Source organism: Oreochromis aureus, linkage group 18 (genome assembly GCF_013358895.1).
Source record: "Oreochromis aureus strain Israel breed Guangdong linkage group 18, ZZ_aureus, whole genome shotgun sequence".
Taxonomy (NCBI): domain Eukaryota; kingdom Metazoa; phylum Chordata; class Actinopteri; order Cichliformes; family Cichlidae; genus Oreochromis; species Oreochromis aureus.
Genome location: NC_052959.1, coordinates 20,535,597 through 20,786,325, shown reverse-complemented (window position 1 = coordinate 20,786,325; position 250,729 = coordinate 20,535,597). Strand labels below are relative to the sequence as shown.

General features: G+C 39.0%; 16 protein-coding genes and 2 long non-coding RNA genes across 43 annotated transcripts in view; 5 read left to right on the top strand and 13 right to left on the bottom strand.

Annotated features, from left to right (window-relative positions):
• The window catches only part of LOC120434191 (chemokine XC receptor 1-like), a 2,505-nt gene extending 1,723 nt beyond the window's left edge, over positions 1-782 (top strand). For all 3 annotated transcript variants that reach the window (XM_039601830.1, XM_039601828.1, XM_039601829.1), the window contains one exon: positions 1-782. This exon is cut by the window's left edge. The gene's annotated coding sequence lies outside the window, so the exon portion shown is untranslated.
• Positions 783-14,723: 13,941 nt separating this feature from the next.
• On the bottom strand, positions 14,724-16,627 carry LOC120434174 (C-C chemokine receptor type 4-like). Its single transcript, XM_039601748.1, has 2 exons — positions 16,306-16,627; positions 14,724-15,286 (listed from the first exon to the last, which is right to left on the bottom strand). The coding sequence occupies exons 1-2, from the start codon at positions 16,306-16,308 to the stop codon at positions 14,864-14,866; spliced, it is 426 nt and encodes a 141-aa protein (XP_039457682.1). The 5' UTR covers positions 16,309-16,627; the 3' UTR covers positions 14,724-14,863.
• An 8,564-nt stretch (positions 16,628-25,191) lies between these two features.
• Positions 25,192-26,149, bottom strand: LOC120434502. Of its 3 annotated transcripts, none has more exons than XR_005609128.1 (3): positions 26,106-26,149; positions 25,855-25,966; positions 25,192-25,732 (listed from the first exon to the last, which is right to left on the bottom strand). It is a non-coding gene; the product is annotated as an uncharacterized LOC120434502 (long non-coding RNA). The 3 variants fall into 3 exon arrangements; XR_005609127.1 differs by having other exon boundaries at positions 25,855-25,963; XR_005609126.1 differs by lacking the exon at positions 26,106-26,149 and having other exon boundaries at positions 25,855-26,022.
• Positions 26,150-33,605: 7,456 nt separating this feature from the next.
• LOC120434425 lies at positions 33,606-35,290 on the bottom strand. Its single transcript, XM_039602478.1, has 7 exons — positions 35,181-35,290; positions 34,965-35,099; positions 34,731-34,808; positions 34,395-34,549; positions 34,045-34,181; positions 33,873-33,966; positions 33,606-33,752 (listed from the first exon to the last, which is right to left on the bottom strand). The coding sequence occupies exons 1-7, from the start codon at positions 35,260-35,262 to the stop codon at positions 33,606-33,608; spliced, it is 828 nt and encodes a 275-aa protein (XP_039458412.1). The 5' UTR covers positions 35,263-35,290.
• A 6,032-nt stretch (positions 35,291-41,322) lies between these two features.
• LOC120434175 (chemokine XC receptor 1-like) lies at positions 41,323-45,364 on the bottom strand. 5 transcript variants are annotated; one of them, XR_005608966.1, is made up of 3 exons: positions 44,872-45,340; positions 42,064-44,723; positions 41,323-41,977 (listed from the first exon to the last, which is right to left on the bottom strand). XR_005608966.1 is itself a non-coding variant. In XM_039601751.1 (3 exons), the coding sequence occupies exon 3, from the start codon at positions 44,711-44,713 to the stop codon at positions 43,736-43,738; it is 978 nt and encodes a 325-aa protein (XP_039457685.1). In that variant the 5' UTR covers positions 44,714-44,723; positions 44,872-45,205; positions 45,300-45,364; the 3' UTR covers positions 41,323-43,735. The 5 variants fall into 5 exon arrangements, 2 of the variants coding, with proteins under 2 accessions (XP_039457685.1, XP_039457683.1); XR_005608967.1 differs by having other exon boundaries at positions 41,323-41,903; XR_005608965.1 differs by having other exon boundaries at positions 41,323-42,194; positions 42,311-44,723.
• A 37,533-nt stretch (positions 45,365-82,897) lies between these two features.
• LOC120434465 (chemokine XC receptor 1-like) lies at positions 82,898-84,630 on the top strand. 3 transcript variants are annotated; one of them, XM_039602606.1, is made up of 3 exons: positions 82,898-83,039; positions 83,115-83,249; positions 83,391-84,630. In XM_039602606.1, exon 3 carries the CDS (start codon positions 83,398-83,400, stop codon positions 84,370-84,372), a length of 975 nt encoding a protein of 324 aa, XP_039458540.1. In that variant the 5' UTR covers positions 82,898-83,039; positions 83,115-83,249; positions 83,391-83,397; the 3' UTR covers positions 84,373-84,630. The 3 variants fall into 3 exon arrangements, with proteins under 3 accessions (XP_039458540.1, XP_039458538.1, XP_039458539.1); XM_039602604.1 differs by having other exon boundaries at positions 83,388-84,630; XM_039602605.1 differs by having other exon boundaries at positions 82,990-83,249; positions 83,388-84,630.
• An 11,609-nt stretch (positions 84,631-96,239) lies between these two features.
• On the bottom strand, positions 96,240-97,292 carry LOC120434493 (chemokine XC receptor 1-like). Its single transcript, XM_039602663.1, has one exon. The coding sequence runs from the start codon at positions 97,285-97,287 to the stop codon at positions 96,301-96,303; it is 987 nt and encodes a 328-aa protein (XP_039458597.1). The 5' UTR covers positions 97,288-97,292; the 3' UTR covers positions 96,240-96,300.
• A 1,324-nt stretch (positions 97,293-98,616) lies between these two features.
• Positions 98,617-99,630, bottom strand: LOC120434424 (C-C chemokine receptor type 4-like). The gene is made up of 2 exons (XM_039602477.1): positions 99,548-99,630; positions 98,617-99,386 (listed from the first exon to the last, which is right to left on the bottom strand). Exons 1-2 carry the CDS (start codon positions 99,628-99,630, stop codon positions 98,813-98,815), a joined length of 657 nt encoding a protein of 218 aa, XP_039458411.1. The 3' UTR covers positions 98,617-98,812.
• Positions 99,631-119,321: 19,691 nt separating this feature from the next.
• LOC116335037 (chemokine XC receptor 1-like) lies at positions 119,322-197,600 on the bottom strand. 6 transcript variants are annotated; one of them, XM_039602264.1, is made up of 3 exons: positions 121,004-121,074; positions 120,589-120,909; positions 119,322-120,435 (listed from the first exon to the last, which is right to left on the bottom strand). In XM_039602264.1, the coding sequence occupies exon 3, from the start codon at positions 120,423-120,425 to the stop codon at positions 119,454-119,456; it is 972 nt and encodes a 323-aa protein (XP_039458198.1). In that variant the 5' UTR covers positions 120,426-120,435; positions 120,589-120,909; positions 121,004-121,074; the 3' UTR covers positions 119,322-119,453. The 6 variants fall into 6 exon arrangements, with proteins under 6 accessions (XP_039458198.1, XP_039458197.1, XP_039458193.1 ...); XM_039602263.1 differs by lacking the exons at positions 119,322-120,435; positions 120,589-120,909; positions 121,004-121,074 and adding exons at positions 185,816-186,870; positions 187,044-187,972; XM_039602259.1 differs by lacking the exons at positions 119,322-120,435; positions 120,589-120,909; positions 121,004-121,074 and adding exons at positions 186,728-189,028; positions 197,261-197,600.
• On the top strand, positions 129,751-132,184 carry LOC116320790 (chemokine XC receptor 1-like). Of its 3 annotated transcripts, none has more exons than XM_039602277.1 (3): positions 129,751-129,892; positions 129,968-130,102; positions 130,252-132,184. In XM_039602277.1, the coding sequence occupies exon 3, from the start codon at positions 130,259-130,261 to the stop codon at positions 131,231-131,233; it is 975 nt and encodes a 324-aa protein (XP_039458211.1). In that variant the 5' UTR covers positions 129,751-129,892; positions 129,968-130,102; positions 130,252-130,258; the 3' UTR covers positions 131,234-132,184. The 3 variants fall into 3 exon arrangements, with proteins under 3 accessions (XP_039458211.1, XP_039458209.1, XP_039458210.1); XM_039602275.1 differs by having other exon boundaries at positions 130,249-132,183; XM_039602276.1 differs by having other exon boundaries at positions 129,807-130,102; positions 130,249-132,183.
• LOC120434355 lies at positions 147,359-148,079 on the top strand. The gene is made up of 3 exons (XR_005609062.1): positions 147,359-147,374; positions 147,730-147,864; positions 148,002-148,079. It is a non-coding gene; the product is annotated as an uncharacterized LOC120434355 (long non-coding RNA).
• LOC116313541 (chemokine XC receptor 1-like) lies at positions 152,030-154,404 on the bottom strand. Of its 3 annotated transcripts, none has more exons than XM_039602280.1 (3): positions 154,328-154,404; positions 154,071-154,190; positions 152,030-153,906 (listed from the first exon to the last, which is right to left on the bottom strand). In XM_039602280.1, exon 3 carries the CDS (start codon positions 153,894-153,896, stop codon positions 152,925-152,927), a length of 972 nt encoding a protein of 323 aa, XP_039458214.1. In that variant the 5' UTR covers positions 153,897-153,906; positions 154,071-154,190; positions 154,328-154,404; the 3' UTR covers positions 152,030-152,924. The 3 variants fall into 3 exon arrangements, with proteins under 3 accessions (XP_039458214.1, XP_039458212.1, XP_039458215.1); XM_039602278.1 differs by having other exon boundaries at positions 152,030-153,903; XM_039602281.1 differs by having other exon boundaries at positions 152,030-153,903; positions 154,071-154,186; positions 154,328-154,338.
• On the bottom strand, positions 164,897-167,814 carry LOC120434350 (chemokine XC receptor 1-like). 2 transcript variants are annotated; one of them, XM_039602257.1, is made up of 2 exons: positions 167,580-167,814; positions 164,897-167,158 (listed from the first exon to the last, which is right to left on the bottom strand). In XM_039602257.1, exons 1-2 carry the CDS (start codon positions 167,780-167,782, stop codon positions 166,180-166,182), a joined length of 1,182 nt encoding a protein of 393 aa, XP_039458191.1. In that variant the 5' UTR covers positions 167,783-167,814; the 3' UTR covers positions 164,897-166,179. The 2 variants fall into 2 exon arrangements, with proteins under 2 accessions (XP_039458191.1, XP_039458192.1); XM_039602258.1 differs by having other exon boundaries at positions 164,897-167,814.
• Positions 178,955-180,254, bottom strand: LOC120434353 (chemokine XC receptor 1-like). The gene is made up of 2 exons (XM_039602274.1): positions 180,235-180,254; positions 178,955-180,070 (listed from the first exon to the last, which is right to left on the bottom strand). The coding sequence occupies exon 2, from the start codon at positions 180,058-180,060 to the stop codon at positions 179,047-179,049; it is 1,014 nt and encodes a 337-aa protein (XP_039458208.1). The 5' UTR covers positions 180,061-180,070; positions 180,235-180,254; the 3' UTR covers positions 178,955-179,046.
• An 8-nt stretch (positions 197,601-197,608) lies between the features above and the next one.
• On the bottom strand, positions 197,609-199,656 carry LOC116335038 (chemokine XC receptor 1-like). Of its 2 annotated transcripts, XM_039602271.1 has the most exons (3): positions 199,521-199,539; positions 198,807-198,848; positions 197,609-198,664 (listed from the first exon to the last, which is right to left on the bottom strand). In XM_039602271.1, the coding sequence occupies exon 3, from the start codon at positions 198,652-198,654 to the stop codon at positions 197,635-197,637; it is 1,020 nt and encodes a 339-aa protein (XP_039458205.1). In that variant the 5' UTR covers positions 198,655-198,664; positions 198,807-198,848; positions 199,521-199,539; the 3' UTR covers positions 197,609-197,634. The 2 variants fall into 2 exon arrangements, with proteins under 2 accessions (XP_039458205.1, XP_039458204.1); XM_039602270.1 differs by having other exon boundaries at positions 198,807-199,656.
• A 2,002-nt stretch (positions 199,657-201,658) lies between these two features.
• Positions 201,659-205,835, bottom strand: LOC120434352 (chemokine XC receptor 1-like). 2 transcript variants are annotated; one of them, XM_039602273.1, is made up of 3 exons: positions 205,780-205,835; positions 204,215-205,610; positions 201,659-203,585 (listed from the first exon to the last, which is right to left on the bottom strand). In XM_039602273.1, exon 2 carries the CDS (start codon positions 205,580-205,582, stop codon positions 204,578-204,580), a length of 1,005 nt encoding a protein of 334 aa, XP_039458207.1. In that variant the 5' UTR covers positions 205,583-205,610; positions 205,780-205,835; the 3' UTR covers positions 201,659-203,585; positions 204,215-204,577. The 2 variants fall into 2 exon arrangements, with proteins under 2 accessions (XP_039458207.1, XP_039458206.1); XM_039602272.1 differs by lacking the exon at positions 205,780-205,835 and having other exon boundaries at positions 204,215-204,272.
• A 158-nt stretch (positions 205,836-205,993) lies between these two features.
• LOC116315294 (chemokine XC receptor 1-like) lies at positions 205,994-210,194 on the bottom strand. 4 transcript variants are annotated; one of them, XM_039602265.1, is made up of 3 exons: positions 210,149-210,194; positions 209,207-209,241; positions 205,994-208,282 (listed from the first exon to the last, which is right to left on the bottom strand). In XM_039602265.1, the coding sequence occupies exons 2-3, from the start codon at positions 209,225-209,227 to the stop codon at positions 207,227-207,229; spliced, it is 1,077 nt and encodes a 358-aa protein (XP_039458199.1). In that variant the 5' UTR covers positions 209,228-209,241; positions 210,149-210,194; the 3' UTR covers positions 205,994-207,226. The 4 variants fall into 4 exon arrangements, with proteins under 4 accessions (XP_039458199.1, XP_039458203.1, XP_039458201.1 ...); XM_039602269.1 differs by having other exon boundaries at positions 205,994-208,278; positions 210,149-210,168; XM_039602267.1 differs by lacking the exon at positions 209,207-209,241 and having other exon boundaries at positions 210,149-210,185.
• Positions 210,195-211,376: 1,182 nt separating this feature from the next.
• Positions 211,377-237,488, top strand: LOC116315300 (FYVE and coiled-coil domain-containing protein 1-like). The gene is made up of 18 exons (XM_039602701.1): positions 211,377-211,466; positions 212,002-212,085; positions 213,061-213,167; positions 214,212-214,337; positions 215,568-215,674; positions 219,122-219,265; positions 220,655-220,751; positions 220,859-223,288; positions 225,851-225,943; positions 227,186-227,304; positions 227,660-227,827; positions 228,197-228,337; positions 229,668-229,876; positions 230,032-230,173; positions 231,746-231,850; positions 233,073-233,283; positions 235,287-235,396; positions 235,488-237,488. The coding sequence occupies exons 2-18, from the start codon at positions 212,025-212,027 to the stop codon at positions 235,561-235,563; spliced, it is 4,446 nt and encodes a 1,481-aa protein (XP_039458635.1). The 5' UTR covers positions 211,377-211,466; positions 212,002-212,024; the 3' UTR covers positions 235,564-237,488.
• The last annotated feature ends 13,241 nt before the right edge of the window (positions 237,489-250,729 follow it).

Sequence of the window (250,729 nt, the reverse complement as noted above, 5' to 3'; positions counted from 1 at the left end):
CAAGTTTTCAGGTATTTAAAATATTTGATGTGACTTTTTCATTGAGTCACAGTCATCCTGGTAGACTCATTTCTAAATCATTTGACTCTCTTCTTAAAAAAATTGTATTTAATATTCTGATTTTTATTCCATTCACCTTTTTTAATATATTTTATTTATTTAAACCTAAGGTCCAACAATTAATTTTTGTCCTGTGTCTGTGACGTGAGTCTGAGTCTATGCAGTAAAAGTCTGAGTACCTGATATTTTCATCCAATGTTCACAGTTAAGGATGTAGAGGGCAGGATGAGACAAATTATTTTACTCAGAACTGTGGAAGGGGAGTCAGTCTCACAGCTGTAAGGTGGAATAGATAGAGATAGCCAGACATCAGAGCAGGAAGGTGAAAGCTCAGAGGAGGACATATCACCTTTTGAGGGGCCTGAGTGGGGACCTACCATTAATAAGAAGAAGAACTGTTAAATGCAGGGCTCTAAAGTCTATACACTACGATATGTAGAAGGGGAAATAAGAATGATTTCAATGTAATTCACAAAGACACACACCAACTAAGAATTTGATTTCTTCTTTTGTCCTCTCCTCTTGTTAATGTAATTAATAATAATGATATATACATACAAGTGCATTAAATCAAATGCCTCCTTGCTTGATGTCACTTGACTTATCATTTCACTTCCAATCTGAAATTCAACCCGGACCGAAATTTTTCTGATAAACATGAAAACAGGACAACAGTGCCCACAATCAGAGGACCACCTGTTTGGTGGTCTAAATATCAGCTTTATACATACTACGGTTACATTAAGAAAAAAAAAATTACAGTTACAGTTTTTTTCTTTAGCACCTTCCTAGAGCAGGAAGGTGAAAGCTCAGAGGAGGATATATCACCTTTTGAAGGGCCTGAGTGGGGACCTACCATTAATAAGAAGAAGAACTGTTAAATGCAGGGCTCTAAAGTCTATACACTACGATATGTAGAAGGGGAAATAAGAATGATTTCAATGTAATTCACAAAGACACACACCAACTAAGAATTTGATTTCTTCTTTTATCCTCTCCTCTTGTTAATGTAATTAATAATGATACATATATATATATATATATATATATATATATATATATATATATATATATATATATATATATATATACACACACACAAGTGCATTAAATCAAATGCCTCCTTGCTTGATGTCACTTGACTTATCATTTCACTTCCAATCTGAAATTCAACCCGGACCGAAATTTTTCTGATAAACATGAAAACAGGACAACAGTGCCCACAATCAGAGGACCACCTGTTTGGTGGTCTAAATATCAGCTCTATACATACTACGGTTACATTAAGAAAAAAAAAAATTACAGTTACAGTTTTTTTCTTTAGCATGGAAACCGAAAACATTAATGGTGCCCACAACCACCAAAAGGGGCGATCCCATGATGACATCAAATAGAAAACAGGCAACCAAGTTTTAGAAAAAAAAATAAAAACTCAGCACACAAAGGACAGAAATGCTCATTTCTGAAGGTAGCATTAATACTGAGAACATTCTGGCACAGAAACGTTCTTCAGCATATCTGTGGTCATTGCATGACCTAAGATTTGTAGATATAGCCAGATTAACATGATGCGATATGTAGAAGGGGAAATAAGAATGTTTTCTATAGAATTCACACACACACACACACACACACACACACACACACACACACACACACACACACACACACACACACACACACACACACACACACACATATTTTTTTTTGATTAATGTAATTAATGATATATATGTTAAAAGTGTATGCCTCCTTGCTTTATCAATTAAATTTCAACCTGAAAATTAAGCTGTCTTCAATTTTTTTAAGGATTAAACATGAAAATGAACAATGCTGCCCGTAACCACCAAACAGGTGACCCTCTGATAACATCAAACAGAAAATAAACCACCAAGTTTTAGGGAAAAAAAATGTCAGAGCTCACAACCAGATGCTGGTGCTCATCTCAAGCTCATTATGAGCTTTTGGTGTCTTCATTTTGGCCCTTATCAGGCTCTTCAGAGCCCGGTTTGTCCTCTGTCTGAATTTTTACCTTCTTGCTCTAATGTCTGGCTCTGCTCCACCTAATCTCCTGACAGCTCTATACGTACTACGGTTACATTAAGAAAAAAAGAGTGACATTTTAAGATTAAACTTAAAATAGTATTTTGAGAAAGGAAGTCGAAATGTGGAGATCTCGGGTGTAATTTCAAGCCAAAAGACTGCTATACCCTTTACAAAATGTTTAGATGAGGTAGTGAAACAAACTGATCAGCTGTCATATCATGTTTTGTGTTAGAACATGCATCCTCTTTTTTTTGCATTATGGCGTAACCATCCATATCCTTGCACCAAATTCTACCAAGGTGATTAATAAAAGAAAACCTGTTACCATGACAGTGTAATTTTCCTTGTACAAGTAAGTAAATATCAGAATACTTAACTATATTCATACTGGAGTAGTACAGCAGTGAAACAAAGCAGTTTGATCAGAAAGTAGACAACCACAGAGAAACATGAAGAAAGCTTGATGAAACGCTGTTGAACTCCTTTAATACTCCTTGCTGAGAAAAGCAGGGACTTGTAGGATCCCAAACTTACCCCAGAACAGCCTGAATAGCGGCATTTTCATGTATTTCCCAACTTAAACCACTTCACAATATTCTGTTCATGCCTGGCATTAGCAAAAGTTCTTTACAAGTAAAATTTTAACCATTAGAGAAAAAATTACCCCAAATCATCTCACAGATGTAACATTATCTACAGCTACTTTCACTACTATTAATATTGATTTAGAGTCTTTTTCTCCAAGTGATCTTTCTTCATTACTGAAGTAATAACTTCAGTAATTACTTCATCCAAACCATCAGCATGTCTTTTAGACCCCATTCCTACAAAACTGCTCAAAGAAGTCCTGCCAGTAATTGATGCTTCAGTCTTAAATATGATCAACCTATCTCTAATAATCGGCTATGTACCACAGGCCTTCAAGCTGGTTGTAGTTAAACCTTTACTTAAAAAAACATCTCTATACCCAGCAGTCTTAGCTAATTATAGGCCAGTCTCCAACCTTCCTTTCATATCAAAAATTCTTGAAAGGGTAGTAGTCAAACAGCTAACAGATCATCTGCAGTGGAATGGCTTATTTCCCACATAGCAGACAGGTCTGGCCCGGATCTGGTGTCAAGCTAGCACTGCTGGCTGACTTCTGGCATGGTAAGTGGTATGTCATCCAGATATGGGCCAGGTCTGGCGTAGATGGCACTGTTTATATGATGGCATGCCACATCTGGCCCAATTGTGGTGTGGTTTTTTGTGGCCAAGGCTCATAGAAAACAGGTCTGGCCCGGATCCGCATCAAGCTGGCACTTCTGACTGACTGGTGTCATGACAGGGTGTATGTCTACCAGATGTGGGCCAGGTCTGGCAATGATGGCACTATTTATTTTCCTATTTTAGTTAGAAGACCCAAATGCAATGTTGCAATACTATACTGCTATGGTAGCCAACGTTTCAAATGCAGATTTCACAGGTTTGTGAGTGTACACTTTATCCAAAACCTAGTGACGGTTTACTCTTGTTTTCCACCGGGTGGCTGTGGCTCAGGCGGTAGAGCAGGTCACCTACTGATCGGAAGGATAGTGGTTTGATCCCTGGCTCCTCCAGTCTGCATGTCAAGAGTATGCATGTGTATGAATGTAGTTAGGAAGCATCAGTTTAGAGAAAGTGTGTGAATGTGGTACTGAGTAATCTGGGAGTGTAGAAAAGCACTATATAAGAATCAGTCCATTGACTGTCTGAGTTTTGTCATGTTTCATTTGCACTATCATGTTCCGGCACATGTTGTTACTACATGGCTTGATCAAGGTACACATTAGGCTGACATCTGAGGCCACAGCTAAAACTGTTCTGGGCCAGCAAAGGGCCAGCAGTGTGTCTGCAACTGGCCCATTGCTGCACACAACTTACACATGACCCACATACCGCAAAGAATGATGGCCCTTTGGTGGCCCAGATCAGGTTTGCCAGAGGTAATCCTCACAAGGGCCAGCACAGGACCACCAGTGTGTCTGCAACTGGCTATGTGTGGCTATGATCTGGGCCACCAAAGGGCCGTCATTCTTTGCGGTGTGTGGGCCAGGTCTGGGCCATACCAATTTTGCTATGTGGGTTGAAGAGTTTCAGTCAGGTTTCATCACAGCACAGAAACAGCTTTAGTGAAGGTTACAAATGATCTTCTTATGGCCTCTGACAGTCGACTCATCTCTGTGCTTGTCCTGCTAGACCTCAGTGCAGCATTCAATACTGTCGACCATAATATTCTATTAGAGCGATTAGAGCATGCTGTAGGTTTTACAGGTACTGTGCTGCAGTGGTTTGTATCTGACTGACTGGTGTCAGATACAAACCACAGTGTTACTAGAGGCCAGGTAACACTTGGCCTCTAGTAACACTGTGAGGAACCTTGGAGTAATTTTTGAACAGGATATTTCCTTCAATCCATATATTAAACAAATATGTAAGACTGCTTTTTCAGAGTCTCAGAGTGATGCTGAAAAACTAGTTCATGCATTTATTACTTCCAGGCTGGACTACTGTACTGTACTTCCTATCAGGATGTCCTAAAAACTCCCAGAAAAGCCTTCAGTTAATTCAAAATGCTGCAGCAAGAGTCCTGACAGGGACTAGAAAGAGAGAGCATATTTCTCCTGTATTGGCTTCCTTCATTGGCTTCCTGTTAAATCCAGAATTGAATTCAAAATCCTGCTCCTACACATACAAGGTCTTAAATAATCAGGCCCCATCTTATCTTAATGACCTTGTAGTACCATATCACCCTATTAGAGCACTTCGCTCTCACACTGCAGGCTTACTTGTTGTTCCTAGAGTATTTAAAAATAGAGTGGGAAGCAGAGCCTTCCGTTTTCAGGCTCTTCTTCTGTGGAACCAGCTTCCAGTTTGGATTCGGGAGACAGACACTATCTCTACTTTCAAGATTAGGCTTAAAACTTTCCTTTTGCTAAAGCATATAGTTAGGGCTGGACCAGGTGACCCTGAATCCTCCCTTAGTTATGCTGCAATAGGTGTAGATTGCTGGGGAGTTCCCATGATGCATTGAGTATTTCCTTTCCAGTCACCTTTCTGACTCAACATGTGTTAATAGACCTCTCTGCTGAATCATACTTGTTATTAATCTCTGTCTCTCTTCCACAGCATGTCTTTCATCCTGTCTTCCTTCTCTCACCCCAACCAGTCGCAGCAGATGGCCCCGCCCCTCCCTGAGCCTGGTTCTGCTGGAGGTTTCTTCCTGTTAAAAGGGAGTTTTTCCTTCCCACTGTCGCCAAAGTGCTTGCTCAAAGGATGTCATATGATTGTTGGGTTTTTCTCTGTATGTATTATTGTAAGGTCTACCTTACAATATAAAGTGCCTTGAGGTGACTGTTATTTTGATTTGATAAATAAAACTGAATTGAAATTGAATTAAACTTTAATTGTTGTTATTTGTGTTAATCCCAGAGAATCAAATGTTTCTAGAATACTGGAACCAGATCTTTGGCCACAACAAGTCTCAAGTCTCTTATCTCTGACATTTGGCTTGAAGAGCTATAACTCTTGACTATGTTGTCAAAGGAGTTTGCAAAGAAAAAGTGTCTGGACTTCTTTAAGTTGCTTGAAGACGTTTCACCTCTCATCCGAGAAGCTTCTTCAAGCAACTTAAAGAAGTCCAGACACTTTTTCTTTGCAAACTCCTTTGACTACGATGACCTGGATGACTGAGAACCTTCACAGACTCTTGACTATGTTTGTAGGTGCCGGTCACTTATTACAACAAATTTTCATACAACGAATATTTTTAAGTCATAGAAGTAGTTCTAATTTGAAATGAGTAGAAGTTTGACTTAAATACTGTATGTGTTTGGTCTTTTAATTCTGGTTTCTTTAATATTCAAAGATTAAGATTGTGTTCCATGTTTTGGTTCTTTTTATAGTTGTAATTCCTACATGCTTACTCTTTGTAATGTCAGGTTTTAGTTTGGTTATCTAGTTTTTAGGTTGCTTGTGTCTCCTCATTTCTGTAATCATGCTTCCTTCCTGGGTGAAGAAAAGAGCCCACCTGTCCCCTTGTTTGTTTCCCTTTACTTTAAAATTCTGTTTTTATTCTGACATGAAGAGATACCTTAGTACATCTACACAATGACATTGACTAACAGGTGATGATGGGTAGATGGCTCATCTCTGTACTTTGCTGTGAGTACAAACACCTCTCCATCAGATGCTGGCCAAAGTGATTAGTATAAGAAAAGAGGGACATGGAAAGTGGCAGATTTATGATATTTATGTTGTCATTAATACTGTAGTATAATCAGTAGATATAAAAATACTTTTACAACCAGATTCATGCTGGAGTAGTAAATCAATAAAATAGAGCAGTTTGATCAGAAAGTACATCACCACTGTTAGAAACATGAAGAAAACTCGATGAAACACATCAAATTACACATCACTGTTGTTGTCACTCTAAATTCTCACACTTCTTATTTTCCTTATCTCAGGAATGCTATTGCAGGAACATGTGGCCTCAAAGCAGCCTTAATTTACTGTGATCTTAGTATCTGTATGAAACACCAGGAATCTGGCATTACTGTAAAGCGTGACTATTTAAGATACTTTAATGTATTTATGAGCTTGAACCACTTCACAATATTCTTGTTGCACCTGGCATTAACAAAAGTTGATATCCATCATTAAAAGCTGCCAAATACTTTTTTTTGTTGATTGTTTTTCACTTGTGTAAAATCTAAAAACTGTTTTTATCCCAGAAGACAAGAAAACATTTCTGAGATACTCGAGCCAGCTGATCCGTTCCCAACAAGACCAGTGCTAATCATATAAACTATGCTAATGTTTAACAGGTATAGTTTTACTTAGTTCATTGGTCTTTTATTATTTACAACTTAAACCAGGAGTGTTTGACTAACTTGAGTTATGAAACTTTAACTAATGAATATTAGATCCTCATTTCTTCATTTAATCAACTGGAATTTCCTGACAAGAACAGAACAATTAAATCGTGGCCTTGAGCAGTGACAATTATGATTATAGACCCTATAATGAGACTGAAAGCAGCAACACTGATCTTCATTTTCATAAATCAGCACTTCAATATGCTGTTGCTTTCATCATTCTCATCTTCTGCATCATCCTGCCTGAAACAGCTTCCTGATGTTGGCTCTTCAGATGGAACAAGCTTGGAAGATCACATCAGATATCTTACTTCTGCAACTCACAGTTTCTAACTGTTGCTTCACTCTGACCTTCACTTTTGCAGCCTGTAATGAACTCCATGGCTGGATCTTTGGAGATTTGGGATTTATTATCTGGGACTGTACACCACCTTAGCGGTCTTCACTGCCATGTCTTTGCATTATTATGTTACTGTGATTCAGCCTTCATGTTTGTCTGCAGGGACCACAAAAAAATATGGTGTCCTCCTTGGTGGGCGAAGCCAAAGCTGGTGTCACGATCACAACACTGATGTGGTCAAGTTCATGTAACTCATTAAATTAATAAATGCATTTGGAAAAAATTATATACACAGTTGTAAAAATAAATAAATGAATAGTAAAAAGAAGTATAGGGATAAAAATTTGATTAAATGCAATTTTAATTAAGTGGGCTGCTTCAAATGGCATGAAAATATAAAACGAGTCTACAGGGGTCACTGTGACTCAGTGAAACTGTGTCAACAAATACTTGTGTGTGGAGTCCATGTCACTTTAGGTATTGCTCACTGTTTTCCTTGGTGATCATGTTAATAGAGTTACACTTCATTCTACTTTGACTACAGAAAACCGATGACAATGGGATATATTTCAGTCTAACCTAAAGTTACATGTCACACATTTTAGAGAGAAGAGAAAAAACCAGCTTCATTATATTTTGACAGCATTTTATTATCAACAGGAACAGTAAATGAAAGTACAGCATTAAAATGCACATCTTTACCCTTACAAATCTTTAGGCGATTATGCTGAAAATATGAAATTGAGTAAATACAAACTGTATTGTATGAAAGTATTTACAGACTTTATCAACGTTTAATTTAACGAGTGGCTGTTTAATGGAAAGTTGTGCAGTTCCAACTGAACAGCAGATCTCTGTGCAGTGAAAGCCACAGTCTGACCAGTGTCTGTCTCTCTGTTCTTCCTGCACACTTTTTCACAGCGCAAAAGATTCAACAGATGCTTTCGCAACTTCTGTGAGAGCATACACAGCAGAGGGTTTACACAGCAATGAGAATGAGTAAGTTTTTCACAAATGTGGTAAGTGATATAAAGCCATTCCTGTGCCTTACAATCTTTGGGTATATAGAAAGAGTTGATTAAACACATTACGAACAAAATAAATCAATAACCCAAGGCCTAGCAATTTCTTCTTGTTCTCTGTGTGAAACATGAGTCTGAAACCTCTACATCAACCAAAATCTATGCAATTTGCTGGAGCTGAGTCCTAGTTTTCAAAAGGAGATGCTGGATTTTCTATTGATGGCAGAGTACATAGACCAAAATGACTGCCATTGCAACTTGGACATTTTCTGACCACAAGAGCGGATAAGTGATAAGATATTCTGTGTCTATTTTAAAACTCAGATTGTTTCTTCAATATTAGATTCGGATCTTCAATTTAGTAATTTTAACACTTGTAAACCAAAAATTTTATTCAATGTCTTTTGTAGTGGATACCAGGACTTATAAACTCCCATTTGTGAGGGAGACAAAGTATTTTACCCAGAAATTTAGAAGAGGAGTCATATAGCTGTGTTAGGACGACTTGGAGAGGGCCAGATATTAGAGCAGGAAGCTGAAAGGTCAAAGGACATATTAGCATTTGAGGAGCCTGAGCAGAGACAAAGTGAGCACACCCACAACCCATTATGGATAAGAAGTTCATGCAAGCCAGGGCTCTGAAGTTTTGTCTACAATATGTAGACTGGAAGTTGAAGTTTTTAGCTAAATTCAGTTCTGATTACATCAGTCAGTAGTTTCTGAAACTGTCAAAGCAGACAAAACAACGACGGGTACTCATCTCTGAAATCAACCAAAACATTCTGGAGCTGAAAACAGTCCTCACATTGTTCATATGTTCATATCTATGGCGTGAATTGGATCCAGATATACTGGCAGTTAGTTTATTTTATAAGCTGAGACAGATTTTTCAAGATTAGGCAGTCTGTCAAATAACAAATCCGAATAATTCTTTTTTTTGATGGGGAAAAAGAATAATGCCCTGTGGCTGAAGAGACCTCTCTCAAACAGAGTACAACAAGGCTACATCAATGTGTAGAGACCAGGTGTTTATAGATGAGCAGTTGTTTCCCTTCCCACAACTTCAGAGCTGAAGCTTACATAGTAATTATTATGCATAATAAACTTCAGATTTTGTTATTTTGCCCCAGCTCAGTCTTCTCAAAACCTGGGAAGTCCTTCTCTGAGCTTTCAACTTCCTTTTTAATCAAAAGCAACTATAAGAAGTTAATTTCTTAAATGATGATTTAGTGCTCAGATGTGTTTTTCTTCTAACTCTTTTAAAGCATTTAATTTATCCAAAAATGAAATATCAAAGCTGTTTGTTTTTTCTGGGTCTCAGAAGGATTTAAAAAAAACTGGGTAACCTTTCTTTTTTACTTTGATAAGAAATAATTGTCTATAGGTACGCTGTTTTAATCAAAGCTGACAGCAGAGCACAACATAGATTAATGAATATATTAATTAATCAATAAAGATTAATGAACACTTAAAAACACACATTTTAAATTAACATAAATGAGAGACATAAAGGAGACTCATATCTGTGATCACTACAGAAATCAGGTGAACAGGAAAAGAAATGTGCACTGAGCAGCAGGAGAGTGAAAACCCCAAAATGATAACCTGTATTATGTAAGGCTGTTATCAGACCTAAATCTTTGAAACTCAAGTCACAAACTAACTAATCACATATCAGTTCCTTAGTTCAGGAAGCTGTGGTTACATTTCATTACACAGGAAAAGGCTTTTCAGCAGCAAGTTGGTTGACTCAGAAGAAAATCTGTACAACCTAACTAGCCAACGCAATATGTTACATTATAATATCTTAAAATAATCAAGGCTTCTTAGGAACTTTATTCCGACATGAAGTCTCACTTGTTAACTGACTAGGGAGGTAATGTGTTTTCAGCCATTGTGCTTATGGTTTACACACATCACAACTAAAACAAACCATATGTTGCCTGAAATGAAGGCCCTTTTGATGCTTCTGTTTCCGTATGTTTGTGTATGAATGTGACCCCAGCTCTGACACCAACAGAGGAAATGATTAAACTAACAGATTATGATTAACAACTTCTACAGTCACTGATGAGTTCTGTTTTTTCTTGAGAATTTGTGAGGATGTCTCTGAAGCATTCAAGATAACTTGAATTTTGTTATTTTTAATCTGATATTAAGAGCTGCTTGAGTACATCTCCCCAACAGGCTTCGCATCAGTAGGCGAGGTAAGTAAACTGTTCACACATGCAAATAAGTACATTTGGCTTAGAGAACAGTTTCCTTTATTTAAGACATACAACGTGATTTTATGAGTAATTTGCTTATTTAGGCATATTAGTTACTGCATTTAGATCACCCAGAGAACTTCATATGAAAATGTTTTATGCTTGATGAATTGTACATTGATGGCAACCTGCCACACTTGCCTTGTATGTCCTGACCCATTGCAGATTCCTTACCGTGTATCAGTCGATATGCCCTTGGATATTTCAGCCTATTCCAGTCTCACTTCTTGGAGAATCTGAATCTATTTAAGTTTGTGGAGATAAAGTCACCCTCTACCAGGAAACAACATAAAATAGCCTGGGTTTTTATTAGTTCCATTTCACTGCATGTGCCCTCCATAGCAGATTCAAGCTAAATTAAGATTAAGATTAAGATTAAGATGGCCTTTATTAGTCCCACAGGTGGGAAATTTGTTTTGTTACAGCAAAAGTGCAAAGTTATGTAGCAGAAATTAGAAAACACTGGAATGCAATAAAATAAAATAAAATAAAATACTATGTACAATAGAATAAAATAGAATAGAATAATATATACAATAGAATAAAATAGAAATACAAATACTATATACAACTGAGTAGGAAAATACAAAAACACAACTTCGTCAGAAGAAGAATTGAAGAAGAAGAATTGCACATATAGTAGTCTTATTGCACATGTATGATTACATGTGCAATAAGATTGTGCAATACATGTGCAATAAGATTATGATTACATGTATAATTAATGTATTGCATACATTAATTAGAATTAGAATTTAGATTCAAATATTTGTATTCTTATGTAGTAATATTATTTTAACATTATATTAATATAGCACGAGATTCAGTTACCTTTATACTAAAATGGTTAGTAGAATTGAACTTCAAGAAGCTACTTTTACTCTCTCACTTTGAGTATATTTTAGAGCCTCTACTTTTTCACACTTTTTGTTTTGTTTTTTACTTGAGTAAAGAAGTTGTTTCAGTATTTTGTCCCCAGCAATTTTCAACTCAGGTATCTGTACTTCGACCTAAGTAAAGAAAGTCTATACTTTTGCCACTTCTGTTCAGGCTGACAATTAATGCATGTAATTATACAGGATTTACTCTCTTCTGAGACTGAGCCAAATGCTGCAAAACTGATCACACACAAGTTCAAATAGATAATGACCCAAAGCATACTGCAAGCAAATTAAAGAGTACCTTTAATTTATCTTCCAATGGTCAAGTCACCTGATCTTAACTCAATAGACAATGCTTGTTGACTAAAATCAAAGCTGTGACTCTCAAACAGAAAGTAAAGGTGGCTGAAATGGCAGAAAATGACTATCAATGAAATATTTTCAAATATAGCATACCTTTCTATATACCACAAGTAGCAGTGAAATGAATATTTATATATACATATACATCTTTAACTTGTTACATTAAATTCAAAAAAGTTATAATGTCAATGGAAGATGTAATAAGATTTAACATTAAATAAACACAGTTTTTTGTTATAAAAGTATTTACAGATTAAATATGTATTAAATGTAAATAATTTAAACAGCAGAGCTCTGTACACTGAAAGCTACATTCTGAGTAACAGAAGTGTTCAGGCTGCTGCTTCTCTCTTTTTTCCTGCACACATTTTCACAGCACAAGAGATTCAACAGATGCTTTCGCAACTTCTGTGAGAGCATATACAGCAGAGGGTTCATACAGCAGTGAGAATAGGCAAGCATTTCACTAATATGGTAGGCAACTTCTAACTGTTTCTGTACCTTACAATCTTTGTTTGTATTGAGAGCCTTGATTAAAAGCATAATATGGTATGGCACCCAGCAAATGAAAAAGACTGCAACAATACACAACAGCACAGCCACAGTCCTGAACTTCTTTCTGTTTAAACCTTGCAAAACTGTCTTGAGGATGGCAGAATAGCAGAAAATAATGATGGCAAATGGGAGGAAGAATAGCAGTGATACTTGGAGATAACGTCCAAGCTTTTCTTCAGATTCATCATAGCAATAGTTTTTACCATACCAGTGTTGAGTCTTTACTTTCATTGCATCACTCAGGGATGCTGAGATGCTGATGACCCAGGCAGCTATACAGGAACAAATTGCATACTTTTTCCTTTTAGCATGGTTGATCTTTAATTTGTCCAGCACCACAGCAATAAAACGATCCACTGTCATGGCAGTCAGCAGAATGACACTGCTGCACAGCCCAACAAAGAATGCAGCAGTCACGAATTTGCAGACAAAGTCCTCAAAGACCCAGTGGTGTAGGTGATCAACAACCCAGAATCGAAGTGTGGTGGTGAAGATCAAATCAGAGCAGGCCAGGTTCAGGATGAAAATATTCGTGATATTTTTCAGGTTCTCGTAGATGAAAAGAACACATAAGAGGAGACCGTTGCATATGATACTGAGGATGAAGATCAAGATGAAGAAGGGACCAGTTATGGTGGGAACATTAGTATCACAAAGGTATGCAGCACCATCACTCAGTCCGTCATAAGTGGATGTGAAGTTTGCCATTTTCAATTTTCTGGAAAACATAAACACAAACCCACATTTAAAAAAACGTAATTAAACACATTAACTCAACACTTTTCTGTAAACAGAAACTGTTGATTTTAGTTTAAGTTTTTGTATTTTAGGTAAATATAAAAAAGTAATTATGAACCACTGTTGTAATAAAAACAAGTACTGATCAACTTACCGCAAACGTCAACTGCCACGTTTTGCGTTGACTTGCACTGTGATGTAAAAGCTGTGATGTTCTTGAGATAACTAATAGTTCCTTTCCTCATTTCACTTCACACGAAGTCAGAGATACCGCCCTTAACATAAACCACATCTTGAAAAAAATAAATAAATAAAAACCCCCAAAACATTTTTTAAATAACATTGATCTTCTCTTTTAATATTTTTGACATAATTTTACACAAAAAATGTCTGCAAGTATATAAAATATAACATAAATAAAAATGTTTATTTGTGTGTTGTTATGTATGGCATAGTCAGTAGATCAACATGCTATCAAAACTACTACATTAACACAGCACTGAAAGGCTCTTTGAATTAGAATTAAGGATTAGATAATCACAGGTAACTACATCGAAAAAAACATTATGTAATCCAACATGTTACACAACCTCACCCACTGTATTCTTCTTGTTTCAGTTACCCCTCTGCAGTAACTGCTAGGACGTCACTCTGACCACATCAGCCTGAATTCTCTCAGATCTTACAATCTGCATGACGCACTTCACTGCTAACTAGATGTTTTCTGCATATAAGTTTTCTGCACTTCCACTGTACATTTTCTCCTTCCTATTTCCACATCATAATGAACACCCCAAAATTATCTTTAGACATTATAACTTAAACTGCTACATACATACAGTACAGAAGTTCACGCTAGCTATTAACACTGCAGACAGCAACACTACCACTGGGAACAGTTGTTTAGGAATAACATGTTGGCAGTTAATTCCTGATTGAAGCAGATTTTTATTGTACATGTTGTAAAGTCGCAATAAAGATAAAAATATTCTTCTTATAAGAATCATGAATTCATGTTAGAAATTTTGAGAACTGCCCTTGTTAATGAAAAAGATGTCTTTCTTCATCACAGCACCTCTGACAGCACTTCAGCATTTGTTAACGATGTCACTGTGAGCTGGTTTTGCCTACTGTGAAAGCTGTTGTTGTTGTTGTTTGGGGGGGCCTGAAATCTTTAGGAGATTTTTTAGGTGGCTTTTGACTTTAACCCCCACAATCACAGGGTTAAGGCAGCATTGCAAAAAGGCAAAAAGTCGAGTAATCTCAAGCGCGTAATCCAGGTTTTTGCTATATTTACTATCGTCCTCTAATGAGTCACTTTCTCTCGGCCAGTAGGAAAATGACTGCAGAAATATCACTACATTGTAAGGTACCCATCCTACAAGGAAAACAACCATGAGAATAAAAATTAGTTTCAAAGTTTTGTTTCGTCTTCTTTGCACAGGATGAAGCAACCTGCACATAATATGAGTGCAGCACAACGTGAATACCACTGAGGTAATTATAAAGAGGACGTTTTGCTGGTAGATTCCCCACAAGCTCCAAAAAGAATCTGCATATACACAGTACTTTGACTCTGCAACTTTGCTGGCAGCGAAGGCTAGACTGGAAACCAGGATGCTAACTACCCAAATGATCACAGATGCTTCAATACTGTAAAAACCTGCAGTTGAAATAATGTCAGACAGAGGCTTTAGAATGATCCATAACAGTGAGCAGTCATCAGGATGAGGAGGATACCGCTGCTGTAGAATCCAAGGCAGAAGATAAAGTTCACTATTTTGCATGCATGCTCCCCTAAGGTCCATCCGTGCATGTTGTAGTCAGCCCAGAAGGGCAGAGAAGCTGTGAAGAAGAGATCTGATACAGCCAGATTCAGGATGAAGGTGTTGATGAGGGATTTCAAATTCTCAAACTTGACCAGCACCACGAGGACCAGGATGTTGCCAAAGATGCTGAGGATCACCACAATGGAGAAAAACACTGGAGTGAAGATCGCTCCAAACTGGATGACACCTGTTTTGTTGCAGAGTTCATCGTAGTCATAATCATAGGTGTACGGGGTTGAGTCAAGGCTGGTGGTGGTAGTATCTACGGAATCCATTGTATCCACTTTCTTCCAGCATAAAGAGAAGTTTTAAAAAAGGCTGTTAGACAGGTAAATCAAGTAGGTCAGATTTCACAGTCTTACTTAAGGAATTATAATTTTAACACATAACACTTATTTTGTCGCACAATTCATCCTCATAGTAATCATTATAGTAGCTGTCCAAGGTAAAGTCATAGTAATCATCATAGCTGTAAAAAGTGGAGTCCATTGTATCCACTTTCTTCCAGCACAAGAACAAAATCTAATTTAGCTACACTGTAAAATCCAAATTAGTTAGTCAAAAACAAACTGCACAGTAAGACATGATGACATCACGACAACTTCAACTTCATTCGATGTTAATCTATCACGCTCTTTGACTCTGACTACATTCACATATTGTTGTTTCATCACATTATGCTAGTGATATTTAGCCGCTAATTAACATTTTGGATTCATTTGCTGAAGTTAAGATTTCTGTCTCCATCCCAGTGCAGCGGAAGCTGATTTTACATTTTGCTCTGAGATTCATTCAAATTCTTCTAAATCCTGTATGGTCCCAGAAATATGTCCATCTTGCTTCTTTTCACTTTTAATATTCATGGAAAGGTTTTTTGTAAAATGAATTAATGTTATCACGTTTATTACCTACAAATTCAACAAAATTTATGATTTTTTTGGAATTCATATTAGGCAACAAAGCACGACATGAAAAAAAAGATTCATGAAAAATTCAACAACAAGCATATTTTTCCAGTAATAGTGTTTATGTTACTTTAGATAATAATGGTCTGTTAACAAAGATATGTTTTAGGTCAGTGAGCAGCTTTTGTATTAAAATTGTTCAGAAAAAGAAATAAAACAGAGGTTAATCAGTCCATACATATTATTTAAATCATGAACTCAGAGTTGTGACTACCAAGAGGAACAATGTTCAAGAAATTAACCTCAGTTCACATCTAAATCTCATTTTTACCCACACGTACAGGTGCAGTTCAAAATGGGGCTGCAAGAATAACCACAGCAAGCAAATTAGTAGAGCTCACCATCAAAGGTACCCAGCCAACACCACTTTAGGCCTTCAACTTCTAAATGGGACAAAGAGAAAAGGTTTTAATATGTCATCAAAACTAAGAAAACAGTCAAACAGGCTTATACTGTAATTAATCATATTTACAGTATAGCTCACTTATTAATTAATATTGCAACTACAAAAAATACCTCCTTCCATTGGAGCTGAAAGTATACAAAAGTCAGCTCTCCAGTTTATATGCAAAATATACAAAACAAAACTTAATGAAAAATACAAAAATTACAATGTCAAAAACAATCACTCAAAAAAAAATATGCAAAGCAAAAATGATTGAAATGCCTTTCAGTTTAGTACAGAATGAAAGCAAACCTACAAAGAGTGGGTAACTAACCACCCAGGCTTACTATAAACAATTTAGCTGGTACCGCTTTTCATGCGCCATCACTGAGTTTGTTTGAAAGTGCTCGAAGGCAATAAGATGAAGTAAATTTGATGTAAAATTTTCACTTGGCTCTAACATTTCATCAAGTTTATAGTACATAGAAATTTGATAGTTTCTTCTGAAACAGGGAGGAGGTGACCTATACAGTGGGCTTATAACTATGAGCTATAAACAAAACAGTAAACATCTGCAACACAGGGTCCAAAAAAGCACAAGTCTGTTGTCAAGTTCTGTTTTGCAATTTTAACTTATTTTATGTATTTTATGACTATTGCTCTTTTTATTAATTTTGTTCTTCTGTAAGGTGACCTTGGGTTTTTGAAAGGCACCCTCAAATAAAATGTATTGTTATTATTATTATTATTATTGTTATTGTTATTATTATTATTAGTGAGCCATGTGCCTATTCATCTTAGTCGCTATGATGTCTGACAAGAGCTTCCATGTGGTACTGTGGCAGGTTATTGGTCAGTAGTTGGATGGGATCGGTCCCTTCTGGGGGTCCTTGAGGATCAGGACTGTCCGGCCTTTGCTGAGCCATTCCAGGTGTCGCTCATCGACTAGCAGCTGCGTGTGGGTGTGTCTGTGTGAGGGTGGGATGGGGGGTGGGGTTTCAGGTGTTTCTGGTTTTCCTAGTTCCCAGTTTCCAGTTCAAGTTGTGTTTTTCTTGTGTTTAGCATTTTTGTCACAGCAAAATAAATCTGCCTTTCTTAGTTAATCATTTTGAGTTTCGAGTCTTGCATTTGGGGCCTCCCTCTCCCTCCTACACAGCACTCACATGACATTAGGTATGGAGGCAAAATTCACCTTCTACAATGTAAGCAACAAAAAATATTAAATTTTTCGAATTCTCTTTCACTGCTTGTGTTCTTCCTTTAAGGTGAGTAGATTCAGAAAAAATAGAATTTAGATTAGACTAACATTTGTAGTCTCATGTAGTAATATTATTTTATTATCATTTCTATAAGGAGAGATCACTTGGAAGAATTGAACATGATTTATTGTGACAAAGAAATGAATGTAATTCGCGATAAGACTCTGATAAATCCCCAGAGTCTAGACACTGGAGTAAAGATGAAGACTGAGGCTTGAATAGAGCTTTGGCCGAGGTGCCTGAGGTGGAGATGGGGAGGATAGGAGGTGGGTTGCACGAAAAGAGACTCAAAGAAATCAGTCATGTCAGTATTGAGATTGACAGCATGGGAAAGCAGTCGTCATGTAAAGAAAGAAGAACAGAAATATTAATATTAATATTGCAAAAGGTTTAGTTGCTTTTGCAAAGTAGTTTCAAGGAGCTACTTTTTACATTTTTCTTACTTTTAATAGATTTCAGAGCCTTTACTTTCTATTTTTAGGGGCGATCATGGCTCAAGAGTTGGCAGTTCGTCTTTTAATCAGAAGGTTGCCAGTTCGAGTCCTGGCTCCGACAGTCTCGGTCGTCGTGTCCTTGGGTAAGACACTTCACCCGTTGCCTACTGGTGGTGGTCAGAGGGCCTGGTGGCGCCAGTGTCCGGCAGCCTCGCCTCTGTCAGTGCGCCCCAGGGCAGATGTGGCTACAATGTAGCTTGCCATCACCAGTGTGTGAATGTGTGTGTGAGTGGGTGAATGACTGAATGTGTAAAGCACTTTGGGGTCCTTAGGGACTAAGTAAAGCGCTATACAAATACAGGCCATTTACCATTTATTTTTACCTAAATAAAGAAGTTGACTCAGTACTTTCACTTTTACTGGAGTATTTTTTTTATGCAGGTGTCTGTACTTCTACTTAAATAAAGAATGTCATTACTTTGCCACTGCTCTGTTTTGTATCTTACACTGTGATTAATGTTAAATGATCAATGATTTCCCTTCCCTTGAGTCTTTTTCAGGTGGAGAGGTCGCTCCACCTTTGGGAGGACTATTACTTTCTAGTCAAAGGAGTTTGCAAAGAAAAGCGTCTGGACTTCTTTAAGTTGCTTGAAGACGTTTCACCTCTCATCCGAGAAGCTTCTTCAGTTCTAAGGTCAAATGGCCGAGAGTCCCAGATTTAAACCCAGTGGGAGTATCCCCCCAAGGAGGGACAAAGGACCGCCTGGTGATCCTCTAATCACATGCGCCAAGGTGTGAAAGCGGGTGTGGGACCTAATCAGCCAAGGTTTCGGGGGAGCTCATTGTGAAACCTGGCCCCACCTTGTCATGTGAATTCCTGAGGTCAGATGGCCCAGGATGTGAGTGGGCGTTAAGTCGTCTGGGGAGGGAACTCAAAACTGGATTATAGATGGCAGACAGTTGGTGTCATAAACCACCGCCTCTGTTCAAAGATGGTCACTCACAGTGGACATAGATGACTTCTTTCACTCCTCTTTCAAACCATCAACAGATGGTTTGAAAGCGGTGGTTTACGACACCAACTGTGAAACTGAAGATTTCTTTTCTCTAAAATGACACAGATTTTTGCTGTTAGTTTTAGTTTGTTTCATGTTACATAAACCATGCATTCTAGTAAAGTACAAAATTCGAGGAGCAAACACAGCAACTTACTTCAAGCATCACCTGTCAAGTCTTCTGTTGAATTGAGCTGTGCTGACAAAGCTGTAATGTACTTAAACAAATCAGTGTTCCTCTTTTTGTTTTAAATTAAGTCAGAGATGCCTCCTTACCAAACATCACTTTTAAAAAAAAAGTGCAATCCTTTTCTCACATTGAAACTGAAAGTTGAAAATGAAACTCAAACTGACTGTTTGGAACACAAATGTTTGAATATTTTTGTCTCATACTTCAGGGACATATAACTGTGCACAAACATGCTGCACAAATCAGAACACACATAAACATAGATGTATGATTGTTTTTTGTAAAGCATGAAAATGCTGACTATATAATTTTTTTAAAAGCACGATACCAACCATTGTGTTGGTAAGAAAGTATTTCCTGCCGATAAAATGAAATGGGTCCATGATATAATCAAAGTGACAGATTTATGATATCTCTGATGGTATGCCCAGTGTAGTAGATCAACATCTAAAGTTTTCAGTTGTAAAACTGCACCGTTCTACAGCAGGAATAGAAAATATTAAAAGGTATCCCTTTCATATTAAATAAACTTCCACAAGATAAAAAAGTTAGTTTTATTTTTTTTTAAATCAAATGCAATGAGAATACTTTACATGAACTAAAATGTGAAAATAATCATAATATCAAATGTATAAAAAATAACTTTGAAAGTGATTTTTTTGACAACAGAAAATGTAACACATGTAATCATAGTGACCAATCTACAGTATCACTAATACGATGTACAGTATAATCAACTGATCATTTTGGAGTAGTACAAGTATAAAATAGAAGATTCTGATCAGAAAGTATATAACACAGTTAAAAACATTAAGAAAACGTATTGAAACACAACACATTACACAATGTCAAACTGAAATTGTCACTTCTGTTTCTCTTTATATGATGGACACCTTTGCAGTAACTGGTAGAATCCCAGTCTAACCACAGAACACCCTGAATTTTCTGTGGATGAAACACCAGTTGTAGCATTTGTCTTTCTATAAAGCTTGACTAATTGAGTTATTTTTTATTTATTTGCTATTTTGAACCACTCTGTACCAAAGAGGTATACTAGGAGAATGTTGGCTTTCTTTGTCTTACCTGGCTCAACAAAACTTAAAACCACAGTGGGACATAATTAGTATTACAAAGGTGGTTATCAACTTTCACTGGTTGTGTATTCAGCATGTTACCATGGTGATTTAGCCAGGTAAAAAAAAAAGTCACTTTCGTAACAGAAAACTCAGGTCACTAAGCCATTAATCTTGCTTTGTGGTACACCCCTTTGGCATAAAAAAAAGTCAGACTCTATCATTAATTGGTGCCACCCACTTTTTGTTGTTGTTACTGTTGCTTGTACTATTTTAAGTTCAGCTAATTTATCTAATAACTTCTCAAGCATCTACCCGTCTCATCCTAATGCATGCATTGTACAGTAAATTCAAATTTCTTCCGCATTTTGGAGAAGGATGAATGCCATTGGACTGTCAGTTTTAGTCTCATCTCTGCACAGATATAATGTACTGCACGGCATGGGAAGATACCTCCTAAACCTCTGTACTCCTATTAAATGCACCAAAGGGATAAAGCAGCAGTAGATGTGAGTGATGGGATGAATGATCAACCAAGCATAGTGCAATGCATATATCAGTTCATGTGTGTACTCATAAAAATCCAATAGTAGCAAGGACTGTATAAACATGTGGATGCTGTAAGGAGCCAAGCATAGAAAAGTACTGACAGTTATGCCTAAAATCAATTTTGAAGGCTGTTGTTGGCTGTTTATCCTGCCCTGCTTTGCCATTATCCACATGTGAACATAACAGAATGAAGTGATAAGGACAGGAATGAGAAAGAAAAGAAAAATCTGTGTGTAGATTTCAGTGAGTTTCATGGTTAGTGACTACCATGATTTACTTGTTTAGGTCTTGTGATGAAAGTACTGTTGAGGAAATGAAAAAAAAAATCTTATACTGTGAAGATGTTTTTTTTATTTATATATAGTAACATGATTAATGCATTTTGGTACAAATATGTTAGTCAACATAAAAACTAATGCAGTTTAGAATCAATGATCATAAAGTTGAACAGCATAATATTAATGCCTTCAACAGCATTCAGGAAAAATTAAATGTAGAAACAAGAATGTGGAATAAAAAACAGAAGATACTGAATTTCATCTCAAAATAAACCATTTTAAATAAAATGTGTTTAATCAGAATGATATGACATCAGAGATGAATGGCAAATAAAGCAAGTCCACATCGGTTATTGTGAACCAGTGAAGAAAATGGTCACAACATATAATGTTGTTTGCATAACAGCACTGAAGTTCTATTTAATATTCTCTGGTTAATTCATATCGCAGTAATATCAAATTCCACTCCATATTCCTACATTTCCTTACATTTCCTCTATTTCTGTCACAACATTTTTGTTAATAATAAATAAATAATTGTTATAATAAATAATAAATATTAATATTTTATTATTACATGAATCATTTCTCATGAGTTTTATCATCTAATTCAAAAGAGAAAAAAAGCCAAGAAGAGCCTACCTTGTGTGTGCACTCTGTGTTTCTCTCAGTGATTGTGTTGATACACTTACACTTCATACTAATATGACCACAGAAATTTGCTTTCATTGCATTTTTTCCATCTAGCCTATCATGACATGTGTAGAGAGAATAGAGAAGTGAAAACAGCTTCACTGGATTTCAGCAACATTTTATTTTTTTTTTTACAAAACAGCATTGCTAGTAAAAGTGCAGTAGAAAAGTGCAGATTCTTAAACACATACATTTTACTTTTACTTGGCACATTAAAATTAAAAAATGCATGTAATTTGTATTTAATTTCAGGAGAACATAAAAAGATGTCAAATTAAATAAGAATAAACTGCTGTAGAATCAAAGGCAGAAGATAAAGTTCACTATTTTGTCCATTTGTGAATGTTGAATGCTGTAGCCCAAAAGGGTAGACCAGCTGTGAAGAAGAGATACCCGTCAAGTCTACGGTAGCGCAAAGTCTACGGTGACCGTAGACCAGGGGTCGGCAACCCTGGGCACGCGTGCCACAGCTGGCACGCGAAGGGTTAACTGATGGCACGCTCGGTGGGCCGATGATTTTTTTTTTTTTTTTTTTTTGGAGCGGTATAAACAATGAAAGGTGGTGGATTGGCCAGATTCTGGCCGGTGTGTAAAAATAACTCAGTTGTTTGGTGGTGACTATGGCGTAGCTTCCACTGATTCAGTAACATTAGCAAGTGGTGGAGGCCAGCAGGTGGATGAGGGAAAGGGGAGGCAGGAGGAGCAGAGACCCGAGGCAGCACCGGTCAGAGTGTCAGGTGAACTAAACTTCAGGTAAGAAGTTATGACCTGCAGTCTGTCCGGGTCAGATATAAACCAAGTTTAGGTGGAGTTTATTATCGTTGTGCTGACTTTTCACAGTCAGTTACAATAACTCGTGCTGCGTGCTAGCTAGCATGACGGAGTTTTCATCAGCATTGTTGTAGTGAACTTTATTTTATTCATAAGGTTAGTTAGTAGAGTTGCCAACCGTCCCATAAAAAGACGGAATCGTCTCGTATTCAGAGAAAATATTACGCGTTTCGTGTTGAGCTGAAAAGGAACGCAGTTTGTCCCGGACTTCAGCTACAATGGAAAAAGACACAAAGCTGGAGTTAATCTGTCGTTACGCTGCACAGCTGCCTCTTCTTCTCTCATTCTCTCCCTCTCCTGTTGCTACTTCAATCATGAAACTGATCAATGATCAGCTGATCGGCTTTTTCTGGCGCAAGTCCGTCTCTCTTGTTTGAGGGGGACGTTGTTAGCTTTCCACATTCCGACACTTCAAAAGCTTCAGGAGCTTTCCGCTCAGCGCAGCATCAGCACCACGGAGATACACGGATACATCCGTAGACTCGAGACAGAATTCCCAATGCGTTTTGGGACTTTCAGGTGTATGGACCAATGTTTTATTTTCTGATCAAACCAGAAATCTTTAATGAGCAGCTAGATTTGTCTCGTGTTAACTGGCTGAGTTAATGCCAGTTAATGCAACATCGAAGCAGCTGGAATCTACAGCTGTGTGTGTTCATGGAGCTGCATTTTCACCTGCTGGACATCACTACCTGACAAGTTTAACTGTCTTCAGAACATTGCAGAGGCCTTATTGACAGTATTTGGCTCTACATATCTGTGTGAGCAGATTTTCTCTCACATGAAGAGTGTCCTCGCTAGCCGCTCGGAGACCTGTGTCTCTGAGTGGGAGACCAGAGATCACATTAACATGTGTATCCCTGTATTAACAAACATGCCATATTGGCCCAGTTTATTTTACTTATCATTGTTGTGAGGAGACCATAAATAGCATTTGTATTTTCTGTTGTACAGTTCATTTGCTGTCATGGAGTTCTTGTTATTGATAAAAGTGTCTTTTTTTGTTTCGAAATAGCTGATAACTATTTGCTGATAGCTGCCAACATCTGTGAACAAATATAATTCTATAAAGTGGTTCTATATAGTGTGTAACTGTTAATATAGAGTGTTATTAAATTTATTGCTAATGCAATCATATGGCACACTGACCTCACAGGAAATTTTAGATGGCACTCGCCATCAGAAAGGTTGCCTACCCCTGCCATAGACGGTTATGTCTTTTCATTGGCCCAGAGTCTACGGTCACTGTAGACACTGTAGAACTTGGCCCGATCGGTGATTGGTCAAAAGTCTAGGGTGGCAGAAGGGGGAAGAAGGGGATACCTGATTGGTCAAAAGTCTAGAGTGAAAGAAGGGGAAAGAAGAGGCTTGTGATTGGTGAAAAATGTGCAATGAAGGAAACTTCTGTTTTTCATTCAGTCTGTCTTTTTTCTTTATCAGGTGATGTTTCCAGCTCCTCCCACCTGATGCCTGGACTGCTGTCTGTGGTCTTCAGCATGATCACAATGTGTTATTTATTTATTTTGAGTGGTTTACAATGACAGCACAGTAAGCATTATCAGTGTACATACAATAAAAGCATCTAGTTTTTACTCCAACACCGATGAGGATTTTCCTTTGGCTCTTTTGAACCAAAACAGGTTGGAAAATCCCCTGAAATTAACAGCAATTGAGAATGAATTGCTTTCTTTTCTTCTGTGTTATTATGATGTGCAAAGACTAGCCATAACAGGAGTCTTTTAGGTTGCCCCGATGAGACAATGTAATTGTTTTACTTTTATACTGGTAAATTGAGAAGGATTATTCATACCATTGTACTGTCATTTACAGACAAGCAAGAAATTAAAAGCATACCCTGAACTCTTGACCCCCACACGGAGAGACATTGTTGCACTTTGCTGCCATGTTAGGGTCCACTTGTCAAAGGGAAAAGAGTCATAAAATCAGTACAAAGTTGCTATGAGAGATTATCTTTGTATTGTGACGAAGTTTTTAAAGAGGGGTCACTGAATAGTTGATTATGAAAATGGTGTGATCATATCTTTCACAGTCACTAGACCTCAACCAAGACTATCTGGGGGAAATTTGACTGACATAACAGATAGGTAATAGCTCTGTTAGTATTTCCGAATCAATTGCAGGAAACACTGAAGCTGTTGCAGAGGCATGTGTTGTACAAATACCTCAAATACTTGTGTTTGCCACCTACTTGTACACATTGCTTCTGTGGTTCTGGTCTGTTATATGTTTCTACATAGTTGTGTCTTCTGAGCCTGTTGGCAGAGAATGCTATTTGTCTGTAACGCAATAAAAAAAACATATCAAACGTATTTGTCTTTCTATAGATTTTATTTATTTATACTTGTATGTTTTGTCAGTGCCCTTAGGATTATTGTGATGCTGATTCAAAGGAGGTCAGTAAGTCTAAGGCAGATTTAAGCCCAATTTAGGCATTCATTAAGTGAATCCACAACTCACTGTTACTGTAACACAGGACACTTTATTAAAGTGGAGGAAACAGGGATACAGGAAAACAGCACTGCAGGATAGTCAATCAGTGAACTTGTTTATAAATGCAATGTGAGGGGCTTTACATAATCAACTGTGTACAAAAAGTCAAAAGTGCCTGTCAGGTACGCTGGAATCATACACGTTACCATCAACAACATCATCGTGAATGTTACACACTTAAAGAAAGTTTACGAGCAACATGTACTGACAATAGCCATACACGGGTAAATGTGTAGTAAATGGCAGTGCAGTAAATCTGCCTAGTATGATATTAAATACACGATACACTTACTACTTCGTATATCTCACATCATTTGTAACGAGCCACCGAAAGCACCACGTGAAGGTGCGTGGATACCCTCTGTGCCTGAGTGAAGGCAGCAACTCGGCTGAGCAGCTCCTGTGGAGGTTTGGTGAAGACCATACTTCTCACCCGGCCTGCTGACGAGGAGCAGCGGCATGTGGATTTATAACACGAATTGCTAGTGTCGCCGTCATCAGCTGCAGCCACTGAAAAGAGTAGAAATGGGCATAATACATTAGATGTACCCTAAAGTAAAAGAGTTAAATGGGCTATTCAGCCTCGTGTAATTTCAGCTAAATCCAGGAGCGTCTTAGAGTCTATCACTTACCATAAACATAAAAGAAATGCCTGTTTCCATAAAAAATAGCGGATTTGCCGGTGTTCCAGATCAACTGGCGTTGGTCGAACAGATGTGTGGCAGTCTTGCGTTTCAGGAGCTGCTACCGACAAACCAGCAAAAAAAAAAAAAAAAAAAACGCCAAATGTGTCATCTGTGACACTTGTGAGGTTATCTCAAACACACTCCGTCAGTCTTGATGCTGTTGAACAACAAAATGTTTAAAAATGTCGCGAGTTTACCTGGTGATATCCTCATGCGCGACGCGATCGCGAAAACAGCAAACAATTAACACCACGCCGGTGTTGTTCACAGGACAGGAAGAGTAAACGATCGGGGGACTCTTGTCGTCGTTATCGTCCCCCTCGCACGTTTTATTTCTCCGGTTTCAGCGTTTTTGTTTCACAACTAAAGCGTGCAGTTTACTTTGTGTGCACTAACATGGACTCGAGTCAACCAGCGCCACCTCTGGCCAAGTGCCACAGCCTACAGCCAGATCAACTTGTGACACACATCTGCACCACGTTTGAATTCGTTTCATGCACAATACATTTGTACCTTTCAATTGTGTCTGTTTGTGCGTCATGCAAATAAACCTTTGAAAAGAATGAAATGATATCATATATTTATTATTGGCCTACATTTGTACAAAATTCCAAATTACCACTCCAATTGGTCATCATGATTTTAATATTCTCTTTTTCCATAACAGTGAAATACGCCTTGGACAAATATGACACATCAATAGTTCATTAGTGTTGTCACATCACATCCTGTAAGCATCTTCTGTCTGTGTCTTTTCTCTGAAATGAATATTTCCAGCCATTATAAACAATCCATCAACATGGCTGGAGAGTTGGTAGTTATATACAGTCTGTATAAGTGTGGTTAATCTAATGAACATTTGTAAGGAGATGGCAGTTACTGTGAATTCACAGCAGTTACACAGTGATTAGTAATAAACAGAGCCAGTGAGAGTGAGTGGATTGAAGAAAGTCAGTGACTCAGGTATGTCGATTGGTTTGTCATCTGTTTTTGAGTCTGGAGGAGACGTAGAAATCTTTTGTTTTAAATCTAAGTTAGGAAGATTCCTGTTTTAAAACAAGCACCTTTTGTGAGAAATGCAAGAAGTACATCTGCAGAAAGCAAACAGTTACATTCTGTTCATCATGTGGACAAAACTGAAAATGTTGAACATTGAAAAACTGAGAACATTGGGCAAGTTCAAAAGAACTTGCCCAGAAATGTGTTTGTAAGAACGAAAAATCTTTACCAAATTGTTCCTAAAATAGTTATGGAAAGTCTAACTGTTGTATGTCTGTGTTCTACATGTTTATCTAATGGAAAATAAAGTTGCTATTGTCATATTGCAGTTTCTGGACAATTCTGAGTGGATTTGCACAGTATGGGTCAAAATGACCCACAACAAAATCAATGTCATTTTTTTGTTTTTCAACATAATACAAGGATTAATTTCCAAAACGTGCATATGATCTTCAATTTGTAGCAGATCCACTATCACATAGCGGCTGGAGCAGTCTCCATTGGAGGTCAGTCCACTGCTGCCACCTGTGGCCAAGTGCCAGAGCCTACTACTAGATTAACTTGTGACACATCTGCACCTGCTGCTATGATCACATTGAGTAGAGGCTGAGTGGCTGCACTTACCCCTGGTACATCCAAATCTACCCACAAACATGTTGAAAGATGCAATCCCAGCAATGTGGATTGTCAACACTAAAAACAATCAGTAAGCAAAGACAACATGGATCATTTTTTTCTGTTTATTTAGCACCCACAACATTTGTAGTCGCCTTCTGCGCAGGGGAAGTCCACACACACTGTGTGGTACCACTTTCCGCAGAAGGTGCATTCAATCTGCAAGATTGAATGAGATTGTCAGAGTCATTGTCTGACTGTTTATTACTAGTCACCTGCTGCACATTCACAGTAACTGCCATCTCCTTACAAATGTTCATTAGATTAACCACACTTATACAGACTGTATATAACTACCAACTCTCCAGCCATGTTGATGGATTGCCTTTATTGGCTGGAAATATTCATTTCCAGAGAAAAGACACAGACAGAAGATGCTTACAGGATGTGATGTGACAACACCAATGAACTATTGATGTGTCATATTTGTCCAAGGCGTATTTCATTGTTATGGAAAAAGAGAATATTAAAATCATGATGACCAATTGGAGTGGTGATTTCTATGACTTTGTGTATATAATTTGGAATTTTGTACAAATGTAGGCCAATAATAAATATATGATATCATTTCATTCTTTTCAAAGGTTTATTTGCATGACGCACAAACAGACACAATTGAAAGGTACAAATGTATTGTGCATGAAACGAATTCAAACGTGGTGCAGATGTGTGTCACAAGTTGATCTGGCTGTAGGCTGTGGCACTTGGCCAGAGGTGGCGCTGGTTGACTCGAGTCCATGTTAGTGCACACAAAGTAAACTGCACGCTTTAGTTGTGAAACAAAAACGCTGAAACCGGAGAAATAAAATGTGCGAGGGGGACGATAATGACGACAAGAGTCTCCCGATCGTTTACTCTTCCTGTCCTGTGAACAACACCGGCGTGGTGTTAATTGTTTGCCATTTTCGCGATCGCGTCGCGCATGAGGATATCACCAGGTAAACTCCCGTCATTTTTAAACATTTTGTTGTTCAACGGCATCAAGACTGACGGAGTGTGTTTGAGATAACCTCACAAGTGTCACAGATGACACATTTGGCGTTTTTTTTGCTGGTTTGTCGGTAGCAGCTCCTGAAACGCAAGACTGCCACACATCTGTTCGACCAACGCCAGTTGATCTAAACGCCAGTTGATCTGGAACACCGGCTTCTTCGCTGTCCCGCCGTGTGTTGTTGTTTTGGTGACGCAACTTCCGGCGACAGACGATTGGTAGTCTACAGTGGGATTCGACGCTCCTATTGGCCCCGAGTCTACAGTGTCTACGGTCACCGTAGACTCCGGGCCAATGAAAAGACGTAACCGTCTACAGTCACCGTAGACTTCACACTACCGTAGACTCGACTAGTGAGGTTTATAAAGACTTGCGTCATTCGCACAAGCAATTTTTTTGGTTTTCCTATGTAAGTGCTTTCTATTGTAGATATGTTTAGCTTATTTTAGAGTTTGGAAATGTGTTAGATAGAATGTAGAATTATTGTGAGACACTGACACTGCCCTGGATATAAATAAAGGCCTGACTGTGTCATGAACTTAGGAGTAGATCTTAGGAGACCCCCCCCAGTTGAACTGTGAAAGTAAGACAAAGAGGAGTTAATGCTGAGTGGAAATTCCCCAGAGGATACCTGTGTGGGGGTCTCAACATTTGTAACTTGATAACTGTGGTCTGGAAGGGAGATGGGCTTTTATGACCCCTAGGAAGTCACGTACACAGAGACACACACACACAGTGCTTAAACTGTTACATTCACACATCCACATGCACAGCAAATTCTGGTCTTTGGAATAAACTCTCTGGGAGTTCAGATTAACTACATTTGAGTGTACATGCGTGACCATCGAATGAACTCTAGTGCAGAGTTAGAGTAACTCTTTTCTGGGAGTTGATTTTTCAACTCTTTACAGGAGTTAAAACTAAACTCTCATGGAGTTAAATTTCTACTACCATAAAGAGTAAAATGTAACTCATAACTAGAGTTCATTTTGATATTAACTCTTTTATAGTGTTACTCATCAAATGAAAAAAGGTTTTAGGTGACAATTACTACAAAAAGACCATACTGATTATTATGAATGTATGAATTTTATTTATCAAAAATATCATATTCAAAATTCAATGCTGCATGGACTAACATACATTCTGTGTAACAGCACTGTAATAGTGTAACATTCAACATTGAAACAGCAACAATTATGGCAGCTAAACAGTTGAGACATTGTGTGGTCAGATAGGCCTAACATTGGGGAAAAGAAAAAAAAAACTGAATTAAAGAAAAAAAATGACTACAGAATAAGCACTTCTTGTAATGCAGTGTTAACATGAGGAAGACTCTATAAGGTCTCCATTAAGCCAACAAATTAAATAATGCAGCTCTCTGACACAACATACAATTGTGAATCACACCCATATGACATTTGGGCATCAAAACATTTGAAATGTCTTAATTTCTCCCTTTCTAGGACCAGTATCTTCTTAGGAATGGTTTCATTTACCTGAAAAGCATGAAAATGATCATGGAAACACGTTTCATGCTCAACCATAACAAAAACAGCTTTACCATCATGCAAAATGATCGACGTTATCTTACTGAAAACCGGCATGTTTTCATAAGTGCCTGTGCAAACAAAAAGCCCAACACGATATTCAACTCCACTACACTTTACCCAGTTTGTGAGTTTGACAGTGTTCTGTAAATCAACATGAAGACATGGAGATATAATTTCTGAGTATTCTTGTGTTTCAAGTGAACGCATTTTAACTGGACCAGACTCAACTGCTTTTAAACTCATACATTCCCAATGATAAGCTAATGCAAACTGATGTTTCCTTGCAAGTGATACAGTCAAATTCTTAAAGTTCTTAACACAGTCTTTGAAAAATTTGTGTTTGGCTTCAAATCTCATGGTCCAGATATGAATGAGAGGACCAATCTTTCGAATGCACCTTGGATAGTGGACCATGAAATGATGTTTTGGAATTAAGCTGTTTGATGGGTATAGTTCCTTAAAGAGTCTATGGTGTTCAATAATCAGGTGCTTTAAATACACAGTCATTCCTTCAGTGATAGAGTACGAGAAAACTATGTTTAGAATGTGCAACAACAAAAGCAACAAATGCCAGTGCAAATCATCCTCTGGTACCAGGTCACCAAATATCAAAGGTATGTTTGTGATCAAACAAAGTGTTTGTGATGCATTTAAACCTATTCCATGCCCTGCACGATCCAGGTTAATATTCGTTGGTTTATTTTTCTTTTCCATATAGCCGCAATTAAAAGCATATATCCTATTTAACAAGCTATCTTTAGAGATGAAGTATTCAATTAAATATTGAAATAGCAACTTGACTTCATACTGACCAACCCCTTCCAAAATATCATGCATGATGTCAACGGCAAAATTTTCCGCAATATTGAAATATTTTAATGAATTAAGTATACTCTTTCTTTTTATGCCAAATGAAGATGTTAATGTTGGATCATCTACCAAATTATTATAATGTTGGTTATTCAGAATTGGTGATCTAAGAGTTAAACATGGATCATCCTCTGAGAAAACTGATTGAGCTGAAGACTGATCAATTAAGCAAAATCTACAAAATAATTAGCTCTAAATGATTCCAAAAACCCAAGAATGCTATGCATCCCCAAGTATCACCTGTAATTTGTGCCAGAGTACCAAATACAGGAAATTTAGCAAATGGAACAGCAATCCCACTCGTCTCTAATATTTTCAGGTCCTTTACTAAGGGCTTCAGGATTTCATCAATTCCATATTTTTTTGCGTCTTGTGCATAAAATAATGATACCAGATGAATGTTCATTAAAGCCGAATTCAGACTGGGAGGAAGATTTCTAAGGATGAAGTAAAGGCAGCCAACTTTGTGTATACCCTTTTTTGAACCTAAAGGATTTGCACACTCAAATTCATCATAGTACAATTGGACTTGGATAGCAAACTTACTACCTGAAAACAAAGGATGACTTTTGAAGTAGCTTCCATCACAGAAGTCCTGATATGTGTCAGACTGGGTGCATATTTGCATCATCTCACAAATACTTTCATTCTTAAAAATGAACTGGAGTGTTTTCAATATGGGAATATATATGAATTTGTCATTTACTGGGACTTGCTCATAGGTTCCAGTTTTGCTACATCGTCTAGTATCGTATCTTACTCCAAGGTGCAATTCAACTGGCTGTACCATTTCCCACTTATCTCTAAAATATTTTTTACATTTGCTTTCAGAATTCAAGTGACTAAAAGGATTGTCCAAATTTTTAAATAAATCTGCTATGGCTGATCTGGAGGGACTGTCATTCGGTAATAGGGTCAATAATTGTTCCTGAATATTAGATTGCCAATCTCCCACAAATTCCTCTAAGTTCTGAACTGTAGAAAGAACTACAGTATTTGGTACACCACTTCCTAAAAGTCTGGCAATAATGGAGGCACACATGTCCTTGCTCTGATTTGAGAATGAAGGGCCTGCTTCAGAATTTTGGCTCTGAGATGATGTGGATGGTGTTTCATCATTTAAGCACTGAGAACTACTAAACTGTTGGGTATCATGGTCAGAAGGGGTTTCATGAGGAACACATGTGCTAACAGTAGCATGTAACTTATTCAGATGTCTTCTAAATCCAGAATAACTTGAGAATTGTAAACAACATCCTATCTGACCACATTTTAGTTTCAAATTTTGCCAGGATACATTCCATGAACTAGTTTTAAATGTCTGAACAAAAGTAAAGCTGTACCAAAGGATAACGCACAGAGAAAACAGGTCAACATTTTGAATGCATAACCTGGTTACTACTTATTCAACAGCTTTGCTCGCAACTCTTTGACTCTTGGACTTTCCACTGTTGTGCCTACATCAATATTGTACACAGTGGTCTGCAAAAATGTGTACAGGCTGGACAGAGCGTCTTCATATTTCACACTGAAAACGAAGTGACACTTGAACAGCTCATCAAATGCACCCAATGATGTGCATGACTGACATGGAAGAAGCTTTCGATCCAAGACTATGTAGAAGCTGAAAACCTGTGCTTTTGAAGTCCCTGTGGCCAGGAGATATGGCTGAGGGTTTCCTTCATTGTTCATGAGGTGATCCTCAAGGCTCTGGCAGGACTGTAACACAATAAAAAGCATCACTTTATAAACCCTTAGGTTAAGAAAAAGTGTTCCATGAACCACAGTATCTGGAACTGGATCACATTATCTTGACAAACCTTGTGAAATTTAACCAGATGATCTATTGCCTCTCCAACACTCATCTTCTTTGGCGTTTCCTTCCAGCTGGTTGTGGCGTGAGAAGGTGCAGCAGAACAAGAAGAGAAGCCATGTCGCTGTCCCACTCTGCAGACAGTGTTAAGGAGTTAAATACTAATGCTGGAAACAGGGAGATAGAACTGAACTTCACTAACATATAACAACTGGTTGAGGGTATGAGCAGAAAAGAAGTGATCCATACACACATTATGCACACTGCTGCTTTTTTGATAACTTATGAAAAATAAATATGAAATAAAAATGAAAACTAAAATTACTACACTAATAAAGTGTTACTTTAGGACACTACCTGGCTCATCAGCATCATCCATTTCTTCGTTCAAGGCAGATTTCAGCAATCTTTTCAGAAGACAAGTCTCTTTAAGGTCTCTGGCTTCCTGGCAACCTTATCTTTAAAACTGGTGTTCCATTTTTCCAGGAACCTGGAAGCAGTCTCTACTCAAACATCATTGCAAAGTCCTGCAAAATCTAACAAAGGAGAAGTATGTCCATTAAAATCAATTTTTTAAGTCAAGTATTTTCAGATTCCCATTTGTTCACCTACCAGTCCTTTAGTGTCCAAAAAACGAGGAAACATCTGAAGAATGTTTGCTGATTCTTGTGGGTCATGGAGTATCTGCTGACGATAGTAGAATGTCTCTCTCATCTTCTGGAAGACTATATCTTGGTCAGTGGTGTGATGAAGAAGAGACATGGCTTCCATACATTGATCTCTTGTTTGCTGGTCATTAGTGAAACCAAATGTCCTTTGTGATGTGGGCCCTCCTTTCAGTTCCACTCTGTTCTGTGATGCAGTGGGGTTTTGGATTGACGTTGCACAGTCTTGATCGCCACTCAAGAAAACCTTTGTTGCTCTGAATGTCATAGAAATGCTCCTACAGAAAGAAAGAAATTGCATACATTGTAGAGTGTGTATATATATTTATATATATGTGTAGGGAGAGAGAGAGAGCGAGCAAGTCTTATTACACACTACAGTTGCAGAGCAAACTCACATATCCCTTTTTGGAGTACGGATCCTTCAAAGATGGGAAGAGTGACACGATTCCAAGCGCATGAAACTCCTTTGTTGCTTTACTTACAGTTCTCCTGCAAAAGCAGAAGTGTTTTTGTGATAAGATCCTTGCCAGTTTTAAAAATGAATAGAATAAACATCATTCCTCTTACCCTTCCTTTTCACGCATGTGAGCTACAATGATGTTCACCATTAATCGCCTGGTGGAATCTTTCAAACTCCCAGTTTTTTCATACTCATGGATGACAGTCACCCCTGCTGGTTTGGAAGTCAGAATCTGCTCCACTGTCTAAACACATTTGATACAAAGAACAAAACAATTGACAAAAAATGAGACAATTTTAACCCAAACAACGATTTCAATCTGTGGATTATACATATGAACTACATGAAATACTATATCAAATTATTTTTCTCTAATCTGTTTTATCTTCATGTTTAAGCTTTTTCAAGTAATGACAACTAAAGAGTCAAGTACAAGTCTATTAAGTAATGTATCTACATTTCTTGCATGTATGCTGTCCAATAGAGGCTGAACCATTTGAAGTCCGGCATCACTTGTGTCACTGCTCTGACTGCTGGTGGTTGAGACAGACAATGTATCTGTTAGACTTGGAGAGGAGGGCTCTTCCACATGTTGCTTCAGGACAGTCAAATCTGAGGGTGACAAACAAAAATATTAGAATATAAGGCATATACAATCAAAAATCAACCACAACAAAGCTACCATTTACGCACATAGGGCCAGTAAATTGTATGCTTTGATTAAATTATACTTTCTCCCAGGAGAACAGATGGTTATTTTGTATTTTATTATGGTAATATACAATTTACATACCACAAGGTGTGAGTGTCACATAGTGTGTTAGGTCTGAGCAGTCATGCAGCTTCTTGGACGATTCTGTTTCCAGGATGTCTGAAATGCATGTGATAAATCCAACTCACTGTTGAGCCATGAAAGCAGCATTTTGTGATTGTTACCACGGGATATTAGACAAATTAAAAATGTTTATTTAGGAGTAACTGTACAAATCAAATCTTACAAAATCTATCAGAGCATATATTTACTTACCTTCAGCTGTATAGATGACAAAACACACCTCTTTGACTCCTGCAAGTTCAGGAAAGACATCCTCATCCACCTCTATACCCTGCTCATCCGTGACTTTCAGTGCTGCATTTTCTGGTATGAGAAACTTCTGCTGCACTGAAGTAAAATCATCACTTAGTTAATAACAACATTATCATTTCCTCTTTAATGACTTATTACAAACCATGTATAACTTACCTGCACTCATAAAATCTGTGAAGCTGACTTCTTCCAATTTGACATATTTCTTTGTCTCTCTGTGTTTTACTTTTATCAACATCTTGGCCACCTACAGAAAAAAACCTTTACTAATATGAAACACAACATGTGGAAGAAGAAGAGGCTGTTTATGTTAACTTTATGTGAACTGTGTATAACTTAATCCATAAACACTTTCTAAAATTGAGTTAGCCTGTCCCCACTAGCTACTGCTTAAAATCTATTTAGCTAGGCTAGGTTTAGCAGACAATGTGACACATGTTTGCCGTGTCCTTGTCTTTTCAGGTCTGGCAACAGGGTTGTGTGCATATCTCAATGTGAAGCAGGACTAACTAACTGATGTTAATGGTACCTTGATATCTCATCAATGCAGGCTGCACCTCTCTTTGGTTAAATATGGCCATTACCATGGGTCTAAACATAATATTACTGTAGTTAGCTAACGTTAAATGAAAGGTTAGTGTTAAAAAAAAGAAATACAAATGAACGTTTTCATTGACAACGTGAAATGTGTATCTTCAAATACAGTAAGATAAGTTAGTTAGCTAACTTTTGACTAATGTTAGCCTAGCTGCTATCTCCGAATCAGCGTAACATGCAGAAAACACGTGTAGTGCTAGTTAGTTAACTTTATATTTTACTTATGCATCCATGTAACCAAATATATATACAAATAACGTCACACCACTCACAGAAAATCCCTAAGTAAATAAAGTATTTTTACCTCCTACATGTCGGAGTCCAAGAGACAAGCACAGATAGGCGGGGTATCGGTCGACAGACAAACAACACCAGCAAGTGTTGAATTAGACTCCTTAGCACTCAGTGAATGAACACCTAAATATTACACCGCTTGAGAGTACTCCCCAACACTGACTGTAGTATAAGGTGAAAAATAAACTCCTGGAATGTAACTCTTGCGCACTTTTATGCCTAACTCCAGAATATTTAACTCCAGAGATTTGCTGTGTGCACACTCACTCACGTGCACTCACACATACACACAGGTACGCGCACACACAGGCATTCACGTGCTCGTGCATACACACAGAGACAGAGTTTGCAGCACACTGTGGGGGATTTATGATGGGGTCGCTTCTATAAAGCTGCCTGGAACTAACAAAGGGGTGAAGATTGTTTCAGAGGGACACCGGCCTCGTCTTCCCTTCTAGAAGTGCATGCTTAAATGAAGATGAATAAAGATTTTGTAAAATAACTACTGAGTTCCGGTGCCATCTCTGGATGCCTCGACGAATAAAAGAACCGGGGTAAAAACTGATTTCCCAACACTATCTACCATTCACCTTCCAATGGACGCACTGGAGATCAACTTGGGGAATGAAACCACCAACCTTTCAATTAGTAGGTGACCTACTCTATCTCTTGAGCTGCAGCCACCCAGGCGCTTGCAGCACCTAGTATTCCCAGGTGAGGTTTAACCTGAGATTCTGTCGTTTGGGGCAAAATAAATTTATATTTAAAAATCGATTCAGGATTTTAATTAATCGATATCGCGTTATTCAAGCTAGAATCAATTTTCATCAGAAAATCGATAATCAAAACCCACCCCTACTTCTAAGGCTCCTCAAAACTTGAAATTTCCTCCTCTGAGTTTTTACTTTCTTGTTCTAATGTCTGGCCCTCCTCCACCTCATCTCCTGACAGCTCTAAGAACGACTCCACTTCCACAGTTATGAGTAAAATCCTTTCTGCCTCCCAGTCTGATCAGGCTGATCCGAAGGGCCAGCTCTGTTCTGGGAGGCCCTCTGGACCCAGTGGAGGTGGTGAGTGACAGGAGAATGGTGGCTAAGCTGTCATCCCTGATGGACAACATCTCCCACCCCATGCATGAGACTGTGAAGGCACTGAGCAGCTCCTTCAGTGGGAGACTGCGGCACCACGGTGTGGGGCGGAGAGATTTCGCAGGTCTTTCCTCCCACTGCTGTCAGACTCTACAATAAAGACTTTTGCAGCTGATCAAACACACAAACCCACACATGTGCAATAAGACTGCTATATGTGCAATTCTTCTTCTGACGAAGTTGTGTTTTTGTATTTTCCTACTCAGTTGTATATAGTATTTGTATTTCTATTTTATTCTATTGTACATAGTATTCTATTTTATTTTATTGCATTCCAGTGTTTTCTAATTTCTGCTACATAACTTTGCACTTTTGCTGTAACAAAACAAATTTCCCACCTGTGGGACTAATAAAGGCCATCTTATCTTATCTTATCTTATCTTATCTTATCAGTCCTTTGTCATTTGTGGATGAAACAATCCACAAATGACAAAGGACTGGGAGTGTATAGGTATGCAGAAGCAAGGTTAACAAAAAAAACTTAAAATGAGAAGTCTATTTGTCAGTTGTTAATATTGTGCCAAGCTGAGGAATCTTAACAATAAGGAACCCATGCTGAGGTTGAGCATGTTATCCTACCCCAAGCAGAAAGGAGGAGAACTTCACTGAACGCTCCTGCTGTATTACACTGTGCTTCAGAGGGTCAATAATTACGTGCCTGAACTCACTCATGGTACAAAATTATTTCCATCAAACAATAACTGTGAATTTATACTGCAGCATCTACAAGAACAGTTAAGAGTCACAAAACAATAAACAATAAACATCTTAAACAGCAACACATATTCCCAAGGCATGATGGGAGATAACTAGCCACTCCCAACATGCCACAATATGATATTTTAGTAATTATATCTGCTTCTGTCTAATTGCTTTAATATGTAACAAATTTTCCTTTAACGGAAATCCACATAGATTTTGAAAATATATTACATTATTACATCATAACATTCTGTGATTAAACAACACCTGATACAATATACTATACTACAGATGATAAAAATCACAAATACATAACAATGTTGTTAAAAAATGCAATATGTTTGTTTTAAATGCAATGCTTCCATTATTCTAAAAAGATAAATAAATAAGTATCATAACATGTTTTTCCTCTGGGTCTCAGGAGGAAACCATGTTTCCACAGTGAGCCTATGAGCCATCAAATACCACCTAAAGTCCCTGTGCTGCATGATAAAACAAGTAAACAGTTAGTGAGAGGAAAACGACAAAATCTAGTTGCAACAAGTTAAGACTACATTAGGTAACGGTCAGACGGATACAGGGAGGAGATGGCCTATACAGGACTAAACGGCATCTCTGAAACTTTGTCTCCCAACCTGATAACGGAAACGAGAAAATCATTTCAGTTTCCTCGATCAAGATCAAAGTGAAACTAAAGGTAAAACGTTGCGCTTGCAGTCGATTTTAAACCAAACCTCAGACCACAACCACTTCGGATGTTATCAGTTTGTTCTGTCGGCCTGTAGTGTGTTTTTCCACTTTCATTTTGAGTGTGACTCCAAATCCAGACCTCCATGGGTTGTTAAATTTGATTTCCATTGATAATTTTTGTGTGATTTTGTTGTCAGCACATTCAACTATGTAAAGAACAAAGTATTTAATAAGAACATTTCATTCATTCAGATCTGGGATGTCTTATTTTTTCATCCATCCACTTAACCGCTTTCAGGGTCGCTGGAGCATATCCCAGCTGTCATAGGGCGAGAGGCAGGGTACACCCTGGACAGGTCGCCAGTCTATCGCAGGGCTAACACACAGGGACAGACAACCATTCACATTCACACCTATGGTCAATTTGGATTAATCAACCCACGCAAACTCCACAAAGAAAGACTCCGGCCTGACAGTGGAATTGAACTCAAGACCTTCTTGCTGTGCAGCAACAGTGCTAACCACCGTGCCACCTGTCTTATTTTTTGGAGCAGTGTATAACATGTCATCCACAGTATTTAAAAATGCAAAAATACAAGTGTTATGACCGTTGCCGTATATCTTTGTTTTCGTTTCCGAACAGCACACTATGTTATGGAAACTGTTAACTGTTTTTTGGGGACATCATTTTGTTCTGTTTTTGGGCAAGTCAGACTCTGTCATTGTTTGATTCTTTCTTCTGTGAGGTTGTGTGTGGGGGCATTGGAGCTTAGCTTGTTATTATTTTGGCCTCAAGTTTTGACGCTCCAGTTTTTTTGTTTTTCCTCACGTTTCTGTAAACAAACAGCATTTAATGATAAGACTTTGGTTTCTGTGGCTGTTTGGGTCTTGCGGAAAGCAGGTGCCTTATTCATGCTATGACCTGGCCCTTAGACGTATTAGATGCAAGTATTTGGAATCAAAGTCAGAAGACTGACTAAAATTTAAATAAAGTGGGCAACTTTAAATGTTGTGTTCCGGCACAACGACATGAAACCAGAGATCTATAAATGACAAAAAACTACAGGGGTCACTGTGACTCAGTGAAACAAATCGTTACAAAAAAACAAAAAAAACCCCAAAAACCCACTGCTGCTTTCATCACAACGCCAACATTTTGTTTGTAAAAGTTAAATACCTGCACATTTTTATGATTTGTCTAATAGCATAATTCATTCCTTACTTTTAAGTTTTATTTAACATTCTGACTGTATTTTATATTTTGATTGATTACATTGTTGTGTTAATTGGAAAAACTAAATTGCCCATAAGTGCGAATGCGGTAGTGAATGTGAGTGCAATTGGTTGTCTCTGTCTATAACTGTGTCCCAATTCAGGATCTGCATCCTTCAAGGCCGCATTCGAAGCGACGCAACGAAGGCTGTCCCAATTCAAAGGCTGCTCCAAATGCGGCCAATTATCTGTCCTTTATTTCCCTGAGTTTGAAGGATGGGTCAGTTGTATCCTTCGTGCCCCAGCATATCCCAGAATTCATAGCGCAGCCCAGCCAATTCAGTTTGTAACGATGGCATCAGCTTCAGAGATGCTAGAAACCATGGTGGAGGACACCCACATTGTCAAATGTACGTTATTTTTGAATTAGCGACACAAATGTTAAAATGGAAGTTTAATTTTAAATGGTAAGGTCAATTTTGTGACACTCGTTAAACTTACATGACTGTAAATGCACAGTCCTGCTGTTTTTTAACATAAGGGTCAGTTTCAATATTGCTCTTTCTTGGTCACAAAATAAACTTTGAAGATATTTCCAGGCGAGAATGTAGCTGTGTACACTTCAGATATCTGCTTGATTTATCAAGCCATTACATATTTGCAAAAGTGCTCTCACTACTCGTGTGAAACATGATACATAAGTCACTTAAATAACCTTAAAACATGAAAACCTGAAAAAGTTATTGTTTCTAATCTGTTAGAAATATCACTCTCCCTTATGCCTGTCCTCTGGTCCTAATTTAGTACATTTCACTGGTGGATGCTGTCCAGGGATTAACATGATTGACATGTTGGATTATATTCTGTCTGTCAGGGCAATTCTTGAGAAGATGGGCCTGGTGGGGAAAATCAGTATGTACAGTAGTATTGCAATATATTATCAACTAGAATGTACTGAAGTCATTCATGTAAACCTGTACTGTAGCCGTTTTGTCAACTGCCACTTTTGATTTCCTCTGCCTTTAGGATTGCAAGTATCCAGCGTCAGAGGCCTTCTACCAGGCCTCCAGTCCTAATTGGCTCCATCCAGCACGACACTCCAGGGCCCAGTTCAGCAGTGGGCAACCAAGTCCAAGCTCAGGAGGACAAGGGCCAGCTGGAGCTAAGAGTGGAAAAAAGGAGGACAGGGATGATGAATTCTTTGAATTAATAAGAGGACATTAGACTACAATGGGAAATGGAGGAACGAAGAGCCAAGAGAAGCTGTTAGGTTTACTGGAAAAACTTAGATGAAAAAAGCGATTAGAGTTCTGTGAATAAAAGTCATTGTATTTATTTATATTTTTGTTACAAACTATGTACTGCCTAAATAAAATGTTGGTATTTCTGTAAATAACAGTCACTGTACATAGAGAAAAACATATAATTTTTTGTTATAAATTGTGTACAGCCTAAACAAAATTATTGAAGTACAGGAAATAAAAACATTTGGAATATTCCAACTGTAGTTGCAGGATTTTTTACAGCAATTCATTTGTACCAAACCCATTACATTGTTCAAACTGAGATAATAACAATGAAAAGAAAAACAGCACATGATTAATGGTAATTGTTAAGAGGAAACTCAGGAGGCAAGAAAGACAGACTCAGACATGTAGATCTACATGGGCAATGTCTCCACAGAGACACGCGCCGAGACATCGGTTCTCTCTTTATTTATAGACAGCTCTTACGTAGCACATTTCAGGGCGCCACCCCTTGTGAGTACAAAACAACTCCTTCCAAGGTGATAAGCATAAAACATATATGTTCAAACTGTCACAACAGGAACTGGTCAAGCTTATCTCAGCAAACTCAGCAAGGGTGAGGTTTCCTGTGGCAGTTTCCTCATGCAAGCTTTTGTCAAAACACAATGTATGCAGGAGTTTTAAATGAAGCTAAACAACTAGAGATTTTTAACTACAATAGAGCAAAATACATATAAAAAATCCTTTAACAGTAATCAACTTATCATTAAAGTCCAGGATTAACCCGACTGTCCCAGTATGCACAGGCACTTTTAAGCAGGCCCGATTTTTGGCTGAGCAGGAAGTCTCAGCCGGTGCTGCTGAATCCAAAGAGATGAAGGAGGTGCCAGCTACTGAGTGGAGCATCATACAGGGTGGTCACCAGAAGGTGTTCAGGGATGCTCGATTCCACTGTCCACTGCATCATCTTATCACTTGCGTTTACAGGGCTGATGGAAAAGACGGCTGCCATGTCACTAAAATGTACTCACAACGATGCAAGACGAAAGTAGTGCAAACAATCCTGTTAATAAAGACATGACACATAACATTCTAGCACTTAAATGCACTATTAAAGAATACTTGTCTGTTCACAACAATTGTGGGTACCTCATCCAGGGAAGACACCTCAGCACCCACACCCACTCATCTTGCACATCATGCTCCGGCTCATCGTCCGGGGCCACAATGTCACCAGCACCGAGGCAGATATTATGCAGGACAGCACATGCTGTTATGACCTGAAACAGATTTTTGGTTCTGGACATAAAGTGTTTACACATGCACATACACTAAAGTTCCCAATATGTCATTATGATTCTTCCAAAAACAATAACAATGTATTCTAATGCCTTACATGTGGTACAAGGGTGTGGTGTACCTCCAGCGCTTAGAGGAAAATGGCACAGAACCTCGTCTTTGTCATTCCAAAAGCACACTCTAATAGAGCATGCCCTGGAATGATGAGTTGAAGCACTGGGCTCCCACACCTTGGATTGGCCTCTTGTAGGGAGTGATGAGGGGCAGTGAATCTTGGAGACATGGGTGCCCTCCATCTGCTAGGACAAAATACCCTGGAGGAGGGTAAATGGCCTGCCGGTACAGTGGGCTGTTGCAGAGCACCCTGGAGTCCTGCACTAACCCCGCCCAGCCCTCATATGTATGAAGCAGCCCTGATGGTCACAAACTGCCTGCAGGATTATGGAGGGGAACAATTTCCTGTTACTGTAGCACTGACCGTCAGGGCCGCTGGGAGGCTTGATGCGACCATGGCAGCAGTCAATTGCACCAGCAGCTTTCAAAAAGGCTCCGTGTCTTGCCAGCCCTGCAAACCCATGAGACACGGCTTCTAGATCTTCAGGGGTCGGAGGGAGGTGGATGACCTGATGGCGAAGGGCTACCACCTCTGTGACCCTGTGGATAATGCGGTAAACAGTGGAACGAGGTATTGCAAAAACTCTGGAAACAACTCTGTAGGGTGCTTCACTTGCCAGCCACAAAAGAAACAAAAAGACCTCAATTGTGGCACCTCAACCATGTCTCCGATCCTGGTTAAGTAGACTCAGTAGACTCCCTGCTAAGGCGACAATCAGGCCTCATGTCCTCAATATTAAAAAACTTGTCCAGGACTGGGACACTCAGGTTAATCCTGCAGGTTAATCACAGAGGTTCACCTCTGCCCTGCTGTTGATCACATGCGGTTTTTACCCCACTGGACGCCGTATCTGTCGCCGGAAAATGGGACGCCGCGTCGCGCCGCTCTGCCCGTCCTTTCACAAGCCGTTTTCACTTGGTGATCAGGCAGCATGTCCTTCTCTCCCATGCCTGTTTCCTACACACTCCTTTCTCTTCATACGTGGGCCCTCTTTCAGTGCTCAGTCAGCTTTAGGTCATTTCACTAGCTGATAGGCCACCTCAGGGCTGGACAGGTCCCATGTCCAGCCAGTCCACAGTGCATTATAATGACGTTATATAAACAAACAACTAGAAAAAGGCAATACAAATATCAGAATAAAATCATGCAAATAAAATCAAAACTACACTTACAAGCAAACACTAAAATCAGAATAAAACCAATCATAAAGACACGCTTTGGGGTCCTTAGGGACTAAGTAAAGCGCTATACAAATACAGGCCATTTACCATATATATATATATATATATATATATATATATATACACACACACACACACACACACACACACATACATATAAATATGTGCATGTGTAAAAGTAAAGAAATAGAGTCTCTACTTTTACATTTACAAACTGAATCAATGCTTAATTTAACAACTGACTATGTGGACTGTCAGGAGATCTCTGGGCAGTGAAAGCCACATCCTGCCTGGTGTCTCTCTCTCTGTTCTTCCTGCGCACATTTTCACAGTGCATAAGATTCAACAGATGCTTTCGCACCTTCTTTGAGAGCATATATAGCAGTGGGTTCATACAGCAGTGAAAATAGGCAAGCATTTCACAAATATGGTAGGCAACTGCTAACCGTTTCAGTACATCACAATCTTTGTTTGTATTGACAGACTTGATTAAAAGCATAATATGGTATGGCCCCCAGCAAATGAAAAAGGCTGCAACAATACACAACAGCACAGCTACAGTCTTTTGCTTATTTCTATTTAAACCTTGCAAAACCGTCTTGAGGATGGCAGAATAGCAGAAAATAATGATGGCAAATGGGAGGAAGAATAGCAGTGACACTTGGAGATAACGTCCAAGGTTTTCATCAGATTTATTGTAGCAATAGTTTTTATTATCCCAGTGTTCAACCTGTACTTTCACAGCATCACTCAGGGATGCTGAGATGCTGATGACCCAGGCAGCTACACAGGCACCGATTGCACACTTCTTTCTTCTAGCACGGTTACTTTTCCAGGTTGGCAGCACCACACTAATGAAACGGGCAACTGTCATGGCAGTCAGTAAAATGACACTGCTGTACAAACCAACAAAGAATGCAGCAGTCACGAATTTGCAGACAAAGTCACCAAAGACCCAGTGGTGTAGGTGACCAACAGCCCAGAATGGAAGTGTGATGGTGAAGATCAAATCAGAGCAGGCCAGGTTCAGGATGAAAATATTTGTGATACTTTTCAGGCCCTCGTAGATGAAAAGAACACATAAGAGGAGACTGTTGCCTATGACACTGAGGATGAAGATCAAGATGAAGAGTGTCCCGGTAAAAGTTGGAAAGTTAGTGTCACAAAGATAATGGCCTTTATGGCTTGTCATGTTGTCTGCCATTGTCAATTTTCTACAAAACATAAACACAAAATAAGATTTTTTTTCAACACATTTAAATACTATAACTTAGCTGTTTTCTCTATACTGACAGAATCCGTGGATTTTAGTTTAATGTGTAAAACAGAGACTAATAAAGGGGATTAAACACAGAAACCTACCTCTTGTATCCACCGTCAAGTGTTCTGTTGAATTGTACTGTTCAGGAAAAGCTGTGATGATCTTAAGCAAACCAACAGTTCCTCTTTCTGTTGCACACTAAGTCCAAGATAACGCCCAAACAAAAACTACATTAAAAAAAAAAAAAAAAAAAAACTCGTAAAAACCCTCGTAGATGAAAAGAACACATAGGAGGAGGCTGTTGCCTATGACACTGAGGATGAAGATCAAGATGAAGAAAGTCCGGTAAAAATTGGAACGTTATCCTCACAAATATAATGTATATTATAACTCACTCCATCATTAGTTGTCATGTTGTTTGCCATTTTCAATTTTCTAGAAAACACAAACATAGAACTGTAATTAAACACATTAGCTTAGCAAAAATCTCTTTTAAATGAGAGAAACTTGTAGTTTAGTAATTAAGTACCAATTTCAGAGTATAACTAGTACTGATAAACTTCTCGTAAGCATCAGTTGTCATGTCTTCTGTTAAATTTCACTGTGACGAAAAAGCTGTGATGTTTTGAGAGATTAAAAAAACAAGAAGAGACGCCGCCTTACAAAAACCTTATCATGTCTTGTCATGTCATGAAAAAACAAAATCAGTTGGGCAACCTTTCTTTCCCCACATGCTGCAATATGAAAACAATCACCACTTTTTTTTTTTATTTTGGCCTGAACAACTAAACCAAGATACAGGTTGTGCACTGAGCGTGAGAGCAAGAGATGCTATAGGCTGATATAGCAGCAGTTCAAGCAGTTAAGCAAGGCAACACTAAAAAAATAAATAAATAAATAAATAAAAATAAGCCGAACAACAACATCCAATATATTTTCTGTTAAAATTATGCAATTTGCAAGCGAGGTCAATATAGAAATATAACTGCAAAGACTCCAAAATGATGCTGTGCATAATGTTAGGCTGTTTTCAGAGCCCCTTCTGTGAAACAAGTCACATGGTAAGTAACCAGATATCAGTCCTCTTGTTCAGGAAACTGTGGTTGCATTTAACTGTTGTAATCTGCAAGACATGCAGACTAAATATTGAATGAGAACCAATATGCAGACATGCAGAGGCAGAGTGAGGTAAATTTTAAAGCAAGCTATTAATTTCCAGGCTGTTGAAATCCAAAAAGGCAAAAGCCAAAAAAAACCAAAAAAAAACACCTAAAATAAAAGAAATACACAGACTGAAATATTTAATTGCAGAAAACACACTGGAGATACGAAAAAAATGAGGAAATGCAGATTTTGAAATACAATCAGACATTCTGACACAAGAAAAAGGGCAGACGGAGATTAAATGGATGATTATAAGAGATGAGACAGCTGAACAAGACGGCAGAAGAAGACATGGCTGCAGAACTAGAAGCAAAAGCACAAGGAACTCATAAAATAAAGCAGGAACAGGGAAAACAGACACATGAATGGACTAAATACAGAAGACTAGATACAAGAGGAAGGGACACTCAGATAAAAACTAAACTCTGAAGCAAATGAGAACTAGGAACAGAAATACACAAAAGAATACGTAAATATAAACATTATAAACAACTCAATAACTGGATAAACTAACAGGAGCTTCCTCAGCAACAAGCTATTTTACCTATGAAAATGTTATATTATAATATCTTAAAATGATCAAGGCTTCTTGGTAACCGTACTCCAACATGCAGATCACATGCTCTCATTAGGATGAGAATGCATGAGTGAGGTAGCATCAGCCATGGTGCTCATAGTTTACATAACCAAAACACAGTAATTTGGCTGAATTGAAGGTTCATTTGATGCATCTATTTAACTATTATTGAACATTGTTAGTGGGTTTTAATGGCACTGAAAACACACTTTTATCCTGGTGTTTTTTGTTCTTTTTTGTTTGATTTGTTTTGTTTTTCTTCTCTCACTTTTCTGCCTCATAGGGATCCAAACCGGTTGCCTTGAATGTCTGTTTTTCATCCACTATGAAAAACTGCCTCAATAATTCAACACAGTGATGTCCTCCTCATCAGTAGAAGATAAACAGGGATAAATAGCACACTATGGCTGTGTCTCAATTCAGGGGCTGCATCCTTTGGAGGCCGCATAAGAAGGCCGATTACGTCACAGCAAGGCGACGAAGGCTGTTCCAATTCGAAGGCTGCTCCAAATGTGGCCGACAAATGCGTCCTTCATTTCGCCAGATTTGAAAGATAGGTCGTGTCATGATTCGGCTGTGTGGCAGGCAGGAAGTGGACCCAAACGCAAGCTCGCGGAGGCAGGAATAAACTCAAAACACAGCTTTATTGCTGGACAGGAAAACGGCGAAGCAAACTGACATGAAACTAAACTGGGAAACAATACACTGGTACACGAAGAAACACACGGCCATGAATGAGGGAGAACGCGACACTGACACAGGGAAACGCAGGGCTAAAATACACTGGGAAGTAACGAGGGGAATGAGACACAGAAGGGGAGCACAGCTGGGAGAAATCAGAACTGATGAGACGAGGGAGCAAAGTAGAATACACTCACAAGAGACATGGACCTTCAAAGTAAAACAGGAAGTAGCACAGACGCAAACTAGACTAGGGGAGACGGAGCAACTAAGAAACACAGAACAACAACAAAGAGACACAGAGGGCAGCTATTAAATACTCAGAACTAAAGAGAATACAAGAAGGCCAAACTAAGACACTAGACTAAAGAATAAACTGGGGGAACAAAGGGAACAAAGGGAACTAAGACCACAATACAAAACTCAGAGACACAAGAAACTCAAAACACTGGGTCACTGACCCAGGACCATGACAGGTCGGGTGTATCCTTCGCGGTCCAACCTATCCCAGAATTCATAGTGTGGCCCAGCCAATTCCAGTTTCCGACAATGGCGGCAGCTACTTAGTTGCAATATAACTCTTATTGCTCTTTTCAATACTTCATTAATTAAATTGTAATTTATAATATTTTGATGATAATATAAAAATACGTTTCAAACGCAGCAGTGGCAGAGGGGCGCGGCTAAAGAGTTTGAAATATTACTCTTTCTGGGTCACAAAAGAAACTTTTCACATATTTTTAGGTGAGAATGTAGCTGTGTAAACTTCAAATATCTGCTCGGTTTATCAAGACATCACATATTTGCCAAAGTGCTCCGACGTTTTCGAAGACGTCTGTTACCCACCAACTCAATACCTGACCGGGTGGTCAAGGCTCAATAGAGCCGGCTAACACCGGACTCCCAGCACATCGTTTTCAGACCCCGTGGGGTCTCTTGTTACTCAGGTTAAAAATGGTATATATGTCACTTAGATAACTTCAAAATGTTATTGTTTGACTTTTTTCAGTGTTTTATTTTGTTTGTGAGTAAATCGGTTTGGCTGCGATTAAAGTTATAGTTTTTACACAGCTGAATAAACATCAAACAGAAAACTGATTAAACAGAAGCGTGAGATGGTCGAGAATTTACTCCAGTGTCCTGTTATATTTTAGATAGCAAGGAGCAGACGGCTGGGTTTATTAAACTCCACCCAGACAGCAGTGATGCAAATCTGAAGGCTAGACCGTCCCATTTCAGAGGTTCACACTTCCAGCCTTCTCAGTCTTCGGAGGACCCGGCCCACATAGACCGCGAAGGCCGGGTCCCTCCAAAGGATGCAACTCCTGAATTGAGACACAGCTAATATGTCTGGGTGCCCCAGGATTTCTTCCTCCATGAAGTAATCTAGCAAATCACCAAGTGGTAATCAGTGGACAGCTCATGTCTTCACTTAACACTAAGTTCATGAGTTTTGAAAACCTACCAGTTACGATGACAGGGTAATTTGCTTGTATATCTAACAAAATTTTAGCAAACTAAAAAGTTAGTTGTATGAATTTAATGGGAATTATTTTCATGAAATTAGGATATAAAAATAACCACAATATACCATGTGAGGAAAATATTTCAATTTGAAAATTTGAACCATGGGAAAAAAACATGGAAATAAAATCTGTAGCTTTGTGCTATTTTAGCAATTTTAGTATGTTTTTCTCCTGTTTTATGCCTTAGAAATATCATTAACCCATGTCAGTTTGATGATCTGTGTACTTTCCTTCCAAAAGAATACTGGGGTTTCTGCTTTTTAATTTATTTTAATTTTACATAGCCTCATGCTTTGCAAAAAAACCAAAAAAAAAAAACAGAACAAAAGTTACATTTCTTTTTTAGTCTGTTTCAGTTAGTTAAAAAATATATAAAATAAACAGATTTTATTGTTCATTTTCAGTGTAAAGAAAAAAGAGGATGTTGCTCAAGTCACCATATGGTTTTTGTTTAGCTGGAACTATAGATAGTTATTTGTCAGGTTTATTTTGATGAAGCTTCATTTTGCAGAAGTTAATTTTTTTTATGATGTAGTTTTTGGGTTTTTGTGTAATCTCTGACTTAGTGGGAAACAAAAACAGGAACTAATAAATTTCAAAAGAACATCCTACAGCATTTTCACAACAGTAAAATTTAACGGAAGACTTGACAGTTGTTGTTTGGAGTAAGTCGCTGTGTCTGTTTTCTGAAATGTGGTACTTTATTAGTCCTTTTGGTTTGATATATGTGAAAGATCCACAACAGACCCAAACACATTTTCATGCTTTTCAGCATACACTTTCATTTATGGCTGCAGCTTTTCAGCTCACCGTCAACCACATACCAACAACAACCACAACAGGACCTAGTTCGGTCTATTTATGCCGGTGAGGTGTGTGTGTTGATGCCGCTCAGGTGCGTCCACCTCCCCCGCAGCTGCACCGCAGACCAAGCCCTGCCACAATATAATATACAAAATAGAAACAAAATCAACAGTTTCTGTCATTTTAGAGAAAACTGCTCAATCATTGTGTTCAATTGTGTTTTAATTTCATATTTTCCAGAAAATTGAAAATGGCAAACTTCACATCCATTGATGACAAAGTGAGTGATCATGCTGTATACATTTGTTATACTAATTGTTGGGTCTGTTCCCACAAACCCGCTAATTCTAGAGACTTATTCATCATGAAAGAAAACAAGACAGTCAGCGATTGATCGATTACTTGCGCAAGGGAGGCCTCATCTGTGTCCAGCACGAAAATGACCCCGACGATGGCCTCCTCTCGCTACCTTTTATTGAGAAACAGTTCACACAAAACACAGCAAAGCAATGCCCACATGGTTCTAAGGCATTGTATGTATATGTGTGAACTTTTATATGTAAGTAGGAATGCGTGTGTGTGTGTGTGTGTGTGTGTGTGTGTGTGTGTGAGTTTGCTTGTGTCACAATTGGGGACTTCTATCAGCTCACACACCAGTCAATTGGTGACACCTCTCCCTTTGGGGACATTAACCACCGTCCCCAATTAGATTTACCTCTAACAGCGTTCAGCATGCTCTAAAACATATTTTAATCCAAAAATCTCACCTGTCCCCAAAAGTGACATTTTTTAGATTTTTTGTGTATGTGTATGACATTGCCCCCAAAATTTTTCGTAATCTGTGTATAACTCTATGTTGCCCCTAGTGGAAGTGTGTGAAATTGCAAAAATTTCCACTGTCCCCAAAAGTGACATTTCTTGGATTTTTTTTGTGTGTATTACACTATAATAATACAAGGGTTAGGGAGAGGTAAGATTTCTTTTAATATACTAAACTTTTTTGAAAATCTTATTCAACATTCTTTTGTATGAATGGTTTTATATAAACAAACATTTGTTCTCTTGACTAAATAATAGAAATCAGTAGACTATTTGTTAGAAAGTAGATTATATTTTAAAGAAGACACTAGAAAATACAAAAGAGTCATATTTCATGTAATTATGATATAAATAGTTTTAATATTTTTTAAAGAATTATTTGGCATGATGTGAAGCAGATGCATGAAATAATGGAGCACTTTAGGTTCATATTTGCTTTCTGAACTGCAGCTTGACATAAATTACTCTAAATTCTTCATACTTGTATTGCAACATATTTAAGATGTTTCTTGAATTTCTGTTGAATGGTGCAGGGATCCAAAATTTGGTGAAACAGCTGAGCTAAATTTAAATTTCAATGTTAATACCTTTTAGGCAGTATGTAAAATACTGCCTAAAAAGCATAAAAAGTCACAAGCATATGGCATAAAACTTAATTCTCACCAAAGTCTCTCTAAGAGCTGATCAAAAACTGTGTAAGACTATGGTCATTAGATATGGATCATGACAGAAAAAATATATATATCCTGGATACAAGCAGGAAAGATTAGCTTCTGTAGCGTGGTTGGACTGGGCCTTAGAGATATGTGCAGAGCTTGACTCAAGTGAAACAAAACAAAAGTCCTATGTACAACATAATATAATAAACACTAGTGTCATACAACCAGAGTGCTTTTGGGAAAGATTTCGTGTGCAAGTGGAGGTGGGGTAGTCAGTCAAAGGGCGATGTTTAGAGTTTTGTATGTCTGTCGGGTGGGGGGGATCAGAGGAAAGAGATGAATGCAGGTCTGGAGTTTGTGTGTGTGAGAGTGAAGAGGGACAGAGCAGGGACAGCCTAAAGGTAGGGGAGGTGAGGTAAGACCTCTATGTCACCATAGGCCTTGATCGCAGCCATGGAGGTGTGTGCCGGGAAGCAGCAGCACCTTTAAAGGTATGAAAAGTGATTAAAACTTTTTTAGTTTCTTATACCTATATCATAAGGTTTCTGCTGAAAAGTTTCAGCATTTTCTGTTTGAATGTAAGAAAGTTATTTAGTAATAAATGCTAATACTGGTTTGCTAGATGTGCCCTAGATAATTTGGAAAAAAAATAAGACTTTAGCTAATTAGCCCCAAAAAATTATCCATCCATCCATCCATTCGCTTCCGCTTATCCTTTTCAGGGTCGCGGGGGGCGCTGGAGCCTATCCCAGCTGTCATAGGGCGAGAGGCGGGGTACACCCTGGACAGGTCGCCAGTCTGTCGCAGGGCCAACACACAGGGACAGACAACCATTCGCACTCACATTCACTCACACATTCACACCTAGTGGCAATTTGGATTATCCAATTAACCTATCCCCACAAGCTGCATGTCTTTGGACAGTGGGAGGAAGCCGGAGTACCCGGAGAGAACCCACGCAAACACGGGGAGAACATGCAAACTCCACACAGAAAGACCCCGGCCTGATGGTGGAATTGAACTCAGGACCTTCTTGCTGTGCGGCAACAGTGCTAACCACCGTGCCACCGTGTTACACATTCAGAGCTGTCTTGGATTAAAAATCAAGGCATGTTTGGATGAACCAAAGTTTCAATATTTTAGGGGGTTTCATTTTTTTTATGCTTTTATGATTCTAAAATAAAAAAGGACGTTTATTAGCATCCTTAAGTTTTTCATGTGCAAGCTAACAATGAGGATTATCTTGTCAATAAAGAGAGGCTAATGAAACGGAAAAAACAAATAAGCTTCATAAAAAGGAATATTATGTTATTTGTTTATTTATTTATTATTCTGAAACAAAGAAACATAAATAAGCTGCAGGATTTTGAATGTCCCCATTTAGGTTAAAGTGGAGTGTATTTGTGTTAGAAACGTCCCCAAAAGTCATAAGAATATGGCATTCTAATGACTATAGTTGGATATGGTTTTGTATTTTTTATTTTAAAAATGGTATCATGTCCCTATTTTCTGTATAAATCTACCCATGAAGTCGGAGAACAATTTATCAATGATTCCCACACTCAAGTAAGGGTTATGTTGTAAAATCCTTCATTATGTCTAAGATTTGAAAATATGGAAACAAATACCAATCAGAATGAGGACTAAGATAAAGCAATCCATCCCCCAAATCATTACACATACCTTAACATATGCATGTTTCATAATCAGAGTTCACTGTATTTACCAGTTCCCTAAGGAAAGTTTCCCATTGAATGTCCCCATTTAGGTTAAAGCGGAGTGTATTTGTTGAAAGATTTTTATTATGTTTATGTTTAGAAGTACATTTCATTTAAGGTTTTCTAGATGTGTTTGCTCTTTTTACTAGAGAAGTTATGTTGTGCAAGCTTTGTGTGCTTTCCAGAGCTCTCTGACTTTCACACCCACATCCTGGGAGCATGGGAGAGGTCACATCTTGTCTTATTGTTTATTGCCATTTATGCTTAGAAATGTTTACTCATATATGCTTAGAAGTATATAATCATTTGTAGATTGAAAGAATGTCTTATCCTAGGAGGTCTGTAACAACTCTGTGTAGCATGAAGAGGGGAGTGCGTTCACTCCTCCTCAGAGTGTTCTGGCATAGATCACACGTCTCCTAGGAGAGGCCGTATCTTCTCTTGCTGATATATGGTATAGCAAACATACGTATATCTGTTTGAGTCTAAGAGCCTTTTGTTTAGATGTACCGTTAGACTCCTGGCACCAGCTTTGGGGAGTCTTCCTGGGGTCCAGGGAAGACCCCCACACACAGATACACATATATACACACACACACACACACACACGCATACCAAGGTATATGTCGTATGTTAATTAAACTATGCATATTCATGTAACCACAATAAAAGAGCAGTGTTGCGGGAGGTCGGACGAGAGTAACTGAGGTCAAGCGAAGGAACGGCGCCTGTCCAGTTCTCTCCCGTGCACGTTAATTTGTAAAACCTGTCTGAGTGTCACTTATTCCAATCTGAGTTGCATTACAGGAAAACTCCTAACAGTATTTGTGTTAGAAACGTCCCCAAAAGTCATAAGTATATGGCATTCTAATGACTATAGTGTGATATGCTTTGTATTTATTTTTTAAAAATGGTATTATGTCCCTTTTTTCAGTATAAATCTACCTATAAAGTCAACAAACAATTTATCAATGATCACCACACTCAAGTAAGGGTTATTATTGTTGTAAAATCCTTCATTATGTCTAAGATTTGGAAATATGGAACAAATACCAATCAGAAGGAGGACTAAGAGAAAGAAATCCTTCCCCCAAATCATTACACATACTTTAACATATGCATGTTTCATAATCAGAGTTCGTTGTATTTACCAGTTCCCTAAGGAAAGTTTCCCATTAAATGTCCCCATTTAGGTTAAAGCGGAGTGTATTTGTGTTAGAAACGTCCCCAAAAGTCATAAGTATATGGCATTCTAATGATTATAGTTGGATATGCTTTGTATTTTTTTTTTTAAATGGTATTATGTCCCTTTTTTCAGTATAAATCTACCTATAAAGTCAACAAACAATTTATCAATGATCACCACACTCAAATAAGGGTTATTGTTATAAAATCCTTCATTATGTCTAAGATTTGAAAATATGAAAAGAAATACCAATCAGAATGAGGACTAAGATAAAGCAATCCATCCCCCAAATCATTACACATACCTTAACATATGCATGTTTCATAATCAGAGTTCGTTGTATTTACCAGTTCCCTAAGGAAAGTTTCCCATTAAATGTCCCCATTTAGGTTAAAGCAGAGTGTATTTGTGTTAGAAACGTCCCCAAAAGTCATAAGTATATGGCATTCTAATGACTATAGTTGAATATGCTTTGTATTTTTTTACAAAATGGTATTATGTCCCTTTTTACAATATAAATCTACCTATAAAGTCAACAAACAATTTATCAATGATCACCCCACTCAAGTAAGGGTTATTGTTGTAAAATCCTTCATTATGTCTAAGATTTGGAAATATGGAACAAATACCAATCAGAAGGAGGACTAAGAGAAAGAAATCCTTCCCCCAAATCATTACACATACCTTAACATATGCATGTTTCATAATCAGAGTTCGTTGTATTTACCAGTTCCCTAAGGAAAGTTTCCCATTAAATGTCCCCATTTAGGTTAAAGCGGAGTGTATTTGTGTTAGAAACGTCCCCAAAAGTCATAAGTATATGGCATTCTAATGACTATAGTTGGATATGCTTTGTATTTTTTTTTTAAAATGGTATTATGTCCCTTTTTTCAGTATAAATCTACCTATAAAGTCAACAAACAATTTATCAATGATCACCACACTCAAATAAGGGTTATTGTTATAAAATCCTTCATTATGTCTAAGATTTGAAAATATGAAAACAAATACCAATCAGAATGAGGACTAAGATAAAGCAATCCATCCCCCAAATCATTACACATACCTTAACATATGCATGTTTCATAATCAGAGTTCGTTGTATTTACCAGTTCCCTAAGGAAAGTTTCCCATTAAATGTCCCCATTTAGGTTAAAGCGGAGTGTATTTGTGTTAGAAACGTCCCCAAAAGTCATAAGTATATGGCATTCTAATGACTATAGTTGGATATGCTTTGTATTTTTTTACAAAATGGTATTATGTCCCTTTTTACAATATAAATCTACCTATAAAGTCAACAAACAATTTATCAATGATCACCCCACTCAAGTAAGGGTTATTGTTGTAAAATCCTTCATTATGTCTAAGATTTGGAAATATGGAACAAATACCAATCAGAAGGAGGACTAAGAGAAAGAAATCCTTCCCCCAAATCATTACACATACCTTAACATATGCATGTTTCATAATCAGAGTTCGTTGTATTCACCAGTTCCCTAAGGAAAGTTTCCCATTAAATGTCCCCATTTAGGTTAAAGCGGAGTGTATTTGTGTTAGAAACGTCCCCAAAAGTCATAAGTATATGGCATTCTAATGACTATAGTTGGATATGCTTTCTATTTTTAAAAAAAAATGGTATTATGTCCCTTTTTTCAGTATAAATCTACCTATAAAGTCAACAAACAATTTATCAATGATCACCCCACTCAAGTAAGGGTTATTGTTGTAAAATCCTTCATTATGTCTAAGATTTGGAAATATGGAACAAATACCAATCAGAAGGAGGACTAAGAGAAAGAAATCCTTCCCCCAAATCATTACACATACCTTAACATATGCATGTTTCATAATCAGAGTTCGTTGTATTTACCAGTTCCCTAAGGAAAGTTTCCCATTAAATGTCCCCATTTAGGTTAAAGCGGAGTGTATTTGTGTTAGAAACGTCCCCAAAAGTCATAAGTATATGGCATTCTAATGACTATAGTGTGATATGCTTTCTATTTTTAAAAAAAAAATGGTATTATGTCCCTTTTTTCAGTATAAATCTACCTATAAAGTCAACAAACAATTTATCAATGATCACCCCACTCAAGTAAGGGTTATTGTTATAAAATCCTTCATTATGTCTAAGATTTGGAAATATGGAACAAATACCAATCAGAAGGAGGACTAAGAGAAAGAAATCCATCCCCCAAATCATTACACATACCTTAACATATGCATGTTTCATAATCAGGGTTCGTTGTATTTACCAGTTCCTTAAGGAAAGTTTCCCATTGAATGTCCCCATTTAGGTTAAAGCGGAGTGTATTTGTGTTAGAAACGTCCCCAAAAGTCATAAGTATATGGCATTCTAATGACTATAGTTGGATATGCTTTGTATTTTAAAAAAAAATGGTATTATGTCCCTTTTTTCAGTATAAATCTACCTATAAAGTCAACAAACAATTTATCAATGATCACCACACTCAAGTAAGGGTTATTGTTATAAAATCTTTCATTATGTCTAAGATTTGGAAATATGGAACAAATACCAATCAGAAGGAGGACTAAGAGAAAGAAATCCATCCCCCAAATCATTACACATACCTTAACATATGCATGTTTCATAATCAGGGTTCGTTCTATTTACCAGTTCCCTAAGGAAAGTTTCCCATTGAATGTCCCCATTTAGGTTAAAGTGGAGTGTATTTGTGTTAGAAACGTCCCCAAAAGTCATAAGAGTCAGGTGTGCCAATAACTGTAGTTGGATATGTTTTTGCAATTTTTAAATGGAGGTATATTTCTGTATTTAGTATTAATCTACCTTTGAGATCAGTGACAAAACCGTTAATGGTCACTGATCGTTAATGACCATCAGTTAATGATCACTGCACTCTGGTACTATATCAATTCAATTTCATTTATGTATATCCTTTTGATTGTCCTCATTCAGGTTAACGCAGTGCATTTTTGTTAGAAATGTCCCCGGAAGTCATAAGAGTCATCTTTTTTTGGCAGTTTTCAATTGTCTCTTGTCTATTTGTTATTCATGTTAAATCTACTCGTAACATCAGTGAAAACTAAAATTAAGAAATCCATTCTAAAGTCGTACAGCTTGTCTTATCACTCACAGATCTTTAATACTGTACTTATTGGTGCCCTGAGGTAAAGGATATTGATTGGTTCTAATGTAGGTTGAAGCAGTGTGTTTATTAATAATATAATAATAATAAAATTAAATCTTTTATGATAGGTTTGCTTCAAAGTTTGGATAGTTTCTGCAAATCAAATGAACCCTTAGTAATTGTGTACAAATTATCTGTGTTAACAATTCATAGTTGAAATTAGAAATTTCTTTTTCCGTTTAAATGGAATATAAAAACTTGGTTAACTGTCTAATGTTTGCCTATTTAACTTTTGTTTATCTACTCAAGACTAACCAAGCTGAAGCAGCATCACGAGAAATGCCTGAAACGTAAAAAAATAAATAAAGATCGGCAAAATCCGGATTCCTCAAGGAATGAGATTGAGTGTCTTCTTTCACGTATGGAGGCAACAAAAACACAATAGAATAAGAAAACAGATCAAGATGAAGACAGGGGACCAGGGACTTCTTCCCAATGAACATATTTGGAAGCAAATTTCTTGCCTTACAATTTGCTGGTAACAAACACTCAATAGTACAGATGATTTTTTTCCCCAAGTTTCTCTGCATTAATGATGTGCATGTATACTCCCAAAACAACACAGTAGTAATAAATGCAGTCAAAAATTTAAATTGTTCTATGGCCGAGACAATGGACATAGTTTTGATTTCTTCAAGATAAATAGAGACCTTAATTATTGTTTAGATTATTGTTAGATTGGGTAGTTAACCTTACATTGTACTTTGAATGACTTACCTTTAAGGGAAGTAATAGCCCCAAAACTGATATAAAATAACTTGTGTATGTGTGTATTGCTGAAGACCCCAAAGGGAAGTAAGCGTTAGGATGCCTGGGTCGTTGACCCATGGTTTTGAGTTTAGAAATGATAAATAATATAATAGTCTTTGGTTTCTTTGTTAGAGTTCTGTCTTTTTGTTTTTGTCTCTGTGTAATCCTTAGTTGCTCTCTCCCCTGTCTGCTATATCAGTGTCTGTCTGCCCTGGTCCCATGTCTCTCTGTTGTAGTGCCTGCCTGTGAGTCTGTGTCTGTAAGTTCAGTCTGTGTTATGTTTCCTGTTTTACTTTGAAAGTCCGTGTCTTATGTTAATGTATCTGGTTTTGCTTCCCCTGTTTCGTTAGGCCTGATTTGCCCCAGCTGTGTTTCCCTCCTGTTACTCATTCCCTGATTGCTCCCTCTGTGTATAGGGCTTTGGAGCGTGATGTCACAGGGGTGGGTGTGGAAAGGATTTTGGCCCGATCCGCCATGTTGGGGGTCTAGCGCAAGTGAAAAGGGAGCGAAGGCACACACAACAGCCATGGTTCGTATTAGCTGTGTGGTCAGCTGCAATGTGTGATCGCACGACCGGCAAGAGAATAAGCTTGAAAAGGGTTTATCTTTTCATTCTTTCCCAACCTGGAAGCAACATGAGGCAGCTCGTGTATCGATGTTACCAAACGAAGGCGTCTAGCCTGGATAGCAGCTGTGAGACGAGCTGATATCCAGTTCTCTTCCATCTCCAAATATCTGTTGGTGTGCTCCAGACATTTTCATTCCGGTAAGTTCTAAATATGTTCATATCACTCTTTATAGCCTATTAGTTTTATTTTCGATGCGCTCTGAGGTCATAGCAAATTAGAACAAACATCCTACTGAGTGATTTTGCAGAACTACCTTCTCTTTATAGAGTTTCTAATGAAATGGATGAAACACATCGTGACTGGGTTCCAGCGCTACATAAGGGACCTGCTTCAAACATACCACCATGCCAATCAGATTACTTCTTCCATGTGAGGGTGAAGAGGTGACCCTTCTGGATAAGATGGTGAAGGTTTGCTGCGTTTGGTGAACAGTGTGGTAGTAAAACCAGGGAAAATGAAACTTGCTCCTGTTAAATATTCTTAAGTCTTGCTGTATAAATAGTGGTATTTTTTTTTCAAAAGATACAGTAAATAATGTTAGTAGTGGGTGATTTTTATGTAAACATTTTGTCTTTTGTAAACTATAAATGACATGGATTCTACATTGTAACTGATGTGATGTTCTATAAAGTGGTTTTAATAATAAAAAAAAGAGGCAAAAATTAGTTTGTTTCTTTATTCAACTTTTGAACAGTGGTACTCAGTACATATTCAGTAAATGCAAATTATTTACATGGCAGTGCACTACAGGTATAAATCTAGACCCCTATATAAAACATGGCATTATAGCAGTGACAACTCCTCCACAGTAGCAGGTGGGATTTTTCTTTTTTGAGGACGGCTCCTTTTACCTTTCAATACGGATGGTCTGTTTATGTTTTGATCAAGAGCCTTTTTTTGGGCAGCTGAAGAGGAGAAGTCTATCTTATGGCCAACCACTGACTGTATCTTGGTCACATAACTCAGCAAAACCCAGTATGCAGGTTCATCTGTAACAGTCCTTGTGCCACAGATCCGCACTGTTGCTTCTACATTAAACAGAAGAGCAGCGACATGGGTGCAGGTCTCCACGACTCCGGCCATACAGGTGCAGTGGGCGGCTTCAACCTTCCCTGTGATGCTCACAGTGACCCATGGCTGCAATGCTGGTTCATTCAGTCTTTGAGAGTGCAGCACCTGAAACACACACAGACAAAGTTCATTTAAAGACAAGAACTAATGAGCCAAGGCCGACATAAATGTGTTTTATCTACTTTATCATAAATGTAACAGTGTTTAGAAAGTTAGTACATACATGTAATTTTTTATTTCTTTATGCATCCATCTATAGAACGCTGCATGTTCTATTCTAAATCTGTCTGTTCTCTCTCAGAAACCTGCCTGCAGAAAATGAACCTAAAGTATGTAATGTAAGGATGTAATCACTTTAGAGATGGAGAAAGCATAAAGTGACAATTATGAATCACTTAATATGATAAGGAGATTCTGCAGGTCATTAATCAATGTATGAAACTAAAATAAAATGTATTTTTAGTGACACAAGATACAAATATTGAAGCAAGATCTATAATTAGAATTATTTATAATAAATATGAATAAATCATTGCAATTTCTTTGACCATAAAGAATAACTAAATCCTTCAGGACAATGTCACATCAATGCACTGAACTCACTATGTTATCCACCTAACAGCCTCCACATGTTCTCACTGTAATTTCCCCTCATGAAGGAATTTATGCTGCACTAATCTGAATGTTTGCAGGGAAATCAAACACATTTCACACGCAGTACTTGAGCTGACTTACCTTTGTTTGAATGACGACTTGTAAGCGCTGACTCCACAGATAAGGTACGAAAATGTGTCAGGCTACGTCAATAGCAGTTTGGTCTTCAGGGTTTCTACTCCACGGCTGTGTTTCATTCGGGTCCACATTTCCAATGTACGCTATTTCTGCAAGTACCGCTGCTTCGCATCTGGACGCAATCGGTCTCTATACCATCCGTTTTCTTTGGAGCTGCTTTTAAGCATGATTCTTGTCGTCGTCGTTCCAACACAGTGTCCGTTTTGATTCGTAGACCCCGAACATGGCGCCGCGCTCCCACAATGCATTGCGGCGTGACGTCAACTCCAAAGCCCTATTTAAGCCCTGTGTTTCTTTGTGTCTGTGTCGCGATCTACCCTCATCTTGCTCTGTGTTCTGTCCGTTTGCCAGTGTAAGTTTATTTTGTATTCCTTGATTTGTTACTTTTTGAGTTTAGCATTAAAGCTGTATTTGAGTTCACGTTTTGCCTCCGAGTGTCTGCACTTTGGGTCCTCCTACTACCATTCCTGCCTGCACACAGCCTACACATGACAGTAAGGTCCCCAAAACTGACATAAAATAATTTGTGTTTGTGTGTGTTGCTGAAGACCCCAAATGGAAGTAAGGTCCCCAAAAGTGGCATAAAATAGTTTGTGTATGTGTGTGTTGCTGAAGACCCCAAATGGAAGTAAGGTCCCCAAAAGTGGCATAAAATAGTTTGTTTATCTGTGTATCGCTGAAGACCCCAAAGTGGACATTAAAAATTCCCAGTCCCCATGGGAAGGTAAAAATACTGTCTGGACAAATGTTGCTTAAAATGAAAATCTCAAGTGATTTTTTATTTCTGTGGTCTTGGAGGAGTAAAACTCAGTTAGCGGCTTGCTTCTAAACCATACAGAAAGTGGTGTCCCCAAAGGGTGGGAGTTAAGATATGCGACCCCAAATGGGACTTAAGCGGGTATATGTGTGTGTGTTTTGGCGGTGCGTTTGTGTGACCTCCTGCTGACCAAAAGGGTCATAAAAGCAGGAAGCTTACAACACAAGAAACAGATCTTTCAAATAGGCTGTATCTACAATAAAACCTCCCCCAACACAAAGTGGTTAGAGGTGCTCAGGATCAAAGGAATAGCTTTGATAATACTGCTTGAACTAAGACTGTACAAATTTAAGAAACACAATGGCAACATTCAACAATTAGACCTAACATTTCCCCCCTTTTTTGTCATTGTATATACTAAATTTCAACTTATGCACCCTGTGTTTGGACAGTGTCAGTGTAGATTTCATTCATACACAACTCCTCTTCATTCACGTTCTATCGATGCAAAAGTTCACAGTTAATACATGTAAGCAGTTAACCTGCTTCTCATTGATCTCATACACAGTAAACTACATCCTATACGTAAGCAAATCAGTGTCAACAGTCCAAAAACAGGAATTAATATTTTCAAAAGAAGATGCCACCAAGGACCAGACATTCACCAAGTTATCCAGCCTTGTGGTGCATCTACTCCTGTCGTGCGATTCATTATGTATTCCTGCAAGTAAACAACTGAATGTAACAGTCAAACAAGAAGAATCAACATTCTCAAAAATCATATATCACTACAATACAACTGTATACAGACATAGGCATTCAAACACATCAGTTGACTTTATCGTTTGTCCATGTGGCTCTCAGCTAACTTCAAAGCTGTAGCCTGATCAACACCCTTCTTTATGACTCCTATCAACCCCCCCAGATCTTTTCACTATAGGCATCCTGTGGGGGTTAGAGTCAACTGGTGAATTATCTGCATTTACAACTTCTCCTGTCCTGTTGTCACCGCAGGAAAAGCTTTGTAAAGGAAATTGGATCAAGGTGTTTTGATCTTCTTGGTTCACAACCTCAACCAGCTTAGAGAAGTGTTCATGATGTAAATGTAGACAAAAGGCTTCTCTGTTTGCATCCTTCTTGCAGAGGACAAAGAGAATACGTGATGCTGTATAAATTCCATGATAAATCTCCATCTTGGACTAATCCATTGCCCTTCATACACATAGGTAACTGGCCTGTTTCCAGTTTATTTAGCTGTTCAGTGTCCTGCAGCAAGTCAGATACTTGGAGTCGGACTAGCAGTCCAGTCGTACCAGAGCAGTTCACCGTCCCAGCTACTGGTGAACCAACCGTCCGTTCAGGTTCAGAAGTTGAAAAGTTGGCAGTGTTCCAAGTACGTTTACTCCTGGATGTGTTGCTAAGGCAACCAAACAAACTATCTCGCTCTCAGTGATGCTATATGGCCACAGTCCAGAAGAATGTGTAGACAGTGGCATCACAAGCATAACCATTGGTCTTGTTCTTTATGTGAGCGGTTGTGTTCACAAACTGCCACAGGTAGTTGTTGAAAACCCCATGCGGGTACTAGGTGTGATTTGCTCTGTCCCAGTGCGCTCCTGTCATCCCACTCTGGGTCCACAGACACAAGAAGGCGAACAGCACATTCCCAGCCATTCTAAGTTGGGTTCAGGATCCGTTGGTTTCTTCACCAGGATTGAGACGAGAGGTCCTAGAGATATACTCCCCCCTTTGTACCCTGGACTTTTCACCATCACCCAGAGTCGGCCAGGAAGTGTGTTACCTTCTTGCAATGCGCTTGATGTATCCAAGTGTTTCTTTCAGCAATCTTCACTGCTGTGGTCGACGTCAGCAGCATCCGATATGGACCTTCCCACCGTGGACTGGACCAGCACTTCCTCTCCATGGCCTTATCAACATCCAATCTCCAGACTTCAGACTCTGCTCCTGTGGAGAAACAGAATCATCTGGCAGATCATTTGTTCTCAAGACTTCTTTATTTTTACACATTTTAAGCATCTAATCTGCTAATATGCTCTCTCTCTGCTCTCCTATCATCACTACAGAAGACTAGAACTCTAAATACTCTAACATATATAATCTCAACAAGTCAGACTATTCTCTGTTGGAGTAATCCTCATGTACATTCGTATACCTCCTAACTAATTCTATACAGTCTAACCATGTCCTGCGTGTCTCTTCCTAAGTCTTAACTTTACTATTCCATTAGTTCTCTCTATCAACCCTGCACTTTGTGGGTGATATAAACAATGATGTTTTTAGTGTTATCCCTAGATGTTGTGCCATTAACCTAATCACTTCATTTACAAAGTGTGGACCATTATCACTATAAATGGTCTCAGGAATCCCATGTTCCAAATGATATTCTTACATATTGCTTTGGCAACCGAAATGGCATCAGCTTCCCTAGTTGGGACGATTTCTACCCACTTTGAAAAAGGACACACTATCACTAAACAGTACTTATAGTTATTACAGTTGGACAGCTCTATAAAGTCCATGTGAATAACTTAAAATGGGTGACCGGGTCTGGGGAATTTCCCTCTCTTAGGTCTCAAATTACCCCGAGAATTGTGCTTGCAACATATCATACATGACCTGCAAAAATTTTTTTTTAAGGGTATTTAATCTTAAAATATAAACTACTCATTATCTCCCTCCTGTTGCGACATGGCAAAGCCCATGGCGCAAAATAGCAGCAGTCTTATACAAATTCTAAGGCAGTATTGGTTTATCACACAGATAACAAACACCATCCTGCAAGCTCGCTCCTTCTGTAAATCACAACTGTTTCCCTGCAGTAGATGAGTGGCCCTGCATGTCTACCAGTGCATCCTGCATAATAGCCAACGTCTGCTGGCGTTGCATTGCTAAAACGTTAACACCATGTTCTCCTAAAGTTGCCTCTTTCGCGATCTTATCTGCAAAAGCATTCCCTAATGCAACTGGATCTTTCCCTCACATGTGTGCTACACATTTACAAACGGCAATTCTACTGGGCAATAACACTGCCTCCAGCAGATTTTGCAAGAGTTTGGCATGTTCTACAGGTTTCCCTGTAGAGGCTGTCACACCTCGTCTCACCCACTGCACCACAAAGAAATGTAATGTAGTAAATGCATATTGGCTATCAGTGTATATTGTCACATCTTATTTCTCTGCAGCTTTACACACTTCCGTTAAAGCTACTATCCCTGCTGCTCAAGCAAATATGAAACATGCTAGTCGTCCTGCACAGATAACTTTCTCACTATCTACTACAGTAAAACCTGTTTTAGTCTGTCCCTCTACTGTTGTAAAACTCAAACCATCAACAAACCAAACCTTTCCCTCACCAAGTGGCACATCCGTTAAGTCATCCCTTGGCTTGCACTCCTTCTCCACGTGCTCTCTACACTCATGATAAGTGCCCTCTTCTTTAGTTGGCAAAAGGGTTTGACAGATTCAGAATTGTGCACCATTTTATGGTAATATGTCGTTGTGAGAGTAACAGTAACATTAAAGACAAGTGTCTTGTAGGTGACAGAAATGTAATTTTAGTCTGCATTAGTAGACATCTACCTCGTGTGGAACTAACAGTGTCAAAAAGGTGAAAAACTATATCCTGAAACATTGTACAGCTTAAGCTGCTGCACATACTGGTCTCACGCATGAAGGTAAAGCACAAGCAACTAGAGCTAATCTTTTAGGATAGGAAGTTACTGGCTTCACTTGTGGAAAAAGTGCTGTTAGTTATTTCACAGTCACCTGGCATTTGTGCTGTTCACAGAACCACAAGGCCATCGCTGGACCTCCTCTGCGCTGTCACTTTTTGGAGCCTGGCACGCTCCCTCAGGTTCTCATGTTCCGACGCTGCTGAAGATTTTAAAGGCAGAGCACGTCGTACACCTTAGTTGTCTTCCTCAACGTCAACGTCGAAACTCTTTTATCTCATTTAAGATTTTGCAGTGCAGAGTCTCCTCATGACGATCTCCTGGAAGCCCAGTAGCACAGCTCTCTGTGCTGAAGGCGATCTCCGACCTCCTGAAGCCTCTCTCCTGGCCTCAGCTTCCATCTTGTGGATGATCCCCTCAGTCACTCCTTCTCGTCATGGCATCTCGCGACATCTGCAAATTAAAATGACACTCCTCTCGCCACATGGCTTCCGCCATGTGTCAACTCCCCAATGAGACATGTACAAGAATGTTGCACAGTCTCCCTAAAACAATCTCCAGGGTTTGTCCCTTGGAGTAGCCATACTCCAACCTGTAACCCTGTGTAAAAACATCAGTCAGTAATTAAATGTTTAGCTTGTCTAACTCTCAGCTCCACCTGGAGCCTGTATCCTAGAAGACAAAGTCTTTAAATCAAACTTCACATTTTCAACCAACTATAGATCATAAGAGTAATAAAGTATTCAGCATAAAAGACAAATATCATGTGCAGGTTTTCTCCTATCATTAAATCACTATTATTATTATCACAATTTGTCCCAAATCATGAACCATCCCAATTTATTCCACAATTTAATCGGTGACTTTCCTTAAGCAATGTCACTCCACTCATTTTTATCACTGTGAGCTCAATAGTAGCCAGCTAATGAGCCCCATATTCAACTATTCTGTAACCACTGCACATCTGTTCAATTGTCACTTGTCTGTCTGTGCTGAATCCTTTACAAGCACTCTTAAAGAAAAACAAACATTAGCCAAACACACGGTTCATCCTGGTGGTCAGGTGCCGGCCATCCAGATTCCAGAGGTGCTGTAAAAGGTCATAAAGCTAGCACTCTGCTGTAAAAAGAAGTAACACTGGTTTCAAACAGTGTCACACTGTATTCACTTCTCCCTTGTAACATTCATATTTTCTCCACAACACAGTGTAATTTCATCATCAACACACAGCCTATAACCACAGTTTTCTTCACACAAAATCTCAGTAATCCTGTGATAGAAAAACATCATTAAGTTGTGTCCTGCTATAAATCACATGATCAAATCACATGATTAACCATCTGCTGTAAAAAGAAGTGTTAATGTTAGCACTGCGCATTTGTATACACTCTTACTCACAGTAATCTCTGTGAGCAAAACAAAGTAGTTAATAACACACCCATGGTGAATTCACAGACACAGAAAAATTTAAACTAAAAAAGGTTAAATTTGCAGAGTTCACGTAGTCATGTGACCCAAGTTTCCTCCTGTGGTCCCTTCTGTTCCTGCAACAGAAGACACACACAGGGATACAGCCACACCTTTGTCAGATGGGGGTTAACTTCACACAATGGTGTTAAGTCAGTCTGTCTTGTCAGCTTTGTCAGTCAGTCAATTTTTCCACTCATTCATTCATTCTTTGCTGATAGTGGAAACTATCGTCGCATTTCGTTTCCACGCTCAGCAAAATGACGTCATTTCAAAGAAAAAGAAGAACTTTAGAATCGGATTACGTCGCTGAATCCTTTTTGGCATTTTAATTTTTGGAGGAACTCACTTTGCAACAGTTTTCTCGACGACGAGTCGTATAACGCTTCTGTTCTAATCGTGCATATCTGCTCAAACAGAGATCATCAACCGAAACTTTCAGTGCACCATGAAAGTAACAAAATAAAAAGAAAGGAAAGAAAATAAAGGAAAGCAAAGGAAAGAAAGGCCTTGTTTAAGTCATGACACGTGTTCTTCATGCCAGGGGGATAAATCGTAACAACCCATTTGGCAGGCTCAACTTAGTAACAAAAGACAAATCAACAGCTAGATCAATCTCAAACATTCATCCAATCAGCCACACACACAACATACAGCATAACCCTGTTGTCTCATCACATAATAAGTTTCTTCTCATGTATCCAAATGTGTGCCATGGTAAAACTTCTTCACACACAGAAACTCACAATCAGCTCACTCATTTAAAACCCTCATCAGCATTCTGTTTTCTCCTCTATGATGCAGTCATCTGTCCTCCTATAATATTCAGTCCACTAGTCTATGTATCACTTTCGTCTTACTAGTGACTTGGACAAGATGACAAACAGAATCTCATGCTTAAGATGCTGTCTGGTCTTCACGAGTATCATTTATTGTGTATGCATGTAGGGTTAGTATGGTTGATGTATTTTCTGTATGTTTTTGTGTTCCTCTCATCACATTTCATTAATCTCATCACTGCTTAAAACAACACACATCTCTCTCTCTCTCTCTCTTTTTTAAACTGTTCTTCTCTCCAAAACAGAAAGTAGCATTACAGCTGTTTCAGGCTGAGAAACACCAAACACTCTTCGTGTTATCATTCACCACAGAACTTATGTTATTTCTTTGTCCACTGGGCAGGTGACCTGCAGAATCACGTCTGCCCCAGCTGGATACCTTTTCACACACACCGTGACGCCAGACACGCTCACTCACTTCTGCTTAGAGCACAATTTCACTTCATTCGTCAACGATCCACACACCACGTGCTGCCCAATAAAACTTTGCAGTGTATTTCATCCTCTTTCAAGGCAGACTTAAACACCATATGTTTTTTTTTTTTCTGTTGTGTCAGGGATGGATATGTGGTTGCAACGTTTATGTTCACTTTCTTTCCTTTCTGTCTCCTCTCCTGCCTAGTCTGTTTTGGACTCAATGCTGCTCCTAATGCCTCTCCATACTCAGCCTTTAGTCTCTCCTCCACCTCTGCCTCTGCTCACTCACGCTCTTCTCTGGCTCTTCTTTCTGCTAACATTCTTGCTCTTTCTAATGCTTTTCTACGGTGTTGTTCTAGAGTAGTTGCAGTGGATTGAGCTGTGGTTTCATCCTCAGGTTTCACAACTACTGCTTATAATATTGCTCTTTTAACATTCTGTGCTTCTCTTCTCTTTTGAGCCTGCTCCAGCCACAACTTAGCGACTGCTAACTGCAATTCCTTCCTCTGTTTAGCTGTCCCTGTTTTACCTGCTGCACTTACAGTTATTCTTTCTACAAGCATTTTACACTGAACTTCCACTAATATCCCTTCAAATCCATATTTCTTACGCCAACAACCTACATACTGCACACTGCCCGGTGAATATTTCTCCATAAATTTTACATCCCCTTCTAAGGCAGCCTTACACATTTTATTCTCACACAAGACAACAATCAGCCACACCCACACAGACCACGTCTGGCCCGCACACACACACATAGGCCTATCGCTTGCGTCTACACGCACAGCTAGCGCCTACACGCACAGCTAGCGCTCTCTGTTGAAAACTCTCAAACGCCCCATATGGCGGAGAATTCAACCGTCGGACACTCTCCAAACGCCCCAAATGGTGGAGATTCCGAACACTCCTCACTCTTGAGTCACCGAACCTAGGTTGTCTCCACGCCCCTGCGGCGGAGAAGCCTGCGTCTCTCTCACGCGGCTAGCGTGCTCCCGTACCTGCGATCAACGCAGGGTCACGTAGCCGCTCTCTAAGGCCTTCTGTACTTACTGTTCGTGTTGTTTCCGTTCATGGGAAGAGTCTCTGTATCCCGTCAATCGCCATCCATCCCGAGGGGAGTTCAGACGCAAACTTTCCAGCCTGGTGACAAGCAAGGCACCAGGGCTTTCCATCAATCATCCCAGACGTTGCGGTGGCGTCCTCTCCCTCTCCTCGCGGTGGATGCGATGTGTTAGGTTCCGGCTCCGAAGGACCAAATAAATGTTGGGTCTGTTCCCACAAACCCGCTAATTCTAGAGACTTATTCATCATGAAAGAAAACAAGACAGTCAGCGATCAATCGATTACTTGCGCAAGGGAGGCCTCATCTGTGTCCAGCACGAAAATGACCCCGATGATGGCCTCCTCTCGCTGCCTTTTATTGAGAAACAGTTCACACAAAACACAGCAAAGCAACGCCCACATGGTTCTGAGGCATTGTATGTATATGTGTGAACTTTTATATGTAAGTAGGAATGTGTGTGTGTGTTTTGGGGGTGCGTTTGTGTGACCTCCTGCTGACCAAAAGGGTCATAAAAGCAGGAAGCTTACAACACAAGAAACAGATCTTTCAGATAGGATGTATCTACAATAAAACCTCCCCCAACACAAAGTGGTTAGAGGTGCTCAGGATCAAAGGAATGGCTTTGATAATACTGCTTGAACTAAGACTGTACAAATTTAAGAAACACAATGGCAACATTCAACAATTAGACCTAACACTAATGTTCCCATGATCACTGCTCCCTTTTTCATCTTGATATTCATCCTCAGTATCATAGGCAACACCCTCCTCTTATGTGTTCTTTTCATCTACGAGAACCTAAATGTCACAGTTCTGGGTCATTTTGACCCAGCTTTTTTTGTTTCTTATATTTTGGTGTTTTTCTAGATTATGTTCATTATATTTATGTTCTGATTCTTGAGTTGTGCTGGTCTGATTTTGTATTACAGGTTATATTTTCTGTCAGTCTGTGTCTCTCTGTCAAGTCCGTGTCTTAGTAAATTGTTTCTTGTTTCCTGTTTTACTTTGAAGGATCATGTTCATGTCTGATGTCAGTGTGTTCAGTTTTACTTCTCCCCTGTCTTGTTAGCCTAATTTCTCCCAGCTATGTCTCCCTCCTGTTTCCCATTCCCTGATTACTCCCCTGTGTATATAAGCCCTGTGTTTGCGTTGCTCTCTGTTGTGTTGTACCCTCTACATGCTGTGTCTTTTGTCTCCTGGGCTTGTGTAGCGCCTCTGTTCCAGTTCAGGCCGTAGTACCCATGTTCTGTGTTTGGTTTGGTGAGTTTAAGTTATCGATGGTTTTTCCAGCAATAAAAGCTGTGTTTTCAGTTTAAATCCCATCTCCAAGAGTCCTGCATTTTGAGTCCACCACTCCTGCCTGCCTGCCACACAGCCCAACCATGACACTAAAGAAATATCACAAATATTTTTATCTTGAACCTGGCCTGCTCTGATTTGATCTTCACCATCACATTTCCGTTCTGGGTTTTTGAGTATATCCACAACTGGATCATTGGGGACTTTGCAAATTCATGACTGCTGCATATCTTGTTACATGTTCTGGTACACTGGTACAGCACATATGAGTCAAATTTTTGTGTGCAAGCTTCACAAGCAACAGAGGTGCGATACAATAAACATAAGAAACAACTAAATATAAGAGCAGGAATGTTAGAATTTTAAGGATAAATATATGTACAAATATAGGTACATGTGGAGGTCAGCAGTTGAATATTGTGCAAAAGAAATTGCATAGATGTACATATGGAGTGCATAATGTCAAAGTTGCCTGATGGATAAAGCTGTCCCTCAGTCTGCTGGTTCGGGACCGGATACTGCAGTACCTCCTGGCTCACAGAAATAGTTTGAACAGTTTATGGCTGGGGTGACTGGAGTCTTTGATGATCCTCCCTGCTTTCCTCCGGCACCGCTTCTTGTAGATGTCCTGGAGGGAGGGAAGCTCACCTCCAATTATCCGTTCAGAGTACCGGACCACTCTCTGGAGGGCGATGCACCACTCTATTATTGCAGCCTTTTTCATTTGCTGGGGGCCATACCATATTTGGGTTTTAATCACCTCTTTCTATATACCCAGAGATTGTAAGGCACAGGAATACTTGCATATCACTTACAATATTTGTGGAAAAACTTGTGTATTCTCATTGCTGGGTAAACCCTCTGATGTGTATGCTCTCGCAGAAATTGCAAAAGCATCTGTTGAATCTTTTACGCAGTGAAAATGTGTGCAGGAAGAACAGAGAGACAGACACTGGTCAGACTGTAGATTTCACTGCACAGAGATCTGCTGTTCAGTTGGAACTGCACAACTTTCCATTAAACAGCCACTCGTTAAATTAAACGTTGATTCAGTCTGTAAATACTTTCATACAATACAGTTTATATTTATTTAATGTCACATCTTTTGCATAATCGCTTGAAGTCATCCAAATCTATTTTCACTTTTTAATGTTTCAAGTCAAAGATTTGTACAAGTAAAGATGTGCATTTTAATGCTGCCCTTCCATTTACTGTACCTGGAGATAATAAAATGCTGTCAAAATCCAATGAAGCTGTTTTTATTTTTCTCTTCTCATTGAAATCTGTGACATGTAACTTTAGGTTAGACTGAAAAATATTCCATTGTCATCAGTTTTCTGTAGTCAAAGCAGAAAGAAGGGAGATTGTATTAACACGGTCACCGAGGAAAAATAGAGTATATGATCATAATTGTCACTGCTCAAGGCTATGATTTACTTGTTCTGGTCTTGTCAGGAAATTCCAGTTGATTAAATGAAGGATCTAATATTCATTAGTTAAAGTTTCATAAATCAAGTTATTCAAACACTCCTGGTTTAGTTTAATCTGTAAAAAATTGGCAATTTTAAGACTAATCAAAGCATAAGATAAAAAAAAAAAAAAAAAAAAAAAAAGACCAATGAACAAAGTAAAACTACACCTGCTAAACATTAGCATAGTTTATATGATTAGCACTGGTCTTGTTGGGAACTGATCAGCTGGCTCAAGTATCTCAGAAATGTTTTTTTGTCTTCTGGGATTAAAACAAACATTTTTTTTTAGATTTTACACAAGTGAAAAACAATCAACAGCAAAAAGCGTTTGGCAGCTTTTAATGACGGAGATTAACTTTTGTTAATGCAAGGTGCAACAAGAATATTGTGAAGTGGTTCAAGTTCGTAAATACATGAAAGTATCTCAAATAGTCACGCTTTACAGTAATGCCAGATTTCTTGTATTTTATATAGATACTAAGATCACAGTAAGTATAGCGTGATTTGAAGTAACACGTTCCTGCAACAGCATTCCTGGGATAAGGAAATTAAGGAGTTTGAGAATTTAGTTTGACAACAACAGTGATGTGTAATTTGATGTGTTTCATCAAGTTTTCTTTATGTTTCTACCAGTGGTGATCTACTTCCTGATTGAACTGCTCTATTTTATTGCTCCAAAGAAATAAACATGAACTTAAGATGCCTGTACCTGTAAATAATAACTGTTATGCATACATATACATATATATTTTTTTTTATAAACAAATGATTTGTTATGATACCACTCTGGCTATAGTTAGGAACCAATAAATTTGAATGTTATGTTTTCTAAGTCAAGCAGTGACCACAGATATTTTCTGAAGAATGTTTTGGTTCCATAATGTTTTCTATTTTAATACAACCTTCAGAAACGAGCATCTGTGGTTTGTGAGATCTGACTTTTTTCCCCCTAAAGCCACAGAAGCCACAGAAGCCACAGCAGGAAGCAGACACAGAGAGTGACACAACACAAGGTACACAAAACAAGGCACTGGCAACATAAAATGGCAAGTACAGAATGCAGAGAGGCAACCTTGATGCACAAAAATAAACACAGGGGGCAAGACTGACTGCACAGTGTTACGAACTTGTATTTTCAGGTGTTTGTTCTGGGCAGGTAATATCTGGTTATGTTAATTCAGCTGTGCCGGGGCTCTGCTCCGATTGGTGCGTGGATACACCGGCCCGACGCGACTGGTTCCAGCTGGAGGAGCCGCCCATTAAAAGGAGGCTGGAGCGCTACGGCTTGAGAGGTCCTCGCGTCTCTCCTCATTACCCAGCAGCGTAACTGTGGCAGCCGCTGGCTGCAGTGCGGCTTGAAAGTGTTGGAAGTGGAGTGGGTAGGGGTGAGCTGCCGTTTCTTTTGATCACCCGTTTTTTCTCCTGTTTTGAATTAGTTAAGGAGGTCAGACTCTGTCTTTATTTTTGACTTTGTTTTGGTAAGGTCAGGGGTGTGGGATTTATGTAGATTTGTTTTGTTTATTATTTTGGCCTTGGCTCACCCTGAAGTGTTGACACTCCCGTTCTGTTGTTCCTCTTTTATTTATCACCTTGTAAATAAATCACACTTTAATGAACGGATTTGTTTCCTGTGGCTGCTTGGGTCTTGGGGGGGAAGCGAGTGCCTCGCTCATGTTATGGCCTGGCCCTAGACGGGTCGTAACATGAATTGGGGGCTCGTCCTCTGCCTTGTTCTGTGGTTGTTCTCGTGTGGTTTGGTCTGTTTGGCAGTTTTCTTGTTGTGGGGTAGTAGGTGTGTGTGTGATTATGGAGTTTTCTTTGGATGATTTTGTTACTTACCTTCATGGGACAAAATAGTGGGGTGCAAGAAAGCGGATTTGCTGATTATTGCTAGTTTTTATGATGTTCATGTGTCCTATGGTGCCCGTAAAGCTGAGGTTAAGGACGCTTTGTGTGCAGGGCTGGTGGAGCGAGGTATCCTTTCTGCCCCGAAGGCAGCTGTAGAGCAGCCTGGCGGCAGGGGTGTGAAGGTGGCTCCAGAGACTGGGCCGGAGCCGGACGCCAAAGGGCCTGTTAACGTGCTCCCGGCTGGGGTGGAGTCTGATGCAGCTGAGGTGGACTCTGATGCGGCTGAGGGGGTGTCTGAAGCGCCTGAGTCTGGTACGGCCAGGGAACCCCTGGCGGGGCGGTCTACGGAGGATCTCCGTTTGACCCTCCGTATAAGGGAGGTGGAAACCCGTGCTAAAGAGCTTGAGGTACAGGCAATGCACCTCCGTGTCAGAGCTTTGGAGCTGGAGCGAAAGCCCTCCGCCTCTAGTCATCCTAGTACCTCCACCACCGTCTCAACTGGTTTTGACATCACTAAGCACGTTAAACTGGTTCCCCCGTTTCGTGAGGCCGAAGTGGACTCCTATTTTAACGCTTTTGAGCGTATAGCGGCCGCATTAAGCTGGCCGAAGGAGTTTTGGCCACTATTGTTGCAATGCAAACTGGTCGGCAAAGCCCAGGAGGTGTGTACCAGTTTATCAATTGAAGATAGCCTTGATTATGACATCATGAAGAAGACTGTGTTGCAGGCATATGAGCTTGTCCCAGAAGCCTATCGTCAAAAATTTAGGAAGTGTGAAAAACTGCCAATCAGACGTTTGTGGAGTTTGCCCGTGAAAAGAGTCGCTTGTTTGAAAGATGGTTGCAGGCCAGTAAAGTGAAGGATCTTGAGGGGCTGAAGGAACTTCTTTTGTTAGAAGAATTTAAAAAATGTTTGCGGACCAAGTAGTCATTTATCTGAATGAGCAAAGGTGACGCCACTTGCCAAAGCTGCAGTGATGGCTGATGAGTTTACTCTCACTCACAAAACTATATTTTCAGCCGCTGTCGCACATAATATCAGGGTGGGACAGGAGAGGAAAATAAAGTCACCAAAGGTAGGATGGAAGGATAGACAGGAGGATGGTGGAAATCGCGACTGTTTTTATTGTCGCGAACCCGGACATCTGATCGCTGTCTGTCCCGCTCTCCGGAGGAAAGAGCAGCGCAAAGGCTCTAAAAATCCAGCTGGCGTAGGTCTTATTAAAGTTGTGCCTTCGCCCGAAATGCATTCCACCGTGATTTGCACCATACGGATGCTGAAATAGAGCCGCGTTTTAAACCATTTATCACCAAAGGCTTTGTTTCTGTGACGGGAGAAGAGAAGGATGAGGTGCCTGTTACTATTCTTCGGGACACAGGTGCGCATCAGTCATTCATGTTGGACAGTGTACTGCCATTGTCAGATAAGACTGCTTGTGATTCAGATGTGTTAGTCTGGGGAATTAAGATGAGCGTTCTTGGGCGCCACATTACACAAGGTGCATTTGCATTCGCCCGTAATAACGGGGCATGTTAAAGTTGCCGTGAGTTCCCAGTTGCCTATCAAAGGGTTTCATTTATTCTGGGAAATGACTTGGCTGGTGGAAATGTTTTCCCCGCCTGAAGTGGTGGAAACGCCTGTTGCTTCTGTTACTGATGCTGCCACCCCTATATCAAGTGTGTTTCCTGTTTGTGCTATTACTGCGTGCATGCAATCGCGCAAATTTGACGATGTTATGGATGTCGCTGACACATTTATGGCGACGCTAGACGAAAAGAAAGTCTCCCAGCTGTGAGAGTGGCAGAATAGAAAGCGGCAATGATGTGACAAAACTAATGCCAGAGCTGGATGAAAAGTTAAATAGGGATGCATTGATAACCGCTCAGCGGAATGACTCGTCACTGGCTCCCTGTTTTATGTCCGCAGTCATGAGTGCAGAAGGTAAATCCCCTTCTTTTTTTTTGTACAAGATGGAGTTCTTATGAGGAGGTGGTCCCCTGACCAGAGTGGTTTGCGTGGTGCTACGCAGGTGGTGGTGCCGAAGCCACATCGAGGGCAGGTGCTTAGCTTAGCGCATAATGCCAGCATGGCTGGACACCTCGGGGTGAACAAAACTTATTATCGGGTGTTGCGTAACTTCTTTTGGCGGGGCTGAAAGCCGATGTGGTGGCATATTGCCGTTCCTGTACCACATGTCAGGTGGCGGGAAACCTAATAGACCAATCCCACCTGCTCCGCTACATCCTATTCCAGTAATAGGTGAGCCATTTGAAAAAGTAATATTGGATTGTGTGGGCCCCTGCCAAAATCAAAAGCCGGACACCAATACATACTTACCATAATGTGTTCAGCAACAAGGTTCCCAGAGGCAATTCCACTACGCACGCTGAAAGCAAAACCGTAATAAAGGCACTAATTAAGTTTTTCTCTACTTTCGGGCTTCCAAAGGTTATACAAACAAACCAAGGAACAATTTTACTTGAAAATGTTTGCACAGGTCGCGGATGAGTTGCAAGTAAAACATGTAAAATCCAGTCCATACCACCCAGAAAGCCAGGGTGCTCTGGAGAGATTCCATCAAACCCTCAAAGCTATGCTGCGCAAGTTCTGCGCAGAGTCTGGTAGAGAATGGGATGAGGGTCTGCCGTTGTTGCTGTTTGCCGTCAGGGAGGCCACTCAGGAATCCTTGGGATTCAGTCCTGCGGACCTGGTGTTTGGACATGTGGTCCATGGTCCCCTCCGGCTTCTGAAGGAGAAGTGGTTGTCAGACACTTCTGAAACCCAGCATAATGTCCTTGATTATGTTAGCGGACTTGAGAAAACTCCACCTTGCATGCCAGTTAGCTCGGGAAAATCTGACACATACGCAGGCAAAGATGAAAGCTCATTATGATAAAAAGGCTGTTTGCAGAAGTTTCCAGCCAGGCGAGAAAGTGTTGGTGTTGCTGCCTGTGGTAGGGTCCAGTTTGCAAGCCCAGTTCGCTGGCCCCTATGTGGTGGAACAGAAACTCAGTGACCACAATTATGTGATCCAGACCCCAGATCGCCGGAGAAAGTCCAGGGTTTGTCATATTAATATGTTGAAATCGTATCACTCGAGGAGCCCTTCGAGTGAGCCATCTCCAGTGTGCACCGCTAGTGTTGTTTCTCCTTATGAACCCTCTGATGACGGACTGCTTGAGAAAAATGAAGCGCTGGGTAGCGGTCGGTTGAAAAATTCGGAGATCTTAAATGATTTAGACACATATTTAGCCCACCTGTCTGAGCCCGCTCGAGCTGACATCACTGATCTGATAGAGAATAATTTATCACTTTTTTCTGATCATCCTCGTCAAACTGCAGTCCTGTGCCACGACATTGACGTGGAAGGACATAAACCGATTAAGCAGCATGCCTATCGAGTAAATCCAGTGAAAAGAGCGATAATGCAGAAGGAGGTTGACTATCTCTTAGAACACGGTTTAGCCATTCCGAGCGCCAGCGCGTGGAGCTCGCCGTGTGTGCTGGTACCAAAATCTGACAATACTCCTCGGTTTTGTAATGATTACAGGAAAGTTAACGCTGTTACCAAACCGGATTCATTTCCTCTTCCTAGAATGGAGGATTGTATTGATAGAGTGGGATCAGCATCTTTTGTAACCAAACTTGATCTGTTAAAAGGTTACTGGCAAGTACCCTTAACCCCCAGAGCATCTGAAATATCTGCTTTTGTCACGCCAGATCATTTTCTCCAGTACACGGTTATGCCGTTTGGGTTGCGTAATGCGCCCGCTACGTTCCAGCGCCTTATGGCCAAAGTACTGGTGGGCGTGAATAACTGCGATGCCTACTTAGATGATATTGTCATTTACTCATCCACCTGGTCTGACCACTTACAAACCCTCTCTCTCGTTTTCAGCCGTTTTCAGAAAGCCTCGCTTACTCTAAACCTGGCCAAATGTGAATTTGGCAGAGCCACCATCACATACCTGGGGAAACAGGTGGGTCAGGGACAGGTACGGCCGGTGACTGCAAAAATACAGGCTATTGTCGAGTTTCCGGTTCCCCAAACGAGAAGGGCGCTGCGCCGATTTCTGGGAATGTGTGGTTATTACAGAGGTTTTTGTAAGAACTTCGCTACTGTTGTTGTTCCTCTCACCGATTTGATCAGCCCGGTGAAGCCTTTTGTGTGGACGCCTGTTTGTCAGACTGCTTTCGAGTCTGCGAAAGCATTGCTGTGCAGTCCCCCTGTTCTTACGGCACCTAATTTCACGTGCCCTTTCAAGCTCGAGGTTGATGCTAGTGCGTCTGGCGCAGGAGCTGTCCTTATGCAGGAAGACCGTCACGGCGTGGATCGCCCAATTTGCTATTTTTCCAAAAAGTTCAACAAACATCAGATGAACTACAGCACTATTGAAAAGGAAGCCCTTGCTTTGTTGTTAGCCCTGCAGCATTTCGAGGTGTATATTGGATCCAGCTCTATACCTGTTCAAGTATTCACTGACCATAACCCATTGGTGTTTCTCTCCCAGATGCAAAACTCAAATCAGAGACTTATGCGTTGGTCCCTTCTTTTGCAAGATTTTAATCTGCAAATCAAACATAAGAAAGGGACGGAAAATGTTATCGCTGATGCCCTGTCGAGAGCGGTCTCTTAGTTTGGAAATTAAACAATAGGAGGGTTGTTTAATTCTTATGGAAGGGGGTGTTACGAACTTGTATTTTCATGTGTTTGTTCTGGGCAGGTAATATCTGGTTATGTTAATTCAGCTGTGCCGGGCTCTGCTCCGATTGGTGCGTGGATACACCGGCCCGGACGCGACTGGTTCCAGCTGGAGGAGCCGCCCATTAAAAGGAGGCTGGGCGCCACGGCTTGAGAGGTCCTCGTCTCCCTCATTACCCAGCAGCGTAACTGTGGCAGCCGCTGGCTGCAGTGCGGCTTGAAAGTGTTGGAAGTGGAGTGGGTAGGGGTGAGCTGCCGTTTCTTTTGATCACCCGTTTTTTCTCCTGTTTTGAATTAGTTAAGGAGGTCAGACTCTGTCTTTATTTTTGACTTTGTTTTGGTAAGGTCAGGGGTGTGGGATTTATGTAGATTTGTTTTGTTTATTATTTTGGCCTTGGCTCACCCTGAAGTGTTGACACTCCCGTTCTGTTGTTCCTCTTTTATTTATCACCTTGTAAATAAATCACACTTTAATGAACGGATTTGTTTCCTGTGGCTGCTTGGGTCTTGGGGGGGAAGCGAGTGCCTCGCTCATGTTATGGCCTGGCCCTAGACGGGTCGTAACAACAGGAAGGCATGGACAACACAGGGGAGCATGATTGCAGAAATAAGAGTGCAAAAGCAACCTAAAAACTAGATAACCAAACTAAAACCTGACATTACAAAGAATAGGCGTAGAGGAATTTGTTAAGGTTCAAAGTTGGAGAAAAGGAGTACGGAGGGCTCACAAGCAAATAACAACTCTGGTCCGGAAGATGTGATCAAAGCGAAGATTTATTGTTTACACGCGTGGAGTCCGAAGCTGGGCAAAGTCAGCAATCGAACTGAACTTAAAATACTTAGACAAAGGTTTTATAGGGTTGAGACAACAAAGCCCCCTCTTTTGCAAAAACAGACAAAGCACAGCTTACGTCAACTTAAACCACAACATGTTCCGTGAACTTTAACATAGTTTTAAAGAACATTGTCTTCGGTCGGTGCTTCCCTCAGCTCGCTCTTCGCTGTCGCTTTATCTGTTGCACTTCCTCTAAGTACGCCGGCACACATCTTCACTTCTGCCCTACCAAAATAGATCTACTATGGTGTGTATGTGTGCGTGACACGCATGGGGCGCGCGCATGCATGCTGTGTACTGCGTACGTGTCATGACCTCTCCTGCACTCTGGCTCACCTCCCACCTCTGTCATAGCCAGACATAAGGCCCGAGCTCATGCACAGCTGAACTATGTGTGACTTCTAAATGTCACACTCAAATGATGATGCTCGAACCATGAAGGAAACTTACTCAAACTGAACATAAATGAAACTTAAGACTTACTCAAAAGGACATACGTGATAAATGATACAAACTTAACTCTTAGCTCTAAAGAATATAAGGATATAAGGATATAACTCCAGGCATATGTCATGTAAGCAGGTGTGTTGCAATTCCTTTCAGAGCTCCTGTTCTCCTCACCTTGTATTGGCTGATCATAACGCCCGCCAAGAGTTTCTGACCTTCACTTGACCAGGAGCCACAGCTCTTTAATATGCTCAAATGCAATCATGTATAAAAGATTAAAATCATTTTCCTAACACAGATCCTTTTCAGATCTGCTAATATGTTTGCTCCTCCTAATATAGTCTAAAAGCAACCCCAAGCAAAACAATTTGAACTTTCCCCTATCAGTGATCCCTCTAACTAAGTGTGTGTGTGGTTACGTGTATGTCCGAACCAAGACTATGTAGGTGTACTCTACTGAATTAATGTTTTGATCAAAAGCCTCTACTAAAAGCTTAAATCAAAGATAAATGCATAATAAACTCTTTGGCTCTTTGGCTTGCACTCGCTCTGCTTCAGTTTCACTTCTGCAAAAACATGCTCTGCAGACGCATTTCCTGTCAGCCTGCAGTCAGCTTCTCCCCCACTGAAGACTTCAGTATAAAAATACAAAACATTCAAAACCTTTAAATTATAGATTCAACTCAACAATTTAAAGTGGTTCTTACCGGACCTATAATAAAGACTTATATAATACCAATATATTTGAACATCTGAGTGCATCTGAATGCAACATCCCTATTAACATGAAATGGTAATGATGATTATAAAAATAGCAGCAAATAATAGCAGTAAAATATTTCTCCCCTTCACAAATTACAGCTATAATAAGAACAAAAAACCTGGAGCACAATCTTAATGTTTAAAACCGGTCAGAGCGGGCACGCTCCGTTTTGCGCAACTACTTTTAAATCCCGGTAGCACTGCAACCACTTAAGGTAGTGCAATAATTTTTTTTGCATATGAAACCAGAGGAGTTGTATCGTCTTGATGCATTCTCAATCATCCAGGAAAGTAAATCTCCAAAAGTTGAATCTGTTCATCTGGACGTAGCGTTTTGTGGGAGAAACGTTTCGCCACTCATCCAAGTGACTTCTTCATTCTCAGTTGACTGCAGGTTTCCCCAAACCTTATAAACAGTACATTTGCATAATGACTGAAACCAGCCCACTGAAGGAACAATGGGCTGTGAGGTCAGTTCCTTAATCATAATTATGCAAATTCCCATGACCATTGATCAACAATCACTGACCAAAACCCACTGATCAAAGAACACTGATCAATGGCCATGAGTACCATTCACAGAGAGTTGGGGAATGGCTGCAATCACAGCATTGTAAGATGGCGAAAGATGTACCCTTAGGCCCCTCCTCGATTCAGAGATGGTCTTTCCCTTTCACGTAAATGGCCTCCTTGACTCCGTGCTCAAACCAGCGTTCTTCCCTGTCCAGGATGTGTAATCAATGATGAGGATGTACACATCCTGGACAGGGAAGAACGCTGGTTTGAGCGCAATTTATGTAATTACTATGCACTTAATGCATACATATTATTAAAATTTAGGCTGTAATGGTTGTATTGATATATAGCAACTTGAAATGCTCCCAAAAATGGAACTACAGCATGTAAAAATATAATATAGGCTCTGGCTGACTTGGTTCTATGGTAGGTCTTAAAGGGTTAGAAACCAGAATCAGAGTCTTGGTGAAAAAAAGGTGAGTGTAAAAGCGACGCTATTGAATTACCGGTCAATCTCGCCTCTCACGCCACCTATGGTCATGAGCTTTGGGTAGTGACTGAAGTCAAGTCAAGAAAGCCTTTATTTGTCACATGCAAATAAAGATCTTACATACACAACACAGACATCACATGGGTAGACAGGTTGGAGACTGGCAGTATTATGGAAAAACTGAGAACAGAAAACAAAAAAACTCCTCTGCACAAAGAGCACATAAATGTCCACATCGGAACATCATTAAGCACGTGACAAGCAACAGAGGTGGGTAAGGGGTGAGAAGTAAGCCGACGCAGACACAGCCATCCTGCCCTGCAGCTATTTTTCCAGCGCTGGGCCCAGACCTGCTGTCCAACTCGGCCTTGGAGATAAGCGTCCGAGGGCGTTTGGAACGAAGAGTCTAAACACAGTTTGTTATCCGGGAGAAATTGTTTGTTATGTTCAGCTCCAGCCTTGAGACCACAGCTGGCGCCGATATGGTAGCCACATGAAATAATGGTGGTGTCCTTGCTTTAGTGTGAACCACTGCATGTCAATTTTACAGTCGATCTAATGTCCATCACTGGTTCCTCACCATTCCCGTTGGAGAGCAAGCTTCTCCAAGATGTCATCCGTGCTGCGTCTAATGAGCCCATTCTGAGAAGCCACGGCTCGCTCCATCGTTCCAATCAACATAGCAGGCAGCCTTGTGGGGATTTGAACAGCTGTTTCCGCTTTCTTTATTCTTCGATAAGCCAGTGCCAAGCCAGCGCCGATCAGCAAGAACCCTGTTATCATGGTTCCAAAAAGGTAGATGTCTTCAATGGGCTCTCCCAAAACCCGGCTTCTCGTTGAGAAGAGGATGTCAATTGCATTCAGGGACAAGTTGATCAAATCCATAATTCCTCTTTTAGGTTTTAGAGAACAGACTGTGAGACTCTTCCAGCATAGAGGGACAGAAGTAGACAAGGCTACACAGAGATATGAGAAAGCCAAGCAGGAAAGATAAGGAAAGGGAGAAGGAGAAAGTGTGACTGCCTTCATCAAGAGCCAGAGAAGATCACTGAAGACTGAAAGACAAGATCGCCGATACAAGTGATGCAGATGAGATTTCTCCAAAGGATGGCTGGCCTCTCCCTTAGAGATAGGGTGAGGAGTTTGGCCAAGGGAAAGGGGCTAATTCTCCACATTGAAAGGATCCGGTTGAGGTGGTTCGGGCCCATCAAAAGGAGACTCCGGGACAGACCCAGGAAATGCTGGAGAGACTGTATCTCTCGGCTGATCTGTGAACACCTTGGTGTTCCCCTGACAAGACAGAGGAGATGTCTAGGGAGAGGGAGGTCTGACCTTCTCTGCTTTGGCTGCTGTCCCTGCAACACGGCTCCAGAGAAGTGGAAGAAAATTGATGTATGGATGGTTTTAGCTGCCAAAAATGTCACAGTAACTCAGATATCCAGGCTCTATAACAATGCCATATTTCTCATGTCACATGCAGATGACAAGAACTGGTGGGGTCACAGTGTTGTCCTACAAGGTACTGCAAAGGTGTAACAGAAAAAAACAGATCAAGAGTGTTAAGCTTCTTTTTAATAACAGTGATGTGTAACATGTTTTGTTTCATCAAGTTTTCTTCCTCCACTTATCTGTGCACTGATCAAGAGCCTTTTCCTGTTGTTCTAGTTTACCAATTTTAGTATGTTCATCTACTTTTTATGCTCTACAAAGAATTAAAGATATCATACATTTACATCATTTTGATTATCTGTGTTTGTTTTATATGTATTTATATTGTGTCTACATTTTTTCCCAGCAAGAAATAGTTTCTTCCTAACAGTACTGGGGTTTCTGCTTCTTTTCTAATTTTGGGTCAGCAGTATCCTCATGCTTAAAAAAAACACAAAACAGAACAAAGGTTTTTTTTAGTCTGTTTCAATTAGACAGCTAAAACAAACAAACCTATATTTTATTGTTCATTTTCAGTGTATAAAAAAAAAGGGGGGGTTGCTCACGTCATGATGTGGTTTTTGGTAGGGCGGCACTCTAGCTCAAGAACACGACAAACTTTTAGATATCTCAGGAACATCACGGGTTTTTCACCACAGTGCAATTCAGCAGAAGACCTGAGTTTGAGGTAAGTTCAGAGAAATGCAATATGGATGTAGGCAGTTATTTGTCAGGTTTAAATTTGTTGACATTTATTTTTCAGGATGTGGTTTTTGTCAAGTCAGAATCTCTGAATTAATGTGGAACAAAAGGAGGAACTATTAGTTTTCGAAAGAACACCCTACAGCTTTTTCACAACAGTAAAATTCAGCTGAAGACTTGAAAGTTGATGTTTGTGGTAAGTTGCTGTTTTTTTTCTGGAATTTTTTACTTTAATCCCTTTGGTTTTATCTATTATACAAAAACTAGAAACAAAATCAACAGTTTCTGTCATTTTAGAGGAAACTGCTCAGTCATTGTGTTTTTTTTTTTCCAGAAGATTGAAAATGGCAAACTTCACATCCACTTATGACAATGTGAGTGATGGTGCTGCATACCTTTGTGATACTAATGTTCCCACCATCACTGGTCCCCTTTTCATCTTGATCTTCATCCTCAGTATCACATGCAACAGTCTCCTCTTATGTGTTCTCTTCATCTACGAAAATCTGAAAAGTATCACAAATATTTTCATCCTGAACCTGGCCTGCTCCGATTTGATCTTCACCATCACACTTCCATTCTGGGCTGTTGATCATCTTCACCACTGGGTCTTTGAAGGCTTTGTCTGCAAATTCGTGACTGCTGCATTCTTTGTTGGTCTGTACAGCAGTGTCATTCTGCTGACTGCCATGACAGTGGATCGTTTCATTGCTGTGGTGCTGCACAACTGGCCGATCAGCTATGCCAGAATGAAGAGGTGTGCAATTGGTGCCTGTATAGCTGCCTGGGTCATCAGCATCTCAGCATCCCTGAGTGATGCAATGAAAGTAAAGGTTGAAAACTGGTATGGTAAAAACTATTGCTATTATGAATCTGAAGAAAAGCTTGGACGTTATCTCCAAGTGTCACTGCTATTCTTCCTCCCATTTGCCATCATTATTTTCTGCTATTCTGCCATCCTCAAGACAGTTTTACAAGGTTTAAACAGAAAGAAGTTCAGGACTGTGGCTGTGCTGTTGTGTATTGTTGCAGTCTTTTTCATTTGCTGGGGGCCATACCATATTGTGCTTTTAATCAAGTCTCTCAATACAAACAAAGATTGTAAGGTACAGAAACAGTTAGAAGTTGCCTACCATATTTGTGAAATGCTTGCCTATTCTCACTGCTGTATGAACCCTCTGCTATATATGCTCTCACAGAAGTTGCGAAAGCATCTGTTGAATCTTTTGCGCTGTGAAAAAGTGAACAGGAAGAAGAGAGAGAGAAGCACCAGCCTGAACACTTCACAACATTTCACATTGCAGAGCTCTGCTGTTTAGATGGAACTGCACAACTATCCATTTAACAGTCACTAATGAAATTAAACCTTGATTCAGGCTGAGAGTCAAAGTACTTTGATGTGTAAGTGTATTAACACATTCATTGAGGCAAACAGAGAGCAGCATTTAGAGTGACATGGACTGTAAAAGTAACAATATCTGGTGTATTTTTCCTTTTATCTTCAGGCTGCAAATATGTTCATACAATATCGTTTCTACTCATTTAATTTCATATCTTTTGCATAATTGCTTGAAATAAAACAGAATGTCAAATAAAACTTGAAAATATGCAATGAATTATACAAGTTTTCAGGTATTTAAAATATTTGATGTGACTTTTTCATTGAGTCACAGTCATCCTGGTAGACTCATTTCTAAATCATTTGACTCTCTTCTTAAAAAATTGTATTTAATATTCTGATTTTTATTCCATTCACCTTTTTAATATATTTTATTTATTTAAACCTCCTAAGGTCCAACAATTAATTTTTGTCCTGTGTCTGTGACGTGAGTCTGAGTCTATGCAGTAAAAGTCTGAGTACCTGATATTTTCATCCAATGTTCACAGTTAAGGATGTAGAGGGCAGGATGAGACAAATTATTTTACTCAGAACTGTGGAAGGGGAGTCAGTCTCACAGCTGTAAGGTGGAATAGATAGAGATAGCCAGACATCAGAGCAGGAAGGTGAAAGCTCAGAGGAGGACATATCACCTTTTGAGGGGCCTGAGTGGGGACCTACCATTAATAAGAAGAAGAACTGTTAAATGCAGGGCTCTAAAGTCTATACACTACGATATGTAGAAGGGGAAATAAGAATGATTTCAATGTAATTCACAAAGACACACACCAACTAAGAATTTGATTTCTTCTTTTATCCTCTCCTCTTGTTAATGTAATTAATAATAATGATATATATATATATATATATATATATACATACAAGTGCATTAAATCAAATGCCTCCTTGCTTGATGTCACTTGACTTATCATTTCACTTCCAATCTGAAATTCAACCCGGACCGAAATTTTTCTGATAAACATGAAAACAGGACAACAGTGCCCATTAATCAGAGGACCACCTGTTTGGTGGTCTAAATATCAGCTCTATACATACTACGGTTACATTAAGAAAAAAAAATTACAGTTACACTTTTTTTTCTTTAGCATGGAAACCGAAAACATTAATGGTGCCCACAACCACCAAAAAGGGCGATCCCATGATGACATCAAATAGAAAACAGGCAACCAAGTTTTAGAAAAAAATAAAAATCAGCACACAAAGGACAGAAATGCTCATTTCTGAAGGTAGCATTAATACTGAGAACATTCTGGCACAGAAACGTTCTTCAAGATATCTGTGGTCATTGCATGACCTAAGATTTGTAGATATAGCCAGATTAACATGATGCGATATGTAGAAGGGGAAATAAGAATGTTTTCTATAGAATTCTCACACACACACACACACACACACACACACACACACACACACACACACACACACACACACACACACACACACTTTTATATTTTTGATTAATGTAATTAATGATATATATGTTAAAAGTGTATGCCTCCTTGTTTTATCAATTAAATTTCAACCTGAAAATTAAGCTGTCTTCAATTTTTTTAAGGATTAAACATGAAAATGAACAATGCTGCCCGTAACCACCAAACAGGTGACCCTCTGATAACATCAAACAGAAAATAAACAACCAAGTTTTAGGGAAAAAAAATGTCAGAGCTCACAACCAGATGCTGGTGCTCATCTCAAGCTCATTATGAGCTTTTGGTGTCTTCATTTTGGCCCTTATCAGGCTCTTCAGAGCCCGGTTTGTCCTCTGTCTGAATTTTTACCTTCTTGCTCTAATGTCTGGCTCTGCTCCATTTAATCTCCTGACAGCTCTATACGTACTACGGTTACATTAAGAAAAAAAAGAGTGACATTTTAAGATTAAACTTAAAATAGTATTTTGAGAAAGGAAGTCGAAATGTGGAGATCTCGGGTGTAATTTCAAGCCAAAAGACTGCTATACCCTTTACAAAATGTTTAGATGAGGTAGTGAAACAAACTGATCAGCTGTCATATCATGTTTTGTGTTAGAACATGCATCCTCTTTTTTTTGCATTATGGCATAACCATCCATATCCTTGCATCAAATTCTACCAAGGTGATTAATAAAAGAAAACCTGTTACCATGACAGTGTAATTTTCCTTGTACAAGTAAGTAAATATCAGAATACTTAACTATATTCATACTGGAGTAGTACAGCAGTGAAACAAAGCAGTTTGATCAGAAAGTAGACAACCACAGAGAAACATGAAGAAAGCTTGATGAAACGCTGTTGAACTCCTTTAATACTCCTTGCTGAGAAAAGCAGGGACTTGTAGGATCCCAAACTTACCCCAGAACAGCCTGAATAGCAGCATTTTCATGTATTTCCCAACTTAAACCACTTCACAATATTCTGTTCATGCCTGGCATTAGCAAAAGTTCTTTACAAGTAAAATTTTAACCATTAGAGAAAAAATTACCCAAAATCATCTCACGGATGTAACATTATCTACAGCTACTTTCACTACTATTAATATTGATTTAGAGTCTTTTTCTCCAAGTGATCTTTCTTCATTACTGAAGTAATAACTTCAGTAATTACTTCCTCCAAACCATCAGTGTGTCTTTTAGACCCCATTCCTACAAAACTGCTCAAAGAAGTCCTACCATTAATTGATGCTTCAGTCTTAAATATGATCAACCTATCTCTAATAATCGGCTATGTACCACAGGCCTTCAAGCTGGTTGTAGTTAAACCTTTACTTAAAAAAACATCTCTATACCCAGCAGTCTTAGCTAATTATAGGCCAGTCTCCAACCTTCCTTTCATATCAAAAATTCTTGAAAGGGTAGTAGTCAAACAGCTAACAGATCATCTGCAGTGGAATGGCTTATTTCCCACATAGCAGACAGGTCTGGCCCGGATCTGGTGTCAAGCTGGCACTGCTGGCTGACTTCTGGCATGGTAAGTGGTATGTCATCCAGATATGGGCCAGGTCTGGCGTAGATGGCACTGTTTATATGATGGCATGCCACATCTGGCCCAATTGTGGTGCGGTTTTTGTGGCCAAGGCTCATAGAAAACAGGTCTGGCCCGGATCCGGCATCAAGCTGGCACTTCTGACTGACTGGTGTCATGACAGGGTGTATGTCTACCAGATGTGGGCCAGGTCTGGCAATGATGGCACTATTTATTTTCCTATTTTAGTTAGAAGACCCAAATGCAATGTTGCAATACTATACTGCTATGGTAGCCAACGTTTCAAATGCAGATTTCACAGGTTTGTGAGTGTACACTTTATCCAAAACCTAGTGACGGTTTACTCTTGTTTTCCACCGGGTGGCTGTGGCTCAGGCGGTAGAGCAGGTCACCTACTGATCGGAAGGTTAGTGGTTTGATCCCTGGCTCCTCCAGTCTGCATGTCAAGAGTATGCATGTGTATGAATGTAGTTAGGAAGCATCAGTTTAGAGAAAGTGTGTGAATGTGGTACTGAGTAATCTGGGAGTGTAGAAAAGCACTATATAAGAATCAGTCCATTGACTGTCTGAGTTTTGTCATGTTTCATTTGCACTATCATGTTCCGCACATGTTGTTACTACATGGCTTGATCAAGGTACACATTAGGCTGACATCTGAGGCCAGAGCAAAAACTGTTCTGGGCCAGCAAAGGCCAGCAGTGTGTCTGCAACTGGCCCATTGCTGCACACAACTTACACATGACCCACATACCGCAAAGAATGATGGCCCTTTGGTGGCCCAGATCAGGTTTGCCAGAGGTAATCCTCACAAGGGCCAGCACAGGACCACCAGTGTGTCTGCAACTGGCTATGTGTGGCTATGATCTGGGCCACCAAAGGGCCGTCATTCTTTGCGGTGTGGGGCCAGGTCTGGGCCATACCAATTTTGCTATGTGGGTTGAAGAGTTTCAGTCAGGTTTCATCACAGCACAGAAACAGCTTTAGTGAAGGTTACAAATGATCTTCTTATGGCCTCTGACAGTCGACTCATCTCTGTGCTTGTCCTGCTAGACCTCAGTGCAGCATTCAATACTGTCGACCATAATATTCTATTAGAGCGATTAGAGCATGCTGTAGGTTTTACAGGTACTGTGCTGCAGTGGTTTGTATCTGACTGACTGGTGTCAGATAAAACCACAGTGTTACTAGAGGCCAGGTAACACTTGGCCTCTAGTAACACTGTGAGGAACCTTGGAGTAATTTTTGAACAGGATATTTCCTTCAATCCATATATTAAACAAATATGTAAGACTGCTTTTTCAGAGTCTCAGAGTGATGCTGAAAAACTAGTTCATGCATTTATTACTTCCAGGCTGGACTACTGTACTGTACTTCCTATCAGGATGTCCTAAAAACTCCCAGAAAAGCCTTCAGTTAATCCAAAATGCTGCAGCAAGAGTCCTGACAGGGACTAGAAAGAGAGAGCATATTTCTCCTGTATTGGCTTCCCTTCATTGGCTTCCTGTTAAATCCAGAATTGAATTCAAAATCCTGCTCCTCACATACAAGGTCTTAAATAATCAGGCCCCATCTTATCTTAATGACCTTGTAGTACCATATCACCCTATTAGAGCACTTCGCTCTCACACTGCAGGCTTACTTGTTGTTCCTAGAGTATTTAAAAATAGAGTGGGAAGCAGAGCCTTCCGTTTTCAGGCTCTTCTTCTGTGGAACCAGCTTCCAGTTTGGATTCGGGAGACAGACACTATCTCTACTTTCAAGATTAGGCTTAAAACTTTCCTTTTTGCTAAAGCATATAGTTAGGGCTGGACCAGGTGACCCTGAATCCTCCCTTAGTTATGCTGCAATAGGTGTAGATTGCTGGGGAGTTCCCATGATGCATTGAGTATTTCCTTTCCAGTCACCTTTCTGACTCAACATGTGTTAATAGACCTCTCTGCTGAATCATACTTGTTATTAATCTCTGTCTCTCTTCCACAGCATGTCTTTCATCCTGTCTTCCTTCCCTCACCCCAACCAGTCGCAGCAGATGGCCCCGCCCCTCCCTGAGCCTGGTTCTGCTGGAGGTTTCTTCCTGTTAAAAGGGAGTTTTTCCTTCCCACTGTCGCCAAAGTGCTTGCTCAAAGGATGTCATATGATTGTTGGGTTTTTCTCTGTATGTATTATTGTAAGGTCTACCTTACAATATAAAGTGCCTTGAGGTGACTGTTATTTTGATTTGATAAATAAAACTGGATTGAAATTGAATTAAACTTTAATTGTTGTTATTTGTGTTAATCCCAGAGAATCAAATGTTTCTAGAATACTGGAACCAGATCTTTGGCCACAACAAGTCTCAAGTCTCTTATCTCTGACATTTGGCTTGAAGAGCTATAACTCTTGACTATAAAGTCAAAGGAGTTTGTAGTAAAAGTGTCTGGACTTCTTTAAGTTGCTTGAAGACGTTTCACCTCTCATCCGAGAAGCTTCTTCAAGCAACTTAAAGAAGTCCAGACACTTTTTCTTTGCAAACCCTTTGACTACGATGACCTGGATGACTGAGAACCTTCACAGACTCTTGACTATGTTTGTAGGTGCCGGTCACTTATTACAACAAATTTTCATACAACGAATATTTTTAAGTCATAGAAGTAGTTCTAATTTGAAATGAGTAGAAGTTTGACTTAAATACTGTATGTGTTTGGTCTTTTAATTCTGGTTTCTTTAATATTCAAAGATTAAGATTGTGTTCCATGTTTTGGTTCTTTTTATAGTTGTAATTCCTACATGCTTACTCTTTGTAATGTCAGGTTTTAGTTTGGTTATCTAGTTTTTAGGTTGCTTGTGTCTCCTCATTTCTGTAATCATGCTTCCTTCCTGGGTGAAGAAAAGAGCCCACCTGTCCCCTTGTTTGTTTCCCTTTACTTTAAAATTCTGTTTTTATTCTGACATGAAGAGATACCTTAGTACATCTACACAATGACATTGACTAACAGGTGATGATGGGTAGATGGCTCATCTCTGTACTTTGCTGTGAGTACAAACACCTATCCATCAGATGCTGGCCAAAGTGATTAGTATAAGAAAAGAGGGACATGGAAAGTGGCAGATTTATGATATTTATGTTGTCATTAATACTGTAGTATAATCAGTAGATATAAAAAATACTTTTACAACCAGATTCATGCTGGAGTAGTAAATCAATAAAATAGAGCAGTTTGATCAGAAAGTACATCACCACTGTTAGAAACATGAAGAAAACTCGATGAAACACATCAAATTACACATCACTGTTGTTGTCACTCTAAATTCTCACACTTCTTATTTTCCTTATCTCAGGAATGCTATTGCAGGAACATGTGGCCTCAAAGCAGCCTTAATTTACTGTGATCTTAGTATCTGTATGAAACACCAGGAATCTGGCATTACTGTAAAGCGTGACTATTTAAGATACTTTAATGTATTTATGAGCTTGAACCACTTCACAATATTCTTGTTGCACCTGGCATTAACAAAAGTTGATATCTATCATTAAAAGCTGCCAAATACTTTTTTTTGTTGATTGTTTTTCACTTGTGTAAAATCTAAAAACTGTTTTTATCCCAGAAGACAAGAAAACATTTCTGAGATACTCGAGCCAGCTGATCCGTTCCCAACAAGACCAGTGCTAATCATATAAACTATGCTAATGTTTAACAGGTATAGTTTTACTTAGTTCATTGGTCTTTTATTATTTACAACTTAAACCAGGAGTGTTTGACTAACTTGAGTTATGAATCTTTAACTAATGAATATTAGATCCTCATTTCTTCATTTAATCAACTGGAATTTCCTGACAAGAACAGAACAATTAAATCGTGGCCTTGAGCAGTGACAATTATGATTATAGACCCTATAATGAGACTGAAAGCAGCAACACTGATCTTCATTTTCATAAATCAGCACTTCAATATGCTGTTGCTTTCATCATTCTCATCTTCTGCATCATCCTGCCTGGAAACAGCTTCCTGACGTTGGCTCTTCAGATGGAACAAGCTTGGAAGATCACATCAGATATCTTACTTCTGCAACTCACAGTTTCTAACTGTTGCTTCACTCTGACCTTCACTTTTGCAGCCTGTAATGAACTCCATGGCTGGATCTTTGGAGATTTGGGATTTATTATCTGAGACTGTACACCACCTTAGCGGTCTTCACTGCCATGTCTTTGCATTATTATGTTACTGTGATTCAGCCTTCATGTTTGTCTGCAGGGACCACAAAAAAATATGGTGTCCTCCTTGGTGGGCGAAGCCAAAGCTGGTGTCACGATCACAACACTGATGTGGTCAAGTTCATGTAACTCATTAAATTAATAAATGCATTTGGAAAAAATTATATACACAGTTGTAAAAATAAATAAATGAATAGTAAAAAGAAGTATAGGGATAAAAATTTGATTAAATGCAATTTTAATTAAGTGGGCTGCTTCAAATGGCATGAAAATATAAAACGAGTCTACAGGGGTCACTGTGACTCAGTGAAACTGTGTCAACAAATACTTGTGTGTGGAGTCCATGTCACTTTAGGTATTACTCACTGTTTTTCCTTGGTGATCATGTTAATAGAGTTACACTTCATTCTACTTTGACTACAGAAAACCGATGACAATGGGATATATTTCAGTCTAACCTAAAGTTACATGTCACACATTTTAGAGAGAAGAGAAAAAAAACCCAGCTTCATTATATTTTGACAGCATTTTATTATCAACAGGAACAGTAAATGAAAGTACAGCATTAAAATGCACATCTTTACCCTTACAAATCTTTAGGCGATTATGCTGAAAATATGAAATTGAGTAAATACAAACTGTATTGTATGAAAGTATTTACAGACTTTATCAACGTTTAATTTAACGAGTGGCTGTTTAATGGAAAGTTGTGCAGTTCCAACTGAACAGCAGATCTCTGTGCAGTGAAAGCCACAGTCTGACCAGTGTCTGTCTCTCTGTTCTTCCTGCACACTTTTCACAGCGCAAAAGATTCAACAGATGCTTTCGCAACTTCTGTGAGAGCATACACAGCAGAGGGTTTACACAGCAATGAGAATGAGTAAGTTTTCACAAATGTGGTAAGTGATATAAAGCCATTCCTGTGCCTTACAATCTTTGGGTATATAGAAAGAGTTGATTAAACACATTACGAACAAAATAAATCAATAACCCAAGGCCTAGCAATTTCTTCTTGTTCTCTGTGTGAAACATGAGTCTGAAACCTCTACATCAACCAAAATCTATGCAATTTGCTGGAGCTGAGTCCTAGTTTTCAAAAGGAGATGCTGGATTTTCTATTGATGTCAGAGTACATAGACCAAAATGACTGCCATTGCAACTTGGACATTTTCTGACCACAAGAGCGGATAAGTGATAAGATATTCTGTGTCTATTTTAAAACTCAGATTGTTTCTTCAATATTAGATTCGGATCTTCAATTTAGTAATTTTAACACTTGTAAACCAAAAATTTTATTCAATGTCTTTTGTAGTGGATACCAGGACTTATTAACTCCCATTTGTGAGGGAGACAAAGTATTTTACCCAGAAATTTAGAAGAGGAGTCATATAACTGTGTTAGGACGACTTGGAGAGGGCCAGATATTAGAGCAGGAAGCTGAAAGGTCAAAGGACATATTAGCATTCGAGGAGCCTGAGCAGAGACAAAGTGAGCACACCCACAACCCATTTTGGATAAGAAGTTCGTGCAAGCCAGGGCTCTGAAGTTTTGTCTACAATATGTAGACTGGAAGTTGAAGTTTTTAGCTAAATTCAGTTCTGATTACATCAGTCAGTAGTTTCTGAAACTGTCAAAGCAGACAAAACAACGACGGGTACTCATCTCTGAAATCAACCAAAACATTCTGGAGCTGAAAACAGTCCTCACATTGTTCATATGTTCATATCTATGGCGTGAATTGGATCCAGATATACTGGCAGTTAGTTTATTTTATAAGCTGAGACAGATTTTTCAAGATTAGGCAGTCTGTCAAATAACAAATCCGAATAATTCTTTTTTTTGATGGGGAAAAAGAATAATGCCCTGTGGCTGAAGAGACCTCTCTTAAACAGAGTACAACAAGGCTACATCAATGTGTAGAGACCAGGTGTTTATAGATGAGCAGTTGTTTCCCTTCCCACAACTTCAGAGCTGAAGTTTACACAGTAATTATTATGCATAATAAACTTCAGATTTTGTTATTTTGCCCCAGCTCAGTCTTCTCAAAACCTGGGAAGTCCTTCTCTGAGCTTTCAACTTCCTTTTTTAATCAAAAAGCAACTATAAGAAGTTAATTTCTTAAATGATGATTTAGTGCTCAGATGTGTTTTTCTTCTAACTCTTTTAAAGCATTTAATTTATCCAAAAAATGAAATATCAAAGCTGTTTGTTTTTTCTGGGTCTCAGAAGGATTTAAAAAAACTGGGTAACCTTTCTTTTTACTTTGATAAGAAATAATTGTCTATAGGTACGCTGTTTTAATCAAAGCTGACAGCAGAGCACAACATAGATTAATGAATATATTAATTAATCAATAAAGATTAATGAACACTTAAAAAAACACACATTTTTAAATTAACATAAATGAGAGACATAAAGGAGACTCATATCTGTGATCACTACAGAAATCAGGTGAACAGGAAAAGAAATGTGCACTGAGCAGCAGGAGAGTGAAAACCCCAAAATGATAACCTGTATTATGTAAGGCTGTTATCAGACCTAAATCTTTGAAACTCAAGTCACAAACTAACTAATCACATATCAGTTCCTTAGTTCAGGAAGCTGTGGTTACATTTCATTACACAGGAAAAGGCTTTTTCAGCAGCAAGTTGGTTGACTCAGAAGAAAATCTGTACAACCTAACTAGCCAACGCAATATGTTACATTATAATATCTTAAAATAATCAAGGCTTCTTAGGAACTTTATTCCGACATGAAGTCTCACTTGTTAACTGACTAGGGAGGTAATGTGTTTTCAGCCATTGTGCTTATGGTTTACACACATCACAACTAAAACAAACCATATGTTGCCTGAAATGAAGGCCCTTTTGATGCTTCTGTTTCTGTATGTTTGTGTATGAATGTGACCCCAGCTCTGACACCAACAGTGGAAATGATTAAACCAACAGATTATGATTAACAACTTTTACAGTCACTGATGAGTTCTGTTTTTTCTTGAGAATTTGTGAGGATGTCTCTGAAGCATTCAAGATAACTTGAATTTTGTTATTTTTAATCTGATATTAAGAGCTGCTTGAGTACATCTCCCAACAGGCTTCGCATCAGTAGGCGAGGTAAGTAAACTGTTCACACATGCAAATAAGTACATTTGGCTTAGAGAACAGTTTCCTTTATTTAAGACATACAACGTGATTTTATGAGTAATTTGCTTATTTAGGCATATTAGTTACTGCATTTAGATCACCCAGAGAACTTCATATGAAAATGTTTTATGCTTGATGAATTGTACATTGATGGCAACCTGCCACACTTGCCTTGTATGTCCTGACCCATTGCAGATTCCTTACCGGTGTATCAGTCGATATGCCCTTGGATATTCCAGCCTATTCCAGTCTCACTTCTTGGAGAATCTGAATCTATTTAAGTTTGTGGAGATAAAGTCACCCTCTACCAGGAAACAACATAAAATAGCCTGGGTTTTATTAGTTCCATTTCACTGCATGTGCCCTCCATAGCAGATTCAAGCTAAATTAAGATTAAGATTAAGATTAAGATGGCCTTTATTAGTCCCACAGGTGGGAAATTTGTTTTGTTACAGCAAAAGTGCAAAGTTATGTAGCAGAAATTAGAAAACACTGGAATGCAATAAAATAAAATAAAATAAAATACTATGTACAATAGAATAAAATAGAATAGAATAATATATACAATAGAATAAAATAGAAATACAAATACTATATACAACTGAGTAGGAAAATACAAAAACACAACTTCGTCAGAAGAAGAATTGAAGAAGAAGAATTGCACATATAGCAGTCTTATTGCACATGTATGATTACATGTGCAATAAGATTGTGCAATACATGTGCAATAAGATTATGATTACATGTATAATTAATGTATTGCATACATTAATTAGAATTAGAATTTAGATTCAAATATTTGTATTCTTATGTAGTAATATTATTTTAACATTATATTAATATAGCACGAGATTCAGTTACCTTTATACTAAAATGGTTAGTAGAATTGAACTTCAAGAAGCTACTTTTTACTCTCTCACTTTGAGTATATTTTAGAGCCTCTACTTTTTCACACTTTTTTTGTTTTGTTTTTTTACTTGAGTAAAGAAGTTGTTTCAGTATTTTGTCCCCAGCAATTTTCAACTCAGGTATCTGTACTTCGACCTAAGTAAAGAAAGTCTATACTTTTGCCACTTCTGTTCAGGCTGACAATTAATGCATGTAATTATACAGGATTTACTCTCTTCTGAGACTGAGCCAAATGCTGCAAAACTGATCACACACAAGTTCAAATAGATAATGACCCAAAGCATACTGCAAGCAAATTAAAGAGTACCTTTAATTTATCTTCCAATGGTCAAGTCACCTGATCTTAACCCAATAGACAATGCTTGTTGACTAAAATCAAAGCTGTGACTCTCAAACAGAAAGTAAAGGTGGCTGAAATGGCAGAAAATGACTATCAATGAAATATTTTCAAATATAGCATACCTTTCTATATACCACAAGTAGCAGTGAAATGAATATTTATATATACATATACATCTTTAACTTGTTACATTAAATTCAAAAAAGTTATAATGTCAATGGAAGATGTAATAAGATTTAACATTAAATAAACACAGTTTTTGTTATAAAAGTATTTACAGATTAAATATGTATTAAATGTAAATAATTTAAACAGCAGAGCTCTGTACACTGAAAGCTACATTCTGAGTAACAGAAGTGTTCAGGCTGCTGCTTCTCTCTCTCTTTTTCCTGCACACATTTTCACAGCACAAGAGATTCAACAGATGCTTTCGCAACTTCTGTGAGAGCATATACAGCAGAGGGTTCATACAGCAGTGAGAATAGGCAAGCATTTCACTAATATGGTAGGCAACTTCTAACTGTTTCTGTACCTTACAATCTTTGTTTGTATTGAGAGCCTTGATTAAAAGCATAATATGGTATGGCACCCAGCAAATGAAAAAGACTGCAACAATACACAACAGCACAGCCACAGTCCTGAACTTCTTTCTGTTTAAACCTTGCAAAACTGTCTTGAGGATGGCAGAATAGCAGAAAATAATGATGGCAAATGGGAGGAAGAATAGCAGTGATACTTGGAGATAACGTCCAAGCTTTTCTTCAGATTCATCATAGCAATAGTTTTTACCATACCAGTGTTGAGTCTTTACTTTCATTGCATCACTCAGGGATGCTGAGATGCTGATGACCCAGGCAGCTATACAGGAACAAATTGCATACTTTTTCCTTTTAGCATGGTTGATCTTTAATTTGTCCAGCACCACAGCAATAAAACGATCCACTGTCATGGCAGTCAGCAAAATGACACTGCTGTACAAACCAACAAAGAATGCAGCAGTCATGAATTTGCAGACAAAGTCCTCAAAGACCCAGTGGTGTAGGTGATCAACAACCCAGAATCGAAGTGTGGTGGTGAAGATCAAATCAGAGCAGGCCAGGTTCAGGATGAAAATATTCGTGATATTTTTCAGGTTCTCGTAGATGAAAAGGACACATAAGAGGAGACCGTTGCATATGATACTGAGGATGAAGATCAAGATGAAGAAGGGACCAGTTATGGTGGGAACATTAGTATCACAAAGGTATGCAGCACCATCACTCAGTCCGTCATAAGTGGATGTGAAGTTTGCCATTTTCAATTTTCTGGAAAACATAAACACAAACCCACATTTAAAAAACGTAATTAAACACATTAACTCAACACTTTTCTGTAAACAGAAACTGTTGATTTTAGTTTAAGTTTTTGTATTTTAGGTAAATATAAAAAGTAATTATGAACCACTGTTGTAATAAAAACAAGTACTGATCAACTTACCTCAAACGTCAACTGCCACGTTTTGCGTTGACTTGCACTGTGATGTAAAAGCTGTGATGTTCTTGAGATAACTAATAGTTCCTTTCCTCATTTCACTTCACACGAAGTCAGAGATACCGCCCTTAACATAAACCACATCTTGAAAAAAATAAATAAATAAAACCCCCCAAAACATTTTTTAAATAACATTGATCTTCTCTTTTAATATTTTTGACATAATTTTACACAAAAAATGTCTGCAAGTATATAAAATATAACATAAATAAAAATGTTTATTTGTGTGTTAGTTATGTATGGCATAGTCAGTAGATCAACATGCTATCAAAACTACTACATCAACACAGCACTGAAAGGCTCTTTGAATTAGAATTAAGGATTAGATAATCACAGGTAACTACATCGAAAAAACATTATGTAATCCAACATGTTACACAACCTCACCCACTGTATTCTTCTTGTTTCAGTTACCCCTCTGCAGTAACTGCTAGGACGTCACTCTGACCACATCAGCCTGAATTCTCTCAGATCTTACAATCTGCATGACGCACTTCACTGCTAACTAGATGTTTTCTGCATATAAGTTTTCTGCACTTCCACTGTACATTTTCTCCTTCCTATTTCCACATCATAATGAACACCCCCAAAATTATCTTTAGACATTATAACTTAAACTGCTACATACATACAGTCCAGAAGTTCACGCTAGCTATTAACACTGCAGACAGCAACACTACCACTGGGAACAGTTGTTTAGGAATAACATGTTGGCAGTTAATTCCTGATTGAAGCAGATTTTTATTGTACATGTTGTAAAGTCGCAATAAAGATAAAAATATTCTTCTTATAAGAATCATGAATTCATGTTAGAAATTTTGAGAACTGCCCTTGTTAATGAAAAAGATGTCTTTCTTCATCACAGCACCTCTGACAGCTCTTCAGCATTTGTTAACGATGTCACTGTGAGCTGGTTTTGCCTACTGTGAAAGCTGTTGTTGTCGTTGTTTGGGGGGGCCTGAAATCTTTAGGAGATTTTTAGGTGGCTTTTGACTTTAACCCCACAATCACAGGGTTAAGGCAGCATTGCAAAAGGCAAAAGTCGAGTAATCTCAAGCGCATAATCCAGGTTTTGCTATATTGACAATCGTCCTCTAATGAGTCACTTTCTCTCGGCCAGTAGGAAAATGACTGCAGAAATATCACTACATTGTAAGGTACCCATCCTACAAGGAAAACAACCATGAGAATAAAAATTAGTTTCAAAGTTTTGTTTCGTCTTCTTTGCACAGGATGAAGCAACCTGCACATAATATGAGTGCAGCACAACGTGAATACCACTGAGGTAATTATAAAGAGGACGTTTTGCTGGTAGATTCCCCACAAGCTCCAAAAGAATCTGCATATACACAGTACTTTGACTCTGCAACTTTGCTGGCAGCGAAGGCTAGACTGGAAACCAGGATGCTAACTACCCAAATGATCACAGATGCTTCAATACTGTAAAAACCTGCAGTTGAAATAATGTCAGACAGAGGCTTTAGAATGGATCCATAACAGTGAGCAGTCATCAGGATGAGGAGGATACCGCTGCTGTAGAATCCAAGGCAGAAGATAAAGTTCACTATTTTGCATGCATGCTCCCCTAAGGTCCATCCGTGCATGTTGTAGTCAGCCCAGAAGGGCAGAGAAGCTGTGAAGAAGAGATCTGATACAGCCAGATTCAGGATGAAGGTGTTGATGAGGGATTTCAAATTCTCAAACTTGACCAGCACCACGAGGACCAGGATGTTGCTAAAGATGCTGAGGATCACCACAATGGAGAAAAACACTGGAGTGAAGATCGCTCCAAACTGGATGACACCTGTTTTGTTGCAGAGTTCATCGTAGTCATAATCATAGGTGTACGGGGTTGAGTCAAGGCTGGTGGTGGTAGTATCTCACGGAATCCATTGTATCCACTTTCTTCCAGCATAAAGAGAAGTTTTAAAAAAGGCTGTTAGACAGGTAAATCAAGTAGGTCAAATTTCACAGTCTTACTTAAGGAATTATAATTTTAACACATGACACTTATTTTGTCGCACAATTCATCCTCATAGTAATCATTATAGTAGCTGTCCAAGGTAAAGTCATAGTAATCATCATAGCTGTACAAAGTGGAGTCCATTGTATCCACTTTCTTCCAGCACAAGAACAAAATCTAATTTAGCTACACTGTAAAATCCAAATTAGTTAGTCAAAAACAAAGACATGACGACATCACGACAACTTCAACTTCATTCGATGTTAATCTATCACGCTCTTTGACTCTGACTACATTCACATATTGTTGTTTCATCACATTATGCTAGTGATATTTAGCCGCTAATTAACATTTTGGATTCATTTGCTGAAGTTAAGATTTCTGTCTCCATCCCAGTGCAGCGGAAGCTGATTTTACATTTTGCTCTGAGATTCATTCAAATTCTTCTAAATCCTGTATGGTCCCAGAAATATGTCCATCTTGCTTCTTTTCACTTTTAATATTCATGGAAAGGTTTTTTGTAAAATGAATTAATGTTATCACGTTTATTACCTACAAATTCAACAAAATTTATGATTTTTTTGGAATTCATATTAGGCAACAAAGCACGACATGAAAAAAAAAAGATTCATGAAAAATTCAACAACAAGCATATTTTTCCCAGTAATAGTGTTTATGTTACTTTAGATAATAATGGTCTGTTAACAAAGATATGTTTTAGGTCAGTGAGCAGCTTTTGTATTAAAATTGTTCAGAAAAAGAAATAAAACAGAGGTTAATCAGTCCATACATATTATTTAAATCATGAACTCAGAGTTGTGACTACCAAGAGGAACAATGTTCAAGAAATTAACCTCAGTTCACATCTAAATCTCATTTTACCCACACGTACAGGTGCAGTTCAAAATGGGGCTGCAAGAATAACCACAGCAAGCAAATTAGTAGAGCTCACCATCAAAGGTACCCAGCCAACACCACTTTAGGCCTTCAACTTCTAAATGGGACAAAGAGAAAAGGTTTTAATATGTCATCAAAACTAAGAAAACAGTCAAACAGGCTTATACTGTAATTAATCATATTTACAGTATAGCTCACTTATTAATTAATATTGCAACTACAAAAAATACCTCCTTCCATTGGAGCTGAAAGTATACAAAAGTCAGCTCTCCAGTTTATATGCAAAATATACAAAACAAAACTTAATGAAAAATACAAAAAATTACAATGTCAAAAACAATCACTCAAAAAAATATGCAAAGCAAAAATGATTGAAATGCCTTTCAGTTTAGTACAGAATGAAAGCAAACCTACAAAGAGTGGGTAACTAACCACCCAGGCTTACTATAAACAATTTAGCTGGTACCTCTTTTCATGCGCCATCACTGAGTTTGTTTGAAAGTGCTCGAAGGCAATAAGATGAAGTAAATTTGATGTAAAATTTCCACTTGGCTCTAACATTTCATCAAGTTTATAGTACATAGAAATTTGATAGTTTCTTCTGAAACAGGGAGGAGGTGACCTATACAGTGGGCTTATAACTATGAGCTATAAACAAAACAGTAAACATCTGCAACACAGGGTCCAAAAAGCACAAGTCTGTTGTCAAGTTCTGTTTTGCAATTTTAACTTATTTTATGTATTTTATGACTATTGCTCTTTTATTAATTTTGTTCTTCTGTAAGGTGACCTTGGGTTTTTGAAAGGCACCCTCAAATAAAATGTATTATTATTATTATTATTATTATTATTATTGTTGTTATTATTATTATTATTATTATTATTATTATTATTATTATTATTATTATTATTATTATTATTATTATTATTATTATTATTAGTGAGCCATGTGCCTATTCATCTTAGTCGCTATGATGTCTGACAAGAGCTTCCATGTGGTACTGTGGCAGGTTATTGGTCAGTAGTTGGATGGGATCGGTCCCTTCTGGGGGTCCTTGAGGATCAGGACTGTCCGGCCTTTGCTGAGCCATTCCAGGTGTCGCTCATCGACTAGCAGCTGCGTGCATGTGTGTGGGTGTGTCTGTGTGAGGGTGGGATGGGGGGTGGGGTTTCAGGTGTTTCTGGTTTTCCTAGTTCCCAGTTTCCAGTTCAAGTTGTGTTTTTCTTGTGTTTAGCATTTTTGTCACAGCAAAATAAATCTGCCTTCCTTAGTTAATCATTTTGAGTTTCGAGTCTTGCATTTGGGGCCTCCCTCTCCCTCCTACACAGCACTCACATGACATTAGGTGTGGAGGCAAAATTCACTTTCTACAATGTAAGCAACAAAAAATATCAAATTTTTAAAATTCTCGTTCACTGCTTGTGTTCTTCCTTTAAGGTGAGTAGATTCAGAAAAAATAGAATTTAGATTAGACTAACATTTGTAGTCTCATGTAGTAATATTATTTTATTATCATTTCTATAAGGAGAGATCACTTGGAAAAATTGAACATGATTTATTGTGAAAAAGAAATTAATGTAATTCGCGATGAGACTCTGATAAATCCCCAGAGTCTAGACAATGGAGTGAAGATGAAGACTGAGGCTTGAATAGAGCTTTGGCCGAGGTGCCTGAGGTGGAGATGGGGAGGATAGGAGGTGGGTTGCACGAAAAGAGACTCAAAGAAATCAGTTATGTCAGTATTGAGATTGACCGCATGGGAAAGCAGTCGTCATGTAAAGAAAGAAGAACAGAAATATTAATATTAATATTGCAAAAGGTTTAGTTGCTTTTGCAAAGTAGTTTCAAGGAGCTACTTTTTACATTTTTCTTACTTTTAATAGATTTCAGAGCCTTTACTTTCTATTTTTAGGGGCGATCATGGCTCAAGAGTTGGCAGTTCGTCTTTTAATCGGAAGGTTGCCAGTTCGAGTCCTGGCTCCGACAGTCTCGGTCGTCGTGTCCTTGGGTAAGACACTTCACCCGTTGCCTACTGGTGGTGGTCAGAGGGCCTGGTGGCGCCAGTGTCCGGCAGCCTCGCCTCTGTCAGTGCGCCCCAGGGCAGATGTGGCTACAATGTAGCTTGCCATCACCAGTGTGTGAGTGGGTGAATGACTGAATGTGTAAAGCACTTTGGGGTCCTTAGGGACTAAGTAAAGCGCTATACAAATACAGGCCATTTACCATTTATTTTTACCTAAATAAAGAAGTTGACTCAGTACTTTAACTTTTACTGGAGTATTTTTTTTATGCAGGTGTCTGTACTTCTACTTAAATAAAGAATGTCATTACTTTGCCACTGCTCTGTTTTGTATCTTACACTGTGATTAATGTTAAATGATCAATGATTTCCCTTCCCTTGAGTCTTTTTCAGGTGGAGTGGTGGCTCCACCTTTGGGAGGACTATTACTTTCTAGGCATTCCTTCTCAAAACAAGTATATAGAATACAATTTTAATTAAAGGGGCCACTTTAAATGATGAGGCAAGTGCAATAATATGACAGAGATCTTAAATTACATTAAGTGAGCCTACAGGGGTCGTTGAGAGTCAAAGAAACAAAAGGTCACAGCAAATACTGTTGCTTGCATAACATCAACATTTTCTTTCTTAAATGATATATCTGCACATCTGCATTACATAAATTTGTCTATTAAGCACCTACCCTATGTCACTCTAGGTACTGCTCATTGTATTGCATATCACACTAGTTTGACTCCACCTGGGATGGTGTTAATGGAATCATTTCACATGCCACAGAAAAGACACATTTTCCCATGAGACAGCAGAAAAGTCAAAAAAGCTTCACTGGATTTAAGCAACATTTTAAACAGAAGGAACAGAAAATGATGGTGCAGCATAAAATACACATTTTTACACAAATGCATCCTTTATTTGGCACATTAAACACCTGAAAAATAGATGTATATTGTTTCAAGAGAATATATAAAAGATGTAAATTCAAATGAAAGTATTTACACACTGAATCAACAGCTCATTTGTGCCTGCTTAATGGATCAGTGTTCAGTTACTCTTAACAACAGAGCTCTCTGCTGTGAAAGCTACATTCTGAATAATAAAAGGCTTCTGACTGGTGTCTTTTTCTCTGTTCTTCCTGCACAGTTTTTCACAGCACAAAAGATTAAACAGATGCTTTTGCAAATCCTGTCAGATCATATACAGCAGAGGGTTCATACAGCAGTGAGAATAGGCAAGCATTTCACTAATATGGTAGATGATACTCAAGCACTCCTGTGCCTTGCAACCTTTGGGTGTATAGAGAGAATTGATTAAAAGCATAATATGGTATGGCCCCCAGCAAATGGGAGGAAGAATAGCAGTGACACTTGGAGATAGCGTCCAAGCTTTTCATCAGATCCATCCTCACAATAGTCAAAACCATCCTGGCTTGTCACTTTTACTTTCATTGCATCACTCAGGGATGCTGAGATGCTGATGACCCAGGCAGATATACAAGCACCGATTGCATAATTCTTTCTAGCATGGTTGCTTGGCCACTTGTGCAGCACCACTTTAATGAAACGATCTACTGTCATGGCAGTCAGCAGAATGACACTGCTGCACAGCCCAACAAAGAATGCAGCAGTCAGGAATTTGCAGGCAAAGTCCTCAAAGACCCAGTGGTGTAAATGATCAACGGCCCAGAATGGAAGTGTGATGGTGAAGATCAAATCAGAGCAGGTCAGGTTTAGGATGAAAATATTTGTGACGCTTGTCAGTTTCTCGTAGATGAAAAGAACACATAAGAAGAGGCCATTGCCTATGACACTGAGGATGAAGATCAAGATGAAGAGTGTCCCAGCTGAAATTGGAAAGTCAGTCTCACAAAGATAGGCAGCCTCATCACTCACTCGTCATTGATTGTGAAGGTGTTTGCCATTGTTAATTTTCTAGAAAACATAAACACAAAGCTAGATTTCTTTTCTCTAAAATGACACAGATTTTTGCTGTTAGTTTTAGTTTGTTTCATGTTACATAAACCATGCATTCTAGTAAAGTACAAAATTCGAGGAGCAAACACAGCAACTTACTTCAAGCATCACCTGTCAAGTCTTCTGTTGAATTGAGCTGTGCTGACAAAGCTGTAATGTACTTAAACAAATCAGTGTTCCTCTTTTTGTTTTAAATTAAGTCAGAGATGCCTCCTTACCAAACATCACTTTTAAAAAAAAAGTGCAATCCTTTTCTCACATTGAAACTGAAAGTTGAAAATGAAACTCAAACTGACTGTTTGGAACACAAATGTTTGAATATTTTTGTCTCATACTTATCAGGGACATATAACTGTGCACAAACATGCTGCACAAATCAGAACACACATAAACATAGATGTATGATTGTTTTTTGTAAAGCATGAAAATGCTGACTATATAATTTTTTAAAAGCACGATACCAACCATTGTGTTGGTAAGAAAGTATTTCCTGCCGATAAAATGAAATGGGTCCATGATATAATCAAAGTGACAGATTTATGATATCTCTGATGGTATGCCCAGTGTAGTAGATCAACATCTAAAGTTTTCAGTTATAAAACTGCACCGTTCTACAGCAGGAATAGAAAATATTAAAAGGTATCCCTTTCATATTAAATAAACTTCCACAAGATAAAAAAGTTAGTTTTATTTTTTTTTTAAATCAAATGCAATGAGAATACTTTACATGAACTAAAATGTGAAAATAATCATAATATCAAATGTATGAAAAATAACTTTGAAAGTGATTTTTTTGACAACAGAAAATGTAACACATGTAATCATAGTGACCAATCTACAGTATCACTAATACGATGTACAGTATAATAAACTGATCATTTTGGAGTAGTACAAGTATAAAATAGAAGATTCTGATCAGAAAGTATATAACACAGTTAAAAACATTAAGAAAACGTATTGAAACACAACACATTACACAATGTCAAACTGAAATTGTCACTTCTGTTTCTCTTTATATGATGGACACCTTTGCAGTAACTGGTAGAATCCCAGTCTAACCACAGAACACCCTGAATTTTCTGTGGATGAAGCACCAGTTGTAGCATTTGTCTTTCTATAAAGCTTGACTAATTGAGTTATTTTTTATTTATTTGCTATTTTGAACCACTCTGTACCAAAGATGTATACTAGGAGAATGTTGGCTTTCTTTGTCTTACCTGGCTCAACAAAACTTAAAACCACAGTGGGACATAATTAGTATTACAAAGGTGGTTATCAACTTTCACTGGTTGTGTATTCAGCATGTTACCATGGTGATTTAGCCAGGTAAAAGCAAAGTCACTTTCATATCAGAAAACTCAGGTCACTAAGCCATTAATCTTGCTTTGTGGTACACCCCTTTGGCATAAAAAAAAGTCAGACTCTATCATTAATAGGTGCCACCCACTTTTTGTTGTTGTTACTGTTGCTTGTACTATATTAAGTTCAGCTAATTTATCTAATAAATTCTCAAGCATCTACCCGTCTCATCCTAATGCATGCATTGTACAGTAAATTCAAATTTCTTCCGCATTTTGGAGAAGGATGAATGCCATTGGACTGTCAGTTTTAGTCTCATCTCTGCACAGTGATAATGTACTGCACGGCATGGGAAGATACCTCCTAAACCTTTGTACTCCTATTAAATGCACCAAAGGGATAAAGCAGCAGTAGATGTGAGTGATGGGATGAATGACGAACCAAGCATATATCAGTTCATGTGTGTACTCATAAAAATCCAATAGTAGCAAGGACTGTATAAACATGTGGATGCTGTAAGGAGCCAAGCATAGAAAAGTACTGACAGTTACGCCTAAAATCAATTTTGAAGGCAGTTGTTGGCTGTTTATCCTGCCCTGCTTTGCCATTATCCACATGTGAACATAACAGAATGAAGTGATAAGGACAGGAATGAGAAAGAAAAGAAAAATCTGTGTGTAGATTTCAGTGAGTTTCATGGTTAGTGACTACCATGATTTACTTGTTTAGGTCTTGTGATGAAAGTACTGTTGAGGAAATGAAAAAAAAAAATCTTATACTGTGAAGATGTTTTTTTTATTTATATATAGTAACATGATTAATGCATTTTGGTACAAATATGTTAGTCAGCATAAAAACTAATGCAGTTCAGAACCAATGATCATAAAGTTGAACAGCATAATATTCATGCCTTCAACAGCATTCAGGAAAAATTAAATGTAGAAACAAGAATATGGAATAAAAAACAGAAGATACTGAATTTCATCTCAAAATAAACCATTTTAAATAAAATGTGTTTAATCAGAATGATATGACATCAGAGATGAATGGCAAATAAAGCAAGTCCACATCGGTTATTGTGAACCAGTGAAGAAAATGGTCACAACATATAATGTTGTTTGCATAACAGCACTGAAGTTCTATTAAATATTCTCTGGTTAATTCATATCGCAGTAATATCAAATTCCACCCATATTCCTACATTTCCTTACATTTCTCTATTTCTGTCACAACATTTTTTTTGTTAATAATAAATAAATAATTGTTATAATAAATAATAAATATTAATATTTTATTATTACATGAATCATTTCTCATGAGTTTTATCATCTAATTCAAAAGAGAAAAAAAGCCAAGAAGAGCCTACCTTGTGTGTGCACTCTGTGTTTCTCTCAGTGATTGTTTAAATACACTTACACCTCATACTAATATGACCACAGAAATTTGCTTTCATTGCATTTTTCCATCTAGCCTATCATGACATGTGTAGAGAGAATAGAGAAGTGAAAACAGCTTCACTGGATTTCAGCAACATTTTATTTTTTTTACAAAACAGCATTGCTAGTAAAAGTGCAGTAGAAAAGTGCAGATTCTTAAACACATACATTTTACTTTTACTTGGCACATTAAAATTAAAAAATGCATGTAATTTGTATTTAATTTCAGGAGAACATAAAAAGATGTCAAATTAAATAAGAATAAACTGCTGTAGAATCAAAGGCAGAAGATAAAGTTCACTATTTTGTCCATTTGTGAATGTTGAATGCTGTAGCCCAAAAGGGTAGACAAACTATGAACAAGAGATACCCGTCAAGTCTACGGTAGCGCAAAGTCTACAGTGACCGTAGACGGTTACGTCTTTTCATTGGCTCGGAGTCTACGTAGGTCAAAGTTGGTTGGTCAAAAGTCTAGAGTGAAAGAAGGGGAAAGAAGAGGCTTGTGATTGGTGAAAAATGTGCAATGAAGGAAACTTCTGTTTTTCATTCAGTCTGTCTTTTTTCTTTATCAGGTGATGTTTCCAGCTCCTCCCACCTGATGCCTGGACTGCTGTCTGTGGTCTTCAGCATGATCACAATGTGTTATTTATTTATTTTGAGTGGTTTACAATGACAGCACAGTAAGCATTATCAGTGTACATACAATAAAAGCATCTAGTTTTACTCCAACACCGATGAGGATTTTCCTTTGGCTCTTTTGAACCAAAACAGGTTGGAAAATCCCTGAAATTAACAGCAATTGAGAATGAATTTTCTTTTCTTCTGTGTTATTATGATGTGCAAAGACTAGCCATAACAGGAGTCTTTTAGGTTGCCCGATGAGACAATGTAATTGTTTTACTTTTATACTGGTAAATTGAGAAGGATTATTCATACCATTGTACTGTCATTTACAGACAAGCAAGAAATTAAAAGCATACCCTGAACTCTTGACCCCACACGGAGAGACATTGTTGCACTTTGCTGCCATGTTAGGGTCCACTTGTCAAAGGAAAAGAGTCATAAAATCAGTACAAAGTTGCTATGAGAGATTATCTTTGTATTGTGACGAAGTTTTTAAAGAGGGGTCACTGAATAGTTGATTATGAAAATGGTGTGATCATATCTTTCACAGTCACTAGACCTCAACCAAGACTATCTGGGGGAAATTTGACTGACATAACAGATAGGTAATAGCTCTGTTAGTGTTTCCGAATCAATTGCAGGAAACACTGAAGCTGTTGCAGAGGCATGTGTTGTACAAATACCTCAAATACTTGTGTTTGCCACCTACTTGTACACATTGCTTCTGTGGTTCTGGTCTGTTATGTGTTTCTACATAGTTGTGTCTTCTGAGCCTGTTGGCAGAGATTGCTATTTGTCTGTAACGCAATAAAAAAAACATATCAAACGTATTTCTCTTTCTATAGATTTTATTTATTTATACTTGTATGTTTTGTCAGTGCCCTTAGGATTATTGTGATGCTGATTCAAAGGAGGTCAGTAAGTCTAAGGCAGATTTAAGCCCAATTTAGGCATTCATTAAGTGAATCCACAACTCACTGTTACTGTAACACAGGACACTTTATTAAAGTGGAGGAAACAGGGATACAGGAAAACAGCACTGCAGGATAGTCAATCAGTGAACTTGTTTATAAATGCAATGTGAGGGGCTTTACATAATCAACTGTGTACAAAAAGTCAAAAGTGCCTGTCAGGTACGCTGGAATCATACACGTTACCATCAACAACATCATCGTGAATGTTACACACTTAAAGAAAGTTTACGAGCAACATGTATTGACAATAGCCATACACGGGTAAATGTGTAGTAAATGGCAGTGCAGTAAATCTGCCTAGTATGATATTAAATACACGATACACTTACTACTTCGTATATCTCACATCATTTGTAACGACCCACCGAAAGCACCACGTGAAGGTGCGTGGATACCCTCTGTGCCTGAGTGAAGGCAGCGACTCGGCTGAGCAGCTCCTGTGGAGGTTTGGTGAAGACCATACTTCTCACCCGGCCTGCTGACGAGGAGCGGCGGCATGTGGATTTATAACACGAATTGCTAGTGTCGCCGTCATCAGCTGCAGCCACTGAAAAGACTAGAAATGGGCATAATACATTAGATGTACCCTAAAGTAAAAGAGTTAAATGGGCTATTCAGCCTCGTGTAATTTCAGCTAAATCCAGGAGCGTCTTAGAGTCTGTCACTTACCGTAAACATAAAAGAAATGCCCGTTTCCATAAAAAACTGCTATAACTGCTACTTGTTGGTCTATAATATGTGAAACATATGTCAAATGTATCCCTCATGAATGATATCAAGTCATCTTGAGCAACAAACAACATTCCTATAACAAGGTAGAAGCCGCAATCAGTTTTTGGCAGTGACTTTTATGTATCCTTTATGCAGTTAAAAAAAAATTATTGTTGACTTTAAAAATGTCTCTTTTAAGAGTAATCTGGCCAAGAGGACCGCTGAAATTGCAACAAATGCAAAAACAGTTCTGTAAACATATTTTAAGTGAACAAAAGGGAGCTGATTGATTATAATGTAAGCACAATAACACAGTTACAAAGATACTTGAGAAACAGGTAATTTTTTAATTTTATATATAACCCCTTTGTAATACCCGTTCACCAAAGTCTATTTAGCAACACACGGAACAATATTACACATAAAAACCACACGGAAACATTGGAAATCAGTTTTTGGCAGGTAATCACTTTTGGGCACAACACCGGCTTCTTCGCTGTCCTGCCGTGTGTTGTTGCTTTGGTGACGCAACTTCTGTCGACAGACGATTGGTAGTCTACAGAGGGATTTGGCGCTCCTATTGGCCCCGAGTCTACAGTGTCTACGGTCACCGTAGACTCCGGGCCAATGAAAAGACATAACCTTCTACGGTCACCGTAGACTTTGCACTAGCTTTATAAAAACTTGCGTCATTCGCACAAGCAATTTTTTTGGTTTTCCTATGTAAGTGCTTTCTATCTACCATTCACCTTCCAATGGACACACTGGAGATCAACTTGGGGAATGAAACGACCAACCTTTCAATTAGTAGGTGACCTACTCTATCTCTTGAGCTGCAGCCACCCAGGCGCTTGCAGCACCTAGTATTCCCAGGTGAGGTTTAACCTGAGATTCTGTCGTTTGGGGCAAAATAAATTTATATTTAAAAATCGATTCAGGATTTTAATTAATCGATATCACGTTACTCAAGCTAGAATCGATTTTCATCAGAAAATCGATAATCAAAACCCACCCCTACTTCTAAGGCTCCTGAAAACTTGAAATTTCCTCCTCTGAGTTTTTACCTTCTTGTTCTAATGTCTGGCCCTCCTCCACCTCATCTCCTGACAGCTCTAAGAACGACTCCACTTCCACAGTTATGAGTAAAATCCTTTCTGCCTCCCAGTCCTTTGTAATTTGTGGATGAAACAATCTAACACTGATATGAGTGTATAGGTGTGCAGAAGCAAAGTTAACAATACAAAAGTTAAAATGAGAAGTCTATTCGTCAGTTGTTAATATTGTGCCAAGCTGAGGAATCTTAACAATAAAGAACCCATGCTGAGGTTGAGCATGTTATCCTACCCCAAGCAGAAAAGAGGAGAACTTCACTGAACACTCCTGCTGTATTACACTGTGCTTCAGAGGGTCAATAATTACGTGCCTGAACTCACTCATGGTACAAAATTATGTCCATCAAACAATAACTGTGAATTTATACTGCAGCATCTACAAGAACAGTTAAGAGTCACAAAACAATAAACAATAAACATCTTAAACAGCAACACATATTCCCAATGGGAGATAACTAGCCACTCCCAACATGCCACAGTATGACATTTTAGTAATTACATCTGCTTCTGTCTAATTGCTTTAATATGTAACAAATTTTCCTTTAACGGAAATCCACATAGATTTTGAAAATATATTACATTATTACATCACAACATTCTGTGATTAAACAACACCTGATACAATATACTATACTACAGATGATAAAAATCACAAATATATAACAATGTTGTTAAAAAATGCAATATGTTTGTTTTAAATGCAATGCTTCAATTATTCTAAAAAGATAAATAAATAAGTATCATAACATGTTTTTCCTCTGGGTCTCAGGAGGAAACCATGTTTCCACAGTGAGCCTATGAGCCATCAAATACCACCTAAAGTCTCTGTGCTGCATGATAAAACAAGTAAACAGTTAGTGAGAGGAAAACGACAAAATCTAGTTGCAACAAGTTAAGACTACATTAGGTAACGGTCAGACGGATACAGGGAGGAGATGGCCTATACAGGACTAAACGGCATCTCTGAAACTTTGTCTCCCAACCTGATAACGGAAACGAGAAAATCATTTCAGTTTCCTCGATCAAGATCAAAGTGAAACTAAAGGTAAAACGTTGCGCTTGCAGTCGATTTTAAACCAAACCTCAGACCACAACCACTTCGGATGTTATCAGTTTGTTCTGTCGGCCTGTAGTGTGTTTTTCCACTTTCATTTTGAGTGTGACTCCAAATCCAGACCTCCATGGGTTGTTAAATTTGATTTCCATTGATAATTTTTGTGTGATTTTCTTGTCAGCACATTCAACTATGTAAAGAACAAAGTATTTAATAAGAATATTTCATTCATTCAGATCTGGGATGTCTTATTTTTTCATCCATCTGCTTAACCACTTTCAGGGTCGCGGGGGGCACTGGAGCCTATCCCAGCTGTCATAGGGCGAGAGGCGGGGTACACCCTGGACAGGTCGCCAGTCTGTCGCAGGGCTAACACACAGGGACAGACAACCATTCGCGCTCACATTCACACCTATGGGCAATTTGGATTAATCAATTAACCTATCCCCACAAACTGCATGTCTTTGGACGGTGGGAGGAAGCCGGAGTAACCCACGCAAACACGGGGAGAACATGCAAACTCCACACAGAAAGACCCCGGCCTGATGGTGGAATTGAACCTGTCTTATTTTTCCGTTCCCTTTTTTTTTTTGGAGCAGTGTATAACATGTCATCCACAGTATTTAAAAATGCAAAAAATACAAGTGTTATGACCGTTGTCGTATATCTTTGTTTTCGTTTCCGAACAGCACACTATGTTACTGTTTTTTGGGGACATCATTTTCTTCTGTTTTTGGGCAAGTCAAAGAGGTCAGACACTGTCATTGTTTGATTCTTTCTTCTGTGAGGTTGTGTGTGGGGGCATTGGAGCTTAGCTTATTATTATTTTGGCCTGAAGTGTTGACGCTCCAGTTTTTTTGTGGTTTCTGTGGCTGTTTGGGTCTTGGGGAAAGCGGGTGCCTTATTCATGCTATGACCTGGCCCTTAGACGTATTAGATGCAAGTATTTGGAATCAAAGTCAGAAGACCGACTAAAATTTAAATAAAGTGGGCAACTTTAAATGTTGTGTTCCAGCACAATGACATGAAACCAGAAATCTATAAATGACAAAAAACTACAGGGGTCACTGTGACTCAGTGAAACAAATCGTTGCAAAAAAACCCCCAAAACCCACTGCTGCTTTCATCACAACACCAACATTTTGTTTGTAAAAGTTAAATACCTGCACATTTTTATGATTTGTCTAATAGCATAATTCATTCCTTACTTTTAAGTTTTATTTAACATTCTGACTGTATTTTATATTTTGATTGATTACATTGTTGTGTTAATTGGAAAAACTAAATTGCCCATAAGTGCGAATGCGGTAGTGAATGTGAGTGCAATTGGTTGTCTCTGTCTATAACTGTGTCCCAATTCAGGATCTGCGTCCTTCAAGGCCGCATTTGAATGCCGATTACGTCACAGCGACGCGATGAAGGCTGTCCCAATTCAAAGGCTGCTCCAAATGCGGCAGATTATCTGTCCTTCATTTCTGCAAGTTTGAAGGATGGGTCAGGTGTATCCTTCGTATCCCCAGCATATCCCAGGATTCATAGCGCAGTTCAGTTCCTGCAATTCAGTTTGTAATGAAGCTTCAGAGATGCTAGAAACCACGGTGGAGGACACCCACATTGTCAAATGTACGTTATTTTTGAATTAGTGACACAAATGTTAAAATGGAAGTTTAATTTTAAATGGTAAGGTCAATTTTGTGACACTCGTTAAACTTACATGACTGTAAATGCACAGTCCTGCTGTTTTTTAACATAAGGGTCAGTTTCAATATTGCTCTTTCTTGGTCACAAAATAAACTTTGAAGATATTTCCAGGCGAGAATGTAGCTGTGTACACTTCAGATATCTGCTTGATTTATCAAGCCATTACATATTTGCAAAAGTACTCTCACTACTAATGTGAAACATGATACATAAGTCACTTAACCTTAAAACATGAAAACCTGAAAAAGTTACTGTTTGGCTTTTTTCAGTGCTTTGTTCCAGAGTAAATTTGTATGCCTGACATTCAAGTTTGTAGTTTCCACACAGCTGAATATACTGTACAAACGTCAAACAGAAAAGTGATTAAAGAGAAGTGTGAGATGGTAGAGAATTTACATGTCCTTATATATTTTAGGGACAAAGGAGCAGACGGCAGAGTTCATCAACCTCCGCCGAGACAACGAGCACCTCTTCACCGGTGCAAGAAACTCAGCCGCTGTGGGTTGGAGGTACAGCAACAGTATGCGGTTTCTAATCTGTTAGAAATATCACTCTCCCTTATGCCTGTCTTGTGGTCCTAATTTAGTACATTTTGCCTTGGATGCTGTCCAGGGATTAACACGATTGACATGTTGGATTATATTCTGTTTGTCAGGGCAATTCTTGAGAAGATGGGCCTGGTGGGGAAAATCAATATGTACAATAGTATTGCAATATATTGTCAACTAGAATGTATTGAAGTCATTCATGTAAACCTGTACTGTAGCCGTTTTGTCAACTGCCACTTTTGATTTCCTCTGCCTTTAGGATTGCAAGTATCCAGCGTCAGGCGAGGGAGTGAGTGGGAAGAGCACTGCTGCTACATAGCCCCGGTTTGCCCTCATGGATGAGGTGTTAGGACAGAGGCCTTCTATCAGGCCTCCAGTCCTAATTGGCTCCATCCAGGATGACACTCCAGGGCCCAGTGTGTTAGCCCTGCAACAGACTGGCGACCTGTTGAGGATGTACCCTGTATCCCAGCTGGGATAGGCTCCAGCGCCTCCCACGACCCTGAAAAGGTGGAAGTGAATAGATCGCTGGATTGTTGTAATATCAATATCAATATTCCCACATTTACACCATTTCCTCTACATTTACTCCAAAACCTTTCACATTTTCTAGCATATAAATCATTGTTCATGACTATGTTATGATCTCCGGTGAAATATTATCCAAATAAGGTCCCAAAGTGACCTTACCCTATGTATGCAGTTTGTGTCACTGTAGCTCAGTTTTCCTCTGTGATTGTCTTAATGCACTTACACTTCACACTAGTTTGACTCTCTCAGGGACCACAGAAAATTCCTGTGAATAGAATTTTTCCAAATCTAGCCTACCATTACATGTCAAACATTAGAAACAGTGGAAATAATGTCAATGGATTTTAGTTTGTACAGAGGCAGCACTGCAAATAAGTGTAGCAGTGAATGTAAGTTTTTACATATATATATTTACACACGTAGAACCTAAAGCTGGTGCGCCAAAATGTCATACCAGGAGGTTCTTTGAATACAATGGGGGGAGCAAGTGAATCAGAAACCTAGAGACCCAACATGTTTAATCGGAAAAAGTATTCCCAGATGCGGAAAGCAGGAATAAAACCTAATTTAAAAGACAAAAACGAAACATGCAATAAAATGTTCATTGCACACCAAAATCCCACACATTCCCGCCAGTCAATAGTCCTAGAACCCAAGACAAATATTCCTTGTGTGTACCGACACTGTCCAGAACCATCGTCCGGGAAGCTGCCCTGGCTAATAGCAATGGCGACCCTCCCCCAACACGCCTGCACCCGGCGAACAACGGTGGAGACAGTACTCACAAATGTAGGCAGAGGTTCACCACTGCCCTGCTGTTGTTCACATGTGGTCTTTACCCCACTGGACGTTGTCTCTGTCGCCGGAAAATGGGACGCCGCGTCACGCTGCTCTGCCCGTCCTTTCACAAGCCGTTTTCACCTGGTGATCAGGCAGCATGTCCTTCTCTCCCATGCCTGGTATGTGGTTGCCTGTCATATACCTTACACCTCCAGGAAGAGAAAAACTCCTCAATTGGATTTAGGAATGGAGTGTAAGGAGGAAGAAACTCCATAAGCATCCTGTCGTGTGCTGCAAACCACTGCCTGACTACAGCAGAGTGATGGAAGCTAACATTATCCCAAACCACTACATACATTGTCCGATTGTCACCAGGATCATCCCTTTCATTTTGTGGGATTAGGTCCCTATAAAGAGCATCCAGAAAAGCCAACAGGTGTTGTGTATTGTATGCACCAATATGAGGAATATGGGTGTGAACACCATTTTCTGAGATTGCTGCACACATTGTGATATTTCCTCCTCGTTGGCCTGGGACATCAATGGTGGCTCTTTCTCCAATGTGATTTTGTCCACGCCGTCTGCCTTTTGCGAGATTGAATCCCGCTTCACAAGATATACAAACGTGTGCAGGGGTTCCCTGGCCTCCAATTCCAGGATACGCTATACAAAGGATGAGAATAAAAAAGTCTGTAATGGTGCATTTGGCACAACAGATTGTACAGTGTGAATTGTAAATAGGATTACAGTAACATGCATAAATGTAAGTGCAGTACATGGCCTAAACTTTTACAGTAAACAGAGGTACATATGCAAACATGTTTTACCTGTACATACTGGTGACGGAGCTCCTTCACTCGATCACTGTTCCGTTCAAATGGTACTTTGTACAATTGCTTCATGGACATTTCATTCCGTCTGAGGACTCTGTCTATGGTGGAAATTGATCTTGACTGAATATTTCCGAAGATGGTGTCATCTTCTACGACAGTTCTTTGTATTTCTCTCAGTCTCAAAGCGTTGTTTGCAGCCACCATTGCACAAATTCTTTCCTCTTGCTGCGCAGTCAAAAGTGGACCTCTTCCACCTCTTCTAGGTTGTCTGGCAGTCCTTTTTGAGATGCAGATGAAAAAACAAACATAAATAAGCGCAAACATGCTTACAGTAATTGTTACAGGACTATCATTCAAAACTCCAAAACTCCCCAAATGACCCTGCTAGCAGCTATGGATGCAGCTTGTGATGACATCACAGCAGAGTCCTGCAGAGGGTGGATTCGACACTCCAGAAGATACTTTCCCCGATGCATCGATAGAGCTGACATTCGCTGTGATGTTGATGCAAATATGTGGGCAGACAGACGGGAGCATCTAGATATCACTGATTGATATGCAGCAGTGTCTGTTTTTCAGGGGTTTTTTGTTTCATAACTACTGCAGTAAGGTTTACTGTCTAAGTGAATTTATGTTTGCTGTAAAATGTTTGATTTACTGTATTTCCCCAGTTGCACAATGCTGTGAACAGTTTCAATTAAATATTATCAAGGGTGCATATGAAGTGCCTTGATTTTCCTTTACAATTTATGGTTTTCAACATGCCATGCATGCTGTCCAGACTTGACATGTCATTGGGAAGCACCTACAAAGAAATCCGTCACAATGAGAACATGTTCAAACCATTTGATTTTGTGACCAAAGGTGCTGGTGTACTGACTTGTAATTGTGACAGCCCTGACACTTGGATATAAGTACTTGCTTTTGATGACTATATTATCTGTTTTGATTACGGGACTTGCTTTTGAAGCATTGACTACTTATTTTGAGCAACTGCCTTGCTTTTGAACAACTGACTTTTCTTTTTGATGAAGTGACTCACTTTTGCAAGTTATCCACCATGTTTTGCAGTTTGCACCAATTGTTTTGTGAAGAGCCTTAGTAGTGGTGCAGAGATCAATTCTGTTGTGAGAAATGCACCAAAGCAACTGAGAAAAACTGTACTGTATTGTACCACAGCACACTATGCCACACCTGGGCCAAGTCTGCGCTTCAGTTACAGTACGTCTATATGTAAAGATCTATAAGGTCATGTCCGAATGCAAGTCTCCTGTATGACTATGAAAGTGCAGAGCAAATTAGTTTGTGCTGAAAAACTACATTACAGTATGCTCACCTGTTTTCCCAACGAAATGTCTGAATAATAGAACTTACAGTAGTTCTCCCAACATTCGGCTGCACCCTTCGTCCAGCCTCGGCCATTGTGAGGCCATGGTTTACCACATGATCCACAAGTGTTGCCCTGATTTTGTCAGGAACGTGTCTATGTGGTTGGCCTCTTCTTACCCGGTTTTGTCCTCGTCCTCCACCGATCCTCACCACTCTTCCGCAAGGCTGATGTTCCATGTTCTGCAGTTTTGTAGATTCAGTATGCACCTCATGCCAATCCTGTCTGTTGGTTTACATTATATATATACTTGTAGAGTAGGGGATACTGTAACGCGATTCACCTGTGACTGGGTAGAAGAGGCTTCTCATTGGTAGCAAGTAAGAGTAACACACACCAATTTTCATTAGTGTGAGATAAGGTTCACCTGAGAAAAGTAATTTATGGAGATTTTCATGGAAACTCCTTAAAAATAGGGTTTTCAAAATGGGTGTACAAATTGTTTGACAAGATGTTCAACAATTTTGAGTGCACTGACATGGAATGAAGACTATTAGTTGTATGGACAATGACTATTCAGCCGGTACAAGTATAAATAATTGTGACATTCATGATAAAGCAAGGAGATAGTGATGAATAGCAAGTCAAAAGTGACCATTCTTTGTCCAAAGGCAAATGCAAATGCAAAGTTTAATTCTGTTGTGAGAAATGCACTAAAGCAACTGAGAAAAACTGTAAACAGGTCGTTCACTAGCTGTTAGGCCACCTCAGGGCACACCCACGCCTCAACAGGTGCCTTTTATTAGTGAAACCATCCCATGTCCAGCCAGCCCACAGTGGATTATAATGACGTTATATAAACAAACAACTAGAAACATGCAATAAAAATATCAGAATAAAATCATGCAAATAAAATCAAAACTACACTTACAAGCAAACACTAAAATCAGAATAAAACCAATCATAAAGACACATGCAAATTTCCACACACACACACACACATATACACATATCTATACATAGTGGTGCAACGATACACAAAATTCACGGTTCGGTTCGATACTTTGGTGTCACGGTTCGATATTTTTTCGATACAAAAAAATGTTCATGCCTTTTTAATTTGTTATTTATTAAAATTATAAATATATGTATAACTCAAAAGTACAGTTTTTAACTTTAATGTTGCCGAAACAACAAAATAATAGAATAAAATAAATCTATCTGATCAAGAAATCACTCATCTTTGGAAGAGTTTATTACAGAGAAATGGCTCTTTCCAAAATAAAAGCTATACTATACGCTTTTTCTGGGGTATATTCTCAACAGCATATTAAACATATCAGGTCCCCATAAGGAGAATCATGTGCTGATACCTGTCTAAATGACTTGGGTAAAATTTGTAGCATGCGTTCTTGTTGTATTTGTCTGCTTCCACTTGTCTTTGCACTAGGATGATGTCGGCGTAAATGTGCAGTCATATTCATTGTGTTCCCACTAGTGCTGTCAGCGTTAATTTCGTTAAAATGACATTAACGCGGCAAATCTCCGTTAATGAGTTACCGCGGATCGCCCCGTGCGTGAGGCTGCGCATTGGTGGGAACTGCGCTAATGCACTAGTTCCCACCACTGTAACTGAGCATTGCGTGGCACATCCGACATACTGTTTTACTTTTGTCCATGACGCGCTTACCATCAGGGTCATCTTCACATGAAAACCAAAATAGTTCCAAACGCCAGATCTGAATGAGGGTGGGGGAGGTTCAGTTTCGGGTAGCGTTGAGGCAGTTGCCATGTTGCAATGAGCTTAACTTCTGTCTCGCTAGCTTGCGCTGCGCTCAGTGGATCTGCGCTTGACAGTGCATCCTAGGCGGAGTAGTCCAACGCAGATCCACTGAGCTCTCAACACAGACAGCATCGTCAGAAGAAAAGTTGATAAAATAAATTAAAAATTTTGTATTGTTTAATACATATGCGTACCGAACCGAAAGCACTGTATTGAACGGTTCAATACCGATACGAGTATTGTTGCACCCCTAATATATATGTATATATATATATACATATATATATACATAAAAATATGCGCATGTGTAAAAGTAAAGAAATACAGTCTCTACATTTACATTTACAAACTGAATCAATGTTTAATTTAACGACTGACATGTGGACTGTCAGCAGATCTCTGGGCAGTGAAAGCCACGTCCTGCCTGGTGTCTCTCTCTCTGTTCTTCCTGCGCACATTTTCACAGTGCATAAGATTCAACAGATGCTTTCGCATCTTCTTTGACATCATATACAGCAGAGGGTTCATACAGCAGTGAGAATAGGCAAGCATTTCACAAATATGGTAGGCAACTCCTAACCGTTTCAGTACATTACAATCTTTGTTTGTATTGAGAGACTTGATTAAAAGCATAATATGGTATGGCCCCCAGCAAATAAAAAAGACTGCAACAATACACAACAGCACAGCTACAGTCTTTTGCTTATTTCTATTTAAACCTTGCAAAACTGTCTTGAGGATGGCAGAATAGCAGAAAATAATGATGGCAAATGGGAGGAAGAATAGCAGTGACACTTGGAGATAATGTCCAAGGTTTTCTTCAGATTTATCGTAGCAATAGTTTTTATCATCCCAGGGTTCAACCTGTACTTTCACAGCATCACTCAGGGATGCTGAGATGCTGATGACCCAGGCAGCTACACAGGCACCGATTGCACACTTCTTTCTTCTAGCACGGTTACTTTTCCAGGTTGGCAGCACCACCCTAATGAAACGGGCCACTGTCATGGCAGTCAGCAGAATGACACTGCTGTACAAACCAACAAAGAATGCAGCAGTCATGAATCTGCAGACAAAGTCACCAAAGACCCAGTGGTGTAGGTGACCAACAGCCCAGAACAGAAGTGTGATGGTGAAGATCAAATCAGAGCAGGCCAGGTTCAGGATGAAAATATTTGTGATACTTTTCAGGCCCTCGTAGATGAAAAGAACGCATAAGAGGAGACTGTTGCCTATGACACTGAGGATGAAGATTAAGATGAAGAGTGTCCCGGTAAAAGTTGGAAAGTTAGTGTCACAAAGATAATGGACTTCATGGCTTGTCATGTTGTCTGCCATTGTCAATTTTCTACAAAAGATAAACACAAAATAAGATTTTTTTCAACACATTTAAATACTATAACTTAGCTGTTTTCTCTATAGTGACAGAATCTGTGGATTTTAGTTTTAGTTTAATGTGTAAAACAGAGACTAATAAAGGGGATTAAACACAGAAACCTACCTCTTGTATCCGTCGTCAAGTGTTCTGTTAACTTGTACTGTTCAGGAAAAGCTGTGATGATCTTAAGCAAACCAACAGTTCCTCTTTCTGTTGCACACTAAGTCCAAGATAACGCCCAAACAAAAACTACATTAAAAAAAACTCGTAAAAACCCTCGTAGATGAAACGAACACATAGGAGGAGACTGTTGCCTATGACACTGAGGATGAAGATCAAGATGAAGAAAGTCCGGTAAAAATTGGAACGTTATCCTCACAAATATAATGTATATTATAACTCACTCCATCATTAGTTGTCATGTTGTTTGCCATTTTCAATTTTCTAGAAAACACAAACATAGAACTGTAATTAAACACATTAGCTTAGCAAAAATCTCTTTTAAATGAGAGAAACTTGTAGTTTAGTAATTAAGTACCAATTTCAGAGTATAACTAGTACTGATAAACTTCTCGTAAGCATCAGTTGTCATGTCTTCTGTTGAATTTCACTGTGACGAAAAAGCTGTGATGTTTTTGGAGATTAAAAAAACAAGAAGAGACGCCGCCTTACAAAAACCTTATCATGTCTTGTCATGTCATGAAAAAACAAAATCAGTTGGGCAACCTTTTTCTTTCCCCACATGCTGCAATATGAAAACAATCACCACTTTTTTTAAATTTTGGCCTGAACAACTAAACCAAGATACAGGTTGTGCACTGAGCGTGAGAGCAAGAGATGCTATAGGCTGATATAGCAGCAGTTCAAGCAGTTAAGCAAGGCAACACTAAAAAAAATAAATAAATAAAAATAAGTCGAACAACAACATCCAATATATTTTCTGTTAAAATTATGCAATTTGCAAGTGAGGTCAATATAGAAATATAACTGCAAAGACTCCAAAATGATACTGTGCATAATGTTTTCAGAGCCACTTCTGTGAAACAAGTCACATACTAAGTAACCAGATATCAGTCCTCTTGTTCAGGAAACTGTGGTTGCATTTAACTGTCGTAATCTGCAAGACATGCAGACTAAATATTGAATGGAGAACCAATATGCAGACATGCAGAGGTAGAGTGAGGTAAATTTTAAAGCAAGCTATTAATTTCCAGGCTGTTGACATCCAAAAAGGCAAAAACCAAAATGGAAAAAAAACACAATCCAAAAAAGTGAAACTGAAACCACAGCTACTAAAACCTAAAATTAAAGAAATACACAGACTGAAATATTTAACTGCAGAAAACACACTGGAGATACGAAAAAATGAGGCAAGGCACATTTTGAAATACAATCAGACATTCTGACACAAGAAAAAGGGCAGACAGAGACTAAATGGGTGATTATAAGAGATGAGACAGCTGAACAAGACGGCAGAAGAAGACATGGCTGCAGAACTAGAAGCAAAAGCACAAGGAACTCATAAAATAAAGCAGGAACAGGGAAAACAGACACATGAATGGACTAAATACAGAAGACTAGATACAAGAGGAAGGGACACTCAGATAAAAACTAAACTCTGAAGCAAATGAGAACTAGGAACAGAAATACACAAAAGAATACATAAAGTAAATATAAACATTATAAACAACTCAATAACTGGATAAACTAACAGGAGCTTCCTCAGCAACAAGTTATTTTACCTATGAAAATGTTATATTATAATATCTTAAAATGATCAAGGCTTCTTGGTAACCGTACTCCAACATGCAGATCACACGCTCTCATTAGGATGAGAATGCATGAGTGAGGTAGCATCAGCCATGGTGCTCATAGTTTACATAACCAAAACACAGTAATTTGGCTGAATTGAAGGTTCATTTGATGCATCTATTTAACTATTATTAAACATTGTTAGTGGGTTTTAATGGCACTGAAAACACACTTTTATCCTGGTGTTTTTTGTTCTTTTTTGTTTGATTTGTTTTGTTTTTCTTCTCTCACCTTTCTGCCTCGTAGGGATCCAAACTGGTTGCCTTGAATGTCTCTGTTTTTCATCCAATATGAAGAATTGCCTCAATAATTCAACACAGTGATGTCCTCCTCATCAGTAGAAGATAAACAGGGATAAATAGCACACTATGGCTGTGTCTCAATTCAGGGGCTGCATCCTTTGGAGGCCGCATAAGAAGGCCGATTACGTCACAGCAAGGCGACGAAGGCTGTTCCAATTCGAAGGCTGCTCCAAATGCGTCCTTCATTTTGCCAGATTTGAAAGATAGGTCGGGTGTATCCTTAGTGTTCCAACCTATCCCAGAATTCATAGTGTGGCCCAGCCAATTCCAGTTTCCGACAATGGCGGCAGCTACTTAGTTGCAATATTACTCTTATTGCTCTTTTCAATACTTCATTAATTAAATTGTAATTTATAATATTTTGATGATAATATAAAAATACGTTTCAAACGCAGCAGTGGCAGAGGGGCGCGGCTAAAGAGTTTGAAATATTACTCTTTCTGGGTCACAAAAGAAACTTTTCACTTATTTTTAGGTGAGAATGTAGCTGTGTAAACTTCAAATATCTGCTCAGTTTATCAAGACATCACATATTTGCCAAAGTGCTCCGACGTTTTCGAAGACGTCTGTTACCCACCAACTCAATACCTGACCGGGTGGTCAAGGCTCAATAGAGCCGGCTAACACCGGACTCCCAGCACATCGTTTTCAGACCCTGTGGGGTCTCTTGTTACTCAGGTTAAAAATGGTATATGTGTCACTTAGATAACTTCAAAATGTTATTGTTTGACTTTTTTCAGTGTTTTATTTGTTTGCGAGTAAATCGGTTTGGCTGCGATTAAAGTTATAGTTTTTACACAGCTGAATAAACATCAAACAGAAAACTGATTAAACAGAAGCGTGAGATGGTCGAGAATTTACTCCAGTGTCCTGTTATATTTTAGATAGCAAGGAGCAGACGGCTGGGTTTATTAAACTCCACCCAGACAGCGGTGATGCAAATCTGAAGGCTAGACCGTCCCATTTCAGAGGTTCACACTTCCAGCCTTCTCAGTCTTCGGAGGACCCGGCCCACATAGACCGCGAAGGCCGGGTCCCTCCAAAGGATGCAACTCCTGAATTGAGACACAGCTAATATGTCTGGGTGCCCCAGGATTTCTTCCTCCATGAAGTAATCTAGCAAATCACCAAGTGGTAATCAGTGGACAGCTCATGTCTTCACTTAACACTAAGTTCATGAGTTTTGAAAACCTACCAGTTACGATGACAGGGTAATTTGCTTGTATATCTAACAAAATTTTAGCAAACTAAAAAGTTAGTTGTATGAATTTAATGGGAATTATTTTAATGAAATTAGGATATGAAAATAATTTGAAAATTTGAACCATGGGAAAAAAACATGGAAATAAAATCTGTAGCTTTGTGCTAGTTTAGCAATTTTAGTATGTTTTTCTCCTGTTTTATGCCTTAGAAATATCATTAACCCATGTCAGTTTGATGATCTGTGTACTTTCCTTCCAAAAGAATACTGGGGTTTCTGCTTTTTAATTTATTTTAATTTTACATAGCCTCATGCTTTACAAAAAAAAAAAAAAAAAAAAACAAACAAAAGTTACATTTCTTTTTAGTCTGTTTCAGTTAGTTAAAAATATATCAAATAAACAGATTTTATTGTTCATTTTCAGTGTAAAGAAAAAAGAGGATGTTGCTTAAGTCACCATATGGTTTTTGTTTAGCTGGCACTATAGATAGTTATTTGTCAGGTTTATTTTGATGAAGCTTCATTTTGCAGAAGTTAATTTTTTTCATCATGTAGTTTTTGGGGTTTTGTGTAATCTCTGATTTAGTGGGAAACAAAAACAGGAACTAATAAATTTCAAAAGAACATCCTACAGCATTTTCACAACAGTAAAATTTAACGGAAGACTTGACAGTTGTTGTTTGGAGTAAGTCGCTGTGTCTGTTTTCTGAAATGTGGTACTTTATTAGTCCTTTTGGTTTGATATATGTGAAAGATCCACAACAGACCCAAACGCATTTTCATGCTTTTCAGCATACACTTTTATTTATGGCTGCAGCTTTTCAGCTCACCGTCGACCACATACCAACAACAACCACAACAGAACCTAGTTCGGTCTATTTATGCCGGTGAGGTGTGTGTGTTGATGCCGCTCAGGTGCGTCCACCTCCCCCGCAGCTGCACCGCAGACCAAGCCCTGCCACAATATAATATACAAAATAGAAACAAAATCAACAGTTTCTGTCATTTTAGAGAAAACTGCTCAATCATTGTGTTCAGTTGTGTTTTAATTTCATATTTTCCAGAAAATTGACAATGACAAACTTCACATCCACTGATGACAAAGTGAGTGATCATGCTGTATACATTTGTTATACTAATGTTCCCACGATCACTGCTCCCTTTTTCATCTTGATCTTCATCCTCAGTATCATAGGCAACAGCCTCCTCTTATGTGTTCTTTTCATCTATGAGAACCTAAATGTCACAGTTCTGGGTCATTTTGACCCAGCTTTTTTTGTTTCTTATATAGTAAATTGTTTCTTGTTTACTGTTTTACTTTGAAGGATCATGTTCATGTCTGATGTCAGTGTGTTCAGTTTTACTTCTCCCCTGTCTCGTTAGCCTAATTTCTCCCAGCTTGTCTCCCTCCTGTTTCCCATTCCCTGATTACTCCCCTGTGTATATAAGCCCTGTGTTTGCCTTGCTCTCTGTTGTGTTGTACCCTCTACATGCTGTGTCTTTTGTCTCCTGGGCTTGTGTAGCGCCTCTGTTCCAGTTCAGGCCGTAGTACCTATGTTCTGTGTTTAGGTGTTTGGTTTGGTGAGTTTAAGTTATCGATGGTTTTTCCAGCAATAAAAGCTGCGTTTTCAGTTTAAATCCCATCTCCAAGAGTCCTGCATTTTGAGTCCACCACTCCTGCCTGCCTGCCACACAGCCCAACCATGACACTAAAAAAATATCACAAATATTTTTATCTTGAACCTGGCCTGCTCTGATTTGATCTTCAGCAGCACATTTCTGTTCTGGGTTTTTGAGTGTATGCACCACTGGATCATTGGGGACTTTGAAAATTCATGACTGCTGCATATCTTGTTACATGTTACATGTTCTGGTACACTGGTACAGCACATGAGTGAAATTTTTTGTGTGCAAGCTTCACAAGCAACAAAGGTGCGATACAATAAACATAAGAAACAACTAAATATAAGAGCAGGTATGTCAGAATTTTAAGAATAAATATATGTACAAATATAGGTACATGTAGAGGTCAGCAGTTGAATATTGTACAAAAGAAATTGCATAGATGTACATATGGAGTGCATAATGTCAAAGTTGCCTGATGGATAAAGCTGTCCCTCAGTCTGCTGGTTCGGGACCGGATCCTGCAGTACCTCCTGGCTCACAGAAATAGTTTGAACAGTTTATGGCTGGGGTGACTGGAGTCTTTGATGATCCTCCCTGCTTTCCTCCGGCACCGCTTCTTGTAGATGTCCTGGAGGGAGGGAAGCTCACCTCCAATTATCCGTTCAGAGTACCGCACCACTCTATTATTGCAGCCTTTTTCATTTGCTGGGGGCCATACCATATTTGGGTTTTAATCACCTCTTTCTATATACCCAGAGATTGTAAGGCACAGGAATACTTGCATATCACTTACAATATTTGTGAAAAACTTGTGTATTCTCATTGCTGGGTAAACCCTCTGATGTGTATGCTCTCGCAGAAATTGCAAAAGCATCTGTTGAATCTTTTGCGCAGTGAAAATGTGTGCAGGAAGAACAGAGAGACAGACACTGGTCAGACTTCACTGCACAGAGATCTGCTGTTCAGTTGGAACTGCACAACTTTCCATTAAACAGCCACTCGTTAAATTAAACGTTGATTCAGTCTGTAAATACTTTCATACAATACAGTTTATATTTATTTAATGTCACATCTTTTGCATAATCGCTTGAAGTCATCCAAATCTATTTTTCACTTTTTAATGTTTCAAGTCAAAGATTTGTACAAGTAAAGATTTGCATTTTAATGCTGCCCTTCCATTTACTGTACCTGGAGATAATAAAATGCTGTCAAAATCCAATGAAGCTGTTTTTATTTTTCTCTTCTCATTGAAACCTGTGACATGTAACTTTAGGTTAGACTGAAAAATATTCCATTGTCATCAGTTTTCTGTGGTCAAAGCAGAAAGAAGTGAGATTGTATTAACACGGTCACCGAGGAAAAATAGAGTATATGATCATAATTGTCACTGCTCAAGGCTATGATTTACTTGTTCTGGTCTTGTCAGGAAATTCCAGTTGATTAAATGAAGGATCTAATATTCATTAGTTAAAGTTTTATAAATCAAGTTATTCAAACACTCCTGGTTTAGTTTAATCTGTAAAAAATTGGCAATTTTAAGACTAATCACAGCATAAGATAAAAAAAAAAAAAAAAAAAAAAGACCAATGAACAAAGTAAAACTACACCTGCTAAACATTAGCATAGTTTATATGATTAGCACTGGTCTTGTTGGGAACTGATCAGCTGGCTCAAGTATCTTAGAAATGTTTTTTTGTCTTCTGGGATTAAAACAAACATGTTTGTTTTTTTTTGTTTTTTTTTTTTTAGATTTTACACAAGTGAAAAACAATCAACAGCAAAAAGTGTTTGGCAGCTTTTAATGACGGAGATTAACTTTTGTTAATGCCAGGTGCAACAAGAATATTGTGAAGTGGTTCAAGCTCGTAAATACATGAAAGTATCTCAAATAGTCACGCTTTACAGTAATGCCAGATTTCTTGTATTTTACATAGATACTAAGATCACAGTAAGTATAGCGTGACTTGAAGTAACACGTTCCTGCAACAGCATTCCTGGGATAAGGAAATTAAGGAGTTTGAGAATTTAGTTTGACAACAACAGTGATTTGATGTGTTTCATCAAGTTTTCTTTATGTTTCTACCAGTGGTGATCTACTTCCTGATTGAACTGCTCTATTTTATTGCTCCAAAGAAATAAACATGAACTTAAGATGCCTGTACCTGTAAATAATAACTGTTATGCATACATATACATATATATTTTTTTTTATAAACAAATGATTTGTTATGATACCACTCTGGCTATAGTTAGGAACCAATAAATTTGGATGTTATGTTTTCTAAGTCAAGCAGTGACCACAGATATTTTCTGAAGAATGTTTTGGTTCCATAATGTTTTCTATTTTAATACAACCTTCAGAAACGAGCATCTGTGGTTTGTGAGATCTGACTTTTTTTTTCCTAAAGCCACAGAAGCTTTGGGTAGTGACTGAAGTCAAGTCAAGAAAGCCTTTATTTGTCACATGCAAATAAAGATCTTACATACACAACACAGACATCACATGGGTAGACAGGTTGGAGACCGGTAGTATTATGGATATACTGAGAACGGAAAACAAAAAAACTCCTCTGCACAAAGAGCACATAAATGTCCACATTGGAACATCATTGAGCACGTGACAAGCAACAGGTGGGTAAGGGGTGAGAAGTAAGCCGACGCAGACACAGCCATCCTGCCCTGCAGCTATTTTTCCAGCGCTGGGCCCAGACCTGCTGTCCAACTCGGCCTTGGAGATAAGCGTACGAGGGCGTTTGGAACGAAGAGTCTAAACACAGTTTGTTATCCGGGGAGAAATTGTTTATGTTCAGCTCCAGCCTTGAGACCACAGCTGGTGCCGATATGGTAGCCGCATGAAATAATGGTGGTGTCCTTGCTTTAGTGTGAACCACTGCATGTCAATTTTACAGTCGATCTAATGTCCATCACTGGTTCCTCACCATTCCCGTTGGAGAGCAAGCTTCTCCAAGATGTCATCCGTGCTGCGTCTAATGAGCCCATTCTGAGAAGCCACGGCTCGCTCCATCGTTCCAATCAACATAGCAGGCAGCCTTGTGGGGATTTGAACAGCTGTTTCCGCTTTCTTTATTCTTCGATAAGCGAGTGCCAAGCCAGCGCCGATCAGCAAGAACCCTGTTATCATGGTTCCAAAAAGGTAGATGTCTTCAATGGGCTCTCCCAAAACCCGGCTTCTCGTTGAGAAGAGGATGTCAATTGCATTCAGGGACAAGTTGATCAAATCCATAATTCCTCTTTTAGGTTTGAGAGAACAGACTGTGAGACTCTTCCAGGGTAGAGGGACAGAAGTAGACAAGACTAGACAGAGACATGAGAAAGCCAAGCAGGAAAGATAAGGAAAGGGAGAAGGAGAAAGTGTGACTGCCTTCATCAAGCGCCAGAGAAGATCACTGAAGACTGAAAGACAAGATCGCCGATACAAGTGGTGCAGATGAGATTTCTCCAAAGGATGGCTGGCCTCTCCCTTAGAGATAGGGTGAGGAGTTTGGCCAAGGGAAAGGCTAATCCTGGCTAATCCTCCACATTGAAAGGATCCGGTTGAGGTGGTTCGGGCCCATCAAAAGGAGACTCCGGGACAGACCCAGGAAATGCTGGAGAGACTGTATCTCTCGGCTGATCTGTGAACACCTTGGTGTTCCCCTGACAAGACAGAGGAGATGTCTAGGGAGAGGGAGGTCTGGCCTTCTCTGCTTTGGCTGCTGTCCCTGCAACCCGGCTCCAGAGAAGTGGAAGAAAATGGATGTATGGATGGTTTTAGCTGCCAAAAATGTCACAGTAACTCAAATATCCAGGCTCTATAACAATGCCATATTTCTCGTGTCACATGCAGATGACAAGAACTGGTGGGGTCACAGTGTTGTCTTAAAAGGTACTGCAAAGGTGTAACAGAAAAAAACAGATCAAGAGTGTTAAGCTTCTTTTTAATAACAGTGATGTGTAACATGTTTTGTTTCGTCAAGTTTTCTTCCTCCACTTATCTGCGTACTGATCAAGAGCCTTTTCCTGTTGTTCTAGTTCACCAATTTTAGTATGTTCATCTACTTTTTATGCTCTACAAAGAATTAAAGATATCATACATTTACATCATTTTGATTATCTGTGTTTGTTTTATATGTATTTATATTGTGTCTACATTTTTTTTCCAGCAAGAAATAGTTTCTTCCTAACAGTACTGGGGTTTCTGCTTCTTTTCTAATTTTGGATCAGCAGTATCCTCATGCTTAAAAAAAACACAAAACAGAACAAAAGTTTTTTTTAGTCTGTTTCAATTAGACAGCTAAAACAAACAAACCTATATTTTATTGTTCATTTTCAGTGTATAAAAAAAAAAAGGGGGGGTTGCTCACGTCATGATGTGGTTTTTGGTAGGGCGGCACTCTAGCTCAAGAACACGACAAACTTTTAGATATCTCAGGAACATCACGGGTTTTTCACCACAGTGCAATTCAGCAGAAGACCTGAGTTTGAGGTAAGTTCAGAGAAATGCAATATGGATGTAGGCAGTTATTTGTCAGGTTTAAATTTGTTGACATTTATTTTTCAGGATGTGGTTTTTGTCAAGTCAGAATCTCTGAATTAATGTGGAACAAAAGGAGGAACTATTAGTTTTCGAAAGAACACCCTACAGCTCTTTCACAACAGTAAAATTCAGCTGAAGACTTGAAAGTTGATGTTTGTGGTAAGTTGCTGTTTTTTTTTTTCTGGAATTTGTTACTTTAATCCCTTTGGTTTTATCTATTATACAAAAACTAGAAACAAAATCAACAATTTCTGTCATTTTAGAGAAAACTGCTCAGTCATTGTGTTTTTTTTTTTTTTTTCCAGAAGATTGAAAATGGCAAACTTCACATCCACTTATGACAATGTGAGTGATGGTGCTGCATACCTTTGTGATACTAATGTTCCCACCATCACTGGTCCCCTTTTCATCTTGATCTTCATTCTCAGTATCACATGCAACAGTCTCCTCTTATGTGTTCTCTTCATCTACGAAAATCTGAAAAGTATCACAAATATTTTCATCCTGAACCTGATCTGCTCTGATTTGATCTTCACCATCACACTTCCATTCTGGGCTGTTGATCATCTACACCACTGGGTCTTTGAAGGCTTTGTCTGCAAATTCGTGACTGCTGCATTCTTTGTTGGTCTGTACAGCAGTGTCATTCTGCTGACTGCCATGACAGTGGATCGTTTCATTACTGTGGTGCTGCACAACTGGCCGATCAGCCATGCCAGAATGAAGAGGTGTGCAATTGGTGCCTGTATAGCTGCCTGGGTCATCAGCATCTCAGCGTCCCTGAGTGATGCAATGAAAGTAAAGGTTGAAAACTTTTATGGTAAAAACTATTGCTATGATGAATCTGAAGAAAAGCTTGGACATTATCTCCAAGTGTCACTGCTATTCTTCCTCCCATTTGCCATCATTATTTTCTGCTATTCTGCCATCCTCAAGACAGTTTTGCAAGGTTTAAACAGAAAGAAGTTCAGGACTGTGGCTGTGCTGTTGTGTATTGTTGCAGTCTTTTTCATTTGCTGGGGGCCATACCATATTATGCTTTTAATCAAGGCTCTCAATACAAACAAAGATTGTAATGTACTGAAACGTTTAGAAGTTGCCTACCATATTTGTAAAATGCTTGCCTATTCTCACTGCTGTATGAACCCTCTGCTATATGTGCTCTCACAGAAGTTGCGAAAGCATCTGTTGAATCTTTTGCGCTGTGAAAAAGTGAACAGGAAGAAGAGAGAGAGAAGCACCAGCCTGAACACTTCACAACATTTCACATTGCAGAGCTCTGCTGTTTAGATGGAACTGCACAACTATCCATTTAACAGTCACTAATGAAATTAAACCTTGATTCAGGCTGAGAGTCAAAGTACTTTGATGTGTAAGTGTATTAACACATTCATTGAGGCAAACAGAGAGCAGCATTTAGAGTGACATGGACTGTAAAAGTAACAATATCTGGTGTATTTTTCCTTTTATCTTCAGGCTGCAAATATGTTCATACAATATCATTTCTACTCATTTAATTTCATATCTTTTGCATAATTGCTTGAAATAAAACAGAATGTTAATTAAAACTTGAAAATATGCAATGAATTATACAAGTTTTCAGGTATTTAAAATATTTGATGTGACTTTTTCATTGAGTCACAGTCATCCTGGTAGACTCATTTCTAAATCATTTGACTCTCTTCTTAAAAAAATTGCATTTAATATTCTGATTTTTATTCCATTCACCTTTTTTAATATATTTTATTTATTTAAACCTCCTAAGGTCCAACAATTAATTTTTGTCCTGTGTCTGTGACGTGAGTCTGAGTCTATGCAGTAAAAGTCTGAGTACCTGATATTTTCATCCAATGTTCACAGTTAAGGATGTAGAGGGCAGGATGAGACAAATTATTTTACTCAGAACTGTGGAAGGGGAGTCAGTCTCACAGCTGTAAGGTGGAATAGATAGAGATAGCCAGACATCAGAGCAGGAAGGTGAAAGCTCAGAGGAGGACATATCAGCTTTTGAGGGGCCTGAGTGGGGACCTACCATTAATAAGAAGAAGAACTGTTAAATGCAGGGCTCTAAAGTCTATACACTACGATATGTAGAAGGGGAAATAAGAATGATTTCAATGTAATTCACAAAGACACACACCAACTAAGAATTTGATTTCTTCTTTTATCCTCTCCTCTTGTTAATGTAATTAATAATAATGATATATATACATACATACATACATACATACATACATACATACATACATACATACATACATACATACATACATACATACATACATACATACATACATACATACATACATACATACATACATACATACAAGTGCATTAAATCAAATGCCTCCTTGCTTGATGTCACTTGACTTATCATTTCACTTCCAATCTGAAATTCAACCCGGACCGAAATTTTTCTGATAAACATGAAAACAGGACAACAGTGCCCACAATCAGAGGACCACCTGTTTGGTGGTCTAAATATCAGCTCTATACATACTACGGTTACATTAAGAAAAAAAAATTACAGTTACAGTTTTTTTCTTTAGCATGGAAACCGAAAACATTAACGGTGCCCACAACCACCAAAAGGGGCGATCCCATGATGACATCAAATAGAAAACAGGCAACCAAGTTTTAGAAAAAAAAAATAAAAATCAGCACACAAAGGACAGAAATGCTCATTTCTGAAGGTAGCATTAATACTGAGAACATTCTGGCACAGAAACGTTCTTCAGCATATCTGTGGTCATTGCATGACCTAAGATTTGTAGATATAGCCAGATTAACATGATGCGATATGTAGAAGGGGAAATAAGAATGTTTTATATAGAATTCACACACACACACACACACACACACACACACACACACACACACACACACACACACACACACACACACACACACACACTTTTATATTTTTGATTAATGTAATTAATGATATATATGTTAAAAGTGTATGCCTCCTTGCTTTATCAATTAAATTTCAACCTGAAAATTAAGCTGTCTTCAATTTTTTTTAAGGATTAAACATGAAAATGAACAATGCTGCCCGTAACCACCAAACAGGTGACTCTCTGATAACATCAAACAGAAAATAAACCACCAAGTTTTAGGGAAAAAAAATGTCAGAGCTCACAACCAGATGCTGGTGCTCATCTCAAGCTCATTATGAGCTTTTGGTGTCTTCATTTTGGCCCTTATCAGGCTCTTCAGAGCCCGGTTTGTCCTCTGTCTGAATTTTTACCTTCTTGCTCTAATGTCTGGCTCTGCTCCACCTAATCTCCTGACAGCTCTATACGTACTACGGTTACATTAAGAAAAAAAAGAGTGACATTTTAAGATTAAACTTAAAATAGTATTTTGAGAAAGGAAGTCGAAATGTGCAGATCGCAGGTGTAATTTCAAGCCAAAAGACTGCTATACCCTTTACAAACTGTTTAGATGAGGTAGTGAAACAAACTGATCAGCTGTCATATCATGTTTTGTGTTAGAACATGCATCCTCTTTTTTTTGCATTATGGCGTAACCATCCATATCCTTGCACCAAATTCTACCAAGGTGATTAATAAAAGAAAACCTGTTACCATGACAGTGTAATTTTCCTTGTACAAGTAAGTAAATATCAGAATACTTAACTATATTCATACTGGAGTAGTACAGCAGTGAAAGAAAGCAGTTTGATCAGAAAGTAGACAACCACAGAGAAACATGAAGAAAGCTTGATGAAACGCTGTTGAACTCCTTTAATACTCCTTGCTGAGAAAAGCAGGGACTTGTAGGATCCCAAACTTACCCCAGAACAGCCTGAATAGCAGCATTTTCATGTATTTCCCAACTTAAACCACTTCACAATATTCTGTTCATGCCTGGCATTAGCAAAAGTTCTTTACAAATAAAATTTTAACCATTAGAGAAAAAATTACCCAAAATCATCTCACAGATGTAACATTATCTACAGCTACTTTCACTACTATTAATATTGATTTACAGTCTTTTTCTCCAAGTGATCTTTCTTCATTACTGAAGTAATAACTTCAGTAATTACTTCCTCCAAACCATCAGCGTGTCTTTTAGACCCCATTCCTACAAAACTGCTCAAAGAAGTCCTGCCAGTAATTGATGCTTCAGTCTTAAATATGATCAACCTATCTCTAATAATCGGCTATGTACCACAGGCCTTCAAGCTGGTTGTAGTTAAACCTGTACTTAAAAAAACATCTCTATACCCAGCAGTCTTAGCTAATTATAGGCCTGTCTCCAACCTTCCTTTCATATCAAAAATTCTTGAAAGGGTAGTTGTCAAACAGCTAACAGATCATCTGCAGAGGAATGGCTTATTTCCCACATAGCAGGCCAGTCTGGCCCGGATCTGGTGTCAAGCTGGCACTGCTGGCTGACTTCTGGCATGGTAAGTGGTATGTCATCCAGATATGGATATGGTCGCTATTTATTTTCCTATTTTAGTTAGCCAACGTTTCAAATGCAGGTTTGACAGGTTTGTGAGTGTACACTTTATCCAAAACCCAGTGATGGTTTACTTATATTTACCACCGGGTGACTGTGGCTCAGGCGGTAGAGCAGGTCACCTACTGATCGGAAGGTTAGTGGTTTGATCCCTGGCTCCTCCAGTCTGCATGTCAAGAGTATGAATGTAGTTACGAAGCATCAGCTCAGAGAAAGTGTGTGCATGTAGTATAGAGCACTCTGAGTAATCCGGGAGAGTAGAAAAGCACTATAGAAGAATCAGTTCATTGACTGTCTGAGTTTTGTCATGTTTCATTTGCACTATCATGTTCCGGCACATGTTGTTACTACATGGCTTGATTAAGGTACACATTAGGCTGACATCTGAGGCCAGAGATAAAACTGTCCTGGGCCAGCAAAGGGCCAGCAGTGTGTCTGCAACTGGCCCATTGCTGCACACAACTTACACATGGCCCACATACCGCAAAGAATGATGGCCCTTTGGTGGCCCAGATCTGGTTTGCCAGAGGTAATCCTCACAAAGGTCAGCACAGGACCACCAGTGTGTCTGCAACTGGCTATGTGTGGCTATGATCTGGGCCACCAAAGGGCCGTCATTCTTTGCGGTATGTGGGCCATGTGTAAGCACATTGTGTGGGCCTGGTCATACCAATTTTGCTATGTGGGTTGAAGAGTTTCAGTCAGGTTTCAGAGCTCATCACAGCACAGAAACAGCTTTAGTGAAGGTTACAAATGATCTTCTTATGGCCTCTGACAGTCGACTCATCTCTGTGCTTGTCCTGCTAGACCTCAGTGCAGCATTCAATACTGTCGACCATAATATACTATTAGAGCGATTAGAGCATGCTGTAGGTTTTACAGGTACTGTGCTGCAGTGGTTTGTATCTGACTGACTGGTGTCAGATACAAACCACAGTGTTACTGGAGGCCAAGTAACACTTGGCCTCCAGTAACACTGTGAGGAACCTTGAAGTAATTTTTGAACAGGATATTTCCTTCAATCCACATATTTAAACAATGCTTTTTTCCTGTCTCAGAGTGATGCTGAAAAACTAGTTCATGCATTTATTACTTCTAGGCTGGACTACTGTAATTCATTGCTATCAGGATGTCCTAAAAACTCCCTGAAAAGCCTTCAGTTAATCCAAAATGCTGCAACAAGAGTACTGACAGGGACTAGAAAGAGAGAGCATATTTCTCCTGTATTGGCTTCCCTTCATTGGCTTCCTGTTAAATCCAGAACTGAATTCAAAATCCTGCTCCTCACATACAAGGTCTTAAATAATCAGGCCCCATCTTATCTTAATGACCTTATAGTACCATATCACCCTATTAGAGCACTTCGCTCTCACACTGCAGGCCTACTTGTCGTTCCTAGAGTATTTACAAGTAGAATGGGAGGGAGAGCCTTCAGTTTTCAGGCCCCTCTTCTGTGGAACCAGCTTCCAGTTTGGATTTGGGAGACAGACACTATCTCTACTTTTAAGATTAGGCTTCAAACTTTCCTTTTTGCTAAAGCATATAGTTAGGGCTGGACCAGGTGACCCTGAATCCTCCCTTAGTTATGCAGCAATAGGTGTAGATAGGAGTTCCCATGATGCATTGAGTATTTCCTTTCCAGTCACCTTTCTCAGTCAGCATATGTTAACAGACCTCTCTGCTGAATCATACTTGTTATTAATCTCTGTCTCTCTTCCACAGCATGTCTTTCATCCTGTCTTCCTTCTCTCTCCCCAACTGGTCGCAGCAGATGGCCGCCCCTTGCTGAGCCTGGTTCTGCCAGCAGTTTCTTCCTGTTAAAAGGGAGTTTTTCCTTCCCACTGTTGCCAAAGTGCTTGCTTATAGCGGGGTCATATGATTGTTGGGTTTTTTTCTCTGTATGTATTAATTTAAGGTCTACCTTACAATATAAAACGCCTTGAGGCGACTGTTGTTGTGATTTGGCGCTATATAAATTAAATTAAATTGAAAAGTCAATCTCCATCATTAAAAGCTGCCAACCACTTTTTATTGCTGACTGTGTAAAAACTGTTTTCCATTTTAATCCTCGAAGACAAGAGAACATTTCTGAGATACTAGAGCCAGCTGATCTGTTCTCAACAAGAGCAGTACTAATCATAAATACTATGCTAATGTTTAGCAGGTGTCACTGCTTGGCCATCAGAGACGAGAGGTAAACCCAACAGCAGATACAGCACGGGGACTAGGTATGAATAGTTAACAAAAGCTATTAGATTCTAGACTGGGTATAATTAAAATCAGTATATATAAACAGTGGGCTCGAGGCTGGAGCGACTGGATACAGGCACACAGGATTGACACAGAACTGTGGTTCGAGAGCTGGTGGTCTAGGGCACTGAAACAGAGGGACAGGAGAGTCAGGGTGGTTCCGAGGATTGAATGAATAATAGTCCAGTAACGGTCTTTACGTCTTACTTTTTCAGCAGGTGAAGTGATATCAGAAGGGGGCCATGAGGTAACAACCTGGGCGAGTCCAGTGGAGAATTGTTCTAAGGAATCTAAGGCTACGTTCACACTGCAGGTCTTAATGCTCAATTCCGATTTTTTTGATCAAATCCGATTTTTTTTCCTTGTGACCTGGCAACTGTTGTCGCTGAAATGGTGAAATTTTTTATGGCCTCCCAATGTGCAAAAGGTATCACATCACATCAGCAACATGTGAAAGGTACACAAACTTGTACACAAATACTCAATACCCTCGAAAAGTATCCCCTTATGTCACAATGTTGCCCTGAGGCAACGAAAAGAAAAACTGAATTTCTGAATATACAAAAGAAAAAACACTTAATAAAACCTGACAAAAAACCCTTTCTACGTCTTCTTACAATCAAAGATATTTTTTCTTACAGTTTATCTCATTTTTAATGTGATTACTAGGGCAAATATTTTTACCTTTCTTCTCACACAATCCTGTGACCATGTGTCAGAAAAAGATTCAAACACTCTTATTGGTTGGCATCATTTAAATTTACATTTGCTGGGAATGAGGCTTAAAAACATTTTCTGTTGCCCAGGACCAACACTGTACTCTAGAGGGCTAAGATTACTGACCCAGTATTGTTTGAAAAAAATGTATGTAAAAAAAACAAACAAATCCAACGTTGATATTATAATCCCTTCAGCTAATTTACCTAATCTAATCATAGTCTAAGGAGCTAATTCCTGTTTATGTCTAAGCATTGTAAAATCAATTTCCTCAACATTTTGGAGAGGAATGAATGAACAGCCAGAGTATAAATGATAGAGAACTAAAAATAAAATTAAAACATAAACATAAACTGAGAATAACTAGGGATGATTATGATGATTATGACAAGAGGGCCTGGGACCTGGACCGAATCATGAACAACCTGACGTGACATGGAGGGAGGAAAAAAGATGAACCGACAGTGAACACAGGGAGACAGACTTAAATACACAAAAGGATAATGAGAGAAGTGGAAACATCAGGGGAAACACAGCTGAACATGACACCACAGGGGATGCAAAACTAAACATACTGAACATGGAAACACAAGACTTTCAAAATAAAACAGTAAACATGGAGAGACGTAGACATGATAACACAAGCTTGACAACATGGAATATGCAGACATGAAACACATGACAGACTGGGGAGACATGGAACAGAAGGAGAAACACATGAGAACAGATAAGAAAGATGAAAGCACTGACTTAACTAAAAGTAAAACAGAGAACAAGACAGACTGCACAGTGGACAGGAAAAGACTCATAAATAAGGAGACACAGAAGAAACATAAGCTAGACTAAAACTCAACTAAGACAAACTAATAATAATAATAGGACTTAACATTATCTCAATTTATAATAAGCAATCAAAACACAAAAAAACCTCAAAATGTTGGGTCACAGACTCAGCCTCCAGACACACACCCTGTTTTGTCATTATCTACATTTGGACATGTAAATATATGGAAAGGAATGAGAATGAAAAGGGAAATCTTCATGTAGAGTTCATTACAGACTTCAAAGGGCAACATTTACAACCTCTCCTGTATGTTTATTCAAACCTTTACACTTACTATATATTTTTTTTTAATTTCTCATAGCTACATGTATTATGATCTACTTGAAAATAGAATAAAAGAGCAAAGTGACATTGCCTTGTGCATGCAGTCCATGTCACTCTACAGTAGGTGTTGCTCCCTGTTTCCCCCAATGACTGTGTTAATATACTTCCACTTAACAGTAGTTTGACTCTATTAGTGACCACATAAAACTAATTACAATGGAGCATGTTTCAGTCTAGCCTACCATCACATGTCATACATCTGAGATCAGAAAAGTGAAAACAGCTTATTATACACATCTTTTCCCATGCATATCTTTTGAAACATTGAAAAGTGAAAAATTGATTTAGATAATTTTAAGTGATCATGCAGAAGATGTGAAATTAAAAAAGTACAAACTGTATTGTATGTGTGAAAGTATTGATAGACTGATTCAATGTTTAATTTCACAAGTAGCTGTTTAATGGAAAGTTGTGCAGTTCCAACAGAACAGCAGATCTCTGTCCAATGACAGCTACAGTCTGGCCAGCATCTCTCTCTCTGTTCTTTCTGCACACATTTTCACAGCGCAAAAGATTCAACAGATGCTTCGCAATTTCTGTGAGAGCATACACAGCAGAAGGTTTACACAGCAATGAGAATAAGTAAGCGATATGAAACCGTACCTGTGCTTTACAATCTTTAGGTATATAGAACTACAGTGCTGAACTTCTTTCTGTTTAAACCTTGCAAAACTGTCTTGAGGACAGCAGAATAGCATAAAGTAATGATGGCAAATGGGAAGTACGGCATGTTGGTACATTGGCTCCCTCTAGTGGTACGCTAAGTCTCCTAAAAAAATAAGATTAAATAATACACCATGTTCTGACTGAGGAATTTCTGAAATATTAAAATATACAGTTCTGCTATCACTCCAAAATACATGAAGACAGAAAACTAAACAGCAGTGACATTTGTAGGGTTACTGAGGTTGGGCTAGCGGGGTATATAATGATGTGATACGTGTTGGCTAGCTACACAGCTGTGGTTTGCATAATATAAACACATTAGCACAGTGAAACTGGAGGTTGAATGCTAACTTTTTTCCACAGATAAAAGTTAACGTGAGGGTTCCCGATGGTTTGGGACAAATGCAATTGCATGGCAGGATTCTGCAAACGGACCAAACTTCAGTCAGGAGAACAACTGAGATAATCCATCTACAATACCAGGTTAGTCATTAATATACTGCTGCATGGCCTGGACTGTAAGGTTTGAAAAACAGAGCTTTAAAACTTACTGCCAATGAATAGTGGTAGTAAAAACTGAGAGAGGCCAAGAGTGATTACTGCCTTTTTTTAGGGGCTTATTCAGATTAAATAGAACAAGATACAATGCATTAAAATGTGTTACAAACACAATAGCCTTGCAGAGTAGTTTGGACCCAGAAGCAGGGTTCATACGTCAGTGCTTAAAGACCGGATATCCCACCTGCTGTGAATGCTTTAATGCATTCATCACATCCTGTTTATGACAGTTAAAATAAATAACATTCATATAAGAAATAAAATTGTCTCGTGTAAACTGTACACGGTGTTAAATAGGCCTATGCTTCTGTAGTATAATGTCGGTCATAAGGGTGGTACTTTAAGAGCCATATATTTTATGAGGTGGTACTCACTGTGAAAAGTTTGAGAACCACTGTTGTAGACAATCAACAGCCCAGAATCATGGCGCCGGTTTAGCTCAGTGCATTGAGCTGGCGACCACATGTCATACGGCTGAGAGTGGCTGGCCCGGATTCGAGTCCGACCCACAGCCCATTGTCGTGTACCCCCCTCTGCCCCCCCTTTCCCGTCCTTTCTTCACTGTGTCTATCAAATAAAGCTGGAAGGAAGGCCAAAAAGACCCCAAAACACAGTCCAAAATGGAAGTGTGGGTGAAAATCAAATTGGAGCAGGCCAGGTTTAGAATAAAAATACTTGTGATATTTTGCAGGTTCTTGTAGATGAAAAGAACACATAAGAGGAGACCGTTGCCTGATGATACCAAGATGTAGAAAGTTCCAGAAAAAATTGCATATTCAACTTCCCAAAAATATCCAGCATGATCACCAATGTTCCCTCTAAGCTGCGCACGTGCGCAATTGCCTACTGCTGGCACGGTCTCTGCGCACAGAAAATCTGCGTTGCGCACAAAAAAAAATCTAACCTGAATTGAAATTAAAATTAATACTTCAACAATCCTATTTTGCAGTGTTAGTCAGTGAGTGACTGGCTGCTCCCATATGGGATTAGAACGATGGCACCTTATCCCATAGTTCAGCCAATAATGCGTATATAAGCAGCCAATCAACGTCATTGACAGGCAATGACAGCGTCTTTATGTGCCGACACCGGTGTTTTAGCTGGCAAAGCGGCGTGGCTGATGTGGAGTGAAGCCACGTTAATGACAACATGTACAACCATTGGAGATGTGAGCAGGACAGACGGAACAATTGACGGAAAAAGTGTGGACTTTATACCAGTTTTTAAATTGTGTTGATAGGCCACGTAAAACCAAAGTTATGATAAAAAATATGCAATGTTTGGTTTTCTTCCTGAATACTATCGTTGTTTATATTTACTGCGGGAAGAAACGGTAAAAACGGCGATTTATAAGAAAAAAGGCACTCTCCGCCTGTGAGCAAAAACAAACTCCACCCCCTCTCCCTTTCCTATTCGTCCAAAAAAGTACCATGTCGACCAATCAAAAAATGATATGGCAACGTGACATCTAGTTGTTAAGAAACGGGGGGAAGTTTTAGGAGTGACGGCGGTGCTTTGAGATGTGAGAGATTTGCAACGTTTAGCGCAAATTAGTGTGTAGTGTAGTCAATAGTTTTGTTGTGTGTGTCAGAACAATGAGGCGACTGCTGAATGTTACAGGTGTTACAGGAGTGATACATCTCCTGTTGTCAGGCCTGCAGGTATCAGGCTGTTGTTCTCCTTTATCTCATAGTGGACAGAAATTATTTTTTGGAGTGGCACAAATAATTTGTGTGGCATCAGATTTGATGCAGAACAGCTGATTGTTCTGTAAATAGTTTGAAATGTTTATTTAAAGATGCCTTGGCTGCATGTAAAAAATAGCTGCAAAAAACTTTGTTGTTTGCCAAACTGAGTTACATTTTTGAAGAAGTAACTATATAATTAATTGCCCAACATTGGTCATTATATACTGTATTTTGCACACAGAGAGTTATAGGACTCTCTCCCAGACCACAGACTCATAATACAAGTCAGAGCTTTATGAAAAAATTTAAAAAAAAAGAAAGTTGTGTTTTTGAAATTGGAGTTATTTTTACTTCCAATAGTGTTAACACACTACACAGGTCAATTACTAGATTTTTTTTTTTTTAATTTCCATTGTAAGTGGGCTAAAGCAGTTAATTAAAAGTAGTCTAACATAAATGTAAATGCTGTAATTTGATTATTTTAATAAACCATGTAACTTGGATGAATTCGATGCTGGCGTGACCACAGTGCACACGTCTGATGTCGCTCACAGTGGTCCAAGGGACCGCTCAGGGAGTTTGTGTGTTCGCTCAGACACGTGAAAAATTAGAGGGAACATTGATGATCACTCTCTTTCGTCAGCTGATGTGAAGTTGTTCACCATTGTCAAGTTTTTAGAAGACAGAAACACAAAACGATTTTTCAAATTTAATTAAACACATTAAATGAGCACTTTTTTGAAAAAAACAAAATTTTGATTTCAGTTTTTGTATTTCAGGTAAACCATGAAGAGTAATTATGTACAGAATCTGGAGTAAAAACAAGTAGTGATCACAACTCTGAACATCAGCCGTCATGTCTTGTTTTGTGTTGCACTGCACTGTGGTGAAAAAGCTGTGATCGTCTTGAGATAACTGATAGTTTCTCATACTCAGTGAGTCATAGAGAGGCAGGGTTAACAAAAAACCACATAATAAAAAAAAATAAATAAATAAAACCCAGAAAACTTTTTGTGAGGTTGTGAGATACCCAGTACACACAGCATGTATGAGGTAAGTGAAATTTTATTTAAAATGTTTTTCTTCTTTAGTTGTGGCAGCTTTTCCGCTCATGCTCAGAACACAAACACATGTGCAAGCACACACACACACACACACACACACACACACACACACACACATATATATATATATATATATATATATATATATATATATATATATATATATATATATATATATATATATATCTGAGCACTAGGTGCGGTGACTCCCAAGCTAGGCGAGTGGCTCCAGCAGATCCCGGGAACAACATCGGAGATCTCTGTCCAGAAGAGCGCAGTCCTGGGAACAGCTAAGATACTGCGCAGGACCCTCAAGCTCCCAGGCCTCTGGTAGAGGACCCGAGCTTGAAGGATAAACCGCCCGCAGGGGCGTGCTGGGTGTTGTGTATATGTATATATAGTGGAAGACTCTGCAGTGTGATGTAGAAGTATTTATCTTTTTGTCCTACCCCCTTAATGTAGCATGTGCAAGGCACATAGTGCTTGAAAATATGGAAAAACAAACAAGTGGTTTGCAGGTGGACACATGACAGAGGGTGGGAAAGTGAGAGCAATTGGCTTCTCTGTGCTTGGATTATGATAATGTAACAGTGTGTGTGTGTGTGTGTGTGTGTGTGTGCAGGTCAAACTGACTCAATCAATGAGGCAAGGCAACACTAAAAATGGATAAACATTCATTGTGCTGTATAAGCAGAACAACAACACCCAGTATATTTCCTGTTAAAACTCAGTAAGGTGTAACAGTATAGAAATATAACTGCAAAAACCGTACAATGATAAAGTGCATAGTGTAAGGCTGTTTTGAGAGCAACTGCTGCTGAGCCACATACTAGCTAATCAGATATCAGTTCTCTTGTTCAGGAAAATGTGGTTGCATTTAATACAGAGAAAGGATTGGTTGTAATCTGTGAGACATGCAGACTAAATATTGAATTGAGGACCCACATGCAGTGGAGTGAGTGAAGTTTGTTGAAATGTATTGGTGATGTCTATTGTATTCATTAATCATGTGGCGTGGCAAACAGAGCAGTCAGTTGGAGCTGAATATGACAGGAAAAAAATGTATTCATGCACTGTAAGGTAACACTGTATCATCTCCTGCAGGACGGGCTGCACATGTGATAGTGTCACCATTTTTCCTTTCTCCTGTTGTCGATCTTTCTCCCTAGTTTGTTTTAGGGAAAGGGCCGTATTTTAAAAAGGATTATTTTATGCTTGGGTTTGTGTTCATGTCAATTGGGCTAGGGGCAATATTATTTGGGCATTGTGCAATCCCTAAGTAGGGAGCTAACAACTCATAGGAATCTGCCCTTGCAAGTGTTTGTGATGAAATGATTTGTTGTGTCTAGTATAATTTAGTTGCGGTGGTATAAATTATTTCCTCACGGAAGCACATAGTGCATCCAATAAGTGTCCCTGTGGTATTGTATTTATTTGGAGTGGATTTAGTTAAAAACAGCACCTGTGTGGGTTGTATGGTTGTTACTGGTCCAATTGTATTGCAAACCCTTTTAATAATACAATTGTATAAAGATTTGCTGAAACTGACCTATTGAGTTATTTATTCTTAACTCATCCCTGGACAATCTTTTGACTTGAAGTTTGTATAAGTGGGATTGTAGTGATTGACCCAACACAACTTTAAGGAGTGTTTATTGCAAATCACACAAAATGCTTAGTTGACTGGTTTGACACCCAGTTCAGATTTTCAGCTGGTCTCCAGCACACACACACACACACACACACACACACACACACACACACACACACACACACACACACAGCTGTGTGTTAGTGGAAGCTGCCCTGGCATCCTGGTGTGAAGTTGTTGCGGCTGCATTTGCAAAGGAGAGAATGTTGAAAGAGGAACTGGAGACCCAGTGCAGAAAGGTGCATTGCTGCATGTAATGGGGAAGGGATAGATGGCAGAGAAACTGGAAACCCTGTGACGAGAAAGGTTTGCTGTAGTTTAATGGAAAGGAGGGATAGTGGAGCAACAAACCAGCAACCCGGTGCCAGTAATGTTGAATGATGGTCAAATGGCAAAACAAAAACAAAAAAAAACAGCCCCTGGTGCCAGGTTTGCTGCTGCATACCCCAAAAAAGAAAACAATAATGTAGAAACTGGCAGGAAGGGCTGCTGTGTTACAAATGAACAGTACATGAAAAGAAAAACTGTCATCCCGGTTCCGGGAAGTTGCATCTGCATGATGCAAAAGAGCGATAGAGAACTGATATGGAGAAGAAGACTGGCAACAGGGTGACAATAATGTTTTTTTGTTTTTAATAATAGATGGCACAAGCTGCCAATCCAGTGCTGTGTGTGTGTGTGTGTGTGTGTGTGTGTGTGTGTGTGTGTGTGTGTGTGTGTGTGTGTGTGTGTGTGTGTGTGTGTGTGTGTGTGTGTGTGTGTGTGTGATTGCTGTGCTTGAGAGCCACCATCTACCGGAACCAAATTCCTTGTATTTGTCTGCACATATACTTGGCCAATAAACACGATTCTGATTCTGATTCTGATTCTGAAAAGTGAGCTGCTATATTTTGCGAATGAGGGTTAGAAGAGAGAGAGCCTGGTATCCCAGTGCAAAAAGCTTTCTGCTGCATTTGCAAATGAGGGATAGAGAGAGAGAACCTGCCGTCTTAGTGGTAGAAAAACTTGCTTCTGCATTTTGCGAATGAGAACCTGGAATCCCAACCCGGGTTGGGAATCCAGGTGTCAGGAAGTTTGCTGTTGCATATTGAAAAGGAAGGACAGTAGAGCAATGAACTGGCAACCCGGTGCCCATGTTATTATTATTTATTTAAGATAAGATGGCCTTTATTAGTCCCACAGGTGGGAAATTTGTTTTGTTACAGCAAAAGTGCAAAGTTATGTAGCAGAAATTAGAAAACACTGGAATGCAATAAAATACAATAAAATAAAATAAAATACTATATACAATAGAATAAAATAGAATAGAATAATATATACAATAGAATAAAATAGAAATACAAATACTATATACAACTGAGTAGGAAAATACAAAAACACAACTTCGTCAGAAGAAGAATTGCACGTATAGCAGTCTTATTGCACATGTGTGGGTTTGTGTGTTTGATCAGCTGCAAAAGTCTTTATTGTAGAGTCTGACAGCAGTGGGGAGGAAAGACCTGCGAAATCTCTCCGTCCCACACCGTGGGTGCCGCAGTCTCCCACTGAAGGAGCTGCTCAGTGCCGTCACAGTCTCATGCATGGGGTGGGAGATGTTGTCCAACAGGGATGACAGCTTAGCCACCATTCTCCTGTCACTCACCACCTTCACTGGGTCCAGAGGGCATCCTAGAACAGAGCTGGCCCTTCGGATCAGCCTGTTCAGTCTCTTCCTGTCCCCAGCAGAGATGCTGCCCCCAGCAGACCACACCATAAAAGATGGCTGAGGCCACCACAGAGTCATAGAAGGTCTTCAGGAGTGGGCCTCCACTCCAAACGACCTGAGTCTCCGAAGCAGGTACAGCCTGCTCTGCCCTTTCCTGTAGAGGGCGTCTGAGTTATGAGTCCAGTCCAGTTTGTTGTTCAGATGAACACCAAGGTACCTGTAGCTGTCCACAGCCTCGATGTCCATACCTTGGATGTTCAGTGGTTGCAGTGGAGGATGCTTGTGCCTGCGGAAGTCTACCACCAGCTCCTTGGTTTTACTGGCGTTGATCTGGAGGTAGTTCAGCTGGCACCAGTCCACAAAGTCTTGAGTCAGTCCTCTGTACTCCTTGTCGTCCCCATCAGTGATGAGGCCGACTATTGCAGAGTCATCAGAGAACTTCTGCAGGAAGCACTGGGTGGAGTTGTGGGAGAAGTCTGCAGTGTAGATGGTGAAGAGGAACGGAGCCAGAACCGTTCCCCTGTGGGGCCCCGTGCACTGCAGACGACCCTGTCCGACACACAGCCCTGAGTCCTCACATACTGTGGTCGGTCGGTGAGGTAGTCCAAAATCCAGGTAGTGAGGTGATGGTCCACCCAGAGTTCTCCAGCTTGTCCTTCAGAACCGAGGGAAGAATGGTGTTGAAGGCACTGGAGAAATCAAAGAACGTGATTCTCACAGTGCTCCCAGCGGTCTCCAGGTGAGCGAGGGAACGATGTAGGAGGTGAATGATGGCATCATCCGCCTCCAATGCCAGGCTGGTAGGCAAACTGAAGTGGGTCCAGTGATGAGCTCACAAGGCGCCGGCTGAGCCAGGACCAGCCGCTCCAGGGTCTTCATCAGGTGGGATGTCAGAGCCACCGGCCTGTAGCTGTTGAGGTCCTTGGGGCGTGAAGTCTTTGGCACTGGAACAACACAGGAAGTTTTCCAGAGCTGTGGGACTCTTCCCAGCCTCAGGCTCAGGTTGAAGAGGTGCTCCATCACACCACACAGTTGGTCCGCGCAGGACCTGACGACCCTCGAGCTGATGCCATCTGGACCCGCTGCCTTCTTGGCTTTAATCCTCCTCAGTTCCCTCCGAACCTGGGTGGTTGAGAGAGACAGGCTGGAGCCTTGTGTTGAGTGTGTATAGGGCTTTGGAGCGTGATGTCACTGGAGGTGGGCCACGCCCCTTTCCGCCATGACAGTAGGCTAGACACAGGATACAGCTTCAGCTATGGTTCGTACGTGTTGTGTTATCAGTTGCAACGTTTGATCACACGATCGTGAAGGCAAGAAGCTGGATAATGGGCTCTCTTTTCATCGTTTTTCAACCTGGTGGCAACGTGAGGGATCCCATGTATCCGATATTACTAAACAAAGACGTCAGGCTTGCATTGCAGCGGTGAGACGAGCAGATCGAGTTCTGTGCAATCCCCAGCTTTTTGTTGGTTTGCTCTCCGCATCTTCTTTCCGGTGAGTTCTAAATTAATTCATATCACTATTAAAATGCTTTTAGTGTTATTTTCAATGTGCTGAGGTCATAGATAATGAGATAAAACATGCTAATGTGTGATGCTGCAGAACCACGTCATGTCATCATGTCGACTGAGTAGCTTATGATTTAGCATTATTGCAGGCAAACCAGCATATGAAATGGATGTAACAAATCCAGACTGGGCACCAACACTGCTCAACATACTAAATTGCTCTCATTGTACACTAATCCGCACATAACTTCCAGATGAATCACACACCTGTCATGTGCACTAATTTTATCTTACCGCCTTTGTCCTATCCCGATCTTTGCATACCTTGTCTGTGGAGTCAGCGCATACACAGCAAACCAGTTTAAGAATTATAAATCCCTGGAGGCCCACATCCAATTCACGAACGGCTGGGTGCAAGATTTGTCCATCTTTATGCCTCCACGCTGCGACAACTGTACGTTGTCGTTAAGACAAAGGTAAGTCGGTTTGAACATGATAACTTTCTAAACAACTTCCTTGTTACAGTTTTTGATTTGCACGTACAGCCAAACCATCTATATTAGCCTTGGTTCATTACAGACCTTTTATTAAAAGTGGTTTTTGTGTGTTTCAGGTACTGCACTCACAACGACTGAATGAAACTGCACTGTGACCTCGTTGTGTGGACACAGAGAGACCTTGCTGTCATACGCATCTTCCCTGATGTGGATTTCTGGGAACCACGTTTAAAGCAAGCACAAGACTTCTTTCTTAAAGTGTGTCTTCCTGAACTTGTTGGGAAATACTTCTCCAAACAATGTGCTGCTCTAAATAGCCTGTAATGTTTCATTTTGTGGTTCAAGATTGATGCCAGCTGTGTGTTGCCATGTAAATAGTTTGCATTTCATTTCTATGTACTTGCTAAGTACATGTGATAAGATCAAGAATAAAAAAAAAAAACACATGTATACTATTCTTTTCTGTTTTATTGAAATTACTTCACACAAAGTACAATTATTTACAATGAACTACACATGCAACACAACAGCTTTATGAATACTCAACAAGAGCAAGTTTCATTTGGCGCTGGTTTGACAACCACACTGGGGCACATATTCACCAAAACACAGCAAACCTTAACAATCTTATCAAGCAGTGTTGTGTTTATTTCTGCTCTGCCCTGTTCATTGCATACACAATGCTTTGTCTGCCCTTTAGCTTCTGTGATGCTGTCTGTCCAATCACCACTGTCCACATTTACAGGTGGTACCTCAACCTCCACTTGTCCAACACAACTGCTGTCCACAGCTATGACATTGTAATTTTGTTGTTGTTCTTCTGTCAGATCTTCATCGATTACTTCTGCACGGGGCACACCATCAGACTCTGCAGCTGCATAAAAGCCTGTAAGATAAAATTAGTGCACATGACAGGTGTGTGATTCATCTGGAAGTTATGTGCGGATTAGTGTAAAATGAGAGCAATTTAGTATGTTTTTAGAGGCCCATGAGCAGTGTTGGTGCCCAGTCTGGATTTGTTACATCCATTTCATATGCTGGTTTGCCTGCAATAATGCTAAATCATAAGCTACTCAGTCGACATGATGACATGACGTGGTTCTGCAGCATCACACATTAGCATGTTTTATCTCATTATCTATGACCTCAGCACATTGAAAATAACACTAAAAGCATTTTAATAGTGATATGAATTAATTTAGAACTCACCGGAAAGAAGATGCGGAGAGCAAACCAACAAAAAGCTGGGGATTGCACAGAACTCGATCTGCTCGTCTCACCGCTGCAATGCAAGCCTGACGTCTTTGTTTAGTAATATCGGATACATGGGATCCCTCACGTTGCCTCCAGGTTGAAAAACGATGAAAAGAGAGCCCATTATCCAGCTTCTTGCCTTCACGATCGTGTGATCAAACGTTGCAACTGATAACACAACACGTACGAACCATAGCTGAAGCTGTATCCTGTGTCTAGCCTACTGTCATGGCGGAAAGGGGGCGTGGCCCATCTCCAGTGACGTCAACTCCAAAGCCCTATTGGATGCTGTTGTTGGGGGTGGGGAGGAGTGAGCAGGGTGAATAGAGGAGGTGTGAAGTGTCTGAGGTGTCAGAGGTGGAACAGCAGCAGTGGGGGTGGGTGAGTCTGCAGCCGATGTTGGAGACTGCCTCATGGCTGAATCAAATCTGTTGAAGAAATGATTCAGTTCATTTGCCCACCTCACATCCCTCCCAGGCAGAGAGTTCTGATGTTTGTGGCCTGAGATGGTTCTGAGGCCTCTCCAGACTTCACCAACATTGTTTTGCTGAAGCTGGTTCTCCATCTTCTGCCTGTAGCTGTCCTACAGGCAGAAGATGTTTGCCAAGGATAGATAGCTGGCAGAAAAACTGGCATCCTCGTGGCAGAAAGGTGTACTGCTGCTTTTGCATATGGAGGATAGATTCAGAAAAACTTGCTGCTGCATTTGCAAAGGAGGAATTGAGAAAGAGAACCTGGCATCCCAGTGGGGAAAAGCTTACTGTTGCATTTGTGAAAGAGGGATAGAGGAAAGAGAATCTGGCATCCCGATGCAGGAAAGGTTCACTGCTGCTTTGCATAGGAAGGATCTATGAAGAAAAACTAGCATCCCAGTGGTAGAAAATTTGCTGATGCATTTGCAGAAGAGGGATAGAGGGAATTGAAACAGGCATGCCGGTGCCAAAAACCTTGATGCTGCATTTTGCGAAAGAGGGATAGAGGGAAGTGCCCATAGCTTTTTTTTGTTTGTTTTTTGTTTTTTGTTTTGCAAACAATAGATAGATGGCAGAAAACTGACATCCGGAGGCAGAAGGGTTCCCTGCTGCCGTTTGCAATAATAGATGCAGAGAGGTTTGTTGCTGCATTTTCCAAATGAAAGATAAAGAAAGAATCTGGCATCCCAGTTCTGGAAGGGTTCACTGCTGCTTTGCATTTGAAGGATCAATAGAGAAAACAGGATTTTTTTAAAAAATGTGCAGTCTCAGATAATAAATTCCTGTCCCTACTCCACAGACCCACTCTCCGAATATCCCGTCATGGAGTTCATTACAAGCCTCAAAATTGCACCAAAGGTTAGAAACTGAGTTGCAGAAGTAGGATATCTGATGTGATCTTCCAAGCTTGTTCCCTTTAGAAAGACCCACAGGAAGCTGTTTTAATGCAGAGGACATAAAGTGCTGATTTCTCCATGTGAAGCTCAACTGAGCTGCTTTCATTGCAGTATGTGTTCACAGAGCGCTGTACACAAAAAGAGTAAAAGTGCCATAATAGCCAATAAAAATACAATAAAACACAATAAAAAAAATGATAGTCTCAAAATAAATAATTAAAAAATAATATTTATTATTTAGTGACAATAATTACATAATGGTAGTCCCTCTTCAAGAACATGATTTACATATTCAAGTCTTGTCAGCAAATAACTACTGAGTAACTGAAGTAATGACGATATAACATTATTACATCATTAATAGTTAAAGCTGTATCAATCAGGTTAATGTCATGAACTGAATTAATAAATGCATTGTGTTACAAATACATTAGTCACATCTTGATGAAAACAAATGCAGTTTAGAAGCATCCAGAAATAATCCTGGGGCCTGAGAAGGGGCAAATGACAACACCCAAAGTCCATCATGGATAAGAGCTATTGTATAAGATGAGGCTCAAGAAATTAAAAATCACACATAGCAATGTTTTTCTGCTCTTTTTTTTTTAGATATTTTTTTTTTCCATTTGGCCTGAACAACTAAAGAAGCAGGATGTGCACTGATCAGCATGAAGGCAAGAGATAGCATCTGTGCAAGAAATTAAGCAAAGCATTACTAGAATAAATATTCATTCTGATACATAAGCAAAGCAACACCTAATACATATCCCGTTAAAACAGAAAGTTAAGTCAGGTGTAACAAAAAGGAACTAACTAATCAGACAACATTTCTTTAGTTCAGGAAATTGTGGTTGCATTTCATTATAGAGAAGGAGCTGTCATAAACTGCAAGATAAGCAGACTAAATGTTGAATTGAGGCACGGCCTGTGAAGGGAATCATGTTTCCATGGAAGCCTTGTTGTGTGCTGTTTAAGAGACTTTTCTCTTTTCAGAGGGCTTTATTCTTGTACCATTATCAGAGAGATCAAGATCATTTGGTACTTTGACTATTGTACTATTCAAGAATCTGCTTGTTGATCTGGCTATAACTGCAAACCACTAAATTCAGATAGGCTGTTGTTTGTGTGCTGATTTTTTTTTCTAAAACCCAGTTCCCTGTTTTCTGTTTGATGTCATCGTGGGACCACCATGTGAGCGCTGATATTTAGACCACCAAACAGGTGGTCCTCTGATTGCGGGCACGGTTGTCCTGTTTTCTTGTTTATGCAAAACAAGACAAAACAAAATTTTCAGCCCAGGTTGAATTTCAGATTGGAAGTGAAACGATAATTCAAGTGAAATGAAGTACGAAGGCATATGATTTAGTCCACTTTTATTTACATATATATTATTAGTTACATTAACAAGAGGAGAGGAAAAAAGAAGAAATCAGATTCTTAGTTGGTGTGTGTGTGTGTGTGTGTGTGTGTGTGTGTGTGTGTGTGTGTGTGTGTGTGTGTGTGTGTGTGTGTGTGTGTGAATTAAATTGAATACATTCTTATTTCCCCTTCTACATATTGTAATGTCTAAACTTCAGAGCCCTGCATTAAACAGTTGTTCTTATTAGAACTAGGTCCCCTCAAAAGCTGATTTGTCCTCCTCTGAGCTTTCAAATTCCTGCTCTGATGTCTGGCCTTCCTCCACCTACTGCCCCTTATAGCTGTCCTGAGTAAAATAATGTCTGCCTCATCCTGCCCTCTACTTCCTGAAGTATGGACATTGGTTGAACATGCGAGGTACTCACACTTCTTTTGGAAGGGGTAAAACTATTGTGCATTTCTGAAATCCTACTAAATCAAAGTTAGGACTTGGAAATTGAAGAAACAACTTGAGTTTAAGCAACAGAATCATGCTATCTACAAAAACGTATCACTTAACCTCCTTTGTAGCCATAAAATCTGGAAGTTTCAGTTTCCACCATTTTGAAAAGAACATACAGAAGGAGTCATGTAGCAGTCTAATACTGTTTTTCCCTAAAGTTTAAGTAACTGGACACATATTGAATTGTCTATTAAGTACAATTCATTTGACTTTTCACATTGTATTTAAGGTTCTGGTTATCTAGTTAAGGTTGACTGATATTTCTGTTACATCAGTGTCAGCATTTCAATAATTTTAAAGCATGTTTATCCCAACCTTTACACTTTTTGTGAATTAAAAAAGTAATTTGTCATATCTACTTTAAAATAAAGGTATAAGTAAAAATACACCAGATATTGTTACTTTTACAGTCCAAGTTAATCTAATTACTGCTCTCCGTTTGCCTCAGGGACTGTGTTAATACACTTACACTTCAAAGTACTTTTAGACTCTGTCAGCCCAAGTCAATGTTTAACTTCATTAGTGACTGTCAACTGATTAGTTGTGCAGTTCCATCTAAACAGCAGAGCTCTGCAATGTGAAATGTTGTGAAGTGTTGAGGCTGCTGCTTCTTTCTCTCTTCTTCCTGTTCACTTTTTCACAGCGCAAAAGATTCAACAGATGATTTCGCAACTTCTGTGAGAGCATATACAGCAGAGGGTTCATACAGCAGTGAGAATAGGCAAGCATTTCACAAATATGGTAGGCAACTTCTAACCGTTTCAGTACATTACAATCTTTGTTTGTATTGAGAGACTTGATTAAAAGCATAATATGGTATGGCCCCCAGCAAATGAAAAAGACTGCAACAATACACAACAGCACAGCCACAGTCCTGAACTTCTTTCTGTTTAAACCTTGCAAAACTTTCATGAGGATGGCAGAATAGCAGAAAATAATGATGGCAAATGGGAGGAAGAATAGCAGTGACACTTGGAGATAACGTCCAAGCTTGTCTTCAGATTCATCCCCGCAATAGTTAAAACCATCCCAGCTTTCAACCTTTACTTTCATTGCATCACTCATTGACGCTGAGATGCTGATGACCCAGGCAGCTATACAGGCACCGATTGCACACCTCTTCATTCTGGCATGGCTGATCGGCCAGTTGTGCAGTACAACAGTAGTAAAACGATCCACTGTCATAGCAGTCAGCAGAATGACACTGCTGTACAAACCAACATCGAATCCAGCAGTGATAACTTTGCAGACAAATTCCCCAAAGACCCAGTGGTGTAGGTGATCAACAGCCCAGAATGGAAGTGTGATGGTGAAGATCAAATCAGAGCAGGCCAGGTTCAGGATGAAAATATTTGTCACATTTTTCAGATTCTCGTAGATGAAAAGAACACATAAGAGGAGACTGTTGCATGTGATACTGAAGATGAAGATCAAGATGAAAAGGGGACCAGTGATGGTGGGAACATTAGTATCACAGATGTATTCAGCATCACCACTCGTTCTGGATGTGGATGTGAAGTTTGCCATTTTCAATCTTCTGGAAAACATACATATGAAATAAAATGCAATCAAACACAATGATTGACCAGTTTTCTCTAAAGTGACAGAAACTGTTGATTTTGGTTCTAGTTTTTGTATATTATATAAAACCAAAGTGACTAAAAAAGTATCAAATTTCAGAAAACAAACGCAGCAACTTACCGCAAACATCAACTGTCAAGTCTTCTGCTGAACTGCCCTGTGATTCATCACAAAAGCTGTGCAATGTTCTTCGGAAAACTAATAGTTCCTGTTTATTTCACATTCATTCAGAGATTCTGCCTTAACAAAAACCACATCATGAAAAAAAAAATTCAAAGTTAACTTGTGAAACAAATTGTCACATGAAAAATGAAACTTCATCAAATTAAACCTGACAAATAACTGTCTATATGCATGTTACATTCCTCTAAACTTACCTCAATCTCAGGTCTTCTGTTGAATTTCACTGTGGTGAAAAACGTGTGATGTTCGTGAGATATCTGATAGTTTGTCTTGTCTTTGAGCTAGAGTACCACCCTAACGAAAGCCACACTGTGAAGAAAAAAAAAAGCAAAAAAGCTTGAGCAATCACTTTTTTTTACATTGAAATGAAATGAAACAGTGTTGAATGTATGGGGGGTTTTTTCAAAGCCATCTAATCAAAACAGACTCATAAATAAATAAATGTAACTTTTGTTTTGTTTTGGGGGTTTTTTAAGCATGAGGATATTGATGATCTAAAATTAGAAAAAAAGCAGAAACCCCAGTATTCTGTTCGAAAGAAAGTATTTCTTACTGAAAACATGTAAACATGATATAAATACAACTAAATATGAAAACATAAAATCCAACACAGATCATAAAAATGGTGTTGATTTATGATATCTCTAATGCTATGTAAAGCATAAAAAGGTAGATGAACATAATAAAAGTGCTAAAGTAGTACAGCAGCAAGGCTCTTGATGAGGAAGCAGATAAGAAGAGGAAGAAAACTAAACATGAAACAAAACATGTTACACATCACTGTGGTTAAAAAGAAGCCTCACACTCTTATTCTGTTTTTTTCTGTTAGACCCTTTACAGTAGGGCCGCACTGTGACCCCACCAGCCTGATTTGTCTGAGATCTTGTCACCAGAAATTTTCCATTGTTATAGAGCCTGAATATTTGAGTTACTATAATAGTTTTGGCAGCAAAAACCATCCATCCATCCACCCATCCATCCATCCATCCATCCATCCATCCATCCATCCATCCATTTTCTTCCACTTCTCTGGAGCCGGGTGTTGGAGTGATTTTGTGCTGCAGGCACACTTGCATGTAACATTCTGGTTTCCTTATTTAGTAAGGAATGTTTACTTCCTGCCATTTATGGGCTCACCTATGCTTGAGTATGGTGGACCATTAAAAGGGGTTAAGCCATATACGGGGTGAGGGGAGATGACCCTTTTTATGACTAGGGATGTTGTTAAAACAGTTGTAACCAGGAAGTTACGTATACAAACACACACGCATGCACACACACGCATGCACACACACACAGTGCCTTAACTTTTATGACACACCATATGGGTTTTACAATGGGGTGTTTGTGTAACTGTTGTCACTGAATAAAAGGCTGCGAGGGGAGACTGGAGTTTTGAAGTTGGCTGGGATCAGGTGGGGAGCTTGTAGCTCCAAGATCCTGACCAGACCGGCTTCCCTTCCATGTTAAAATGAATTGAGCTCTGATTATCTTGCTTTGTTCACGGTAAGAAGTCTCTGAACTAGCGAGGCCTGCGAGTGCAGACCTAACACCGGGTTGCAGGCACAGCAGCCAAAGCAGAGAAGGCCAGACCTGTCTCTCCCTGGCGTCCTCCTTTAGGTTATCAGGGGAACACCAAGGCATTAACAGGTCAACCAAAAGGTATATTTTCTCCAGCATGTCCTGGGTCTGCCCCAGATTCTTCTTCTGGTGGGCCAAAACCACCTCAACTGCATCCTTTCGATGTGGAGAAGATAATCGGAGCCCCTTCCAGATGGCCAAACTTCTCACCCTGTATCTAATAATAATAATAATAATAATAATAATAATAATAATAATAATAATAATAATAATAATAATAATATGTCTGTGAAGGTTCTCAGTCATCCAGGTCATCGTAGTCAAAGGAGTTTGCAAAGAAAAGCGTCTGACTTCTTTAAGTTGCTTTTCAAGCAACTTAAAGAAGTCCAGACGCTTTTCTTTGCAAACTCAATAATATTAATAATAATAATAATAATAATGTATACTTTATTGATCCCCGTGGGGAAATTCCTCTCTGCATTTAACCCATTCACTTACTAAGGGAGAGGCCAGCCATCCTTTGGAGAAAGCTCATGTCCACCACTTGTATCTGCAGTTTTGTTCTTTCAGTCACTACCCAAAGCTCATGACCATAGGTGAGCGTAAGGACGTAGATTGACCGGTAATTCAAGAGCGTCACTTTTACGCTCAGCTATCTTTTAACCACGACTGCATTGTTGTAGCTGCAGCACCAGTCTGTTGATAGGTCTCTCGCCCCCCTCTCCCCTTAGCTCAAACCAATTTTTAATAATCTTCGCTAACCAGCAAAAGTTAATATCTGCCATTAGCAGCTGCCACTCCCTTTTAATGTTGTTTTGTTGTGTTAATCCCAAATTATTAAATGTTTCTAGAATACTGGAACCAGATCTTTGGTCACAGCAAATCTCAAGTCCCTTATCTCTTAAATTTGGCTTGAACAGCTAAGCCTCTTGACTATGTTTGTAGGTGCCAGTCACTTATTACAACTAATTTTCTAACATAAATATTTTTAAGTAATAGAAGTAGATCTAATCGGAGATGAGTAGAAGTTTGGGTCTGGGTCCCAGTGGGTCTGTGATGCAATGTTTATGCGTTTGGTCTTTTATTTCTGGTTTCTTTAATGTTCTGAGGTTAAGATTGTGTTCCAGGTTTTGTTTCTTATTATAGTTGTAATTGCTCTCTGCCACAGGTGTCGAACTCCAGGCCTGGAGGGCCGGTGTCCTACAGGTTTTAGATGTGTCCTTGATACAACACAGCTGATTTAAAGGCAGCATGTTTTGAAGTTCTCCAGAGGCCTGGTAATGAACTAATCATTTGATTCAGGTGTGTTGAACCAGCGTGTTATCGAAAACCTGCAGGACACCGGCCCTCCAGGCCTGGAGTTCAACACCCCTGCATGCCTACTCTTTGTAATGTCAGGTTTTAGTTTGGTTATCTAGTTTTTAGGTTGCTTGTGTTGCCCTCATTTCTGTTATCATGCTTCCTTGTGTTGATTCCTGTGCAGTCAGTTTTGACCCTGTGTTTGTTTCCCTTTACCTCAAATTTCTCTGTTTTTAATCTGACACGAAGAAATGCCAGAGTACATCTACACCACAGGTTTCAAACTCCAGGCCTCGAGGGCCGGTGTCCTGCAGGTTTTAGATCTCACCCTTGGTCAACACAGCTTCATTGGATTTTGATAGCATTCTGTTATCTCCAGGAACATTCAATGGAAGAGCAGCATGAAAATGCACATCTTTACCCGTACAAATCTTTGACTTAAAACATTAAAAAGAGAAAAATAGATTTGGATGACTTCAAGTGATTATGCAAAAGATGTGACATTAAATAAATACAAACTGTATTGTATGAAAGTATTTAGAATAGCAGCACTAAATACATATGAACAGTATTAACAGAAAAAAACATAAAATGTACAAATATTCTGGTGTAAAAAAGTAAATATGTTAATAGATAGTGTTATGTATACACAATTCGGGTTATTGCACATAGAATTTGGTGCTGCACAGTGGTGGTTTATAGAGGGAAATGGGAAAATGGGGTGGGTGGGATACAGTGATACTTGGAGATAATGTCCGAGGTTGTCATTAGATTTATCGTAACAATAGCTAAAACCATCCCAGCTTTCAACCAACTACTTTCATTGCATCACTCAGGGATGCTGAGATGCTGATGACCCAGGCAGCTACACAGGCACCAGTTTCACATCTCTTCATTCTGGCATAGCTGATCAGCCAGTTGTGCAGTATGACAGTAATAAAACGCTCCACTGTCATGGCAGTCAGCAGAATGGCACTGCTGTACAAACCAACAAGTACCAGTCACTAATTTTAAGACAAATTCCCCAAAGATCCAGTCATGTAAACAATCAACAGTCCAAAAAGGAAGTGTGATGGTGAAAATTAAATCAGAACAGGCCAGGTTCAGGATAAAAATACTTGTGATATTTTTCAGATTCTTGTAGATGAAAAGAACACATAAGAGGAGACCGTTGCCTATTAGACTAATGATACCAAGATGTAGAAAGTTCCAGAAAAAATTCCAAATTCAACTTCCCAAAAATATGAGACATGATCGCTCACTTTCTGCAGCTGATGTGAAGTTGTTCACAATTGTCAAGTTTTTAGAAAACAGAAACACAAAACTAGATATTTCAAATTTAATTAAACACATTAATTGAGCACTTTTTGTAAAACTACTACATTAGGTAAACCATGAAGAGTAATTATGTACAGAATCTGGAGTAAAAACAAGTAGTGATCACAACTCTGAACATCAGCCGTCATGTCTTGTTTTGTGTTGCACTGCACTGTGGTGAAAAAGCTGTGATCGTCTTGAGATAACTGATAGTTTCTCATACTCAGTGAGTCATAGAGAGGCAGGGTTAACAAAAAACCACATAATAAAAATAAATAAATAAAACCCAGGAAGCTTTTTTGGAGGTTGTGAGATACCCAGTACACACAGCATTTATGAGGTAAGTGAAAGTTTATTTAAAATGTTTTTCTACTTTAGTTGTGGCAGCTTTTCAGCTCGTGCTCAGAACACACAGATGTGCAAGCACACACACACACACACACACACACACACACACACACACACACACACACAAACACACACACATATATATGTATATATATATATATATAGTGGAAGACTCTGCAGTGTGATGTAGAAGTATTTATCTTTTTGTCCTACCCCCTTAATGTAGCATGTGCAAGGCACATAGTGCTTGAAAATATGGAAAAACAAACAAGTGGTTTGCAGGTGGACACATGACAGAGGGTGGGAAAGTGAGAGCAATAAGCGTGTCTGTGCTTAGATTATAATAATGTAACAGTGTGTGTGTGTGTGTGTGTGTGTGTGTGTGTGTGTGTGTGTGTGTGTGTGTGTGTGTGTGTGCAGGTCAAACTGACTCAATCAATGAGGCAAGGCAACACTAAAAATGGATAAATATTCATTGTGCTGTATAAGCAGAACAACAACACCCAGTATATTTCCTGTTAAAACTCAGTAAGGTGTAACAGTATAGAAATATAACTGCAAAAACCGTACAATGATAAAGTGCATAGTGTAAGGCTGTTTTGAGAGCAACTGCTGCTAAGCCACATACTAGCTAATCAGATATCAGTTCTCTTGTTCAGGAAAATGTGGTTGCATTTAATACAGAGAAAGAATTGGTTGTAATCTGTGAGACATGCAGACTAAATATTGAATTGAGGACCCACATGCAGTGGAGTGAGTGAAGTTTGTTGAAATGTATTGGTGATGTCTATTGTATTCATTAATCATGTGGCGTGGCAAACAGAGCAGTCAGTTGGAGTTGAATATGACAGGAAAAAAATGTATTCATGCACTGTAAGGTAACACTGTATCATCTCCTGCAGGACGGGCTGCACATGTGATAGTGTCACCATTTTTCTTTTCTCCTGTTGTCGATCTTTCTCCCTAGTTTGTTTTAGGGAAAGGGCCATATTTTAAAAAGGATTATTTTATGCTTGGGTTTGTGTTCATGTCAATTGGGCTAGGGGCAATATTATTTGGGCATTGTGCAATCCCTAAGTAGGGAGCTAACAACTCATAGGAATCTGCCCTTGCAAGTGTTTGTGATGAAATGATTTGTTGTGTCTAGTATAATTTAGTTGCAGTGGTATAAATTATTTCCTCACGGAAGCACATAGTGCATCCAATAAGTGTCCCTGTGGTATCGTATTTATTTGCAGTGGATTTAGTTAAAAACAGCACCTGTGAGTTTCCTGTTAGTGACATTGAGTTATCAGGTGATTGTTACATATTTTTTCTTTTGATCTCTCTGGTGGATTGTGGTTGGTGGCTCAGCTGCAAGGGAGAAGTGGAGCAGCGGGTTCAGGGTGTGGTGTCAGGAAGGGAATCATTATTAGTCGGTGTTAATGACACTGAAAACACACCTATCCTTGTGCTTTTTTTCTTCCTTTTACTTTTTTCTCCTTCTTTTTTTCCTTTCTTGCCTTAGGGGGATACACACTGGTTACAATCTACTTGCAAACAGTTGCAGTGTGTACGAATGTGATCCTAGCTCTGACTTGAAAATTTGAAACATGGAAAAAAAACAAGAATGACTGATATAATATAAGACAGATATGGGAAGTGACTAATTTTCTATATCTCCAGTACTATTTACAGTATAATCAGTGGTGCAAAATATGTTTAAAACAAGATTCACTAGCTGGGCCCACATCCTGATTTTAGGTTTTACAGTGTTTTAGTAGATAAAGGCAAATGGCTTAAGCATGAAAAGACTGGCAACACGGTGATGATAATTTTTTTTTTGAAAATAATAGATGGCACAAGCTGCCAATCCAGTGCTGGAAAAGTGAGCTGCTGTATTTTGCAAAGGAAAGTTAGAGAAGAGATAACCTGGTATCCCAGTGCAAAAAGCTTTCTGCTGCATTTGCAAATGAGAGATAGAGAGAGAGAGAACCTGCTGTCTTAGTGATAAAAAAAAAAAAAACTTACTTCTTCATCTTGCGAATGAGTACCTGGCATCCAGATGTTGCATATGAAGGATCAATGCAGAAAAACTGGTATCCCAGTAGTATTAAACTTGATGCATTTGCGAATAAGGGATAGAAGGAAGAGAACTTGGCATTCTGGTGCCAAAAGTTTGCTGCTGCATTTTGCGTAACAGGGATAGAGGGAAGGAGAACTGGCCACCCGGTGCATATAATTTGTTTTATTTATTTGGGCTTCTTGGATTGCCTAACGGAAACTGATGAAGCAGAGCTGTGTATTTCTTTGTCTAATGTACTGATAGAAAAAAGGGCGATTGTAAAAACGACAACAAACAGCTTGGAGATTTGAGGGGGTTCATATTCTTTCAAATCTTGGTATATAGTGATTAAACTAAATGATAAATGGCAAGCAATAAGCTACCCAAATGAACAGTATAAATAAAGTGCTACTATTTCTGACCAGTGTGTTTGATTGACAAATACCAGGTAGAGGAAGAGTCAAGAAAATAGATGTGAAAATGTTCTTGCTAAATTGGCATTGTAAAGCTTGACTATTAGCAAATGTTAAACAGTGCAATGCTTATATAAGCTGATATTCGTACTCTTAAACATGTGGATATTGTAAGGAGCCACACAAAGAAAAGTGCTAACAGTTATCCCTAAGCTGTTACTGACTATTTATTCTCCTCTGCTTCAGTATTATCCATATCCATTCTGTGGACATAATATAATGTAATGATAAGGAAAGGTATGAGGAAGAAAGGGGAAATTTCCATGTAGATGTCAAAGAGTTTGTTGGTTTTTAATGATAGTTGGCAATGCCAAACTGTTTACAAACACTTTCAAATCACCAAATTCAGTGACTCTACTACTCAGACAGAATAATGCTTGCAGCAGCACACAGCAGCCACATCATAGTGCTAGCTGCTTGAACACCTCATTCTTGAGGCCTCGGCAGACAAACAGAAAGGCTGAACCACAAAAACATAGTAAATCCAAAGACAAGGTGTGCAGTCTCAGATAAAAATCCCTGTCCCTACTCCACAGACCCACTCTCCAAAAGTCCCGTCATAGAGTTCATTACAAGCTGTTTCATGCAGAGGACGAAAATGGGGAGAGCAGCAGCATAGTGAAGTGCTGATTTCTCCATGTGTAGCTCAGTTGAGCTGCTTTCAGTCTCATATATGTATAAAAAAAAAACACCCATCTCGCCCCTGCGGGCGGTTTATCCTTCAAGCTCGGGTCCTCTACCAGAAGCCTGGGAGCTTGAGGGTCCTGCGCAGTATCTTAGCTGTTCCCAGGACTGCGCTCTTCTGGACAGAGATCTCCGATGTTGTTCCCGGGATCTGCTGGAGCCACTCACCTAGCTTGGGAGTCACCGCACCTAGTGCTCCGATTACCTCTGGGACCACCGTTACCTTTACCCTCCACATCCTCTTGAACTCTTCTCTGAGCCCTTGGTATTTCTCCAGCTTCTCGTGTTCCTTCTTCCTGATATTGCTGTCATTCGGAACCGCTACATCGATCACTACGGCCGTCTTCTCCTGTTTGTCTACCACCACTATGTCCGGTTGGTTAGCCACCAGCATTTTGTCTGTATCTGGAAGTCACACAGGATCTTAGCTCGGTCATTCTCCACCACCCTTGGGGGCATCTCCCATTTTGACCTCGGGACTTCCAGGTTATACTCGGCACAGATGTTCCTGTACACTATGCCGGCCACTTGGTTATGGCGTTCCATGTATGCCTTGCCTGCTAGCATCTTGCACCCTGCTGTTATGTGCTGGATTGTCTCAGGGGCATCTTTACACAGCCTGCACCTGGGGTCTTGCCTGGTGTGATAGACCCCAGCCTCTATGGATCTTGTGCTCAGAGCTTGTTCTTGTGCTGCCATGATTAGTGCCTCTGTGCTGTCTTTCAGTCCAGTTTTATCCAGCCACTGGTAGGATTTCTGGATATCAGCCACCTCCTCTATCTGCCGGTGGTACATACCGTGCAGGGGCCTGTCCTTCCATGATGGTTCCTCGTCTCCCTCCTCTTTCTTGGGTTTCTGCTGCCTGAGGTATTCACTGAGCACTCGGTCAGTTGGGGCCATCTTCCCAATGTATTGTGTACATATATGTATATATATATATAGAGAGAGATATATATATATATATACTTCAGTTACTCTGTAGGTATTTGCTGACAACACCTGAGGCTGTAAATCATTGTCTTGAGGAGACACTATCATTATGTAGTTATTATCACAAAATAATAAATATTATTTTTGAATTACTTTTTATTTTGAAACTGCCTGTTTATTTTATTGTGTTTTATTGTATTTTTATTTTCTATTATTGCACTTTTACTCTTTTTGAATACACAGCGCTCTGTGAATGTTTGTCTGTGTAAAACACTTTACTTACTTGATACTATGAATATATATATAAAAACAGCTTAAAAAATCTGTTTAGACAGGCATTTGGGTAATGTTTGTGTCTAATATGTTGTTTTGTTTGACATGCTTTTATACTTCCTTTATATTGTTATATTGTTTGTTTGATATGCTTTTATTATTCCCATGTGAAGCACTTTGTAATAGCTTCTTGTTTTAAAAAGTGCTATATAAATAAATTTTACTTACTAGTAGTTCACAACATATGTAGATATGACAAATTGTATTTTTTAATAAACAAAAAGTGTAAAGGTTGGGATAAACATAAAGGGAAATGCTTTCAAATTATTGAAATGCTGACACTTATGCAACAGCAATATCAATCAACCTTAACTAGATAAACAGAACCTTGAATACAATGTGAAAATCCAAATGAATTGCTAACAGTGAATTAATGAATTGCTACATCAAGCTCCATCTATGCAATCTATATGACTCCTTCTGTACTTCTTTTCAAAGTTATGGAAATTGAAACTTCCAGATTTTATGGCTACAAAGGAGGTTAAGTGATAAGTGATTTAGTAGGATTTCAGAAATGCACAAAAGTTCTACCCCTTCCAAAAGAAGTCTGAGTACCTCACATTTTCAACCAATGTCCACAGTCCAGGAAGTAGAGGGCAAGATAAGGCAGAAATTATTTTACTCAAGACTGTGGAAGGGAAGTCAGTCTTACAGCTGTAAGGGGCAATAGGTGGAGGAAGGCCAGACATCAGAGCAGGAAGGTGAAAGCTCAGAGGAGGGCAAATCAGCTTTTGAGGGGCCTTAGTGGGGACCTACCAATAATAATAAGAACAACTGTTTAATGCAGGGCTCTGAAGTTTAGACATTACAATATGTAGAAGGGGAAATAAGAATTCAATTTAATTCACACACACACACACACCTCTTGTTAATGTAATTAATAATATATATATAAATAAAAGTGGACTAAATCATATGCCTTCATACTTAATTTCACTTGACTTATCGTTTCACTTCCAATCTGAAATTCAACCTGAGCTGAAAATGTTGCTATGCATAAACAAAAAAGCAGGACAACCGTGCCCGCAATCAGAGGACCACCTGTTTGGTGGTCTAAATATCAGCGCTCACATGGTGGTCCCATGATGACATCAAACAGAAAACAGGGAACCAGGATTTAGAAAAAAAATCATCACACAAACAACAGAAATACTCATTTCTGAAGGTAGCATCAAAACTGAAAACACTCTGGGACAGAAACATTCTTCAGCATATCTGTGGTCATTGCATGACCTAAAATCTGAATTTAAGGGTTTGTAGTTATAGCCAGATCAACAAGCAGATTCTTGAATAGTAGGCAATCAAAGTACCAAATGATCTTGTTCTCTCTGATAATGGTACAAGAATAAAGCCTTCTGAAAAGGGAGAAATCTCTTAAACAGCACACAACAAGGCTTCGATGGAAACATGATTCCCTTCACAATTCAACATTTAGTCTGCTTATCTTGCAGTTTATGACAGCTCCTTCTCTATAATGAAATGCAACCACAATTTCCTGAACTAAAGAACTGTTGTCTGATTAGTTAGTTCCTTTGCAGTGATACTTCATTACAGTTACACCTGACTCAACTTCCTGTTTTAACAGGATATGTATTAGGTGTTGTTTTGCTTTTATCAGAAAGAATATTTATTCTAGTAATGCTTTGCTTAATTTCTTGAAAAGATGCTATCTCTTGCTTTCATGCTAATTAGTGCACATCCTGCTTCCTGGTTTAGTGGTTCTGGCCAAATATTAAAAACAATTTTAAAGAAAAGCAGAAAACATTGCTATGTGTGATTTTTTATTTCTTGAGCCTCATCTTATACAATAGCTCTTATCCATGATGGACTTTGGGTGTTGTGATTTCCCCCTTCTCAGGTCCCAAGATTATTTCTGAATGCTTCTAAACTGCATTTGTTTTTTATCAAGATGTGACTAATGTATTTGTAACACAATGCATTTATTAATTCAGTTCATGACATTAACCTGATTGATACAGCTTTAACTATTAATGAATTAATGAATCCTCATTACTTCAGTTACTCTGTAGTTATTTGCTGACAAGCAGACCTTTATGTTTATCCCAACCTTTACACTTTTTGTTTATTAAAAAATACAATTTGTCATATCTATATATGTTGTGAACTACTAGTAAGTAAGTAAAATTTATTTATATAGCACTTTTTAAAACAAGAAGCTATTACAAAGTGCTTCACATGGGAATAATAAAAGCATATCAAACAAACAATATAACAATATAAAGGAAGTATAAAAGCATGTCAAACAAAACAACATATTAGACACAAACATTACCCAAATGCCTGTCTAAACAGATTTTTTAAGCTGTTTTTTAAAAGAAGCCACAGAGTCGATGGTGTGTTGCGGGGGAGGTAAACTGTTCCACAGTATTGGAGCAAGGGTTTGAAAAGTGCGATCCCCCTTTGTTTTCAAACGGGTCCGTGGAATCATCAGAAGACCACTCAGTGGATCTAAAGATCCTCTTTGGAGAGTAGGGATGAAGAAGCTCAGTGATATTTAGGTGAGGCCCTTTACTAGGACATAAACGTAAAAGTGAGGATTTTGAACTGATATCTGTACCCAACTGGAAGCCAATGCAAGGATTTTAACATGGGAGTGATATGGGAGAATTTATTACTGTGGGTTAAAAGCCTTGATGCAGCATTTTAGACCGCTTGAAGGTGATTTAGGGAAGCCAGACAGGAAAAGAATGCGTTACAATAGTCTAACTGGGAGGAGATGAAGGCATGGACAAGCATCTCCATTTCAACTTTGGAGAAGAAAAAGAAAAGTTTAGCAATATTTCTTAAATGAAAAAAGCAGGAGCGGATCAAAGACTTGATATGAGCATCAACAGACAGAGATTGATCAAAAATTATCCCAAGATTCCGTGCTGTAGCTTTTATCGAAAGCTACTGCTTTTGTTTGCCTCAGCGAGTGTGTTAATACACTTACACATCAAAGTACTTTGACTGTATAAGCCTGAATCAAGGTTTAATATCACAAGTGACTTTTTAATGGATAGTTGTGCAGTTCCATCTAAACAGCAGAGCTCTGCAATGTGAAATGTTGTGAAGTGTTCAGGCTGGTGCTTCTCTCTCTCTTCTTCCTGTTCACTTTTTCACAGCGCAAAAGATTCAACAGATGCTTTTGCAACTTCTGTGAGAGCATATACAGCAGAGGGTTCATACAGCAGTGAGAATAGGCAAGCATTTCACAAATATGGTAGGCAACTTCTAACTGTTTCAGTACATTACAATCTTTGTTTGTATTGAGAGACTTGATTAAAAGCATAATATGGTATGGCCCCCAGCAAATGAAAAAGGCTGCAACAATAAACAACAGCACAGCCACAGTCCTGAACTTCTTTCTGTTTAAACCTTGTAAAACTGTCATGAGGATGGCAGAATAGCAGAAAATAATGATGGCAAATGGGAGGAAGAATAGCAGTGACACTTGGAGATAGCGTCCAAGCTTTTCTTCAGATTCATAATAGCAATAGTTTTTACCATACCAGTGTTCAACCTTTACTTTCATTGCATCACTCAGGGATGCTGAGATGCTGATGACCCAAGCAGCTATACAGGCACCGATTGCACACCTCTTCATTCTGGCATGGCTGATCGGCCAGTTGTGCAGCACCACAGTAATGAAACGATCCACTGTCATGGCAGTCAGCAGAATGACACTGCTGTACAGACCAACAAAGAATGCAGCAGTCACGAATTTGCAGACAAAGCCTTCAAAGACCCAGTGGTGTAGATGATCAACAGCCCAGAATGGAAGTGTGATGGTGAAGATCAAATCAGAGCAGGTCAGGTTCAGGATGAAAATGTTTGTCATATTTTTCAGATTCTCGTAGATGAAGAGAACACATAAGAGGAGACTGTTGCCTATGATACTGAGGATGAAGATCAAGATGAAGAGGGGACCAGTGATGGTGGGAACATTAGTATCACAAAGGTATGCAGCACCATCACTCACATTGTCAGATGTGAAGTTCGCCATTTTCAGTTTTCTGAAAAAGAAGAAAAAACATATCTACAAAATAAAAAACAGTTAAACACAATGACTGAGCAGTTTTCTCTAAAATGACAGAAACTGTTGATTTTGGGTCTGGTTTTTGTATATTATATAAAGTCAATGGGATTAATAAAGTACAAAATTTAAGAAAAAAAAAACACAGCAACTTACTGCAAACATCAACTGTCAAGTCTTCTATTTAATTTTACTGTTGTGAAAAAGCTGCAGGGTGTTCTTTTGAAAATGAATATTTTTTTCAGATTAATTCAGAGATTCTGCCTTAACAAAAACCACATCATGAAAAAAAGATTAAAAGTTAACTTGTGCAACAATTTTTCACATGAAAAATGAAACTTCATCAAAATTAAACCTGACAAATAACTGTCTTTATGCATGTTACATTCCTCTAAACTTACCTTAAACTCATGTCTTCTGCTGAGTTGCACTGTGGTGAAAAACCTGTTATGTTTGTGAGATATCTGATAGTTTGTCTTGTCTTTGGGCTAGAGTGCCGCCCTACCAAAAACCACACAGTGAAAAAAAAAGCTTGAGCAATCAGGGGGTTTTTTTCACATTGTTTCGTGTTCAATGTTAAATATATGTTTATTTTTTTTTCCATAGCCGTCTAATCAAAACAGACAAAAAAAACCCCAAAACAGACAAATGTGACTTTTTCCTATTTTGTTTTTTTTTTAAAGCATGAGGATATTGATGATCCAAAATTAGAGAAAAACCAGAAACCACAGTATTCTGTTTGAAAGTAAGTATTTCTTACTGAAAAAAGTGTTATAAATACATATAAATATGAAAACGTAAAATCAAATGCAGATCATGAAAATGATGTAGATTTATGATATCTCTATTGCTGTGTACAGCATACAAAGGTAGATGAATAAAAGTGCTAAAGTGGTACTGCAGCAATGTGTTACGGGTCCCAAAGATGAAGACCACGATGACAAATATGTTACCTGTAAAAGCAGGTGAAGAGCGGAGTAAGGAAGACACGATACGTCTCTGCTTTCCTCCAGAACGTGTCTGAGTCTGATTTATTTCACACAAATAAATGCTATATAACACTAAACATGAGCTTCCAATACACTAATCAGCTGGTTCCTCATTCACATCAATTACATTTACTTATTTCACAACCTCAGTGAAATATACTCTCTGTAACTGGTTCAGTTTCTCAAATTCACACTTCTTTACATAACAGTTACATTCCTTTACCATATCAATAAACACATCACATTACAGTGTCTTACTGGCTAAACAGTTATATTCAATAACAGCATCAGTAAATACATCACATTTGTTTCCTTCAGTAATTTACTGGCAAAATCACTATTTAGTGTATCATGAAACCCAGCTTATTTAATTAACTGTGAATGCCTCTGTTAGCTACACAGAGTTGCTCAGAGTGCTTGTGTTATAGCTAATCTACTCAGTCACTTTAACTTAACTATTAACATTCACATCTCACAGAACTGGTTTGATCAGAACATTACAACACATTTGCACAGAGCATAGGAGCGTACTGACTCTGCTTCACGAGCGCTCTACTTAACGAGCGGGCTCCAGCAGTTCCAGCAAGCATTTCTTCAGATCGCGACGCGGCCGCACGGGACACTCCTCTGGTTTCTCCCGTGTTTACATATAAATAACTCGGGCGGACCGCCTTAACTCTCTCATTCACGTTAACGTGGGTAACCATGGTAACAATAAACAAAGTTTTCGGTGCGAGCACCATTTACCGACCTGTAAAAGCAGGTGAAGAGCGGAGTAAGGAAGACACGATGCGTCTCTGCTTTCCTCCAGAACGTGTCTGAGGAAGCAGCGGAAGGTGGGCTCCACTTACTGCACCCTGAAACCCCGGAGCAACCACCAAAGTTCCGCCCTCACTGCTTTCTAACATAAAATGAATTCCTGCTACATGGATTTTCCATCCTTTTAAAGAAACTGAAAACAAATACATATAGTAATGAAAAATGTCCCGTTACATGAGTGTTTTGCACAAAACAATATTAATGTGGTCATTCCCTCACAGGGGTGCCACAAATGCTCTTGATGAGGAAGTAGATAAGAAGAGAGAGAAAACTAAACATGAAACAAAACATGTTACACACCACTGTTGTTAAAACGAAGCCTCACACTCTTATTCTGTTTTTTTCTGTTACACCTTTGCAGTACCTTGTAGGACCACACTCTGACCCCACCAGCCTGATTTCTCTGAGATCTTATCATCTGCATATGACACCAGAAATTTGGTATTGTTGTAGTGCTTGAATATTTGAGTTACTGTAATAGTTTTGGCAGCAAAAACATCCCTCTGTCGTTACATCCATTTTCTCTGGAGCGGGGTTACAGGGACAGCAGTCAAAGTAGAGAAGGCCAAACTTCACCAGCCTATTAATCAACCAAAGACCAAGACAGACTTTTAATTCATTTGAAAGCCTGATGCTTAGCCTTGTTCACCCTAGCTGCAAAATTAAAAAAACAGTCTTATTTGTAATCATCTATCATCCACGTGGGCACTACACAGAGTTTCTGTCTCATTTCTTAGACTTTTTATTTGGTTTAGTGCTCAGCTGAGATAAAAAAATAATTGTGGGTGATTTTAACATCCATGTAAATGCTAAAAATGACAGCCTCAACACGACATTTAATCTGTTATTTGAATCAATTGGCTTCTCTCAAACTGTAAAAGAACCCACCCACCACTTTAATCACACTCTAGATCTTGTTTTAACATATGGCATAAAAACTGAACATTTAACAGTGTTTCCTGAAAACCCTCTCTTGTCTGATTATTTCCTGATAAAATTTAAATTTACAATAATTGATTACACAGAGTAGACTTCATCACAGTAGATGTCTTTCTGAAAGTGCTGTAACTAAGTTTAAGAATATAATCCACCCACTGTTAGCAGCTTCAATGCCGTGTACCAACATAGAGCAGAGCAGCTACCTGAACGCTACTCCAACAGAGGTCAATTGTCTTGTTAATAATTTTACCTCCTTACTACGTATGACACTGGATACTGTAGCTCCTGTGAAAAACAGAGCCTCAAATTAGAAGTACTTGACTCTGTGGTACAATTCTCAGTCTAAAGCAGAGAACTTGTAAGCTGGAGAGGAAATGCGGTGTCACAAATTTAGAAGATCATCATTTAGCCTGGAGAAATAGTTTGTTGCTTTATAAGACAGCCCTCCATAAAGCTTCAGCACTGTAGCCAGGCTGACAAAAAGTCAGAGCACTGTTGAGCCAACCATTCCTTTAACTAGTAATGACTTTATGAACTTCTTCACAAAAAATTTTTTAACCATTAGAGAAAAAATTATCCACAGTCATCTCACAGATGTAACATTATCTACAGCTGCTTTCAGTACCACTGAAATTCACTTAGTCTTTTTCTCCAATTGATCTTTCTGAGTTAACTTCAATAATTACTTCCTCCAAACCATCAACGTGTCTTTTAGACCCCATTCCTACAAGACTGCTCAAAGAAGTCCTGCCATTAATTAATGCTTCTGTCACGATCCTGGGTCTTATGACCCAGTGTTTTGAGTTTAGTTTATTTGGATGTTTATATGATTAAGCTCATGAGTTTTTCTAGTTCTTTGTTATTAGATTCCCCTTGTGTCTTCCAACCCCTGTTAAGTCTCCCCTGCTCTTCATGTGTTTCATGTCTGTGTCTTACGTTGTCAAGTTCTGGTTGTCATGTCTGCATCTCATTATGTTTCCTATTTTATTTTGAAGAGATCTTGTGTTTGTATATTATGGTTTATGTTTTGAGTACTTTGTTGTACTGTTTCTTGTTTCCCTGGGTTTCATAGGTTTAGTTCTTTGGCTTTGTAATATGGCTTCCCTGTGTTCCATGTTGTGTCTACTGTGACCTTTTTGTACCATGTTTCGGGTTCCTATGTTCTGTCTCCCCAGTTGCTGTTAAGTTACATGTCTAGAGTTCAGTCAGTGTGTTTCCTGTTTTACTTTGAAGGTCCGTGTCTCATGTCAGTGTTTCTAGTTTTACTTCCCTTGTCTCGTCCAGCCTGATTACTCCCAGCTGTGCTCTCCTTCTGTGTCTCATTCCCTCGTGATCCCTCTGTGTATTTAAGTCCTGTGTTTCTCTTTGTCGGTGTCGTAGTCTCCCTCATGGCTGTGTTTTCCTGTGTGTTAGTGATCCATGTCCCAGTTTAGTTTTGTTATATTTTTTGTGCTAGCCTGCAATAAAGCAGTGTTTTGAGTTCACTTTTGTCTCGGTGAGTTCTGCGTTTGGGTCCTTCTCCTGCCTGCACACAGCCGAAACATGACAGCTTCAATCTTAAATATCATCAACCTATCTCTAATAATCAACCATGTACCACAGGCCTTCAAGCTGGCAGTAGTTAAACCATTACTTAAAAAGCCATCTCTAGACTGTCATGGTCCCCGTGCCACGCTGGCTACAGGTTTTGTTTTTGTTTTTTCTCTCTGGCTGTCCCTCGCTCCTCTCTGCCTGGGCGGAGCTCATTACAGACTCTTGCTGTTGGCCCATGCACCTGTATGATTGTCACCACCTGCTGCTGATGTGGCTGATTTCCCCAGCTGCTATTTAAGGCAGTGGCACAGAGCAGTTTGCCGCTGGCATGTTGAATCTCCTGAATATTCTCCTCCTGGACCAGATTATGGACCCTTCCTTTGTATGACGGCGTAAGTGGAGTTTTGGAGCGAGTGCGGCTGAAGAGGTGTGACTGTGCTGAAGAGGAAGCATGTGTGTGGATGACACCCCTCCCAACTCACTGTACATATATATAGCACTGAGGTGTTCCCCTTTGTTAATAAACTGTCTTCTTTTGTTTGCAAAGAACTCCTTCTGTGCATGAGAAGCCAGAATATGGACTCGTCAGACCAAGACCTAGACCCAATCCAGCGAGCCCTCGCGGCACAGGATGCGCTGCTGGTCCATCACGAGGCAGTGTTCTCACACCTGCTGGGCGAGATTGCTTCTCTAACCCAGGCAGTGGCTTGGCTTACACCGCTGGAGAGTGTGGCTGATCCACCCCCGCAACCCCCCCTCGCTCCAGAACCAGGCACCCCAGGTCTTTGTCTACCTGCCCCTGAGCCCTTCTAGGGGAGCTAACCAAGTGTGCAGGATTTTTAAAGCAATGCTCTCTGGTTTTTCATCAACAGAAACAGTTGTTTGGAGATGATGGAGCAAAAATTGCATTTCTTTGTTCAGTTGTTACATGACTGTGTGCTGCTGTGGGCTCAGGCGGTGCTTAAAGTCAATCCAGAGATAACCTATGGTGTTTTTCTTTCAAAGTTCACAAGTGTTGTTGAGAAGGGATCGGTGCTGAAGCAGCAGCTCATCGGTTGCTGAACCTGGTGAGTGCTTGTTTTGTGGCAAGAAAGGCCATTTTGTGGCAACCTGCCTGTCGCAATCAAAAACGGCGCGTCCACCAGTAAAGTTAGGAATACTAGTGGGCGAGCTCTCTCAAGATTCTCCTCCATGTCTTATGCTGCCAGCCAAAATAACAAATCAAACCATGGCTCATACTCTTTCACCTTTAATAGACTCCTTGGTCAAGAGCCAAGGTCGAATCTCACCAAACGTTTAAACTTAATCTCTGAATTGTTGCCTCACCCTCTACGTGTTTCTGCTCTGTCGGGACAGCGCCTACCAGACATCATTCACATTATGGAACCAGTTACCTTCACGTTATCTTGAAATCATCCTAAAACAATCAGCTTTTTATGTTTCAGGCTCCACCACACACGCCATTGGTTTTGGGTCACCCCTGGTTACAACAATCCAATCTTCACATCAACTGGAAGAGGGGGTATGTGTCTGGGTGGAGGGAGGAGTGTCACATGAACTGTCTTAGATCAGCCACTCCCCTTACTTCCACTGTTAAACCACCACCAGATCTCTCCTCAGTGCTGTAAGGTTATCATGACTTGACCCAGGTATGACTTGCCTGAGAAGAAGGACAAGTCGCTCTGTCCTTGCATTGACTTCCGGGGGCTAATGAAAATGACATTCAAGAATATATATCCTCTCCCGCTTCTCATGTGTGTTCGAACTCCTTCAAGGGGCCACCATTCGTAGCAAATTGGACCTCTGGAACGCATATCACAGGGTCAGAATCAGCACAGAATGGCACAAGATGGTGATGTATGGAAAACGGCTTTTAACACACACCTCGGTCATTTTGAGTATCTGGTGATGCCATTCGGGCTAACCAATGCCCCAGCTGTTACAGAACAGACTGTTTTGTAAAAGGGGAGAAATGTGAATTTCATGTTTAAACAGTGTCGTTCCTGGGCTACATAATTGAGCAGGGCAACCTCAAACCGGATCCAGTTAAAATAAGAATAGTGGAATGGCCGGAACCGGCCGACCGCCGTAAGCTTCAGAAGTTCCTCGGCTTTGCAAATTTTTATCGCAAGTTCATTAGGGATTTCAGTAAAATCGCCTTGCCTTTGACCCACTTAACCTCTCCAAAGGTCTCTTTTCAGTGGGATTAGGCTGCTCAAAAGGCCTTCACACAGCTCAAGGAAGGATTCACCACTGCACCCATCCTGGCTCAGCCCGACTTGCGACTCCAATTCATTGTGGAGGTGGATGCCTCCAACTCAGGGGTCGGCGCCGTTCTCTCACAAAAGCAAGAGGGTAAGCTATGGCCCTGAGCTTTTTTCTCTCGCCGCATCTCCCCTGCAGAATGCAACTATGATGTGGGAGACCTCTTGGCTATGAAACTGGCCTTGGAGGAATGGAGGCACTAGTTGGAGGGCACGGCTCAGCCATTCATTGTATGGTCTCAGGTACTGCATTGGGCTCACACCGCCCGCTTCACATGTCACCCAGGAATGCACAGAATAATCACCTTCCTCCAACACTTTTTCTGCTGGTCCACTTTATCACAGGATGTTCAGGAGTACGTCTCTGCCTGTTCAAACTGCGCCCAGAGCAAGCTGGGACATCAATCTCAGGCTGGCTTGATGCAACCTTTACCTACACCATCTCGGCCGTGGTCCCATATAGCTGTGGATTTTGTTACCGGCCTCCCACCGTCAGCTGGTAACACCACTATGACTATTTTTGGCTGCTTTCAAAAGCTGCCCACTTTGTTACACTCCCCAAGCTCCCAATGGCCCTGGAGATGAGTCGGCTGCTCACGAACCATGTGTTCCGCCTCCACGGCATCCCGGAGGACGTGATTTCAGATCGTGGGCTGCAATTCACTTGTATGTGGAAGGAGTTCTGCTCGGCTCTAGGAGCCAAGGTCAGTCTCTGCTCTGGTTACCACCTACAGAGTAACGGACAAAAGGAGCGCACCAACCAGGAGCTGGAGACGGCTCTGTGCTGCATTGATGCTTCTAACAAACCATCTGGAGCAAGCAACTGCCCTGGGTGAAATATGCCCACAATAGCCTGACGTCTACAGCTATGGGGCAATCTCAGTTTGAGGTCTCCCTGGGGTATTAACCTCCTCTGTTCCTGGCTCTGGAAGATGAGCACTTTGTCCCCTCTGTCCAGTTTCATCTCTGCAAGTATTGCCGGGTTTGGAGGGCCGCCCAGGTGGTGTTGCTGTGCACCAGGGAATGCAACAAATGCCTGGCCATCCGGCACCGCACTCCTGCCCCTGACTACACCGTCAATCAGAAGGTTTGGTTGTCCACAAGCTTCGTTCCTGTTCATACTGAATCAAAGAAACTCACCGTAACCTTCATCGCCTAAAGTTACCACTCAAAATGATTCACAATGTCTTCAATGTGTCTCAAATTAAGCTGTGTTTCTTCAGTCCAAAAATTCTTGAAAAAGTAGTTGTCAAACAGCTTATAGATTATCTTGAAAGGAATGGCTTATTTGAAGAGTTTCAGTCAGGTTTCAGAGCTCATCACAGCACAGAAACAGCTTTAGTGAAGGTTACAAATGATCTTCTTATGGCCTCTGACAGTCGACTCATCTCTGTGCTTGTCCTGCTAGACCTCAGTGCAGTGTTCGATACTGTTGACCATAATATACTATTAGAGCGATTAGAGCACACTGCAGGTTTTACAGGAACTACGCTGCAGTGATTTGTATCATATCTATCTAGACTCCAATTTGTTCATGTAAATGGAGTCTTCTTCACATGCTGAAGTTAATTATGGAGTTCCACAGGGTTCAGTGCTAGCACCAGTTCTGTTTACATTATACATGCTTCTCTTGCGCAGTATCATCAGAAAGCATGGCATCCATTTTCACTGGTATGCTGATGACACAACTTTATCTATCCATGAAGCCAGATAAAACACACTAATTAGTTAAACTGCAGGAATGTCTTAAAGACATAAAGACCTGGATGGCCGCTAACTTTCTGCTTCTTAATTCTGATAAAATGGAGGTTATTGTACTCGGCCCTGAAAATCTTAGAAATATGGTATCTAAGCAGATTCTTACTCTGGATGGCATTACCTTGGCCTCCAGTAACACTGTGAGGAACCTTGGAGTCATTTTTGAACAAGACATGTCCTTCAATGCACATATTAAACAAATATGTAAGACTGCTTTCTTCCATTTGCGCAACATCTCTAAAATTAGAAATATCCTGTCTCAGAGTGACGCTGAAAAACTAGTTCATGCATTTATTACTTCCAGGCTGGACTACTGTAATTCTTTATTATCAGGATGTCCTAAAAACTCCCTGAAAAGCCTTCACTTAATCCAAAATGCTGCAGCAAGAGTACTGACAGGGACTAGAAAGAGAGAGCATATTTCTCCTGCATTGGCTCCCTGTTAAAACCTGAATTGAGATCAATATCCTGCTCCTCACATACAAGGTCTTAAATAATCAGGCCCCATCTTATCTTAATGACCTTGTAGTACCATATCAGCCCCATTAGAGCACTTCGCTCTCACACTGCAGGCTTACTTGTTGTTCCTAGAGTATTTCAAAGTAGAATGGGAAGCAGAGCCTTCAGTTTTCAGGCCCTCTTCTTCTATGGAATCAGCTTCTAGTTTGGATTCGGGAGACAGACACTATCTCTACTTTTAAGATTAGGCTTAAAACTTTCCTTTTTGCTAAAGCATATAGTTAGGGCTGGATCAGCTGACCCTGAATCCTCCCTTAGTTATGCTGCAATGGGTTTAGGCTGCTGGGAGATTCCCATGATGCATTGAGTATTTCTTAGTGAGTGAGAAAGGTGACTGACAATGTGTTAATCAACCTCTCTGCATTGATTCATACTTGTTATTAATCTCTTGCGCTGTTCCACAGCATGTCTTTCATCCTGTCTTCCTTCTCTCACTCCCAACCAGTCGCAGCAGATGGCCCCGCCCCTCCCTGAGCCTGGTTCTGCTGGAGGTTTCTTCCTGTTAAAAGGGAGTTTTTCCTTCCCACTGTTGCCAAAGTGCTTGCTCAAAGGATGTCATATGATTGTTGGATTTTTCTCTGTATGTATTATTGTAAGGTCTAACTTACAATATAAAGTGCCTTGAGATGACTGTTGTGATTTGATAAATAAAACTGAATTGAAATTGAATTAAACTTTAATTGTTGTTATTTGTGTTAATCCCAGAGGATCAAATGTTTCTAGAATACTAGAACCAGATCTTTGGACATAACAAGTATCTTATCTCTTACATTTGGCTTGAAGACCTATACCTCTTGACTATGTTTGTAGGTGCCGGTCACTTATTACAACACATTTTCATACAACAAATATCTTTAAGTCATAGAAGTAGTTCTAATTTGAAATGAGTAGAAGTTTGAGTTAAATACTGTATGTGTTTGGTTTAATTCTGGTTTCTTTAATATTCAAAGATTAAGATTGTGTTCCATGTTTTGGTTCTTTTTATAGTTGTAATTGCTCCATGCTTACTCTTTGTAATGTCAGGTTTTAGTTTGGTTATTTAGTTTTTAGGTTGCTTGTCTACTCATTTCTGTAATCATGCTTCCTTCCTGGGTGAAGAAAAGAGCCCACCTGTCCCCTTGTTTTTTTCCCTTTACTTTAAAATTCTGTTTTTATTCTGAAATGAAGAGATACCTTAGTACATCTACACAATGACTTTCACTAACAGGTGATGATGGGTAGATGGCTCATCTCTGTACTTTGCTGTGAGTACAAACACCTCTCCATCAGATGCTGGCCAAAGTGATTAGTATAAGAAAAGAGGGACATGGAAAGTGGCAGATTTATATTTATGTTGCCGTTAATACTGTAGTATAATCAGTAGATATAAAAAATCATTTTACAACCAGCCTCATGCTGGAGCAGTAAATCAATAAAATAGAGCAGTTTGATCAGAAAGTACATCACCACTGTTAGAAACATGAAGAAAACTTGATGAAACACATATGAAACACTTATTTTCCTTATCTCAGGAAAGCCATTCCAGGAACATGTGGCCTCAAAGCAGCCTGAATTTACTGTGATCTTAGTATCTGTATGAAACACCAGGAATCTGGGATTGCTGTAAAGTGTCACTATTTGAGATACCTTCACATATTTACGAGCTTGAACCACTTCACAATATTATTGTTGCAACTGGCATTAACAAAAACTTTTTGTTGTTTATTGTTTTTCACTTGTGTAAAATCTAAAAACTGTTTGTTTTAATCCCAGAAGACAAGAAAACATTTCTGAGATACTCGAGCCAGCTGACCTGTTTCCAACAAGACCAGTGCTAATCATATCAACTATTCTAATGTTTAGCAGGTATAGTTTTACTTAGTTCATTGGTCTTTTATTATTTACAGATTAACTTGAACCAGGAGTGTTTGAATAACTTGAGTTATGAAAGTTTAACTAATGAATATTAGATCCTCATTTCTTCATTTAATCAACTGGAATTTCCTGACAAGGCCAGAACAATTAAATTGTGGCCTTGAGCAGTGACAATTATGATTATTGACCCTATAAAGAGACTGAAAGCAGCAACACTGATCTTCATTTTCATAAATCAGCACTTCAATATGCTGTTGCTTTCATCATTCTCATCTTCTGCATCATCCTGCCTGGAAACAGCTTCCTGATGTTGGCTCTTCAGATGGAACAAGCTTGGAAGATCACATCAGATATCTTACTTCTGCAGCTCACAGTTTCGAACTGTTGCTTCACTCTGACCTTCACTTTTGCAGCCTGTAATGAACTCCATGGCTGGATATTTAGAGAGTGGGCCTGTGGAGGGATTTATTATCTGGGACTGTACACCACCTTAGCGGTCTTCACTGCAATGTCTTTACATTATTATGTTACTGTGGTTCAGCCTTCATCTCTGTCTGCAGAGACCTCAAAAAAATATGGTGTCCTCCTTGGTGGGCAAAGCCAAAGCTGGTGTCACGATCACAACACTGATGTGGTCAAGTTCATGTAACTCATTAAATTAATAAATGCATTTGGAACAATTATATACACAGTTGTAAAAATAAATAAATGAATAGTAAAAAGAAGTATAGGGATAAAAATCAGATTAAATGCAATTTTAATTAAGTGGGCCGCTTCAAATGGCATGAAAATATAAAACGAGTCTACAGGGGTCACTGTGACTCAGTGAAACTGTGACAACGAACTTGTGTGTGGAGTCCATGTCACTCTAGGTATTACTCACTGTTTTTCCTCAGTGATCATGTTAATAGAGTTACACTTCATTCTGCTTTGACTACAGAAAATTGATGACAATTGGATATTTTCAGTCTAACCTAATGTTACATGTCACACATTTTAGAGAGAAAAGAAAAATAAAAACAGCTTCATTGGATTTTGACAGCATTTTATTATCTCCAGAAACAGTAAATGGAAGTACAGCATTAAAATGCACATCTTTACCCTTACAAATCTTTAGGCGATTATGCTGAAAATATGAAATTTAATAAATGCAAACTGTATTGTATGAAAGTATTTACAGACTGAATCAACGTTTAATTTAACGAGTGGCTGTTTAATGGAAGGTTTTGCAGTTCCAACTGAACAGCAGATCTCTGTGCAGTGAAATCTACAGTCTGACCAGTGTCTGTCTCTCTGTTCTTTCTGCACACATTTTCACACCGCAAAAGATTCAACAGATGCTTTCGCAACTTCTGTGAGAGCATACACAGCAGAGGGTTTACACAGCAATGAGAATATGCAAGTTTCTCACAAATGTGGTAAGCGATATAAAATGTTTTCTGTGCCTTACAATCTTTCGGTATATAGAAAGAGTTGATTAAAAGCATAATATGGTATGGCCCCCAGCAAATGAAAAAGGCTGCAACAATACACAACAGCACAACTACAGTCCTGAACTTCTTTCTGTTTAAACCTTGCAAAACTGTCTTGAGGATGGCAGAATAGCAGAAAATAATGATGACAAATGGGAGGAAGAATAGCAGTGACACTTGGAGATAACGTCCAAGCTTGTCTTCAAATTCAGGCTCGCAATAGTTTTTACCATACCAGTTTTCAACCTTTACTTTCACAGCATCACGCAGGGATGCTGAGATGCTGATGACCCAGGCAGCTATACAGGCACAAATTGCATACTTTTTCCTTTTAGCATGGTTGATCTTTAACTTGTGCAGCACCACAGCAATAAAACGATCCACTGTCATGGCAGTCAGCAGAATGACACTGCTGTACAAACCAACAAAGTATGCAGCAGTCATGAATTTGCAGACAAAGTCTCCAAAAACCCAGTGGTGTAGATGATCAACGGCCCAGAATGGAAGTGTGATGGTGAAGATCAAATCAGAGCAGGCCAGGTTCAGGATGAAAATATTCGTGATATTTTTCAGTTTCTCGTAGATGAAAAGAACACATAAGAGGAGACTGTTGCCTATGACACTGAGGATGAAGATCAAGATGTAGAGGGGACCAGTGATACCAGGAACATTAATATCACAAGGGTATGCAGCATCAGTACTCACTCCATCATAAGTGGATGTGAAGTTTGCCATTGTCAGTTTTCTGGAAAACATACATACAAAATAAAATGCAATTAAACACAATGACTGAGCAGTGTTCTCTAAAGTGACAGAAACTGTTGATTTTGTTACTAGTTTTTGTATAACATATAAACCCAAAGGGATCAATAAAGTACCAAATTTCAGAAAACAAACACAGCAACTTACCACAAACATCAGCTGTAAAGTCTTCTCTTGAATTGCACTATGATTAAAAAACCGGTGATGTTCTTGAGATATCTGATAGTTTGTCTTGTCGTTGAGCTAGAGTACCGCCCTAAAAAAAACACACCCTGAAAAAAAAGCTTGAGGAATCACTTTGTTTTATTTTCAATGTAAAAAAAGTGAAATATATGTTTAATTTTTTGCATACCCTTCTAATCAAAACAGACTCAATATTAGATGTAACTTTTGTTCTGTTTTGGGTTTTTTTTAAGGTATAAGTATATTGATGATCTAAAATAAGAAAATAAGCAGAAATCCCAGTACTGTTGGGAAGAAAGTATTTCTTGCAGAAAAATTAAACATGATATAAATACATATAAGTATGAGAACATAATATCAAACATAGATCATCAAATTGACATGGATTTATGATATTTCTAAGGCTGTGTAGAGCATAAAAAGTAGATGAACATAGTACATCAGTAAAAGGCTCTTGATCAGGAAACAGATAAAAAGAGGAAGAAAACTAGATGAAACGAGACATGTTACACATCACTGTTGTTAAAAAGAAGCCTCACACTCTTATTCTGTTTTTTTTTTTTCTGTTATACCTTTGCAGTACCTTGTAGGACCACACTCTGACCACACCAGCCTGATTTCTCTGAGATCTTATCATCTGCATGTGACACCAGAAATTTGGCATCGTTATCGCCGGGTTGCAGGGACAGCAGTCAAAGCAGAGAAGGCCCGGTCTCCCTCTCCCTAGACATCTCCTCTGTCTTGTCAGGGGAACACCAAGGTGTTCACAGATCAGCCGAGAGATACAGTCACTCCAGCATTTCCTGGGTCTGCCCCAGAGTCTCCTTTTGATGGGCCCGAACCTCCTCAACCGGATCCTTTCAATGTGGAGGATTAGCCCCTTTCCCTTGGCCAAACTCCTCACCCTATCTCTGAGGGAGAGGCCAGCCATCCTTTGGAGAAATCTCATCTGCACCACTTGTATCAGCGATCTTGTTCTTTCAGAGTTTTCTAGGTATTACTCACTGTTTTTCCTCGGTGATCATGTTAATAGGGTTACACTTCATTCTACTTTGACTACAGAAAACTGATGACAATGGAATATTTTTCAGTCTAACCTAATGTTACATGTCACACATTTTAAAGACAAGAGAAAAATAGAAACAGCTTCATTGGATTTTGACAGGATTTTATTATCTCCAGGAACAGTAAATGAAAGGGCAGCATTAAAATGCACATCTTTGCCCGTACATATCTTTGGCTTGAAACATTAAAAAGTGAAAAAGTAAGCGATGATTTTAAGCAATTATGCAGAAGATGTGAACTTAAATAAACTGTATTGTATGAAAGTATTTACAGACTGAATCAATGTTTAACTTAATTGACTGTGCAGCACCACAGCAATGAAACGATCCACTGTCATGGCAGTCAGCAGAATGACACTGCTGTACAAACCAACAAGATATGCAGAAGTCGTGAATTTGCAGACAAAGTCCCCAAACACCCAGTGGTGTAAATGATCAACAACCCAGATTAGAAGTGTGATGGTGAAGATCAAATCAGAGCAGACCAGGTTCAGGATGAAGATATTTGTGATATTTTCAGGTTGTCGTAGATGAAAAGAACACATAAGAGGAGGCCGTTGATGCTGATGATGAAGACCAAGATGAAGAAAAACTGCTGTCAGCTTCACAAAAATGTTCAACATGATCATTCGCTCTTTCATCAGTTGATGTTAACCCCACCACAAATTTTTAAAATGTTATTAAACACAATGACTGAGGAGTTCTTTATAAAATGAAAGAAAATTTTGATTTTACTTTTAGTTTTTGTATAGTAGTAAGCAATGAAAAGTAATTCATTTCCAAATTCAGAGTATAAATAGTATTGATTAACTTACAGCAAACATCAGTTGTCATGCCTTGTGCAGAGTTGCACTGTGGTGGAAAAAACTGTGATGTTCTCAAGATAACTGATAGCTCTGTTTTTTTTCACATAAAGTTACAGATACAGGCTTAAAAAAACACATTACGAACAAAATAAATCAATAACCCAAGGCCTAGCAATTTCTTCTTGTTCTCTGCGTGAAATATGAGTCTGAAACCTCTACATCAACCAAAATCTATGCAATATGCTGTACCTGAGTCCAAGTTTTCAAAAGGAGATGCTGGATTTTCTATTGATGTCAGAGTACATAGACCAAAATGACTGCCATTGCAACTTGGACATTTTCTGACCACAAGAGCGCTTAAGTGATATTTTAGATAAGATATTCTGTGTCTATTTTAAAACTCAGATTGTTTCTTCAATATTAGATTCGTATCTTCAGTTTAGTAATTTTAACACTTTTAAACCAAACATTTTATTCAATGTCTTTTGTAGTGGATACCAGGAGTTATTAACTCCCATTTGTGAGGGAGACAAAGTATTTTACCCAGAAATTTAGAAGAGGAGTCATATAGCTGTGTTAGGACGACTTGGAGAGGGCCAGATATTATTAGAGCAGGAAAGGTCAAAGGACATATTAGCATTCGAGGAGCCTGAGCAGAGACAAAGTGAGCACACCCACAACCCATTTTGGATAAGAAGTTCGTGCAAGCCAGGGCTCTGAAGTTTTGTCTACAATATGTAGACTCGAAGTTGATGTTTTTAGCTAAATTCAGTTCTGATTACATCAGTCAGTAGTTTTTGAAACTGTCAAAGCAGACAAAACAACGACGGGTACTCATCTCTGAAATCGACCAAAACATTCTGGAGCTGAAAACAGTCTTCACATTGTTCATATGTTCATATCTATGGCGTGAATTGGATCCAGATATACTGGCAGTTAGTTTATTTTTTAAGCTGAGACAGATTTTTCAAGATTAGGCAGTCTGTCAAATAACAAATCCGAATAATTCTTTTTTTTTGATGGGGAAAAGAATAATGCCCTGTGGCTGAAGAGACCTCTCTTAAACAGAGTACAACAAGGCTACATCAATGTGTAGAGACCAGGTGTTTATAGATGAGCAGTTGTTTCCCTTCCCACAACTTCAGAGCCGAAGTTTACACAGTAATTATTATGCATAATAAACTTCAGATTTTGTTATTTTGCCCCAGCTCAGTCTTCTCAAAACCTGGGAAGTCCTTCTCTGAGCTTTCAACTTCCTTTTTTAATCAAAAAGCAACTATAAGAAGTTAATTTCTTAAATGATGATTTAGTGCTCAGATGTGTTTTTCTTCTAACTCTTTTAATATTCATGAAATAAAATAAATACATTGCATCGCATGATGATGATGATGATGATGATTATTAATAGTAGTAGTAGTATTCTATCAAGCAAGAGCCGATATCCAGTGTTGGAAAAAACGATGCTACATATTTCTTTCATTCAAAGCATTTAATTCATCCAAAAATTTAAATATCAAAGCTGTTTGTTTGTTCTGGGTCTCAGAAGGATTTATAAAAACTGGGCAATCTTTCTTTTTACTTTGATAAGAAATAATTGTCTATAGGTATGCTGTTCTAATCAAAGCTGACAGCAGAGCACAACATAGATTAATGAATATATTAATTAATCAATAAAGATTAATGAACACTTAAAAAAAAACACATTTTTAAATTAACATAAATGAGAGACATAAAGGAGACTCATATCTGTGATCACTACAGAAATCAGGTGAACAGGAAAAGAAATGTGCACTGAGCAGCAGGAGAGGGAAAACCTCAAAATGATAACCTGTATTATGTAAGGCTGTTATCAGACCTAAGTCTTTGAAACTCAAGTCACAAACTAACTAATCACATATCAGTTCCTTAGTTCAGGAAGCTGTGGTTACATTTCATTACACAGGAAAAGGCTTTTTCAGCAGCAAGTTGGTTGACTCAGAAGAAAATCTGTACAACCTAACTAGCCAACGCAATATGTTACATTATAATATCTTAAAATAATCAAGGCTTCTTAGGAACTTTATTCCGACGTAAAGTCCATACATTCTGTCTCAGTTGTTAACTGACTAGGGAGGTAATGTGTTTTCAGCCATTGTGCTTATGGTTTACACACATCACAACTAAAACAAACCATATGTTGCCTGAAATGAAGGCCCTTTTGATGCTTCTGTTTCTGTATGTTTGTGTATGAATGTGACCCCAGCTCTGACACCAACAGTGGAAATGATTAAACCAACAGATTATGATTAACAACCTTTACAGTCACTGATGAGTTCTGTTTTTTCTTGAGAATTTGTGAGGATGTCTCTGAAGCATTCAAGATAACTTGAATTTTGTTATTTTAAATCTGATATTAAGAGCTGCTTGAGTACATCTCCCCAACAGGCTTCGCATCAGTAGGCGAAGATGAGGTTAACCAGAGATCTGCATGGTAAGTAAACTGTTCACACATGCAAATAAGTACATTTGGCTTAGAGAACAATGTCCTTTATTTAAGACATACAACATGATTTTATGAGTAATTTGCTTATTTAGGCATATTAGTTACTGACTTGGAGGGCAACCTGCCACACTTGCCTTGTATGTCCTGACCCATTGCAGATTCCTTACTGGTGTATCAGTTGATATGCCCTTGGATATCCCTGCCTGTTCCAGTCTCACTTCTTGAAGAAATGTAACTATTTATTTAAGTTTGTGGAGATAAAGTCACCCTCTACCAGGAAACAACATAAAATAACCTGGGTTTTTATTAGTTCCATTTCACTGCATGTGCCCTCCATAGCAGATTCAAGCTAAGTACATTAATTAGAATTAGAATTTAGATTCAAATATTTGTATTCTTATGTAGTAATATTATTTTAACATTATATTAATATAGCACGAGATTCAGTTACCTTTATACTAAAATGGTTAGTAGAATTGTACTAACCAAGGAGCTACTTTTTACTTTCTAACTTTGAGTACATTTTAGAGCTTCTACTTTTTCACACTTGCAGTTTTGTTTTGTTTTGTTTTTTTACTTGAGTAAAGAAGTTGTTTCAGAACTTTGTCCCCAGCAGTCTTCAACTCAGGTATCTGTACTTCTACCTAAGTAAAGAAAGTCTATACTTTTGCCACTTCTGTTCAGGCTGACAATTAATGCATGTAATTATACAGGATTTACTCTCCTCTGAGACTGAGCCAAATGCTGCAAAACTGATCGCACACAAGTTCAAATAGATAATGACCCAAAGCATACTGCAAGCAAATTAAAGAGTACTTTTAATTTATCTTCCAATGGTCAAGTCAGTCACCTGATCTTAACCCAATAGACAATGCTTGTTGACAAAGTCAAAGCTGTGACTCTCAAACAGAAAGTAAAGGTGGCTGAAATGGCAGAAAATGACTATCAGTGATATATTTTCAAATATAGCATACCTTTGAAATGAATTTTATATACCACAAGTAGCAGTGAAATGAATATTTATATATACTCCTGGCAACAAACTACAATCTGGTAGAAGGTTCCGCATCATCCGGGCAGGACAGAGAGACTCTTTACCTTGTTACATTAAATTCAAAAAGTTATAATGTCAATGGAAGATGTAATAACTGACTATCTCACTCTGTATATACTATTTAACATTAAATAAACCCAGTTTTTTGTTATAAAAGTATTTACAGATTAAATCTGTATTAAATTTACATAAATAATTTAAACAGCAGAGCTCTGTACACTGAAAGCTACATTCTGAGTAACAGAAGTGTTGAGGCTGCTGCTTCTCTCTCTCTTCTTCCTGCTCACATTTTCACAGCGCAAGAGATTCAACAGATGCTTTCGAAACTTCTGTGAGAGCATATACAGCAGAGGGTTCATACAGCAGTGAGAATAGGCAAGCATTTCACTAATATGGTAGGCAACTGCTAACTGTTTCTGTACCTTACAATCTTTGTTTGTATTGAGAGCCTTGATTAAAAGCATAATATGGTATGGCCCCCAGCAAATGAAAAAGACTGCAACAATACACAACAGCACAGCTACAGTCTTGTGCTTCTTTCTGTTTAAAGCTTGTAAAAGTGTCATGAGGATGGCAGAATAGCAGGAAATAATGATGGCAAATGGGAGGAAGAATAGCAGTGACACTTGGAGATAATGTCCAAGCTTTTCTTCAGATTCATCATAGCAATAGTTTTTACCATAAAAGTTTTCAACCTTTACTTTCACAGCATCACTCAGGGATGCTGAGATGCTGATGACCCAGGCAGCTATACAGGAACAAATCGCATACTTTTTCCTTTTAGCATGGTTGATCTTTAACTTGTGCAGCACCACAGCAATAAAACGATCCACTGTCATGGCAGTTAGCAGAATGACACTGCTGTACAAACCAACAAAGAATGCAGCAGTCACGAATTTGCAGACAAAGTCCTCAAAGACCCAGTGGTGTAGGTGATCAACAGCCCAGAACAGAAGTGTGATGGTGAAGATCAAATCAGAGCAGGCCAGGTTCAGGATGAAAATATTCGTGATATTTTTCAGGTTGTCGTAGATGAAAAGGACACATAAGAGGAGACTGTTGCATATGATACTGACGATGAAGATCAAGATGTAGAAGGGACCAGTGATACCAGGAACATTAGTATCACAAAGGTATGCAGCACCATCACTCACTCCGTCATAAGTGGATGTGAAGTTTGCCATTTTCAGTTTTCTGGAAAACATAAACACAAACCCACATTTTAAAAACGTAATTAAACACATTAACTCAACACTTTTCTGTAAACAGAAACTGTTGATTTTAGTTTAAGTTTCTGTATTTTAGGTAAATATAAAAAAGTAATTATGAACCGCAATTGTAATAAAAACAAGTACTGATCAACTTACCGCAAACATCAACTGCCACGTTTTGCGTTGACTTGCACTGTGATGTAAAAGCTGTGATGTTCTTGAGATAAGTAATAGTTCCTTTCCTCATTTCACTTCACACGAAGTCAGAGATACCGCCCTTAACATAAACCACATCTTGAAAAAATAAATAAATAAAATCCAAAAAACATTTTTTAAATAACATTGATCTTCTCTTTTAATATTTTTGACATAATTTTACACAAAAAATGTCTGCAAGTGTATAAAATATAACATAAATAAAAATGTAAGCTTTTTTTATTATGTATTTATTTGTGTGTTGTTATGTATGGCATAGTCAGTAGATCAACATGCTATCAAAACTACTACATTAACACAGCACTGAAAGGTTCTTTGAATTAGAATTAAGGATTAGATAATCACAGGTAACTACATCGAAAAAACATTATGTAATCCAACATGTTACACAACCTCACCCACTGTATTCTTCTTGTTTCAGTTACCCCTCTGTAACTCTGTAACTGCTAGGACGTCACTCTGACCACATCAGCCTGAATTCTCTCAGATCTTACAATCTGCATGACGCACTTCACTGCTAACTAGATGTTTTCTGCATATAAGTTTTCTGCACTTCCACTGTACATTTTCTCCTTCCTATTTCCACATCATAATGAACACCCCCAAAATTATCTTTAGACATTATAACTTAAACTGCTACATACATACAGTCCAGAAGTTCACGCTAGCTATTAACACTGCAGACAGCAACACTACCACTGGGAACAGTTGTTTAGGAATAACATGTTGGCAGTTAATTCTTGATTGAAGCAGATTTTTATTGTACATGTTGCAAAGTCACAATAAAGATAAAAATATTCTTCTTATAAGAATCATGAATTCATGTTAGAAATTTTGAGAACTGCCCTTGTTAATGAAAAAGATGTCTTTCTTCATCACAGCACCTCTGACAGCTCTTCAGCATTTGTTAACGATGTCACTGTGAGCTGGTTTTGCCTACTGTGAAAGCTGTTGTTGTTGTTGTTTGGGGGGCCTGAAATCTTTAGGAGATTTTTTAGGTGGCTTTTGACTTTAACCCCCACAATCACAGGGTTAAGGCAGCATTGCAAAAAGGCAAAAAGTCGAGTAATCTCAAGCGCATAATCCAGGTTTTTGCTATATTGACAATCGTCCTCTAATGAGTCACTTTCTCTCGGCCAGTAGGAAAATGACTGCAGAAATATCACTACATTGTAAGGTACCCATCCAACAAGGAAAACAACCATGAGAATAAAAATTAGTTTCAAAGTTTTGTTTCGTCTTCTTTGCACAGGATGAAGCAACCTGCACATAATATGAGTGCAGCACAACATGAATACCACTGAGGTAATTATAAAGAGGACGTTTTGCTGGTAGATTCCCCACAAGCTCCAAAAAGAATCTGCATATACACAGTACTTTGACTCTGCAACTTTGCTGGCAGCGAAGGCTAGACTGGAAACCAGGATGCTAACTACCCAAATGATCGCAGATGCTACAATACTGTAATAGCCTGTGGTGGAAACAATGTCAGACAGAGGATTTATAACAGCTATATAGCGGTGAGCAGTCATCAGGATGAGGAGGATACCGCTGCTGTAGAATCCAAGGCAGAAGATAAAGTTCACTATTTTGCATGCATGCTCCCCTAAGGTCCATCCGTGCATGTTGTAGTAAGCCCAGAAGGGCAGAGAAGCTGTGAAGAAGAGATCTGATACAGCCAGATTCAGGATGAAGGTGTTGGTGAGGGATTTCAAATTCTCAAACTTGACCAGCACCACGAGGACCAGGATGTTGCCAAAGATGCTGAGGATCACCACAATGGAGAAAAACACTGGAGTGAAGATCGCTCCAAATTGGATGACACCTGTTTTGTTGCAGAGTTCATCGTAGTCATAATCATAGCTGTACGAGGTTGAGTCAAGGCTGGTGGTGGTAGTATCTACGGAATCCATTGTATCCACTTTCTTCCAGCATAAAGAGAAGTTTTAAAAAAGGCTGTTAGACAGGTAAATCAAGTAGGTCAAATTTCACAGTCTTACTTAAGGAATTATAATTTTAACACATGACACTTATTTTGTGGCACAATTCATCCTCATAGTAATCATTATAGTAGCTGTCCAAGGTAAAGTCATAGTAATCATCATAGCTGTACAAAGTGGAGTCCATTGTATCCACTTTCTTCAAGCACAAGAACAAAATCTATATTAGTTAGTCAAAAAAAAAAGCTGCACAGTAAGACATGATGACATTACCACAACTTCAACTTCATTCGATGTTAATCTATCACGCTCTTTGACTCTGACTACATTCACATATTGTTGTTTCATCACATTATGCTAGTGATATTTAGCCGCTAATTAAAGTTTTGGATTCATTTGCTGAAGTTAAGATTTCTGTCTCCATCCCAGTGCAGCGGAAGCTGATTTACATTTTGCTCTGAGATTCATTCAAATTCTTCTAAATCCTGTATGGTCCCAGAAATATGTCCATCTTGCTTCTTTTCACGTTTAATATTCATGGAAAGGATTTTTGTAAAATGTATTAATGTTATCACGTTTATTACCTACAAATTCAACAAAATTTCTGATTTTTTTGGAATTCATATTAGGCAACAAAGCACGACATGAAAAAAAGATTCATGAAAAATTCAACAACAAGCATCTTTTTCCAGTAATAGTTTTTATGTTACTTTAGATAATAATGGTCTGTTAACAAAGATATGTTTTAGATCAGTGAGCAGCTTTTGTATTAAAATTGTTCAGAAAAAGAAATAAAACAGAGGTTAATCAGTCCATACATATTATTTAAATCATGAACTCAGAGTTGTGACTACCAAGAGGAACAATGTTCAAGAAATTAACCTCAGTTCACATCTAAATCTCATTTTTACCCACACGTACAGGTGCAGTTCAAAATGGGGCTGCAAGAATAACCACAGCAAACATATTGGTAGAGCTCACCATCAAAAGTACCCAGCCAACACCACTTTAGGCCTTCAACTTCTAAATGGGACAAAGAGACTAAGAAAACAGTCAAACAGGCTTATACTGTAATTAATCATATTTACAGTATAGCTCACTTATTAATTAATATTGCAGCTACACAAAATACCTCCTTCCATTGGAGCTAAAAGTATACAAAAGTCAGCTGTCCAGTTTATATGCAAAATATACAAAACAAAACTTAATGAAAAATACAAAAAAATTACAATTTCAAAAACAATCACTCAAAAAAATATGCAAAGCAAAAATGATTGAAATGCCTTCAGTTTAGTACAGAATGAAAGCAAACCTACAAAGAGTGGGTAACTAACCACCCAGGCTTACTATAAACAATTTAGCTGGTACCGCTTTTCATGCACCATCACTGAGTTTGTTTGAAAGTACTCGAAACCAATTAGATGCAGTAAATTTGATGTAAAATTTCCATGTGGCTCTAACATTGCAACAAGTTTATAGTACATAGAAATTTGATAGCTTCTTCTGAAACAGGGAGGAGGTGACCTATACAGTGGGCTTATAACTATGAGCTATAAGCAAAACAGTAAACATCTGCAACACAAGGTCCAAAAAGCACAAATACAATAAGCAGCAATGTTTTAAATCCAGACAGAGGCAGCAGAGAGAAAAACCAGACTCAAACCTGTGACGGCTACAAAAATCAGGTGAATAAGAAACAAGATGTGCACTGAGCAACAGGAGAGAAGACCCCTAATATCAGACTATCATTAGAGCCAAACCTGTGATACACGAGTCACATACTAATCAGATATTGGTCCCTTGCTTCAGGAAACTGTGGTTACATTTCAGTACAGAGAAAAGAGTTTCTGTAGTAACAAGTTGTTTTACTCAGAAGACTCTTCTACCTAATGCAGTATGTTGCATTATATTATAATATAGGAACTTTATTCTGCCGTGTAAACTTTATATTCTCTCTTGGGTTTTTAGCTTAATATTAACATTACTATTGCTTTTCACATTCAGTCTGATGTGACAACTATATATTTTCTCACAGTGGTTATCTTGCCATTGACGTAACATACGTTTGCAGCAACGATGCTTGTGGTTTGTTGGTTGTTTGTTTGGTTTTACTTTTCTGCCCCAGAGGGATACATACTTTGTAACAAACTACTTGCAAGTTACAATGTTTATTAATGCGATCCTAGCTCTGACACAGGCAGTGGAAATGATTAAACCAGCAGAAAAAATTGGAAAAAAATTAACTCACATTTTTCTCTATATTCTTGACAACGTGTAAAGATATCTCTGAAGCATGCAAAATAGCTTGGATTTCTCTATTTGATATGCAGAATTGCCTGACAACATCTACACCATGACCTCCTCTTGATCAGTGGGAGCTCACCAGTCGTGGAGTTTAATCACAGATCTGCATAGTAAGTAAACTGTCACACATACAATAACTCACGTATGCCTTTAAATATAATGTCTTTAATGTGTGCCATGCAGCATCATTTTATGACTATATTGTTAATGTAGGCATGTGAGTCTGGTTTCCAGGTGTTTGGTGGCTAATCTAAGCTTACATGACTTCCACTTTCCCACACTATGAATGTGTGATGTTGCAATGTTGGGAAAAGAAAAATATGGAGAAGGAGAGACACTGCTCATGATCCAAAGCATACCATTTTATCTGGGAGGCATGGTGGAGATAGTGTTATCACATGGACATGTATGGCTGCCGGTGGAAGCAGGTCACTAGTGTTTAATGAGGATGTGACTGCTGATAGAAGCAGCAGGATGACGTCTCTGATGAAGTAATTAGGGTATCTTTGTTTGAGGCTAATCACACTCTTTTACACTCTTCCTCTGAACTTCCATCTGTGTCTGCTTTGTGATAATATATTACAGAGCAGTAACAAAGTACTGTATTTAAGTAGAATTTTTCATTTTTCATCAGCAGTCCAGTTTCATTGCTGTATATCCTGGTGGTGTGGATCAGTGAATCGATGTCTCGCTCACTCTTGACATACAGCTTGATGTCATCCATGTACAGGAGGTGGCTGACAGCTGCTCCATTCCATAGTCGGTATCCGTAGCCAGTCTTGTCAGTGATCTCACTGAGGGGGTTCAGGCCTATGCAGAACAGCAGTGAGGACAGAGTATCTCCTTGGCAGAGCTCGCACTTGATTGCGACTTGTGCTGTGGGCTTGAAGTCTTATACACCACATTCCCATCGAGTTCTTGATAAAGGCTCTTAGGGTCCTGATGATTTTGTATAGTTCTAGGCATTCCAGGATCCAGGTGTGGGGTATCGAGTCATAGGCCTTCTTTAGCCAATCCAAGCAGTGCACAGGTTGGTCAGCCTATAGTCTTGCAGTCTCAGGCAACTGCTCTGTCTACCAGTAGCTGGTGTTTTGCGCCTCTGGTGTTCTTGCCAATTTCTTTCTGTGCCCCACTTAAGAGCTCATATTACCCCAGTTCTTCAGCAGCTTCACTGGTTGCCCATAGAAGCCAGGATAAACTTTAAAATCAAACTTCTCACATACAAGTGTATCCATAAATCTGCTCCTTCCTATTTGTGTGACCTGCTTCATATCACCACTGTTTCCCGCCCTCTCAGATCCTCATCTGCTATTCATCTTACTGTTCCGTACGTACGTCTTATCACTCTGGGGAACAGAGCCTTCAGTCGCTCTGCTCCTCGGCTCTGGAACACTCTTCCTCCAGCCAGAAGAAATATAGACTCTCTTCCCGTATTTAAGTCACAGTTAAAAACACATCTGTTCAAACTGGCTTATTCGCTTTAGTGCTGATTTTATATGTTGTCAAGTTCTGTTTTGCAATTTTAACTTATTTTATGTATTTTATGACTATTGCTCCTTTTATTAATTTTGTTCTTCTGTAAGGAGACCTTGAATTTCCTAGTTCCCAGTTTCCAGTTAAAGTTGTGTTTTTCTTGTGTTTAGCATTTTTGTCACAGCAAAATAAATCTGCCTTCCTTAGTTAATCATTTTGAGTTTCGAGTCTTGCATTTGGGGCCTCCTTCTCCCTCCTACACAGCACTCACATGACATTAGGTGTGGAGGCAAAATTCACCTTCTACAATGTAAGCAACAAAAAATCAAATTTTTAAAATTCTCTTTCACTGCTTGTGTTCTTCCTTTAAGGTGAGTAGATTCAGAAAACATAGAATTTAGATTAGACTAACATTTGTAGTCTCATGTAGTAATGTTATTTTATTATCATTTCTATAAGGAGAGATCACTTGGAAAAATTGAACATGATTTATTGTGAAAAAGAAATTAATGTAATTCGCGATGAGACTCTGATAAATCCCCAGAGTCTAGACACTGGAGTGAAGATGAAGACTGAGGCTTGAATAGAGCTTTGGCTGAGGTGCCTGAGGTGGAGATGGGGAGGATAGGAGGTGGGTTGCACGAAAAGAGACTCAAAGAAATCAGTTATGTCAGTATTGAGATTGACAGCATGGGAAAGCAGTCGTCATGTAAAGAAAGAAGAACAGAAATATTAATATTAATATTGCAAAAGGTTTAGTTGCTTTTGCAAAGTAGCTTCAAGGAGCTACTTTTTACATTTTTCTTACTTTTAATAGATTTCAGAGCCTTTACTTTCTATTTTTAGGGGCGATCATGGCTCAAGAGTTGGCAGTTCGTCTTTTAATAGGAAGGTTGCCAGTTTGAGCCCCAGCTCTGACAGTCTCGGTCATCGTGTCCTTGGGCAAGACACTTCACCCGTTGCCTACTGGTGGTGGTCAGAGGGCCCGGTGGCGCCAGTGTCTGGCAGCCTCGCCTCTGTCAGTACGCCCCAGGGTGGCTGTGGCTACAATGTAGCTTGCCATCACCAGTGTGTGAATGTGTGTGTGAGTGGATGAATGACTGAATGTAGTGTAAAGCGCTTTGGGGTCCTTAGGGACTAAGTAAAGCGCTATACAAATACAGGCCATTTACCATTTATTTTTACCTAAATAAAGAAGTTGACTCAGTACTTTAACTTTTACTGGAGTATTTTTTTTATGCAGGTGTCTGTACTTCTACTTAAATAAAGAATGTCATTACTTTGCCACTGCTCTGTTTTGTATCTTACACTGTGATTAATGTTAAATGATCAATGATTTCCCTTCCCTTGAGTCTTTTTCAGGTGGAGTGGTGGCTCCACCTTTGGGAGGACTATTACTTTCTAGGCATTCCTTCTCAAAACAAGTATATAGAATACAATTTTAATTAAAGGGGCCACTTTAAATGATGAGGCAAGTGCAATAATATGACAGAGATCTTAAATTACATTAAGTGAGCCTACAGGGGTCGCTGAGAGTCAATGAAACAAAAGGTCACAGCAAATACTGTTGCTTGCATAACATCAACATTTTCTTTCTTAAATGATATATCTGCACATCTGCATTACATAAATTTGTCTATTAAGCACCTACCCTATGTCACTCTAGGTACTGCTCATTGTATTGCATATCACACTAGTTTGACTCCACCTGGGATGGTGTTAATGGAATCATTTCACATGCCACAGAAAAGACACATTTTCCCATGAGACAGCAGAAAAGTCAAAAAAGCTTCACTGGATTTAAGCAACATTTTAAAAAGAAGAAACAGAAAATGATGGTGCAGCATAAAATACACATTTTTACACACATACATCCTTTAGTTGGCACATTAAACACCTGAAAAATAGATGTATATTGTTTCAAGAGAATATATAAAAGATGTAAATTCAAATGAAAGTATTTACACACTGAATCAACAGCTCATTTGTGCCTGCTTAATGGATCAGTGTTCAGTTACTCTTAACAACAGAGCTCTCTGCTGTGAAAGCTACATTCTGAATAACAAAAGTCTTCTGACTGGTGTCTTTTTCTCTGTTCTTCCTGCACAGTTTTTCACAGCACAAAAGATTAAACAGATGCTTTTGCGAATCCTGTGAGATCATATACAGCAGAGGGTTCATACAGCAGTGAGAATAGGCAAGCATTTCACTAATATGGTAGATGATACTCAAGCACCCCTGTGCCTTGCAACCTTTGGGTGTATAGAGAGAATTGATTAAAAGCATAATATGGTATGGCCCCCAGGAAATGAAGAAGGCTGCAACAATACACAACAGCAAAGCTACAGTCGTGTGCTTCTTTTTCTTTAAACCTTGTAAAACTGTCTTGAGGATGGCAGAATAGCAAAAAATAATGATTGCAAATGGGAGGAAGAATAGCAGTGACACTTGGAGATAACGTCCAAGCTTTTCATCAGATCCATCCTCACAATATTCAAAACCATCCCACTTTACCACCTTTACTTTCATAGCATCACTCAGGGATGCTGAGATGCTGATGACCCAGGCAGATATACAAGCACCGACTGCATACTTCTTTCTAGCATGGTTGCTCGGCCACTTGTGCAGCACCACTTTAATAAAACGATCCACTGTCATGGCAGTCAGCAGAATGACACTGCTGTACAAACCAACAAAGAATGCAGCAGTCATAAATTTGCAGACAAAGTCCCCAAAGACCCAGTGGTGTAAATGATCAACGGCCCAGAATGGAAGTGTGATGGTGAAGATCAAATCAGAGCAGGTCAGGTTTAGGATGAAAATATTTGTGACTCTTGTCAGTTTCTCGTAGATGAAAAGAACACATAAGAGGAGGCCGTTGCCTATGACACTGATGATGAAGATCAAGATGAAGAGTGTCCCAGCTGAAATTGGAAAGTCAGTCTCACAAAGATAGGCAGCCTCATCACTCACTTCGTCATTGATTGTGAAGGTGTTTGCCATTGTTAATTTTCTAGAAAACATAAACACAAAGCTAGATTTCTTTTCTCTAAAATGACACAAATTTTTGCTGTTAGTTTTAGTTTGTTTCATGTTACATAAACCATGCATTCTAGTAAAGTACAAAATTAGAGGAGCAAACACAACAACTTACTTCAAGCATCACCTGTCAAGTCTTCTGTTGAATTGAGCTGTGCTGACAAAGCTGTAATGTACTTAAACAAATCATTGTTCCTCTTTTTGTTTTAAATTAAGTCAGAGATGCCTCCTTACCAAAGATCACATTTTTAAAAAAAAAAAGTGCAATCCTTTTCTCACATTGAAACTGAAAGTTGAAAATGAAACTCAAACTGACTGTTTGGAACACAAATGTTTGAATATTTTTTTCTCATACTTATCAGGGACATATAACTGTGCACAAACATGCTGCACAAATCAGAACGCACATAAACATAGATGTATGATTGTTTTTTGTAAAGCATGAAAATGCTGACTATATAATTTTTTTAAAAGCACGATACCAACCATTGTGTTGGTAAGAAAGTATTTCCTGCCGATAAAATGAAATGGGTCCATGATATAATCAAAGTGACAGATTTATGATATCTCTGATGGTATGCCCAGTGTAGTAGATCAACATCTAAAGTTTTCAGTTGTAAAACTGCACCGTTCTACAGCAGGAATAGATAACTACGAAAAACTACATGAAAGATACTAAATGAAGCACATCATATTACACATCAATTAACTTAGAATGGTCCAGATATGCGATACAGAAGTCAGTGTTGACTATTAAGAATGCAGGCAAAAAGACTAACACCATGTTCGCAGGTAATTCCCAAGTGAAACTAGATTTAAAAGAAGACTGAATTTCTCAAACTGAAATTTGAAATCAGAGTGTGGTAACATATTAGGCAAACAAAGAGAGAAGTCAATAAGCTGCTGATCAGTTTATGCATATAATTTAAATCATCAACTGAGAGTCAGCCTCTTCTCATACAGAGAGATATACAAAAGCAGGAGTACCAACATTCAGCAACTATGTTTCAAACTGAGACCAAGGCAGCGGATAAATAAACAAAACCGTGACAGCTACAGAACTCCAGGTGTCCAGGTCTGACCAAAAAAGTCACTGTGCCTTCACCCGAATTCTACTGACACACACAAAAGTAAATCAAATACCCACTAGTTATTGCAGTAACAACCAAGCCCATGTTAATTATTCAGTTCATAATGCGAGACATTTCTTTTTGCCTTTGTAATGAAATAGTAAAAAGAGTTCACTTTAATTCCATACCCATATAAGATCCAGTCATTTTTTCAAAAACATTTTCCTATATTTCTATTTGAAACCTTTAGATTTTAATTATTACATAAATCACTTCTCATTACTATGTTGTCACCTTACTTAAAAGAGATAAAATGCCACTGAGAGCTTACCGTGTGCTTGCACTCCATGTCACTTTAGGTACTGCTCAGTGAGTCTCTCCATGATTGTGTTATTGCACTCATACTTGACCAGTTTGACTCTATCAGCAATCACAAAAATCTGCTGTCAGTGCATTTTTTTTGGTAACCCAGTCTATCCTGGCATACCATAAGAACAGAGAAGTGAAAATAGCTTCAACAGATTCTAGCAACATTTTCTTTTTTAAAGGCACAGCTGATGTGGTGAAATACACATCTTTACACAGATAAATCTTTGACTTTGCACATTTAAAAAAACAAAAACATGGATGTATATAATTTCAGGAGAATATTTAAAAGATGTCAAATCAAATAAAAATAGTTACAGACTGAATCGGTGTTTAATTTCAACTGTGTATGTTTAATGGATGCAGTTCCAACTGAACAGCAGAACTCGCAGTTGTGAAAGCTACATTATGAGTAACAGAAGTGTTCTGGCCGGTGTGTCTCTCTCTTTTCTTCCTGCACAGTTTTTCACAGCGTAAAAGATTCAACAGATGCTTTCGCATCTTCTGTGAGAGCATACATAGCAGAGGGTTCATACAACAGTGAGAATAGGCAAGCATTTCACAAATATGGTAGGCAACTGCTAACTGTTTCTGTACCTTACAACCTTTGTTTGTATTGAGAGAATTGATTAAAAGCATAATATGGTATGGCCCCCAGCAAATGAAAAAGGCTGCAACAATACACAACAGCACAGCAACAGTTCTGTGCTTCTTTCTGTTTAAAACTTGTAAAACTTTCATTAGGATGGCAGAATAGCAGAAAATAATGATGGCAAATGGGAGGAAGAATAGCAGTGACACTTGGAGATAATGTCCAAGCTTGTCATCAGATCCATTCTCACAATAGGTAACATTATCCCAGTTTACGGCTTTTACTTTAATAGCATCACCCAGGGATGCCGAGATGCTGATGACCCAGGCAGCTATACAGGCACCAACTCCACACCTCTTCCTTATAACTTGGTTGCTCGGCCAGTTGTGCAGCACCACGAGAGTGAAACGATCTACTGTCATGGCAGTCAGCAGAATGACACTGCTGTACAAACCAACAAAGAATGCAGCAGTCAGGAATTTGCAGACAAGGTCCCCAAAGACCCAGTGGTGTAAATGATCAACGGCCCAGAATGGAAGTGTGATGGTGAAGATCAAATCAGAGCAGACCAGGTTCAGGATGAAAATATTCGTGATACTTTTCAGGCCCTCGTAGATGAAGAGAACACATAAGAGGAGACTGTTGCCTATGACACTGATGATAAAGATCAAGATGAAGAAAGGGCCAGTAAAAGTTGGAAAGTCAGTATCACAAAGATATGCAGCATCACTCAGTCCATGGTCACTCATTGTGAAGTTGTTTGTCATTGTCAGTTTTCTAGAAAAAATATAAACACAAAACTAGATTTTTAAAATGTAGGTACATTACCTCTGCTTTTTCTATAAAATGACACAAACTGTTGATTTTAGTTTTAGTTTTCATCTTATGTAAGCCATATAGGGCTAGAGAAATCACTTACCCAAATCATCAGCTGTCATGGCTGGTGGTCAGTTGCATTGTACTGGAAAAGTTGTGATGTTCTTGTGTTAACTTACAGTTCCTCTTTTTATTCACAGTAAGTCAGAGTTGCAGTTTTCTCTTTTGCAAAACATATGAATATTGCTGATGATATTAAAATGTGATTATGAGGACAGTACCCAAAACCTGTTGGAAAGAAGTTATTTTCAGCTGAAAATTGGAAACATACAGCAAACCTACAAAAAACCGACAATGATAACATAAAATATACCTCTAATAATATGTACAGCATATTCAGTAGCTCAATGTACTTTAAAATTGCTACAGCAGAATAACAATAAAAGGTCCTCATCACATGAACTGCAAAACCTGAAAATAACTTGATGAAACACGGCATACATGTCACTGTTATTAAACTAAAACTTCACGCTCTTTATCCTAAGTTACACTTTCCAGTAATTGTTACCCCCCATATAAAAATAAAAAAAAATAACCACCCCTTAGAAGGGATAGTATGCATCTGAATCTTAAGCTTCGGCTCTCTTCCAGAGGCCTGGTAGTTTGAGGGTCCTGCGCAGTATCTTAGGTGTTCCTATGTCTGCAGTCTTCTGGACAAACACCTCTGATGTTGTGCTGGAATCTGCTGGAGCCAGTCTTCCAATTTCAGGTTTAAAGCTAATGCTTCCTTTACCACTGGGACCACTTTGGACTTTACCTTCCACATCCCGCTGTTGCTACAGCCCTTGTACATCTCTATTTTCTCATGCTCCTTCTTGCTGATGTTGTTGTCCGCTGGGATTGCCACATCTATCACAACCTCAGTCTTCGCTTCCTTGTCAGCCACCACTGTGGCTGGTTGCTTGGCCAGCTGCTGCTTGTCTGTCTGAAACTGGAAGTCCCACAGGACGTTAGCCCTGTTGTTCTCAACCACCTTTGTTGGTGTCTCCCATTGGGACTTAGGGACTTCAAGTCCATATGCAACTCAGATGTTCCTGTACATTATCCCAGCTTGTACCTCTCAGCGTAAGCTGTCCCAATTTGCATTTTACATCCTGCTGCTATCTGTTGGATAGTCTCCAGGACATGGTTTCTGTAATAGTCATGAAAAATATAAGAGTAAGTTTGTTTGTTTGTTTTTTAAATAATATGTAAACCAAATAGATGTCAGCATTGATAATAAAGACCAGTTTATTAAATCCAGTATCCAAAATGCTGGTGCATGCTCATTTTTACATTTATTAAATCAATTTGAATATCGGTAGTATCAATACCACTGCTGGTATCAATGCTAGCATGATAGGATCGATACTTTGTTTTGCTCCTTTAACTTTAGTGCGTTGCTCCCAGTCATCAGGAAGTTGACGTGTCTGTGCAAACACCACTCCTCTCATCCTGCCCAACTTTGCTCCACCCCTTCTTCCCTGCTCCGCTATGTTAGTTGTCTTGTGGTCAGGTGACTCAATCGCACAGAGCTGTAGTGTGTGAGAAAGCGTAGCATTGTGTAGAAGTACTTCACAACTGCAAATAAAAACACTGCGAACATGAATCCTGTACTGTGACAAACTAGTATAAAGAAAAAGAGAGCTTTCACACAGAATGAGCAGCAAAAGAAACGAAGACAGGAGGAAGTAAATCCCTCAGACAGACCCAGACCACCAGCATAGCGACACAGTCAAAGTATAAAGACATTCCAGGTCTCCCAAAAACACAAGGATAGTTATAAGGCGTGGTCTTGTGTTCATTCATTATCATGAAAAGTAAAAATCACAGTGATTTTTAGTGCTTTTTAAGATGTGTTAATCTTGTAGATAATGACGCACCACTCTCCCCTTCATAACCTGCTTTTAAAAGTTAAAAGTATTGGTACACTGGCCCTGTATTTACTTGGTATCACATCAAAACTTGCACACATATCACACACCACTAGCAGAAAGTCTAAAACAGGCTACGCAGCTTTCAATGAGCAGACTGCCTGCAGGTGTATGACAGCAAGCCCAGAAACGCAGCTTCACAGGAGCGCAGAAATCAGTTGGGATCCACCCACCAAACCACCTGCAACGAAACACAGAGAAACGCAAAAACACCTGCTGGCTCAAACCCTGTTTTAATTAATCTTTGATTTTCATGCAGCTGTTTCCTTTATTTAACTATTAAATCATATTTAATGATGATAAATGTCAGAAATACAGAAATAAACAACTTGCAGTTATATATAATAATAAAATAAAAGCAAAACATTGATTTTATTTTTCAATGACTATAATTAATGAATGTGTAGCTTCTCAGTCAACAAGATGGGTTTCCTTTTCATCCAAAGATTTTATAGGTGACAAAAAATATAACATATTGATTCGATTCAATTCAAGTCTGAATTAAAAGGTTTGAGCATTTGTGTGACGTGGTTAACTCTAACATGGTTATGAAGACTTAAGATGTTGTATTAGTGGTTTAACTGGCTAAATTAAGGACGTTCAGCAACCATTTTGTTGTTGTTGTTGTTGTTGTTGTTTGTTTTTCGTACATGCTAATCTGCTGGCTGAGTCTGCACCTGCTGAACTTGCCTGCTTTGTTGAACTGAACATGGAAGGTGTTACTAACATGCTGGATCAATCGTTGAGCCTTTTCTATTATCATGCTAATTGAGTTATCGCAGGCTTCTTCACACTACACTCTAACTGATCTGCAATTTGGGAATTTTGACCAACATGATTAGAAAGAGAAAATCAACCTCTCAAGTCAACAGGTCAAAGTGGAATTTGCTTATTTATTTGCTAGTTGCTCGCTTGTTGAAAAAGAAAATATGTTGTTAAGAAAATATTAAAAGGTATCTCTTTCATATTAAATAAACTTCCACAAGATAAAAAAGTTTGTTTTATTTTTTTAAATCAAATTCATTGAGAATACTTTACATGAACTAAAATGTGAAAATAATCATAATATCAAATGTATAAAAAATAACTTTGAAAGTGATTTCTTTGACAACAGAAAATGTAACACATGTAATCATAGTGACCAATCTACAGTATCACTAATACGATGTACAGTATAATCAACTGATCATTTTGGAGTAGTACAAGTATAAAATAGAAGATTCTGATCAGAAAGTATATAACACAGTTAAAAACATTAAGAAAACGTATTGAAACACAACACATTACACAATGTCAAACTGAAATTGTCACTTCTGTTTCTCTTTATATGATGGACACCTTTGCAGTAACTGGTAGAATCCCAGTCTAACCACAGAACACCCTGAATTTTCTGTGGATGAAACACCAGTTGTAGCATTTGTCTTTCTATAAAGCTTGACTAATTGAGTTATTTTTTATTTATTTGCCATTTTGAACCACTCTGTACCAAAGATGTATACTAGGAGAATGTTGGCTTTCTTTGTCTTACCTGGCTCAACAAAACTGAAAACCACAGTGGGACATAATTAGTATTACAAAGGTGGTTATCAACTTTCACTGGTTGTGTGTTCAGCATGTTACCATGGTGATTTAGCCAGGTAAAAAAAAAAGTCACTTTCATAACATAAAACTCACTAAGCCATTAATCTTGCTTTGTGGTACACCCCTTTGGCAGCAACAAAAGTCAAACTCTATCATTAATAGGTGCTGCCCACTTTTTGTTGTTGTTACTGTTGCTTGTACTATATTAAGTTCAGCTAATTTATCTAATAACTTCTCAAGCATCTACCCATCTCATCCTAATGCATGCATTGTACAGTAAATTCAAATTTCTTCCGCATTTTGGAGAAGGATGAATGCCATTGGACTGTCAGTTTTAGTCTCATCTCTGCACGGTGATAATGTACTGCACGGCATGGGAAGATACCTCCTAAACCTCTGTACTCCTATTAAATGCACCAAAGGGATAAAGCAGCAGTAGATGTGAGTGATGGGATGAATGATCAACCAAGCATAGTGCAATGCATATATCAGTTCATGTGTGTACTCATAAAAATCCAATAGTAGCAAGGACTGTATAAACATGTGGATGCTGTAAGGAGCCAAGCATAGAAAAGTACTGACAGTTATGCCTAAAATCAATTTTGAAGGCAGTTGTTGGCTGTTTATCCTGCCCTGCTTTGCCATTATCCACATGTGAACATAACAGAATGAAGTGATAAGGACAGGAATGAGAAAGAAAAGAAAAATCTGTGTGTAGAGGTCGATGAGTTTCATGGTTAGTGACTCCACCAAATTTACACACACTTTCAGGTCAGCGAATTCGATGACTCTACCACTCACAGCCAGTTTAATGCTTGCAGCAGCACACACCAGCCACATCACAATGCTACCTATGAGAACACCATATTTTCCTAAGGCCTGTGCAGACAAGCACCAAGGCTGAACCACAGTAACATAACAATGCAAAGACATGGCAGTGAGGATCACCACGGCAGTGAACAGTCCCAGATAATAAATCCCTGCAGCTACTCCACAGGCCCACTCTCCAAAGACCCACCCATGGAGTGCATTACAGGCTGCAAAAGGCAATGTCACAGTGAAGCAGAGGTTAGAAACTGTGAGCTGAAGAAGTAAAATATCCGATGTGATCTTCCAAGCTCGTTCCGTCCGGAGGACCCACAACAGGAAGCTGTTTGCAGGCAGGCTGATGAGGAAGACGAGACTGTTGACAGCAGCAGGATAGTGAAGTTCTGGTATCTTAATGTCATACTCGGTCTCGCTGCTTAGAGTTTCATTAAAGTGTATGTAATCATAACTGTCACTGTCCAAGGCCATGATTTACTTGTTTAGGTCTTGTGATGAAAGTACTGTTGAGGAAATGAAAAAAAAACTATCTTATACTGTGAAGATGTTTTTTTTGTTTATATATAGTAACATAATTAATGCATTTTGGTACAAATATGTTAGTCAAGATAAAAACTAATGCAGTTCAGAACCAATGATCATAAAGTTGAGCAGCATAATATTCATGCCTTCAACAGCATTCAGGAAAAATTAAATGTAGAAACAAGAATATGGAATAAAAAACAGAAGATACTGAATTTCGTCTCAAAATAAACCATTTTAAATAAAATGTGTTTAATCAGAATGATATGACATCAGAGATGAATGGCAAATAAAGCAAGTCCACATCGGTTATTGTGAACCAGTGAAGAAAATGGTCACAACATATGTTGCTTGCATAACAGCACTGAAGTTTTATTTAATATTCTCTGGTTAATTCATATCGCAGTAATATCAAATTCCACTCCATATTCCTACATTTCCTTACATTTCCTATATTTCTGTCACAACATTTATTACTGTTAATAATAAATCAAAAATACTTTGTTGTTATAATAAATAATAAATATTAATATTTTATTATTACATGAATCATTTCTCATGAGTTTTATCATCTAATTCAAAAGAGAAAAAACAGCCAAGAAGAGCCTACCTTGTGTGTGCACTCTGTGTTTCTCTCAGTGATTGTTTAAATACACTTACACCTCATACTAATATGACCACAGAAATTTGCTTTCATTGCATTTTTTCCATCTAGCCTATCATGACATGTGTAGAGAGAATAGAGAAGTGAAAACAGCTTCACTGGATTTCAGCAACATTTTATTTTTTTTTACAAAAACAGCATTGCTAGTAAAAGTGCAGTAGAAAAGTGCAGATTCTTAAACACATACATTTTACTTTTACTTGGCACATTAAAATTAAAAATGCATGTAATTTGTATTTAAATTCAGGAGAACATATAAAAGATGTCAAATTAAATAAGAATATTTACAGATTGAGTCAATGTTTAACTTCACAAGTGGCTGTTTAACCGATCGTTGTGCAGTTCCAAGTTTATAGCAGAACTCGCAGCTATGAAAACTGCTTTCTGACTAACAGAACTGAGAGCTGTGTCTCTCTCTCTGTTCTTCCTGCACAGTTTTTTGCAGCGCAAAAGATTCAACAGATGCTTTCGCATCTTCTGTGAGAGCATATACAGCAGAGGGTTCATACAGCAGTGAGAATAGGCAAGCATTTCACAAATATGGTAGGCAAATTCTAACCGTTCCTCTGCCTTACAACCTATCAGTTTATCAAGAGATTTAATTAAAAGCATAATATGGTATGGCCCCCAGCAAAAGAAGAAGGCTGCAACAATACACAACAGCACAGCTACAGCCCTGTGCTTCTTTCTGTTTAAAGCTTGTAAAACTGTCTTGAGGATGGCAGAATAGCAGAAAATAATGATGGCAAATGGGAGGAAGAATAGCAGTGATACTTGGAGATAATGTCCAAGCTTGTCATCAAATTTAGGCTCGCAATAGGTAAAATTGTCCAGGTCTACCACTTTTACTGTCATAGCATCACTCAGGGATGCTGAGATGCTGATGACCCAGGCAGATATACAGGCACCAACTCCACACCTCTGCCTTATAGCATACTTGCTCAGCCGGTTGTGCAGCACCACAGTAATGAAACGATCCACTGTCATGGCAGTCAGCAGAATGACACTGCTGTACAGCCCAACAAAGTATGCAGCAGTCAGGAATTTGCAGGCAAAGTCCCCAAAGACCCAGTGGTGTAAATGATCAACAGCCCAAAATGGAAGTGTGATGGTGAAGATCAAATCAGAGCAGGCCAGGTTCAGGATGAAAATATTTGTCACAGTTTTCAGTTTCTCATAGATGAAGAGAACACATAAGAGGAGGCCATTGCCTATGACACTGATGATAAAGATCAAGATGAAGAAAGGGCCAGTAAAATTTGGAAAGTCAGTCTCACAAAGATATACAGCACCACTCAGTCCATGGTCACTCATTGTGAAGTTGGTTTCCACTGTCAATTTTCTAGAAAACAAACAAAAAACTAGATTCTTACAATGTAATTAAAGGAATTAACTGAGCAGTTCTCTATAAAATAACAGAAATTCTTCATTTTAGTTTTAATCTTTGTATATTATGTTAGTAACTGGGAGCAGTGAAGTCCAACTTAGGAGAAAAAAATACAGCAACTTACCTCAAAAATCAGCTGTCAAGTCTGGTGTTGAATTGCACTCTGGTCAGATAGCTGTGATGGTCTTGACTAAACTAACAGTTCCTCTTTTTGTTTCACATTAAGTCAGAGAGGCCGTCTTAACAAACAAAAAAAACATGCCAAAAACGATGGGCAACTTGTTTTTCTGCATTGAAAATCCAACTTAAACAAAATTAAAAGTATATTTTAATATTTTTTCCATACTTTTATTAAACATGTAACAGACTACAAGCATGCAGCACTAGCCAAAACTAACACAAAAATAACTGTGTGTCTTCTTTTGTTTATTATTTTGTAAAGCAAAAGAATAATGCTGATGATATTAGAATATGAAAATAAGCAGTATTCCCAATACTCTGTTGTTATGTTTGGCTGAAAACTGGAAACATATATTTTTTTAAGTGCTCCCAAAGTGATCGTGAAATTTATCATGGATAACCAAAGTGACACAGATATATCTGTAATACTATGTACAGCATAATCAGCAGATCAAAACACAAATGAAATTGCTACAGCAATAAAAGGTTCTTTATCATAGAAGAGTTTGGTCAGAAACTATAACCACAGATAAGTACATGAAGCAAACTTGATTAAACAAAATATATTACAACATATTACAAAATATTACAACATATTACACACGATCGAGGTTAAACAGAAGTTTCCCACTTTTCTATTCTTCTTGTTTCAGTTGCAGCTTCCAGTAAATGATACGACTGCACTCCAACCCCAGAACAACTTGAAGTCTTTATGATCCCATCATCTGAACGAGGCTGTTTGAGTTACTATCATAGGTTTCTGTTGTTAGTAACTACCATTCATTTCAATTTGTGCTTTTTTTTTTTATACCATTATCTGTAAACTCCAAAAAATATGTCTTAATCCCAGATATCTCAAAAAGTTTCTGAGACAGTCAAACCAGCTCTTCTGGTTTAAAATCATATAGACCGCACTTCATTATGATGTTTATGATGACAATAAACCTCTTGAATATGTGTGCATGCTTTGACCACTGATGGCTAAAGACATTAGGAAACCAACTGCAGTTTCACAAAGATGCAGCATTGTAAGTAACAGGTTATGTTGCTCAGCCTATTTTTGGCATTTTATTTTTTATTTAATGCTATTTAGCAAATGTTAATATATACATAATATATACATATTCAGCTGAATAATAAATGGCAAGCAATAACCTGATGAACATCAGTAGTCATGTTGCATTGATATATGTTACTGATCAGTAATTTTCAAGAAGAGTCAGAAAATGGATGTAAAAAGCACCAACATTGTGGAAAATCATTTTGGAAAAACATGTTGGCAGTTAATTCCCAAGTGATCCCAGATTCAAAGAACAATGAAATCCTTTTGAGACATTTTGAGAATCAACTCTGTTAATGAATAAGATGTATTAGTTCTGGTTTTTACAATATCAAGGTGCCTCTGAAAACTCTTCACCACTTGTTACCGATGTTATTGTGTGCCGGTTTTGTCTCTTGCGAAAGCTGTTGTTGTTTTTTTTGCGGCCCAAGCTCTTTAGCATTTTCTTCAAATGGGTTTTGAATTTAACCCCCACAAACACATAAAACACAGGGTTAAGGCAGCATTGTGAAAAGGCAAAAAGTCGAGTAATCTCAAGCGCGTAATCCAGGTTTTTGCTATATTGACAATCTTCCGCTAATGAGTCACTTTCTCTCGGCCAGTAGGAAAATGACTGCAGAAATATCACTAAATTGTAAGGTACCCATCCAATAAGGAAAACAACCATGAGAATAAAAATTAGTTTCAAAGTTTTGTTTCGTCTTCTTTGCACAGGATGAAGCAACCTGCACATGATATGAGTGTAGCAAAACATGAACACCACTGAGGTAATTATAAAGAGAATGTTTTGCTGGTAGATTCCCCACAAGCTCCAAAAAGAATCTGCATATACACAGTACTTTGACTCTGCAACTTTGCTGGCAGCGAAAGCTAGACTGGAAACCAGGATGCTAACGACCCAAATGATCGCAGATGCTACAATACTGTAATAGCCTGTGGTGGAAACAATGTCAGACAGAGGATTTATAACAGCTATATAGCGGTGAGCAGTCATCAGGATGAGGAGGATACCGCTGCTGTAGAATCCAAGGCAGAAGATAAAGTTCACTATTTTGCATGCATGCTCCCCTAAGGTCCATCCGTGCATGTTGTAGTAAGCCCAGAAGGGCAGAGAAGCTGTGAAGAAGAGATCTGATACAGCCAGATTCAGGATGAAGGTGTTGGTGAGGGATTTCAAATTCTCAAACTTGACCAGCACCACGAGGACCAGGATGTTGCCAAAGATGCTGAGGATCACCACAATCGAGAAAAACACTGGAGTGAAGATCGCTCCAAATTGGATGACACCTGTTTTGTTGCAGAGTTCATCGTAGTCATAATCATAGCTGTACGGGGTTGAGTCAAGGCTGGTGGTGGTAGTATCTACTGAATCCATTGTATCCACTTTCTTCCAGCATAAAGAGAAGTTTTAAAAAAGGCTGTTAGACAGGTAAATCAAGCAGGTCAAATTTCACAGTCTTACTTAAGGAATTATAATTTTATAAACCTTTGTTAGACAAGGCTATCTAACAAATATTAGCTAATGTTTTTTGACTCTGTATTTAGATGCATATCTCACTTTTCTCACTTACTCTCTATTAGAATATTTAACCAAGAATACATTTTAAAAGTTATTTATATTTATGACCTTAAACAGTTTTATTTATGTAGTATATTCTATGCACTGATTTGTGTTTTTTGACAGGATTTTATCAAAGAAAACATCAAAGAAGAAATGCAGCAAACTTAGCAGCTAGCAAGTAAAAATTAATCAAGGACTGTTTGTGACTGAGACACTTTTGTGTATATTTAGTTATTGCAGTGGGTACAAACTGGCTTGGAGAAACATTGCAGGTTGGGAAGGTACAGCACATTTTGAATTGCCTGACAGTCTGGCAGAGGACCTTAGAGAAGACGAAGGGCTCAAAGCTTTAAACATAAACCAAAACCTACTTTACCTTTTCACCCTGACTTTTGACTGATTACGCACTATGGAGAGCAATTAGAAAGCAAAAGAAAATAATACGTATAGACTATATTATTTAAGTTTATTTTCTATATTTTAGCTCATATTTTTAGCTGTTTTGCTATTTCTTATTTTTACTTAGTATATTTTTCAGTTTTCTTATCAGATTATTAGGCATACACACAAATGGTGATTTTGTTTAAAGTTTGATTGACTAATTGGTAATTAGAGATGCACTAATCGACCAGTCAGGAAGAGGAGTCATCTGATTTTCAGAGTTCTCTGTCCTGACCAGTAAGTCAGCCTCCCATATGTCTGACTGTGAATTTCATTCCACGTGTCATTCAGTTGTGCACAGATACTCACAGGTGCATGTGTCGTTACCATGGAAGCTCTCCTCACTGTGAGTGAAGACACAAAGTTGAATTTTGTTTGTTTATGCCGTCAAGTACAGGTTTTAGAAATAAAACTGGAACATGAAAAATTGTTACTGAGAGGACACACTTACAAAAAATTTGAAATTGGAATTGACTAAGAAAATCAGTGCATCTTTAATGTTGATCAATATGTAAATGTTGGAATATTGCAAGTAATCAGGATTGGTATGGTTATTAGATGGCCTGTTCTTTAAAAGCATCTCTAATTTCATGTTTTATGAAAGCCTTATGACATAAGGCTTATGTTAACACAAGAAGTATCATGTAGAAAGTGCAATTAATCATATTAGAATTGGGGTGTAAAGTTAGTAACTCTAAGTAAATATTACCTTACCACACAGAATAAAGACAAGCTACTCCAAGAGGTTTTGTAATTTGAGAAAAAGGAAGTTCTTGTGTGTTGCTAGCTTGAGTATTTTTTGCAAAAATCCATTCTAAGTAATAAGTAGAATTTATTTGAAAACATTCTAATTAAAACTTAGAGTTCTATGTAGAAGTTCTAGATATATTTATGTCAATGCAACTGAATTTGTTCAGTGAATTTAAGATAGCATTAATGATCATAAAGGGGGGAAAGCCACAAAAAGGCTACATACAGTCATTGTGTGCAGTGCACAAAGTGCTGTTGTGTGTCATTGTTTTCAATTTTCTCCATAGTTTCCTTAATCAGTGTCCAGGTTTTCATTAAATCAAATGCACAAATTAATCAAAATGTGTGCACAAATCTGCAATAGCACTCACGCCTGAAAAATGTTCCCACTCTGTAAACACTGACTGAACCTGTACACAGCACTCTAAACTTTAATGTCACTCTTAGCAAAGTCAACCTTAGACTTTGACTGAAGTGAAAGAAAATCAAACTATACTGTACCTGCACAAAGGGGGTCTGCACACCAGGGTCCTCAGCAAGGTTGTTAGTGAAAGGTTGGTGAGGGTGGTTTTGAATATCACAAAGGTGAACAGAAACTAAGCATTATCCAATAAGCAGTGATTGTAGGACTTTGTATGCATGTTTCCTGTAAATGAAAACACTTAGTGGTGTGTACAGGTTTCATTTGTAAATGTGTGTTCTACCTGTAACTGTTTATTGAGAAACTTTCATTACTGCAGATAAATCAAAGACAATGAAAAGAGCCGATAGGGAAGAGATGCCAAATCAATTTTCCAATGCATCAAAGGTAGTCCTTTTACAATAAATAGACATTCAGGTATTGGTGTTAGCTTAGCCGGATGATTCTAAATTGTGAGAATGGTGAGAATGGGAATGGGATTGTTTGTCTGTCTGTCTGTTGGCCCTGCGTGAGACTGGCGACCTGTCCAGGGTGTAGCCTGCCTGTCCTTCTACTGTAGCTGGGACAAGCTCCAGCCTCCTCGCGACCATGATAATCGGATAATCGGAAGAGAATGGATGGATGGATGGACAGAAGTATGTGTCTAATTTATTAATATGTAACCCTTAGTAAACACAAATGACATTTGATGTCACTTCATGGCTGTTATTTAACCTACCTACCCAGATGCTGAGTGTTAAGAAGAGTCTGAGCAGTAACTAGGACAGAAAAGTCAATAATGTGAATAAATGCACACTGATTTTGTGCGTGCTTGTTTGTGTCTGTGGTCACTTTGGTGTTTTTATCCTTATGAGACTGCTGAACTAACAACAAGAGCTTTTTTTTTCTAAATAAATTCTGATTCAGACCTCTTTGAGTACCAAAGATATTTAATGTTAGTCAGTTGTTTTGTAATCCTTTTATTTAGCTTGGATTTTTTACGTGAAATGGTCCCTTTATTTAAGTAGCCATCAAATTCTTACGTTATTGAATTCTAACAACTGGTTTTGAATTCCCTGCACTAATTTTTTACTTTCTATTATGAATTTGAACTCTTAAACGGTTTCACATTGCATTTATTTTATATAGTGTATCGTGTATATCCAGTATTAGACTGTATTAAGCTTTCTATTTTACATTGCATTTATTTTATATATCATGTGTATTCCGTGTCATGTAAACATATCATGTTTTCAGCTTGTGTTTGTTTATGGTGTGTCTCAACCAAACTAGAACAGACCTCGGCCATACACCGTGGTTAGTCAGCCGTCAATCATTTCCAGAGCCCGCCCCCCAACGACAGCACGTTTCTGCTATACTACTGATAAACTGGACAGTCCGGACAATTTTATACATCAAGTACGTGTTTTGTATTGTGATTTATTTAACACCGAAGTCTTTATCCTTATTTACAACCAAAGTAGGATGATTAGCGACAGAAATGTAGATGAAATAAACCAGGAAACGAGTCGCTGAGAGCAGGTGCATGTCCATCCTGTAGCGTTCGCTAAGGTTTTGACAAATCGATGTTTATGTCGCGGTTTGTTGCATTTTAAAGTGATACGAGTCAACTTTATAGGCTCGTCATGGCGGCGGTGGATAAATCTAGACAAATCTTGTTCCAGTGCGCTCTGACAAAGACGATGTAGCGACAAATTGTGACCTGTCGTTGTCCCTTAGTACATGCAGTTAAATTTTGTTAACTTTACTGTTACTGCGTTTTACAGCCACCAGAGCCTTCATGAACCTCCTACTTTACAGCAGGAGGAACTAATTTAGGACTGCACTGTTTATCCCCGAGTATTTTCGGTGTGTGTGTGTGTGTTCTTGAGAACTCGTGATGACGTGCTAGATAACTTGAATTTCCCTTTTTTTTTTTTATCCCTCTATGAAGAATTGCCTGAGTACATCCCTACAATGGCCTCCACCTCATCAGTTGGGGATAAACAGTTGCAGAGGATAATCAGAGATCTGCATGGTAATCAAGCTCTCCACACATACAGCAAACCCCATATGTGCGTTACAGTAGATACAATATCATGCAACATGCATCAGGTGTCTTGTCCAAAGGATTCTGCAATATTTACATCAGCCAAAGATTTTTTTATATGTAAATGTTTGTTTGTTTGTTTTTATTAACCAGATGAACTATACACTAACCAGCTGCAGCATTTACCAGCATCACCAGACAAATACTGTGTCAAGTCTCCACCTGCCACCAAAAAAGCTATGACCTGTCTGAGCTGTTTTGGCAGCTTGTCTGGGAATGTCCTGGGGTGCAAGAATAGGGAATGAGATATGGGTCCAATTTTGTGCAGTTGGTCTAAATTCGGTGTCACTGAGCTTTTCGTGTACTTTATTCATAGCTGAAGAGTTTGAGTTTTTGCACACCCGATATGTACAGAACCTTTTTTCATACTGTATATCAACACTATGTGTTCAGATTAAAAAAATAAATAAAACAGTCACATTAAAAATAATTCTGCAAGAATCCTTTTTTCCCTCACAGAAAACATAAAAAATAATCAATTACAGTAAAGTCCTTTAAAAGCTTTTCAGTATCCAAACCCTACTTGGGCCTCCATAGTGTAACTAGGTCGTGTTTCTGTACATCCCATTGAGTTTTGAGGCTAAGTCAACATACTAGGATCAGTTTTTTTGGTGTGTCTCATAATTTTGCTGTGGGAGGTCACTACCTTGGGGAATATTCTTCTTTTGCAATTATGTTTAAGGTATGTCTTGGTAGTGTCCACATGACCCAAGATTTCCCAGCCAAACATGGTATTATAATGACACGACCAAAGGTATTCACTCCACCTGTCTGTGGCTTGAGTGACGTGGCTGCTTGGTTTAAATGTCACAAAAAATATCATGGGACAAAAGAAATCTATCTACACAAAATCACATATTTGTGTTTGGGTTAATAATGCTCTTGTTCTTTTTTAAACTGTAGATGCAGTGATAGAGTTAAGTAAGGAACACAGGGAGTGTGGTGAACCCATAACGGACGACTTCGCCAACCTGCACAAGTTCTTCTACAAACTAGAATACCTGCTGCAGGTATGTCGCCATATCAAAGAGAGTAGCATTGGGTAAATTAAACCATAAGTACCTACCACTCCCCCCACACACACACTCTTTCTTGATCGTATGTGCTCACATAGCCCTTAATGGATCGGAGCCAGAGAACGCATCAGTTAATCATAGCATCTCAGCACTTCCATCTAATGCTTGCTTTTCCCTTTATTTCATTCTTTCTTTCTTTTGTGGTTTCACAATTTTATACATTTTGCTGCATAACTGGGGAAGTGGTCACACATTGTCCTGACACATATTTCTTAATTGCTTATCAAAGCTATTTCTGTGGAGGCCGTTGCTAGAAAGACAGTTCCTGAGGCATGTCTAGCCATCAAACTATGTGCATGCTTTACCTGATCCAGTTGACTTAAACCTTGGGCCCCGCTCTTTTTCAACCAGATCAAGGCACAGTCAGGTTAATCACACCAGGGTATGGCACGCAGCCATCACACTCAGTAAATGCTCTCCAGGATTGTATAGATTGCCTAGTGTGAATACACCATTAGCTTCTGGGGAAGTGGCTAAGTTTAAGGGGATCCCGGTGTAGCCAGTGGATTTCTGAGCAAAGAGATCAATTTCTGCTTGCAGGTCATTAGTAACAAATGCAAGAAATATAAAAAAACAACAACACAGAACTGTTTACCTGGATGGAACAGAAGCCTGGTCAAACATGACTTGTCAGTAGTATTGGGAGTGCTGTAGACTAGTGTTTTTAAGTTGTGAACTCTTAAAATGAAACATTTCACAAGACTCATCTCACAAGCCTTCCTGTATTTAAAGGTTATGAGTCCTGATACCAGTGAGTAATTTCTTTAATGTCCTTGAGCTGTTCTTGTAAAGTCCAAGTTGAGGAAAATACAAATTTGTGTAGCTCAACTATGTCTTTTTCTTTCCCTTAATCTTCTTGATTTATATTAACAACTACTAAACACTAGCAACTCAGTCACAACGCTGATGTAGTACAGTCGACATCACAGAGCACGTTGGATATGAATGCAATAATTTTGTGTCCTTTGTGTCTCTTAGTTTGACCAAAAAGAGAAGACAACCTTTCTTGGCCAGAGAAAAGACTACTGGGATTACTTCTGCGACTGCCTGATTAAGATCAAGGGAGCTAACGATGGCATCCGTTTCGTTAAGTCCATCCCTGAGGTAATCCTCCTCTGCAGCACACGCGTACACTTAGTCAGCCTTCGTGCCTCAGCCCTTCCATGGCGTGAAACACATGCGCACATGTATACAGACAGTGACCGTATAACCATGTAACTAATATTCCGGCCAATCAGGTGCACTAAGGCTCAACGCTGCTAATTCACATGCTATCTTACACTTGTGCCACCTGTTTCTTCCTCCCTTTTTGTCCTGGAAATTCACACTGGTGAGCCTCATACTTCAATAGCTATTCATGATTTGGTCCTAGTTTGTATTGTAATGAATGAGTTTCCTGTTGAACTGTTAGTAATATTTTGTGGTTAAGTGATCAAAGTGTTCTTTGTGAATTGGTTATTAGCATTTACAAGTTATGTTGTTCTATTTATAAAGGTAACAGCTATGACTACGTTCATTATCAGCATATTTCATGATTATTTTCTCTCCCTTTTTAGCCTGTAAGGTGCTTAAAGCATTCAACTAGACGCCGGGCACCCACTTTTATAGATGATAATTTTAGAGTACTGAATTATGTGCCAGATAATTTTTGACTTATCATCTATTTTTTAAACTATTTTTGTAATTCTTTTTCACAAGCCCGTTAATATTTTTTGCTGTTAAGTAATCATTGATTTGATAACATGAGGAAGACAGATCTGTGTTTTAAAGTTTTTTTGAGGGGGGGGTGTAAATGGGTCAGCGTGTTTATTTTCAGAAGTCACGCGGTCTAGTCAAAAACATCTGACTGATAATTAATCATTAAAAACATTTTTTTACTCTGAAAACCTAAAACATTATTTTTTTCTGTTCTTTTACTGTTTTTATTTGCTGTCCATTGGTCACAGACATAAAGACGTTTCCAGCTGGTGTCCGTCTGGTGTATCTGTGTCTCTTATCTTACTTAAATCCCTCCATCTGCCAATGCATTGGAGAGTCTAGGCTTAGAAATAACATGGTACATCTATTCTCTATATGGTGATCATCTTTAAATTTAGATATCTTTAAGCTGAACTGGGAATTATGCAGTAGAATTTAACATTTCATGTTAAATGGCCAAGACTGTTGCTGATGCTATAGGTGCATACAATGTATTTTAGGAAGTAGAAACTGTATTAAGTTTGACCTATTTAACAAGTTAGATAAGAAACACTGTGGAGATTAGTCCACCTTGGATTGAGTTTGCCAGTGTTGTGCATGTTTATGACAAAAGTGTCTATTTTTGTGTGTCCTCAGTTGAAGACATCACTGGGGAAAGGAAGGGCTTTCATCCGCTACTCGCTCGTTCACCAGCGTCTTGCTGACACACTGCAGCAATGTTTTATGAATCAGAAGGTCACAAGGTGAGAGGACACATCAGCTCAGATTAACCTAATGTTCACCTAACGCATCGAAATATCGTAACATCTGAGACTAAAAATAATTAGACGATTATGGAGGCACTTTAGTGTTATGTGCAAAAGAGTTCTGTAAATGATGGAAACTGTGAAAACACTATCTGTAACACTGTACAGTGGACACTATATGTGCTTTAGTTACATTGAGCAATTGCTTCTGTGATCACTTCCTAGTGATGTCATTTTCTGTTCTTGGACAAGATGGTGCTAAACATGCCCAAAAACCTGTAACTTTAAACTTATTTTTAAAATCTAGTTTTAAGTCTGTAGCACTTTATGCAAGCAGGACTCGATGGTATGTTTCATGCCTGCTTTAAGAAAAAAAAAAACATGATATCAGATTGAATGCTTGACTTAAAAATTGAGATCTATGGACATGTTCCATGGCAATTCAGTTTAGTAAGAATATTAAACTCGTTTCGATGCATACTTAGGCTTAAATACCATTGTTTTCATGGTAGCTGATGATATTGAAATCTAAAAGGTCAGCTTTAATATATTCTGTGCTGCAAGCTGGAAAATGATGATCCACTGATGTACAAAGTGTTTTACGAAATTCTGGATTCTGGGCAGTGGTAAAGCTGATATTGCGCAAGTGACTGCAGTAAAGGTTTAATCTCCACTTATCTGAAAAGAAGAAATTATCTACAAAAAACTAACAAAACAAAATTAGGAAAACACAATTTAATAATGGGAGCTAAAAGTATTTCCCTGGACTAACCGATTAATCAATGCTAATTAGAATGTGTAATTCTGTTGATTGCATGCATTTCCTTCATGGCTACATCCAACATGAACAGTGGTTTATCTCTAAATGTCCTAATTCATCAAAGAGTACATGTTATTGAAGATAAATTCATACATTTTATAGTTCGTGACTATGACAATTAGAAAGCTGTTGTCAAGATGTGTTTTACTCCAGGCATACTGTACTGCTTTATTTTGGATGTTCTTAGGAACTGTGATTCTCCCTTCCTTTTTTATGTCCTATTTCTCCTTTTCGACTGAAGTGACAGCAACCAAAAAAAAACTTGACCATAGACGTATGCAGCGCTGCTCAGTTCCTTTCTTGTCTCAAATCAAAATGTCAGTTTTATTTTTGCTTTAAGGAAAAAAAAGAAGTAGCTTATTCTCCACGCACAGTAAAACTAAACACGGCAGTTTACACCAATGACATGCTAACTTTGCCAGTTTCTCTTCACATAAACAATATTCAAAATATAAAGAAAATAAAAATGCAATTAAAAAAATGCAGGTTTAAGTAATAAGTAAGTAACAAACAAAGAAATTAGTTAAAAAATATAGCTCATCTTAAAAACCAAAGATACAGTATCTGTACCTGGACCTCTCTACCTTTTGCAAATAATGGAAGCGCTGTACAAATTAGATGCAAGTCTAATGGGCCATGTTTGGCAATATAAAAGAGAAAATATTTCACTTATATTTAAACACAGGGGTTCTTGAAAGTATTTTACATTCAGTAGAGATTCAGCGTAGTTAGCAAACACACTGGAATGAGGAACCTCAGGAATGGATCTGAAACAGTTTTGGTGTTTTGGTGGTGGGTGGCAGCTCCTATGTTCGAGCATATAATTGGGAAAAAGCATTTTTCCCAATATGAACTATGAAAAAAACAAAATACCATTTTATTCGACCTTTTGTGCTGGACTGAGTGCACTTAGAAATAGTGCCTAGAAATAGTTTTTCTTTTCTTTTACTTTTTTTAATTTCAAGACTTTGAATACTTCAGTAAAACCTTCCCTGTTTTCAGTCTATAGGCTCAGCTTATGTAAGACAAACCAACTAGATGCTGACTGTGCCATCAGATTTACACTGCAAACATGCTGACAGCTGTTTTATTTAAAGCGTTGTCAGAAAGGGTAGCCTCATTACTTTATGTCTTCATTTTTTGTCTGAATTCTTTTTTTAAATCTTTGAAACCTTTATTTCTCTGTTCTTTAGTTAACGCAAAATGTCTTCTGTTTTTCAGTATATGAGGAAGTGTTTATTATTGTTGATAGAGCAAGGAAAAGGAATAGCAAGGAAATTGATATTTGGTTGCTATAAATACATTACATTTTATACTGTTGGAAAGCCTGTTGGTTTCCCCTTAAACGGTGCCAAATTTGCGAGGAAAACATATTTGGGGGTTGAGCAGCAGAGCCCATAAAAAACTTACCAAATCTTCTCTGCCAGTGCCAGCAGCTTTGTTCTGCTATTGAGACTTGTTTTAAGCTTGAGTCCAGATTTTGATTGTGACAGTTGGATCATAGGGTCAAAGTATGTGGAAGACGCAGAGGCCGTTATACTGATTATTGCACCAATAAGTTAACAGACTTTGGTGGACACAGTGCGATTGTGTGGAGTGGAATTCATTCTCTGGGAAAACGAGGCTTGTCATCATTGGAGGCAATCTCAATGCAGAGAGATATTGAGATATGCAACCAGTGGCAATCCCATATCTCCACAGTATGGGAGCAAACTGTATCTTCCAAGATGACATTGGTGGCCCTCACAGAGTGGAGTTTATCGGAGACTGCCTCCAGAATTTGGGAGTGGATGGAGAGGATGGAATGGCCTGCCAGCAGTTCAACACCACTGAAAATTTTGTGATCAGCTTGGGCATGCTGTTTGTGACAGATTGACCGACACAACCACACTGGTTGACTTGTAACAACACCCGGTCAAAGAACCATCCCACAGCAGTGTGTGACCAAGTTCTTGACCAGCATAATGGGGCGGTGCCAGGCTATTGTGTGTATGGCTCCTCCACATGCCTCCACTGAGGCCGCTGTTTAATAAACTAACACATTGTTGAATTTGAATGTACAAGTGTTGAATGGATTCTAATGCAACTTTGTGTAGAGTAGAGACATGTTAATAAGAAATTTAAAATTTGCTTTACTTTCACCAAAGTCTTCATGGGTAACTTAATGAGTTACTGGTTGAAAATTAACAAGAAGTCTTATAACTTGGAAACAATTATTATTAAAAGTGTGATGTTTATTGTCAATATGTAAAAGGTACAGCATAAAGATATAAAGATAAAATATCTTGTCACGTTTAACATCTGACCTCTCCAACAAGGTTAACAACAACGAGGTGACAATAATGCTTTATAGTGCTATTTAAAACTATGTTTTTACTGCTATTGTTTCTGTTGACAACGTGTGGGCATAAAGGGAAAGCTTTAATTTGAATATTAGCTTTGTATGCCAATGTCTGTGATGTACATCATACCTTTAAATGTATGTTTTCTGAATGTTTCTCTTTCTCTAGTTGAAATTCTCTGGCTTTTATCTTGTGAATTGTTTTTGCAACTGTATGTATAATTGTTTGGCTCTCTGTACCCTTTATTCATGGTTAATTTTTTTTTGTATTCTTTCAATACAGTGACTGGTATTATGCCCGGAGTCCTTTCCTCAAGTCTCACCTCACTGGAGACATAATCAACAATCTTTATGAACTCAACCAGATCCAATTTGATGTGGCAGCCAGAGGTTATGACCTTGATGCAGATTGGCCAAAATTTGCAAGGTATGTATGTATGAAGAATAGAAGACTAAAAAACTTTATAACACATAATTCTTCAACCTTGAAAACATGTAAGGTCACTAAATAAGTGATCTGATCTCAAAGAGACTAAATAACTAGAGTGAACACATTATTTTTTTGCAAATGTTGAATTGTGGTGAAAGTGTACTGGGTTTTTCACAACTTGAAGTTAACGCCTAATTACAATATCTTATCACCCTGCACATTCACAGTTCTGTCTTTTTGCTGTATTGCTTGTGTGTGTGTCTGTGTGTGTGTGCGTATGTGGGTGTGTGTATTTGTCTGTGTGTGTGTGTGTGTGGTTGCTGACAGTGTGTGAACTTGGATCATTGTTTCTTCTATCAGCAGCTTTGTCAAAACTTTCTACTTTGTTGTGATCGATTCAAGCAATACTTTCATAACCTTGCTCCTCCGTATTTGTGTGATCTTACATACATATGGAGTGCACTTTCACCAGATCTCCACACCATAAATGCCCTCTACTTTTAAATCACGACTCAATCTGTTCAGAACTGCAAACCCTTCATTGTAACTTGGTCTTAGTCTATTGTTACCTCGATTAGTTTTATAGTTGTGATTTTATTTGTTTACTTTATGTTTTTATTTTGCTGAAATAATGTAAGGTGACCTTGAGGGTTTTTAAAGGTGCCTATAAATAAAATGTATTGTTATTACTGTTTTTTAAAGCTATTAGAAAAGAAGACAGTAGAGCCCTGCACTCTTTTTAAGAAGTTCTTAAAAAGAATTTGCTGCGGTTGTCGATTCTATTTCCAATGAGTAGCATGAAATCATCACTTTCTAATTCCAGAGAAGAAATGTGTACCGACTGAGTGACTTCCTTGCTTGTATTTGTGTAAATTGACTCATATTTTCTCCACTAACAAGATCAGCATAAAAGCTGGACTACATTTCAAATCTGTTCGTCCCTTTAACATACTACTAAAATTAAATGAACTTATCTCAGTTCATCGAATGAACTAATCTCATCTAAAAGTAGACTTTATGGCAGTCTATGGCATTTGTTTTTGTTTGTTATATTAATCATTTCCACAGAATAAAATGCCACTGAGTGTGGGTTCCCACAGTAAAATTATGCAGGATAGTTCCTTTTAAAATGAAGAACTGAGAGTTTTTTAAAATGAACTCAGTTATACTCTGTAAATATTGCATATTTTCTTGGGTTCTTTAAAATCTTGGCATGTTCTTGATATGTGTATTGTATCTAGGTGTGGTTTTTACTTCCTCTTAACCATATCTAAATAATACAGTTCTTTCTGGTATATATTACAGAAAATTAGTAGAACTTTAAAATAAAGCATTTTCACTGTTTGTCGTTATGTGACCCTAATATTTGGTGTCTCATTAACAAAGGCGAACAATAGGATCTGGCTCCTCAGCTTACCTTTGGAAACCCCCGAGTCGCTGCTCTAGTGTCAACAGCCTGGTTAGCAGTTATTCACACTCACAGGTACACAAAAACTGTTATATCAATATAATTTTCCACAACTTTCTGGTTAAATGTGACTAATGTTTAATGCACCTGACCTCTGCTCTCTTTTTCCATGCACTGAACAGGGTCAGGAGTTCCTTCCAGTCCCAGACTTGAGCCACAGTGGTCTTGATGAACTGGGGGACCCTTCTTCCTGCAGCATTGCAGAGAATCTGCGCATTGAGCTTGACCAGTCCGAGCTCAGACAGCAGGAGCTTTTGGTGCGGGTTCAGGAGTTAGGCAAGGAGGCTGCGGAGCTGAAAGATATTGTAAAGTACCTTCAGGAACAGTTGTCAGCTCAGAAGTCTGCCAATTCGACATCTACAGCAGTCCAAAGTAACCCAGAAACATACAGTGAAGAAAGAGTAAATCACCATCAAACCTGCAGGGAACCAATAAGAAGTGAACTTCAAGATAGACTCAGAACTGCTGAGAACAAAAATATGGAGCTTCTTTCTAAGTTAGATGAGGCTCTTAAAGAAAGGGGCCAACAAACTGCTAGTTACTGTGAATCAGCGTGGAAAATCCAGGAACTCCTGGATAAACTCAAGTCTGTGGAGGAGGAGAGGTTGGAGGCTAAGAGAGAGGCTGAGGACAGGGCGAGGCACTGTGAATGTCTGTCGCAGGAACTAAAACTCAGGGAAGAAGAATTGAGGAATGCTGAGGGGAAGCTAGCTGAAGTAAAAGCTGGAGCTGATGACGAACGGGAGGCGGCGCTCACACGGTTAGAGGAGCTCCAGAGTGCGGTCGGTCGAATTCAGGGGGCACTGACTTTGAAAGAGAAAGAGACAGGGAATTTGAGAGCACAGCTTCAGGACCTGCAGGCCTCACTGGAATGCAGGGAAAGGCAGGCAGAGGAACTGAGAAAAATGCTCCAGGAAGAGAGGGAGGAGGTAGAGAAGCAGTGTAGTCTCAGTAGCAGCCAGAATGAGGAACTTGAGAGCCTGAGCTTGGATTTAAGAAAAACGCTTAAAAGCAGAGAGAAAGAGCTAGCTGCAAGTTCAGAAAGAATCAAACATTTGGAGGAGCAGTTAGATAAGCTAAACGTGGGGAAAGAAACAGTGGCCCCTCGAATTATTGATGATGAAATAACATCCTGCAGTCAGTCAGAGAATAGTGCAGATGACAAAACACAGTTCAGCAGTCTAATGGAAATAAATGCTAAGCTTCTCCAAACGGTTAGGAAAAGCGAGGTAAGCATTTCTGAGCTAACTGAGAGCAGGGCCACCCTGTTAGACCAGCTAGCTTCTCTGAAGGCGTCTGAGAAGCACCTCAGAAGTAGAGTAGAAGCTGCAAAGATGAGTGTGGAGGACAGAGAGAAAAAGCTTTTAGATGAAAACCTGAAATTGGAGGAGATGGTTCAGAAGGCGTTTATGCAAAGGGAGCAATCTGATGCTCAGTTAAAGAAGCTGGAACATGAGAATACTGAGCTTCTCGGCAGTCAGTCCACACTGAAGAAACAGTTAGCCACAGCTCAACAGGAACTGGATTCATTCACTGACAAAGCTGAAAAGTTAGACAAGAACCTTATAGCGTCGCAGAAAAGCCAAGCAGAGTTACTTGAAAAGCTCCAGGAAACCGAAGCTAAGCTAAGAGACCAGACTGTAAAATGTGAGCTTCTCCAAGGTCGAACTGATGAGCTAGAAAGCCGGAGTGGGGAGCTGCATGATGAAAAAGGAGCCGCAGAGAGCAACGAAAAAATGCAAAAGCTTCACAGTGAGCACCAGACTTCCTCAGTGGAATCCAAAGAGGCCCCATTCAGGCTGGTTATAGCTGAGGCACAACTGGAACTCAATGTGAGAGAGGTAACCAGGCTCCAGGAAGAGGTGGTGGAGCTTAGGGCACAACTCCTGTCAGGAAATGAGGAGAGGATGAAAGCTCAGGCCCTGCAGGAGGTGACAGAAGCCTCCAGAGAAGACCTTCGTGTTTTAGTAGAACAACTGAAGGCCCAAGTGGAAGAACTAAACCGCCGGCATGTGGATGAAATTCTTAGATCTCGTGAGCGCGAGGAGGCTCTTATTCGTGAGCGAGATGGTGAGGCACAGGCTCGAGTCGGTCTTGCTGCAGAGGTGACGGCCTCTAGAGAGGAGCTTGATAAGCTTAAGATGCGTTACAATGCTTTGTGTCTGGAGAACAGTGAATCAAGGGAGGCCCTTCACAGAGCCAACACAGAGACCGCAGAACTAGGTGTGCACGTGTGCATGCTGACCGCTGAGAACGAGGAGGCTCGGCTGCGCTGGGAGGGTCAGTCAACAAAGCTGCAGGAGCTGGAGGAGGCAGCTCAGGAAGTAGGAAGACTGAATGCCTGCATGGAGCAGCTGCGCAAGGAGAACCAGGAACTCCGCAGTCAGCTCCCAAACACTGAGGATCTGATGGCATCCAAGGAGAAACTGGAGAAACAGTTGAGGGAGGCCCAACAGGAAGTCGAAGCTGTGCGGGAGATGAACCAGGAAGAGAATCAACAACTCCGGTTGCAGCTCAGCAGTGAAGCTGTGAGCCATGAAAACCAGCTCCAGGTCAGGCAGAGTAAAGTATACATGTACAATGTTACTGTTGTTTTCCCGTTTATGACATACTTCCTTGTAAACAAAACTGTTTCCTATAACCTGAAAAACAGTTTTATGCAGCTTAATTTTTTGAAAGAAATCTGTTAGCAAAATTACAGGTTTTTTTTTTAATGTTAACTTTTGAGCTCTTTCTTTTAATGCAAATTTAGGATTTGTGCACTTTTATCTCGAGTCTGGTCAGTTACAAAAATTCTGATCGTACACGATGAGCTGAAATGACACTAAAGTTGAGCACTCAACAAAAATGACATCGAAACTGCTGCTACGTGCTGCATTTGCAAGTATTAACTTGTAGTTTCCACCACACTGGAGCTGCAGCTTAGTGCTTATAAACACTGAATGAAATTAATTGTTGAAATTTTGCTGTTTAAAATAAATTATTTAGTATTGCCACATAATGTCATTCAGCATCATGTGTTTGAGTATATAAAGCAGATTATTCAGGCTTCAGTCACGAGTACATACATAAAGGAAGCCTGATCTAATATAGCATACAAGATCTTAAATGGAGTCCGGACATTTTAGAAAAAAGGTGTTGCTTTTTGAGAAGTGGTCCCAATTTGCATTTGTACTGCACTTTCATTTACGTGTGAAAGCCTCCCCAGCACTAGAGGAGATTTTCACGCTTTGCGTTTTTGTCAAACTGCCAGGAATTCCGCAAATTATATGTCAGTTCGTGGAAGTTTTTGTCTGCTGCCTACACTTTCCTTTGAAATAATATTAACCTCAAATTGTACAGCAATTTACAGAGCTGTTTGGTGATTCCACTTTTTAATATAGTGAGGTGAGCAACAGAACCTGCACCTGGTTATCGGGGAAAATCACTGGTTATTACAGAGAAATACAAATGCATTCCCATATTCTCAAATAATTTCATCTGCAGTCCTGAGAATAAGTAACCATACCAATGAACTCTTGGTAAAGTGCAGACACATGCTTTTAAAAAAAGTTGCACAGTCTCACTGCTCTGTACACGAGCAATATAAACAAGTCATCTTTTTTGTTACTACTAAAATATTTAGGCCATGACTTTGAAAATAACCAGAATGTATACGAAGATTTATACCAACTCGGCTAGAGTGCAACTAGATATGTTTTCTACATACCCTGCAGGGCTCGCAAAATCGCTAGCCCGACGTCCCGGGGCTAGCGATTTTTCCAGTCGGGCTACCAAAATCCATCTCAGCCCTGCCCGTCGGGCTATCATAGGAAGGGAAAATATATGTCAATGCTTTTGCATTCTTTCGCAAATGTAGCTGAGTAATTATGTCATTGGCATCGATGAGCCACTGTCAATATGTGACATATTGAAATCGCGTTTGAATTTGCGCTTGTTTTTTGCTTTCACTTTCACTTTGCGATCGCGCGAACTGTGTGTAGAGAGCGGCAGCACTGATTGGTGAGTGACGATTAATTGCGCACCAGTTCCTCTGACATCGTCTTATCACTCATTAGCTTACTATTCAAACCTGACAAGTGAAATCTCCCACAGCAAGTTTAAACACGTGAGAGGTTGATTGCGCAGAGAATCGCTGACCGTTATGTAAGTACGTGTGTAAAAGCAGCAGGATTTACGCCGGTATTTTAGTTCTGCTGAGCCAAATAAGACAGGTCAGGGTGAAGAAGGGGCAGCCAAATAAAAGCCGACCACAAAACGGAAAAGTTATGACAAATCAGATGAGGCAAAAAGAAAGCTCATCTTTTTTGGTTTCATGGACAAAAGAGTTTATGTGGCTGGAATATGACGAGCTAAATAACATGATGTTCTGCCGGGTGTGTCGTGAGTTTCATTTCATTTGAGTTGACAAGCGCCTTTGTAACTGGGACCAGTAATTTGAAGAAAGACCCCATCAGAACCCATGAGAAACACAAGAAATGCATTATTGCTCAGTCTGCAATATCTTTCCCAGAACAAACAGCAACTGCAAAAAACATACTAAAAATAAACCAAGCACAAGCAGAAGTCCTGAAAAATCTTTCAAAAGCCTACTATGTTGCAAAGAGTGAACCACCATTGGCCAAATTTAGCAGTTTTTGCAAACTTCAAAAAGCAAATGGCCTCGATCTTGGTTCCACTTACCCCTTACCTGTGACTTCAGTGGAAATTTCAGATTCAGGATCTGACACAGACTGATTCATGTTCTACACAGTTCTTACAAGTTCATAGAAATTTCTGTTCAATTAGAAACAAGTATTTGAGTTGATGATTGTAATTTTTATACAGTTGTTGTGATTTGTATTTTAACAATTTTCTGATAAATTTTTGTTTCCGTTACAATATTATACTTTAATGTATAATATTGTAAAGGCAACAAAACATTAAAAAATTGCTCTCTTTTTTATTCGGGCTACTTAAAATTATTTTGGGCTACCAAAAACTGAAGAGTGCCTGCCCGAAGGGCTACCAGAGATTTTGAAATTTTGCGAGCCCTGCCCTGCTCAACTGTTTTCAGGTAAGTTCTGATATCACAACTTTAATGATGAATTTCTGATTATTTTTTGTCCATCTAGAGCACGATTCAAGAGTTAGAAGATGTTAAATTGCAGCTCCAGACTGAGCATGAGAAGGTAGTTGCCCTGGAGAACAACCTCAAGGGGCTAGAGGTAAGAGGATAAAAAATTCAGTACGTTTTCGCTAACAGAAAGTCCATCCATCCATCCATTTTCTTCTGCTTATCCGGGGCCGGGTCGCGGGGGCAGCAGCCCAAGCAGAGAAGCCCAGACCTCCCTCTCCCCAGCCACCTCCTCCAGCATATCCAGGGGAACACCAAGGCGTTCCCAGGCCAGCCGAGAGATATAATCTCTCCAGCGTGTCCTGGGTCTGCCCCGGGGCCTCCTCCCGGTGGGACATGCCCGGAAAACCTTGACCAGGAGGCATCCTTGTCAGATGCCCAAACCACCTCAACTGGCTCCTTTCGATGTGGAGGAGCAGCGGCTCTACTTTGAGCCCCTCCCGAATGGCCGAACTTCGGAGGAAGCCCATTTCCGCCGCTTGTATTCGCAATCTCGTTGTTTCGGTCACTACCCACAGTTCGTGACCATCAATGAGGGTAGGGGCGTAGATCAACCGGTAAATTGACAGCTTCGCTTTTACACTCAGCGCTCTCTTCACCACAACAGACCGGTACAGCGTCCGCATCGCTGCAGCCACTGCACCAATCCGTCTGTCGATCTCCCGCTCCCTTCTCCCCTCACTCGTGAACAAGACCCCGAGATACTTAAACTCCTCCACTTGGGTTAAAGAAGAAAGTTAAAGAGCCAAACTACCAACAAGCAGACTCCTCTTAAAAAGAATTTCTGTTGGTTTTTGACCATTAAAACCAACAGGTTATGGTCCTGAGTGGGCAAATCCATGTAAAGAAAACATCTTCTGAATACTGCTTTATGTGAAGCATTTTGTATTTTACATCTCTAATTATTTTAGAGAACTTCCCGGAGATGGTTCTTTTTTTTTTCCACATTTATTTTGAAGGCTCTTTGTCAGTTATTCGGCGTCATAAAAACCACCTGAAACTCACTTCGGTTTAATGTTGCAAGAAGATTTTTAGTTGCGGTCAACATGCTGACAGTATTCACATAGTGAAGTGGTTTTACATGTGGAAATGGAACTTCTTTGCTATCTAACACTGACCACACTAAAGTCATCGCTGGAGGATGATGCGTGACAAAATGCATGTGTAGCTTGCGCAGCTCTGTCTGCATTTTCGTGTGTGGGGTTGATAAATGGGAATACAAATTGCAGTTCCATTCTGTATATTGCCAATTGAAGTAACCATAATGTTATAGTCACAAACATAATTCACAAAGAGCAAGAAATAAGGCTGTGCTTTGCTGCGCTGATTGCAGGCTGAAAATCAGAGATACTGCCGACAGATTGAGGAGAAAAACATCCAGATGGCCGAGTCTGAAAACCTCATCCAGCAGAAAGAAGACGAGATAATCCATCTGAAAGGAAATTTATCAAGGTGAGATACTGTATTCATAATCACACATTCTGAACCAAATTAAAGCTCCTGATGAAAGTTTTTAATCTTGTCTGTTGTGAGCGTTCTAGCCCAGAAACAACCAAATACACGAATTGTTGAATCTCTCTGGGTACTCCCGTTTCGTCACACAGTCTAAAGACACGCATGTTAGGTTAATAGGTGTGAATGAGAGCATGACTGCTTGTCTCTGTGTGTTAGCCACGTGATGACTGTTAGCCTTTCCAGGGTGTACCCTGCTTCTCGCCCAGTGACAGCTGGGATAAGGTCTGCATGGATGGATGCAGGAATGCTCCTCCATGTTTTTTTGGTCAGTATGTGTTTGTGCTATATGCAGATCTGAGGAGGCGCTAGCAGTTGCTCAGCGGGCCTGTCAGGAGATGGCTGAAAACCTACGGAGAGTCACACAGGACAAACAGAGCTTTGACATGAAAATGGCTGCTGAACTGGATGATCTTTACCGTACCAAAATCAATTTGGAAGAAAGGCTTGTGGAGCTCATCAGGTATAAACGTCTTTTCTTTTTCCACAGATGAGCTTAATACAAATTCATTTCTGGGTTTTTTTTTGTTTTTAGTCTTAAGTTCTTTTGTACCTTTCGTTTGGTTATTCTGCAACTATCACATTTCAGTCTGTCTTATAAAATATAATGTTAGCGTTTTAAATAAACTGCCTCCAACCGCCATGTCAGTGATAGAAAAAAAAACCTAATAATGGAGTTTAAGTTTAAGAACAGTCCATTTATTTTCGTATCAAATTGGCTGTCAAAAATAATTCTACTGGTATCAGCGTAATCTAAATTTCTGGTACCGTGACATCCACACTGGAAGGGTGGATTTTGAAAAGTGTACAAATATGCTTGTGCTTGTTGCAGGGAGAAAGATGCCCTTTGGCAGAAGTCAGATGCTCTGGAATTTGAGCAGAAGCTGCGGGATGAGGAGTCGGAGAGGGACGTTAACTACTGTCTAGGCTGCCACACTCAGTTCAGCTGGTGGTTCCGCAAGTACAGCTGCAGGTGATGGTCCATCAAAACAGAAACTGCTTGGAAACACCAACCAGTAAAAGCACACTCATTTCTTTCACAGCTTCTCAAGACTCTTGTTTACACCGTGGTTGTGTGATGATTGTTTTCTCACACATTCCTCACTTGGTTTACATTGTGCATTACAAAGCACTTCTACAAACTTAGTTCTGCAAAAGTCTGTGCTTATCCAAAACATGCACACATGTGTAGGCCATGTGAATACATGACTGTGGCCCTCAGTGACCTGAGGGAAGTGAAGACAAAGTCAAAGTGACTATGATACAGAACTCTTTGTGCCTCATGAAGCTCTGTGATCATTATTCAGATATACTCTGTTCTACCACTGAATGGTATCCCTCACAAATACATCACTCTCAATTCAGCAAATGCACACCTTGCCGGGTACCCGGTTGGACCCTTTTTTGCCTTTAGAGTTGCCTCAAACCTTCATGGCACTAATTCAAGAATTTGCGGGATGTCTCCTGAGCTGAGAGGAGTGGCACTCGGTACAATCTTCTGGTGATGTAATCCGTCCTTTTCAACATTCAGTGTGTTGTAAATTCAGAGATGGTCTTCTGCATAAACTGGTTGTAACAAGTGGTTGCTTTCCTATCAGCTTGAAGCAGCGTCACTATTCACCTCTGACCTCTGGCGAGGCACTTTTACTCGGAACTGTTGCTCATTGTAGAGTTCCTCTTTTTTAAGCCATTGTCTGTAAACCCTACAGATGGCTGTGTGGGAGAATTCCAGTAGATCAGCAGTTTCTTAAACAGTCACACGAACCCGTCTTGCACCAACAACACTGCCAAGTTCAATGCCACTTAAATTTTTCTTCCCTGTTCTGATGCTCTTTTGGAGCTTCAGCAGGCGTCTCAACCACGTTTTCATGCCTAAATGCTCTTCCTTTACTTTTACCTTACATCAGTAGTTCTCAAGCTTTATTCATAAGTCATTTAATTTAGCTTTTTTCCTGTTTATCCACTCCACCTCTGAAGTGGCTGTTATGAGTCACATGTTTTGTCCCATAGCACTGCTTAAGTGTTTTAGATCAGAGACTGCTGACTACCCAGAGGTGAAGGCTGAAAATTAAGGAATGCTTACTTCTTGCAAAATATCACAAGTCCTAGCAGTTACGTTTTTACACTTCTTCTGTTTTTTATGCACTTTTTTTACCTTTGATAGTTTCATTTCTTTTTGTGCAAATCTATACTTCACATAAAAGGAACTACAACGCACAGGTCAATTCTCTCCAGTGAACATTTCACAGTAAAAGGCGAGTTGCACTAACACACTCTGTCTCAATCTTTTTGGCTTTTTCTAGGCTGTGTGGTCGTCCTTTCTGCTACTACTGTTGCAGCAACACAGTGAGCACCCAGCAGGGTGACAACAGAGAGCGCTGCTGTAAGGACTGTTACAACCAGCACAGTGCAGTAGTTGAGCGCCACCCGCAGGAAGAAGTGGCTCACAGCACACCGGGAACACCATTTAGGCGCTTGCTGCAGGCTGGCCTGGCTGTAAGCGGTGTTTCAGGTAGTCTCACACACACACTCACTGGATTAATGTGTCAAAGGATAAAATATTTACATAATTAATTTATATTGGGGACACAGTAGTGATATACATACTACAGTAAGAGCTGAGAATAAAGATCTATGGTGAATATGTAGCTGATCTTTATCTTCTAGGAGCAGGTGGAGGTGACAAACTGGACGATGGCGTTTTTGACATTATCACAGATGAGGAAGTGAGTGGGGTGTACGACAGTGAATCCCTGTCTTTTGTCACCGCTTGCTCGCCTGGACATGGACAGCAGGGGGCAGCACAACTGTAAGTATCTCACACACATTAATGGAGAGATATAGTAAGCAACAGGATTATCAGACACTGCATGGCAGATTAATAACAACCACCAAAACAGATTTTCTATTTGCACCTTTCCTTTGCAACGCTCCTCCACTGAAACAGTCTACTTAGTGTGCTCCAGTTTAATCACAAACAGCCAGAAAAAAGCACGACTGTGAAAGTGATTATTGAAAAATTCACTTACCCCGGAATATAATTACAATTTTATATTTAACACATTTGCATTTCCCAAAACAAATGACATATGCTCTAAGACATATATTTGTACTTCTTTAGCAGAACGTTGGCGTCTTTGGTATGTGAAGTCAATAAGCTATAACTTGTACTTGAGGTCTCTATTCTTGAGGATTTTATTGCTAATTTATTTGGCTTTTATTGTTGTTTTTAAATGTATTTAAGTAATGTGCAAAAGTGTTGAGCCACTCTTCAGTTCTTCATATTTTTCTTCCAAGCAGTCTGATTTTCCTGTTATTGTTTTTTTAAAGGTTTTTTGGGGACATTGGCAGCTTTTTCACTTATTCTCACTCCAGTCATTTTACCAGACCATTTTCAGAAGAATGTTCTTTTTTGCTTTGTTTAACAAACTCAAGCCAGTCAACACTGATCTATGAGTAATCAAGAGAGTCACCTAACTCAAAGGATGAACCAGTGTTGTGACTGCACATAACAGAAAACTTGTACCATCGGATTTTGATCCACCATCTAAAGCCATATGGAATTTATAGCTTTGCAACAGCTTTCATCCCAAACACATTGCCAGTTAAAACCACACAACTGAATATTGTCAGTCAACAACTGTCCTCCCCAGAGACTGGACATCAACATTATTGAAACAGTCTCGACAGAAAACAAAACAAAAGGCAGAAACATCCAAACATCCACTTCAAGAAGCCTGTAGAAGTACTGATGTACTTCTACAGGCTTCTCTATGGTTCCTGATGACTACTTAAAGAAAAGCAAGAAAACTTGGTCAGGCTGTGCTGAAGAATAAAGGTGCTCATACCAAATATCGACTTTCAGTTTGTGTTAGCGCACGATTCTATCAGTTGCTGCCATGGTTATCATAACTAACTGAAACTACATTTCAGTAAACTAACATAAAAATAAAAACTAGACGTCTGAATAAAATTAAAAACACTGGATTATATAAACTGAAACAATTTTGTAAAACTTGGAAAACTAGTGAGTTTTTTTAATTAATTAGATTTTTTTTTAATTATCAAAACTTGCCCGATGAGGCTTTGGTAGATATGTTTCTTGATGCTTTAGATGTCTACAAGACTGTGAATCAACTGCTTACAAAATTCAGTGTTTTTATTGTAATAACTGTACTGATTTTCTTAAATATTGCCTCCCACGTATGCCCTTCTTAAAAAATATAAAATAACAAAATATAACGAAAGAAGGGGAAGCTCAAGATTGCTGCTCAGTCTCATACATGTATTCAGTCTAGTGTTTTTGTAGGTTTTAAAAAATGCTTGAATAATGAGCCGTAAAGTATGTGTTGATATAAAATATAAATGCCGTTTTGATTAGAAACAGCAGTGCCAGTGCAGGAGACCTCACATCAGAGGATACCGAGGACCTCAGTGCTGCAGTACAGGACGCAGAGATCTGCCTGCTGAAGTCTGGAGAACTGACGTAAGTTTCTGTGAAAGTTACACCTGAAAGCCACAAGTGTAGTAAAGTTGCATTTTGTGAGGTCAAATGTTTGGGTTTTTAATTTTCAGAAGAAGTTTCTCTTGTCTTTTTGTGATAAAAGTGTTGAACTAAATCCTAAAAGGGAACTGAAAAATGAAGCAAATCTGGTTTGGGGGTTACCAGCTTCTCTAAATATTGTGCAGTACATGTTGCAGATCCATAGTTTCACTTCTGGTGTAACCTGGAGCTGGTTTGTTCGGGGAGTGTGGAAACTTGCTGCTGTTAGCACTGTTTTTCAGTTACAGTGTTAGAGGACACACCTTTGATAAGGTCGAAAACTGTAAACAGGACTTTGAATTTCAACATTTTAAAGGGAAACAGTCTATTTATAGATACTGGGAATGCACTACTTCAAATCTGTAAACATGGTACAAAGCGATTCATATGAACAGATGATTTATGCCACTCAGTGAGTGTCAGATGGGGCCAATCAAGATGAAAATAATTCAAAAAGACTGAAATGAAATTCCAGACTTTTGTAATCATTTTCTCATCAGCACAAGGGCTGAGCAGCTCAAGGTTGCTTGCTAGCTGCACACTACTAGTATTATTCTTCTTGTTATCAATTGATCTGACAGCTGCATCAGTGATGGTTTGGTCTGTAGGATTTCAGAAGTTTCTCATTTCCAAGGTAACTTTTTTCAAATTCCTTTTTAATCAGAAAAGAAATGCTACAATGTGAGCTTGTGTTTTTGCACGTCAATCAAACAACCATAAAATTTTGAAACTTTTCAGCTCTAGAGAGATTTATGAAATTCTGCAGAAATCTTCAACATCTTATTACCACTGTGTTTTGAGAAATGTCAGCTTTTTAGCTGCTGTTAACCTGCTGCAAATCCAGTCATGTAGCATAAGATACCAGCCAACTATATTTGTAATGAATATTTTTTTACAGTTTAACAGAAATATGACCCTGAAGTTACCTATTCCAGCTCCTTAACAGTAAATGTGGTGTGTTTCTCAAGGTGTTTGATAGATATCTGAAGACTTTTTTGTGCACAGTGACTGGATAAACTGAAAAAAACCCTGAAAAATATCAACTAAATTGGAAATTAGGATTTTGTTTTAAAAAATGGATAAATGATATGGGATTAAACTGCGTTGGGTACTGCAGTGCCAGTGTTTCAGCATGAAATGTTTTGTTTTGTTCCACACACTGCAGGTTCTCTGTGCACTTCACGGTGGATGACATCGCAGCGTTTGGCGACAGCCCCCGAGAGCTCTTCATCAAATCCAGCTGTTACAGCACCATCCCCATCACCACGAGCAATCCTGGTCCTACTGTGTCCTGGACCTTCACATCTGAACCAAAGAGCATCTCCTTCAGTGTGGTCTACAGGGAGAGCACCGAGATTCCACTGGAACAAGCCAAGGTGAGAGCCCAGCATGTGTATAACCATGGGTGAAGGACACGTCCTCACAGAGATACATTTCCATCATCGATTTCATTTGGATCCAGTTACAAATAAAGTGCCTGGATTTATTCAACTGTAAACCCATCTCCAAAGGAATATAAACTCACCAGTGAACATTAACATGAACATTTGATCTGATTTGATAGTTATAAAATGAAAAGGGTAAGCAATATGAAAGATTAGAATCGATCTACAGAAAACAGTCGCTCCCATATGCAGCTCATCACAACACTAGGTTTGTTGGTTATCTTTCAAACTGATTTTTTTAGCACTGACTCAGTCTCAGTGTTCTTGATGTTCGACAGGCACAATTTAACAGCTGCTGAACGCAGTGGAGCGTTCAGCAGCTAAATAGCCAGATGTTCCCCTCAGGAGAGGATAGTGACCAAAAGGCGCTACTGCCGTGACTACCGCCACACAAACATGACTCCAAATGAATAGTAATGGATGTGTTAATAGCCAACTTTTAACACTGATGTGATGTGAAAATCAATCTGCCAGTCTGATGTCTTAGAATATGGAGACTTCCTGTGCATGCAGCAGTTGTCTGGGCTAAGCTTTCGGGTCATTACTTACAAATGAAAATGAATTTAAAAAAATGAAATCGCTGTCAGATGATAGCTGATGGTTTCAGATGTTTTCCGGCAAATGCCACCAATTTTTTGCTTTCTATACAGATCGTTCACCTACGTGCATCCAAAGCTCGCTCAAACCTTATTGGTCAGTGTTTCCCATTTAAATTCTGCCACTGATGGGTTTACATATACACAGATGTACATACAGGTATATGTACACATGCTTTTGTATATAGTTTTGTATTTTTACTTTTATTTTTTTGTATTTTGCATATATTTTTTCTTTTTGCCAAGCACTCAATGATAGATAAACTGTACCTGTATATATGGTGCCAAGAACCTCCAGAGATCTAGCTGGCAGATAAACCAGAAGTGAGAAGGGGTGGGGCTAACTAGTTAGCAGTGACTCGACTTTAAAAAATAACAGCAAGAGGCCTCACCTTCTTCTTTCAGCTGCTCCCTTTAGGGGTCGCCACAGCAGATCATCTGCCTACATCTCACTCTATGCCTAGCATCGCCCTCTGTCACGTCAGCCCTCTGCATACCCTCCTTCACTCCATCCATGAACTTCCTCTCTCTGCTCTCTTCCTCCTGCCTGGAAGCTTCAACATCCTTTGTCCAGTATAGCCAGTATATCCCTCCTCCAAACATGTGCAAACGATCTCAGCCTTGTCATTCATAAAGATGGGTACAAAACTTAAAAATGAGTTGGGTGGGTCACCAAAATAAATTCTCTGTGGGTAACACTGCTTTAGAGCGTGGACTATAAACTGGATCTCGAAATCTGGTTGCTTGCCTAGAGATTGTTTATATTGTTTAACCTTAATAATACTGTGGATGTGTATTTAGCCTAACCGTCTAACCACCAGTGATTGAAGTAAACGTTTGTGTCAGTTTATTTCATCCAAGTCAACAAAACACCTCGGACTGTGGCAGGATTTTTTCTAAATATTTATCAACAATAAATGAAGTCAGAGAGGGACAAGTGGCCTTTCCCAGCCTGCTGATAGTGTGGGGCTCTATTCTGTGACCCCTGATGTAATATGCAGTGTGCATGCAGAAGCAACTAAATTATTCAGTTCATATTTCCTCAGTGATAAAGCAGAGCTAATATTTTATTCTACTGTGGTTCTTATGCAGCCGTAGCAGAGCCGCCCACTGTGTAAGCTGCCCGGCAGCAAACATAAAAATGAGTCAGGACAGGGTTAAAAAAGGTCACGGAGCAGTGGCGAAAGTCCGACAGCTTTTCTGCACATTTATTGGGATTTAAATTCAGTAAGCTGATTCTGAATTGGTTTCAGAGTTGGTAAAATGCTGCCCCCTGTTGCCATCTTGTGTACACAGAAGAAGTCCTTAACCAGGATTTCTCTCCTTTGCTCTCTGCAGGTTTTGATCCCTCTGACCCGTTGTAACTCCCACAAGGAGACAATACAGGGGGAACTAAAGGTCAGAAATCCCGGAGAATACACACTTATCTTTGACAACTCCTTCTCCAGGTTAGTCACACTGTGCTCTAAACAACAACTGTTTAGAATAAGGCTGAACAAAGCAGAACATAAAGCCTTCTCTGTCTCTCCTGTTTGTCAGGTTCATCTCAAAGAAAGTGCTGTATCATCTGAGTCTAGACAAGCCTGTGGTCTACGATGGAACCGACCTCCTCTGAGTGTGGCAGGAGCAGCACGAGCATGTGTAACACTGACTTTTTCAAACTGTCAAGGCTCTTTAAGCGCAAAGGTATCACTTCAGTCTTCTGTTGCCGAGCAGCCTCAGCGGAAAGGTCACAGCATTAAAACACATAAAATAATAACAATGTTACACTACGGTATGTCAGCATGCACTTTTATGAAAGCTAGTTTAAACATACATAAGGAAGGATATCCAAAGTCCGGGCGCTTTCGTATTTGAATGTGGCCGACTCCTGAGCGCGCTTAATGTGTGTGTCGGGTGAGGAATGGATTATACAGTTAAAATCTTCTTTTCACAGTATGAGAAGTTTTATGTTTTGATATCCAAAAGTATCAAAATCAAATAAAAAGGGTTGAGAAAGTGTTTATATACTAAAAAAAACAAACAGGGAGGGATGTGTGATTTTTTTTTTGCATAAATAAGTGTCCATAAATACATCTGATAAAGATGCTTTATGAGAAAAAATAATATACAGTAATAATTGTAGTACATTGTTCCCAGAAAAGCTCTGACTGCTGGCAAACACATGCGATTGAGTCATAATCAAACAGGGAGCCTCTTGTTGTGAAAGCGTCTGTGTTTGCAAGCTGAGATCAAATCTAATCACTTGATTTATTAACGGTAAACTTTGATTGTAAAACTTTTCAGTGGAAGAACTGAACTCTGATGTTAACAGAGTCTTAACTGACGCTTCAGTGGACATTAATGCTGCGGTAGAATGAGCCCAGCAGTCCTTTCACATATCTTTCTTACTGTTGCCTTTTCAGCTGTCAGAAATTAGATGAAATGGATGTGTTGCAATCATGACGAAGCTTAACTGGAAGAAACAGAACCACAGGAAGAACCCAGAAAGCATTTGGTTTTATTTATCTTGAGTAAACACACTTTATTTTAGTGCTTAGTCTCTAGTGGTTGCAGCTGAAGACAGAGGGGAATGTGGCTGCTTGGGTTCTGTGCATGCAAACATTAAGAGTGTGTGCAAGCTTTCCCAACTTCATTAAGCACATATCAAAATGTAAGTTTCAGTGCTTCAGTATGTAGTTGTTTTTTTCCCATCAGTTTAACCATCACTCTTGATGGTTTTACATTTAAAGTGAGCAAAAATGGGACAAATTCTCATGAAACCCATGAAGCTGTTACTGTCTCTAGAAAGAAAAAAGAATCATCTTTAGAATCATTTTCTTGGTTTTTTTGCTGTGTAATGTTCTGGATGAGTTAATTAGTGTTTTGTTATGAGAAATGTGCAAAACCTGCAGTGCGTCAAACAGAAAACATGAGCCTCAGCCTTCAAATCACACAAGTCCAAAAATTCTGTTACTTTAATACTTGAATTTTTTCATATGTGGACCTTTAAAGGGTTTAATGTGGAAGATAATCCCAGTTTTCAATCCTCTCAGTGTCTCATCATTTAACAATACTGACAGAGTAACACTGATTTAACTGCTTTGCTCTATCCAGAGGTTTTTCAAATCTCTTCCACCATTTTAAACCCATTTTGTAATTTATGTTATGAAGAACTGACAGGAGAAAAGAAAATAAGGAAAAATGCTAATTGATTTTTATACATCCGCTCATTAAGAGTGACATGTTGCCAAATATATTGTCTATTTTACAATTCTTAAATGGGAGTTTCTATTTAAAGACACTGCGACATGACTGCTGTATAATGCACTTTGTGAAAGGGCTTTTTGTCGATATGTATCCCATGAGCCTTTGTGCCAGATGATGAATGAGGTTTTTTTTCTCCTCCATATGTAGGCAGTGTTTGATTGTAGATGTTTACAGCTGGATTTACCAGAGGGAATCTGCCGACATGTCTTATGAGAACTAAATATTTATACTAAATATTTATACTAGAAATGATGTAAGGTTATGGTTAATAAATAAGGATTGTGTGATGAATGTGTGGTTGCTGGTCATTTTAATCTGAAACATATCACTGTGATGCATTTGATAGTCACTTTGTTTTTTAGCCACACTGGTCTGTGGATGTCAATCTGCTCACGATGGAAGTGTCTCAACAACCACCAGAAGAGCTACCATGCACATTCATGCATGTATGGTTTGCAGAGGAGCATTTGATGAATGTTGTGAGGTTAACAAGGAGTAAAAGCTAGCCTGATGTTGAAATCCTCAACTGTGAAGCATTAGAAGGCATGTTTACAGAAAGTAGTTTTGGCCTCTATAGATAGTGTCCCCCTTCATAGATGCTCTGTGGGGGGTGATTTTTGCTTGTAATCTCAGAGGAGCTACGCTGTAAACAACAGGGTTTCAGTGCTGGAGCTGATACAGTGATCATCATGGGGAATGTTTGATGAGCTCGGTGAGCTGATTAAGACCAGAGGGAACTCTGTGAGTTTGATGCGCTCCATGCGGCGCTGTACCGGGACTGTCACGCCCTGACTGCGCCGACCACAGCATGATCATACCGGGCTGTACGACTTCTATGGCGGACAGGAACTTGAAGCTGGTAACAGCAATCTTACCAGCTTTTGGGATGAAAATGGATACATTCAGTGAAACATTTATTTACATCACAGGTGACTACTGAATCTGTTGTTGTTACACCACGTTTATTAAAATGTACAATGTATGTACAAAAGCAGAAAATAGTTTTACGTTATTTATGATTCAAACAGCTTTAAATCATTGAACAATTTTTAATTCATGTGATTTGCATATTTTAGTCACATAATGCTGGTACCCACACAGCTGGAGATGGAGTGATAACATTATATTATATTATATTATATTATATCTTTAATGATTTCTGTGTAGTTTTTACACTTTGCAAAGCCACCCTGTGGGTTAGACTGGACCCTGTGGTGAGGATAAATTTGCCGACCCAACTTACTTTACATCTACAATCTCAGATTTCACATTAACTGCATTTTTTGTTATCTGAGCAGCATTTTTCACAAAGCAACAAAATGTTCTAAGAGCTGGTATGTTAAATACAAAAGACTCCTCAGCCTGCTGTTGGTACTTATAATGCAGTGGACAAAGAGACATAGGCAGCATGTAGCTTGGAAAACGTTTGGGAAATGGTCCAAATTACAAATCTGAGAAACACAAAAGAAATGTTAAATTCGAGGGAAACTACAACATTTAACTTGCATACAACTGTAAGTTACAGTTTTATCGTATTTATATGTGAGTATTTTAGTTACTAAGATTGTTAACTTGCATTCATAATTGGTATAAATTTAATTTGATACTCGGTTAAAAAAGTACAGTAAGACTGTTTTAAGTATACTGTGTACTCAAAGAACTGTTAGGTAATCTGTACCTGAGATGCAGAACTACATGTGCTACCATGTCCCTGTGAATGCCCTGTGTTAGCATGCTCTTATTAGCTTTTAGCTCATTGCACTCAAAGTGCAGTCTTGCAGTCTATGTACCCATATCCTTAAAATCGCTTCTTCTAGCAATCCTTTTTTTAAAAATGTCACCACAGCAGATCGTGTGCTTCCATCTCACTCCATCTTTACCCTGTCCTCCCCTGTCACACCAACCCTCCTTCACTATCCATGAATCTTCTGTGTGGTGTTCCCCCTTTCTTCTTCTTTTGTCTTTGTCCAGCAGTTGCACAGTTTCCACCAGAACACTGTTGTTCTGGGCCCTGACCGAATCAGTATGAAAATCTCATCCGCATGTTTGATTTGGCAATGATTTCATGGCGGATGCCCATCCAGATGCAACCATCCCAGTTTTTTCCAGGCTTGGAACCAACACTGGAAGTACTGTGGCTTGAAGCCCGTCTCTGCTGTATAAAATCATGATCAAATATAAACACCGAAATGTCTTAGTATATCATTTTTAAAATCAAAATGCATGTCTGAATATTTTTGGTTAGCTGAAGTTTTGCACTGACTTTGTCTTTTTATCAAAAAAACAAAAGGAAAATAGGAGAAGGGGAATATAGTTTGCTTCTCGTTTCTTTCTCATTATACCTTTATTTTGCCACTTCTTGAGTGTGAATCCATTACATCCTCACCGTGTGTGGGACACAGCTTAAGTCGTGTTATTTTAAGGATCACAGGATGTGTGTTTGCTTTTTGTACATCAGTCTGTGCCTGTGTGTGTGTCTGTGTGTGTACAGATGGTATTGTTCTAAGAGGGTGTTTGTCTCAGAGATAGTGTTTATGTCACACAGGCCATTCTGTTTCTCAAGGTTAATGATCTCATTGTAAATCATGTCACATCCACCTTCCCTCTCCCCGACTCCCCTCTCTCCTGCTTTTCTCTCCTCCTGCCTGCCGCCTTCACCGAATCTGTCATTTGCTCTGTTGCTGTGCACATGTATGAATTTGCGTGTCCGTCGGAGGCGGTTGTTTATAATAGTGACAGCGTGTTGAATGTAGATGGGGACATTCACACGTGTGAGCATGTAAAGGGAAAATCACATTGTTGCACAAGCGTGCATAAGATGCACATTTATATGAAATGTCATTCCACAATTACAGTACATCACACTTTATTTTATATGTGGAGAAACTGCTTTACAGCCTCCTCTGCTGTTCTGTTCTGGTCGTCATGTATCTGACAGTTACACAGAAGTGTGTCTTTTTCCCCCCGAAAACTCAATTTATCAGTCCAACTTCTTTTTTCTAGTTGAAAGAAGTAACCACATACAGTCCTTCACAGTATTGGCAGTTACCAAAAATCATTTTTTATGTGTCTGTAATCATTAATCCACCAGCATGTTCCAGCTCTTTGATTGAAATATTTTTAATTCTAAAAATCTAATTATTTTTTACTGTTTTACAGAAAAAAGTTCTGCACATTATTATTGTTGATTAAGATGCCAAATTACAGTTTTTTAATTTGCATTCCTGAACAGATTATTTAGTTTTAGTGGTTGGATGCTTGATTTATTTCTGACTTCCCAGAAAAGTCCAGTATGCCGACTCAGGGAATTAAGTAGGTTTTTAGTTTTAGACAAGTTTTTGTCAGATTCTAAAATATTTGTGTATTTCTTTTTTTTGGTAGGTTGTCTAATAAGTTTGTTACACACTGTATTTGTGTTCTGCTACTTTAATTAAAAGTGATGCAACACATTTCAAAAACATCTTTCCACAAAGAACTAAAGAGTAAAATGTGTGAGGTACGTTATCTCTGATGTCCTCTTGTTTGGATTGGAAGATATTAGCACCTCATAGAAGACAGCTGATGAAGAATCAAAAGAAAAGTCTGTTTTTCTACTTGATGATTGATGTGAAAACTCTTGAGAATGAATTACAGTATTTTGTTGTTGTTTTTTGTTTTGATGCTATAAGAGATCTACTAATGAAGTTAATCGTAGCATGCACTAGAAACTCTTGAAACTTTTTTTTTTCTTCGTTCATGTACGAATGGAGCTCATAGTGCAAGATAGTGCCCTAAAAAGGTATCTTACCTAACCTATTAAATAGAACTTATTAACTAACTTCTTTTGGAATGCAGAACAGTTTTGTCTTTAAAGCCCTTTTATTCACTCATATTATGCTGTAATGGTGTGTAATTCTAAAGCTTGCACACATTTAGCCTGGAGCTCTGCAGCCCCCTGGAGTCTTTGAGCTCAGGACGTTAGCCCACTTTGTTCTCCATGTCACATTGCTCCAACTGATTACTGTTGACAATGCTGGCACAGTAATGTTGAGGTTGGCAGAATCGTGCACATGGGTTAATCCTAATGTGCAGATTTCTGACTCACTGTCCATCTATCATAATGCGTATTATATCAGCATTACTGGCAGTAAAATGAAATGAAAAATTCATTTACTGTGCATAGGTAGGCGTTTGATAGCCTGTGTACCATCAGAGCAGCAAATTAGCCCAACACAGTGGGGAAAATACATTTTAGTTGCTTATATAATAAAAAAAAATGGACAGTTTGGCTCTTCACTATAAACACAAAAAAAACATCCTTTGTCAAAGTACTGTGTGTTTCTTACATATAACTTACAGTACAGTAGACTTAAACATCTCCAGTTTGCAGTGGATGAAGTCTCAGACCACCCACTGTCCACAGTAACACTCCTGTTTAGAGACCTCTCATGCTTTATTAAAGTCTTCTCCTCAGACACCTTAACATAACCTGTACCTGTGTGACACTGCATTATCATAACTGAATAAAGATGGGTCTGAGTGAGTTGGCAGCCTGTCTATGTGCAGAGAGCACAGCACTGATCCGGACTTGCCGCTGTGTCCCTAGCAGTCTACGCATGTCTGTATGCATTGTGAGGTTAGACACACGGACACGCTGGTGTGTCTTTGTGAATGCGCCTCCATCTGTTTGCTCACTGTATGTGTGTTTCCTCTCTCAACACTTTCTCTGCTCAGGCTTTGCAGCCCCCTGTAGTGGTAATGGCAGGTCGCGTTGGCCCCTCTCAGACAGTTTGCTCCTGTCAAATATAGTTTCATAGTTTCAACCAGACACTTTCAGCTCCTGCTGCCCTGGGACCCTCCATCACAAGCTGCAGGCCAGTCGGACATTTTGCTCACGCAGCAGCAGATCTCGTTTTCCTCTGCTGGACTCCCCTTTCCTTTTTTTGAACTTTCTCCTGTTTCCTGATTTCTTATGGCTTCACACCTGTGCTGCAAAAATGCACAAGCACACACAGCCCAAGCTAGGAATTGTCCTCCAATGTACTCATACTTGCTGTTACACAAACTTCTTAGGCTAGTATATAGCTGTGTGTTTTACATGTTTACATCAGGTAAAGATACCTTGTGAGAAGTTAAAAATAGACATTGTAATTACTTTGGGTAAGGGGCAACTGCTGGGGCATTTATGAAATGTCCAAAAAACAAAAACTTTTCAAAAACTAAACCTTAGTGGTAATTACATTAAGTGTCTCTAGGACCACATTTTGCCATGGTATCACATCCCAACAGTCTGAACTGACTGATGTAAGCTTTCCTAAAAACAACACACAGTCTAAATTTTAAACTACACAGTTTTTGTGACAGGGCAGATGGGGTGCAGAGGCAGAGTCACGATTTGAGACTTCATTTTGCATTTTGGTGTTGCCAGTCTAACGTCACCTGTGGCCAAAGGCTGTGGGAAGTCACTAGAAGAATTAAATCATGAATATAAGCCGTGGAATTGAGTTCCTGCAATTTCGGGGTCAGCTTTAGAAATAGGATGAGCTCAGTTATTCAGGAGAGTCACAGAGTTGCTTTTCCTAAACATCAAAAGGAGTCAGTTCAAGTGGTTTGGGTATGTGACAGCATGCCTCCTGGGTGCCTTCAGGTCAGATGTTTGTGGACTGGCCCACTGAGAGGGGACCCAGGGGCAGACGCAGAACATACTGGATAGATTACGTCTCTCTGTGTCCTTAGTCCTTATAGTTTACTTATCTATAGAAGTCATAGCTGTCTGTGGTCTTTGTATGGCAAATCAAAAGAACCTGGCGCATACAAAATGAAATGTCATAAAACAGCAGTTTTTAATGCTTTTGTAACATCCAAAATTCCAGATGTTTAATCCACCCAAACAGAGGTCAGACATGTAAAGACAGGCAGGCAAACAGGAAGAAAACACTGGGAACCACTTAAAGGTTTAACTACAAACTGAGAATCTTGGACCCATCTTCAGGTCCCCCAAACATCAGGACTCTGGATATTACATTTGATCAAGCTTTCAATTTTGATGAACATGTCGGTTCTCTTGTACAATCCTGTTTTTATCATCTGCGGAACATTGCCCGTCTTAAATATATTGTGTCCCGATGTGAAATGGAAATGATCACACATGCTTTCATTTCGTCACGGCTTGATTATTCCAACTCATTATTCGTTTGTCAGAGCAAATCATCCCTGGAAAGGCTTCAAACAGTTCACAATGCTGCTGCAAGGCTTCTCGCCAGGTCTTCTAAAGGGAACTCATGTGACCCCTGATCTGTCTTTACCCTGGCTCCCTAAGAAGTTTAGGTTTTAACTAGGGTGGAGTTAGTGCAAGTGAGGAGCTAAAGGAGGCCATCTTCTAATACAAAGGTTGGTGGTTCAGCCTGCATGCCAGATTATCTTTGGGGAATATAATGTTGCTCCTGTCGTGTTCATTAGAGTATTTAATCAGTTCGAATCAATTTTATCTGTACAGCGCCAGATCACAACAACAGTCGCCTCAATGTGCTTTATATTATAAGGGAGACCCTACAATAACATGGGAAGGAAAAACTCCCTTTTAACAGGAAGAAACCCCCAGCAGAACCAGGCTCCGGGAGGGGCGGCCATCTGACGCGACCGGTTGGGGTGAGAGGAGGAAGACACAACAAAAGACATCCTTATGTTGGTTATAAAGCATTTAGACACACGTGTAGCTGAATGAGGCACATTGTATATAGTAAAATAGGCACTCAAAATTTTGGTGACCACACGCATATGCATTAATACTTTTATGTACTTTGTGACTTTTGTTTCAAGAATAGAAGTCACAAAGTGATTTAAAATCTAGCAGATTGGAGCTGAACAGCTGGAGGTCTATGTACTCTGGAGGTGACTGGTTAATTGGAAACAGGTGTGACTAACACAACACAGGTGAAACTGATTAAGGGAGGGCAGCAATCACAAAGGAGAAGTCGCTAACAAAGACATGAAGTAAAAAAAAATAAGATTCAGTGGAAAAAAACCCCAAAAAACACAGGAAATTACATAACAGATACCCAACAGGTTTGACCTGGACATCCCTAAATAAATGATCCGGCTCGTTCACAGGTGGGGTCAACACACTTGGCTTTTCACTGAAGTCTAGAGTTCAAGTCTTTTATGGGGCAGATTAAAATGAAACTACTTTCTTAGGAATAAAAAGAAAGAGGGCTTGAGGGAACAACAAGTGCACGCATTTCCTCTGAGAGTCAAAAGGGAAATATGTGGAGTCGAATAAAAACCACATGAACTAGTAATGATGACCTCATCATGCTGCATTATCCTGCAGTGGTCGCAGACCAAAGTATTATTACTACATATCACAGCTGTGCTGTGTGCTGTGCACACAGCTTGAGCCTGTACTTTTTTGCTGCAGGTATCACATGAAGCTGTGATTTTTTTTTTTTAATGCGTCTGGAGTTTTGTTTCTCTATTTACAGCGTCTCAGCCGGGTTTGTCAAAGCCGTTGTGATGAATGCATAAGAGATACAGGAGGCCTGACACATAGATCCAGCAGGCTGATCATTAACAGAAACAGATTCATGAGGAGAAGCAGCAGAGAGCTTAGGAAAACGAATATAAATGTCCTCGTATGTGTGCTGGATACACTATTTATATGAGTGAGTGGCTGCCTGCGAACCATATTTATTTCTTTTTTTCCAGTCGTACATTAATCCACCCACAAATCCCTACCATCTTAAATCACATATAGAAGCAGAAAAGGGAGGGGGAGGAGGAGGAGGGGGAGGGGAGAGTAGGGCACAGTTGTTCATTACAGCCTTTCTTCTTTGTGGAGGTAGCTTGATGGCCACTGTTTCCATGGTAACTGTTTGAGCAACCTCTGCCCACAACATCTCAAAAGATCAGAGATGTTATTTTTAAAGAAGCATGAAACAAGATGCTTTCTGAAGCTCCAGGGAAACAAATTCTCGCACAGACGTGGTCGACCATTAGCGAATGTTGGGAGTCATTTTTGATGAAACGCATGGCAAAGGGCCTTGACATCCGCGTGTTTGTGTGGGACTTTAATAGGAGCTATGCCATTACAGAGTTCAACACAGACACTGAAAAACAATGATACTCACATCCTGTATATCCCGAGTTCGTTCCAAGAGAACAAGACGGTGAGTTTCTGAAACGTTTTGACTTCTTTTGCACAGTTTTCTCAGCTTGTAAAGTTTATAAAAACATAAAAATATAAAACTCACTGTTTTTATCTCTTTCTCATCGGTAAGGATTTTTTGAACTTGTGATATATATGCAATAAAATGATTCATTTTACTTCTGTGTTCACGAATAATGCGCTACTAGTGCCTAAAAGTCATTGCCCTGCTGTCATGGTATTTAAAATATTAAAATTTCCATCTGTGCAGGCTTTAAAGTTCAGACACAAGGTTCATTGTTGTTTTGTTTATATTTAATTATTCATTTATGGCAGGGTGAGGTGTTTGTATGTGTTTACTTTTCACTTAATTTTGTGTTCCTATATTCCAAATTAATAATAAACTTGTGTCCTGATTATGTTTTCATTTAACACCTGTCACTTTTTTGCTCTTCTTTCTTTCAGTTGCCCCCCCCCCAGATAAGCCTCATTTAATGTGGACTTTAATCTGAATACCTAACACTTTTGATTTAATTTCCAGGGGTGGATTTAATGTGTCTTTTTCCACATGTACTGGACTCAGCAGGACTTGGCTCAGACAGTAAGAGTCTCTCTCTCGCTCTCTGTTCTCATTTACTGTGTCTGGGGCTGATTTTTCACCCCCTCCCCCCTCTTCCTTGATGAGGGACTTCAGATGAGCGTATACAGCAAATCCTATGTAGCGCTGCAGGCTCCTCAGTGGACACACTTGCCAGCGTGTGTTTCCATGGAGACGCAATTTGTTCGCGCGCCCCTGCAGCTTGTGTCATTGACTTCAATTAGTGCAGAAGGCCATCTTGCCTGAGCACATACTTACACAGAGAGCCAACCTCAAAGGTGGGAGAAAATTGTCAGAGAAGATCTAAGAGCTTGGGATCTGTCCGAGACTACTTTACAGGACTGCGGGAAAGCTTTATGGCGTAATGGCATTCATTTGAATACTGGGACATTGTCAAAACAAACAAAAAAAAAAAGATTTACTCTTGGGACTCTAAGATGGACTAAAGCTGCAGCAATCAGTGGAAACTGTAGAGCCAATCATGTATACTTTATGTCAGTAGCTACAACAAGCATTCTTTTAAATTTTAAGCAGGTCTTTTTCGACTGCTAAACCCAGAAATAAAGGCTGCTATAAAGAAACATTCACATGTGAGACCTAGATATAGACTTCTGGTGCTGGATAAAGGAGGCAGAGTTCACCAACAAAAAGCGACGTTGTAATAGCTGACTATTACATGAATCCAAAGGTAATTCAAATTCTAGAGCAGAAGTAATCAAAAATGCAGGGACAAACAGGACTTTACAAAACTGGAGCATACAGAAGAACATATGCAAGACTAGGGAGGGAAAACGACAAATGGCAAGCTGATAAAATGATAAATATAAACTTAAGGCTAAATGAAATAACAGTAGTACTACTGGTGCCCATCAAACCACCAGTGCTCATGTTAGGGAACAGTGTCAACACAACAAAATGCATAAAACAGGCATGGTTGGCAACACTGACAACATTTTTTTTAAATTAACAATGCCTGTGGTGATATTTAGTTGCTTTTGGGACCTAAAGACATCTCCACTGTAGAAAAATGCAAAATTTTGAGTGCTCAGAGGCTCAACAAGCTCCAAATGTAAAAAAAAAAGAAAAAAAAAAGCTAAACCTGGGGCAAAAATGTTGCGATTATCGTTTCCAGTGAGACCACAGCTTGCACTTTGTGTTTGATTTGAGGCAACACTATGGAGATTAAACTCAACTGCTATACAACTTATTATGCTATGTGCACAGAGTACTATATGAGTGTGTAATCTGAATTGATACTTGTAAGGTGAAGGGATCTAAATAGCTTATCGCTAGAGTCAATAAGGAGGTTTATGCTACAAGCTAAATTTAAGCCAAGTTTAAGTGCTTTCTTGTATATGATCAGTGCTTTAACTGTCACACCCTAATCAAGTGTCAGGTATAGATTTTGAAGTCCATTGTCTTAGCCAAGGATACTCCTGTTGCCATTATTTTTGCATGTATTTGGTGTTTTATTGAAGTGAATATCCTTTAGACACCTGTGACACGTGTTGTATACGACACAATGTCAAGATATTCTGCTCAAAATTAAAGACGTTAACCTTCAGCAGTACTAAAACAAAAGTGGTCAGAAACGTGCTATCTGGTAGATAAAGCAGATCACTGCATGAATACAAAGTCTGACCTGCTTTTAGAGGAAATGGTGAAATATCAAAAGCTCAACTGTTATTTTTTCCCTCTGGAGGCCATGGTAATCTATCCTATCCCTCTATCCAAAAATGCCCACGCTCCAACTTTAAAATGAATTAGTCCACCTTAAAGAAAGGTGAAGCCTGTCCCAGGTTTCATTTGCCAGAAGATAATTTCTATTTCCATGTAGACAGACAAAAACATTATTGGCAAATTGGCAGGATGTGTCTTTAAAGTGATTCAACCTTGACTATCCCAACTCATTACAAGCACACTCCCAGGCTGCATCTGTAATTACTGTGAGCAGGTGCATTACTCAGCCTCATCGCCACAGAGTTGGAGATTTAATTTAGAGATGCTGCCCGGGATATTAACCCCGCTAATTACCACAGCGAGCTCTACATTCAGCCACAGGGATGAAACGTTGTGGACCTCAGGGCGCGGAAAAGCACACAATTACTTTCGCTTTTATTCAGAGGGGAGCACAGGTGGGGAGGACGTGGTGTTTGCACAGAGGAGGCTTCCAAATTGAGCTCTTGTAGGCAAATTGTGCGAACACCGTGGAAAACGGCTTCTTTTTTTGTACGGATGGATTCACAGGAACAGAGGTTTTTGAAGTTAAAGCGGAAAATTAAAGTTAGTCAGTCCCAGATTTGTAAGGTCTTCATTACATCCACAAAAAACTGCTGGCATTGAATTAAATGGACTGACACAGCAAGAAAATATGATGCTGATTTTTTCTCTGGTGATGAGCTCAAGCATGTTCACTATTGTTGTAATAAGAAACATGATTATGTTATTTAGCTGACTCCGAAAATATTTTTTTATTTATGGTATGTACACTGTTGTTATTCCCAAACTTTTTTCTGCACACCCAGTGCACTGAACACACACGGTCACATAACACTAGATTGATTCATAGATTCATTGATGATGAGCAGTCCTATTTAAACTGTCAGCCCTTTGAAAAACTTATCCAGTTTCTAGCAGGGCAGAACCATGTGTCACTTTTATTTAGCCTTGCTGCACTCTCCCCTCCCACTCACCCCCATCCTCTAAAATGTGCACCATAGCCCCGTCTATCACCTGCTGCTTTATCCTCCTTATTTTTCTAAAACTCAGTAGCAGTGGTTAGCATGCATGCATACTCATAAATACCCTATATGGACAAAATGAAAAGGAAAACTGCATGGCCTGGTGTTTCATTTTATAGCCTTGATAGCAGATGATCAGTCTATGAGGGCCTCAGCACTCACACACTGCACCTAACCCCTACAGCACCTCCTGTGGATGGTGGTCCAACAGAAGGGAAGGCCCATCTCCTCTTTAGGTTGCACACAGCTGGGCCCCATCGGCTAGGCGCTGGCCACCAGGTGCTCTCCCTCGCTCTTGAAGCTTTACTCCAAGGTTATGGACAGAATTTCTAGGCATAGCCAGATGGCACAAGGCTTCCACCTTAGCAGCCTCAGAGTCTCATCTCTGCTTTTTGTGGATGATGTTGTTTCTGTTGGCATCATCAAGAGGTGGCCTTCAGCTCACACTAGAGTGGGTCACTGTGGAGTGTGAAGCGGTGGGTATAAGAATTAGCACTTCCAAATCTGAGGCCATGGTCCCCAGTCAGAAAAAGGTGGTGCTCACTCCAGGACCCAGTGAAGGAGTTTAAATACTTTGGAGTCTTGTTCACCAAGAGGAGACCATGGGGTAGACCAGGACATACTGTTCCCCAGGATAAGTTGGAGGAGGGAGCTGAAGAGAGGGAGCTCTGAGTTTCTTTGCTTAGGCTGCTGCCCATGTGACCCAGACCCAGATAAGAAAATGAATGGATGGATGGATGATTGTGGGCCAGTACTTTTATCCATATATTATAACTATTCCTGTGTCCCCCTGGGTGTGACTGAAATACCTGATAATTACAAATAGCCTGTGTAGACTAGCATTGTGGCTACCCTGGCACCTACAAATGTCTTTGGCTAAGAATTGGTCAAGAAACGCTATTTTGATTTGCCAACCACCTGATCGCTAAACTAAAACAAAGCCAAAAGCCTAAAATGTCATTTTTTTCTTTACCTATTACTACCACTCGGGATCTGATATTGTGATCGTGTTGCACAAATAACATTCTTTCTACACAATCGATGCCATTTGGATATGTGAGTGGTTACTTATGTAATCCCATTTGCAAGTTATTTGAAACTAATTCAGTGCCCACCATCACAGATATGCTATCCACAAAGGTAGATGTCACAATGAATTGGCATTATAAACTATATTACTCACAAATCATCTTACATAATCACCTGTCTGACATGTGACTCCTATAAAGCCCTTTGGAGCTGTCTCCTAGTGTAACAAGAGACCTGTATTATTTCTAATGTACAGCAGGGGGCAACTCTACAGGCTTATTGATTTCAATTGACTTGTTACCTCAGTAAATATTTTCTTAATAAGTTTATGGTTTAATTAATTTCAAGTCTTACGTGACACTTACTTTGCATATTTTAGATATTTAGAGTTAAATACATGAAACCATACGAGTGTACAGTGTTCTCGGTTTAGCAGCTTCTTATCCTATTTCACCTGGTTTGAAAATAATCATGACAGCACCAAAATGCTCCACTTAAAATTTCAAAATGGAGTCCAGAACTCAGTGTCCTGCCATCTTTTATATACAGTGCATGCAAAGAACAAACCTACATATAGATTTCCAAGTTTATTTGTGACATTCTGCACATACCAAATAATTTATTTGAAATGAAACTTTATATAAATTAAAATAAGAATTTAAATCAAATAAAGTAGCTTTTTATTTAATCATTTGAAATAGATTTATTTAGAAATTCTTTCTAAGGACTGGGTTGTCCAAGAGAGCAACAGAGAATTAAACAGACAAATGATTCTGCCAAAAACTACAAATGAGTGAAGAATCCAGTTTATGTGGAATAAAGGATCAAGGGCAGAACAGGTACAATTCCAAATGCTCGTCAGTGCAAATTTAATGGGGAACAATCACGCTGATCCCTTTAAAAGAAGCTTTAATTCCCTCAGATCTCACAATTTTAGGTCCCTCTGTATGTAAGAGGATGTAGAGCTTGATGACACATTCAGTCACTGAACAGAATTTTTTTTTTAAACTCAATTTAGTCATCTTGAAAGTAAAATATAATC

Excerpts from the sequence above, each read along its gene's own strand:
- LOC116320790 (XM_039602277.1), top strand. The coding sequence starts at position 130,259 with ATGGCAAACTTCACATCCACTTATGACAATGTGAGTGATGGTGCTGCA.
- LOC120434424 (XM_039602477.1), bottom strand. The coding sequence starts at position 99,630 with ATGGACTCCACTTTGTACAGCTATGATGATTACTATGACTTTACCTTG. Across the intron at positions 99,387-99,547 it reads GATTACTATGAGGATGAATT|CCTTGACTCAACCCCGTACA; the intron begins GTGCGACAAAAT and ends TACCACCACCAG.
- LOC120434465 (XM_039602606.1), top strand. The coding sequence starts at position 83,398 with ATGGCAAACTTCACATCCACTTATGACAATGTGAGTGATGGTGCTGCA.
- LOC116315294 (XM_039602265.1), bottom strand. The coding sequence starts at position 209,227 with ATGGTAACGACACATGCACCT. Across the intron at positions 208,283-209,206 it reads TGGTAACGACACATGCACCT|AAAGTGGATACAATGGATTC; the intron begins GTGAGTATCTGT and ends TTATGCTGGAAG.
- LOC116315300 (XM_039602701.1), top strand. The coding sequence starts at position 212,025 with ATGGCCTCCACCTCATCAGTTGGGGATAAACAGTTGCAGAGGATAATC. Across the intron at positions 213,168-214,211 it reads AACTAGAATACCTGCTGCAG|TTTGACCAAAAAGAGAAGAC; the intron begins GTATGTCGCCAT and ends TGTGTCTCTTAG. Across the intron at positions 233,284-235,286 it reads TTCCACTGGAACAAGCCAAG|GTTTTGATCCCTCTGACCCG; the intron begins GTGAGAGCCCAG and ends TGCTCTCTGCAG.
- LOC120434425 (XM_039602478.1), bottom strand. The coding sequence starts at position 35,262 with ATGTTGATAAAAGTAAAACACAGAGAGACAAAGAAATATGTCAAATTG. Across the intron at positions 34,550-34,730 it reads TGTGACACTCACACCTTGTG|ATTTGACTGTCCTGAAGCAA; the intron begins GTATGTAAATTG and ends TGTCACCCTCAG. Across the intron at positions 34,182-34,394 it reads ACAGCATACATGCAAGAAAT|ACAGTGGAGCAGATTCTGAC; the intron begins GTAGATACATTA and ends AAATGTGTTTAG.
- LOC120434353 (XM_039602274.1), bottom strand. The coding sequence starts at position 180,060 with ATGGCAAACTTCACATCCACTTATGATGGAGTGAGTACTGATGCTGCA.
- LOC120434175 (XM_039601751.1), bottom strand. The coding sequence starts at position 44,713 with ATGGCAGACAACATGACAAGCCATAAAGGCCATTATCTTTGTGACACT.
- LOC116313541 (XM_039602280.1), bottom strand. The coding sequence starts at position 153,896 with ATGGCAAACTTCACATCCACATCCAGAACGAGTGGTGATGCTGAATAC.
- LOC120434493 (XM_039602663.1), bottom strand. The coding sequence starts at position 97,287 with ATGGCAAACTTCACATCCACTTATGACGGACTGAGTGATGGTGCTGCA.
- LOC116335038 (XM_039602270.1), bottom strand. The coding sequence starts at position 198,654 with ATGACAAACAACTTCACAATGAGTGACCATGGACTGAGTGATGCTGCA.
- LOC120434352 (XM_039602272.1), bottom strand. The coding sequence starts at position 203,553 with ATGGCCTTGGACAGTGACAGTTATGATTACATACACTTTAATGAAACT.
- LOC120434350 (XM_039602257.1), bottom strand. The coding sequence starts at position 167,782 with ATGGAAAAAAAAATAAACATATATTTAACATTGAACACGAAACAATGT. Across the intron at positions 167,159-167,579 it reads GCAGAAGACATGAGTTTAAG|AAAACTGAAAATGGCGAACT; the intron begins GTAAGTTTAGAG and ends CTTCTTTTTCAG.